General features: G+C 42.3%; 5 protein-coding genes and 1 long non-coding RNA gene across 16 annotated transcripts in view; 4 read left to right on the top strand and 2 right to left on the bottom strand.

The window, feature by feature from the left end:
- LOC311161059 overlaps nucleotides 1–3,421 on the top strand; it is a 4,578-nt gene extending 1,157 nt beyond the window's left edge. The window contains exons 1-3 of the long non-coding RNA XR_014616619.1: nucleotides 1–29; nucleotides 1,894–2,003; nucleotides 2,118–3,421. The exon at nucleotides 1–29 is cut by the window's left edge and continues 1,157 nt beyond it. This is a non-coding gene — a long non-coding RNA (uncharacterized lncRNA). The remainder of the gene's footprint in view (nucleotides 30–1,893; nucleotides 2,004–2,117) is intronic.
- A 39,804-nt stretch (nucleotides 3,422–43,225) lies between these two features.
- Nucleotides 43,226–106,562, bottom strand: SPAG9 (sperm associated antigen 9). 5 transcript variants are annotated; one of them, XM_084218270.1, is made up of 30 exons: nucleotides 106,166–106,562; nucleotides 99,934–100,054; nucleotides 88,459–88,529; nucleotides 79,283–79,377; nucleotides 74,588–74,741; nucleotides 70,304–70,514; nucleotides 69,712–69,811; nucleotides 69,022–69,143; nucleotides 65,887–65,944; nucleotides 65,193–65,345; nucleotides 65,053–65,104; nucleotides 64,508–64,638; nucleotides 63,337–63,393; nucleotides 62,314–62,487; nucleotides 61,519–61,648; nucleotides 61,181–61,273; nucleotides 60,733–60,900; nucleotides 59,874–60,045; nucleotides 58,564–58,791; nucleotides 57,648–57,876; nucleotides 57,131–57,253; nucleotides 56,510–56,590; nucleotides 55,964–56,031; nucleotides 54,613–54,761; nucleotides 53,409–53,580; nucleotides 52,417–52,530; nucleotides 50,694–50,732; nucleotides 49,668–49,844; nucleotides 49,159–49,296; nucleotides 43,226–46,942 (listed from the first exon to the last, which is right to left on the bottom strand). In XM_084218270.1, exons 1-30 carry the CDS (start codon nucleotides 106,469–106,471, stop codon nucleotides 46,827–46,829), a joined length of 4,002 nt encoding a protein of 1,333 aa, XP_084074396.1. In that variant the 5' UTR covers nucleotides 106,472–106,562; the 3' UTR covers nucleotides 43,226–46,826. The 5 variants fall into 5 exon arrangements, with proteins under 5 accessions (XP_084074396.1, XP_084074397.1, XP_084074398.1 ...); XM_084218271.1 differs by having other exon boundaries at nucleotides 53,409–53,577; XM_084218272.1 differs by having other exon boundaries at nucleotides 57,681–57,876.
- Nucleotides 106,563–115,536: 8,974 nt separating this feature from the next.
- Nucleotides 115,537–117,510, top strand: LOC311161097 (nucleoside diphosphate kinase-like; the record flags this gene model as incomplete). Its single annotated transcript, XM_084218387.1, has 4 exons — nucleotides 115,537–115,665; nucleotides 116,190–116,291; nucleotides 116,947–117,059; nucleotides 117,393–117,510. The coding sequence occupies 4 exons, from the start codon at nucleotides 115,537–115,539 to the stop codon at nucleotides 117,508–117,510; spliced, it is 462 nt and encodes a 153-aa protein (XP_084074513.1).
- A 4,290-nt stretch (nucleotides 117,511–121,800) lies between these two features.
- LOC311161096 (nucleoside diphosphate kinase) lies at nucleotides 121,801–124,380 on the top strand. The gene is made up of 5 exons (XM_084218386.1): nucleotides 121,801–121,918; nucleotides 122,122–122,254; nucleotides 122,794–122,895; nucleotides 123,589–123,701; nucleotides 124,144–124,380. The coding sequence occupies exons 2-5, from the start codon at nucleotides 122,126–122,128 to the stop codon at nucleotides 124,259–124,261; spliced, it is 462 nt and encodes a 153-aa protein (XP_084074512.1). The 5' UTR covers nucleotides 121,801–121,918; nucleotides 122,122–122,125; the 3' UTR covers nucleotides 124,262–124,380.
- Nucleotides 124,381–124,839: 459 nt separating this feature from the next.
- On the bottom strand, nucleotides 124,840–160,448 carry MBTD1 (mbt domain containing 1). Of its 7 annotated transcripts, none has more exons than XR_014616617.1 (17): nucleotides 160,227–160,448; nucleotides 152,584–152,785; nucleotides 151,324–151,463; nucleotides 150,636–150,750; nucleotides 150,462–150,547; nucleotides 144,845–144,962; nucleotides 144,054–144,188; nucleotides 143,517–143,605; nucleotides 141,982–142,216; nucleotides 140,716–140,771; nucleotides 140,262–140,366; nucleotides 139,305–139,458; nucleotides 136,786–136,868; nucleotides 136,242–136,476; nucleotides 135,569–135,646; nucleotides 127,671–128,736; nucleotides 124,840–126,221 (listed from the first exon to the last, which is right to left on the bottom strand). XR_014616617.1 is itself a non-coding variant. In XM_084218248.1 (17 exons), the coding sequence occupies exons 3-17, from the start codon at nucleotides 152,735–152,737 to the stop codon at nucleotides 128,618–128,620; spliced, it is 1,902 nt and encodes a 633-aa protein (XP_084074374.1). In that variant the 5' UTR covers nucleotides 152,738–152,785; nucleotides 158,289–158,477; nucleotides 160,227–160,448; the 3' UTR covers nucleotides 124,840–128,617. The 7 variants fall into 7 exon arrangements, 6 of the variants coding, with proteins under 6 accessions (XP_084074374.1, XP_084074369.1, XP_084074371.1 ...); XM_084218248.1 differs by adding an exon at nucleotides 158,289–158,477 and having other exon boundaries at nucleotides 124,840–128,736; XM_084218243.1 differs by having other exon boundaries at nucleotides 124,840–128,736.
- Nucleotides 160,449–160,929: 481 nt separating this feature from the next.
- UTP18 (UTP18 small subunit processome component) lies at nucleotides 160,930–169,643 on the top strand. Its single transcript, XM_084218293.1, has 14 exons — nucleotides 160,930–161,248; nucleotides 161,342–161,469; nucleotides 161,574–161,669; nucleotides 162,406–162,485; nucleotides 162,687–162,772; nucleotides 163,347–163,472; nucleotides 164,307–164,481; nucleotides 164,806–164,906; nucleotides 165,669–165,759; nucleotides 166,059–166,182; nucleotides 167,175–167,349; nucleotides 168,078–168,220; nucleotides 168,816–168,875; nucleotides 169,484–169,643. The coding sequence occupies exons 1-13, from the start codon at nucleotides 160,934–160,936 to the stop codon at nucleotides 168,838–168,840; spliced, it is 1,665 nt and encodes a 554-aa protein (XP_084074419.1). The 5' UTR covers nucleotides 160,930–160,933; the 3' UTR covers nucleotides 168,841–168,875; nucleotides 169,484–169,643.
- The last annotated feature ends 114,416 nt before the right edge of the window (nucleotides 169,644–284,059 follow it).

The raw sequence follows: 284,059 nt of genomic DNA, 5'->3' as shown, positions 1-284,059 counted from the left end.
CCTCACCTCATGCAACTCACCCCAAGAAGGTGTTTGGGTATTTGGTATTTTTAAAGGTGACAGAGAGAGCAGGTTAAATTAGGTACAAAGAAGAAATTCTTCCCAGTGAGGCTTGTGATGTCCTGGCATGGATTGCCCAGAGAAGCTGTGGCTGCCCCATCCCTGGAAGTATCTCAGGCCAGCTTGGATGGGGCTTGGAGCAACCTGGTCTGGTGGAAGGAGTCCGTACCCATGTCAGGGGGTTGGAACTGGATGATTGTTAAGGTCCCTCCCAGCCCTAGCCATTTTATGAGTCGGTTTGGAAGAGTGACACATGTAAGATGCTGAAATACAGTCAGATATCCCAGAGAGTCATCTGAATTGTCCTAGAGATATACAGCTCAGTCAGAGCTAGAGGAAACCACGAAGGCTGAGAGTGACCCTGTTGGGTCAGATGGCTGCTCACTTTCTTAGGCTGAGTTGTGCTCACTCCAGAGCCAGAACTCCCTCGGCCAGGGGGAGGCTCTGAACAACATACCTAGCATCAGGTGAGCCGTGGGGTGGGTCACACTCTTTCCGAGAAGGGACTGTCACCTTCATTTGTCTTGTCTGGAAATTGCTCTGAAAAGAAGCATTTTGTGAGCCTGAACAAAAACACTGGGGAGCGCTCAGCAGTGAATTCTTTCACATGCTGCCTTTTTGTTTTGTATGATTTTCAACGTTTCTGGCAAAAACATTTCCTCTGACTGTTTTCCTTCTAGAAACAGCCTTCTTCCAGACAGAGCTACTCTGACACTATTTAGCTGGGTAGACACAGGGCTATTTAAAACACAGAGCTGGAACGCTTGTCTCATTCCAAGACAAGCAGGGAAGGGGAGGGTGCGCACTGCTGAGTGCAACCTTGTTCGTCCCTGGGAGGTTTGTGCCTGCATCATGCCGATTTGTGTTGAATTTAAGGCTTCTGGGGATGAAGTCTGTGGCAAAATCTGACAAGATTTTTTAGAAGCTACTAGTTCACAGCCTTAAATATTTATGATTTTTGGCTGCCAGGTCTCACATACATTGCGGTCAGCAGTTTAATTATTTACCAGGCTCTGTACAGTACCTTTCAAGCAGCAACCATCAAATCTGACATTTTGATAATGTGAGGGTAATTGGGTATTTTTTTTCCTTCCCCTCCCACCAGCTCCAACCCCCTATTCTGCCAGGAGATGCAGAGTCATAGCTCTGCTGGCTTGGCTTCCCGCCATCTCACTGCTCCTTTAAAACCCCTACCTCCCATTGAAGGAACTCAGTGTCCTGTTCACCAGGAGGACGTCAATGTTTCTATGGAAACTCTTCCCAAAGATTCTTGCTCCGCGCTGCTGCTGCTGCGTATTGTATGACTGGCTTTGTGCACTGCAATTCATTATCCAGGCTGTGACGAAAAGGGAGCAGCTTTCTGCCCAACAGGAAAAAGCATTAAAGGAAAAAAAAAGACCCAAAACACTAAGCCCCCTGCTCCACCACCTTAATATTAATCAAATAAGCCACTAAAACCAAAGGTGCTTAAATCGTTTGGCATTTGAGTTATGAATGGAATCTGCTTGCCTATGCTCCTTGCAGTGAAAAATACCCTTTCCTGAATAATTAACTTAGCTGAAGAAGCTTATAAATTCTTTGTAAGGTCCTTTTTCCTTCCAAGTAGTGAGAAGAAAATTTTCCACCCCTCACAATTGCAATCCCGATGATGGATGAGTGTCACGTAGGTAACAAATGTGCCTGAGCAGGAACCCTCTGCATGAACTGCGCGAGGACAGGGGAGGCTCAAACCCAGGTTCAGATTTTGCATTTGAATTAATATCTGCAAAGGGGATGCAGAACTAATAGGCTGAAGAAAAATTCACATTAATTTCTCATTTGCCTCAATAACAGGAAATATCTGGGACCAGCGGAGAACATGATGACAACGTTTACAGACATGTCCCTTACTAATGATGTCCAAAGGTGGCCTGATTACTCACCCCTTTGCAGATGAGCTCCAGGTATTACACGCTTGACAGGTAAAATGGTCTAGATTTTGTTCCTACCTCTATCACAGATTTGCTGTTGTTTTGTATTCAGACATCACTGTTAACTTTGAAAATCTGAATTTCTAGGTGGTGCTCTGAAGAAGCCTGGAACTTGATTTTCTTGACTTCCCACTGGATCACTGATGGGCTATTGGCACCTCAGGCTATCAGATTTCAGGTGTCCCAAAGCATGTACCTCAAACCCAAGGTACTCAACTTGTGACACTTGCAGAAAGATAGCTCCTTAACTCAGCAGAACTTTGAGATCTGAAGAAAAACATTACACTCATCTACTATGCTGGGAACCAGCGCTGAGTAAAAACCTGAGTAAAGATGAGGATGAGAGGAGACAGGTATTTTATTTTTAAACCTTATGAATTTCTGAGTAGTTCTGCTTTCCTAGAGAGGAAGGCAGGGTTGGGAAGATCAGATTTTCAAACTCTGCTCCCTCCCTGATAACACACTAAAGACTTGTATTACCTTTAATTGATGTTTCTGAGTGCATCCTCATTGATTTACTCCAGCCGTGCTGTTTATGCAGGGAACATTCTATTCTCAGAGCATAATCTAGACCCATATGAACAATATAGATGTTTCCTGATAACATAATTTAGAAAGAGGAGATGTAATTGCTGCCTGTGCTGAATGCACAGCATCTCTCTGCTTGGCAGAGCACTGCAAGCTCATGATCCCTTTGGAATCCATACAGGGAGAAAAGTCCCAAATCCTTCAATGTGGTTCTCATTTTGTCATTTCCATCTTATTAAATATGCTGTTCCTTGTGCCTTTGATTTTAACTTCCTAAGAATAGCTCACGCTGAAATTATTTAGAAGGCTCTCAGAGGCTTTTAGATTAAATTCAGGGATCATGCCTGCAGAAATGTGTCTGTTTGTGGGACACAGGACAGCAGCAACTTGGGCATCGCTGCGGAAAAATGGGGAGGGGACCCAGAAAGTTCTTCCTCGTGCAACTTGTTCTTTTAAAAAGTGCAACAGAGCATGCTCTTGTTAAGGAATTCCTTTAAATACTTGAAGAGGAGGTTGAAAGTCATCTGACCTGCTCCAAAACCAGTTGACTTGGCTGTGCATAGTCCAATTGCTGTGATTTAAAATGAGTGGTTGGAGTGCTTTTGTCTTCTAAATCATCCTACAAGCATTGTGCTTCACTGTCTTCTCTCTGTTGGAAGGATATCCAGGGTGAGACATCGCAATTCAAGTTTTCATCTCTAGGGTCAAATCTGTCTCAAGTTCTATAATGCCTGGAAAGCACTGCCATGCAGTGGGGTTTGATGTGTCCCTCCACAGTGCAGTTAATCGAGATCCACAGCACAGACAAAAATCACCACTGTAATTGCTCTCTGTATCAGCTGCCTCAGGAAAATATAAAATAAAATCACAAATAAATAAAAATAAATGACTGAATTGGCTCTGGAGACTGAGTTACTCTCCTCTGTTATAGAGAGTGGTCCCTCCTGAGCAGTTTTCCACATTGCAAAGCCACCACATAATGGAACAATTCAGTTCCACTGACAGCCCTGGCTAAAATAGCCCTAGAGCAAGATAGGGAAGGTGTAGGTCACTACTAAGATGCTTGGCAGGGCTGGCAGTGAGAACTGTGCCAACACTATGAGTTTTTCAAATTACTTCAGTGAGACCAGGCTTAGCTTGCAAGCCTGGTGCAATTGTTCAGAGAGAAGCCGTTTTATATTTTGGATTCATGCTAATTGGTTATCAGCTTCTCCCTGTGTTCTGCAGCAGCAGCTTTCCTGGTGACCGTCTATTAATGGTCAGGTACAGGTTGGCTCTGGAATCCCTTGTCAGAAGAGAGGGCTCAACTCTCCAGCTTGTTTCTTTCCTGGGATCTGACAGAGCCTGAATTTAATTTGCTCTATGATCCTGGCTAAAGTCCCACTACACATAAAAATCATGCAATGCTTTAAACTCTTTAAGTATGGCCTTCAATAGGCCTTAAGAACAAGAAATACCCTTTATACTTGTTTCTCATTATCTGAATTGGACATGAGGGGAGCAGGAGTTGAGTTCAGCAACCATTGGGATTAAGAACAAGGAGACTACCTTTATAGAAAATAACAGCAACCAAACACATTGTGAGCGAGCGGACAGTCAAACACAGTCAAAGAGGGACCAGTTGACAAAAATGATGCTAAATATCACTGGTATTTAGCATTAACCTTTTTGTCTTTGTCTTGCTGTGCATCCTCCCAAATCTCATGTCTGGTGGGAATGGACAACCCAGAGGGTTTGGCTTATAACCAGTTCAGGTTAATTCTGCAGAATGAACATGGGTGAGACTAAACCATATAGCTCATGACATAACAACATTACTCTATTCATGATAAGAAGCCAAACTGAAGTTCAATTTGTTCTAAAAAGCAGCATTTCTAAGGCAGAAGAGCAGCCAAATCAATGACTGAGAGGAACTAGAGGTGAAAGTTGAGAAAAAGAGATATAAATACACTTACTTTTAAACATTTTAATTTCAAGTGAGAGGAAAACCATTCAATGTGTGTCCTGGGTTTTCTTTAAGCAGGGAAAGAAGATTAAAATACTAATCTCTGCCAATTTCCCTGTGCAGCAGCAAAAATGAGCATGGCTCAAAAGACTGACCTGCGATCAAAGATTAAGAGCAGGAAAATTTGTATCGCTTGGCTAAGCAGCAGCCATGAAGGACACACTGGCAGAGTGCAAAACCAGAGAAAATGGAGTATTATTTGGAAAGACAACAATATCAGGGTATGAAAACTAAAGAAAGATCAGGCAGAATGGTAAAGTCTCTATTATAAGGAGTGAAAGCCAGAACACTCCAAGCATACAAAGACAAGGATGAACTAGATACTGGTGTGAGGATCTTTGGATGTGACCAGTGACTTTAAGCACTTCTATTCCCGAGTTTCCAAAGAAAATCGCGTTTAGAAATGGGACAATTCATACTATAAATCATTTCTTCTTAAGCTCAGCACCAGCAGCCGCCAATCAGTTCCTAAAATCTTGGGTGAAAAATAAACCAGAAGGAACAATCCTGTGCTCTGAGGGAATGGACAAGCTAATCTAATACATCTTTGTCATCTGTGGTTTCCATGACAGTTGCATAATCAGACATTTATGTAAGTAGAGGTTTCCTCCTTAAATAGCAGCCTATGATCTCATCTGCACCTACGGTATAACCCATTTGGATGGAAACGATGTGCCAGTCATGTGTACAACTAATTTTTTAATGCTTCTCTCTTATTTTTGTTTCTTTATTGTGGAACATCAGCCTGCACAGTGCTGCTTACACATGATTAACTCTTCTTGTTGTGGTCTTCTCATGGTCCAGAAATAACCACAGTCCCCAGGTCCAATTAATGGCTAGGCTCCCACTTGCTCAGCAATTCGCTGTGGAAAGTGATGGTGTATCGACAAACCCCAGTGCAGCACCTAAGCCTTGTGATGGTGTATCCACAAACCCCAGTGCAGCCTCCTAGAAACACAGAAGGGTTTGGATTGGAAGGGACCTTGAAAACCATCTAGTTCCAAACCCAGGGGTAGGGACATCTTCCACCAGACCAGGTTCCTCAGAGCCACATCCAACCTGGCTTGGAACATTTCCAGGGATCCAACAGCCACAGCTCCTCTGGGCAGCCTGTGCCAGGGCCCCACCACCCTCACAGGGTAAAATTTCTTTCTGATATCTAAACTTAACCCTCCCTGTGCCAGTTTGAAGTCATTCCCCCTTGTCCTGCCACTCCAGGCCCTTGTCCATAGTCCCTCTCCAGGTCTCTGGCACTGGAAGGGGTTCTAAGGTCTCCCCAGAGCCTTCTCTTTTCCACTCTGAATACCCCCAGCTCTCCCAGCCTGGCTCCAGAGGAGAGGTGCTCCAGCCTGATCATCTCTGTGGCCTCCTCTGGATCTGCTCCAGCAGGTCCACATCCTCTTTATGGTGGGGACCCCAGGGAAAAGTATTTTGGGGGAGTGATTCAATAGTGTCACCTTCCTTGACCTGCTGATGAAGTTTCTTGTGATGCACCCAAGATGTGGTTGGCTTTTGGGGCTGCCAGTGCACATTTAGGGTCATGTCCAGCAGCCCAAGTCCTCCTCACAGCTGCTCTCACAGCAGCTTTCTTCAAGCTGCTCAAACGTAAAGGTTATGGGCTGCCCTCAGACCCTGCTGCAGATTTTCCAGGAAGTCAGGATTTCCAAGCCATACCTTTCCCCAAGGGGCTGGGGTGAGGACCATAGGACAACTCCAGGGATTTGTCTTGGACAATCTAGGATATCTCAGGGTTGGAGGAAAGCTCCCAGGACCACTCTACCCCTGCTGCAGAGACTGTCTGGGGACTCCTCTGAACTCATGCAGAGTATCATAAAGCAATGCCAAAAATACAGATCTCTACCTATACGCCATATCAATTGAAATTAAGAAAAGCAGGCCCAGTCCTTGAAATCTCACTCCTACTCCCATCTAAGTTGATGTAACAAGAGTGAAGGCAAGCAAAAGTAACTGCACTTTAATCTGCATGCAGAAATTCTCAAAAACATCTCAAAAAAAAAAAAAAATCAGCTACCTGGAAGGAGTGACTTTTATCTAAAGGCTGCAGACATCAGCAGACCAGGGAGCTGATTCCAGTAGGCAAATAGTTCTTAAAATGGGTGTCCAAGGGTATCAAAAACTCTTCAAAATCTGTCCAGAAGCTGAGAAGTGAGTTGATCCTGAAATGTAAGTGGTTCTATTTAGACCATCCTCTTAGTGCTTTTTTGCATCACTCTGCATCAGCCACTGTGCACAAGAATATGCCCCAAAGCAGAGGAAAATGGGCAAGAACAGAAACCTAATCCGATCTGCCAGCCTTCACAGCCTCAAATTTGTGGGACTCTTTCCAGCCTTTGGATGTTGTAGCACCTTCTCTCAAAGATATCACTATTAAAACAAGTATATTATGCACTATTGTTTCCAACATCAAATAATCAGCAAAAATATCTCCTCTTGCTCTTCAGCCTGATCTCGCTTCTTCCACTGAAGCTGATTTAGTGACAAAGATAGAGAGAAATAGAGTGGATTGAGGTTTGCGAGTGATTGTCAATTGGATTTTGTGAGCCCAGCAGTATCTCGGAGTAGGTTTCAATTTTCCCTGAACCCCCTGCAGCTCCTATTAGCCTCAATAACTGCTTCTAATTTTGGCCAGGACATTTGCTCAGATTTTTGAAGGAAGGGGGGTGACGGGGGTGCCTTTCCCTGGTGCAGAGAGACTCCTGCTTCTGTGCAGCAAACATGGGCTGGGTAATGGCTTAATTACAGCAAGAATTCCTGCCCTGTCCAGCCAGGCTCTGACACACATTACGTAACTGGATTGTTAATGCTTTTTATATGTTGGTGGAACTGAAATTAAATGAGGAAATTATTCCTCTGATGCTCAACTCTAATCCCCATCTGTCTGTGTTTTTACTTTTCTGCACTTGCAAAGCTCCCTGATCAAAAGGTCTTGAATAGATTCCAGATTTCCAATTTAGTTTGCTTATGTAACCCAAAATATTATGGCAGTCCTTCCTTGGGGGCGATTAAGCATATATTTTCAGATCCTCCAATTCTCTCTGTTCCAAATGTGCTAAAAATGGCATAAAGCTTTAGCTCATTCCATACCATTAACACCACAAACATTTTTTTTTTTAAATACTTTTTTAGGAAGATAGGAATAGCCAAGAGCTTTACAGGGAAGGAATATATTCTGGAAAAAAAAAGGGGGGGGGACTTGTTAAATGTCTCCTATGCCTGAGTGAAAGCAGGCAGAGAGTCTATACTGAGAGAGCTTTGCATGGTATATAGAGGGAGACTAGACAGGTGAGGAGGGAGCTATATCTTCAAACAGAGTAGATTCCTGATTCCAAAAAAACTCCAGAGTTCTCTGGATCCAGACTTTTGCTTTGTCCCATCCAAAGGATAAACTTCAGCTGGACAGCTGAGAATAGATCTGACCCTTCCTCTGGTACTATGATCATTCCCATCTGAAAACTGACACCAGTTTTTTTATCCATTTGCTCTTCTTTCCCAGTCCTTCCCCTGGTGCTGGAACTTCAAGTTCAGCAGCTGGTTTTATTAGTGGGAACGAGGAGGCTCCTTATGTTGGAAAATGAAACTTTTACCGAAGTCACCAGCAAATGAACCAAAATGCTGCTGTAACAGTTGTGTTTTATTGCTTCTTTGGTTTCTGAGTGCAGGATGGGAGGCAGGACCCCCAATGCTCACCTGGATCCTGATCTGTGTGATGCTGTCACACCAAAGAGAGCAGTGGAGAGAGCACTTGCGACCACTGGTGTTGAGTGCACTGTTCTTAAAGAGATTTTTTTGTTTTGAATACAGAAAGTTGAATAAAGAAAAAGTCTTTATTTACCCACAGCTGATGTGTGCCTGCTCACATGGAGCAGTCAGCAAGACACAGGATGGGGCCACCCCTTCTGGCCACTAGTCCTGGGTTTGTGGCAGCTACGGGATGATGGCATCACGGTGCAGCTCTGAGTCTAAAATCTGATTGACACTTTTTCCAAATTTGGATTAGGGAAGCTGTAATTTAATTGGTGAGTCCCAGAAAATACTATGTTCTGGCTCAGCCAAGGCTTTCTGCTTTCCAGGATAATTTGATTTGAGAGTCCAAAGGGTGTCAATCTCCCAGGTTTCAGAGAAACTCAGCACACAAACCAAACAGGTGATCCTGGTGGAAGCCCTGGTGATCTCAACCTGACTGGTTTTGTTAAACTCAGGGGCAGATCATGTCTGCTGAATATTTTGACAAAGTGCCAAACCCTACCCTGAACATCTCCAGGCTGAGCTTTCCCTTCAGTAGGGTCCAGTTTTAAATACACCAACACACTTGAAGCCTAAGAGCAGAGAGGGCATTGGACAACCCCCATCACAGCCAGCACCTTCAGGAAAGGCCTTGGATGTACTCAGCAGAGTACCTTCTGTCAAATCACACAAGCCATTATCTGTATTTCAGCAACACCCACAGGCTTCAGGCAGGGACCTGCACTCTGCCTGTATAGCAACATCCAAATATTGAGCAAGACAACAGCACAGCCACAAAGCTTCACTCATTCCAGAGCATCACCCTCTTCCCTGCCCTGACAAAAGCCCCTCCAGCCCCAAACTGGGGAGGAGCTGCTCTTGCTTTTACCAGAAATAGCATATTATAAGGTGCTTGGTTTTTTTCAATCTTTTTAGCAGTGTGACAGATTCACCAGTTCCAGAAAGCCAGGAGGATAATCATCTGCCAGAGCTGCTCAGGTTCCAGGTTTGAGGAATATTTAAGCATATGCTCAAACTCCCTTGTCTCTGGTTAAAGCAAAGCATGTGTTTAAACACTTTGCTGAGCAGAGGTGGACTTAAGGACATACCTTGCTTTAGGCATGTGCATAACTATTTTGTAAAATTAAACTGAAGATAATCAAGTGCTTTTACTGAATCAGGCCCAAGTGCTCTGCAAACCCCCATCCTCTTAAGCAAGGCTGCTTTCAGCAACATTTAATTTGAGAACACACTCAGAAAATATCATTAAAAACATTAAAGAGCCAAAAGCTTTGGAGAGAGGAAATAAATAACTAAAAAGATATCTGAGGAAATAATTAAACTGCACAAACCAGGACTGGGCTTTAAAAAAAGAAACTTTGCCTTGTGTCAATTCAGCATTTGCACATCGGTGAGAGATGCTTCAGCTGCAGGGACCTGAATTGTGTTGGATTTTCCCCCCAGTTCATGCCACCAACGCTGCTACCAAATCAGGCAGATTCAGTCTCACACATTTGCCCTTCAGCCCAGGCCCAAAGGGGGTTATTTTGGAGAGGGTGGGAGAAAACCTGCTGGCAACAGACACACTCTGGGCCAGTCTGTGTGTATGCGTTCTTGGGTGCTGAGAGTTCCATCCCAGAGAGGTCCCTGATCAAACATTGCTGCTCTCAGACATGAGCACCCTATGTATAAATAACCACACATTCCATTTCTCCCTGACCTTTGTGTCTCAGCCCTTCCAAACCAGTTCTGTGCAAATCCAAACTTAAGACAGTCACACCTCTGTCCCAGACAGGCATCCCTGGGGGTTTTGGGCTTCCATTCCAGCTTGGGGTGATGGTGATGTCCCCTACATAGGGAACCAGCCCCCAACCAATGACAACATGGCACAGTCATTCCCAGATGACCACAGCTCAACTGGATTTGACATCAGTGCCTTTGGGGTGGTTTTCCAGGAGACTTTTCATTGAAAAAGAAGGGGTTTCATAGAAAAGGTTTGATAAAGAGATTTGCACATTCTCAGATGTCTTAATACAAACCAGCAAATTTGGGTAGAAATGGAATGGTACGTAGAAATTTAGATAGAAATTAAATGTAGCTGTGCTTTGCAAACCTTTACCTGTTTTTAAGTGTGCCTTTTGAATGCAAACTCACTGCAAATAGAATTGTTGAAGCTCATATAACACAGAGATCCTCTCCCCCTCCCCAGACTTTCATCAAGAGGAGATTTCCTGGTTAGACTTAGACTTGCAAGTCTTAGGCTGGATTGGCAGTGTTTCAAGTCAATTTGGGCTGATTTGGAGCTTGGGTACATAAACTCAGTGACATGAAACAGGAGGAAACGTGGCTGTTCCTGCCTTTGTCCCAGCCTAAAGTTACTGACCGGGCCATAGAGTTTTGGACCAAACTCACCCTGAATATGCACCCAGGGCATCCCAAATACCAGCCCCACCCCTGCCAAACACCTTCCTGAACACACACAGCCTTCTTGTCATTTATGGTTCATGCAGCTTCCCTCAATGACTCAAAAATAAAATGTCATTTCTTTAGGAGAGTTGCATTTTTAATTAAGTCTAGTGGCCCAAACAAACCTCAGGTGTTTGCCCATCTGATCTGGGCTTTTTTTCTTGCCATAAAGTGTCTATTACCAGGTGTTTTCCTCAAACTTTGATTTTGAAATTTTATCAGCAGTGAAAAAGAATGACAAAGAATTCCTTCCTGAGTGATTTGGTATAAATATTTAAAGGGTTTAAAAAAAAAATAAATCAGAGTCACCACTGATATTGCTGAAGCGCACAGTGCCCTGCTGCCCCACTGCTGGAGTGGCATAATCTGTTTTCTGCAGGGTTTTTAGCACAGGTGCTTGGGGGGATGCAAATTTTTAGTATTTGCTTGATGCCAGCATTCCCAGCATCGGCTGTAAAATTGCCAGCAGCACAAGGCTTTGCAGAAGGCAAGTGAGAGGGAGCCCTGTGCTGTCACTTCCCAATATACTCTGTGGTTGTGATTCCTTCCTGCTGGGACAGGTTGTCTCTATGAGCAGCAGAGCAAATGCTTGAGTGCATTTTGACATTTTCCACTGCAGGAAAACCCTGTTTTGAAGTCCCAGTGGTGTCTCATGGAAAACTTTTTAAGAAATGTGCTGGATGAAGGCAAATCTGCTTATTTTGGGATAATAGACCCGTGGTTCAGTGGCTCTATCTCTACAGGACGTGGGCTTAAACATCAAGTCTCTGGTAAACCCACCAGCCATCAGTCCTTCAGCATCCAAATAAATAACAAATGTGCTGGGTAACAACCTTCTGAGTACATGGAGAAGTGAAATAGCCAAAAAAATGGCCTTAAGAAGTTGATGGAATTATGGGTTTGTACCTCTAGACCAAAACTGTCCGGCACACCAGGAGCAGGTGTGTAACACAGGGCTGATCCAGGAGCAGGGATGAAGCCAGCTGGGCAAGGTATCTACACATCCTTCAGGGGGACTGAAGTTAAACTCTCACACTAAAGACTGGGGAGAGAGCATGTGCCAGTGTTTTCTCCCTGTCAGCAGCTCTTGAAGGCTTAAGAGCTTTGCTTTGGTTTTAAAATGCTTCTTTCAGCATTGACAATGCCCAGGGATGTTTTTTAAATTTAAATAAATAAATAAATAATATATTTTAAAAGTTAGGGCAGAAATTTCTTCATGCAAACTTTTTTTTTTTTTACTTTATGCCAATTTTTACATTCAATTTTTTCTTTTTTAATGAAATGCTCTAAGCACACCAATCTTTTCAGTGTCTGTTTGCTCACAACCAGTTTTAGGGCTGGGCTTGTTTAAGAAACCAGAGCATTTGGATGAAGCCTGGGTTACTCCCTGTTTATTTGGAGAAGTAGGTTTCAAAACCAGGAATTTTGCAATTCTTTGTCACCATCAGTATAGGGCTGAAGCTGTGCTGTGGTTTTGCTGTGCAAGAAGCACCAAATGGATCTGGGTAAACTCCAGAGGGATTTTAAACTCAAAGTCATCTTTGTGGGGCTCTGAACTTCCTTGTAATTGACAAAACCTTTGATCCTGATAGCACTGAACTGCAGCTGGATAGGAAACATCCAGGGGTGTTGAATGGGTTTGTGCTCTACAATGTCAAATTAATTTTACATAGTGACACTGCCTGTGCTATTTGGGATCTCATAGGGAATTGCAGCTCATCCCAAAAATATTTCCATCATTGGCTCTTCCTGACCACCCTGTGAACCCACGAGATCTGGTAGTTCAGAGCGGTTTGTGCTGTGCCAAAGCAGAGCAAGTTCAGCTCAGTGATACCTGTACAGAGATTGGGTATCAAGCAGCAATATTTAGGAAAATATTGTCCCTTTTTTTCCCCCTCCTAAGGTAGATAATGAAAGATCTACTAAATTGGAAGCTGTGACCATGCTTTCTGGCTCAACTATTCTGGTTTTAAAACAGCACCATAATACTAATAATATTACAAAAAACAGACAAACTGGCTCAACTATTCTGGTTTTAAAACAGCCCCATAGTACGAATAATATTACAAAAAACAGACAAACAAAATAATTTAATCCAAACCACTATTCAGTGTAACCCTCACTTTAGGGATTTTGCATCATTATTAAAAAGTGCAAAATAGTGATATACCAGGTCAGACTGTGACTGCTAGAAATAGTGTGCAACTGCATTTCAGGTATTTTAAAAATGCTTCCAAAAGTCAATATATAGGATACTGAAACAAGCTATGAAACTTCAGATCAAAAACTTCCTTTGTTTTCCCTTTTGTCCTTGGTACCAGCACTGTCCCAAAACCTCAGTGAGGAAGAACTCAGCTATCAATGTGTCATGGGCACCTCTGCATTTCATAGGAGGCGTCACCAGGGGACCTGCCTTGGGAATTCTCTGTTTGAAATGGAGCCCTAAAATAGTGCAACCTCTTGGGTAAATACAGTTGTGTAAAGTATTTTATTCCTCTCAAGAGTAAGAGAAGCTGCAGGTTCCTTGGGGACTTTTCATGGATTTCAGCTCTGGATAAGCCCTGTGGATCTGGTTGGATGGGGCAGCACTTCAGTGCCTGAGGAAAATCTGTTATTTCCTGTAGGATCCCTCTAGGAGAAGCTGATCTCCTTTATACACACCTTTACTATCACTAGAAACCATCAGAGCTGGATAAGAGATAATTGTCACTGGTTACAATGCAGATAAAACAAATAAAACAAATAAAATTTCCTCCCATGCAGATAAAACAAATTCCACATTGCCCTTCCCTGCTGCAAAATCAATATGTTGCTAGAAAGCTCTCCACTTTCTCCCCATGCCCACTGCCATTTGCGCACAGGGGTTAGCAAGAATAGCTAATATGGAAGAACAACAAACTTTCCCCTTCCTTTCTTTTGGAATTAATTTCCAATGAACTGGCATTTAAAATTTCTTGATAGCAAAGCCTAAAACAAGTATGTTTTCAGTATGGCCTCAGTGCAATCTCAGGGCATTGTAAATCTATCAAAAACTGTCACTTGTAATTTTCTGTGTTCACAGGGAAAAAATATTGTATAGTAAGATAAACTGAACCATTCTCTTTGAATTTTCCCTTTGTTTGAGTTAAATACTCTGGAAGCCACCAAGTTAACCACACTGCAAAACCCATCAGGTTTGCAAGCTTAGATTTTTTTTTTTTAATGAGCAAGTGTTCCTTGTGATAACTTGAATTATACTTTCTGAATGGTGGGAAAATACACAATTGTGTCACATCCCCCAAACTGAACACACTATTCAGGAAACACAATTAAAATTTAAAAACAAATAATAATTCTTATTCTTCTTCTTTTCTGTACTGGAGATCTTAATTTGGGGATTATAAATCCTCTTGAAATGTTCCTTTTTAATGATGTCATTCCTATTCATGTTCCTTTTATAGCATTTTCTGAATTGTTTTCAGTGTTTGGATCTGATTAGTTGACTTGAAAAATGTATTTTCCCCCTTCTAGAGTAACTTTAGATCTAAAACTCTTTCAGTTCTGATGTTATGAAGTAGGTGCTCTTGAGGCTGCAGTTTGTGGTGCAATTAATCTTGTTTCATTTCCAAGGATAATTGCTATTTCTGCTACAGTAAATCACTTGTTTCCACTGACTGGCAAGTCTTGGGGGAGTTGCTGGTTTCAGCTCTCCAGTCCTGCCTGCACAGTCCAAGGCCCAGCACAAAAAACCTGCCTCACATCCCCTGAGCTGTGCAGAAGGAGACCAGAACAGTGAGTCCAACCTCTTCCAGTGCCTCTGCCTTTAGTTTGTACCCTTCAGGTAATTTCTTATCAACAGAACTTTTTACTCCTTAAAATCTCAGGAACAATGCAAGGTACATATAACTTGATAGTTGACAAGGATTGAGGCTTGAATGGGCCTGTGGGAAACAGCTGAGCATTTTCTGAAGAGCTCCCTGTGCAGCAGCACCTTTGTTCAGCTTTGAAGGTCTTGGATTAAACTTTTCAGCAAAATTTATTTTGATGGGGTTTTTTCCTGTTGCAACAAAAAGCCATGCCAGTTCAGGAGAAGCCAGCCCACTACGACTGGAGGAGGGAAAAAAAAAAGAAAGAAAAAAAAAAAAAAAAGAAAAAAACAAGTGCAAATTGCAAAACATGGCAAGTTTTCCAGGATGGAATGAGCCCAGATGGATTCTCCCATTCCCTGTCAGAAGCAGAAGTGACTCAGAGCTTATATGTTTCATGGTAGAGGCTCAGCACCCTGCAACTGCCCCAGGAAGAAGCCGGGGACAAAAGAGTGAAGGCAGGTTCAAAAATCAGACACTTTTCAGTTACAGGAGATCAAAGAACAGACCCCAAACATCCAAGCTGAAAGACGTGCATCATGCTTGTTGCTTATTAGGATTGTCTGTGTTTTTCCCAGAAATTTGTCTCCTTGTTTCCTTAGTAACCCCTCTTGGTAGAAGTTAAGGAGGAAGTAAATGCACCTGAGCACAGCTTAGCAATCGGAATGTTCTCCATCCATTGCTGCATCCCTTCCCACCCCCACACAGTGTCTCCAGGAGCATCCATGCTGGCCCCACCGCGCTTGGAGTACAGGCGGAACACTGGGGGAGGAGCTGCACTTGGAGAACAAGGAGCCCACTAACCAAAAAGTCTTAGCAAAGAACAAAAATAAACCTCACCAGTCACTTCTTGCAAATGTTGCTCCCAAGGGATGAGGGGAAAAAGATGTGTACTCCAAGATGTACATGAAGGAGCTGCCTACACTGCTGCGTGGGAAGGGGTTTAATAGGGAGCCGAGAAAGAGCCTGAGCGTAGGAGGAGAAAAGAGCAGATGTTAGCAGTGCCTTTTTGTTTTCCTGGATGGCATAGCAGGCAGGGAAGACGGAAAGAAAAGCTCCCCTTCTGCAGAAATAGAAGCTGAAGGTGGGTAAGCCTTTTTCCACTTGTCCAGGCTGAGCTCAGAGGTGGTTGCAACATCCATAAGAAGAGGATCAGGGCTCACTGCCAGCACCACCCACTGACCATCCTGAAGCACCATGAAAAGACAGAACCTTGTTGTGAGACACCAGACTTGGAAATTACTCCACTGTGCTTATGAAGGCTGGAGCAGGTCCCCTTAATCCTCCCCCAGGGACTCTGGAGTTGGAGACAGTCACAGGCTGCCAGGGGCATCTCCCATCAGGAACCTGGTGGCAGGTTTCTGAATACACCAAGGATTCCAGTTCCACTACAAAATTTTTAGTGACTTTCTGAAGAATCATGTCTCTCCCCAAAACAGCCCTATGGCATGCAAGTACATGTAATGTGATGTGTAACACTCCAAGCAAGGGAGGGCTGGGTAATTCACTACATCAGACATCCATGTTCCGTTCCCAGGCCATGTTATTGCATTTAATATCTTGCATTTTTATGCCAGGCTGTTTGATAATCTCCAGTGCAAATTCCAGGTGAGTAACCATGCCTGGTGAGCTACTGGACACACACAAACTCTGCTCCTTGTGTCAACAGAGAGGCTTCTTCTCAGAAGAAAGGACTTGCAAGCAAGATACAAAGTGCAAAATTAAGCCAGAAAATGAGCAAACAGTGTCACAGGTGCACAGGACAGGAGGCTGAGAGGATCAAATGTCTGTACTTACCACAGATACCCTCTGTTACTTGGTTTGCACTGTCATAGGTTTTAAAAGCCCTGAAGTTAACCTGTGGTTAACTGCACTGCACTGCACTGCACTGAAGATGTCTTCTCTTCAAAAATCTTCTTGAAAGATTTTTGACTCAAATATTTCACGGAATTTGTTCTTCTGTAACTCAGAGAAAGGCTGGGACTGCATAGATCCTTCAGAAGTGCCTGGGCTCTGCACACAGAGGCCATTTCAGTGTCCAGTTGACTGCTCTGGGTATGTTCTTATATAGTTTTGTTCACTGGCAGAGAATGCACAGACTGCTCATCCTATCTCCCCACATCTCCCCATCTGAGCAGGGCACAGAGGCAGGGGCCCTTTAAAGCCTGCATGAATGAGGCTCTCATTAATTCCATATTTGGAATTAATGGCTGTATCCTTTGGTCACAAAAAGAAAATAAAGCTTCATGTAACATACTGTATCCTGTAATCCTGCTGCACAAGCCTTGTGCCTGCATAAATCAGCCTCTCATGAATATTGCACTGTACCTGCAACTGCCTGACCTGGGAGTTTAAAAAGGATGAATCAAAGGGAAACAAAGTGACAGTCACAGAAAGGCTTCACAAACAGCGCCTGCTTTCTGGGGGGCTTAAAGGTCACCAAAGCAATCTGAGAAGTGCAGAGTTTTCAGGGACCCAATCAAAGCTGTAAAAGGAGGAGAGAGTGGATATTTTGCCTTCTCTCTTGCCACAGTGAAGCAAGCCTTGGAATACACAGCAGGAGTTTTGTGGTCATGGAGAGGAACAAACTGTGGAACACCCAGAGTGTGGAGAGGAGCAAGGATGAAAAGCTATTTTATAAACCTTGGAGGGGGAGGAGGACTATTATTATTGCTGCATTTAATGAAGGGATGGGACTATCATCGGGTTAAGAACAATTTATGGCTCAAATAAACATCAGTCTCAGAGAGGCCGTGAGATCTATGAGAGCAAGTAGTCGGCCATAGCTCAAAATAGTCACAAATTTTTTGTTAGAAGGTGATATATAACTTTCTAATCCAATAGATAGCTGCCAAAATGTTTATTTTGCTTTTTTAATCTATCACCTTTACTTAATTTTCCTGCACTGTGGAAGCTTTTATCTAATGGGCTGCTGTCACATGTACACCTATATGCTTCTGTTATAACTTCTAAACTCTTAGCTTAATCTATACAATTACATTGCTACATTATAAACCCTTCACCATCTTATCTAATAGTTTCTTACTTAAGGCATATTCTTTCTTACAACCATAGAAACATAAGTTTATGTTTAATGTCTGTGTATTGTATTTTTATATTAATCCAAGCTTCTTCCAAGGCTGTAAATTCAACCCTCCTGTGTCTGTGGAAGTTTCTGTTTTTCCAATTCCCGCAGAGAACCTGAGCTTACACAGAGCTTTTCTATCAGAAAAAACTCACAAAAACTTAGGATTTCAAATTCTGTCTTGGTTAAATATAATGAACTCTCACTCACTCCATTTATTTTTTTAATTCAAAAACTTAAAACAAGAAAAAGTCTATCTTGTCCAGCTCAAAAAACAGACAGCAGCAACAGTTTTTATTAACAACTTCCTCAGAGACCTAAAAAACACATCACAGTGCTCAAGGAGAGCTTTTTGTTCTGAAATCTTCAGTAACAGGAAAGAAAAAAATTCAGCCAAGACATCCCCCTCAGTCCCCTCCACCTTACCCAGTTTATTTGCATCCCAGCAGCTCACACCTCACAGAATTTGTGCACGGGAACAGCACAGTGGCAGGAAAGGGAGTCCATCTTCTCTGAATGGATTCAGAGACCATGGGCTAAGATTGTCGCTCCCTGGCCATTAACTTGCTTTGCAACCTTTGCGAAGTTAAGCACTCTGCCTCAGTTTCCCCACTTGGGAATAGTAAAGTTTTGTATTTCAAACTCCATGGTGTCCACCAAGCACATTATGAGAAGCCATTTGAGCTCTGACCTGTAGAATTTTATGCAGGGGTTTGCACAGATTTGCTGTCTGCCACCTTCCCTCCAAACTGGATTTTTTCTTTCACAGCATCATCTCCCTTTCAGCTCTTCAGTGCTAGTCATGTCAGCCAGAAACACAAAATACCTCATGCTCCCTGTTCCTGTGTTTCAAAATCCTACATCTTAAGACATTCAGGAAAGGTTTGTATTGCAGCCAACAAACACTGTTAAAGGGTATTGAAAGCTTCTTCCATTGCCATTAATTGAGTGAAGAGAAAATTAGTTCAGCTATAAATAGCTCAGCTTACTCACTGTTTTCTGTTCCTCTTTTATAAGGTCAAGGCTGCAGCCAAAAGGAGTAGCAGCACATCCCAGAGGAGCATCCCTCTCTTCTGCTTGGATTCAGGCAAAACAGCGAGACAAGGAGTGCATCTGTAATCAATGATCCCAAGGCTACACAATTACATAATAATTAGAGAAATAATTAGTCCTATTTAGGTAGGAAGAGTATTAACAAGCCCGCATATACGCAAATTTACCTTAGCCTAATTAATGAGTATTTTCAAAACAACTTTAGCTAAACTGCCTTTGTTTTTGTTGGATGATGCTTCTGTATCGACTTGGCTTTATCTTTGGTTATTTCTGCATTAAGTAGAGCTTCTACATGAGAAAAGCCAGTGGAACAAGCTGTGACACCAAGGTATTTTCTTCACCTTAATTAAGGGCTTTCAAACCTCCCTTTGTGCAAGCCCTGCTCTTGCATTTGCTGCAGTTGATTCTGTCCCATCTGACACTTGTTAGAGGTGATAACCTGAATATCCAGGCACTCTGATAGCACTAGATCAAGATACTATAAAGATCTGTAAGAATAAGCAGTTGTAGCAACTTGGATCCCAGTGCAGATCAGATCAGCAGATCTGCTCTGTCCCTAGATGTATATAAGGGACACTGCTTTAGAAAGATGTGCATTGCTTGACACAAACAGCAGCCATTCTGTGTCCCTTCACCTTTCCTGCTGCATTAGCTTTGCCATAATTTCAGAATTGTCACTGTGTTTCAACAAGTAACATCTTCAGTATACAACAAATCAAATCTACACTAGATGAATAGATTTCATAGCTGCATTAATTAGAAGAGATCTCTGAAATTGTATAAGAATGCTCTAACAGAACTGTTTGCATGAGGTTATTGTTATCCCCAGGGAATATTTCCCTGATGCTCAAGGATGCACTTCTGTATTTAGCTACTTTTGGGTGATGTTTATTTTGTGCAAGTCACGGCCTCAATTCCAGACCATGAGCTGCACAATGATGTACTTAGATCTATCTCTAGCCACTGCATGCGACATAAAATATTCCTTTCCTTCCTTCCTTCCTAATTTCCCAACTCTTTGCAACATCATCAATAACAGAACCCTCTTTTCCCATGCTCACTCAGGGCTATGCAAGTGGGGACTGGAGTCTCTCTCCACTGTTCAAAGCAAAAAAAGATTTTCTACAATTGTTGAGTTTTCACAGGAGGCAATGGGAGTTAAACATCCAGCTTGAAAAATGTATTTGCATTCAGACAGGTCTGGCAGGTCATCAAGTGGATCCTGACCTACTCCCAGATATTTTTTTCTGCCTAGTCTCACATGCAACCATATTTTCCAGGTACAATTATCTACCTGTCACACACAGTGATGTATAACCCTGAAGAAAGTAAAGCAGGTGATTACCTTTCCCCAGTCAAGTGTAGCAGAAAGGTCAGATTTAATATGAGGCTGAGGGGCGACAAAATGACACAGAAAATGTACAAAAATAGAGCGTAGCCATGCTGGGAGGGATGCGGGTCTGCTCATCCCCTTGGAGCAACCAGCAGCACAGACACACCATTCATCTCTGCACAGGCTCTTTATTTCTCCCTGGTCTTTGATTTGGAACTTGGCTCCACTATCATGGAAGATACATTTTTGGGAAAATGTAAATTAGGCAGGTAAAAAATTTCATTCTGCATGGCCTTCAGCTTCCTGTGGTGGCTGCCCAGGCTCTGTACAGAGCCTCTGACATTCAGCATCCACCAGCTCCTTGAGCCCTCCCAAAGGAATTGGATTGTTCCAGGCTTTTATGATGGAAATGATATTTTTCCTCAGTCCCACCTTTTCAATGGCTGGGGAGCTGCTTGCTGTTGTATACACAGTCCTGCAGTTACTTATTTTAATCTTGGTGGTGTCTTTGAGCATTGCTGAACTACAAAATCAGCACCTAAATGGAAATAAATGCACAATGCTGCAGCTCCCTGCATTCAGAGGAATTCAGTGTGGCCCCCCATGTCCTAAATGCAATTGAATGTTTCACAACTTCTGCATCTAAATTAGTTTTTCCCATGCAAATCTTTCTCCTCTTAGTCCTGCCTAAATTCAGAGCAAATTCCAAGGAGAAATTCTCCTTGGACCACTCACTAGGGCTTGAGCCCTACATCCAAAGCACTTAGGCTGAAGATCAGCTACAGGAAACAGAAGTTTCATAGTTCCACAGTTGAAAACAAGCTCCTGCTTTTATTCTCCCATGTAATTTTGAGTTCAGGATTCCAAGTGCCTTTCAGCACTCAGGTCTGTGCAGACCCGTTTGGCTAGACGAATGCCTTGAAGGTTATGGGTAAGACCTCAAACCTGAAAGTGGCTATTGTCAAAGCTAAGAACGGAAAATTCCTGAAGGTCTTCATGATAAGTTGATAAGAAACAATGTAGAATTGTTTAATTAAACCCAAAGAACAATTCATAGCATCACTTATTTATCCATAATCCAACAATTCATCCATTATCACAAGAATTCATCCATAGCATCACTTGTGATAGAGACATTGTGAAAGCTATCAGAGGAAAGTCTGCATGCTAAATCTTTTTAATATTGAAGAGAAATGTAACAATTTACTGTCCATTATGAAACCTGGGCTTCCTAGAAGGCTACCTTGCCTTGCTGCTTCTTCATATTCCCCATGTCTGCCTCTGCCTTTCAAATGAGTGCCATGAATCACAGTCTAATAGCAATGTTTTAAAGAACTACTTCTTTCCTAGGAAATCAGATGAATCCCACTTATAAGTGAACTCAGTGAATGTGCCAAGTATTTAGAGAATAAATCTCAAACCCAGAAGTGATCTGCTTCCTTTATCTGCAGACCCTAGGTGTAATGCAGATACCAGCACGCCCAGCATCTCTTGCAGGCCTGTGGTGTGAGTTCATGAGGGGAATTAAGAAAAATTTATATAGAATCAAAAGTAGATTCAGAAAATTCCACCGACAGCTAATTCTGGCCAGCTGAAAAATCAGTATATCATCTAAATTAGTCACCTAGACCTTTGCTATTGGAAGTTAGATTTCCTCACAGGGTGCCTTTGAACCACCCCCTCCATCTGAAATGTAGCACCACCAACTGAAGAGGTGGTTTCAAACCTCTTTAAGACCCATATGAAAAGTCTATGCCCTGCAGCAAATTGGCAGTCAGCACTTACAAAATAAACTCAACTCCAGTATGATTGTTTGCATAGTGCATGGTGACTAAAATTAGCCTGCCTCAACTCCATTGCAGGAGGAAATCTGTGTTGCCATTGCAGTTTCAGGTTTATTGGCTTTCAGATAAATTTGTAGCATCCCAGGAACACAGATGTCTTCTGTGTTTTCTGTGCAGCTTTGCTCATCTTGGCTGCCACTGCTCTCCCAAGCTGCATCACAAAGATGTCCTACAGCACCAGCAAAAGCTTTGTCCTTCCTCACATGGGAAACCAGAATGTGCTGAAACGTTTGAAAGCCTTTTTTTTCAGTATGAAAATGTTTGGGAGATAAATTAGTAAGGAGAGAATGCACTACAGTTCACAAATAGTCTGTCCTGGGTGAAGAAAGGGTAAAACCTCCTTGAGAGTTATTTACCACAGAGGTTTCTCAAGGCAGAGGTGTCCTGGAAGGTGCTCTGCAGGAGACATACACCATGTAAAGTTGGGTTAGGACTGGTAGTTTAACCTTCAATAGCTGCTGGATGAAGGTCAGATCCTCAACCTGATTCTCAGCCATCGCCCCACAATATCATTGTGTATCAGAGCTTGTGTTCCTCTGTCATAATTTAATACTGTGATTTGGCCAGCCAGAGAGCTCACACGCTCCCTTGGTCTCATTTTATTCTGCAGATGAACAGATGTCCATAGGAGGTCGTGCTAGTCTACCATGAATGTCCCTGTTAAACTTGAATTATTCAAAAAGTCAGTCATCAGCTAAGTGATAAGCTATTGTGGCTTCTTGGGGTTAGTTTTTTGTTTATTTTTCAGCTTGAGAGGTGGCTATAGCTTCTCTCCCCAGGATGCATAAATAGTTCCTGCAGTTATGAAGTGGGATCACTCAGGACCTCCGAGAAGAGTGATGCTGGCTGAGATCCCCCTCTCACCTACTGAACAAACCCAGGTCAGCTCCTTTCCTTCATCCACCCTCCACCCGAGGTCAGGCTATGGGTCCTCAGGCCACATTTCACAGAGTTTTGGTTCCTTTATCCCTGCCAAGGTTCCAGATACCTTTGAATCCAAGATCACAGCTACCAGAGACTTGTAACTTAATATTTGCAATAAATTCATACAAAAAAAAACTTGCTGTAGCAACAATCCAGTTAAGTACTTGTTTTTATATTTTATATGAATGCAAGCCAGCAAGTAATTTCATTTGCTGATGTGGCGTAGAATTGAAAGGTAATAATTCATCCTTAAAAAATACATTTAAAATTATTTAGTAAGTACTCTGACTATAGTATATATCTTCTGGAGGGAGCCCAGAGTAAGAGCTCAGTGATGTACAGAGTGCTGCTTGGATGCAATTGGGAAGAGAGCAGCCCCATAATGTGAAATCTGATGATACATTGAACTTCTGACCTATAAGAGAAATCTGATCGTCACCATCCACCTTCTTCATTTCAGCTCTGTTCAGGAAAACAAAAGTCTTCATTCAGCATTCAATTTTCTCTACCCTTCACCAATGGAATTTTTATATGAGCTGAATTAAAGATGCCAGACTTTGAGGTAAATGTCCTGAGTGGCTCAGTGATATCCATGGTGCCTTTCTGTTTCTTTAGCCATTGTCATGAAGCCTCATTCTGTTCTGATGTGGCCCTACAGGAAAGTGAGGTGCTCCTATGTCCCGCTTCACTGTGCTTTAAGCAGAATAAAATACTTGCTATAGCACTACTGGATTACTTTATGTCTGAACTGGAGGCAATCACTGGGTTTTGCCTACTTTAGCCACAATCTCTGCTCTGAAGTTACTAAGTATTAACCCTGAAGTCCTTATTCAGGATTCCCAACATCCAAGGCAAAGTTTGGGGCAGACACAGACTACACAGAGTTTAATGACCATGCAGAGGTGGTGAATTGGGGTGGAAGCACCCAATAACCTGCAGTCTGTCCACCACAGGGCTGACACATCTTCAGTGTGGCGTAGAGATAATTAGGCCTTAAAAGACATGGCACCATGGCTGGATGGAGGCCAGCTCAACAGTCCTTACCTGAGCTCCTGCCCAACTTCAGGCACGTTGCTCTTTGCTCATCCACAGCTTAGCTCCCTGGGACCTGGGCATGTGTAAGAGTTGACAAGGGCTCTACCCACCCCTGCTCTGATAAGCTAAAAACAGAATGAAGGTCTAAGTCAACTACACTTGAGCATGTGATAAAATTATTTGCTAAACTGGGGCGTAAGTCAGTGTGTTCTTAGGGTGGAACTCAAATAGCTGCTCTTGGAGGAGAAAGAACACGCACAAAAATGGAGCCAAAGGTTCTCCTGGGGTGATGGGCTGGGGTGAGCATCAAGAGCGAGAGCAAATGGGGAAACAGCCTGATGCAAGAGGAGGAAGGATTGATGTGACTGGCTGTGTGGCTATGGCTTGGGAGGAGGAATTTCCTCGTGGGAATGTTGCCAGGAGGGTGAGGAAATTTCTTGCTTTTCTAAGCTGAAGCAACTAATGAAGGAGGGGTGAGAACAAAGGTTATGTGCTGTGGGCAGTGTCACTGAGACACAGCAGGAGTGGTGATTTGGGTTGTGGGGTCCAAAATAGCACACTGGCTTCAAACCTTGAAAACTCTGAAAGAGTAAAGTTAAAGAGATCTTCATCCCAGATAAATATCTGTGGTAACCATTCAGGTCTAGGGCAATGGCTTGTGGAGTTGAGGATAAAAATAACCCAGATCTAAGATACCAGCCCCAGATTTCATGCTAAGTTCTGGAGACCAAGTGTTAGCTGAGTCCCTTTCCCTTAGAGCGCCTCAATACGCCAAGCTGCTGCTGCTGGACTGCCTGTTCTCTCTGTGCTTTCTTTGGGGCTTTTGGGCCACCTAACAGTTCCTTGTTGTAAAATATACTGAAACTTCTTCATCGTGTAATAGGGGAGAGCTTCTGTCCTTCTGAAAGAATTTGTGCAAAAGGCATGGAAGGACTAGAAAGAAATGGTTCAGGTTTTTGTCTCTTTTGGAAAAAAAGTAAATTGCAATATGGGTGGAGGGGACCATAACTTCCCTGGAAAACACTTCAATATATCAGGAACTACACTCTGAAATTGTTAGAGATATGTGTGCAAGAACGCAGCTTCTCCACTGACAAAGACACTTCAGCTACAGCCAAAAAATCTGTGAAAGAACCAACCAACCTCCCAAAAATGCATTCCCCCTAAGGGGAGTTTTGGGCACTGTTCTGGCTGACAAGAGGCTTGGAGCTGTGCAGAAAAGCTGTTTCTGGAGATATTCTTACTACACAGAGGGAGAGAAAATTTCATGCCTGCAGGATCTCCTAGATTACATCTCCATTTTGTAAGCACCATCTACAACTGGTTAGAACCTAAAATAAGCAATTTCTTCTGCTCAGAAGAGACATCTACAACTGGTTAGAGCCTAAAAGCAGCAATTTCTTCTGCTCAGAAGAGACAGCAGCCTCTTTTCTCTTCTTATACCAGAAAAAAAATTGTTTTGAACTGACTCTTCTAGACAAATAGCACTTAGGAGTGTAGTGCTCATGATGAATCTCATGTAGGGATTTGCAGTTGCTTTTCATGCCACAGATCACAAATTAATTAGGAAAATCTTGTCTCTTGGAAACTCTTCTATTCACAGTTGCATCAAGTCACTGTAGCAGTAACTTGCATGGAAAAATAACATTAGGGATATTTTTATTTTTAGCTGTCTTAATGAAATATAGCAGATGGAAATGCAGAGGAGAAGCCTATCCTATGTGACTAGCCATCTGTCTGGGGATCAGCAACAAGTGTTTCATGGATCACAGCCAGAAAATTAGTAGGTAATTAACGTCAGTCTTCAAGCTACCCTACAATTCTTCACACTCATTATTGTACTCTATAGAGTGACTTTCAAATGCCACCCAGCGCTTACCCAGCTGTGAGAGATGTGCTCCTATCACCACCCCTGGCTTTAAAATACTAAACCTTGGGCTGAACACCAGCAGTTCCCTCCCATCCCGCCCGCCCTCTCATACAAAGACGACAGTGACCACATAAAATCCACACTCCCAACTCCCAAGATCCCAAGGACTATTCCAGTCATTTACCTTTTCCTAAATTTGCCTTTAAGACATTTCTGTCCCATCCTCAGTTCTCCAGCACATCTAGCACTGCGATTTTGCACTGGGCATGCCATGGAAACCAGGTTACCAACATGAACAAAGGGTAAAGAGCTATTCTACAAAACTAATTTTTTGTCTTGGGTTTATTTCTGGCATGCGGCTTTTCCAAGTCCATTGAGTAGCTGGTCTGGAATCTCACTCTCCAAACCACTCCAATGACTTCCACACACTGCTCTGCTGGAGGAAGCCTGCCTTGTTTAATGACATCCTAAACACACAATCCCGAACACTGCTAAAGGTCAGGCAGCCTGAGCTTTTGGAGATGAGATACTTTCTCAGTGTTGTCATGTTACACCCTCTTGGCACCCACACATGCTGCAGTACATCTCTGGGTTGCTCTCCCCTTCCTTTCTTGGAAAATCAATGCCTTCTCACAAGAAAGGTTTTGTATTTCACCATTAGAGAGTAATGGCTATTCTTTGGTACCAGGATATTGTTATCAGGCTGATCTAACATTGTTTATTACCTCCATTCCTCAACTGCTGCAATTGACTTGATACAGGTTTGGTTATTTTTATGCTTTGATTTAAGAACAGTGTGCTCCAAGGCTGCACTTAAAGAAATGCCCAAGGAGTGGAGTGAAGGGAGTCATCAACTTATTTACTGGGCTGAGCTGAGCCCAACACAATGCCTTAGGAAATAACCTCTCTTCCTGGAAATCCATGGATAACTGTTAAACTCTACTGTATGGCATCAACATAATTGTTTTGTGAAGATTTGTTCAACAAATCTTCACAAAACCCCGGGCATGCAACATCTGAACATGACATAGCAGGTGGAAATTGTGTTATTCTTCATACAGGGAAAGCGGCCCCACTGACAGAGCTTAAATCTAGGGCATCCTCTTTGTAGACCTACTTGAGTTTTGGCTATGTCTATTACTTTTATGGCCCTCCTTCCCCCCCCCCCCACCCCTTCTGAATGAGTAAGCAATCACAGTTTGCTGTCAAATGCCAAATATTTGCAAACGTGTTTCAGTCTGCCCTTTCCAAGCTTGAAGGTAGATTTATAAGTCATGGAAATGTTGTTTCCCTCCACTCTGCATCAATGCCTTCACCATCTCCCCCCCTCTTCTTTCCAGCCCATCTCAGAACAGGTGAAGGAATCAGGGCTGGGATGGGATTGGGATGTCAGTAAAGGGATGCCATCAATCAGCCTGTCCCTTCCCACTTTCCTCTGAAAAAGGAGAAACCTTACCTGTAAGGAAATCATTGATATATATCCCAGCTGATCCCACTTGGGCTCACCTACTGAGGTGTAAATTAGCTGAGCAGATGTGGAGGTTGAGTGTGTGCTTCCTTTCCAGGTGAGCCATCCTCCCACAGCCGTGTCCCTTGTGGGATGGTGGGGTTCACCCTTGTGTGCTCCTGGCTGGTGGGACATGTGAGTTGGGTGGTTTGTCTTGATAGAGTTGATCTGCTTAAAAGTTGGGTACTGTAGAGCTTCCCCTCTCCATAAAGACACCGTGAGGATGATCCAGTTAACACAGAAAGGGTTGCTAGAGAACTGCAAAGGGAGAGCTTATGAGACATAAAATGCCAATTGCTTTTTAATGAAAAAAGGATCAAGAGATTATCTTAAAAACAAACACAGATACAGTGTCACGTGCCTTCTGGGCATCCTTTGCTGTGGCCTAGTTTCTGTTTCAGTTGCCTGTGCACATCTGGGCATGCACATCTGGAAGGGAGATAGTGCTTCTTCTGCTTTTTTACTGCCTGGAAGCTGAACAGACTCAAGAGCAAGTGTGCAGATATACTGCTGCCCAGAGAAAGGTGATCCCCTCTTTCCCTACTTTGCTGCACTCTTAGCTACACGCTAATGTACAGCCAGAAGATTGACTTCCCATGTACTTTATACCCAAATTAAGGTCATAGAGACAGCAGGGGTGTTCCAGATGTCTCCCCCATTTCTTCTTCTAGAGTTTTGAGCAGCCAGAAGGTTGCCCAGAGACCAAGACAAAGGGAATTTCTTCATAAGCTTTACCTAAGCCAAATTCCCCAGCAGTGAACCTGAAAGTTATTTTGGAAAATAACTCTTGGCTCTTTGCTGTGGTTTCTGATTCAACCCCAGGAGCAAGGCTGAGCCTTTTGCAAGGCAGGCAGCTTCCTCTTCCCAAAAGGGCTCCAACAAGGAGGCCAAGTTCAGACCTGGCCACAAATCCTGTCCATGTAGTGGAGTCGCCACACAGGGCAAAAGCCTGAATCCACTGGTTTGAAGCTGTCTGGGGATTTAGGCAGGCACACACTTGGGGCTCTGTGGTGCGCACATCCTCAATTTTCCTCCCAAGGACCATGAGAATCCTGTGCCAGGTCTTACTCTACCTTCCTTTTTCCACCCATTCCAGCCTGTTGTCAGTACCTGTAGCAACAGAGAACACAGAGGTCATTTCAAAACCCTCCTCTGCTCTCATGGCTGAATTAACCTCTGTTACGATCCAGTTTAAACACAGAAGAGCAGAGGGAACAAAGCCTCTGTGAATAAAATGGATCAAACACAGAAAGTTTCAAAATACACCCAAAAAACATGATTAAAACCAAACAGGGTTAGATGTGGGTGCCAAAACTTTGATACATTTCGTTTAACAGTGGAAGGGGCAAAGAGAAAAAAGAGAAAAGAAAGAAATAGAGAAAGAAGTGGGCGTGGTGTGGTGCGGCACAGTGCAGCATGGAGCAGTGTGGCCGTGGTGGCAGCGGGGCACCCTCACCATCCAGAAGACCAGATGGAGGGGAGCAATGAGACATTGCTGGGACCCCCAGAAGGGTGAACATGTTTCTACCTAACCCCTGTCACTCCTTTCCTGTCCTCCCAGCCCCTATGCACACTTCTTGCTTTCTCTTTCTTTCTCTTTGCCTCTTTTAATATTAAACAAAATGTATCAAATTTTGTCACCAACATCTAACCTCGTTTGGTTTTAATATTTTTTCATGGGTATATTTCAAACCTTTCTTGGATTGATTTGCTTTATTTGCAGAGACTTCATTTCCTCTGCTCTTCTGTGTTTAAACCAGATTGTAAGGACCTCCCAGCTATCCAGGAACTGGTAACCAAGCCTGGTGTTTCTGGGGGCTCAATGACACATGACACAACCATCCTCCCTCTCCACACTGCCATCCTATACAGAGAAACCCAAGCCTTTTCAGGATGTATTTAACCTGCAGCTCTATCTCCGGTAGGGATAGGGCCCGGGTTTTGCAAATGACACCACTGGGAATTTCTTGTTCAATCCAATTGTGTTTCCAGGGATTCGGCAAATAATTCACAGCCTTTTTTAAGGCTCTTGCACAAAATGGCAATGAACTTGAATTTGCAGGTTGTCCATGGAGGCAGACTGCTGGTTCATTATAGCACCAGTTAAATGTTATTTATCTCATTCATTGTCTCATTCTAGTTATTCATTTCCCCTGGAAACACAAAGAGTTGGACACATGAGATGGCTGGACAAAGTTCTTCTTTCAACTCTGTCATTCTCTGTTTAGGAATAATATCTAGAAATATCTTTTCCTGCAGAGTCATAAGCCTCCAGCCAGGGCAAACAACTTGCTTAATACAGGAGCTCAGATCCGAAGTTTTCCGTTGTTCGTGGGGCGCCAGATACAATGTTTCAGTCTGGCTGAAGGTAAAGAAAGGCAAGCAAAGCTGAGTAAATCCAGATCTGAACCACTCCCAGTGTCCATTGCCAGGGACTGGGCTGCTTTCATTTCATCTTCAGAGAAGCCCATGGCCTAAGGTGCAAAATCAATTCTGGAGCACCAGAAGGGTTTGAGTAAAAATACATCACTGTTACTGACACTAAATAAATACATTAAGTAAGACCTGCTGTGGTGAAGAAAGCTGCATCTAAGTCGTGACATTTGAATTGCTGAGCTGCACCCTTGGGATTTGTATCCTGGGTTTGCCAGGGGATGGTTCCCCTGGGCAGGCAGCCAGCACCATTCTGGGCTCCTTGGAAAGCTGCGAGTGTTTCCCGGGCTGTAATATAGCCTAAAGGGCTCCGGTCCCTGCTCTAGGTGAGGAATGACACAGCTGCTAGGGGCGCTGAGAGAGACCGGAAGGGTGCAGACAGCTCGTATCTGCCATTTGATCTGAGGAATCCCAGCCTAGGCACTGGCAAGCCCCGGCAGGATCACTCTGTGGGCTGTAATGGACAGGGAAAGGAGCAGGAGTTGACCTTGCGCTTTCGGCAGGATGCCCCCGCAGTGACAACACAGCTGACTCCCCCTTCCCAAACCCAATCCTCCCCCTGATCCCTCATCTCCCTGCTCAACACAAACACAAACTGCCCTTTGCAGCTGAAGAAAAAGGGCAACCAGATTTCTTGCCTCTGTCACTCCTATCTCCCATTACAGTGTTGGCAGTTCAAGATCCCCGTCATTTTTTGAAGCCTGAAGGTTGCTGAAGTGCAAATGCTTCCCTGCCTTTACCTTTTAATGATAGTGTTTGAGAACTGTTTTCATTGCAGTAATGGTAAGAAACTATGAACGAAAAAATAAACCACAAGGTAACCCTCAGATTTTTACTCACAAATGGAAGGAGGCAGATATAGAAAAGTGATTACAAGCCCTTGCCCAATATAAAATTACAGAGCAGAAAACTCCATCCTGCTCTTCATCACCAAAGGTCTCTTCTCCGGTAAAGCGTACCTCCTGAGTTGGGGTATCTCCCAAATGAAAACAAGTTTCAGAGCCACGGTTTTGGATGCCATTTCAGTGGGCACCTGCATGAATGCTCTTCTGAACCTCTGCCTCCCTAATTACCCCTCCGCTGGCAGCAGTGGGGATCCTTATGAACAGATTCTTCATAACCCCCTTGAAAATGAAAATATAAGCAAGCCAGTTCCTGCTGGTGTTGGTTTTACCTGCCCTTGCCCAAACATCACCTTCAGTTCCCAAACTTGCTGCCCTCTTTCTTAGGACCAGGATGATCACTAGGCTTATTGGGCTAGAGGATCAGGAAATCCAGGCTCTTATCCTTCTGCCTCAATATTTGGGAATTTTATTCCATTGTCTATTTTAGCCACACACTAAATAACAGATGTGGTACATAAAAAAGGGAATAAAAGCAATATCCTTATCAAAATACCCTGTGCCTAGTGAGGCACCAGGTGTGCCATGTACTCTGCTGGCTGTTTGAGGTTTGGCTGCTGTTCTTCTGGAGCTGGGGGGTGCAGTGTATGCCCTTGGCCGCCCACCCCATCACGGGTAACAGGCTTGAGCAGCAGTGCCTGCTGCCTGTCAGGACATGCATTTTGATCTTACTCATGGCTCAAAAATAGCCAACCTGCTTTATTGTCACATCCGCTACAGCAGCGTGGAGTAAGCTAGGCTTTGGTTCAGTCTCAAAGGGCTGGAGACCAGCCCAAGTCTGAGATGTTTTAGGGAAAAAAGTGTTAGGGGGTGAGAGAAAATAATTCAGGAGAAACTTGCTGCTACTTCAAGCCACACCTCAGGCATGACCCAACACGAACATAACCCTTTCCTCTTAATTTTTTGTCTGGCCTATGGGCCCAAGTTGAAGGTGTGTTTCCAGCCTAGAGGAGGCAGGTGGAGTCAGTGCTCTCCACAGCAGAGCCCCAGATCATCTCACCCACCTGTTTGAGCCTGGTTTCCTTATAGTGCTCAGGGGCATGGGGACATTGTTATTGGCAATCCTCAGAATGCCTTGCCCAGAGGGCCTGATGAACCTCCTCATACTGACTGAATACACACAGAAAGACCTTGCTACTGCCACCCAAATTAGGGAGGGGGGAAGGCGGTGTGTGTGTTAAATAAGTACAAAGGATTAATTGTCCTGTTCATGTAATGGAAAGAAAAAATAAAAAGTAGAGAAAAAGAAGCTTTCTAAAAGCTTAAATTTGGGGCCCATTACTTTGCTGAGCAGCTGGGCCTCCCATGCTGTCTAGTTTGAAGTGAATCTCTCACACAGAGACTCTGTGTGCTCAGAGCCCCCACTATCCACAGGCAGACACGTGTGCATGTGTGTGTGTGTGTGCGTGTGTGTGTGAGAGAGAGTGCTACACACCACCAGCTCACAGGTTCCAGCTAATTAGCAGAAATACCCTGCTATTACATTTGGTCAGCTGGTCAGTCAAGGAGAATCCCATGGTCCTGCCTGGTGTCCATCCCAGGACTGCAGCCATCCACTATTTGCTACTAAAATCTAAGTCCACAAAGGCCCAGAGAAGCATCCAGCTGGTAACACCTCACACCAAAGCCCTGGACTTGGGCTTAGCCCTGGCTGCAGCAGAAACCAGCAGCAGGGGGGATACAGCAGAAAACCAGCACGAAATAAACCCAATCTTAGCACCAAGCTTGATACAAAAAGTCATAAAAACCTACAACAATAAAAAAGTGCATGGCGAAAACAAAGTTCAGACTCTGACATAAGATGGTTGGTTTGGAACAGGGTGCCTAAAATTCTCTCTCCTGAAGCCTATCACATGTCCTGTCCTAGTAGGATTATGGCTTGCACACAGCAGCACACGTCAGCTTTTATTCATTGCCCTAAAGTTGTACACTCCACAAATGACAGCAAGACTCGAGATGCTGCTTCCCCCTGCCCCTGTCCATCCCTGCTGCTGTTTCAGCTGCCTGTTCCATCCATCATCATCCCATCCCCAGCTCCACCTCAGCATATGTTGTAGAACAAGAAATACAGTTCAGTTCAGAAGATTCACTTTGAGGTAACCAGCTGTCTTGCACCACCTTGGACGTGTTTCCCACGTCTCAATTAGCAGAGGGAAAATGGCAGCAGTGATGGTGGAGGTCTGGAAGCCCCTGCTTCACTGCAAAGCAAACTGTATTCACATTGACGTAGAGAAGCATCCTCTCGAGGAACACACCCTGCAAAGGCTCTTGAAGCGCTGCTATGGACTTGGAGAGGATTCAACTCCTGGTGCTCTTCACCTGCTCACATCCTGATTGCCTGTATGCAGGATAAAGCTGTGACTGTTTTACTTTAGGGCTGCAGGCTTGGTTTATTACGGTCAGATAAACAAATACAGGTTGTGAGTCAGTGCTGTCACTTCTGGATGCTGGCTGGGGGATGTGGTGGTGGCAGTGACACGCATACTGAAGCAATGTGGCACAGGAGCTAAACGCACAAGTCAGGATTAGTTGAATGCCTACAGCACAGACATCCACCAAGACCCTGTGACAATGGCATCTCCAGATTGATGATTTACAAGGAAATGTAAAGCATTTTAACAAAGAAATGCCTTGTTATTCCATAAAATAACAGGACAGAACACCCCACCCTGTCAGTCAGGGCCCAGACTCGCAGCCCAACAGTTCACACAAGTCAGCAGGGCTGGTTTAGTTCTCTCCAAAACCCCTTTACTCCTCTGCTAAAGGCTTAAATCCCTCTGATGACCTTCAGGTGAACTCTTGGCCTGCAGAGAGGGAAGGGATTATACAGAGGGGATGGGTGATGCTGGTAAACCAGCAAGCAGCAGCTGGGAGAAGCGGCACTGATGGGAGGAAGCCAGACACTGTCTGGGTCACTGCTCCAGGGGAGGGTTTCCCTATGGATGTCCATGCTGTGTGTCCGCTCTCCAGGGAACACTTGCTATTGAGGTGTTGGATGCTTCTCTGGGCCTTTGTGGACTTAGATTTTAGTAGCAAATAGTGGATGGCTGCAGTCCTGGGATGGACACCAGGCAGGACCATGGGATTCTCCTTGACTGACCAGCTGACCAAATGTAATAGCAGGGTATTTCTGCTAATTAGCTGGAACCTGTGAGCTGGTGGTGTGTAGCACTCTCTCTCACACACACACGCACACACACACACACATGCACACGTGTCTGCCTGTGGATAGTGGGGGCTCTGAGCACACAGAGTCTCTGTGTGAGAGATTCACTTCAAACTAGACAGCATGGGAGGCCCAGCTGCTCAGCAAAGTAATGGGCCCCAAATTTAAGCTTTTAGAAAGCTTCTTTTTCTCTACTTTTTATTTTTTCTTTCCATTACATGAACAGGACAATTAATCCTTTTTACTGCTAAGTATTATTTAACACACACACACCGCCTTCCCCCCTCCCTAATTTGGGTGGCAGTAGCAAGTGGCTATTTCTGTCCCCCTGTCAGCAGCCGGGAGCCCTGGGGTATTCCTCTTCCAGCCCTGTGTTTCCCCCAGGGCCAGGTTTCCTCCTTCTGTCCCATCCAGCTCGCTGGATTCCTGCCAGAGGCCCTGGTGCCAAGGGAGGGGTGATACAACTCCTGTCTACCTGAATGGAGCTGAGAGGGACAGGGGAGGCACTCGGAGTTATCTGACTCATGTGCCTGTCACCCTGCTGCTCCCTCACCTCTGGATGATCCCACTGTGCTGGGAGGACCACCTTGGTGTGGGATGTGCAGCAGGGATGTGTTTTACCTTGCTGAGACCTCACCAAGCTCACACTTCAGTGCTGCAAACCACAAAACAAAGCCCCCAGTCCAAAACAACACCCCATTTCTATATACTCGGCTGGGTTTGGAAACAGCTGCGACAGACCCACCATGGGCTGGGTTTCCAGCAGGAGTAGCCATGCCTGAAGTGCAGGTCCTGCCCTGGGATGGGGCTTTGATTTGGGGCTCAGCTGCCACACGCTGGCTGCAGACCGGGCTGGGGGTCAGCTGCTGAACAACCAAAACTGTGCCTGTTCCCCCACACCAGCAGGTCCTGTTGCCTCGCAGCATCTCGTGCTGTCTGCAGACAAAAATACTTCCCCAGCTGCTGCCCACCTGGTGCTGGAGACGAGTTTAGGAAACAGCAATAAGAAACTGAAAATAAATGGCTGAAAAGAGGGAGATACAGGGCTCATACCAGCAGTGAGAGCACTAACAATAGTGGTGATACATTCCATTAGAGTTATAAAACATAATTAAGCACTTGAGTGTCTTTGGGCATCAAGCAAGTGCCTCTCCACTGAGGAAACTCACAGAGGTTTAACAGGAGAGACAGTGTGTCCTGGGCTCCCAACACATCCTGGGCTCCCAGCTGGAGACTGCCAAAAATAGAGGATGTATGGACAGTGCTGTCAAGGGCTAATGCCAGGCACTGGTGGGGAATTGCCCCCTTGTTCTGTTTTAGGCTCCACCACACTCCTTTCACCCCCAGCCATGGAAATGTGGGGTTTTCCAGGGGATGAAAAAACCATTCCTGCTGGGAGAGTAAAGGGCAGGGAGGAGCAGGAAGGCATGGCCACCCCTTGGGGCACAAGCCCACTGCTGTATCCCCAGTAGTTCTCAGGAGCTGCTGGGATATGGATACACCAAAAAGATGCAGGAGCAGCTTGTGTAAGGCTCAGGCACATCAGCCAGCATCGCCTTCATGGTGGTTTTGGAAGGAGAAGCCACAGCTCTGAGCCATCTTCCAGTCCAGAGATGATCCCTGCTTGCTGGACTGCCCTAAACCCGGCAGCTGCATCTTCTACGGGGAGTTCCCAGCCCCTGAAAGGCTGGCTTGATTGCAATCCAAGCTTCTATCCAAACCCTAATTGTTGTTCAAGTGACTGAAATGATCAAGGCAAGACACCTGGATGTGCCCTTACCTCATTGATGAAGCCTCAGCTCCACCCCTCCCAACACAGTTGTGCAGAGCATGGCAGAGTACCCCTGGCCAGCAGGGACTACCCATTCTTGGGGTGCCCCATTTCCCCAGGAAAAGGTGGTTTTGTGCCAGTAAACTTCACCAGGGATAGGCAAGAGTGGCCCATCAGGTTTGGTTCCCTGCTGCTGTGCCCATCCCAATGCCTGTGGGTCTAGTGTCTAGCTGAGCGTCCACACCAGTGATATCATGGTCAGCTAAAGATGCCTCTCAAGTCAATTTATGCTGCTCTTTAGATTCTGTATAGAATATCATGCATGAGATTGAGTGGAAAATGTCTTTAACTCCTCCAGTAGCAGGATTATTTAACTGAGCTACTGTTCCCTAGAAACTTTTGACTCAAGCCTCGCAACATTGCAATACAGGAGAAATTAATACCACAACAGCCCTTAGCTAATCTGTTTTCTCTTCTGGGACTTGGAAAGCTCAAACTGGAATAAGGAAATTTAAAACCAGTTCAGCTCTAAGAATAAGTGGTAGTTAAAACCAGCATGAAATAGGCAAGGATTTTGAAAACAAAGGCATGGCTGAATCAAAACATGATCCTAAGTTAAAGCAGCTACAACCCCAGTGCTGCTCCTGCCCAGTGCGTACAGAGTATGTGAACAGGCTGAAGGATACGGCCGCCAGCGGGAGCCGAGACTAAGGTGAACTTCATGGCACAGACTTGACTACCAGGAGCACTGTGACTAAGAAGAGGAGACTGATGTCCACTGTGTGGCCATGGCTAAGGGTGCCACCCCCAAGGGTATCTCATGCACCTGCAGCTGCACAGCTAGACTGCATTTGAGTCAGAAGAGCTTGAAAGTCATAATTTTCTCTCATTCTTTCTATTTTTGGCTTCAGATTCTTGGATGTCTCCTGCCCACTCCCCAAATATGTGACAAGGAGTAGGTTTGAGATAGTAACAATATGAAAATGAGTCAAAGCACAGATAGAGCTGAAAGTTAGCACAAATGCAGGATAAAAACCTCTCAGCAAAAAATAAGAGTCAGGTAGGCAGAAGATCCTCAGGAAAAGACTGGGGAGCAAGGGAGTACTGCAGGCTCAGTGAGGTCCCCAGTGCCACATGGTTTAGGAAATCTCACAGGGACACTCACACTTCAGACACACCCCGCTCAGCACTGCCCAGGCTGAACCAAGGAGGCAAAAATCCAGAGTGAAATGGGAATGATCCCAAAATACAGGCTGTGAGGAGAGAGAGGGAGATAGCCAGCAAATAAACTAATTCCAAGATATTAAAGGCCAATAAGATCTTGCATCCTCCACAGCCATAAAACCTGCAGAAATAATGATGCCAAATACTGACACCATTTAAAGGGAGGGCACAATATTCTGTCACCATATGGTGATGTGGCACTGGCCAAGACCCTCAATTAGAGTACACACACACCTGGCAGTGCCTCATTTTTTGTTTATGCCCATCTTTCCTCTGGGGATATCCCCTGACTTCCTGCAGGGTACATCCTCATGGGATGGGGAGCTTTCCCCAGCAAAGAATTTATGTCAAGAAATTATTAGCTGGCTTATTCCAATCACAAAGTATTTTTATGTTTTTAACCAGAAGCTATAAAAATCCAGGAAATGTGGATTTATGGCCTATAAAAGGTTTAGCTTGAGCTATGACCTACAGTTTTATGTAATTTGCTACTGGCCTCAGAGTGGACTCCAAATCCAGCACCCCTGTGAGCTCTTTTTGGAGCATTTCTTGATTTGGGCTATTTAAAGCACAGCTGGGCCATCAGTCAGATATGGGAGCTTGGAGGACAGCTGGGCACTTGCCCCATGGCACAGGAAAGCCAGGAAGTGCCAACTTTCAGTTTCTCATGAAGACTGTGCCTGTGCCAAGTTGGAAAACGTCACCCCAATCTTGGCCCTTAGTGCTTTCCCTGGAAACAAGGTGTTTGCTGATGGGACTGCTCCTTTCTCACCCCTCTCCATCTCTTTAGGTGCCAGCAAGCCAAAACCTTTGAAGAGATAAATTGAACAGAATGGTTGTATCCATGTCTTGGCTTGTAGAAGGATCTGCCCCAGGGCTTGTGGGGGTGACTCTGGAGCATCTCTTCACCACAACCCACTTTGATGCCATTACTACCTTGGAGGCTTCTCTGAAGATTCAGTCCTGACACAGCCCTATGAAGGAGCAATGTAGCATCATGGAATATGCTGAGTTGGAAGGGACCCACAATGATCATCAAAGACCAACTCCTGGTCCTGCACAGGACACCCCAATAATCCCACTATTGTGCCTGAGAGCATTGCCCAAATGCTGCTGGAGCTCTGGCAGCTTTGGGGCTGTGACCACTGCCTCGGAGTAACTTCGTACCTTGAGAACATGTCTGGGTGATCCATCTCTGGAGGGGAAAGAAGGTTCTGCAGCATTAGTGATTTATTTAGTTTGTGACGAGAAGTGATGAGAGCTGCTCAAGCAGAGCGTGAGATATACCTAAAAAATGGAATCTGTACAAACAAGAAAGGAAATTGCAGCTGTGGAGCAAAGCTCCTGCGTCTCTTGTCCAAACACCAAAGCTTCCCTGGAGGAATGTGTGCTGCACACTGTGCCCTGAGGCCAGTATTTGTGTGTAGAGTAACTGGAGGGCCAAATACCAACAGCCCTGAAGAACCTCCAGACTAGTGCCAGTCTGATCTGCAGCTGGCTTTTTTGCTCTGATTTTTTCTTTTGGGGAGCAGTCTGAGAACAGTCCTACTTTTTATCATGGTTAAACACCAGCCCAAAGCAACACTGAGCAGTAAGAAGCACAGTCTAACTTGGTATCATGCAATCCAGCTGCTCAAGGTACAGAGAGCCCTGCAAAGTCTGCTCGAACCATAAGAAAAACATGGAAACTGCCACTTCATCAGTAGATAAAGACTTGCCAGTGCTGCCTCCGTCTGAAAATTCTCCTTATGACCTATTCACCCTTCCTTCACTTTCTTATTTCTGATTTCAGATCACACCTCATACAGCTTGCAAAGCCCAGCTCACAAAACAAGAACAGTTCAACACCCAAGTGCTGCTGCTGTCAGCCCACAATACTGCTGGTGGCTCAGCAGAGCTTTGTTAAAGTCTCTTCATCCCTCCAAAAATTCTCCTCCATGCTTCCTTTTGAAGGTTTCTGACCCATTTGTGTGATTTCCAGGCTGAGTGAAGGGATGAACCCCCTTTATGCTGCCAGCCAAGAGGGACTCCTGTACCTCTAGCCCTTCTGATGGACCAGGCCATTTTGAGAACAGGACATTTCAGGCCATTTTGCATCAGGCATTTCAAAGAGATTCTGACCAGCAGAGCCCTGAGCATCCTGCCAACCAGGACGGCAGCAGAGCCTGGGCTGTGAAAGGTGTGAAGAGCTGCAACTTCCCAGGATGAGCAGCCCCACAGCGATCATGGTGTAAACTCCACCTCACCATGTGCCCAGCGTGGCACACCCAGCTCTCTGCTCAGTTTGCTGCAGTTCAGCCACAGCTTTAGCCCAGAGGGGACATCTGGGGCTTTATTGCAGATGCAGGTTGCTATGGTGAAATGACTTTCTGAGCACCCTGTAAAGTTCAGAGAAGGATTAAAAAGGCTTGCAAAAGCCAGTCATTGATTTGCTGTGCCCAGCTGATGGCAGGTTGTCACCCAAAAAGCAGCAAAGCATTTTCCTCACCCCCTTTGCATAACACCTTTATTCTGTCCTGGTGTTCTCCAGTGCTGGCACTGCCAGTCAGATGCTGCTGGGATGTTCCTGGTGCCTTCCTTCCCTCTGGAAATGTCCTTCCTCATTTTCTCATCCCACATGTGGAAATCTGCAAAGCCCTGAGCAAGACAAGGATGGGTACCTTGTGTCTGGTGCTGAGTTTGTAATGCTGAGGTGGGGGGGTCCTGCACCCCTCGAACCTCTGAGCTTGGGCCCGTCTGAACTTCCATCCTTCCTCCCTCCTTCCTTCTCAGGAGGAATGAGACACAAGCACATCTGCACAGGGCAGAAGAGCTTTTTTAGCTCCCGAGCACCCACACAGTGTTTATTTGCAAGTGAGTCAACCGGACTCTAATGGGTTTGTGGATGCTGCACAATTCACTCTCTTTTATCTCAGGGATTTTCATTAACTTTTGGGCAATTTTGACAAGGATTGAATTTTCTCCACCCACACGCACATCCTGCTGTTCTCTCATTGAACACATCAATTAGCAGCCGAAAGAGTCCTCAACACCTTTTCTCCTCTGGATTCAGCCTCCCCCATCAGCCTTTAACAACATTTCCTTGTGCAGTTACCCACCCCAAACCAGGTCTGGCCTGAAAAGACTGAAACACTTCACATCTGATCCATGTGCTGCTCATCCCACACATATCTCTGTGCCATTCCAGAAGCAGAAACCAAATGCCCCAAACAAGGACAGAATCATGTACAGCACCTGCAACCCTGCAACAACATCTGCCAGGAGCACCCATGCAGTGGCAGAACAAGTGTAAAATTTTCTATCATTCTCATTCAGAGTATCCAGAGTATTTCAGAGGTATTCCAGCTGCCTTTGCAAACCAGTAAGCTCTCTGATTTCCTGATTTTTAGTCCTGCTGGGATACAGACAGCTGCATCATTTTCCATCAGTCCAGTTGTTTCCACAAGGTAGAAGCTGATTCATCCAGCCTGGAGACACAGGAGGATCCAGGGTGACCTGTGGGACACCTTCCCACACTCCCGCTCCCTCCTCCAGGTGTTACTTTCAGCTGCCATCAGCCAGGACATCAGGATGTGTGTTCTGACCCAGGGCAGCACCATCAGCTCCCCTTTTTCCTTGAACTCAAAGCAAACATCAGCCAAATTTAATTTTAATTTTAAAGGGAGACCCTGAGATCTGTGTCTGCAGACCAGGCTTTGGGAAAGTCTAAGGATCACACTGGGAGGAAGCTGCTATCACTACCACAAAGGGCCTAGCTGGTGGCAGCTCCATCCCTGCCAGCCCTGAGCCAGGGCAGGGCCTCAGGGACACAGGATATTGATCCCATCTCAGCTCCATGTGCCGAAAGGTGCATGTGAAAAGCAGATGTGATGTCTGGGAAAGTTTTCAACATGATTTTTTTTTTTTTTTTTTTTTTTTTCCCCTTTTCCTCTTCATTTAAGCTCCAAATCTGAGACAGCCTAAAAGGTACCTGGACACAGCAACATTCAGGAACAGGAGATGGCAGCACCCCCAAATATGCCCCAAATCCCTGGGCACTGGAAGTAGGCAGGGGAAGGTCTGGGATAGACGTAAGGAGCATCAGCCCTCTCAGCCCTGCAGCCCCAGCTGCTGCTGGCTTATGAGTTTAGAACTGGGGCCTTTAACATCACACCTGCAACTGGAACAGAACTTCCCTGAAGGCTGGAGAAGCAGCAGGAAGGGGAGTGCTGGGGAGCAGCTGCTCAGCCCTTGCAGTGCCAAGAAACCTCATCTCCCCCACCCTGCCTGGCTCTATCCCAGTGCCCAGCAGGACCTTTCTCTAATAAAGGAAAAGCTTTCCCTTTCCCAGATGTTAAGTGAATTGGACTGGAGACCCCAGCTCCAGAGCAGACAGAGGCAAATCCCAACTGGAGCACTTACAGGGGTGAGGGCAGGGGAGCATCTCCTGAATTCTGAGTGGCTTGGATTCTTCTGTCCTTCCTTAGACACAACAGCTTCACCTGGGAGAGCTGTTTTAGGGAACCTGAAGCTTGGCTGCTGTAGGAAGCCTAGGAGAAGGGAATGCTCAAGCAGAATGAGTTTTCTCTCGGGCTCCACATTGTGTTTGAATTGTAAGAGCACCATCTTGTGTCACAACTCAGACTGCTGCTGCACCTGGCCAGAAGCGCAAGCAGAGTGTAATAAACACCAATCCACATCTCTTCCCATCAGCTCCCTTCCTGCCATCATCTTGAAGTGTTTTAAAAAGCAGGAAACTATTTGCACTCAAAATAGGTTTTTTTTTTAAAGATGTGTAACCACACAGATTCACAGCAAGTCCTGCAGGCCACCCCAGGAGTTAGTCCAGGTCCCTGGCCAGAGGCCCCTCACAGCTTGTTCTACAGTAGAATTAAGGAGCACTTGTGAATCAGAGATCACCACAATGATCAGTACAAGCTCCAGACTGTATTGCTCAAGACAGGACACTGAAAATGGGAGGTGAAGGCAAAAAGAATCCCAAATTTTTGGTTTACTATTTATTCCATTGTAGAAAAAGGGAAATAGTCTTCCTCAGTAAGTTTGAGGTTTAATTTCCAAGAAAAAAAAGTGGTTTTCAATAAAAGCATTCCCAGTAAAAATGCTTTCCCAGTAAAAAAATGCATTCCCAGTAAAAAAGTTTAATAGTGTGTGTGTATTCTGCCCTGAACACCTCTTGGTGTAGGAGACTTATACAACTGAGAGAACTATTTAGAAATCTGCCTCAGAAACAGGGAATGCTTTTCCCATGATCCCATGCCCAGTGCAGACAGGTTTGTTATTTCCAACGGCTTCAAACTTCAGCCTCCAAACACCACTTACAACTCCTTAGCTCAGTTCAGAACTCTATCTCTCTCCTCACCAGATCTGAAAAATTAAATTGCTTCTGCACAGACCAGAGGGGGTCCAGGGCTGCTGGAAGAGCTAAAACATTTCCAGAGTGAAGATTTATGATTTTTCTTCCCTTTTAATACAGACACACTCTGCTTTAGCACAGTGCAGTGTGTGACCTGCTTGGGAATGGACATGGCCCCAGAACCATCACTGTAAGGAGAGGGAAATGCATCAGGACATATGTTCTGGAGAGGAAACAAATCTTCCAGGAAAACTCCACTAACTAAGCAAAAATTATGGTGGGTTTGTTAAGCACCAGGTTTATAAAGCTTCAAGGTGATACAACAGTGGTAACAGGACATTTGGTGGTTCTCATCCATTGGATGATTCCAGTGTTTGCACACGCATTTGCACAAACAAATCTGAAGCAATTTTGTTCTGGAAGTTTTAAACAACTTCACATGAGCCCTTCACCAGCCCAATGGCAGCAGTAGCACCTGCAGTGACACTCACAGGGAGGGGAGGGGGGTTTTGTGTCCCCAGCACAGCTTTCCACACCCAGTAGGACTCCCTCAGTCCCGGGAATAGCCAGGGGTTCTTGGGGACACTCCTGACACACTGATCAGGACACACAGCTGGGACATATGTGCTTAGAAAGGGGCAGGTGAGCTGGGAAAACATGAAACCCTGGCTCAGGCCAAGTGGTCTGTTTCTGCAGTCACCATGTCCTCATTCTTCTGCCTTAAAAGCACATCACTTCCTGTACTGAGCATGAAGTAACCAGCAAGGATTTGAGCTCTGATGAATTTCCGCTAAAACAATTCCAAAAATAAATCTCAGTGTCAGCATCTATTTCATCTGATATAATCTATTTCATCTGAGCTGCATTAAGCAGATCTCCTCCAGATCTGTATATTAAGAGAGGCACAGACATCATAGCTTTTCTTCACAGCTTTTGTCTGAGCCCACTACAAGAGAGCAGGATAACACTAGTCCTGGACTGACCCAAACAGATCATTGATAATGACAATATTTGTCATTAGCGTAAAATCCCCAAAATTGTGTCTTCTGATAGCACCGAAACTCGGCAAAATTAACATGAGATTACAAAGAACACACTGACCCAATGCAAGTTTCATATACATATTTATATATATTTCATGTACAAAGTTACATTCTGAACCTCATGGATTCAATAATAGAAATAAATACTGAAATAACTACACTGCTATATGAGCTCTTCTGCTCACGGAAAAGAAGCCTCAAGTTTTAACAGACAGCGAGTTTAATGCTGTAGAATCCATCTCAGATTACAGAGGCAGGTAAAATTCAGCATAAAGTGTCCAACAGACAAAACTTTCAAAAATTACGGACCATAAAATGTTTAAAATATATGTTTAAAAGATTGAGAAATGTGCATCAACAAAATTAATAAAGGAACCTTAATCTTGTTAGAGGGCAGGAGATACATTTATTGTATAGAAAAATGCTTTGAGGTGCAATATAGGTTGTTACAATATGGCATAACCCTGTTAGAAAAGAACATTTAATTTCCCTAAAGAAGAACTGTATTTGAGTTTACCATGTCTTGTTTTACAGAGCAAGGCCTTCACAAGGCCCGCATCAACAGGGCCATTTACAGAGTGCTAAGTCAGGTTTAATCCTTTGGTAACTTTTATAATACTCACATGGAAATAAATATTCAGTTACACAGCATTATTTAAAGACATACGTTCTTTAGAACAGTTAGTATAATAAAACAGATTAAACATTTGTTTATTACTAAGGCAGCCTATGATAAAGTGTCTATGCCCTGTCAGCTCGATCCTATCCGGCACAGGAAGACCTTCCCAAGGAATGGACAGTGCAGCCTCACCCTCACCATGCAAACATCCTTACCCAGACAAGTCATGTGCTGCATATTTTGTGCTCGAAATGTTTCCAAACTATTAACAAGCTGTAGATATCAAGAGATTAGCTCCTATTTATATGATGCTTTAATCATGAGTGTAATGCATAAACACATTCTTGAGACGGAGTTGAGGGTGTATTGTCATCACAGTGCCTGGGATTTGCGTGCTTTATTCACCTTTCAAAGTGACCTTAAGGGGAGTTTATACAGCCCAGCACACTGTGATGGCAACAGGGACCCAGTTAATCTACTGTACCTTAGGACAGGGGATAAAGTTTTTAAACGAGAAATAGAGAGAAGTGCACATGCCTTTATCTACACCCATAGTGCTACATAGTTCAACTACTGTCTGCTTTAAAACCCTTCCACTTTTGAACAGAAGAAATCCATCGCTCTCTGAAATATTCGCAAGGGCTGGCCCACTGAAGCTAAAATGGCACGGGGGGCCAGCACCATTTGGCAAAAGACCAGGTACACACTTGCCAGGTTGCACTGCTCCAGTTGGAGCAGTAATGCCACTCAGAGAAAACAGCTTGTCTTTAACAACAAATTAAATCCTACAAAGAACCAAGGAACAGAATTGTGCGCTTTTCTTCTGAGAACATGAGAACGTGACAATCAACCAGTGACTAAAAACCTTTGGAGATTGTGTTTTCCAAAGAGAAAAATAAAATAAATTCAAGAAAATGGCAGGGAAAACAATGAAACGGCACCACTCACAGCCAAGATTCTACACAACAGTAAAAGTTTAGACAGCATTTTTCTTAAGACATCCCATCAGCTACTTCAGATGTGCTTCATGTTCAGCATACATGCCTATAGGTTTAAAATAGGTTTAAGTGTGTTGACTCAGGTTACTTTTGTATAATTGGTATTTGTATAATTTTTAATAAGCTTCCAGACTTTATATTTAAGCCAAAGTATTTTAAGAGTGACATTCAAGATGAATATGGAAAGCAAAGTATGAACAACATGCTCTCATTGCTTTTGGCATTCTGAAGAGAAAAATACTACCAAGATATTAAACATCTTTAATAAGGATTTTTACTACATAGTTCATGTCCTAAATACATATTTACGAGAGGAACAGCTGTGTACAAAATATGTTGCTTAAAAAGTATTTATAGATATAAATCTAACCAATAGACCTGAATGGAGATTTTCTGGTTTATCAGCTATGATATGCATTTGAAAAAGCTGCCTAAATATATATTTACACAATAGACCTCAGCTAAATGTGTTCATTTTAAAAATTAAGAAAATATATAAACACATGTTTGCCTGATAGACCAGAACTGCTCCTATTGCATAAAAATGTTTAGGCAGTTTTAAAAAAGTGTTACTATATTTACTCCTCTGAAACTGTTCAGTTCTCTCATATAATCAAGTTACTAAATTTCTCTGCTAATCTGAACAGCTCCAGCCTTTTGCGGGTAAATGCTGGATGTTTATTAAAACCCCTCAAAACTTACTTTCCAGAGACTAAATTAAAGAGCAAATCTGGATTTTTAAATCTTCTGAAGTACAGAAATCATGAGTGTTTAACTTAGGTCTGATACTAATGCAGAAATTTCAATGTAAAAGGAAGACAGTTTTAAACTCACATTTAGGGTTAAAAAAAAGATGGTGAGTAGACAGAATGTCAGCCTAAGATTAGTCTCTTGACTTTCCGTAATTTTCTCTGTCATTGTGTTACCGGATAATATTGTTGCTGAATTATTTATTTTTTTTAACTAAACTGGGATATGGAGCTACAAAAAAAATACAATTTGTACCTAATTATCTGGAACTACACTTCCTTTGATGCCTCAGGCATCACCTTTATGATCTCACTTGTGCAGAATCTGGTTTTTTTCCTGTACACTCTCAGTCTTTTCTCATGCTCTAATTGAGGTCTCCAACCTTCACACACATAGTGCCTTATGAGTTTGAACAGTTAGGCAGAGAAGATCATTCTAAGTGCTTAGGACATAAGGGATTAAGAAAAGAACAAAACATATCCCCTGTCTGAGAATTTTACAGTTATTTTCCAATTTATATCAACCTAAGAATACCCTTCAGAAACAGAGTTGTTCCATGTCAGGGAGATGGAACACTATACTCAAAAAACATTATGCTCAAAATTGCTCATTACTGAGGGCAGCAGTTGTCAAACTTTAAGGTTCAATAGTGAAAATATGATTTTATTTAAATATTTTCATTTTAATTCCTATACAGCCTCCTCTTTCCCCCCACAAATTCTAAAGAATGTAACAAATTAAACCGTGTATACCATATGAGCAAGAGTTTCCAGTTTTGAAAACAAAAGATGAAATATACAGTTTGCTTTAGCCCTCACTGAGTATTTGGATGAGTCTTAATAATCCATCTTTTAATTTGCCCATTTTTTTCATACTCTGGGAATAACTTTGCTGTTTTACCCAATGCATTATACAGTGAAATGAAGCTCAGTTGGAACAAAGCTGAACTCAAGTGACACTACCAAAGAAGTGAACACATGAGACTGCTGTGGTACAGTAAAACTGTATCAGCTGCTCACTGTGGTGTGCACACAAGCTGGAGAAACATCTTATTTCCTCTCACACTGTTCCATTTAACACGGGTGCAGTAAAACAGCACAAGCTAATTCCTGTATAGCTAAAGTATGACAGGTTTCAATATAAAGTTAAACAGTAAAGAAATGCTTCAACATCATGTAGTGGAACAGGTTCACAAAATAAAAAAAACATGCAGAAGCTTTTTTTTTTTTTTGTTTTTTTTGCTTCCCCCCTCCCCCCCCACACACCATTTTTAAGGTCTCCAACTGCATCCTACAGGCTCACTCACTGCCACACATGACTTGCCACACTATCAAGTGACTCCTCTCAGCTTTGGCTACAGAAGGTTCTAGTGGTAGAGCTTCTCCCAGGAGTTCAGATTCTCCTCCTTCATCACCTGGAACAAAACAGCTTTGGTTGAGGCAGTCAATAACCAGAATAGCATCAACAACACATGCAGCAAGACAAGAAAAAACGCTAAAAAGACAGTGTCGCCATATGCTGATATAAAAACATATTAAAGTCTGTGAATGTAAACAGAGTGTGTTGCATAATTATCTCAGAGCCCAGCGTTCTGCTGGCGATATTCTTTACTTCTAGCCCAAAAAATAATGGCAGTTTCATAAGTATTGATATTCTACATCTTTCATTACTTATAACTCTTAAATGTAGAGAAACCTAATCTGCAAACTACCAGGCAGACATAGAGATGGTTTTGACACTACAAAGTGTTCTGGGACAAACCCAAACATATAAATGCTCTGGGACAAGAGCTGCAATTGAGCACACGTGAGACAACACAACATTCATGTCTATGGTCAATCTTTCCCGCTCTTTCCTCCTGTGCCAGTTATTCCAGCTTGTCACAACTCTGCCCATAGTGGCAAAGACAGCCTTGAGCATGTTCTCCATTATTGCTCTTCAAAAGGAAGAGCAGTTTTGTAGCTGCACCTGAACTCTGGGTGACAGCAGCTGACTGGGACCAAAGGTGACACTGAACTGCACATGGACAGCCAGGACCATCAATGCAGAAGGTCACTTTAATCACAGGAAACAGGAACTAGCCTACACCTCAGGAAGGTCCCAAATCAAATTTTGGCTGGTGTTCTGGTTAGACTCCTTTGGAGGGCTGAGGGAGCTAAACACAGAGTAACCTCAAACCCCCTAAGTTTGCTAGGCTCATGTGGCACTGGCTGGGCTAAGGCAGCACTGGCACTCAGCTCATGGCTTTGCCAACATGCCACAGGGAGAGGAAAACGAGCATTTGGAATATGGCTGTTCCAGCTGCCCTGAGTGACTGCAGCACTTGAGCCCTCACTGCACTGTGGCACAGAACTGTGTCCAGTCCTGCCTCCCACAGATTTCCAAAACGGTCACCCCAGGAACCTGCTTGTCACTGATTAGTGGGATGACAGGATTTGGAACGGCCTTCCTGGGTTTTCCTTTGTAATGGTGGGTTGTTGTGCTGTTTGGTTGGTTTTGAAAGATTTAGGCAAAAAGTCAAAGGCAGGTCTAAGAGTTCTGACACCTTTTTATCCACTTTTTGTCAAGGTCTCCGGCTGCAGATTTATAGCACAGAATCACAACAGCTCTCACTTTATTTCCCCAAACAGTTCAATTAAAAAGAAGATAACATGTTTACACAATAAATATTTTATGGGCTAGATCATGCCAAACTGCCACCCAAGAAAAGCAGTGATCAAATACGATGGGCATGCAGAGATAAGCGATCTACTTTCCCACTCAAAAATTACTAAATTTTACACTGAGTATTCTTCACTTAACATGACTTGTTTTCAGTCAGTCTGCATATTTAAGTAAGTAAGGACATGTTTTTCAGCAGCTTGAGACAGAAGATTAACCTGCCAAAGCAAGACTGAAAGCATAAACAGGAAGGTGGTACATGACTCCAAAGCAGAGTTTCAAATAAACCTTCTCACACAGTTATTCCTGTTATAGATGAGTAATTAGATGGTTGACTCTCACAATTAAGGGGTAAATGTTACGTGTATGTTAAGAGAAATTTTATAGATGTATAGTTATGTTACTGTAATATGTCCTCTCCCTTGCATGGGGATGGCCTTGGTAGTTGGGGCGTTTGGGGAGGGGCGGCCTGTTACTACGGTAACACCTGATCTCCAATCAAGATGTAAGAAAGTGAACTCCACCATTAGACAGCAAAGAAGGAGATGACTGATGAGACTTTGGGAGGAGCTAGAGGTATAAAAGGCAGAGCATCCATTTTGTAAGCAAGCACATGGTGATTGAGTCCTTTGCTCCCAGTGCTCTATTTTTTCCTTATTTAGTCCTTTTGTTGTATTTTTGTTAAATACAACAAGGTTTATTAAACCTTTGAAATTTTAAAAGTGAGCATCATTTCTCACATCCCAAAGGTCATGGTTTATTAGGAGGAGGAGGAGGAGAAGCTGAAGGTGTGTGTCAGAATAAAAATACTTCTACCCCTGCAGTTTATGATAAAGACTGTATATATACTGACCACACAAATGCACTCACTGCAATTAAATGCACTCACTGCAATTACAGCAGCAGTTATTATGTGGTTAATACCCTTTCAGTATGAAGTACGACTCATTTAAAGCTCAGATTTCTTACCCATTCTGAAGTCAATGTATCCTTCTCCACCGCTTATCACCAACATTGATTTTAAGGGACTCTGGTTCAAGGACTCCTGGGCTTGTTTATCAGCTGTTACATCTGTTCCACCACTACTCTGAGGGCAAACAACCTGACCTGGGTGAAAAACAGAACACTTTTTTACACCTTACCTCAGAGTAAAAACTTCTGAGCTTGGTCATTAGATGACAATGCCTAAAGCAGTTGAATGCCTTCTTAACAGGCAAGTGCTCACTTAGCACAGCACCTTTTCACAGAAGGAAACAAAGTCCTTGCATGTGATCAAGCCCTTTTCTTCCTATTAAACAGGGCTGTACTTAGCAATCAGACAAGGCTTTTAATTAAAATACAATACATTGTTTCTGAGAGTACTCTTGCTATCTTTGACTAAGCACCTTGTTTAACTAAGTGAATGAAGGAAAAAACAACAAACAAAAAATCCTAACAAAAAAACCCCACCTCTTTTGAAGGTGGCAACAGAACCTCACCTGGTACTGCAACAAAGAATTTCACAGCATCCCGGTGGCCATGGAAGCAGAGCTGTGCGTGCGCCATGGAACAGTAGGGGATGAATGTCCCTGGAGTCACTTTGTCACTGTGCTCATCTCCATACACACGGATCACACTCCCCGGACGGTTTCCAGAGCCTGCTGCTGATTTATTGGCTGTAAAAGAAGAGGTTGTTTTCTACCTCAAAACACAAATTGCTGAAGTGGTTATTTGTTAAGAAACCTTATGATACCATCTAAGAGCTAAAGCCAACTTAGATAAAAATGAAACAGGAGGGCAGCAATGCCAATTCAAGACAGAGCTGGAAAGAAAAAGATTGCATGCTTCGTTATTTTAAGTACATCAGAAAATGGAGTAGGATTCTTATTAGTCTAGCATATACACCAGATTTCAATATCCTACTTTTGGGAAAAAATAATTTGTGACAGGACTATCTTTCATAGAAAATAAGTACCTCTAATGTGTTTCAGTATGAGCAAATTCCATGTACTTAAACATGTAATTAAAGACAGTTTCATTCCAACTAATCATAATGTATGCCCTTGCCAGCAAAAATTGTCTAGGAACAGCCACCTGTGGGCATGAAAGAGCTACCCTATAATCATTCTACATCTACATTTTACTGTGAAGTTTTAAACCAGAGAAGTACTCATGCTAGACATACAAGACATCTCCATTCCAAAGACTATCAAAGTAGTGAAAGAAACAGTGATTTGTAACAAGACAGCAAATGATGTGGATTAATGACAAAGTTATAAGATGTGATATCACATTGGCCGGAAGAGAAAGTCTATATGAGAGTTCAGCTGCAACACAGGATGATATGCTAAACTGCTGAGCAGATTGGTGGCCATTTAGCAAACATAAAACTGCTGCAATGCAGTAACTGCAAGTGGAAAAACATTTAGGAACATACAAAGGGTAAATCTATAAGGAGTGGGAAACAGCCTCAAAGTGGCTATTATAAGCCTGAAAGTAGGTTTTGGTTCAGGATCTGCACTTACCCCGCAGCCCCAGTAAACGTCCCTGGTGGAGGATTACAGCTAGTGAGAAAGGAGGAAAGGGGAAATGGATAGGTATGACAGTAGAGGAGAAGGATTAATGAGAACCCACCGCTCATCTTTTGGTTTTTGATAAGGTAGAGCTTAAAATTTTTGCTCCTAAAAAAACCAATAGATATTTAATTACAGAAGATTTGATCAAAAGTCACAAAGAATAGCATCTTACTATAGAAGTTTCAGTACAAAATAGACCACAAAAGCACTGTCACGTATTTTTAAGTTTATTATTGATTAGAAAAGTTTCCCCTTTCTCTCTTTCCTTGGCAGGAGGCTCCAGAATAATACAGAATGACTCATGTTTTCAAGTAGCCTTTTGGAACATCATCTGCTGCCCTGCTACTAGGACCCAGGGGATTGGGAGATGCCACTGCTTATGCAAGGATGTGACTGCTTTATTAATATTTCTCACCAGGGTTCTCAGCCCCACTATCAGGCTACCCCCAAAAGGCTGACCCACAACCAACCAACAGAAATGAAATGCAACTGAACAGCTTTAATAGGGATTTCTTCACATTGACTTGTGGTTTAAAACAAAGTCCACTGGAAACATTAATTTAAGCTTGATGCAAATGAAGAGCTATAATTTTTGAAAGCATGATTTAAAGTGTCTCAAAATCCATGACAGGAAGCCTGTCCTTCCTCAGTACATTCATGCAAAAAAAAAAGACAGTTACTGAATGGATGGACAATGCAATGGAACATGAGAAACAATGCGTATGTTTGCTGTTCAACAAAGCAGATACAACATGAAGAGTTTTCACTATTAAATCACCCTAAAACTCCACCTGTCAGACTGCAGTATGTTCTAAGTAACAACAGTACAGTTAGGACTATCATAGGTCTGCATTTTATTTTCTGAAATTTCTGTCCACCTGTTATAACATTAGTCTCAGGCACAAGTGTTGAGGCTTTTTTTTTGGTTGTTGTTTAAATGCAATCAATTTACACAGAGATCCTTCCCAAGCTTTACCTATTTAAAATTTGGTTTGCCCTTGAGCTGTTATTTTCTCCTGAGATTCAACTGCCCTCAATTAGTTTCAGCCTATGACAAGAGTCTGGGGTCTGTTATGAAGCAAAAACCAAGATTTACATGATTGGAATTTGACCTGGATGTTAGTGCCCTGTTTGAATGTATTTACAGCCCCTATAACTCTGAACGTGTCCTTTAAAGCAGTCTGTGCTATTTCTGTTCCAGTCCTGTATACCCACTTTGAGATGAATTCTCAAAAATTAAAGCAAATCAAATTGTATTAGTAACAACAACATGCTCAAATCAAAGAGAAATGTATTTTGTGATCACATGGCAATCAAAAATAACATTAATAAGAAAACTAATGATGCCCTGTATAAGCAATAAACGTCTATCAATGCTCTTAATGCTCAGAACACCTCTAAGGCTTCAAAGCGTCCCTTTGATTCAAGCCAACTCTGCTCAAATGGCAGTACAGGAGATTCTGGAGATGTATTATTTTCTCAGGGTAATTTTCACCACATGCACAGATACAGGTGCTAAACATCACACAGGCCTCAACTGTTACAAACCTGAAAGAGTCAGAGCTGGCAATGAAGCTTTCTATCCATTAGCAAGCATCTGAATGGTGTTTAATGCTCTTTTTTTTATGCCTACAGCATATTGCACAGTACTATTCATTAATATTTTACTTACTTTCTGTTAATGGAATGGAGATGATGACACCATTTCCTGTTCCTACCCATAAACGATTACAAGACACCATAAGTGCTGTGATTCTCACAAATGAGAATCCCAGTTTACCAGTACCTAAAAACAAAAGACACTTTTCATCAAAAATTATGAGCAAGAATAATTTTAGTTCTACAACAGAGAATCTAAAATCCAACTCCCAAATCACACAGACAAGTAATTCCCTCCCACTTTTGACAGAAACAAAGTAGAGGAGCACTTTTAAGTTGTAAAGATAACCTAGAAGGGTACGACACTGTAATTAAATTGAGAACCTATGTTTCAAGAGTCTAACATTAGCTATGAGAAAGCAAAAAAGGTCCTTAATGCTGCACAGTAAAATCTTTTTGGGGCTTACCAGCTTTTAAAACAAACAAAGTGTGTTTACAGATATAAGACAGTATTTGTAATCCATTAAAATTAATTTCTCATTTGTTAGCAGGATGAGGGGAGCACAAGGCTGACACCAGCCATGTGCAATGCACAGCAGTGACTTGTGAAGGATTTCCCAGAGCTTACTAAGTTCAACAGCAATAAAAATTTCCTATCTTGAAGGTTGGTTTTTTTTTAAAATTAGGCAATTTTTCCAAGCAGGTAATGGATTCTTCTCATTTTTTGCTATGAAAAGTTGTATCAGTATAGAAAAAGAGAAAGATTGTAGTGTCTCTATTGGTGCCTGCCCAACTCAACCACTACTTTCCTCATTAGTTATGAGTTTTCGAGGACACTTTACACACCAGGTAAGGTCAACAGACTGTAACAGATGACCCATCACCCCCATCATGCTTCACAGACTGACTTAGGCTTCTACTTCCAGACTCAAGTTTGCACAAACTGATTTTAACTGGCCTTTCCACCCACCTTTACCACAAATCTGCAGTAAGAACTGCCTGATCTCTAGTAGGAAAAGGAAGCTGCAGACAGCAGGAACACACCAGTTTTTCCTGGGAACTTACCAAGCATTTTGCTTACATAGGGCTCAATGTCCACGTCCTGCAGGTGCTGATAGGTGTGGGCGTGGTAGAGGCGCAGGGTGGAGTCCAGGCGGATGGACACCCATACCCCATCCCCCACCCATGCCAGCTGCCTCACTTGGCTCTCCCTCCTTGGGTGGGCATCAAAGGACTTCTATGAAACATTGGGGTTCAAATCAGAAGGTAAAACAAATGGAAGAGTAAGAAAGGTTTCTCTGTTACTCTCATACAGTCTGAACTGGCAAATTCAATCAAGCACAACCCTCTGATTTGCAAGATCACAGACAGTGTTTAGCTCAGTTACAAATAGCATGTGGTGCTCTAAAATTGCTTCCCTTCCCTGAGTGTGATCTCAAAGCTGTAATTTCCTACTTGGTCTTCATTTACACATCTCATCCCATCCTGCTCAAGCTTCTGTCTCCCTTGAACTTGAAGCCTTTTTGGTCTGAGATCCTGCTGCCATAGCACAAGGTACATGCGCCCAAAAAATGTCTTTCTTCCTTGTTCCATCTTGACTGACTCATAAACAACCCCACCTTGTGCAAAATACACACTTATCCACCAGCAAAACAATCAATTTCACTTTTATATGAACTTCATTTCAGTTTTCCCGTATATATTTATAGTCTTCTTCACAAAAACAGGTTATTGAGTGATTGATATTTTCGGAAGAGCGGAGCAGTCACCTTCAAAGGCCTGGCTCATGTCTCAGGAGCTGAAGCACTTATATTGCTCAAGGCTTGCAGAAACCTCAGCCACTTTCTGCTCCTGAGATGACAGACTAAACACTGCAGACAAAACACCAGCTCACACACCTTGCATAAACTATTCTCTAACTGGAAGAAAAGTACATTCCAAATTAACACTTACAACCTCTGCACATGGGTGAACAAAATGAGGCACACAGAATAAGCTGGAAGCTGGCCTTACAAGCTCTGCACAAGCACAGTTTCCAGTTTCTGGCCAGTCAGAAGTGGAGAACTAAATCTCTCAAAAACTGGTTTCAATAAGTGAGAACTGAATCATCATAGCTTTAAGTCTTCCAAAACTACTATTTAGTAAAACAAATTTGCTAGGTAGCCTGTTTCCATACTGATGAAAACAGATGTTTCTGGAGTTACTTTGGAGTCTGAGCTGCAGCAATAAAACACAACATTTAACTATTTTAATCACCATTGGAACTTACCTCTATTTTCATGGCCTTTGGCTGAACAACATAGATTTTGTTCCTGTAGCCACACCAGACCTTGTCATGTACCACGGTCATGCACCGGATGGAGTGGTGCGGCCGGCCCAGGTCCAAAAGGTGATAGTTTGACAAATCCCACTGACCATCTGCAAAAACAGGAAGAAAAAAAGTAAAATGCACAGGAACCTGAGGTTTAGTTTAAGGAAAATTTAGAAGTACAAGCAACTATCTTAAAAGTCTAATTTTTTAAAAGATTGTAATAATCTGGGTAAATCTGTACAAGTTTATGGCTAGGCTCCTCATTAAAAAAACAGCAACTAACATCCCAAATGTTACCTTTTCTAAAAAATAAAGTTGGACAATGATTCAGGTTAAAAATCCATCAAAACATTTTTAAATCAGCAGGTTACCCTGTGCTACAGGCTCTGCTTGACTAGGACCAGTACCTCTGAAAACAAACAGCTTCCCACACAGCACCAGGCACCTGCTGCTTGGCTGAACATAGAAGTGCTGGCCAGTGCAGATTTTTTTAAAATATGCAGCAAGATCTTAAAAAAGGCACCTGAAATCTACTAAAAACATACTAAATTTCATCATTCAACACCAATTAAAAATCTTCTGTAGACTGAACTAAGGCCACAGATCATCAATGATATTCACTAGAGAGGCTTAGGTATTGTAAACTACTGCAGTGAGTTTTAAAAAAATAAACAAAACAAAAACCACTTAAAACAACTTAATCCCAGCTGCATCTTTTCCAGTATTTGCATTAGTGTTGTGAAACCTTTTAAAATCTTTTAAATGCTGAGCACAAGGATTTAAGCATCACAAGGGAAAGATGAAATGAATAGGGTGGAAAAAACAAGCTAATAGACAAGTTTCAGTTACTCATAATAAGACCTTCCCCTCCAGGTCCTATTTCTAGAGGGTGAAGAAGGAAGCTGGTTCAGGAGCAGTTTGGGCAGAAATTCTGAAGGCATGCTTACAAAATTCTCATTGGAGGACTTGCCCAGACACAATTTTTATCATTAATAAAACAGAAGACATGACTATTGAGCATAATGAAAATGCAAGAGAGATGGTAAAGCAGACTTTCAGATGGCTTTTCCCTATTTAGCAGATCTATCCCATTCTCCATTTCAGAGTAAGAAAATACTCCATGAATGCACCACAACAGTGCAAAAACAGAACTTGAATCTGCAACTGAAATAACAAGAAATATTTCTCATGACAACTCAGAAAAAGGTCAATGGGGAATACATTATCAAACATTACTTATAAATGGCACATTTATTTCTTTCCTAACAACTGTTGAAAATTCCCCTTTCCAGATGCAACAGAACCTTACCAACTCCCCGGTGAAAGATCGCAAGCGTCCCATCTGCCAGTGCAACCAAGACTATTCCTTTGACATGTCTGAGGAAAAAGGAGGCACAACAACACACTCTGTTAGACTGCTCTGCTCAGAAAGCAAGTTTAAACTAGGTATAAATATTTCATTTTTCAGCATATTTTTTACAGTCATTTTTTTATTAGCCCCAGTGTTTTGATTTCTACAATATAGCTCAAGAGAAGGGATGTAACAAGGGATCAAAATCCAGTTCAGAGAGATTGAAATATATCTGGTTACAATGCCTGAAGAAAATAGCAAAAGTAGCAACCCATAACTGTTTTGCATAGCTACAGCTCATCCTTTGGGCTATGTATTTCCAACAGGTCCAAGATTCCTTTTATTTTCCTTACTCCCTAGAAGTTTTCCACTGTCCCTCAAAGAGCATGCAGGCAGTTATGGCAATTGACATTCCCAATATCTGAGGAGGAAATATAAAACTACTTTGGAAAGTATTTTAACAGAAATTCATTATGATTTACATGACATTCTTTCAGGACTTACACAATACTGAGAATAGAATCTTTAAGTTTAATGGCATGAACACATTTCCTCCACTGGGCCACTGATGAATGAACATACAGGCTGCAAAGACAAATCAGGAGGGATTAAAAGCACTACCAGACAAAAACAACCACAAGCAAAACCCTTATAAACTGAAATCCACAATCAAAGGGAAAACAAATTTTAATCTTCCACTGGAAATTATGTGTACACTGAAAGGAAGAACTACATGAGCAGCAGAATGGCTTTTTCAGAGACCTAAAGCATTACAAACTCCCTTGCAGATCCATCTGCAGTAAAAATTACAATACATTTTTATAGCATACTAAAATATTGAAAGGTATGTAATTAACAGACCATAATTTCTTTGAATACAAAAAAACCCCAGAACCTCTCTGCAGATGAAGCGTTATCTAACAAAACAGGACTTGCTAATCACCTACAATACTTCCTTTGAATTCTGAAATGCCTAAAAACTACAGCAAAGCATTCAAGGTTTTGGCTCTCTTGAGATCATCCTGTGCTTAATCTTGACTTGAGACGGTTTCAGGCCTGTAGGCACAAGAAGCAAGTTTAAAGTAATGATTATAAATAAATATAACAAGATTAGCACTTCCTTACCATCCATTCTGTGCTCCAAGCCACATGGTTGGTAAAAGGCTACTCATTTTCTGTGCTTCTTCTCTCACTAGATCTTGCTCGCTTGGCAGAACTGCAACATCCTTATATAACTCTGACTCAGTACTAGAAAAAACACCAGTTAAAATACATTTAATGAAGTGCACAGATTACTCAGGCTACAAGCCAGGTGTTTTACTTCACAATTGAGAGTTCCTACACTGGCTTTTTAAGTACATGAGATGTTTAAAAACACAGTAACCACACATGAAAGTACAATACAGATGAAAACCTCAATAACCATTAATTTCTTCAAGTGTACATTTACTTTTACAGGGAAAACTAGGTTCCATTCAAACCTGTCAGTATTATTACCTCTGGGGAATGGCAGAAGAGAGTCACAAAGCACAGTCTTATACCAAGACTACTTATATGAACTTCAACACACTTAAAAAGGTAAAAAAGTAATCATTTTGTCTCCATGCTATGTGCCTACAAATGTTATACTTTTTAAAAATACATTTTAAGAGGTACGAGGCCTGAGACTAGGTACTTAGGCTGATACACCGGAGATGCCCCTGTTGTATGCTGTACTCCCAAGGGATCTGTAAAGACATGCTCTGTGTAGATGCCAGTTTGTGCAATATCAGCTGTGTCTTCTCCTGTCCCTGCATTGACTTCTGTTGCTTCTGTTGCCTCCTCTGCCGTTGGAATGTTCTCATCTACTGAATTATTTTCAGCTGCAATATCTATGAAACAAACAAATTTGAAAAACTTTTTAACAACTGCGATAGAATTTGCTATTGTTTAAAACAGCCAGAACTTGATACTTAAAACTGAAGTGAATAGCTGTTATAGCCAGACAGCTACAATTTCCACATCAGAAACAAAAAACATCACATCAGAAATGCCCAAATTTTATCAGGTGGCACTGTATAAACAAACGTCAAATGCACTTTTAAGAATCGGCCAGATGGCTCAGACTGGCCATTAAATTATTAACTAGGACAGCAGTAAACAAGGCCAACCACCACATATCCATTGACAATCATATCACCATATAGGCTCTGCAGGCCATATGACAAAAAAAAGTATGAATGTCTACAAAATAATCAGTTTCATTTAAATCTCTATTAAGACTTGACAAAATCCAAGGCATTTATTTTAGTCACACTCTGGCAAGATCTGCATTTCAAATACTACATAAAAGTCTCTCTCTAGAACACAAGAATTCTATCAAAAGTACATACAAGAAGCAGCTTCCAATTCCCATTTCATGTCACTTCCACCACTTTTTCAGCTACAATTTACAGATTTACAGAGAGTTTGTTATCACAGCTTACATGCTGTTAACCTCAGTAATTGCACCACTTATTTCCAGCTGCATCTCGAGGTGTTTGGCCAGCCCTGACACACCTATAGTGTTTATCACATACCTGACTGTTTCTCTGCCACAGGTGAGGCCCCATTGGTGTCATGGGCACCAGGAGCCCCCGTAAGACCCTCAGCAGTGCAGCCCACCACAGTGATTCCCCCCAGCAGGCTGTCAGTCTCAGCAGAGCTGTTGCTGGTCATACTGCCACACAGGGAGGATTTGTCCACTTGGCTGGAATCTGCTTCCTGGGACCCTTCTTCTCCTGCAGGGTAGTCTGTTTCTCTTGCCCCTGAAAGAGATTAAACTCAGAATAACATAATATCCTGAGCTGGAAGGGACTCACAAATATCCAGTCCAACTCCTGGCCCTGCACAGACACCCAGCAATCCCACCCTTTGTCTCAGAGCATTATCCAAATGCTCCTGGAGCTCTGGCAGCCTTGGTGTCATGACCACTGCCCTGGGGAGCCCTTTCAGTGCCCTATCATCCCCTGGGGAAGAATCTTTTCCTGATATCAAGACTAAACCTCCCCTGACACAACTTCAGGCCATTCCCTTGGAACCTGTCACTGAGTGTTTTTCATAGGGATAAAGCCGAATCACTTCTCTATCTAATAACTAAGCTTCAAACTCAATGAGATCTCCAGAGATTAAGCATGCAGACAGATCCTATCTACAAGGTTAGTTTCACACAATCAGCAAATGTGGAAGATGCTGTCACAAAGCTCACAAAACAAAAGCAAGATTGACATATGCTGCACTACAATGTCATTCACTCTATTTCAATCTGCAGCTTTCCAAATAGTTTATTTCAATTTTAATTATATCTTCTTCTAAAATCAGATTTCATAACAGTGCAGGTACACAAGGGCACCTAACTATATCTTTATGAAGAATTTAGGTACAATAGAGCCCTGGTTCTGGAAGAAAAACTTTTTCTCATGTCCCATCCTCTTACACTTTCAAGACTTAAAATACACTCAAATGCAGAAAAGATTCCCTCTGCAGGGAGCTTGCTTATCTTCAAGAGGCTGAAGAAGTCAAAAAAGCAACAAACATATTATTCTTTTTGTGATGTTCACAATTCCATGAAATATCGACACTGTCGCAGAGTTTATAGTACATCAAACAAAAGAGTCCCCCTTGGCTGCTGACATCTGATTTTCCGTTCATGTAAGTCAACAGCCAACTAAAGAGTGAAACCATAGGTAAAAATGCTGTAGTTTAATGTACAACTAACCACTTTCTTATTGCTCTGTTACAGTAACTTTTCACCATACTAAGTAACAAACCTGTGAGTTTTCACTGCCTATGAAAAATTGAATAAGAATCAGTTAAAAAAAGCAGGAGCTGAACCAGCCCAAGTGTTTACCTGGCACACTGGCAATACAAAGCACGTGAGAATTGCAAACTATGAAACTGTCCAGAATATTCCCTGGTTGGTTTGCATCAATAATGATAACTTTTGTAGCAGAATGTGTGCTAGTACAGATCCAAACTAGACTGGATAATTCTTCCTGGTGTTTCAGTTCCTTCTGCTGATCCTGAAGGAGAACAAAGGCAGAAATGAACAATAAAAAGGGGGACAAGAATAGAATTACTACATTTGATCTTTTATGGTCTTACATTTACACCTACAGAAATATACTTAACTTCCCACATGTTTGTGTATCTTCAATGCCATTGTAAAACTACATGTAGTTACTTGTTCTTTATGTATCTGAAGTATAAAGCTCCCTCATATTTCATACTTCTATTAAAAATACATAAAATAGTATAATTACACTGCATAATTATACAGTTAGACCAGTATAAAATAAAAATATTATTGACATGCCAACTGCCATACTCAGTATCACCACAGGTTAATGTGATATCCCAAAGCACTTGAAAATTTAGACTGTTTTTATAACCTTAATATGAATTCCATTCATGGCAGTTAGAACATAAGCAGGTCTGTCACAAATGGTTTTTAAAGGAGGTAGCACTGGTATAAGCAGTACATCATTTTGATGTAAAATTTATTTGCTCCTGAGATTTGCCAGCAAGGGAAGATTCAAAAGTATTTAATAGTTGGATTCAATAACCCAAACATCCTGGGCTAATCACTAACCAAGAAAACTCTATTTGTTACCAATGAACCTGATCAGAAAATACTTTAGTACTCTATTGTTACACAGTAAAGGTGTATAACTATATAATTTATTAAATGTGCCTTGCAGCGACCTTACCTTGAGCTCTTGATCTAGTTTATCTAAACTACTCTGGGATCCTGTTTGCGGCTTGTTGCCATCTGCATCCACACCAGTCACATCACTGTAGAACACGCTGGCACCAACCACAGATCCTCCATCTCGTGTCTTCCCTCCTGACAGGTTCACCCCTACAGCACACCACAGCTTGGGAGAAAAAGAAATGTATTACTTGAATCTCAAACAAAAAAGGAGAGAGAGAGACAAGCATTGTTAAATATGCTAAGGGATATCAATATTATTATATATCCAGAGTCCATTTTAAGTTATTAATTACAATTAAAGTCATATACATTTTACTGAGACAAATTCTTCACTATGTTTTAAAAAAACCCAACTTATTGAAAAAGAATGTAATTGAGTCCAAAACAAAAATATTCAAGCTATAGTTTGCCCAAGTCTCTTATCATCACTGGAAACATCCTACCTTCATAGAGGTATCCTTCTCATCCAAAGGTCTCAGGTAAACAGGTACAGGCAAGTTCTTCATCTTATTTTCACCCTGTCCACCATTTGCCACCTAGGTAAAAAAACAAACAAACGGAAAAAATTTTACCTTTAAATGATGTTTACAATCTTTGGAATCAGTTGCTCAGAATTTATTAAACAAAATTAGGAGTTTTGCATTGTTGTCTCCTTTAGAAAGATTCTTTACTGCTAAGTTCAACAAAAAAAAGTTGGAATCAAACACAAGCTGTGAAATCACACCCTCTTCAAGTGCGACAAAACATGAAGCTGTTACCATTACACTTGAAAACATCATACCTGTTTGTACTTCTGAGGTAGACTCCAGCCAAAAGCCTGCACTCTGCCATCCTCCTTCTGGACATGAGCTTTCACCTGGCGGTACTGCTCCCTCTTCTGCTCCCGGCGTGAGGCTAAACTGGCTTCAGTTCTGGGCAAGGATCAGGATTGAGGAACTTCTTACTTATGCTCTTTAGAAACTCTTGTGCAATAGGAATTGCTGTTAAACTCAATAACCAAGATCACTGTGGAAGCACTGGGTTACCAAGGATATCCCTAGGTTTTTTTCACCTATCAAGACACCAGGTTTCCTGTGGGCTATTTTTAAGGGACTGGGGAAAAACAGGCAAAATCAGAAAGTGTATTGCCAGCATCCTTAAAAGAAGTTAACTTGGGTTGTGTAGCTCTACTAGGAGCTTTAAAAGTTGTAACTCACAAGGACGTATTGCCAAAACAAAGCACAGAAGAAAAAATAATTACAGATTCCTGTTAGCCTGACTCTTAAGTGAACCTTAAGTACCTGAACAGTTATTGCCCAGCTACAACATTTTCATATAAAAGTGTACCAAGTGTTGCCTCCTGTGCCTAAATGCACTTTCTTGAAAGACAGTAGTATTTACCAAGTAGATTATTTCAGCCAGGTACTCAAAGTATTCACCCACTGCTGCACATTTTACTCTGCACTATCTCGATGCCTTATGAATCAACACTCACTTCAGGAGATTATACTTCACTTAGCAGCAAGCTAATAATCTCAGAGGACTAAAAGAGTAAACATTTGATAGAGCATATCTACTATAAAAACAAAATACTTACTCTTCACTTAGGAATTCAAAGGCTTTAGATTTGTCACTGGGTAATTGAGATAAAGTGCTGCTTCTTTTCTTGACTGATGGAGTAATGTGTGAAGTTGGAGCATTATATTTAACATTGACAGGAGGTTCTGGTTTCTTTGCTGTATTGCTGGATGAACTGAAGAGCCTGCTAAAACTAGAAGAAGAGAAAAAGACAAGAGTCAAGACTTGTCAGATACATCCAAATTTGACTATGCAGGCAAAACACAGCATATGCCAGCCTGTTCAAGACAGTTAAAGTAAGAAACTGGAGCCCAACACGCTCAGCAACACTCTAAAAGCACAAAACTCATGTCCATAAGAAAAATTCTTAAAGGATTATTATCCCATTTATCAAATTCAATGGGAACTTCATCTTGAATTAACATCTACAGGGAACCAACAAAATCAGGATGTGAACATCACACCTGGAAGACAGTTCTATGAAGGACATTAGTTCATGCAGAGAGCATTTTAAAAACCCCACTATTTTCTATGCAACAAGATAAAACAGTTATCAGCAAATCACAACATCAAAAGGATTATGTGACAAACATCTTGTTGAGAAAAATACTGGTTTAGATTTAAAGAGCTTGAAGTCAGAAAGGAGAATGTAACAATTGGTAAGCTGTACTTCACAGAGGGAAAAGAAGCTGAAATAAATTCAACCCACACACGCTATACAGGTTTCTACTTTTCATCATAAAAATGAATCTGGAAAAAATGTTCAGAACAGGAATCTTGGTGCATATTCAGCTAGGAAAAAAAATTCAGCACTTTGGCATTTAACTTCATTAAGTGCACAGCCACTCACTACATGCTGCAGCTTACAATACATTTTGTCTTCCAGAACAGTCTTACCGAGTTGGCATGCTGGGCAACAAGAGGAGAAGTGTTAAGATATCTTCATCTGCCAAAAAATAATTAGCTAACATACACAAATGTGCCAGCTAATTGGTTAGGGTCTTTATTTATTTCTGCCAGTAAGTTGTGTTTCTACACTTACAATTGCCAAATGCTTGATCTTTTCTTCTCTTGCATGGCTGGATTTTCTCTGGATGCTCTACAAGAAATTAATTCCAAGTTTACTAAGTAAGCAACAACTAAAACAGGAAAAGGAACGGAACAGTGTGTAACTCTTATTTTTTAAAAAAGGATAATATCTTGAAAATAATAAAGCCTGTTTTTTCACAATACTACTTCTTTACTGATAAGAGCATAATACTGAAATTCCCACTACAGGAAATAAAGTTACATAATAAACTTCATCCACATTTCTTTGGATTCCAAACAAACTGGCAACTTTTCAAACAGAAGAGACAAGTCTGCATAACACTTTGTAATGAAAAAAGCTTGAGGAAAGCAGCAAACCATTTAAAATTATTCTACCCCCTATTTAATATTTTAACCATTGTTTTTTGTTTTAAAGTCTATTAATCTTCAATACATCAGGAAATAATTGAAAAAATGTTCCTGTAGCCATAGATTAGAGATAGAAGAGGATTTCTTCAGCAGATAATAGCTACAGAAGAACAAGCCATGGCATGATGGGAACACCATCAACCCATGAGCACAATGGGAACAACTACATGTCACTGCTGTCCATGGCCTGCAGGCAGCACCACAGCCTCTGGTACCTGTGGTTAGGGCAAGGATGAGTTGGTCTGAGGCAGAAAACTTAATGTTTTTCAAACCATACCTTCCAAACAATGGACTATTCAGGATGCAAATGAGACCAAATCACCACCTTTATTGCTTATATTTAACATACCTTGCACAACTTTAAACTGCTTTATCCTGAACAACTCAAGTCTTTCCAAAGGAATTATGCTCAGTCTGAAGACAACATTATTCCTATTTTGGCAGCACAAGGCACGTGTACGCACAGAGTAATTTTTAATGCCCACCAGATTAATGTTATTTACAATTACCAACTTTTGCAATTGTTCCAGAATAAGCATCCCTAAAAAATGTGCGTATTTCACATCATATGAAGTAACACATCTTTACTGAGGTCTCACCAAGAACCATTCTGACAAATTATATACCCTTAACTTAAAAACAATGATCCTCGTGGGCACGAGGAAAACAAGCAGAAGGCAGTGAACCTGCTGACCAGATCACCCATCTAAAAATCACAAGGAGCTCTGTCAAAAATTCTATAAGAGCCTTTTCACCTTATCATCTCAGTCCATCGCACAGCCTCCTGCAGCTCCATCAGCCTCTCCTTGTACTGGTTCCTCTCCATCAGCACTCGGGCCATTTCCACACGTGTGAAGCGTTTCCGCTGGGCCGTGGGGACATCGCTCTGGGCACACAAGTTAACAAACATGGCAGGGACAAAGGTGCACCACAGGACCCTGCAGAGCCACCCTCTGCCTCCTGATTAACAGCCAGGCTAGGGCACAATTACAGATTTCAAATAGTTTGGGGCTTTAAAAATCTGGGTTTCACCTTCCTCTCCTCCCATCCTTAGTACGCAATATAATGTGAATGAAAACAGCTCTTCAAAAAAAGAGTGTGAAAACAGCAGAAAGAGAGCAAGCAAACTAATCACTGTCAATTTAAGTTTACTTGTGCTCTTTAGATCTTCTGTCATTTCTATACAGGGAGGAACTTTACCACTACTTACTAAGCAGTAAGTTTTAGTAGCACTCACTAAACAGACAGACCTCTAACGTCCCACTGAATTACGCACACAAAACCAGACATACACACATACATCATCATCCTCTTTAGCCTTCTGTCTTGCTTCTTCTGCTTCTGCACGAGCTCTAAATAGAAAAGAAAAAACAGCTGCAATAAATACCACAGTAGGGTTTTTCTTCTTTTCCTTTTTCACAACCATGGAATTACACTTACTTTCTCAGCTCTTCTTCCAGTTCTTTATTCTTCTCTTCAAGCTTTTGCTTTGCTTGTTTTATAGCTTCTAATTCACCTTGTAGTACATCCTTCTCACAGGTCAACTCATCCACCTTTGCTATTAAATCATTCTTCACCACATTCAGTGCATTTCTACACAAACATTGAAAACATATGGTTATAAGGATGGCCATGGTCTCACAGTTCAGCTTCAGCCTGCTTTTATTTTTTAAGACCTACACATTTCTTACACAGAGCTGTTGTAAAAAGATACAGCTTTCTTAGAAGTCAAATCATCTCCTCCCAAATCTCCAACATTCAGACACATTCACATTCTCTCTATTAGAAAAAAGTACTAATAAGTAGTTTGCTGATTTTCCCTCAACAGTGCTCCAGTGGATTTGCCTCTGCACTTAAAGCTGTGTTTCTGACAGGGAGTTAATCTCATCAAGACACAGCGCTGCATTTCTTGGAGACTTACAAGGACAAAAGCAGATTTTTCTTATTAGGTCCTTAATTTCTAGAAGAAGATCAACTCAGACAAATACACCTACAAATTCAAAATACTCACACCCCCATTATTCTGAGAACTGAGAGCACATTTGTATAGTTTCAATTCTGTATCAGGATATTGAAGATATAATGAAATAACAGAAATAAAGTCAGTATTTTTTACATAAACATTCTCCCTTACTTTGTCTCCAGCAGCTGAGTGTTTTCCAAAATAAGGTTTTCGACCTCACGCCCCATTCCTTTTCAAAGGAAACAAACACATTAAATTAGCAAATAAAATGGATGTTTTTACAAAATTTATGTTTTGCTATTGACTAAAGTAAAATGAATTTTACGTATGACAAAGTTGTCAGAAGAACTGTGAGCTATCTGAAGTTTCAGGTCCAACCTACCTTCTACAATTAGCCTTCCCTCCCACTTTCTCCCAGCCTGACTTCAATTAAAAAAGCCCTAAGACATCCCTTCCTAAGCATAGGCCAGTGCTGCTACTCTGTATATTTAGAAGATGTTACTGTACTAAGTCAAAAAGCAAACACAGCATATGTTGCAGAAGTATTAGACCACAAAATGTTCAGTTTAAAATGTTTAACTGCCTTTTACACCATTATCCTTATCGCTTTTAGATCTTGTATAAATAGATTGTTATATACCAAAGTGTATCAGTTATAGACACAAGACATACTGAATAAAGTTTAGATTGTGAAAGCCCTGCAGATTTCCCCAAAGCAAATGATACCTTACCAAAGTAATTATGGTCTTTAAAGCCCATGCATTCCATGTAGAGCAAAAACAAGAACAAGAAACATTTCATGTGAGGTGTAGTATGATCGAAGCGAAATAAAAGATTAAGACTTAGGAAGAAAGAGCGAATTAAAACAAAGCCACCACCAAAAATCTGAAGTGGGATGTGATGTGATTAGAAGCAGGATTTATACAGAAGACTGATGTGGAAGAATTTAAGTTTGTCACAACCATTTCCATTGGTTAAACCTCTTATAAGAATCAGTAACTTAATAAAAGTCTCTCCTTGTCTGTGAAGTAATTTAGAAGCACAGTCCTTGGAAGAAATTGTAAGCCATTCAGAAGTTTCCAATTAATATGCTTTTATGGAGAAAAGTGAATATAACTTTTCAAGTAACTACTTCAGTGTTACTTAAATTTCTGAAAATTAATTTCTTACCCTATTTTTTGCATACCTAATATAATTTTCAGAATTTTAAAAAAGGTAATTTCAGGAGAGAATAATTATTTTGCATCTTGCACAGCAAAATAATCATACACAGATAATAGCAGAAGTTATGTTAATTCAAGATTAACATAATGAATGAAAAAGGTATATTAATGGTGGAGGCTTTTTAAAATACTTTAGGAACACAATCTTCTAAGCAACTTTGGTGGGAGAAGACTTTAAAGATATTTGAATAAAGAAGAAAAGGTATCTATAAATAGACATGCAAGTCAAAGTTCCCTCTTTTGACATTTCCCTTTCTGGGTTTTGGATTAAAAGTAAATGATATTTACTGAAGTAACTTAGATCAAACATGGTTAATTTATCAATATCTGGAGAAATTCCCTATACTACAGCCATCAAGAGATTTTATTCAAGTTGCTATTGCTTTTTAAACACTTTCAATATTCACAGATAAAAGTATGTAGGATCATGTCCAACAGATTTCAGGATCTTTTATAATGCAAGAACAAAAACTAGAAAGCCAGAGTGCAATGGCAAAAAAAAGTTACCAAGCAGGGAAAAAATGCAGAGTACATATTGTATGAGAGCAGCAGCCAAGAATGCCTAACTGGAGAAGCAACAGATTTCAAAGATTTTTTTAAAAAAGAAGCATACACACCAGAATATTCCCCTGGGTATGCAGCCCAAGAGAAAACAGATTAGAGAATCCCAATTAACTATTTTTAACAACTCTATACTGAAGTTTAATGCTCACTTAGAACAGGTCGAAGTGCTTCAAACACACAGACTATCCTGGATGCAGGTGTGGCTTTTCAGATTTTTGACTATGGTTGTTCTCAAAGCGAAATTATGGTTCTAAAATAAAATTTTCAGACCAACACATTCTGCGTAACAAATGTAAGTATAATCCTAGGCTTAGTGTGCACACACTGGTGTTTCCAGCAATAGATTTACAGAAAATGGTAATAAACTCACTGACAAACCTTAAATAAGTTATACTAAAAAGTATACTATTTTTCGCCCATGGAAAACAAAGCATTATGATCAGGATATCTTGACAATAGTTTCATTTCCTTAATCAATTTACCACAGCTAAGGGATGGATGTTGCTCCATGTTAATACTTCTCCAGTATCTGTATTTTTGCATGCAGAATGTGTGATTAGTTGTCCCTGTGAGAATGGAATGACATCCAAGAGTTTTAGATGGAGTATGTTGCAGTAAGGATGTGGAGAGCCTCACTGCTAAGAGTGACAACAAAGAAAAACCATCTCAGACTGGAGATAGGCTCATTACTCCTAGTGAGTAATACCTGCAGAAATGTCACCTGTTTGACATAAAATAAGTTTCTGGAGGAACACTGAACAACCAGAAATACAGATTGCACACAGGAGTTTTAACAGTCCTAATAATCTGTATTTTTGCAGGGTCAGAGGACAGAAGTAAACAAGCTGCTGATTTTCTGCAAACAACTCATTCCAAAAGCACCTGAGAGTAGCATCTGCATTTTGTACATTCCATAGTACCAGCTTTCATTATTTCAAAATGAGGCCTGAACAATTACAGAGTAAAAATATCTTGCTATATTGTTTATAGAAAGATTATTCTTCTGATGACCTTTTTGATCTTGATCAACTCAAAACTCAAATTTATTTCAGTCAGCATAGAAGTAACAGCAAGCTCTTAGGGAAAGGAGAAATGTGGGTTCTCTCTCCCCTATCAATTAATAGTTTGATTCTCAAATTACCACCATTTCATTTGCTGCAATTCTCTTCCAAGTTAAAATCTCTAAGGAGGTGATAAAGCCAGGCCACTACAGATCAGGCACAACCTGAATAAAACTACCTAAAACTAGTTCAAGACAAAAATTCTTCCTTGAGAAAAAAATCCTTATGTAAGAGAACACACAGGGAGAAATGGAGGATAGTGTAGGAAGTGCTCCAAAAGATTAGGATTGTTATACAGAAAGAAACAAGAAACATTTGCTTCTGGTTTTGCATTCTAATGATTACCTTAGAATGCTACTCAAACAATTTTAATGCAAATGAAGCATAACAATAAATCCAGCAAGGCTAATTAAGCACTTCCTAAAAAGGAAAATTACTATGTACACCATCTTTCTTACCCAGTAAATCTGCACCTTCATCCACATCTCCAATTAGGCCAGAACCAGCAGATGACAGCTCTTCAAAGAGTGACTCTGTGTTACGGTCAAATGCTTTGTTCTTGATGCCTTTGGTGGGAGTGCTGGGCAGAGAATTAAACAAGACATGAAAAAGCAGGGAGATAACACTCCTACAGTGAAGAAAAGCTTTCTCTGTATTTTTCACCAGTAGTTCATTTGTTCCCTCAAACAAACCCCACAAGCTTTCAGTTGGCTTACAAGTTCTAGATTCTATTTTCAAATACTGCTTTGCCATCAAGATCCCAAACTTAAAGCAGTTGCTGATACTGAGCTGGAGAGGATTGTAATAAATTTAAGCATATCAGGTTTTGGCCTATAGAAATTCAGCTGTGTTTGGACTTAGCCCAAATGCCTGCAGAACAGACAGCTCAGCTAAACTGGAAGACATTTAATATAACAAGAATGCAAGAGAACTGAATAGTAGGAGGTTAAAATATTCCTCTGGTCAGAGAGGGGGCACTTTTCACACAAAGCTCTTCTTACATCCTTAAGATTCACCATACAGGATAATTTTATCCTTCTCATCACAAAAATTAAACAAAGACAAGAAATGGAAAATTCCTATACACAGCATCTTTAAATAACTTTCTAAAATTTGTCTTCTTCCTCAAATCACAACACACAACTTACCTGGAACCCTTATATCCACTGAGATCTTTATCCATATCCAACTCTGGAGTTGACTCAATAATTGCCTGAACTTCAGATTTTTCTTCATTTTCATTTCCCCCTGAGGCAAAGCAAGTGGTACATGCCCATAAACAAAATCATCATGACATATTAACTTCATGTAGTAGTTCTTAATCAATCACTAACTTTGGATACTTCTGTACAGACTTATCAAAATAATTATATTAAATTAAAAGACCCACAGATTTTCATAATCTAGCGCCGACACTGAAATTTCTAGGTCTCTCCCAAATTTAACACAAGTCATCCAACAGCACTTATTTCCTACTACTTCTGTAATTGAAACCAAGATGTCCAACACTTCACAACTCTTTGTGCCTTTTCTACTGCCAAAGAAATGTCTTAAATAATTCTGATTCTGAAGCAAAAAGGACTAAAGTCACCAATAAACAACAGACTTCTCTCTGACCAATATTCTGTACTCCTTAAAATATTGAGTAAAAACCCCGTTCTCATTTGTGGCACAACAAAAGATAAGTGATCAAATATGAGGTCCATAATAACCCTACATTAAGAAGTTAAAGAAGCTCACCAGTGCACACATTTCTTGTCTCTTGAGCTACCTGTACTTCAATATTCTTGCTTACATCCAGCTTCTCATTTGACATCTCTGTGTCCTTTGCAAGCCCTTCAACATTTTCCTTTTGAGGGGTTTCAGCAGGCAGCACAGGAACATCTGAAGCAGCTGTGGATGCTGGCGTAGTACATTTGGAGCCTGCTTGGCTAACATCAGAGAGCTCATCCTAGAATTTCACCATTACAAGTTAAAAATGAACATAAAGTGTTATTAGAAGAGTTGGGCATATAAACTAAGGTACGGACAACAAAATCACTGTATTTTACTGCAAATTATCAAATGCAAAGACAAATGAATAAAAATAATATTTTAAGCCAGTGCAGTCACCTTTAGCCTATGACTGTTGCACTCTTGTTAAGGCAATTATAGCTACATAAAAATGCCTTTATTTTTAATAGCAATGTTTGATCTCAGCAGATAATTTTAGTCACTACTTTTCTATGAAGGCTTCCAGAAAACAATCAGTATTCTCATTCTAAGAGTCCTTCAGCTGCACAATGAACTGCCTAATCTTCCCAAAGCTGTTATAAAATTAATGGTTCTGAATACACATGGTACCTTAAAAAGCAGTCACTGAAGAACTGATGCAAATATGGATTTACTAATATAAAACTGTAGTAATTCATAGAATCATAATCACAAAATGGTTTGGGTTGGGAGGGACCTTAAAGATAATTTTGTTCCAACACCCTGCTGTGGACAAGGACACTTTCTACTAGACCAGGCTGCTCCCAGCCCTGTCCAACCTGGCCTTGAACATTTCCATATTTGCAAGCACTTCACTCAAGTTTTATGCGTTTTCCAGTCTGAACTGCGAGCGCTGACTGAGACTGGGAATGGAACATGGAATTGTGATAACTACTTGTCCAGTTAGATTTCAGATCAACCAAGGAACATCAGTAAACAGTTCCTCCTCAGAAAATGATTCCTGGCAACAATTCACAGTGACACAGTATCAAGACCCATAAGTATTAATTACAGACTTAATCCAGCTGCTGGACTCCAGATTGGGACCATCACTCAGAGCTGCATCAAGCACTGTGGGAAGGCAGAGTGGATTGTGTGTGACACAACCAGAGGCCACTACCTGAATATACCAACAGCCCTTTTTCAGCTCTTCTCTCATCTCTTTCATTCACATTTTACTGCTCATTCATGCCCAGACCCACATCAGATGTCTGATCTATGACTTAAGCAGCACATGACAGTGAACAACAGCCCACTGCAGAGAGAGGAAAACAAGTTTGCCTGTTTAGGCCATTAGTTTCTAGTGCACACGATTAGAGGAATCTAGTTGGGGAAAATAAAGATGAAACTTGAGGCTGCTGTGTGCAAAATGGAGGCAGGATGGTAACATTTTATCAAAAGTTCTTGTAAAGTTTGTTTGGAAATCACAGGTGAAAACAAGGCTCCTGGACAAGTCTGTGACATTTTTTAAAGAGAATGTGACTCAACTTGTCAAGAACAAAACAGGTTTAGATTCTGCAAAGCACAAATCACTGCATGCCTTTTTGAGGAAGAAATGAAACTGAATTTTAAGGTTATTAAAAAAAAAAAAAAAACGCAGAAGAGACCTGCATGTAGATGTACACTGTCTCACTTGTACTTAGCATAAGATTACTATGAATTGTAACCTACAGATTTCTCCTTTTGGAACTAAGGCAAAATTTTTATTTGTTTGGGACAGGGAGGAAAGCATACATTTATGTATATCAGTATAAATAAATAAACCTTGCATCCTATAGAAACATCTCCACATTGAATTTGCAAGCCCTAGAAACAAAAATACAGCACTCGTTGCCTATCAATTACTGACAGTTCTCATTGCTTTATAGTAAATTGCAGAATAATCAATTATTAATATTTGGTTTTCTGTCAAAAGTATTCAGAAATACAGGCACCTCTAAAGGAATGAAAGAAAATAAAATAAAAGAAAAAAACACTCTGCAATTTACCCAATTGCCTTCTGAATGGGTGAAGTTGAGGCCTTGGCTAATGGTTCATACTCGAGTGAGCAGATACAGAAGGGAGGAAGTGGTGCCCCTTACCAAGGGCAACCAGAGCTCACACAAACGAGAAATAAAACCTCAGCAGAGTTGCTGGCTGTGTTTAAATATTTCCACATCTTTGTATTCCAAGAGCATCCACTAACTGATGCAGCACAAACCAATCACTGACTTTCACACACAAAGCTCAAGGAAAATAGCTTGATAGCACAAGAAAAAACAAGGAAAAGAATGGTCCTGTCCCTAAGGGAATTTCAAATCACCCCATATATTTTATATTTCTGACTTTATTACCTATGGTATTTTTTTAGCTTACTCTTGGAAACCACACAGATTAAACTATTAAAAATGTTTGTTCTAGAACTAGAGAAAAGCAAAGGTAATTTAATTAAATGACACTGAATTAATTGGAATATCTCAAAGACTAAACATTTGAAATTCAGTGCTGTGCTGACAGCAAAATTGACTTTTTTCATCATGTTGCCAAAAGACACCTCCAAGAAAAAAAATTAAGTTTAAAAATTCAATAATTAAATCTGAAGTGCTCATCTGCAGTGCTGTGCAGGAATGAGTAAAAAAGAATGACTGGTACATAACTGCATGTCATCTTACAATGATGTCCAGTGATCTCACTATTGCACAAGCTAGAGAATAGCAGATCTTTTTGTCTCTGCCTATCTGCTCCCTATTTATGATAGTTTTGGAAGAAACACTGGCCATTAAGGAAAGGTTCAGGCATGAATGGAAAAGAGATGCTAGAAAGCAGCAGAATCTTGTTTGTGCCTTGTACTGGATGTTAAAAACATTCAGAAGAAAAATATTAGAGAAAAAAATTTCAAATGCTGGTTTTGACTTCAATATATCAGGTTATTCAACAGGTTCAATTCAGAAGTACTTTACATTCATAGCTACAAAGTAAAGATGTTGCTTTGGACTCAAGGTACTTATTCTGAATAAATATATTTGAACAACTACAGTTTGTGCTATTTTGTGAATTCTCATTTTAGTGGTGCATTATTTTTAGAAGAATTATACCAAGAAGCCTGTTTTGACAATATGGATTAGCCAATTTTCTGAGGGAAAAGATGGAATCAGAAGCTTCCCTTTCTACCTCATCTCCATCTACTCTTAGTCATAACTTGTCTTTATTGTACATAAGTTATATTTCAGTCAGCTTTCCTAAAATCTGCCAATTCACTAGTGTTAACAGCATTAAGACAAAGGGAATTGGACATATTCAAGATCCAACTTCCTGACTAGCACTCTTTTTAAGTGAAAAATTTCTGGAAGCAAACTCACACTGTCACTTTGATATCCCTATAATTAACCACTACTTACTTTTCCCATTATCTCCTTATGCCCTCCATGATAACTAAATGGGTTCCTACTACCTCCAAATTGTTTTTGTAGTTCTCATCAGTTAATATTCCTGTGCTAGGCAAGTATTAAGTTCATTTAAGAGGAAACTCCTCTCAGCTATATGCCTTTCCAAAAATAACAGTGCATTTCAAAAAACTTCATGAAGAAATATATATTGGGAGGATTTACACATTCTGGAGTTCTTCACCCTGCACATCTTCCTCCCGCTGTGCTGTGAGTGCACCCTAGACTGCCAGACTCATCACACTCCATCACCACTCCCCAGTTCCTCCACTCCTGCAGATTGTTTTATTCCACCCTCTCACCCTTGGAACATAGAACAATTGAAGGAATTATAGCCAGGCTACAAGTAAGGGAAATCATGCTCACAGACTGATTTAGGTCATTCGCAGCTCTGTGGCCTCCCTGCACCATAGAGCTGGTAGTAGGCTGAGGCGGCATGAAGAGCACTGCCCAGGTAGTAACCAAAGCTTTCCTCCTAAAGCAGCATTAATAAAGCTAATCAGACTGTTCCTACTACCTAGTAACATATATAGTGTGGAAAAACAAGTTGGAACCTTTGGAAAGGGTTCCTAAGTCAGAAAGAATAGATCCACTACTGAGAATAAGAGGAGAACTAACCTATATTATCACTCATTTGGAAAATGCCCCCAACACTTTGTTTCTTGTACTAAGAAAAGTTCCCTCAAAGTTCCCTGGAGTAAGCAACACATTTGGCTTACACAGAAATGTTTTAGGGGTCTACCTCACCTCTTTCAATTTGGTAGGTTTTTGGATTTTTCCATCCTCCCAAAGATCTATCATCTGTTAGGGGAGTTTTTCCTGCCACACAAGGCAGGCAGGCTGCACTCACCTTGAGGCTGGTGTGGGACCGTGGTTGGCTCAGCTCATGGAATTTCCAGTGCTCTGCTGCAGGTGTTTCTGCCACCTCCCTCTGAGCCTCGGGCGTGAGGAGAGCATCTCCTGCAGGTAACGGGAAGATGCCCAGGGATATTGGACGCTCCTTCCTGTTGGAAAGACATGCAGGGTTCATCAGCCATCTCAGTTTATTTTCCTGCGGCCTCTGAAATCAGCAGGGAAGTGGTGACATTCCAGGTTCAAACATCCAGACACTCTTCCATTGAATGCGCAGTGCAGCACACCCAGACTATGTCACAGTACCCAATAATTCCTCATTTCACAACTGCCAAGTCAATTCCATGGCTTTAAATAGCAGTTATTGATTTAGACTACAGCTAAAGTTTTATGGAAATGAAACACCTATTCAATGGAAGTATAATTCAAAAGTGTTTCCTTACTTCAGATTGAAAATAGTTTTCAGTGGCCACTATTAAAAATACCATTTTGCACCTTTTTCTCCAAGATAGAACCACATAATTTCTACAACAGCAAACAGCTAAATCATCAACTGAAACATTTGCAAAATTGTAAACAGTAAGCCTCAAGCAACTCTTCTCAAATCATGGCGTATTTTATTCCTGAAGATCACAGAAATGGATTTGTGTAAGAGAAAAGAACTGGGTCAGGGAATTACCAATGTTACAACTGGCTCAGCTAAAAATTGTGTAGTTTTACCCAAGATCCGTTCCAACACTCTACTTCACCCTAAAGCTGCACAAAAGCTTGTGCCAGCAAAGCAAATTATTTCATTCCAAATTTTCACTTCTTCACTCTTTCTACTTCCCTATGGCAAATACCATTTGGAAATTCCAAAGGTTTACATAGAAACCCTCAAAAGAAACAAAAAAATCCCCAGTCAGTAGTGTACTCAGTAAACAAAAGGATTCATTCTTCCTGCTAACAAGAGACAAAACCATTGTGTGCAATGCCATTCATAGGCTACTGTGGCCAGCCCTGAAAAGGAAAAATATCAGCCAGGCCTACAACTGAGATAAGCAAAGTGTTTGTTCAGGCAGAACAATGTAATGCAGAAAAAAAATGACTATAATCAACTAGCACAGCTTTAAGTATAGTAGGCTGAGAAAATAAAAGTGTGCACACGTGATGGCATAGTTTTCACATTTTAGCATTATAAAAAGCCAAGACACAACCACATGTGCTTTCTTTCACAAGGCCCTTCACAGATTAAGCATAACCTAGGCAGAATTAGTATCTGCATACAAAATACATGTAAATATATAGCAAGGTGTGCTGAAAAGCAAAAGCTAAGCATTTTTGGACATATTTTTGATTTTGTTTACTTACTTTGAAGAAAAGTTAGTGAAGAAGGGATTTTATTTACCAATTATCAGTAAACTCCCTTTGGTAAATTTTACATTGTCAAAATCACAATGATAAAACAGCAAACAATTTGAATTGGCATGAACCTTTCCAGTCCAGGTGTACAAAGATGCTCCTTGTCACAAAAACCTTTGCACCTAATTCTCACATTGGAGCTAGCTTGGTCTTTCAGAAATATTAGTCCAAATTAAGTCATTAATTGTGAAGTAGTTTAGCACAACAAAGCAGGCAACAAGGTAAGTAAAGCAAAATCAGTCTGGGTTACAAAATTCAAAACATCAGATAATGTTCCAGCATCTGCAACTGCTGGAATGAGAAACCCCACAGTGGATTCCAAGATTTCCCACTATTGTAACTAACAGGCCCTGCTTTGCTTTCGATTTCCCACAAGTCTCGGGCATGTGAGGAACAAAAGGCAGGCCACAGAAGCTGAGACTATGTCAAAAGAGGGGCTGAGAACATTTCAGTGGATAAGTAGTGCAGGAACAAAAAGGAGGAAGAAAAGCTGCCCTTCAGTAGTTGATAGAGCTGCATTGTGAGAGGCCCAGCCTAATGCAGAGGGTCCAGCACATTTCCATATTGCAGGACATGTCACAAAGCTGATCTGCTTTGCAATCCTCAAAAGAAAGAATATTAAATGGATACTGTTTAAACAGTTCACACCTGGCATCATTTTTTTTTTTCAGATTAGTTTGAAAAAACTTTATTATAAACATATTTTGATGTGTTAGAACAGAGGTCAAGTGCATTGCAAAGCTGTACAGTAAATGAAGTTTGCAAAAGAGGCTATTTTGGAAATGAAGCTGCTTATGTGTCTGCGTTAAAAAAAATTATCCAATTAGACTGAAGCAATTTCAATTTATTTCACTGCTTGTTAAGCAGAAAGCAAAGAACCTCTTCTGCCTCCCCAGTGCACCAAAAAAAAAAATCTGAAAATGCCACAGTGAGCAGAATGAAAACGCATATTTTAAAAGCCTAAACTACTAAGAGATGCACTGAAGCATTTGCAGGAGCCTTTAGGAACTTTTAGATGCTCAGTTCCAAAATCTGACTAGTGTTTAAAAGTAGAAAAAATTCTTCTACAATTACATTCCTTCATCCTGTATTTTTATCTCCTTTTTAAAATTAATAAAGACTAAGAAAGTGAATTTTAATTCATGCAATTCCTAAAGCAAATTAGAAGGGCAGGAAAAACCATAGCTTCCCCAAACCCCTCAAATCCATTAAATACTCCAGGGGAACAAAAGCACATTTGAAAAAAAAAATCTATTTCTCAAATCCTCTGACTTATTTAAAACTTAAAAGTAATTTGTAAGTTACTGAATATGAAGTTCTGGTTTTGTTTTGTTTAGTTTTAGAGTGGGGAAATATTTATTCTGTATTTGGGTTTCTCCCCCTTTTAAACAAACACAGCCTTACTAACTAGGTCAATCTATAGAGTTTCACTTGAAATTTCTTTTATTTCTTCATATTTAAATACTCATTCAAGTTTTTTATTGGCTACTGGTATAAACTGGTATTTTTTTTCAATCTATTGATTGCTTTTAATCTTTGGAACAACACTCCTGCGCTCACAGACCCAAGTTAAAAGCATACTACCATACGAAATCTGTGTGCACCAAGTATTAAGGAGGAAAAAGTCACATTAGTGACTTCACAACATTAGTGTTCAGAGAACACTAATTTCCAGCATTTTTCCCATTTAAAATAAAATTTACCATTAAATTTATAACCGCAGGTAAAATATGTCAAGTTTTCAGGCCAGAAAGCTGCATTTTAAAACCTTGCCATCTGTGATTATAGTATTAAAAGATGCCAAGACTACTTTTGGTCACAATATTCTAAAGCATTTCTGTCTGCTACTACTCCAGGCACATAGGACAAACAGAACATAACCTGAGCAGGGTGACAGACCGCGGGCAACTTGCCATACAAGTACTGAAACAGAGGAGAGGGCAACATTTGGCTGAACAATAGTGAATACACTTAAAGAGCTCTAACGCTTAAATAATGAAAGATTTTTTTCCCCCACCAACCAATAATCAGATTTCTTGAAAATAACATGATCAATTAATTACTGTGGTTTTAACATCAATTAACTGATCTTACATAAGCCTTTTTATTAAAACAGGTGCAGTTTAATAGTAGAAAGCTTTGGACTGCATACATTTATGCTATACAAGGTCAGCCAAGTAGCTGACAATACACTGAACGTGAGCTTTATCCCTGACATTAGCACTGCAGCTTTTGCAGCAGGTTATAATAAACTGATGCTAAAGCTTTGCACAGAAAAGAGACACATAAACTGACATTAAATAAAAGGCAATGATAAAAAATAGACTATATCTCCATACATAGACACATTTACAACAAAACCTGACATTTACACATGATTTACTTCCCTAATTTGTCCCTGTTTGAAAAAGCAGGAGAACAGAAAGCAGGGGAGCAGCGAGAGCACACAAAGACGGGGTTCAGTGGGTTGGAGTACCTGAGGATCCTCGGGAGGTTCTGCGTCAGAGCTGGCACCCCAGTGGAAATGGAAAAGTGCACAAGCAGCAGAACAGAGAGCGACACCAGGATGGCTGAGTTAATGACCACCGCCCCGCCAACGAAGCCAAACACAAACAGCAGCATGCAGCCCGGATTCATGGCGCTGCGCTGGCATGGTGGAATGCAGGCTCCAAGACGGCTATGCAGGGGCCAAGGGGGGATCTTTGTAGCCAAAGTCTGTCATTCGGCCGCCACCACAAAAACAATGCCATCAGCAGCAGCAGCATTCCACTCTTCTGCAGCAGCTCCAAAGCAATGACATCACCACCCTCCTCCCCCTTGCCGCTCCTCACAGCATCAATGCAGTAGCGCAGAGGCACAGCCAGCCCGGGAGTGCTTCTCCCTCCTTCCACGAAGGATTCATAGATTCCAAAGCTCCCAAATCTGCATAATCTATTCCCAGCAAGCCCTGAGGACAAGCAGGTACCATGCATGCACACAAAGACGCAGCTAGACCGCAGCCATGCTGTGACAGTCACTGACATTTTCCCTGCCTGCCTCAACACAAACACTCCAAAAAGCTCAAATTGTTTAAGGCTAATTAATCTACGAAGTATATCTCAACGCTTAGCTGCACAACAGCAAAAGCCGCTTTCTACGGATTTCTACGCTGTTCTCTTACCACATTCCAATCGTACAACAAATCTTTCTGATTCAGCCGAACTGTTATTGTAGGATTAAAGAACAAAGTCTTGCAAACACAAATGAATTGAATTTTTTTCTCATTTCAGGTTGAGAGCAATAAATAGCTTACCTAATTCTACTGTGTGTTGTGGATTCTAGCTGATCGCCCCCTGTTAGTTGATGAAGTTTGGTTCTTTCCAAGTGCTCCATATAATTGTGTATCATCTGTTTAAAAGGACAGAAACAGTAAGAAATATTTAGTAACATTTACTTGTACTACAACTGCATAGTTCTTGACGAATATATTCTCCCCCTGTAATGCTAAATAGTAAAAGCATTTAGAGATATTAAAGAAATAAAGAAAGAAGAAAAATTATACAATGTAAAACCAGAAGAGAAGTCCATAATAAATTAAAAATATTGGAGAACTTCCTTGTACATTCATGCACAGGAAACATCCTAAGGGTAAAGAAAGTGCATGCAATATTACAAACATGAGTTTGGAAAAGAATTCCCATGTTCAAATGCATTTTGGAGTCTGAGACCTCTATGTCCAGCAGATATTAGCATTTTTTACATTATACATAATAGGCACTATAGGCCTGATTGCAAAGTACTGTGAAGGTCGGACAATATGCTCCTCAAATATTAAAGACTCTGAATCCACAGGCTAATAATAAAATAATTTCTGTAGGCAGAAATATGAAGTCCCCACTTCTTTTTTCTTCTAAAACACAAACTTAAGCTTTCTGTATCTTCTACAAGGGAAGTTTGGTTTTAAATTATCTAGGCTGACATCTCATCAAAAGGACAGAGTGGCTGTGGATTTTCAGCACTTAAGACAAGTTCTGCTTGCTCTTTCTTTCTCACAAGTGATAAGCACAGGCCAACATGGTATTCCTACAGTCATGACTTGTTAATGAGCCCCAACTCCCATGGCCAAAGGATGCTGCTCTCAGCATGTAACTGATCCAGGACATGCATGGAGAGAAGGACGAGGTATCACTGCATCATTCCAAGGGCTTCATTTGGACACACATCTCTGAACTTTAAACTGGTAAAGCCTGAGAAGCCCATGTACAATTTGGTATTTTTAGCACTTCCAATGTTCACGTTCACAGATGAATAGGGGTCTAAGAACAATAAAGGAAGAAAAATCACAGGTGTACTGCAGAGGAATTTAATGTACTTTTTTTTCCTGAGACAAATTCAGGTCACAACAACTTCCTCTAGGAAAACAAATAAGCAAACATACAACCTATTCTTTAAAACTGTCATCTGCTATTCTACAAAGGGTACACAAATGTTATGAACAAGAAATAGGTTATCCATTTTCTTAGGCTGCTAAGCTTACAATTAGAACCCAGAATTGCCAAGTGGGAGTCCGATTGAAAGTTTGTAATTACAAGTTGGTGGAATGTTCTGTAACAATGTACTTTTTGCTGCCTGTTCTCAGTGACTGCGGGGCTGGTGGGAGCCGACCCCCCCCACCTTCGGCGCGGTCCCGCCGGGGCTGAAGACGATGTAGGAGCAGCTCCTCCCCAGCGCGGGTCCCAGGCGGGCCGGGGAGGTCCCCGCGGGTGGTGTCAGCGGGGGCCGGCCCGTCCCGGGAGCGGCGGGCTGCCCTCCCCCATGGGGCACGGGTACCAACGGGGAGGGGGCACTCCGGGGGTGACAGAGGTGGGGGAAGAGACTGACCCCAGTCCCTTCCCAGCAGAGACAGCTGCAGGGCGTAGCCCACTGTCTCCCGAGTACTGGTAGATTGAGATGCTAATGTAGTAGTTAACGCTGTATTGTATCAGTATTACCTTGCCTGAGACTGTTTCTCGAGGGGATGGGAGGGAGATATCCAGAGACATGTAAATGAATCCTGGACCCAAAGTGCAACGGGGGTGAAAACCCCCAAACTCGTTTAATAAACCCCCAAAAACAACGAGCCAACTCAATTAAGAATAGAGCGGGGTCGAGATATCAGAGTTCCAAGCCTGCAGGAATGCTGGAAGCCTCGGTCGCCCCTCACCCTAGCTGGAGAAGACCACAGCTCGAGTGAGGACCCCGGGACTGGCCGGCAAGAAACACGGCTAATACCTTAGCACCCTTGTGAGGACGGGACCCCCAGCTCTGCCTCTCAGGGCACAAAGCTGCTGCACGATTCCTACTCCTCTGAGTCACCCGGGAAACAGCGACAGGAGCCGCGCACCTGCCGAATGCCCCTAACCTGAGCTGATCACTTTTAATAAAGGCATCAAAAGGAGAATTGTCTCCTGCCCATTTATTACAACAAACACTTCAGAACAGTGATATTCCAGGCATTTGTACACCCAGTTTATATAATCTTTTCTTTTGGGGGCAGCTGCACACATGAGCTGCACACATGAGTACGGAACTCAGCAGGACCTGGAAACCTACATTTATGAGTTACTCTCAAGACAGGTTTGATGTGTCAAAGTTTCACCTTCAGATGCCACCAACCTCTGCTACTTTCAGCTTCTCCTCAAATGCCATTTGCCAGCATTAGCTACATAGGAATAAATATTCTTAGTTTCAGATTTTTCTGATCAAACAAACTGGCTTAAGACATCCTGACTGATGAATATTCTACAAATCAGTAACTTATGTTAGGTGCTGGTTACATACAGATGTTCGTTTTCCCAGCATTCACCTGAACTAATAAATATAATTCAGACCAGAACAAAATAGCATGCTATTTTCAGAGAAACATTATATAATATACTTGGACTGCTGTCAAATGCTTAACATTTATCCTCCAACAAAAAGCAGTGTTTCACCAGACCATCCTATTTGTTTTCTGGTTTTTAATGCTTGCTCACACACAGTGACAAACAAAAGGCACAAAAGGACTGAAAGCTCCACCTTCAACCATCCACATTTGTTTTTTTCCATTTTAACCACGCAGCCAGAAGTAGGTGTTCTGCTTGTTCCTTTGCATAGTTTAACACAAATTTATTATAATGCAGATAGTTTAGGACTTGGGGGGGGGGGGGGGGGAATGACCCGCAAGAGTGTATAACTTTGAAATGCACATTAGACTATTCCATATTCTGTTCATGTATTCCCTCATGACAGGAGGAAGATGTTACTGACCTGCCTACAAAAACTCCTATTTTCAGCACACCAATTGGTTTCTCAAAGTTAAATTTTAAATAGAACAACTGTTGTGTTTTCAGCCAGTGAACAGAAGATGAGTATCTAGTACCTCTCCAGGGAACTGTTAACCCATAGGAAAAAATAATAGGGTCAGTAACACCCACACAACTTTCCTGTTTTGCAAAGGACATGGTTTTAACCTACTCTCTCCTCTCAGTCCGTTCCTTTGTTTACCAAAACGTCTCATCACATTTATTATCCACAGAGGCTGGAGGGCAAGTCAATTTAAAGGACTGTTCAGTTTCTATTGTTCTGCAGCTGAAAATGAAGCTGGTAACAAAATATGCAAATCAGTAGATCACATACTTGAGTACAATGCATATAAGCTACAGAAACAAAAAAATAAAATTAAAACCAGAATGTGCAGTGATGCATGGCAACTGAAGATTCAAAGAATCATAAGGTTCCATGTGCATGTGCTACACAGCAATTTCTCCACAGATCCAGGCTATATGTGCCTGTGGTGTCCAAAAAATCAGAACAGTGGTACCACCATGTAAAGCCCACTCTCTGCATCAACTCAGGGTCCCAAGGATAAAAGTTCACAATACTGGAATAGTGTCCACAAGGAAAAGAGTTCCTTACCCTCCCTTCCCATGGGATGGAGAGCTCCACAGCTGGCACTGTAGAGTGATAAGAAATGGTGTGTGAATTCCCAATCCCAACTTAATTCGAAGGTTAAAGTAATAAATACTGCAGCTTCTTTGCAGCTTCTTGAGAAGTAAGCCCACTCTAACTGCTCATCTGCAATAAAACTTTGAAGACTCACTCCAAAACCACTGGGATTTGAACCAGATGACATTCAAAAATCTTTTCAATCTAAATGACCCTCAAGCCTTGGCATATCCATGAAGTGCCATTCTGATCCAAAAACCTGTAATGAATTAATGCACTAGAATTCTGAGGGTTCAAAATATGATTAGAAGTTCTACTGTTTTGAGATTATTCCACTGTTGAAATAAAAAGGTTGTAATATTACTGACAATTTTGAAATAGAGTTAAATGGATTGAATTGCTCTCCACTCAGCACAATTTTTACTGAAGTTATGCTGGATGACTGATGAAAAATAATTGACTGTATCTACCCATCTTCAACACAAGCTGCAGTAAATATTTAGTCATATATAACCTTCCACTACGGACAATTTGCTCTGCTGCCCATGAAGTTCACAAGTATTTTCAATACAACCAATTGCTCCTAGGAACACACATCACAAACACAGAGCACTTCAGCATTGTTGTAATTGAACACCTTGCTCAATTATGATTAGCTTAGGGGATTAAAGATAAACTCAGAACTTGGAAGAATTACCTTAGTTAACAGCAATTCACAGTTCAGGTGTTAATGACTTTAAGGCACATATACAAACAAACTACAGCATGCCTTTGAACAAATTACAGAGTGAACATGAAATCAATTCCCTTTGAATGCAATGTCTTTCCACCTCATAAAAGTACTCAGATTGGTTTCCTTACAGGGCACATGACAAGTCTTACAACTGCAGAAGTGTTACAAGGTTTTTCTACATCTTAAACTTCAGCACTCAGTAAAAGACAATGAACATCCCGGCACTCATTTCAATTTCCACCCTTACAAACACAACCACTCCCAGTGTACACAAGCCTGGCACTTGTCACAAACAAATGTGGATATGCCATGTTGGGGATGTTGTTTACCTGCACATTTGCCTTAATCAGGCTGAGAGCATCTCCTTTATACCTTCCTTGCTCTTTCGCTCCTCCTTCCTTTGTGTGTCACTGCTTTAGCTCCCCCAGACAGGTTTTAGTAATTCTTTGGCTGTCAGTCTCAGTACTACAGACCCCACTGCTTATCCCGCAGATCCAATCAGACTGGGCACAAGCAGCTCCTCCCTTTGGGAATGTGCACCCAACTGTGTGCATATAGATCTTTCTCTGTACCAAATAATCTAGATTTATTGAGGTAACAGATATTTATAGAATCTCCTTGATTCGGTATCAAAGTCCTAAACATACTTCCATGTAAGTACCTTTTTTCCTTTCAGTGTTTGTGGTGAGTTTCTCACCTAAGTAAAAGCACCATTCCCACTAGAGAGCTTGATGCATCTTTATCCACACACAGGATGATGTCGCTGGCAGATACCTTAGTATGTAAAGACGTTGCATCCAGGTTTTATAGATCAAGCTATTAATGCTCAGCATATGGCTTTAGAAAAACTATTTGCTTAAATTGATATCCAAAGTCTAATCTCACAGACAGTGTGACAGCTGCTCATGCTTAGCTATAATTGTAAACAGACAACTCCACTAGCCTTCTCTTCCTGTCCCCTGCCCAGGGACTTGCTGGGGATATGTTTATCCTAATGAACCTGGCAAAGTCCATTCCCAATGCCAGAGCTAGGCTCACTGTTCTGTCACATTGTATCAGTGCAGAACACTGAGAAACTTCCAACGGCCCAATTATGCTTCATTAAACTAAGCCCATATTCTATGTGTCAGGGAAACATATTGAACCACCTCAGCCTAGTATTTCCCAATGGAGAAAAAGAATAACTTCCTTAAATAGAGAAAAAAAGAGGTCTATTTTGGAAACCTGTGTAGAGAGAGGCCACAGGTATTAGTCAATTCTCCGGGAGATCTCAAGTATTGCTTTGCCTCAGTTTCCCAAATGAGTAATAAAATAAAAGCCTTAGCCAAGTCTTTAAAAAGCCAGTGTCATAGTTATAAAGTTAACGTCCTTTAGCTCTGCAGAAAAAAGTAAGATCCTTTACCTCCTACTCACCAGGCAAAACCATCCTGAATGGTTTGCTCTGAAAGAGGCAGCAGCAGCAGTGCATCATCTCAGCAGCAAAGGCAAAAAAGCCCTCACAGCTACAAAGAGCAGACAGGCCGGCTTTTATCCAGGAATGAAAACAAGCCAGATTCTATTAAACAGAACACATATAAGAGGTAACTGACAGAATTCCTTTCTAATTCAAAGAGCAAAGTCTTGAAGACTTTAATGTTAGACCACCATAAACCATTCTGCTTTCCAGCACACTGCCCTTGGCTGTATAATTGCTTCCTTCATGTAGTCCTTTACAGTCAGAGAAAGATGGAAACAAGATTTTGCATAGTTAGCTTCCAGAAGTTCCACCTCAGGAACTCCAGCACACTTTTGTCAGTCATCTCATCTGAGTGTTAGAGCAGAGTATGATCAGCACAAGATCAAAACCCACTGCAAGCACAGGAAAGACAAGGAACCAGAGCACAGAAGTCAGAACATGTTCAGGCTGTTCCAGCCATTCTGTTCTGACCAAACATTTTATCCTCTTCACTACCCACTACACCCCACCTTCCAATCTGACTTCTCAACTGCTCAGGTTCTTATACCCTAATCCATTTAAATTCAAGCCAGTTAGCCCAAGTACAGTCTTATGCGGAAGGAGGCTTATAATGGGATATCCTTGCACTCACACCAGCCAGCCCACTCACATTGTACGGAGGTAGGGTTGGTGGCGTTGGGTGTGAGGTTAAACAAGGGTGATGGAGGGTAAAGCCTGTCCCCAGAGCTCTCCCCATCCAGGGCAAGGGGTGGTGCTGGATGCAGCTGCAGACACTTCATTGCTGGGCAGGCTGGTGCTGGAACTGCAATGCAGACCCTGTCTCTGGCAGGTTGAGCTCCAAGGGGAACTCCCAGCTCTCACCACAACACACACACTGTGGAAAGGAATTGATTCGGCTCTCTGCTTCACATCTCTGGTAGAACTCACCAAGGTGACTAGCTTCAGTAGGTCTTGGTCCATTAGGATTGAAAATGGGTGACATTCCCTGGTGTGCTGAGCCAACACCTTTGCTAGGCAGTGAACTCCAGCAAAGGCAGCCACAGACAGGGAGGGCTGAAAGATGGGTATTGTGAAGGACATGGATACAGAGCCTCAGGTCAGTAGTTGGAAGAGAAAGACATCCAACTTTGAAATAATCATCACTGAAGTAAAGAATAAGGTGGGGGTGGGAGGTAGAAGGAAACAAATAATGAAGACAGAAGAGAGAAAAATTGGTAGAAATTAAGCTTGTACAAAATGTAGTTACGTTGCATCTTTAACATGACATCTGTCAAAAAAGCATCTTAGAGTTAAATTTAAAAAAAAAATATTTCTAAATGCCCTGTCCATTATTTAGTCAACTGAAAGAAAAACAATTGCCAACAATTACTAAAGATGGATCACTTGTAAAGAAAACAGTGAAGTGGACTCAGAAGGAAAGAAGTATCCCTTCCTAGTAAAACATGGAAGAATAAAGTTTAAGAACCAAGTATTTGATAAAAATATTTGATCCAATAAAACTGATAAACCTAAATGCTGAAAGGAGGTTTGCATTAAAAGAAGAAAGTTACTACACAGATATAAAGTTTTAGAATTTGTTGGGAGAAAGCAAAGCAGGAAATCACAAAGGGAATAGAGAGTTAGGCATTATCAGCCAGTCCTTTCCAGTTCCCAGGGATTTCTGTCCCTAAGTCTCAGACATGCAGCAGGATACAACATTAAAATATTGACAGGCTCCATCCTTTAAAATCTTTGCAAGATTCACTCTGGTCTGGAAAACAAAGAATCAAGGAAGCAAACATATTGAAAGTGAGGAGCACAGAAAACAGGAGACCTGATTTTAGAACAGAGGTATTGATATACCATGGTACACTACAAATTATTTCTTTATGAAGAAAGGATAGCTACTTCAGTAATAGTAAAGCCCAAGGAAACATCTTTCCCTACACCAAAGAAAGCGAATTTAAGATGTAAATGCATTTAATAAATTGGAATCAAACCAGCAGAGGCTGTTGTCCATTTTGGAGCAAAACTAACACAGAACATGACATCCAGACACATCGTGACATGATATTCAGAACATGACATTAGCGTTTCATTGAATTAACGGTGCCCAATACATTTAATATTGAATTCTGTGAAACAGGATTCAATAAAAACCTGCCAGTTCTATTGTGACAGAACCCACAGGTTCAAATTACAATAACCAGAACTCTGCAAGCACCCAATACTCTGAAGTACTTCCAGATCAAAAGGAGGCCAAACCTCAGGGGTAGCATTAGGATTTGTTACTTCTCATTTTATTTAGATTTCCAGTTTTCAACAGATGTGCCATTCTAAAGCAGTTACCTAGTAACAAATGTGATTTTTAAAATGATATCATTTCAGTAAGCGTATTATTTTTAAGAGCTTCAGAAGTTTTGTCACACAAGCACTACAGAGCAGTCATGGTTCCAAGTCACTTTTCAGCTGCTGCCAGTATAAAACGCTTAAGGTTGCTGAAAGCATTCAAGATAACCAAATCTAACATCAGTATCTGCTTCCCCTTTCCCCACATGGGTCTTTTGGACTGGGAGCAGTAAGTATGGCATTGATCTCTTTGACAGCAATGATCTAAAACCAGCTCTCTGACCTTCCAAAGGCAAAGCAAGGAAAGAAAGGAGAACTGTGCTCAAGTGGGACTCTAGATTAATCAGAATAATTCAAAGGACCTAGTGACTTCCTCACTAAAATATCTATATGACTTAGGCAGTAAAACATCCCTGCATGGGAAAGAAAACCTGCTAATGAAAACAGAAGCACTGCAAGTCCTGATTTTGTGCTTTGCACCCAACTTAAACCGTGTGACTCTTATTTATTTAAATTAACAAATTCAAACTTTTTCAATCCTCATCAGCAAATCCCATTTTCAATAGCTATCAATAAAGTATGGCAGGGAATTTTTTAAATCACAAATGCCAGCAGGCCGGGTTTTGAAAGGATTTTTTCCTTCAATGGTACAAATAAAGCCAACACAGAAAACTGACAAAGAGTACAAAAATGCAATTTCATTTCTATTTCTTTGAAGCCTATTAGTGTGTTTTGAAAAAATGCCTCTGAAATATGGAAGAACAAATTCCTTTTTAAAACTTCTCCATATCTGACAAAGCTATAAAAATGACAGATGTGTAATCAAACATTGAGAAATAGTCACTCAGATGTGAATGAGAAAAACTACATACCAAATGAAGGCTGGTTACAACTCAGTGTACAAACCAAAATATTCAATAATTTTCCCAATTGCTCACAACACAAGGTTTTCCACAAATATACATTTTTACAGATACCCCAAAATCATCTTGATGTAACAACCTACCTCGGTATGTCTTGAATGAAGTGCATTGTATTCCTTCTTGAGTTCTGCCTCCCGCTCCTCAAGTCTGCTAACTGGAAGAAAAAATAAAATAATTAAAATTAAATTCAAAGTTCTAGTAAGTGAGACTGACGTGCCTGGGACTAAGCAAACAGAATCAGAGTATTCCTAGAAGTGAATAGCACAAAGCAGGATAAAAAGTATGTCAGTGTTTATGTTTTTAAGCTCTTATCACTGAGCTTTCTAAGAACATCAACAGCACCACAATATTGCAATTTGCATTCCTCTAAAGAGCCCCAGTCCTATTTTCCCCTGCTGATTGCTAGGCCAGTGAGAGGGGATTTTTCTGTTCAAGGCCAGCTTACTGCTCACCGCAATCCAGATTGTTTCACATAGAAACTGCGGAAGAGGCAGAAGCCATGTCACTCAATCCCAGATGAAGCCATGTGCTAAGGTCCTACATCAGTTCCCTAAAACACATCCACACAATTTCCAGAGGTGATTAACCAGGACAAACATAGGCAAGGTTTCTGTTAAAGACAGGTTCAAGCCCTGTGTGGTACAGAAATTAAGGTTTCTGCTGGTATTCACTCACACTTCACTGAGCATTATGGCAATAGATTTAAAGAGAGAAAACATTTGAATACTTCTGTAGGTATTCCAAGAAATGAAAAATACATCTAGCAGATTTAGGAGAACTTTAAACAGTAAGTTCTTATTAGAGGGAAATAAAACCAACTGAGCAGCTCAGTTCATCTGTGCTGTGCTTCAGCTCAGATGAAACTGAGCAGAAACAAACTGTTATATCCCAATGCAATTAATTTGCAGAAAAAGTAACAGAATTCACAACCTTCTACACATAACTTATTGTGTCATTCAAACACAAAACATTTTTGCTGCTTAGATGTGAATTCTATTTTTTATTCGGGTATTTTTGAACACAATATTCGTGTGACATAAGCACATGTATCAAATTGTGTAACTGAGCTTATTCTACTTGCTATGTTTAAATATCCCTGGGAAAGTTCAAATTTATAGTTCCATGTTTCCAGAGAATCACTGCCAGACACACGTTATCTGAAGACAAATGCCAAGACCTTCTCTGCTCTTTGCATACTTTCGTGTTGCCAGCTGGGTATCCTGAAAATTAATTCTCCATATATCATTTCTTTTTGATCTGTAATCTGTATTTTGGCACAGTATTTTTTCATAAGTATATTTCAATGAAAAAAACCCTTTGCCCAAGTCAAATGCTGGAACCAAAATATGTAACTGTCTACTCACTCAAATCTGTATAAATATATTCTGCACTACTGATCTAATCTTGCTCTTATGAGAACATTACGCTCCTTGATACAACCTTTTGCAGTCCACCTAAAAATATCTGGCCAAAATATTACATCAAATATTATTTATACCATTGCCAGATCTAATGCTTCCATTTCTGCCCAGTTATTGAACGGAACAAAAGCTCTTTGGATCAAATAGCAGCAGGAGAGGCACAAGTATCTGTAACACAACATAGAGAAAAATGCATTTTGCAGCACAATGCATGCATCAAAAAAATACATATTTATGTAATGCAGAACACCACTAAATAGAAGCGTTCCATTTATTGTTTTGAGGCACAAGGTGTTTTAAGACTCCTTGAACATTTGAAGTACAGTTTTATGGAAGCCTTTGGTATGACATTACAGAAGTAAGGGTCAGAACTTATAATTAACAAAGCTATGATGTGACAGACCATATTTTAGGCACTATCTTTGCCTGATTATCATCCCAGTCATGAGTTATGAGATGTTAAACAGCTGCCCATCAGAAATACTCAGCAGCTCTCATGTGAGCACACTGTGCCCAGGCTGTGTACCACAGATCCCAGAGGATCTCCCTTGTACTGTGCTAAACCTTCTTTGGGAAAACAGGAGATCAGAAAGTGCAAACTATATGACTGATGGACCTTGTATTTGCTGAAACCAGCTCCCTCTCCAACAAAGTGTCCAAGGAGCCTCCCCTGCTGCTGGGTGGTGAAGTCATGATTCAATTCAGCCTCGCCCGGAACTCCCACACAAACCAGGGTGATGCACCCAACCTTGTTCAGTGAGGTCCTGTCTAGACAGTGTAGCCAGCTCCAGGGATGAACTCTGTAAGTGGATTCTGGGAAAGTATTCAAGCATACATTTAATGAAGACTAGCACTACATCAGGTGTTACCAACACCATTCTTTGCAGCTGCCTAAAACCAGCCTTCAGGAAAGCATTTCCCACTGTTACAGATACAACACACACTTGTACAGAGGTTGAAGTTCCATAAAGAAGCACACCACTTTTTCCATCTGTGAAGAAAGAAAAGCTTTAAAACATTTTTAAACTTTAATGGCCCAATTATAATAAATAGTTCCTTGAATCAAGTCATTGAAGACAAATGTACATGGCTAGTGATGCTGCACAGTCAAGGGGGATATCTCCATGAGATCTGACCACCGTTTTCATTAAGAACAAAGGTTAGAACTATTAAGGGCCCAGAAGATGATATAACTGATATTAAGCACTTTCTTCTGGAAGGCGTTTCCAGCTGTGCAATATATTACACTGCTAGAGGTAGAAGTTTCAGCCAGAAGAGGATGTACACCAAGTTACAGAACCTCAACAGACACCACATCAACAGTCTTCAGAACTGGTTTTTCTAATACCAGCAGGATGAGATCTAGCACCAGAAATCTATTCTACCCAAAAGATGCCTCCCATCAAGATAAGACCTTGCCAAAAAAACCAACGGAATACACTTTATTTTTCCAATTAAACATTGTGCAAGAGATCAGATATTCCCCAAGGATCAGAAATCACCACCAACTTGATCAAAGAGTCAGAAGAATTTTGAGGAAGACCACCAGATTCTCACCCCAAAAACTCTGAGAAACTTAAGTCACTATTAAAGGAACATTGCCATTCAGCAGTAACAGGAAACTAAATAGGAGGGCAAAATGCCTTTCACTGGCATCCAGAAACACATTTTAAACTGAATTGTTGCCAGTTCCATTTTAATACACAAACATACAAAGGAGTAGAAGTCTGGCCCTGATAACATCCCAAGAGGAATGGAGTTGTGTGCTGGCACTGCCTGCCACATTCTGAGCCTGCCAAGTGCCAACCAGACATAGTTCCTATCAGACTTAAGTAACAATACAAAAAAGTTCCTCTGATACTTCAGTCTCAGACTTTTTTCCACTAAGATGTAAAATTCTTATGGGTGGATGATAAAATTAGTTTGATTATATATATCCTAAAAGCAAAAGTATCCATTGTCTCAGTTGCAATGTGTCTTTATAAAGCCTTGTCACATCAAGGAAGATCTCACATTGCAAAATTACATTGTTTAAGATAATACATGTGCAAAATATAACATGCAACAAAAAAGTTGCACTACTCACTCTCAGAAGCTTATGTGGAAAAAATACAAAGGTCTTCAAGCATCATAAGTATGAGCATAAAATGCAAATATTCTAGTGCTTTTAGGCTGATGAGAAAGCATGCCCCTGGAACATCTCCACAAACTCCATCTCCAAGGCCTAGTGCAAACTTCTCCAGCACTGCCAATGTTCTAACACCTTTAATGACCTGAGATACCAATCTTGATCAAAGTTCTCTCAGCAGAAAACCATTTAAGTCTTAAAATGGGATATTAAATGTAATAGTAAACTAGAGAAACTGGAGTTTCTGTCTCCTGACAGCATTATGAGGAACTAGGCAGCCAAGCTGCTCACCCTGCCTGTTCAAAAGTCAGAGCTTACCTCCCAAGTCTGATGGCTTTTACCAAGTTTGGAACACCCTTCATCTGTATGTTGTCCTCTGCCTCAAACTCCTGATAAGCCTGAGGGGGAGAAAGAGAAACAGACCTGCTAGAATGGCAAATCCAACCAGTGTGATGCCTTCAAGAGGAATTACAAGTTCTTCCTACACAAGCCAGGACAGAGATCCAGCTCATTAACAAGCCCCTCCTGGCACCAGGATTGTCTGAAGACTCTCCTTGGACAGCTTTCATCTGGCTCTATTGTTTAATGCAGGCCCCACACCAAAGTTAACATACAGATCCAGAAGGACCTTGTGACCTCCTAAGCAGTTGCCAAAGAGCACACATATCACTCATGGACTGCAAAGGGGACAATCAAGCTCTCAAACAAGTGTTCAACCTGGAAGTGGTAAGGCCTGCAAATCAAACTAGCACAGAAAACTAATTGTAAAACAAGTGAAAAATTCAACCACTTGACAAGACCAACATGTTCAAGTAGCTCTTACACTGTGAACTACAGTTCTAGATCTCAGTTTAATAAGTAGGGCACTTGAAATTATGAAGATAATTTAGCTGTCAAGAATGCTCTGTTGACAGCAAGTATCAACACATGCAGCAGCAATGGTCTCATCCCTGACACTTCTGGACTGTTCAAGTTTGCACTATGTCTCAGGCACACAAAATCCCTGCAATTTGTTACCAAAAACTCAAAACAAAACTTCAAAAATACAAAACACTTTAAACATTCTGCTACAACATTTAATATAAAGACAACCACATGCCAGGACATTCCTCACACAGGCTGAAACTCAAACAATCAAGTATACCAGAAACTTCTACACAAAATCAAGCCCAAAATCCAACTTCTTAAAAAAAGTGTTTTACTGAGAAAACTTTTGATTGACTGCTTTGCAAACAGTGGGATGCTCCATTTATACACTTTGCTATTGAAGCAACTCCCTGTCTGATAAAATCCACATCAAGTCAGTATGGACACAGAAGCTTTAGCAGACTGGATTTGTTTTAAAAGCCAGTGAAAATTCAGGAATGTAAGATTCTAAGACATTTAAAGTAATTTTCTTAAGTTACTGCCGTATTTTGAGCAACAGAATCACTATAACAACCCAACTCTAGCATATAAACTACAATACTCCCTCAACTTAAAAACACACATGAGCAGTTAATTATACACCAGTGAATTTTAAGCTCTTCTCACCACTTTTGCTCAGGTATATTAACAGCTAAGCCTAAAGCAGGCCAATCACTGTTCTAATTTCCTACTCCTTTTTATTTTAGCCTTGAGTCCTGTAGCTTGGTACTACAGGAGCAGTCGATGCCTGCTCTGAAGACAGCTGTACCCCCTGCTCCATCTAGTGGGCTGCTGGCTCCCAAAATCACACAGACAGCAGGTCTTTGGGAACAGAATCAGGAAGCCAGGGAAGGCACCATGAAATGCACAGTCAGGAGGACAGCCTCCCTTTCCAGTGCACCCTGGTACTCACACTTCTTAGAGAGGATTTTTCAGGTGTAGTGACTGATACCTGAGGCACAGTGTAGCAAAAGACAGCGGGAATCTGCCTGGTAAACAAACCTGAGATAATGACTGATATCAACAGAGATGAGGAACATCCACACTGAGAATACACTAGCAAAGAGTTCTGTTCCACACCTGCTAATCAAGAAATACAGAAACCCAAGCCATTCTGTTCCTTCTTTGCGGGAAATCAGATTAGTTCTACTGCTGTCAGCCTGTGAAAATGAAGCAGGAACCATCCAGACCCCCACTGAACAAACCTGAACTTTTCAAATCTTTCCAAGACCTATAAAAAAGCTTTCTGGTATTCCTTGAGATAAACACCAGTTGAGCCATCCCTAGAAGCAGCATTTACTGACAGAGCTGTTTCACACCAGTTTAGTTATCCACATCATCTTCTGTGCAGATACGCAAATCAAATCTGAATACAACTTTCTGGGAAGTTTCTGTTTCTATTAAACTTCACAGCTGAAAGTTCACATCAGAGTCTCCCTGTTAATTACAGAGCCACATGAGCTGCATGATATCCCATGTGCAGAGATATCCCAGATATTGGATGCCTTCAGATTATCTAAGAGTCACTGTCTGCCTGGGTGTACATTACAGCAATGCTGGTGTCCTGAGAGCTCAGAGGAAAATCAGATATCAAACACCATCTGCAGAACATTCACAAAACCTGGTCCTGCATCTTCACTTGAAGCCGATGAAAGCAATAGTTCTGTTTAGTTCTGAGAAAAACAAATGTTTTTAGGTCAGCTTCCACAGCATTTGTCTCATATACCAAATAAAACCTTCAGCAAGCAATATCTGCACAGTATCACCTGACATGGAAAATACCATCATGGCAAGAGTTGTGTCACAACATTTACAGCTCCAAAACCCAAGAGCTGTTTCTTGGGGTTATACCTATTTGGGTTTGCTTGTTTGTTTCATTAGGTTTCTTTCACAAATGCAGTTTTCTCCAAATGTAATCTATCTTGCACACAAAGCTCAGGTTTGATAAAGTCAGGTATGTAGATATATCTGTTTTCTTGTCAAATTCAGTTTGTTATCTTGGTTGCACTTTAGCACTAGGCAGAGCCAGAAAAGGAGCCAAATCTTTCAAGTCCCACAGCCTACCACCTCCATTAGAAAGCACTTCAGTCATGCAGACATTGTGTTTTTCAGATTCTCTAATAAATAAGTTACTCCAAGAATGATTCCTCCAGAAAACTTATGCCAAAACTGTTCCATTCCTGTAGTAACTCAAAATACACTAGTCATTTTTCACTCCCAAAAATTTAATTAACTTATAGCCTGTAATACATAAAGAAAGCTGATATTCCCAGAAAGAGGCAAGGAAGGAAACTAAAATAAACCTCTGTAGCCTGCCACCCCTCCCCCCCCCCACCCCAGAACTCAGCGGAACATCCCATGAGCTCTGAGAAGACCTTATCCCTTCCTGTAACTGGAGACTGAGCACTATCCCAGCAGTATCATGTGCCTTCAAAGAGCACTGCTGGACAAATGAGCTGTGTATTGCTATTACAAGATTTTAACAGCCCTCTGTTTTCCAGGTCCAGGGTTGACATTTCAAATATTTTAATGCTGCAAACAAATTACAAGTAGAACAAGAGGGTCTCACAACAGCAAAGATTTGAGTAATGTGGAAGTCAGGTATTTTCAAATTCTTGTAAGAAATACTTAAAATTATATCAAAGACTGGCATTGGCCTCAGATACACCATTGCAAAACAGAAGAATGTTATTTACTAAACATGTGGCATTATCATGTTCACAGGTGCCCTCTGCTGCTGAGAAAGAAAAAATTACATGAATTCTAGGTAAGTCATAAACCCAAAAATAGACATTTGCCAATACTCAGTAAAAGTTTACTATAGACCCACAGCAAGAACTTCTAAAATCTTTGCCTGTACCAACATCATTCCTAAACAAATCCCCAGGAACTCTGTGCTTTTTAACTTGCTTGACCTCTTCCCCATGGCACAGACTCTGAGAGCACAGGCTTTGCCTTTCCCCCCTCTCTGTCCAGGTACTGCTGAGAGCCAGGCCACACAAGGGACGGGAGCAACTGAGGGAAAGTTAGAGCCAAGAGCAGCAATGCAAAACGAGATGAAAAGCTGGATCACAAGCCAAGGAGCTTCATCAGTGCTCTTGATATGAGCCCATTCCTGCGCTCAAATAGAAGCTGCAAATTCTTATACCCCTCCTCTCCTTTAAGCAGTTCTAAAGTTTAATGAATTTATCCCAGAGTGCCACATATTGCACCATTTTTTTGCAGTGAACTTGACTTAGGCAACCACCACAGCCCATCAAGTATCAGGACTGAGTGTTACCCGTCATGCAGCAGATCCAGTGCATCTGCTCCCACCGTTTGGGATTTCATCGTCTGCTAGGCTAACAGTCCTTCCAGCAGTGTTTTGCTGTCATCTTCCCCTCTTTCCACCTCCTCCTAAAAAAGAACAAGGTAGTTCACTTGTGTGGCAGCAACTGTTTCAATTTCTGATGAGGGGAAAAGAAGTCAGTGAACCACAGGAAAGGAGCAATTGGTTGACACAAAATAACCTCCTGATTTCACTTCATGAATTTCAAACAGCAGCCTTATTCCAACCACACGGCTAAGGATGCAATCCCACAGGGTAAATTTAAGCGCAAAGAAATACTTCTTTTTTTTCTTTTCGTTTAGTATGACAACCACTTAGACTGCACAAACAAGTACTTAAAATTCAAGACATAACAACCATAGCTTCTTGACTGGCACACAGATTTAAGCACATACAATCAAGCAGAACTCAACCATGTAATTTAAGAGCTGCCCCGGCTGACAAGTCTTCACTAAATGCTCAGCACTGCCAGTGTTAAAAGAGAATGAGTCAAAACTTTTTAATGGACAATGTAGCAGTGTGATGTCATAGTTTGTCTCAGGTATCTCTATCCTTTCCCAGGTGTCAATCACTTTCCTTCTCCCCACCCCTGACTCCTGCTGGTGCTGTTGGTCAACTCTGGCATTCCAGAGGGGCATCAAGTGATTGGCAGAGTTCAAAAGATGCCCTGCATCCCTGGGGGCCAATGGCACGTCCAGTTGTCCCTTGCACCTGAGACCTGCCCACCCTGCACCTGGTTGGTGGGATCCCTACTCCTTCCCTCCTCCTCTGCTTAGGCTTAAAAGGGCTAGCAGCCATGCGGTCAGTTTTCTGTTGGTAGCTGTTACCAGATTCAGAAGCCTGCCATCAGAATAAACTCTGGATCGAACTCTCTAGCAGAATCCACTTCTTTCCTTCACCATTTGCCTTAAAGCATCTGCACAGAGGCAAACCAGAGCTTTGCCTGTCTGGGCATGTCCATAGGGCCAGCTGCAGCTTCCAACAGCCAGAGGCATCTCTGAGGTGAACACTGCAGCTGCCGCCTTTCGGCCAAGCAGCAAAGGCCAGACAAGCCTGGGAAGCCACATCCGGACATATATTGGAAATAATTTCCATATGACAAAACTTGTTCTCATAGGCTTTGCTTATTTGAGGAAAAACACACAGAGCACAGGCAGCCTACATGAAGCAAAAAGTCTTGTAGGTAAAGTATGACATAGAACCATGTCATAGAACCTGTTTTCCATTCTAATCTATTACTTATATCACCAACTGATGTTGTGATCTCACTCTGCACTCCAGACCCAGGTTTTATTTGGTTACTTGCTCTGTGCCAGACATTTGCAACTCCCATTACCAGTGATAACACTGCCACCATTTTGAATGTCGACATGATAGCACAATTAGCAATACCAGAGCCTAACTTAGATGCACAGGCAGTACTATAGGAAGAAGAGAAAAAGAAATATAGCTAAAAGAATTGGAGCTGAATTAAAGTGACACATCAGTGATTGGGACTGTACAACATGCCAGTTGCTGGTCTATAAAACAAAACAAGGTAAAGCAGTAAGGTTAAGCTGCTTCACAAATATGTACTTGTATGGTTTTCATACCTTAGAAATTTAGATCACTAAAAAAACCAGTTAACTTGCGTAATATTCATTAGGTGTTCAACAAATGTGCTTATGTCCCCTTTGATCTTGCTCTGCATCAGCAGCATGCCAAATCTTCCCAGCAGGCTTTCATGCTGTCCCAGACAGCTTATCAAGGCCAAGCATAAGCAAACTCAGTGTTTAACTCAGTCCTATTGTTTCTCCAAATATACAGTTTTGCCATGACAAAGTTTTTCTCCAATACAAAGATTTTTTTTTCTCCAATAAATAGATTTTGGAACTGTCTAAAATCATTATTTTATGACTAGAGCTTTATATAGTTATGGTAACTGTTTTTAGCAACATTACTTCTTACAAAAAAAATAGTTCTAGCAACCCTCAGTCCTTCTACTGGAACAACTGAGTTTCTTGGGCAAATACTTTCATTATTATTATAAATATACACACACTATATAAATAAAACTTTAAAATCATACATATACTTGAAGGCTTCAAAGCAAAAAGAGAATTTACACCAACAGACACACAGAGCAACATAAAATGTTGTTATCAATATATGGTAAATGTAATTTCTATTAGAGAAACTCCAGGTATGCTGCCACATACATTGCCAAAAGTCCAACTGATTTTTCGTTTTCGTGCAACCACTCTGTCCTTTGGATTGTATTAACAGAATAAAGCCCCGGCCTACAGGACAGGATGCAATCTTGATCCACAATCTTGTTGTCAGAGAGTGGGGTCTCCCATGAACAAGCTGTTTGGGCTGTGTGTTTAGAGGACAGGCCTTCTAGAAACAGTGTCTTTGTCATCAAAACAGACCACTTAACTCCTGCTACAATGTTTTCTTTTCCCCTCCTGTGAGGCTCTTAAATACACACACACCACTGTTCCACAAGAATTGCACGCTTTCTGGTACAAGTCTCTAAAATTATCCATTTTAGCCTGACTTCATCTACAAAGAGACAATCCTAGGAAATAATCACCCTGGTCTCTGCTAGGAAAGATTGCTTGACGTGCTCCTTCATCCCTGCCTGTACAGAATCTGGGAATATTTGAACAGTGGATAATGAAGCAGGTGATACCTCTAAGATTTGCCAACAATATTCTGAACTGTCCAAATTTCAGTAAAGTTCTGCCCTAAGTGCCACCTACATTCATCTTAACACTCTCAGACTAATACTCCTGCCCTGCTATAGACTCAATCATGCCACTGAAAATTAAACTTTACAGGAAAAGTTTTAGAGCTTCAGCTGGAGAAGAGGCTATAACTTACTGTGTTAGGGGCAGGAAATGCAGCTGAGCAGAAATAAAGGAAGAAAGAGTAGTGAAAAGGGGCTACTTTGATGACTGACACTGCTTTTAGAAACTGGTCATCTCTCAGCCTCATCATAGTCTCACTTTACATTCCTGCAGGGTCCAGCAATAAAAGCTAGATATTAACTGATGAACACACCAGTCTCATATCAAAAGAAGATGGCTTAGAAGCTTGAAGTATAAAAGCAGAAAAACTCATTATGAAGTTTCATTCAGTGACTGTGTAACTGAATAAGAAGCAGCCCAGCAGAATGCCTAAATGACAATATATGTAACTTCAAGCATTTCAAGACAACTGATCACTATTATCTTTTTCCAAAGTTTCCAGAAGTTTTTTTTTCAATTACACAGAAGATCTCTAAAAAGGGAAGTGCTCTCCCTAAACTTTTTTCTATAAAAACTAAATGTCTCCTAGAAATAAATAATTTAGCAAAAATTATATAAAAGTTAATGAGAATCACCATCAATGCTCTTCTCCTCCCAGCTGTGTTTCTAAACCTGAAGATTACCTTTATTTTAACACAGACAACTGTTTAATAGGAAGAAAATATATCTTATTTTTTTATCACTAACAAGGAAGTAATCAAAGCATCTCCTGAAAAAGTTGATAAATGTGAAGAAAGCACTGTCTAAAAGGTAAACAATGCAAGCACGATACCAAAAAAATCCATTACAAGTCACAAGCTCATATCTGACCTGTTTGCCTTAATTTTAAAGAAAACAGACTTGCACAAGAGTTAAACCCAATTACCTGTCTAAGTACAGAAATCAGAGGGCACAGCTACTTAGCCATATGTATTATCACTTTACAGAACAAAAATTAAAATGCACTAATACCACTTAAAAGGAGAGCACCATGTTTTACTTACTTTGATCAGCATAGTTTTTTGCTTTTAGTTCAAGTTGTCGAGTTTGTGACTCTAATGCTTCCACTCTGGTCTGTAAGTCCTTTTTCTCTTGTTCTTGAGAATCTTCAAACTCAATGAATTTCTAAACAACAACAAAATAGTTAAGTTAGACCAAACAACTAATTACAGGTTTTGCAGCAGGCAGAAAGAAACACAGCAGCCCTTCACAGCCAGGAAGGTGCAAGGTGGTTTCCAAAATAATTTAATAGATCCACAGGCCACATTTTAACACAAAGAACTATTTCAGTCCAGGTCTATCAGTCAAGCACCCAGTCTAGGTTATATATACTCTGTAATAACTTGCAACTAGATGCCAGCTAGCCAGAGAACCTGCTTGGGATTAACATAAATATGAATTATTTCATCATTGTCAAACTTAATGTACAACAACTGCCAACAGTGCATGTGAACACAGGGAGTCTTGGTATCCTTAGTCTGACTAATCATCAGTGAAGTTATTTTCACCCATAAGCCACAAAGGTACAGACACTGCAACAGGGACACACTAGCAGGACTGCCAACCAAAACGATTTTATATCTTTTCCATTCCCACCCAATTCTGCTATAAATTCTAATAGTCTTCATCAAATCCTTAATAACTATCTACAGTCTGTCAACTGCACAGAAAACTCTGTGCTGATCGCCATCACCTTCTGTTTCCTTGGTTCACCACACTTGTGACTTCCCATATTCTTGGATGAATGCAACAGTGTTTACATTCCCTAGCATAAAAATTGCCAACACACCATTCTAACAGCTTTGAAAGCACTTTTTTTGCTATTTATCTTGCCCAAAAGTCAAGAAATTCAGCGTGTATGGCTGGCACAAAGAATACTTCTAAAAGCCAAGGATGCTTTAGGTCATGCAGTACTCTGTGCTCTGCATTGCAAGGAGAAGACAAGGCCACCAACACAAGTTATGCAGAAGGCTCATAGAACAGGGAGGAGAAGCAGACTAGAAACCTCTGCAGGAAAAAATCCTAAACATCCATGACACTTAAAGGGGCAAAGGCAGCTGATGACCACATGGAAGAAAAGGGACAGTGAAGGCAGCAACTTTAAAACACTAACCTGATTTGACTATTTTTTCCTATGTATTGTTTGGAAAATTTAGTGGGGAAAATATTTCTAATGGTCATACATCAACTGTTAATGAACTATTACTACACTGTAGCCATTGTACACACATTTTTTTTACAAAAGCAAAAATTCATAACCTTATGAAAAGGGCCTCAGTTGAACAGCATCATCAGAAGTTCTGACTAAAAAGTACTTCAGATGTAGAAATGCATCAAAACCTATGAAGTAAAACAAGAGTTCCTTTCAGACAAGTGCTGCACAGCTATCACAGGACTGGGCATGGTGTTCATATGACTGTGCTTGAAACTAAACCACAACAATTGAGGAACAGTTGCTATAGCCCAGGTAGCTCCGCTTTGGGTATTGCCATCGAAAAATCCCTCTTCAAACACAGATGTGCAGGAATCCTTCTACCCCCTCCACACAAAGTTAGGGACTATTAATCAGGTAATTTGAAAATCTTGATGTTTAAGTTTGTTTCATTTCTTCTTTGTAGTAACTGATTCAAGACTTTTGCCCCTTCAATATTCAAGTCATGTCTGGCCTATTCTTGGCAGACTCCCTTTTCAAAAAGGGCTTCAAAGTTTGACACAAATTTGGCACAGGGGCTGAAGTTACACTAAATAAGGGAAGTTTGTTACACTAAACATGAGAAAACATGAAATAAGAATTATAAAACTGTAACATCTTTGTTTAGTTGTTTCTCTGATTATTTCCCAAAAATATGCCATAGCTTGCTAAAGGCCAGGGACAATTTATACTCATGAATAACAGCCATTCAGAGCCATTAATGTCATTGCTACTCATGAAACTACAGATAGATATAATTTTGTATTTTCCTCTCAAGTTCTTCAACTGCAAGTGGTAAAACTGGTTTTTCCTAGAACGGTTTTGTTAACCTTCCACTAGTTTACCTTCATTTTGTTTAAGTTCAAATTTGCATTACTATACTCTAAAGCATTTCTGTAATTACTGAGCTGAGCATTTTTCCTTCCCCTGCTGTAAACTATACCTGATCAGATCTCAGGATTGAGAACTTTGGACTTTGAATACTTTTATTTAATTTCATTTCTCCTTCTGGTGATAGTATAATCACAGTCACAGCCCCTGCAGATTGATCATCACACCCTGACTAAGCCTGCACAAGTATGACAGAAGAACTAGCAGGATAAACCAACACAGCAGCCGAGAACAGGCTGAGCACCCATATTAAAATACTTTTTTTTTATTAATTTACATTGACAATACACTCAAATACTACTTATCTCCTGCACTGTTTAATGTAAATCCAGCAGCATATGTAGGAACACATTAGGCACCCAACAGTCATCCTCTCATTTCAAGCCCAGTTACTGGTTATTCAAAACACTGAGGCAGACAAAAATCTAGTTTTCCCCATTTTAAGTGACATCCTGTTTGGGCCACAAAGATGTATCTCTGTGGCCCAGACTCTAACTAGAAATGTGAGAAGTGATATTTTTGATACTTTTTTTTTTTAAGAGCAGGCTGAAGGACACCAACCTGTCTTTAAAAAAATTATATAAGACTACAAAAAATACAGCTGGAATGATCCTTAAAAGGTCATGTTGTTTCCAGGTTCTGATGCTCAGCATTGGATGTCTGGATCCTAATTTTGATTAGGCTATGATGAGGTGTAACACAGGATGCGATGCAGAGCTCCTCCTGCATGTGCCTGCTACTGAAACCCAACCTGTGATGCCTTCATTAGCCATGTTTGGCAACTCCCATTTAATCCCATCCCATTTTCTCCAGGCATGATCACATGCATCATTTCACACCTTTGTCCAACTATGTTCTTACAGACCTCATATAAAAATTGTAGAAAGTCCCACACAACTAAACTCATGTAATCAATGTAATCAATTTTAAACCTACTTGAAAGCTTGCAGAGGTCTTTGGAATAAATAAGAACTCAAGGCTGCACAAGAGCCCAGCACATTTGGAACCCCCTATACTACAAACAACTGAAGCACTCAGTAACACATTATTAGCCAAATGAAATATCTCTTCCTAAATTTCTGTCATCTTCTGTCTCTTCACATCTTGACTGGTTTTCCTGTCACAGGACCCAGGTACAATGCTGAGCATATCTGAGTTCAGGGTCCCACCCACTTGGCAATCTTTATTACTCTATGACTTGTCCTTCAGCAATGTGTATTGCAACAATGACAGATTCTCAGCCAATGGCAAGTTCTTGGAGAAGGAAGAAAAACACCACCTAAAAAGCCAGTTCAGATGGACTTGGGGGACAGAAAAACATGCGAAAATGAAAACAACCTGATAGCCGTAGAGTGAAAGTTTTCTGTAAAATGCATCTCGGTTTTGTTCCCTCAAATTAAAAATACTCAAACTCTTACTGCACAGTGTTTACTCAACATACAATCCTAAGGAAGAAAGTTACCTCTGGGAACAGTAAGAAAAAACAGACATTAAGTTAATGCTATGACTTAAACCAATTTTAGTAGGGGTAAATCCTTTCTCACATTTGCCAAAGATTTCAAAAACAGCTTAATCCCACCAACAGCAGAAAAGCCAAAAGATATCCTAATTTGGCATAGCTAGTGGAGTAGATTTTATCCTCTTTCCAAATGCACACAAAAGACATGCCAGCTACAAGTGCAGGTCTGAAACAGCACATTGCTGCAGAAGTAACTCTTATCAGGGTATAAAGTAGCAGAAGCGCAAATGTTGGTTCCTCTCCCACTTCTTTGGGGCAGAAATTGCTACCTCACAGTCACCAAGTGGAAAGGTAAGAACTGGAAGTAGAACAGCAGAGCACCTGATTCCTCCATTCCTTCAGCAATATCAAAAAACCTACCATGTTACAAGTCAGACAAGTGATTTCACAGCAACTACAAAGATCAAAACTGTACCCAGAGGGTTAAGAAGTAGGCCCAGAACTTCTGTCAGGGTGACTTTAAAAAAAATTATTCCAGAAATCCACAGGCAACAACTTTTAAGATATTTCTTTAGTAACACTTTCTAAGCACAGGAAATAAAGAAGGGAAATTACAAAAATGGGGTAAGGAGACCCCTACCCAAATAGTAAACTATATAATGTTCATAAAGATACTGCTGCAAATAAATTTCCTACAACAACAAGCAGAAAGTAAAAGAAAGTGTGTTAACTGCCCAGAGAAGCTGTGGCTGTCTCATCCCTGGATGTGCTCAAGGGTGGGCTGGACAGTGCTTGGAGCAACCCGGTGTTGCAACAATGTCCCTGCCCGTGGCAAAGGTTGGAGTAACATGAAGGTCCCTTCCAACCCAAACCATTATGTGAATCTATGAACAGATGACAATAAACATGGAACTCAGCAGCTCAAAATTCTCCATTTTGACACCACATGACACAGGCAAACTCCAAACAAAAGAAATGTGCTAAGCCAGCAACTTTTTGTCCAAGGAAAATAGTGCTAAATTTCTGTCCCCTCCTTTTATTTCAACCATACTGCACCCATCAGGTTATCTCAGCATTGAAAAAATAATTCAACAACCATGCCTGACTAGCACATGTGCCTCTCCTGAATACACCAGGCTGTACCTAACACTTTCACACCTGTACAGTGCAATTACCTCAGCACATGACAAAAATGACCTTTGTGCTTACCATGAAAACACGGTCTTTGGTCTAACTGCCCTTTGGAAAGCATCAGCCAGGTGTCTTGCAGCATGAGCATTGGTTCTTCAACTGCATAAAGCCTGTCCTCTCAAGTTAATTTATCATGACACAGAGAAATGGAGATGGCAGTGAAGCACACTACCAATACAGGCACATACAGTTCCTGAAAAGCTACAACAACAACAAAATTCTGTTTCATCACATTGGAACGGTTTCTGTCCTGCTGCCCAAGGTCTGTTCTCTGATCCAGCAAATGCTGCCTGTGTTTTAGGCCTGATGGATTTTCTTATGAATTAGTTGAGAAAGTATTTATCAATCCCTTCCTATTACTCTCAATATAAACATATTTTCTAAAAGACCCTTTTACATCAGTTTGTGTCAGAAATAGTGTGGCAACTCCAGTCCCCTATGGGGATGCCATAAGGCATCATAAAACCACTATGTTTGACAAGGAGGATGAATGATCTATCAGTCCAAGAGCTGGGGGGACACCGTTCATACCACAGTTCTTCCAAAAAAAACTGAGTCCTGGAATAATCTACAGACAACATTTTGCACTCACTTATAACAGAAACAAACAAGTATTTGTACAGGACTAATGCTTTTTAAATTAAGGTTTTACTGTTAATACTGTGTTCACCCTCACTGCAGTTGTTCTTCTGATGTTTGGAAAATTTAGAAGGCAAGCAGAGCCAGAGAGATTAGCACAGGACAAGGGGTCTGGAAATACACTTGTAAGATGGCTTGTTCCATTACAGATAATGCTGCAAATCCAATTTCCTTCAGGAGTTTGGCAAGACAATGAGCTGGAGGAAGTTATCCTGCACAGCTGCTTCCCATTGTATTGCTTTATAATATCACATTAAATAATGCCTCGCACGCTTGTTTATGCTGAAGTGATTCTTGGTACAAACACTACAATAAAAACATTTAACATCCCAAATCAGAGTTGACGTCACTGGAGAGTCCACACCACCTGTTGCTGCCTGTAGCTTTATGTACCAACTCTGAAGGGCTTCAGCCTACACACTGTGTATTTCCATGATTTTTGGAAAGCGTTGTCACTATTTTTGCAAAAATGAACAACCCGTCTCCCTCCGCGGGGAGCATCCCGCGTGGCCGTGACAGCACAACCAGCGCACGGTTCCATGTTTGCGCCGCTGCCCTCCCGCGGCCCCACCGGCAGCTCCGCAGGGGTTACCGGGGATCCCTCCGGGACGAGCGGCGCAGGGGACCGCAGGCACACGGACCCGCACGGACGAGTCCCGCTGTTGCTTAGCTGCACGGACCGGGAGGTACTCCGTGCCCTCCTCATCCTTCTGCCAAGCTGCGTGTTGACCCCAACTCCGGCCCCGCGCCCGGACAGGGCAGCCTCGGTACTCGCTCCCGGCGCCGCCCGCTCTGCCCCGGGCAGTCCCAGCGCGGGAGATGCGGCCGCCCCCACGGAGCCGCCCCGGCCCAGCGCCGCGCTCACCTCCTCGGCCTGTTTGCGCAGCGCCTTCTCCCGCTCGTACTGCGTGAGCAGCTGCTCGTTATCGTCCCGCAGCAGCTCCAGCTCCACGCTGGTCTCCTGGCTGTGAGCGCACACCGAGTCCAGGTTCTCCAATACGGCCACCACCAGCGGCATCAGCTCGGCCACCACCTCCTCGTCGTAGCGCCCGATGAGCCGCTCGAACTCGCGGTAAATGGAGCCCGCCAGCCCCGAAACCCGCTCCGACATCATGGCGGGGCCGGGCCCGCCGGGATCCTCCTGGTACACCACGCCGTCCGCCAGCTCCATGGCGGCGGGGGGTTGTGCGGGGCCTGGCGGGGCCCGGTAGGTCTTGCTCGGAGCGGCTCCCTGCAGCGGCGGCAAAGCCTCGGCAGGGCCGGGCGGGGAGCGGCGCGCGTCTATGACCTCACGCGCCGCGCCGGGCGGGGTCTGCCAGGACGGCAGTGTGGGGCGGAACTACGGACTAGAAGTCAGTGCGGGGGGGTGTGGTCTGCCGGTGATGTCATCGAGAGGCAGGGCCTGTGTGAGGTTATGGCGGTGGCTGCTCGCGCGGCTGGTGTTGTGTTTCGGGAAAATGCATTTGGTGGGAGCAGGGTGGCAGCGGGACGGTCTGGGCTGTCGGAGACGCGTCAGGGATCACCGAACCTTGACAAATCACCGAATCGTCAAGATTGGAAGTGACCTTTAAAAGGGCAATAAGGCTGGGGAAGGGTCTGGAGCACACTTCCTGTGAGGAGCGGCTGAGGGAGCTGTGGGCAGCTCAGCCTGGAGAAGAGGAGACTCAGGGGACATCTTAGCCCTCTCTACAACTCCTCTTGTCAGGAGGGTGTAGCCAGGTGAGGGTAGGGCTCTGCTCTGCTGTGTCCCAGGGAACAAGGAACAGGACAGGAGGACACAACCCTGAGCTGTGCCAGGGGAGGTTCAGGTTGGATATTAGGAAGAAATTCTTCACAACATGAGTGATTGGTCATTGGAATGGGCTACCCGGGGAGGTGTCACCATCCCCGGAGGTGTTGAAGAAAAGACTGGATGTGGTATGCAGTGTCACAGTCTGGTTGACAAGGTGATGTTGGGTCAGGTTGGACTGGATGATCTCAAAGGTCTTCTCCAGCTTAGTTGATTCTGTGGTTCTGTCACCCAGTCTGACCATGTACCTGGCACTGCCACTGTAACTTCTAAACTAGTAAATCACATTATGTGGTGCTCTGAGTACGGATGCCTCTTAAACAGCTCTAGTGTGGTCATTCCACCACCCACTGAGCGACCCCTTTTAACCCCTGACCACACAAACAGTAAAACAAAAAAAAAATTTCAAATATTTAATCTGGATCTCCCCTATCTCAGCTTAAGGCCATTTTCTTTGGTCTTGTCTCTGCAGACACAGCAGAAGAGCCCCATCCCCACCTCACTACATGTTCCTGTCAGTAGTTCTAGAGAGCTGTGAGGTCACCCCTGAGCCTCCTCTTCTTGAGACTAAACAAACCCAGCCTCATAAGACATGCTTTCTAGCCCCTTTACAAGCCTTGTTCCTCTTCTCTGGACACACTCCAGCCCCTCAATATCCTTTTTAAAGTGAGCGGCCCAAAACTGAACACAGCAGTGCTAAGAACAGTGGGACAATAATTTCTCTGGTGCTGCTGGCCACGCTATTCCTTATACAGGCCAAGATTCCCCAGGTCACCAGAGTGAATATCAAAGCCCTGGTGCCATTGGTGGGGCTCTGAGGGCCCCTGACAGCAAGAGGGTTTGGTTCCTTTAGTCCCTTACTGTCGGACCAGGGTGTGGAACTCCAGTTGGATTGTGGGGTTGGGGTGTCACATAGGCAGCTCCCTCTGTGAATGGCAGATGTGAGGCAATGCAGTCTGACAGCTCCCAGGGTATTTGTTTACCACACCCATGGAGGCATAAATAAACCCAGTGATTCACTGAGGAGTGACTGAAGGAGTTGGAATCTTAGCTCCTGGATTTTGGGACTCCACAGCTCTATGTTTGCTGGTGTCTGGCACCAAAAAGGCCTTTCTTTTCTAATAAGGTCTCCAGATAATATCAGAAATCCTGTTTTCTTAACAATAATACAGCTTAAAAGGCATCTTGCACTTGCTGAGAGAGATTGATTTTCCTAGGATTTGGAACAGGGAGTTCCCTTCTGGATCATGTATTCTGTCATGGGAACAATGGGAGCTCTTACAGACATTTACAGTAAACTTGAAAATACCTATTGAGGATGAAAATTTTCCAAGTTGTTTCACATCCTTCATTTTATCGTGGGGTTATTTAAGCTGGGAAAACCCTTTAAGACCATCAAGTCCATCCATTAACCCAGCACTGCCAAAGACACCACTAAACCATGTTCCCAAGTGCCACATCTGCAGTTTTTTCAGATGCCTCGAGAGATGGTAAGTCCATCATTGTCCTGGGCAGCCTCTACCAGGGCTTGACAGTGCTTTCAGTGAAGAAATGTTTCCCAGTATCCACTCTAAACCTCCTCTGGTGCAACTTCTATCATACAACTTGAACTTGGGGAAATCAGTATTCTTCATTAGGTAGTATCATGTGTACAGCTGAGGAACCCAGTGGCCCAGCAGCAGTCCAGGAGCAAAGAAATGAAAATGTGCTTTAAAAAAGGCAGAAAGCTTGAGAAGGGATGGAATTTTAACTGTGGTGATTGCATTCAGCTCCACTGGAGTGCAGCAGAGCCTTGCACTTAATTTTTCCTCACTTGGACTGGTTCTAAGGCAGGAACTGTGCTTTAAATGCATGTGCTTTCTTGTCTCTTCATTTATCGAGCCAGTGAGTCTGCGCAGGAATGACAAAGAAGAAAAGACTCCAGCCCTGTATATCAGATTTATTGTGAGTCCTGTTTAGACATCATCATCCTCCCAAGCTAATTTTTAAAGTAGTACAGCCAGGGCACAGGCAGTTGAAATACAATTTATAAACATGGCAAAAGAAAAAAAAAGCTGTTTGACTTTTAATTATTACCAAAAAATTACATCATTCCAGCTAAAAAATATTTTTAAAATACATGATGTGTACTCTCATACATATTCTCAAGTGAAATTTTCATTTGAATTATTGGAAATTATCTCTATGAAGGATTTTTTTTCCTGTTTCTCTTTAGCAGTTATACACTGCCCTAGTTTGAAAGACAGGTGTCCACAAAGGAAAGCAGGAACCTCCCTTGGAATGGAAAATGTTATCCCCTTCCCTCTGAATTATTATAACTTTGAAATTAAGGGGTTTTCAGGCAAAGATATGGGAAAAGGAATAACAGTTCTTTACTAATGTATACGTATATGTATGTGTATGTATGACAAGGCAAACTGACAGCAGCAGCAGCAGCAGCAGCACCGAGCAGAGCCCCGCACGCAGTGACAGCCGCCTCTCGGCCGCAGGGACCTTCCCCTTCGGTGCAGTTCTGGTCACAGCCGGCAGGGGCGCTGGTGGCCCCCGTCCGGGCAGCGCAGGGGCGCTGACTCCCCCGCGGCTGCGCGTGGTAATGGTGGGCGGGCTGGCGGGAGGGATAGAAAAGAGGCTTCCTTTACAAACCCACAGGTGTAGCCAGTCCCGGTGCCCCTCCAGATGGTGAAATGGCTGTAGAAGGAACCTCAGAAGCAGCCAACTGGAACAGTTGAGGTGAGCAGACCTGAGGTGACAAAGTATAGCAGAGACTCTGGGACCGACATGCTCCTGGTCCCAGCGTGGCATACAGTGGCTCTGGGCTCTCAAGCAGCAGAGAAGCAAGCTCCAGTCACAGTGCCAAAGGGAAAGAAAAAAATGGGCAAAAGCCACATGGCAACAGTATCTCTCGTCAGAGAGATCGCACTGCAGGCCACTGAGATGAAATCACCCCACCAGGAGGATGCAACCGTCCCTCACCCTCAACTCTTGCAGGAAATCCTGGGCTGGCTGGCTCTCACCCATCATGATACACTTAGAGCCAGGGAAGGAGGAGGGGAGCGGCAGTGACCACCCCAGACATAAAACAAAAACAAAAATGGGTATGGGATAAAAAGCCAATCCCCAAGACATTTCACCCCTTATCCCATACCATATGATCAATACCTAAATTAATACATTTCAACTGCAAAGACATGTATCTATCTATAACTCTATTCATCTGTGCATTACCCTAATTATATAAATACATACATCTAGATCTAGATACAGGCACAGTGTAATGGACGATTTACCCCAAACATTGACCCATTGAGGTATGCATCATGTCACTCCACCCTTCTGTATCACCCACTAGGTACAACCTGGCCCTTGAGCAAAGACAACCCCATGGACTGGTTTGTCTTTGCTCAAGGCAGAATTAATCCAAACAGTTTTTCCCAGCATACCTCTCATGTGTACATGAGGTACATATACACATGAGAGGTACATCATGCTGGGAAATAGGTAGGGAAAAGATATCCGCTGGAACCTTATGTCCATCTGTTGTACCCAAGGATTCAGATTGGGCAGGGTCCCACCTGGTTAGGGGAGCCTCTGGTATTAACTAACCATGTGGCCTCTGCTAAATGCAGCTCCCAATTTTTGAAAGTCCCCCTGCCCAGTGCCCGCAAGGTGGTTTTAAACAGTCTGTTGCACTGATCAACTTTCCCAGCAGCTGGTGCATGATAAGAAATATGGTACCCCCATTCAATGCCATGTTCCCTAGCCCTGGTGTTGATAAGGCCATTCTTGAAATTAGTACCGTTGTCAGACTCAATCCTCTCAGGGATACCATGCCTCCAAAAGACTTGCTTTTAGGTCCAGGATACCATTCTGAGCAGTAGCATGAGGCACAGGGTAGGTTTCCAACCATCCATTGGTGGCCTCTACCATTGTGAGCACATAGTGCTTGCCTTGGCAGGTTTGAGGCAGTGCGATGTAATTGATCTGCCAGGCCTCCCCATACTTATATTTGACCACCGCCCACCATACGAACAGGGGCTTCACTCACTTGGCCTGTTTTATCACAGAGCACATCTCACAATCACTGATAACCTGGGAGATGCTGTCCATGGTTCGATCCACCCCTTGGTTTCGTGCCCACTTGTAAGTGGCATCTCTGCTCTGATGGCCTGAGGCGTCATGGGCTTATCAAGCTAGGAAAAGCTCTCCCTTATGTTGCCAGTCCAAGTCTATCTACAACACCTCTAGTTTTGCAGCGTGATCTACCTGTTTGTTGTTTTACTTCTCCTTGTTAGCCCAACTCTTGGTGACATGGGCATCCACATAGCACTTTCCCAGGTAGCTTCTCTACCAGAGTGGCAATGTCTTGCCATTCATCAGCAGCCCAGATATGTAGGTCTTCCTCTACGCTGCCAGTTGGCCTTTTTCCACCTTTCCAGCCAACCCCACAGAGCATTGGCTACCATCCACAAATCCATGAAAAAGTATAGCTTTGTCCACTTCTCTCTTTCAATAACGTCCAGGGCCAGCTGGACAGCTTTGAATTCAGCAAGTATTGAGTTCACATTTCCCCTTCAGTAGTTTCTGCAACCTGTCGTGTGGGGCTCTATACAGCTGCTCTCCATTTTTGATTTGTCCCTATGACAAGGGAACCGACATGAAAAGAGCGTAGTGTGTTTCTTCTTGTGGCAGTTGGTTGTACGGTGGAGTTTCCTCAGCATGGGTCACCTGTTCCTGCTCCTCTTCATCAGTCAGACCAAAGTTTTCCTCTTTGGGCCAATTTGTAATTATTTCCAAGATCCCAGGGTGTGGGAGCTCAACACATCAGTCCGCATGTCCAGAGCTACCGAGAGAACCCTTTGGGGGCTCGGAGGTCCTGGAATGTTGCCAAAAGCACCTGGTGGCTTGACTTGGACCCTTCTAGGGATGTGCCACCTGTGTATTAGGACATGGGAGTCACTTGGGTTTGAATGGTGCAGGAATGATATATTTACAGGGTAAAATATAGATTTTAGGGCTTTGGTACAAGGGGGTTGTGGAGACAAGATGGAGGAATCAGGGCCTGTCTTGTGGTTCTTCTTTCTTCTTCTTGTCATCCATCTTCCGTGTGATGTTGGCACTTGTGGATTGGTTCATGGTGAAGGTGCACTTGTTAATAAGGGTGAAAGGTATTGGGAATAAAAGGTAAATATGTTATAGGTAGTTTTTACTATAAAAAGACACTGCCACCCCGTGGGCGGTCAGAGTGCCTTTGGCTGCCTTGCTGGTCAGATCCCAGCTGGGCAGAGATAAAATTCTGTAGAGAAGAAATAATAAACAAATCCGAAGACTAAAAACCAAAGAGTCCAGACTCGTCAGGTCCAAGTGCAGAAGGACTCTCTCACAGTCCAGGCAAGGTGTTCAATTGCTTAATGTCCTCTGCCTCCACAGCAGCTATTCCAATAACCCACCTGAATCCTTTGGGTCTTTGTAATAGCCACTCCAGAGGAAATCTATGTCCAGAATACAAGCGACCTCTGGACCAGTCACAATAGGATGTTTCTGCCACTACTTCCCAGTCAAGCTCACTTCAACTTCCAACAGGGACAACTGCTGCAATCCCTCTGTCACCCCAGCACTAGAAACAGCTTCTGCCCCCACATGTCCCAATGGGATTAATGTGCACTGTGCACCAGTATCAACCAAAGCTTCATATTTCTGCGGTTCTGATGTGCCAGGCCATTGGATCCACACAGTCCAAAAGACACAATTCTCCCATGTTTCTACCTCTGGCTAAAGGCAGGACCCCCCCCCCCCACCAAGTAAATTGATTTGCAATTTACCAGGGAAGAAAATCAGCCCTCGGATCACTCTGGGTTTAGAAAAGTTTAACTGGCACTTTACCTAGAGGAAGGATTTTTATGTAAAAGTTTAATTCAATTGTGATTTATACCTTAAAGCACCACAGAAATCATGATAAAGACCCATGAATGATAGCAGCACTCAGAAAATGAAGAGTAGGATATCCTGGAGCAACCAAGCATGTCAGAGTGAGGACTCTGGTTACAAGGAGCAAGAGACACACAGCACAAATTATGAGTTTTGATGAGAACCCCAAATATTCCTGGTGGTACAGACAGAGGCTGTGAGCTGAGACCAGTGTAAAACTGGGGCCAAACCAGCAAAGCTGGAGCTGTGTTAAATTCTTCTGAAGTCTGACACATTCACAGCCAGTCGTTTGTCTTGGGCCTGTTTTAAAAATCTCTATGGTTTTAAGTAATGTGGAAATGGTTTGAGCTCAACAGTTACACTTACTTCACTCACTGAGAACTTTGAAGGTGTTTACTTCTCTCCCATGATCAGTCCATTTTCTGGAAATTGTCTTGATTCTCTACTTCTTCACATTTTAGACAAACATGTAATTTCCAATGTAGTTAAGTGATCTTGGTAAAATTTGCAACCAGCAAAAGCTCATTTATACAGTAACAACTTGCTCTGCTAATCATGGATTAATCTCAAAAGTGGCAGAGTTGACCCTTATTTAATGAGGTTAAAAGACTTGGCACAGATCACAGAACAGACCTATGGTAAAGCTGGAAGTCGTGCTTGCCCACCTTAGGGCAAGTATACTAATCTTTAACCATTAAATGACGTAGATTTAACAAGACTGTAAATAGATGCCCTTTTGCTGCTTTAAACTTGATATTTTTATAAACATCCTGTTTCTAGAGACCTTTCTTCTATTTTTATGTATTATTATGCCATAGTGAGGATTACAGCACTAAAGTTTGTTTAAATAGTATGAAACATCTTAAATAAATGTGTATCAAAGCAGGAGAATAAATTGGATTGGCATTGTCAGGAGACTACTCAGAAACTCTAATTTCAAAATAGCCTCAAGGAGGACTTGCTAGAATATATGACACTGATTTTTTAAATATCATCTGTTAAATCATAGCTCTTGGAAAGTGTGATGGAAAACAACCCTGAATAGAAGAGAGCAGGTTGGTTGAATAGATGCTCAGATCTGGAGTCTCCCACCAGAACTAAAAGTACCTCATGATGTGTGATGGACTGTAGTGAAGAGAAGGGATCCCAAGTAAGGAAATCCATGTTATCAATAAGCTGAACTTTTCCCTGTCAAGCAGTGAAGTCCTGCCCAGAGAGAAGCAAAATCTTCATTGTTTTGCTTTCAAGAACAGCCAAGAAGTGGAGCCCAGGAAGTTCATCTCGGTTTGGAAGCAAAAACAGGACAAGCATGGATTTCCATCCAGATGCTTTATCCTCAGTTCTCTTAAAGGCAATAAAATGGTCAAGGCAAAGCAGCTCAGTGGTAAATGGTTGTAGGGTCTTTTGACTCAAAGAGCTAATATAGTATAACCAGAAAAAAACCAACCAAACAAAGTTAATTGCCCTCTTTAAAGAGGAAATACAAGCAGAACTGTACGATAACGAGATTTTTATTAAAGTAACATTATGGGCCTTTTCTTAAATTAAAACCAGGATCCAGCAGGCAAGACAAATACTGGAAGGGCTGAGCCCGGCACCCTCGCTCTAAGGGAAGAGGCATTGGGTGGGTGCAGGTGGTACCCGGGCGGGGGATCGGGGACAGGGATGGATCCCGAATCCCCGCCTCAGGAACGGGGCTGGGGGCGGTAACGGCGCTCTGTACGAGCGGGAGGCCGCGCGGTCGCCGCGGCAGCCGGTGTGCGGGGGCGGGGGGGTGGGGCACGGCTAAACCGGGTGGGAACCCGCGGTGACACGTCTTAACAGAGCCACCGGGACACGGGCTGCCAGAGCCACCGGGGAAACAGCGGGGGACACGGGCTGTGAGAGACACCCAGGGAACAGCCGAGTATTCGGGCTCCGACCCTCACCGAGGCCACCAGCGGGGGATACCGTTTGCCTCAGCCACCGGGCCACCAGCGGGGGACAAGGCTTCAAGGTTTGCCAGAGCCACTGGGCCACCAGCGGGTAAGGGGGGTTGCGGGTCAGCGGGAAGGGCCCCCCTGCCCCCGAGCAGTGTCACCGCACCCTCCCGCGGAGCCTCCCCGCAGCCCCTGCATCCCTCACCTGCCCACTCAGGTGTGCTCAGCGTAGGGCTCAGAGTCCCTCTGGTCCTGCTGGTTTCCAGGTGAAAACTCTGTGTGTGTACTAATTAATTAATTTATTGCATGGCACTGGAAGATGGATCTGTGGAGATCATTACCTTCCTTTCCGTTCAGAGTTTTTCTGATTTCAGCATTCGCTGACTGTTCCTACACTTGGCACCCTTCCACCGCTTCAAACTCACTCCTGCAGCACTTGGGTAAACCTGTGTGCTGCCACTGGTTTGTCCAAACGTTGGAGACCATGGACTACTGACATTCAGATGCAGCAAATCTAATTACACTTACAGCAGACAGGGCTGGGATGGGCTGGGATCACACAGTCCTGGAATAACAAATTTTATTGCTTCCCTCCTCAGAATCATGGCTGCCATTGAGGAGCGCACCTTCATTGCCATCAAGCCTGACGGTGTCCAGAGGGGGCTGGTGGGGGAGATCATCAAACGCTTTGAGAAGAAAGGATTCAAACTGGTAGCGATGAAATTAATACATGTAAGCTCTCCTCAATTGCTGTGTCTACTTTTTTATATCAGTTGTAGCCTTCAAGTACGGCAGCATGCTATAACAAATGTGGCCTCTGTAACATTTAAAAATGAAATTTTGAGAAGTTGTACTTAGGATGTTTTTGGAAAAGTTCCAATTCCCAGCTCTGGCTAAATGCTTTAGACGTGCTAAGCACACTAATTTTAGTAACCTGATGCCCTTAGTCTGAAGAGACTATTCTTTCAGGTGCCTCCTATGCCAAATAAATATCTTTGAGTATCTTTTACAAATCCCAGGTCACATAAACTGCCTGTATGGGCAACAAAAACTTTTCTAAGTTTAGCTGGAGTTAAAATAAACAGTTCAAATTCATATTGACCAAAAGTACTCCTAAGAAGGTGCTAGAAAAACTGAATTTTAAAGTGCGTGCAAGTTCAGGATTACCAATGCTCCATGGTTTATCTCTTTGGTTTCACTATGCTTTAAGCTCTTACTGTAAGCTTTTTTCTCTGTCTGTCTGGTTTTCAACCCAGGCGTCTGAGGACCTTCTGAGGGAACACTACATTGACCTCAAGGACCGGCCATTCTATGATGGCCTAGTGCAGTACATGCACTCGGGACCTGTTGTAGCCATGGTGAGTTCCTGGCAAGGAAAACCACATTGCTTGATTGTCTTCCCTGCAATGAGATTGTGTCACGTGTTGAATTCCAGTTTATTTTTAAAAGGATTTTAAAATCTGGATTAAAATACTGAGTAGGAAGATGTGCTGTTAACTATTTTTCTTTAATCTTTTCTCATAATCTTTCTCTCCTTTGAGTCAGTTTTTTGAGGAAGAGGGGAGGGCCAAGAAAGGAATTACAACCAGGACCTTGAGAAACAGTAAACCTGCACAAAAGCTCCACTCTGAAATGCCATGTAGTAAGCAAGCTGAAAAAGGATCGGGGAACATTTTAACTTTAGTTCTCTTTTTCTCCTTGATAATGTATTTGTTAAATAGTTGAGGCCTAGCTCACCCATGAGCAAACAGATCTGTGAGACTGTTTGACATACTGAGATGGAAAATTGTTCTCTCCCCACCCTGGGTGAGGAGAGGGATTGTACAGAAGGGGACCATCTGAGCAGATGCTTCAAGAATCTGACAGAAGAATTGGAGATAAATTTGTCTCACTGTGGCAAATATTCAGATGGTGATTTGTGCCATGATGGACAGCCCTGTGTTCTTGTGGATGGTATAATTTGTCTGCTGCTAAAAATTTAATAATCTGAATGGAATATTTTTTTTCTTTAAGGTGTGGGAAGGTCTTAATGTGATTAAGACTGGAAGAATGATGTTGGGGGAAACCAACCCGTTCGATTCCAAGCCTGGCACTATTCGTGGGGACTTCTGTATCCAAGTTGGAAAGTAAATTTTAAAACATTTGGTATCATCCAAAAGCACTAAATGCCAAGTGTTATGTCATGATATCTGCAGGAACTGTGCTCCATCCTTCTCTGTTTTACACATGGAGCTGCCATTCCCTGTGCCCATGACATATTAGTATCTAAGGACAGGGATCAAATCATGGTTGTTGCCATTGACAAAAATGAGGAGCAAAGCTGGCACTGCCTATGCTGTGTCTTTTCCTACTTTACTGCTACTTAAAGCTTCTGTCCATAGTGGGAATCACTTCAAAACAAGAAGCTTACTTTACTTTAAGAATTCCTTTTCTCTTTTATTCACCTTTTCTTTTCCTAGGAACATCATTCATGGCAGTGATTCTGTGGAAAGTGCTGAGACAGAGATCAATTTATGGTTCACTCCTGAAGAACTGGTTGATTACAGAAGCTGTGCTCATGAGTGGATCTATGATTAACATCCAGCCTGGATCTTCTGTTACTCCCATGTCCATGAGCAGCTGCCAGCCTCTAGCTATTCCAAAGAGTTCCCTGGTAGAAACCTCAGAAAACAGTGAAATTGCTCTGTTGTGGATGTTAGAGTCAGTGCTTGCTGCTCCTTTGATTTAAAAGTTGTCAAGTTATAAATGGAATTGCACATTTTAAAAGCTGCTTCTAGGACTGAGAGATATGAGAGGAAAACACAGAATAGATAACATATATATTTTCTGAAGCATTTAATAGTCATAGAGGGTATTTTGGTAAACATTAAAAAATGGTTAAAAATTTATTTGGTAAATAAATATGCAAATGGCTCAGAGTCAGAGCTAAAACTTTGCTAAAACATTAGAGGACAACTGATGGTGTGTAAAGGCATTGATAATATGCCCAAATGTTGAGGATTTACTTAATATTAAGTCAAGTGTGTCCCCATTCCTAAAATGGCTGCAGAAAAAAAGGCCATTTTTCTCCCCAGAACATGCTGTGCCCATAAAGAGCTCAACTCAGGCTAAAATGACAACTGGCCTCCACATTGACACTGTTTCAACTTGCTCTTTTTTCTTTCCACATGGGATTTATGTAGTATTTTAAGGACCGATTAACCAGCCAGGCTTGATGAAATGTCCTTTTATGTGAAAAGAAGATTAATGTGAGGATAGATGAGGGAGATTCTACCTTTAGCCACTTCAGTGCAGCAGCTCTCTGACATTGCACAGAGCAATAAGTGGTGTTTGCTTTGCCAGCTGCTAATTTAGCTGTGTTCCCATTAGTGTAGTTTCCTCAGTAGCTGGAACTACAAAGCAAATGGTCCTTGGATAAGTTGTTTTAATGGTCCTTGGATAAGTTGTTTTAGAAATTACTTTATCACCATTGTTTTGTATTTATTTAATGATGTAAAGAAGTAGAGTCATAATAACGCAGAAGGTATATATGAGGATGTTGGGACTGATATTATGTATTTATTTCCCGAGCAAGAGTTTCATGGAATTAGTTGCTCAAGCTCCATGAATTTTTTTTCCCCCACAGTGAGTTCTTGTATCTGAATACTGAACTATGCAGTGAATGTTGAATTGAAGGCTTATGATACCTTATGGTGATATTGAGCTCCTAAAAAGAGATGGCACAAAATAAAACAATATTTGCTGTTTCTTAAGTGAAATAAAATGAAATTTTAAATATTTTGTCTTATATTTAATTAATGAGTAAAAGGAGGTGGAACAAATGCTCTAACTATGAAGCTGTAGGTGAGGCTGTTATAAATAAGAAGCTTGACTAGGCCAATATTCAAGCAGCAATCAATTTATTAATTAATATGGTTAAGTATGATCAACACAGCACTGGGTACAGTGGGGGAAGTTTTCCCTCCAACTGCACACCAATAGTTGAGGCCTACAGGTATTTATAGGGGAACTCATAAGCTTTCTCAGCAGTTTCTATTCCCAATTTTTACTCATCAGCAGTTTCTATTCCCAATTTTTACGGCACAATTCTATACACTATGGTGATATAATTTTTCTCAGGAGGTATCAGAAAAAGGAGTATCCCCCAGATGTTGGTGGTTCAGTTTCCAAGAGAAGAAAGACGAATGCCATCTGGTGAGGTCCCGCCCCCCAGACGTAGGTCCACCTGTTTTGTAGAAAAGATCAAAAACTCTACAACTCCTGAAAGTTGTAAAGTAGGTATGTTTATTGCAGCGCTGGATGCATGCAGGGATTACTCCTCTCAAAAGGCATGCGTGTCTCTGGGGGGTCTAAGTCTTGTTTTTATCTTTGTCTACAAATGCATATGCATACAATTTCATAATAGGTTTATACATATTCATTCTACTGATTTCATGTGACACTTGCTACTAATTCTTCAGAAGGAACTCTGAAGAATTGCCTTGCTTTGCTTTCTTCTTCTCTTATCTCTTGTCTTTTGGCTGAAGCAGTCTCTCTTAAGCACAGGCTTTTCAAGAGGGCAGTGAGACTAAACAGCAAGCTAAAGACTTAATTCAAAGATGTACATTTCACCTAAATCAAAATGGATTTCTACTCTGGAAAATTTCTACTCTGTCTCACACCTTTTAATTACAATGACTATAAATCTCATAACAGTGATGTCCAGCTTCCCTTGGTCAAAACTATAAATCCTTGAGATGATGTTCATCTTCCTTTCTCAAGCTGCTTTTCTCTGTTTTGTTTCTCTGCTGTGAGATAAGAATATTTCCTTTATATATATTCCAAAGCTATAGTTTCAAGGATACAAGCAATATTCTAAAATTATACTTCAAAAGGTTATTATTGCAGAACTCTTTAAGGCCTAACTGCAAGCAAAAAACAACATACTTAACGCTTTAATTCAAATGATCCTACATCAACCAAGGTTAATTGCAAACAAAAGATAGGTTCAAAAGCCTTCTTCCATACTTTAGTTTCCTCAGTTATTATTAGAATTTGTAACTATCCCATTGTCAGTCTCCACACATATCACAATCACAAGTACACATGAAATAAATGGGCAGGAGATCTTTCTCCTTTTTGTTATATATGAGTGATTAATTCATGCTGTTAGTAAATATATGTATGTATAAAATATTACATTGATCCACCACATGTCCTTGACCACTCTTGCCGGGAGCAGAATCTCATTTCTATTCAAACAGTTCCCGGAACATGCTAAAGATAACATCAAGTCTAGCTTATGAAAGGAGCCTCCTCGGCCATGAACGTCAACTCTCTCGACTATTCACGAAGGCAACACCAGGAGCTGATTACATTGGGCTTCCCAAAACACCGGCACCACCCGAATACATGTGAAAGACAGCTATACAGACATCGAGGCATGCCTTTTGGGCCATCCACGTGAAAAGAACATCCAGGAAGGACTGAGAGGACTGTAGAAGCACCAGGACTGACTTTTGCATCCCTATGTTCTAACTCTACGTATGAACAAACACAAGGGACATCCTGTGTTATTCAGGCCTCGGGAAGAATATAGGGTATATAAGCAGGCGGTACGAGGAGACGATCGGGGGTGAACCTCCAGGGAAACGCTGGCACTCTGTCAGTTGGATCCAGGTTCACCCAGCGCCAATTTCCAGAGTTGACGCTGTCTTGGCTGTGGCGGATTTTTTTTTCAATTTGTAATTAATAAATCTTTGTCAAATTTTTTATTTAATTTGGCTGTGGAGTCAATAATTTATAACATTAGGACTCCCATTTGGCAGTTATTGGTTTCAGTTGTGAGCTTTGCAATCTAAAAAAATGGATAACCCTTTTTTTGTTCATAACACACACATTGCCCGTATGTGCCTGACACAAAACACAGCTGTGTATTTCACAAGGCTGTGAGCCTCTCTTCTGAATATATTCAGTGTTATAGAAGATAAATCATTAGGTTAAAAGAAGATGGAGGAAAGGGAATATGTGACAAACCTGAGCATGAGATGAGTGGTCTCCAGTTTAAACTTTGCTTGAAAGGTTACTTGAGATGTCTCAAGTCTACAAAATAGAGAATTGTGGTTATCTGGAGGTGTTTGGGTTGTCAGGAAGCTGCTGATTAGTGTTTCTAATGTGATGTGACTGGGAGGAGGTGGAGGCCAGCAATCCCGCATGAGTGAGGTGTCTGGGCAGGTCCAGTGTGAAACCACGAGTTGACCCCTCAGTAAGAGACAGTGCAAGGACTGCAGAGGTTATTTCATTGACATCCCAGCTGCAGTGATGGTGCGCAATTATAACTTGCTCAGGCAAAGGGGCTTATCAACTAGGAAAGAGCCCAGTAGTAAACATCATAAAAAGTAACAACACACTCCATGCTTCATGTTTGACATGGGTTCAGGGACTGTGAGGCTTTGACACTTGGCAGCTTCATCTTCCCAATAAAATTATCAATAATGTTCCTGTGTTATGAGTTCCACATCACTTTTCTGTGATAAATATGCCTTCGAAGAGCTGTAGCCATGCTGTGCAGTGCAGCCTGGTTGGCAGGACCAATCCTCAGGCCGCGGGGATACCTGAAAGTATCCAACCCAGCAAAAAATTAGTAAAAAATTATCTAGTTGTGTTAAACATCCGCCGTCATTTCAGTGCCTTAAAGGCTTATGCCACAGTTGTTGCGTCTGTAAATAACCCTCGAGGCGGCGGAGGCGACAGCTGCGGCCAGGCCTGGCCAAGAGCCACCCCTCGGCCCCTGGGCCTGGAAGCGACCGCTCTCCCGTCTAGTCCCACCTCATCCCGGCCCGGCCCGGTTCCGCTTGGCGCTGGCGATCCCGCCCCCGAAACGCCGCCGGCCCGGCGGCTCCTCCTCTGCGCGGGGCGGGGGATCCGTGGCGTGCACGCCTCCTCCTGTGCCTCTTCCTCCGGCGGCAGCGGTGCGGAGGGTAGCGGCGGCGGCAGCTCCTGACAGGTGAGGCCGGGCCGGGTCGGGCCCCGCGCTCCAGGGGCATGGGGGATGCAGGCGGAGGGGCTGGGCAGTGTTCGGCGGGGCCGGGCGGGCTCGGTGAGGCCGAGGGGACATTCCGTGGCGGTGCCGCGTGGCAGGGCGGTACCGCCATGGCCGTCGCCGACCTTGAGGCCGCGCGTCCCCTCACGCCACGCTCCCGCCCGCAGCGCTATGGCGGGGAACGGCGAGCGTACCTTCATCGCCATCAAGCCCGACGGCGTCCAGCGCGGGCTGGTCGGGGAGATCATCAAGCGGTTCGAGCAGAAAGGGTTCCGGCTCGTGGCCATGAAGTTCGTACACGTGAGTGCCCGCGCCTTGCCCCCCAACCACGTCCCTGCCCTGCCCGAGAAGGGCTCACCACACCCACACCGAGAATCTCCCCTTGCGGGGACTCCTGCGGCAGAACTGGGGCTAGATGGCGGATGTGCTGGAGCGCGCGTCAGGCCCTTCTTCCTGCCCGGCACACGGCTTCTGCCCTTTCCAAAACCAGCGAATTTTGCTTCAGAGGTTTAATGCAGCCCGATTGAGAGCTGGAATGGCCTAGGCTGGAAAGTTGTGTTGGGTAACATCACCCCGGGATCCTGTACTCCCCGTACTCTGCTTATCGCAGATGCTCACTGCCGTGCAAAGAAATCATATTGACAATTCCCAGCAAAACCACAAAGAACTCCTTTAATATTACAGCAGGAGCTCCCACTGATACACACAATAGCATTGCAGCATTGTTGGTACCATTAATTGTGAATCTAGTCACTAACGCCATAGTCTTACATCTGTAACACCTTTTGTTCAATGACATTCAGAAAATGATATTTAAAGTTACATCTGTCCTTTTAAAGGCCTCTGAAGACCTTCTCAAACAACATTACATTGACCTGAAAGACCGCCCCTTCTTCCCTGGTTTGGTTAAATACATGAACTCTGGACCTGTTGTGGCCATGGTAAGTGACTTCATTTCAGTTTAAGAGTATTTTCTTGAATATATTTTTCTTGCTCTATGAATTATTAAGAATATTCAGAGATAGCACTGCAGAAACATTTTTTCAAACTACCTTGTTCTGATAGTGGTAGAAGAAAAAATTAGGACCGTGAAATTACTCTATAATAAGAAAAGTGCGCATATAAAATGGGTACTAAAACACCTAATATATAAATGTATAAAGCAGAATTCCTGAAAGCAAATCTTCTGCAAAAAGAATCTGTTTTGGGCAGAAAAAGGTCAGGCTCTCTGACACAAAACCCCAACTTCTGTGTCATTCATTTTTACATTACCCCAAAACAAGGTACTTGCTCTAGTAGCATCTCCTGGTGTGAACTAGGAGAGAACACTCAGTAGGGTGTCCCTGTTCCACCACAACACAAAGGGTTGGGAGTTGGCTTTGTACATTAACTATGAGGCTTGGTAAAGTATCTCCTTCACTGCAGTAACAATGTTGATAGTCCTTTTTACAATTACTTCCAGTTCATATGTTTTTTCCTCTTGTCACCTTTACAAGCCCAAGATAATCCAGGCAAGGTCAATATCTTTAATGGTAGAACCTTTGTTTCTTTGCAAAGTATGGTAGAGCAAAGCTGAATTGTCAGTATTTTGCATAAGCATGGCTTAACAGAATTTTTGTGTTTTTTATCTTAAGGTATGGGAAGGACTCAATGTGGTTAAAACTGGGAGAGTAATGCTGGGGGAAACCAACCCTGCAGACTCCAAGCCTGGCACCATCCGTGGTGATTTTTGCATTCAAGTGGGAAGGTTTGTACTCAGTTTATTAATTGATAATAACAACTCAACAACTCCTACTTCGCTGTTTACCTGCCAACACAAAAACTGTTGGCAGTCTATTCTAGAAAGCCAAAATTGGTGGTAGAGACCTTAGTGTGATTGTATTTCATTTGCAGGTCACAGTGCATACCTGCTACTTAGGAAAGTGGTACAAAGCTGACTTTGTTTGCAGTCCAGCTCCTCCCCAAAGCAGCATGTAAGCTCAGGCAGGGGCTGTTGCAGAACAGTAGCTCTAGAGTGACCCTGGTAGGCATAATTAGCTCCTGGAGGCGGGGGATGGGTGTTTGAACACCCTACCTGAAATAACAGCAATAGTCTCCCCACTCTAGATGCTTCATCCACGTTTTTGCAAACTGAGAACAAGGCTGCTGGAGGTATTTTTATAGGGATCGATGTTTGTCTTCTTCCACAGGAACATCATCCATGGCAGCGACTCTGTGGAGAGTGCACAGAAGGAGATCAACCTGTGGTTCAAACCTGCAGAGCTCATCGACTTCAAGCCCTGTGCACATGACTGGATCTATGAGTGATGGGTTCCCCCAGTGATATGTGCCTTCCAACACCTCATCTCATTCCAGCTGCTGCTCTGGGAGCAACCACAGTTATCTTAGTACTGAAAGTGACTGTCAAATAAATGGGTGTGAACTAATTCCTTGTGGTGCATTCACTTACAACAGAGCCCCTGTTCAAATACTCACAAAGGACATTTTAATAATTCAGGAGCCACTGACATGTGACCCTGGCACAGCTGTTGGACTCAAGCAGCAGCAAATTTGCACCAGGAGAGCTGGAGGGAGGCTGGATCTACTTCCAACACAGCTAGAGGACAAAAGGGGGGTGGGCATTGGATTGGATCTATAAAGCTCTCCAAAATTTTCCTCCTTACACAAATATTAATACTAAATTAAATGAGATGAGTGCAAAGCTTGCTCTCCGAAATGCTTATTGAATTCACCTCTTATCAAACCCCTTACCTTGTGCTCAGGGCCCCAATACGCTTTGTCGTCACACCAATATACTTAAAATAATAATGTTATTACAGACTGTGTATTTTTAATAAGGTTAAGAGTGTTTTAAGCAAAACAATCACTATTCAGAAAAAGACTTTTAATCATTTTTATTTTGTGTAAAAAAGGCAAATTTAGTGAATTATTTTCATCTTGTACACAAAGTTATGATTTTAATGCTTTTCACATCCATGCTGAAAATCTGCAGTCTTGTAAAAATGAAAGTAACATTAATTTTTCCAAAAGCATTTTTCCACTGTTATGTACATTGCATGAGAAAGCTTTAAATACTCCCTCACTGACCACACAAATTACCAAGAAAATAAAAGATTAAATTTGTACAGATATTGATCTATATATCAAATACATACAGAAATTACGTAAAAACCCATTTGTTTATTCTTGATTCCTGCCCCAACAATTTCCCAGGGGCCAAAGCTGATGCCTTTTTTGTATAAATGGCTGTGGCTTTTCATTTTAAATATGAAAAAAAATCAAAAGGAATAAAAATTCAGCTGAAATCACAGTTTTTAAAAATCCCTTCCCAATAAAGGATTGTTACCAAATGTATTAGCACCATCGTACAAAGATCAAGGGAGGGTATTCACATCACAGAAAACAACAATAAAAAACCCAAAACAAACACTGAAACCCGTGTTAGTATCTGTAGAACAAGGAATCAGTAACTGCTGTAGCCTTCCTCAGATGCAGAAAGGAACAGGTTAGAGAGTTCTACTGAAAATAGTGTAATAATCAAAGATCATCAGAGAGATCTGGAACAAGAAGGACAGCAGCCAAGTCAGGGACAGGGCTTGGGCTGCCTCATGGTCAGAAAAACCTGCTGTGCCAAATGCCAGAATTAGTCCGACCCCATTGAAGGTTTTAGGCGTCCAACATTTGCTGCTCCCTCAGGCAGGTACCACAGCTTGAAAGCCATGAGAAACATCCCAGAGCCACAGGAATGCTTTGCAAAGCCAGGGAGCTGCCACCGACACCCCTCAGGTTCTCTGGGGATCACATCCCTAGTAGCACCTTGCTCAGGTTTTCCCTGAGCTGCTCCTCAGCAAGTGACTTCCAGCAGCTCCTTCCGTGGTTTGCTTAGCACACAGACGTCACTGTACTTGACAATTACACAACTGAGGCATATTGTGAACCCAGAGACACAAAAGGCATTTCACCAACTGCTGAAGTCACACAGGTACCTGAGAACATACATCACCTCACAAACTTTAGTGTTTGATGAATAACAATATTATAAAGACTGACAGATTTTAGAACAGATTCTTATATTTCTCCCAACACAGGAAGTGTGTTAAGGACTAATTTTACCTCTTGACATTTGAAGACTGACTCAGAAATCAGGGATGAGCTGGGGCAATACTCAGTTTAGTGACCAGGCAATGCACCTCAATCATTAACTAGCCCAATCCTCTACATTATGACACACTTATTACTGCAACAGTTTTTCTACTGAAGTCAGAAGCTGTTGATGAGAGAAGAAAGCAAGACTGTGAGAATCTTGTTGCAGCTGATGGGACAACCTGCAAGTTGTTGCATTAAAAAAAAAATGAAAAAAAAAATCAATAGTGCTATACTTACCAAATGAAATCAATGCTTCCAGAGCTGGATTTTACAGCAGATTAAATTGAGAACACAGGAAAACAAGCAAGGCTCAAACTGTCACTAGAATGGTCTCTAATCCTAGTTCTCCAATCTAGGCTGTTGTTTATTTTGATGTCCAAAATAAACCTCATGGGTGTGTGAGATAAGCTGTTTGAAGACTACCAGGTCCAACAAAGTCCTTTTTATGGCCATTTTAGGGAGCTAAAATGTCTTTACCACCTGAAGTTATAGATTCTTGTAATCAGATTAACAGATTCCATCAACAGAAGAAGCTGTTGCTAAAAACAGGTTGTAATTTAAGAAATTTTACCAGTAAGGGAGGAAAGAATTCCAGACATTCCTACACTATACATACAGCACATTTTACTTCCTGTAGTAAATACAAAACTTTACATCATTAACCCCTCTTGCATAGAATGAGGTAAACCTGTGTACATCACTAATACTATGTACCCAAAGTTGGAGCAATACGTTAGAAAATAATAAAATTGCTGGTTTTTAACTTTCTATGCAACTTTTTTTTTTTTAAGCTCAAACAACAATATACAAAAAAATGGTCTCCCGGGGCTCTATGGGGTTGATATCCTTAAAACACTTCTTAGGCTGTAGGATACAGATGTCTTAAAAAAAAAATTGATCAAAAATTATAAAGTCTTAATTTCTGGTCAAGAGTCAGATGATCATTGTACTACTCTAAAAGGGACCTGTGAAGACCCAGAAGCGCTTACAGAACTTATAATTCCTGAGAGTTTAATAAATGAACCTTACTGGTAAAAGCTAAAGCTCTTGATGCACATTCTTTCAGTCACAGCTCTGCAGGGCTGATCAACCACCTCACTCATCAACTCCATTTACAAAAATGTACAAAAGTTAAAAATGGGAAATATAAAATCCAAATTATTAAGAGCTTCTGCAAAAATACTTTGTGTTTAAATGGTCATAATTTTCACCCTTTTATGTGACTTTTGCCTTGTAAAAATTTGGAAGTTGACCAGTTGGGACCAATGGGATGCTTGACATGAGACAAGAATTCCAGGCAATAGGCAAATCCAGTTTATGAATTATAGACTAAAACCATGTGATTTTGATACTGTTCTCAACTCCTGTGTTACACTATTGCAGCAAGACATAAATATTGCAGGCTATGCAGGACTGAACTAATTTTTAATCCACAATGCAGGGCTCCTTTCAGGTCACCTGAAACGATGTGGCACATCATCTGAATGATCACAGATAAATATTTAAGATGGTAAAGAAACATTTAGGGTTTTCTGAATGGGAAAAAAAAAAAAATCACAAGAATACTCACAAGTTCCTTCCCACTACCAAGGGAATCCTTAGCGACTGTCCATCTAAGCTGCTTCTTCAGTCAAAATTCAGAGCTACAACTAATCTTCCAATGACAGAATTTTCTGAAGTTCCAGTTTGGTATTGGAGTCTGTAAACATTTGCTGAAGCATTCCAAGACTACAGACATTCATATGCAGACAAGAGCTTTATAGATCCAATCCAATGCCCACTATGGTCGGCAGAGACAAGGCTACTGATATTAATGGGCACTGAATCAGACCCTAAAGAATGTTAAAAAAACAAAAACCTTATATAAAAAAGGGTATTTTAAACTAAATAAAAACAACTTGAAAAGGTAAAATCTTCCTCAGGCGATGGCTCCGTTGCACTTGGGGCTACTCACTGAGTAGAGCTTTACAGGACTGTCTTCCGTATATAATTTATGCCTTTAAATCAGGGCTTTAAAGCCTTATTTTCACAATTAAAAAAACAGAGGCGTGACCAGTGCAGTTCACAAGAGTCTAACAGTCTCCCAACTTGTACCAAAAAGGTTCATTTGTTATGACAGTTCATTTGTATTTGCAACTATATCTTCCTCCAACTGCTTCCCACAATCATGCTAAATAAACTTTAATCTTACAAAAAAATTAGAATTTCAGTTCTTGTTAACAATGCACAATAAATCTGAACTTGAAAATATTACAAAATTCTTTCAAAAGCTTCAAATACAACACAAAAGTGTCCTTTGTTTTTGTTTTTAATAAATTGAAAAAATCTTTTTCACTAAAATAGTTTCCGCGCCCTTCCAAAAAATTCTGAACGGAGTCTAATTCATCTATGTTTAGCAAAGCACCCCAGGCACAGTCACCTGAACTGCACCATCCAAGTGGGAACAGAATCAGTCAGTCTTGGTGAAAGGTTCTTTTCTTATCACCGATGCTGTGCCCCTCACTCCTGGGAGCTGCCTCAGGGTTCCTGTTTGATGTAGTAGCTGGCGGAGCCATTGCTTTCCTGGTCAGACGTTCCCTGCAGGAAGCTGTACTCCTCTCCATCCAGCAACTCCTCCTTCAGCTGTAACGAAGTCACTACAAATCAAAAATTCACATTAAACATCTATATAACTTAAATTTGCTTAATATTATTGATATTGGGAGCATCCCAGATTCCCCATTTTCTTATATGCCACATTTCAGTGATGCTTTAATGCTCAGGATCCCACAGATAACCGACACTTTGACTGCAGATGGAACTGTAAGTTATGCTCTAATATTAACAGATTTCAAACTACTTACAATAATATATTCTCCACCAGATTTTCTCAAGAACTGAGTATTTTAGCATTTTAAACCACTTAAACTTTTAAACCACTTTGCTTCCTATTTAATTGTTATGCAAGTGAAAATTGGAAAAGGCCAACATTAACCTACAATTCAAATTACTTAGCAAACAGTTATTGCAAACAGTCTATGTGAGATGACAAAACACATTAATAAAGATTTCTCAATCCATCAATAAAATTTTAAGATCCCAGAAGGTAAGTTTCATTAAAGCAAAACAATTTTTGTACTTTTAATCTTCTCTTCTTTTGTCAAAATTAAATAGAAATGAGATTAAGAGAAAGATATTATGGATAGCAATGTCACAATTACTTCCCTGGTTTCACTAACAAATAGAGATGATTATCAAAATATGAGCACAATGAAAAGAACACTGAAAACAAAACATGCAAACATTCATTAAAGGTGCAGTAGCCACATTAAAGGGTTGCTTACACAAAAATAAATTATTCTCTATGACTAAATCAATAAGAAAAGTACCAAAGTTCATAATTATTCAATATATAGTTTACATACCTTGTCAACGTGTCTTGAAATGCAGAAATATGCAGTGAAAGGAAAACACCCCAACCCAGAACCTGCTGCTACTGATAGCCCTGCAGTAAATTACAAGCTGTTTGATTATTCTTTTGTAAATATTCTATGTTGAAACAAGATCTTGAGTTAAATAAAAATAAAATCTGAAAATTATGATAGTAGAAGATGTCAAAAGCTGCTGCAGCATAATGCAAGCTCTCCTCATCATTCTTTAATAGATTCCTCCTCCCACCTACAGAGCCCACAATTCCTTCCTTATTTTTTTCTCCCAAATACTTTTCCCTGCACCATGCCCAACTCTGACCAAGATTCCTGATCTCTGAGGGGCACCAAAGTGCTGTCTAAATGATAAGACACACAACTGGCTACTTGGCTATGCTGCAATGCCTTAAGCAAAGGCTATACAGAGGTCAGAGATACAAACCAACCCACCATGCATGTTGTTTCCCTTCTCTCCCCTGAGCAGGAAGCTCCTGCAGGTACAGGAGTAACAGCGGTTGCCATGATATGTATTACCTCTGGCTCATTTGAACCAAAGTTGTAACATTTAGATATTTAATGATTTCTTACTTTATTTGTTCATATTACACAGCTTTTAACTACAATCCTCCATTAGAAAAGCTTAGTTACAGCTACACACCAAATTGCTTGAAAAAAGAAAAAGGAAAACTAACTGAAGTCATCCAACTGAAGGAAAAAGGAATGCAGATTGGGCAAGGTACTTCCTTTTTACATTGTCTCAGTGATTTGCCAGGACACAGAGACACACTGTCAGATGTCATGACATTCAAACCTCCCAAAACCAATATAAATAGAGCAATATGCTCCACAGTCATGTGAATCTCTGGGAACAGTCTCTTCTTCTGCAAGACTGGCTGTACGTTCTTTTTAAAAATGAAGCAGTCGAACAGGTGAATTTCAGTGCTCAAGAGATCATTTCAGATGACTGAAAGATGCAAAGTACTCATGCACCCTAAAGCAGCACCAGTAATTGCCTAGAGAGCAAAACCACTTCATACAAACCAAGGTGAAAAGCTGAACTTTTCTCCTGTGCTCATGATGATACAAAAGGGGAAAGAACTGGGTTTGAACCCTTACTGAGATCTCCCATGGACAAAAAGTTTCAGAACAGATGCTGTTTTGTTACTAATCTTCCACTGATTCCATTCAAAGCCATGAAAACATCCCCTGCACTGTGTCTGCATATGACCTACAGCTACTGCAGTATCAGGCAATGAATGATGCTGAGGAATATGCACATAACTAATGAGTTCTGGCCAATCTCAAACATGCTTTATATTGATTAGATGGTATCAAGGTGATGCCTCCTTCCCAGAGACTGAAAAGGTATGGTCTTGCTGGTTTCAATATATATCTATCTATCTTTGGACAATGACAAGGCTAACCATACCACAAACAAAATTAACTTTGTCCAGCCTTCCCAAAACTCAGTGTTGAAAAGTTCCCCTCAATTCATCATAATCATCCCCTCAACTGATCACAGAGTATCAGAAACCAAGGAATACAGGTGTTTCATAGGAACTGCAAGATCTAATGATACAGAAATTCAGACTGTGTATGTCTTTGCACTATAGAAATGCAATACAGGTGTAGATTTAGCACAAAAGAACATTTGGGCAGAAATAGATGCTCCAGAACACTCTCCCATAAGCAAGGCTTCTCTTTGGCATCAAGGACTTGTTAAACATGGCACGTACAGACCAGCAGGAACATGAAGTGAAACTAAAGCGTTCCTTCAGAAGTGTTGAGAGGTGTGCAGAAGAGAGTGAAGGTTTTCCTCAGGGTCCAAAGGTGGCATTTGGGTCCCTTTTTTCCCAATCTGTTAATGGATAACACATGGACAAGAGAAACTGTTCTGGATGTATTCCAGAGTCAGTACAGAGTGCTGACAGGGCAGCCTGTGCAGACTAAGGCAAGCTTAAGGGAGTAATCAAGCAAATCTGAAGCTAAATCTATCAACCTGGCAACTGTACTGCAGGGAGAACGTCATCCAGTCTGTATGACAGCTCCTATTGCTACAATATATTTGTTAGCAATAATTTGCTGCATTATGTTGTTAGAGATATCAGGAAAAGGGAAGAGAAAAACTACCAGATCCTTGAAGTGAATTTGTATAATTGAAGATTGATTACGTAATATAATTATAATTGAAATATAATTATAATTGAAGATTGATTATGTAAACTATACTTAAAGAAGTTCAACATTTTAATCGATTTCAATATTACCAATTAATTTTAAAGAGTTTTTCTCTGCTCACTCATACAGATGCACCATTACACTGCTTCAAATATATTTTCTTAGTAATCCACAAAAATTCAAATAACATATTCTGAAGCTATTTTCCCAGATAACTGCCTTTTTCTGATACAGTCACAAAGATCTATTTACAGCATACGGTTATTTTCTCTGCAAAGGATAAGACACAATAATGACCTACTTACATCCAAAACTCCCAGATCCACATTACCATTCAGTTTTACAGGGTGCGTTTTTTGTATCTTAACAATCTGCAGAGCCCCTCTGGGATTCTCAGTAAGTCACACCTCAACCTTCTTCCTCTGAAATTCTAAGCCAGCTGCAACCCTCAGCTATGATTAATTCAGTGACATGGTACATCAGCAAGAATAAAAAGCTCTCTAGCAGAAAAAATTAAACCAACTAAAATTTAAAGGAAAAAAAAGGGAAAAAAAGAAAGATTAGACGAGTCAGCACATGACACCCTGGACCATAGCTTCCCACTCTGCAGTGAAACACTGCCGTGACCAGTTACCTGTTTGGAGGCTGGGATTACACTCCTGGCTATTCCTGGGAGGCTGGAAGGCCTCAGGGGCTGTCTGTGCTGGATGGGCTCAGTATGGAGGAGGAATCATCCCCGGAGAAGCTCCTCCACACCTCACCTGCCACGGGTGGCCTAGACAAACTGACAGGTTTCTTTTCAACAGGTATCTTCCTCTCTAAACATCAAGTCAAACTAAAATAAATGCTCAAGTTAAACTGCATCAGGCAACTCTGACTGTTCACTGAGAAATGGCTCTGATTGATAGTCACCCACTCTCAAAAACCAGGACCTGTACAATGGCACCTTTTAATTATTGCTCTCAACAGCCACATTTTAGTCCCTGAATTCTACAGGCAACGGGTATGACTTCAAGGGCATTGCTTAATACAATGACCCACTTATTGCATGCTCTATCAATGAAATACAAATGCTGTGAATTACTTCAGCTGCAGCTACACTGCACAGTCACACACATTCCTCTGCCTGGACACCCAAGATATCTGGCTCAGTTTCAGGCTGCAATTGTTCAGTGTTTCAGCCTAAGAGACAGAAGGATGCTTCTGGGGAAATAATTCTCTCCAAAGTTTATCACCTCTAAAAATACATGCTCTTATTTCCCTTATAATGGTATTTCCCCTTGTACCTATAAACACAAATAACTAATTTACTGTGTAGCAAAAAAACTTCTAAATGACCTCGAATTATTAAACACTGCATTAATGAAAAAGTGTTATTAAAACACTTCCCACACAAATTACCATGTTTTTCCTTTATCACTAAGATGCTCCTATTCTGTGTTCAAGGCATGTTCTCTGAAGTACAAGATCTGTATTGAGGGTACAAGATCTGTAACACAAATCAATGCTTTCAGCTACATCAAAACTGGCTGCTCAGTCCTATCAGCACTATCCTGTCAGACAGACAAATAAAAGCCCAGCCCTGAAAAGGTAACTGATTATGCATATTCTAAAGATACCACCCTGCTTAAATATTCTTGTAAGACAATTTCAGGATAGCCTTATAGAGAGATTAATGAGGCAGAATGGTGTCTAAAGAATTCCAACCTTGAAAATATTGGTCAGATTATCATTTCAGTAACCTTATTCTGATATACACACCCAAGAGGAAGCAGACAATACCAGCAAATAGCACACTCGTCATTATTAATTAATTGTCCCGGCATGCTAGCACGTTACCTTTCAAGAAGTCACCTGCACAGTCTTTGGAGCACCAGGAACCCAGCACAAAACCATACTCACTGAAACAAACACTATCAGAAAGGGAACTGGGGGAGGTACTCAAGTATCCCCAAAAGCATTGCCCAAGTGTTTATGATGCAATCAGTTCTGCTTCTCAGTGAACATGTGCACTCCCAGTGTCCCCAGGAAGGAGGGGACACTGCAGCAGAAATCTGCATCGTTACACACAGCAAAATGGCTCAATGACATCCATGACATCCTGGGCTGTGTTGTGAGCACATGAGAAAAATGTGTGGAAATAACCCTGCCCTGCTAAAACTAACCTAATTTAAGACACAGTTTTTTGTTAATCATCTGTGGTGACTTTAAATGGTACCATAAAAACATCATGGCTACATTATATGGTTTGGTGACTGAAATCCTTTACAAAATAACTTTCTATTTTATTTACAAGTCCTGAACAAGAAAAAGCTTCAGAAGACATTTTTAGTGTTATTTCCCATGACTCAGCACTTCCGTTACCATAACCCATTTCGAAATAAACCCATATAGGAGGTAGCTGGCTCTAACTGTTCATGACATTGGTCTCTCATCTTCTGGTGATTAAGAGGATTTCTTAGTATTGACCCAACAGTCCTGAGCACAATCAGAAATTTTCTTTGCTTCCACAGGCAACATTTACCTTAGGTTAGGGAGAAGTGAAGAACAAACTTCCCTAGACTAAATTTTCTAAAGCTAGACTAAAGCTTCCTATGGCACTAAGTAAGATTAATTTTCCAGGTTTGGGTCACACTTACTTTAAGACAGGTAGCAGAGGTAGTAGGAAAGGGATAAGGTAAGAAGTATGATGGTCTAGAACAGCTTGCTAAACAAAATCTGCTCAGACAGTGCAGAATTAGCCAAAACCAGGTGTTACACAAAGGTAATTAACCATAAAGCCATATTTCCTTAGCTTAAAGCAACAGCACTCACAGCTTTCCCTGGATATTCTCAAATTGGGAGTTTTCCAGTACCTGAATTTTATTTTAAAAATACTGCCGCAAAATTCTGAAAAGGATCTCGATTTTACTGTTTATTTCCTCCAACATCAAAAAGGAAATCCAGTGCATTGTTTGAGGCACTTAACATGAAGTTCTAAGAACTTCTGAGACACCTGTTCTATCTGTGGCACTCATCAGCCAACTTCTTTTCCTCCCCAAAGATCAACACAGCATAGGTTCTATACTCAATGACTGGGGAAGAAGGTTCCAATTTGCCTTAATAGATCCATTCACAAACTCACCAGGAAGACAAGGTTTTAATTCTTCACATTAGTTTGATACAACAACAATATACTCTGGAAACAAGATTAAATTAAGAAAGCTAATTTTATATTTTGACAACATGATTCCAAGGGAACCAATTACTGTGGAAAGTACCTGAACACTGCAGATTTTTAAAAATGTCATTACTGTGTTTTGCTGTGACAAGAACAGCCACATACAGCAATGCTGTTTGTTTCTCAAAGTAATAATACAAAAGCTTAATTTACATAGATGCCTAAACCAAAAAAAATCTGGCAAATAAGTAGGCTTTTTTGTTTCAAAGTGAAGCCAGTTGGATGATAATTTAAATTTTCTACACCTCATTCTTTCTGATCCCAGTGACTTGACTCTTATTCCTTCACCTGTGTTACAGAGAGCAGAGGGAAAAGTGTGTTGATATCTGAGTATTTTGCACAAGGCAGCACAACTACCAATACAGTACACAGCCAATATATTATTTAACTGAAATTACGTCAGAACACAAAAATATTTTAACCATTGTCCATCTACAATTAATAGATTATTATTATTACTATTATTATTATTATTAGCAACATCTACCCTATCACGAGTTATAAAAAATGGTTATTCTCAATGAAAAAGTTCTTTTTGTGGCATACTGCACCTTTAAGCATAACACCTGTTTAGACACAAACATTTCCAAATAGAACAGACTTAGGTAGAGACCACAAACTTTAACACATCAGGTAAAGCGCAAACACTATTTTGTCACCCACTTTTCTTATGTCCTTTGTACTGTTGTGATTTAGCTTTTTTCTTCTGTTTGGACGAACTTGACTGGCTATCTCTTGATGCTGCAGAAATGAAGAATTCAAAATTTATGTTTATTAAAAAAAGAAAAACAACTTTAAAATGTGTCAAAGGTGCTACACAGTTAAAGAATTTTTCTTAGTGACTGAACAAAGAAATTTAATGTGGAAAATCAATTTGCATTAAACTACTTAACAAGAACTCGCTCATTACCCCCTTATTAAAAAACAGTTTTTGAAATGCATTTCATCAGTTACTATCACTTGATCTGACAGGACAAGTTGTGATGTAATAAATTACAAGCAGCTTCTGCACAGGCAGAGTTCCACCAAATTCAGGAGGTGGAACAGATACACTGGCAGTCTTAAAGCAATATAAATTCTCAGCGAGCTCCTCCAGAACTGACTAGAGGCTTTCTCCTGGCATCAAATCAGCATCTTCTGGCATTGAAAAATAGTAAAAGACACTCCAAAGTACTTTAGAAATCAAAGTGGGAAAGATTAGAACTGTTAATTAGAACTTCCAGGCATTAGCAAGAGTTTTTTTCTATTTTTGTTATGCCTGGGGACCTAACTGGAAAAGGTTAGTAAAATGAGCCCCCATTAAATTAATTTTCATTACTGACAAAGCAGGACTCACACTGCGGTGCTGGAGGCTGGAGCTGGTATCCAGTGAGCTGACACCAACCCACAGGATACAGATCTGGGGACTCACAATCCACCCACTGATCATATTCATCTTCCCATCCATCGAAGTGTATCCTCAGAAGCCTGTGAATAATGCGCGTCACTGTGGCCACACACACCAGGCGAGGCTCCATCAGATCTACTGCCTCCAGTTTCATGCCAACATGAAACCCATGATTTGGAACTTCCTGGGGAAGCAAAGAAAGCAAATATCAGTAAACAGACATGTTCATCAAGACAGTTTAAGCGCAATGCTGAAACAGGGATTTCAATCCACTTAATAGAGAAAAAAAACCCAAGTATCATTGATGAAGTTTCCTGTACCTCTGCATCTGTTTAACATTTCAGAGATACCAAACTTTGTTTACTCAAATGGTTCTTATCTCTAAAAGTTTTAGCTTTTCAAAACTGTATTTAACAAATGGGTCCATCCCATGCACTATGCAATAACGTAAAGAAAATGCTAATTCCAGTACAAACACGTATAATTTCATTACCTTATTGAAGAGCTTTACTGGTGCAGCTATTGAGTCAGTTTCCCTGAGGTAGTCAAACCATTTAAAAGGGAGTTTTGCATAACCTGTGAATTTTAAACAACATTTTCATACATCAACTGCAAACTTCAAGTGTAAGAACAACAGCAAAAATAGCACATTGGGAGTGTGTTACAACTAAAAAAAACCAACAAAAGTCAAACATCAGTAGCAGAAACTTCCACTCTCTGAGCTTTGATCTAAGGGACAAAAAGACACCTAGAACATTGCCCATTTGCAACTAACAAGAAGAATGAAGCACTGGGTAATGTAAAAGATATCATTCCAGTTAAGATTAATCACTTAAACGGAAAGTTTTTTGTCCGTGCAGATTCTTATCTCAACAAATGCCCTACACAAATGACCCAGAACAGATACGGAATTGAGACCATCCAGTTTCTTTCCTGTGGGGAAATAGCTCCACTACTGAAACACTTAAATTGTCAGGAACAGAATAGCAAGAACAAACATGGATATTTTAAACATTTAATAAGGGTAAAAATAGCAGTAATATGTAATATGGAAAATTAGAGGATTTTTTAAAAGCTATTATAAAGGGAAGAAAATAATCTCTAAAAAAGATATGTAGCTGCTACTGAATATGCATAAAACACAGGAATATCTTTTCCTTTGAGGAATTTTAACAACTGCTTAAACTAATAATTCTCTAATTCTAGCTGAAGGAACAATACCCTGGAGGATTTCTCTACATCAGTCTGCAGTGAGAGACATCCTGAAAATCTGCAGTGCAGTGGGCATAGCGTGGGAGCTACAGAGAGGTCTGCATCTCACCTCTGGGGGGGTAGAGGGCTGCCACTCTCAGTATCCACAGTCAAAAATTCAATCCCATCTCTCAAAATGCCTAAGCATCTTCATCCTTTACTGATTTCAGCATGGGATGAAGAAGTTTGGGAGGAATAAGCTTTGCAAAGTCCAATGATTTCACAGCAACTGAAGTTATCCACAACACTAAATGAAACTCTTGTATAAGAGTGCTCACAGTGGCAACAAAATCTATCCATGACTAGAGGCAGCTGGAGAGTTAATTAATAATGGCAATACTCTATCAGTTCTGCATATTAATGTTTTTCTTCTCAATGTAACATTCCTCTGCTACACCAATATATTTGTACTCAAGTTCATCACACAAAGGAAATGTGCACATGGGCCTTGTCAGACCAAGCAGAATTAAGAAGCTGTCCATTTTCCAACCCATAATTTGGAAAGCAAAGTGCCCTCCTCACTGGAGCTAAGGAGCTTTGATCACTTTGGACCTATTAACTGCTAATGCTCATTATGCTCTGTATTTTACTGCTAGTAATTCCTCTTCCAAATAACTTTTAGATTATTGAACATGTGATTTATAAATCACCTCTCACTGATGATACAGGACTTAGGAAAAACTGCAATAAAAGGGAAAATGTAGATGGAGGTAAAGAATTAGGTTGCCATGATACAAGAAGTATCAAAAATGTGCTAACAACAAAATCCACATTTTGAAAGTGCTGTTTCAAGAGTGAAACCTAAAGGCAAGTTTTTCTCCTATTCTGTCTTATCAGTTTCATATATGCATTTCTAAACTGATTGATATGTATTGATATACAAGCATTTTCTCCCATAAAAACTTCTATTGCAAGAGTCTCTGCACCTCAGATTTTTGAGCAACGCTGGTGCCCATGAATTTCTAGGTAATAAACTCACTAAATGAGCTGACTGAAAAAAAAAAAGAAATCTGTATAACTGCACTTTCCACACACTCTAGTGTGACAGAGCTGTCACTGTACCACAACAAAAACGGTATGAAATTACTTTCTTCATGTTGCATTAAACTGTAGTTATTACCTAGAAAAATAATTCATTAAATACAAGTAGAAGTCTGCAAGAATGAGAATGGAAGGAAAAAGCCATAGAAAATCATTGTCATCTGTCAGCTGTTACACAGCTATAATCGTTTTAAAATGTACCAGACCAAGGCAAAAAATGGGAAAAGGGAGGCAAAGTCTTCTGTAGGCACATGTGCTTGTGAACAGACAGCTTTTCCTCACAGAGGGGCTTATTTACTGTACAGTCCTACAGCTCAAGTTTGTGCATAGCCTTCCAAAATTTGACTGGTGTAGTTGTGAATTAGCCTGAGATTCTTTACAGTGTTCATTAATTGTTTTGGTGGGCAGGGCATACCAACCAGTGACACTTTCTGAAGAGCCATTTTAGTGGCTCCCCCACTTTCCACTGACTTAGTGGAATCCTCAATTTCTGACAGCAAATCCAAATTATTTCAGCCAATAATCAATCTAACTTTTTCTAAATGAAAAACTGGTGACCTCTGGTTTAGATTACTTAAAAGTAAAGTTGTTGTATTTGTTTCAGACTTGAGAAAGTCCTAAGAAGTGACCTGAACTTTGTAGACTGAGATAAGAAACAAAGTATATGGCACATACAGTATCACTGAGCAGTATTAACAATAAAAGGTGTCAGAATGCTACCTGTACCTCTGGGTGGAGTTAGTTCAATCATGTTAATTTCACAGAAACCAACAGGGAAAATAGAAGGGGAAGTAGCATGGTAACAAAACCAATCAGACCCATCTGCTGCTTCTGAGCCATCAATCCCAATCATAAGATATCCATCTGCTAACACCTTGGTAAAGAGAAACAAAATTTCACATTAAACACCTTCAGCTGGATGAGAAAGCTAGAAATAAAGCATGCCATGTTTCAAGAGTGAAAGCAATTCAATAATAATGGAAGCACACTTAAAAGGACATTCAATTAACAAAAACCCTCCAAATCATATCTGTCTCTAGGACTGTGAATACAGCTGTTACATGTACTTTTGATAACTGCAAAGTTATGAGATGAACATTTATTTTTCTGATCTCTAGTTTATTTTTCTTCTGAACAACAGCTCTATTTCTAAATCTTTATAACTCAGTCTATTCTTCAACTTGCAAGGATATTCAGTACACCATTACTCAAAATCATAACAATTCTCCTCACTGGAAAAGTTAAACAATTCAGCTAAGCTGCTTTTTACATTTTCTCTTTTAAAACAGATTTCACATGGATTGGCTCCCTTTCAATCAAACTAAGAAAGGAGGACAGCCTTAAAACATCTTCATAGATTTCTGCAAGTCAGCAAGACGAGGTCTGGTTTTGAACAGTTGCAAAACACTTGGTATAATTAGCAGAATATTTTCCTGAAAATTCCTCTCACAAATACACTCTAATTAAAGGTAAGGCTGAATTTCCAGAGCTTAAAGTCAAATTTACATGAGCACATTTTCGTAGTGGTTGTATATAAACAACTGACAGACATACCCCATTCACTGTGCCAATGAACTCTCCTAATTTTGGATTTGAGCTTCTTGTTTCAAGCCTAAATAAAGATTAGGGGAAAAGGATTCCTCTTTGGCTCCTCAAAATGCACATTTGCTTTCTTACCTTTCTGATAGTTGCCACACATATTGCTGAAAGGTTTAGGGGGTCTATAGCTTCCAATTTCATTCCTTCTTTAAACCACTCTCCAGCTGCATCAACCTCTTTTACCTAAGGAATCACAGAACAGCAGCAGAAACAAAGAATTTAATGAGCCTGGAACAAAACATACCACCACACTGCCAAAGCAACAGACTGATATATCTGTTTTACCACCTCTGCTTATCAAGGAGGTCAGATTGGATAAAACAAGCAGAAACACTTGTGCTGGGCCAGGATGTAAACAGAGTTTCAGGTCTGGTTTACACACAACAGGAACAGAAGATCAGACTGGATAACACAAGCAGAAGCACTTGTGCTGGGCCAGGATGTAAATAGAGTTTCAGGTCTGGTTTACACACAACAGGAACTGAAGGTCCTCAATCAGATCTGCAAAGAGTGTTCTAGCTACTCAACTCACCTTCATAAATAAGTGTGGGGGTGCATCAAAATGTCCATCCTGTTTCTTTGTAATATCTACAAGGAATAATAATACTACTATAATATTGTTCAGAAGTTTTGTTCACAGAGCACACAATATGTTTTTCTGAATATATTAACCAATACCACACAGTCACTGGTGTTGGGAGGCCCATAGTTTATTAGTAACACTACCACAAAAATCAGGAGGACATAATCCATCCATTTTCCTTGCTGACTTCAATCTGAGCTGCCTCTATAAAACAAACATAATTTATAGAAAAAACCCAATATCTAGTATTTACAAGACCATTTGATTATGTCACAAAATTGATGAAAGTATTACATTGAAGCTTTTGCAAAAAATGGGCATGTTTAAACTACTTTGCACTATACTATGACAGAAAATTACATTTATATATATTTTTATATAATTACATATAATCCCTTTAAATACATACATATATGTGTGTGTGTCTCTATCTGTTTATAAATGGTTTCAGAGAAAGTTGAAGCATTAGGAAAACTGAAGGCCTTTCCCTGAAGGGAAGCCTTGTGGAATGCTTTACAGAAATTCTGTCTCTGACAAGTGATACCAGCTCAAACAAACAGAGAAATAATAAAAATTCCAGACTTTTTGTTTGTTTAGAAGCCTTAACTATTTCAAATTACAATTGCTTTTCTATTTTAGGTAGCAAAGGCTGTGTCCCTTCTACCACACTGTCACTTCACCTTCCCAGCCCATTCCATAATGCCCTCTAAAGAATGTAAATACTGCAATATAAAATATTAGATGGTCCTTAAACTTGCCAGTAAATAGAAATTCTGTTTCTACTAGGATATGTGTCCACGTTACATTGTGGAAAGAAGGAGTTAGATGTGAAGAAACTAGGAGTTTGCGGAGTAGGGCTGTAATTCCAGGTATCAGCATGAAAAGTGAAGTTTATCATGCTTGAATTGTGCAGTTTAAAGGTTTTTCTACCTACAGTTTGCTGGCCTCTGTTTATCATTGAATCTTCTAAACATTACAAATCAACCTAAAGGTTATTCTGGCTTTTCCACTGATGTATAATATGTTAATTGTAATTTTAACTGAAATTCCTGAGTGTTGTAAAATTGGTAAAACCCCAGGCCACGTTACATAACATTCTCAAGTACCATTATTCAAGGTAGTTTGATTAATTGTATAATGCAACAGAACTGCTAAAGCCAGACAGCTCCCAGCCAACACTGCCTACAAAACACCTCTAACCCAAACCAAACTTACCAGATCTTTTGAACCTGTGTCCTATACTTCGAGACCAGCCAATATGATGAATGAGTGGGCTGTACATATGGCACCAGAAGTCATCAGTTTTGTCCTCACTCTCTTCATACACCAACCTCAGACGGCCCCCAACAACACTATCCACCACGGCCACCCTTGTTCGGCAGAGGTGCGTCTTGTCCACTACTTCTACCCTCATGGAAGTTTTGAACGGGTACTGCATACTCTCAGACACCTTGAAACAACATAAAACATACATTCTGTAAGAATATGCTCTGGTTTTCCATTTCCTGTCTTTTAAAGCACAGTATTGACACGCTTGTAATTTAATTGAAGTACGTGTTAATCAAACAGGAGAAATGACACAAATTATTTGTCTTCGATTTCATTGTAACAAAATATTTCAAAAAACTAAGAACAGATGTTACAATGCCTTAATTGTTGCAAGGTCATCCCCTAAGATGAGATACAATTCTTGCCTAAATTAAAGGAATTTTCCATTGACATAATGAAAGTTTGTTCAGTTGTTAACAATGGGTGAAGTTACCTTGAGAAACAACTTAACCAAGAAAAAGTTCAAGATTTTTTGTTCTTGCTTTGTCATCCACTCAAATACAGCATTTTAAAAACAGGATTAAAATGCTTCGTTTTAAGGCATGGAAAACAATCCTTCAACATAATTAAAGCTGGCCATTTACAAAAGTACTTCTTCAAAATACACAAAAGAAAGGAAACAGATGTTAATCTGCCCTGTGAAAACAGACTGTATTTAAAAATCAGCATCTGTCACTTGCCATTTTCATTACCACCTCTCCAAAGGACTGAGATCTTGCCAATTTAATTTGGCTTCCAACTGAGCCAATTTTAAAATAAAAATTAACAACAGCAGAAAGGCATTTTGGTTGGTTTTAAAACATTACATGCAGTGTAAAACAATGACTTGTTGTGGTTATTTCTACTAAGAACTATATACACCATCATCGCACAATATTGGCAAGTAAACTTCCCGCACACTATACAGCAGCTGCCACGCCTGAAGACATGACTAAGACAGAAAGAAACCTAGTCCAGAGCAGGAAAAAAAATCTTTAAATAAGATTTAAAAAGTATGATCTTCATTCCATCTACATTCATGCTATATTAACATATTCTGTTCAGATTCTTGAAATAGTGCATGAAACAAATAATTCCTGAATAAGAAAAATCAGTTTTCATTTTTCTTAAATATCACATGGTAACTCATGAGCACTTCTGGGTTTTCTATGGATTTTTTAAATGGGGTATTTTAAAATTAAAATAGATCAACTAGTTTTTACAGACAGCTATTCTTTCTAGAGCAAAGGTTACCAAATACATACTGACAAGTATGGACATAACAGGAGAAGGAACTCCAAGGAAAACCGTATCTAAGGGAAGAAACTACTGTACCTCCTTCACTGCAAGAGGAGCTAATGTGCCACTGTAAAATATTTCAGTTCTTCACACTGTGCTGCAGTTTTCTTTACAGAACATCACTGATACTGGATCAGCCTTACCTTCTGAGAAAAGTCAGGAGGAAGTGTTTTGGCACCAGTAAGTCGTTTCACTAGAAAAGCTTTCCAGTTTGTGTATTTGTGTTGGATGGCTGTTGCAAATGAAGGGGAAGAAATAAGCCACTGATTTTTAATTGTGCCCATTAGAGACAATATTAGAGTCTGGAATATGTAAAGAAGAAATCTCAGATGACTATTAAAAGGCCTAGATGACAATAATGACAAAAATCCTCTTTAGAGAATGAGTGCTACCCAGGATTAAGTTTATAGGCCAGGATAATCAACTTAATAACAAAATATAAATAAAATCATATTCCCATAACTGATTAGCAAACTGCTGCCACCCCAATCTTAAAAGCTTTGAGTCACATCAGATGGGCTACTCCAAGAAACATAGCATCAGTCAAAAGTTAAAATTATTAATTCATAACTGTTGAAAAAGTTATTATGGTAAAAGAATATTTTGCTATCCGGATCATGAGCAAATTTAGTTTAATAAATAGACTTTGAATTCAGTCAGTAAGACTACTATTTACATACTGCGAGGAGGAACTAAGGGCTTCCCACTGGTTGCACACCAACCAACTGGGTGGATGTCAGACCCACAAATGTTGCACCAGAAGTCAAGACTTGAATCATTTTCAAATCCTTCATATCTCAGCAGAGCATTGTAGCCTGAAAGAAAGCATTTAAAAAAAATACAAGAATGAAACAAGATTATAAAATATGTATGAATATTTCTTGACCAATCATAATGTACATTATTTTGGTTTTCTAAATGTAATTTTTAATAGCAAGTTGGTTTTTGTTGACACATTTCCAAATGCTATTAATGCACAGAATCAATTACTTTGATAAATGTGCATGTATTATCATGTAAGTCAATTTAAATAAGATTAAAATTCTTGAACTATAAACCTTTAGAAGTTGCACAAAAGAGGACAAAATTAATTACGCACAGTATCTGCTTTTTCATATCTTAGATCTGCAATCTTGAATTTCTAACTTTTTACCAGTGATTCATATAATGAGGCTTCTTGACAGCTCTTATACCATGTCTCCTTTCAGCTCCGCATTACTCTTATCACACTGTAAGGCAATATTACAAAAAAAAAAAAAAACAAAAAAAAACCAAACCAAGGATAGACATTCTCAAGCACCACAGCAGCCAGTGTAGAACAGTGACAGCACTACAAAGTATAACCTACAGACACAGCTCTGCCAGCCTGACCAGTGTCAGCATTACTCTCACCAGATGATCAGTGACTAAAGTACTTGATCTCTTCACATAGTTCTTTAGATTATTTTAATTTCAACTAAAACACATTTACCTGCTAATTTTATAATTCCAGCTATCCAGAAGACTTTGGTAGGTAGGCTGCAGTCAGTGTTTGGAACCTCCACTCGCACTCCTTCTGCAATATCACCCCAGCAAGTCCCCATTGGTGCCTGTCAGGGTTGGGGTTAAAATGTCATCAGCTTACCATGTGAAAATATTAACTTTTTGTTATCTCAGTGCTCTACAAGCAACTTAAAAAGACAAAACATTGAATATACATATAACAAACTTATGGTTAGAAACCACTGTCTCTATGAGAACCTACTTTTGTTTTGACAACTATGTGCAATACCATATGTGTATCCAATTATTCCTGTGTATTTACTGAAAAAAACCTATAGCACTCTAAGTTTAAACAGCAGTTAAGCACAAATTGTATATTCCTAAAGGTCAGTTTTATTTTATGATGTTTCTGTTAGGAAGAAACTACTGATATTAGTAAGAATGATGGAAATCACTATGCAATTCTACTTGCAAGAAAATCATGGTACCTGTAGCACAGACATCAAAACCCTTAAATTCTGCAAGTCAGGCATGCTGCTGGAAGAATGCCTAAAATTTATTTCTTTATTCTATTCTGATGATTTATTATGGTAGGGTTTATCATCCACTGGCTCACATCCTCTCAGAGGAACAGGCTTTCACATCACCTGCAAGCGATCACTCCATGGAGCAGACAAAAAGAACAGAAGGCTCTGAGTGGCAACTTTTTAATGAACATCAGAAGGAAAGGCACAGCAAGATCCCTCACACTGTCCCATGTGAGGAATATGTTAGGAACAAGAAGGAATATCTGCCTGATGAACTCATAAGGGTTTGCAGAAGCTGGTGATAGAAATCACATTTAGTTTGCTACCTCCAGAAGAAAATTTTGTTGAACAGAGCATAATGAAATATCAGTCAAAGATGGAATTGTAGATACCAGAAATGCACAGTGCTGAAGAACCTAAATTCTTAACAGTAACTCAACCGAAGTTATATTGGTAACAGGCTAGAAAATTTCTCAGTCTGCAATAAACTTGAGACTACCCAGGAGAGAGATATTAATATTTTGGGTGTTTTATAACATCCGTCATATCAATTCTGAGAAAGATAAATTCTTATCAGTTTAGAAATTACCCAGCTATCACTGGGACAACTGAAGGAGGGATCCTGTGGCTCTGCACTGTGTCTCATTCACAAAGCTCTTTGCGAACCCAGAGAACTGAACCACTCAGTGGGAATAGCCTCCAACTGCACAGAAGCTACAAGTGAAGAAATCTGGATTAATCCCGAATAACTGAGAACTGCAATATTGGCATTTTGCTGGCAATCAGCAATTGTCATTAGAAGCACTAGAAACTGAATTTATCTTAAAAAAAGGAAACTAGTTTATTCACTAGTTGACTTGAGGTTATACAAAAGTTAAAACTAGTTTCAACTCTTAAAGGAAATGTAAGTATGCCAGTTTCTATTCTTGAAGCCTGGTCTCTTCGTGTTCTGCTATATCCCATCTACAGCAGTCTAGACCACAGAGCTCTCTTCTGCCAACTGGCAGCCAGAGAAAAATCCAACTGAAAAGACGATGGCTTATTTTCACACACAAAATACGCAGATACAACTTAAGTCCCATCCTGTGATCACTGCCCTCTCTAAATTGACATGTGTAGGTTTTTGAATTGAATTGGGGAAATAAACTTTTCAAATTGCATATTTTAGCAAATCTTGTTGGTCATATAGAGATACAGATGAGGCCAAACAATCCAAAATAACAGTGCTGACTAATTTCATAATCCAGTTGCACTGAACTGAAGTACATTTTATTGCCTGCTCATCTATTCAGTTGATTCAGAGAGAACAGTATATCAAAACACTTCTCCTGACATCAACTTAAAATGGAAATTTCAATTCCAGAGCGTGGATTGGTATAGACGGAAATAGCAGAAAGTTAAATTTGTCCTTGTCTGTGAAAACATTGGTTCTGCTAGTTCTCCTACACCAATCCATATGGCTCACCCTTTCAAGAAGGAAGCCATCCTGTACAGCATCATTGCTGAAATGTCAGGGATGGTTTACAGCACACCTGCTACACTGCACTATCTTAGTCTCCTTCACTTATTAGGGATATTCTTGAAGCAGGAAGACCTGGATAAACCAGGGCTGTGACAGCCATCTTACTTCATCTCTCGTCTGTCTCATCTCAATCAATCAATGTTTGAAGAGTGCTTTTAAAAACTCAAAATGCACTAGGGAAGTGTTAAGTCTTACTTATATGCTGACTGAAAAGTGACTGCAGTCTGGATTGGCATAGTGTGAACTAGCAGAACCATCATTTACAGGTAAGAACAAATTTACCTTTCAGACTCCTGATGAAGAGATCCACGTCACATCACTCTCAAACAAGGAAGAGCTGGTTCCTGGCTTCCTGCTCCGGGACATGACCTGGGAGGGGTCTATCTGTGAGCACCAAGGGCCTTCTCTGCAAGGTAAGGTGCAGTCAGGAAGGGCCTGTTTGACAGGAGCACCTAAAGGCCAAGTTTTCCACATACGCACCTGAATAAAGAGCTCACATGGCTTAAATAAGTGGCTTCTAGAGGTTTTGGATGGCATCAACACTGCCATGACTCCGGACTTTAAATTAAATCAGGATTTTAATGGCAAATCCTGATGGCGATGCTACCAATTCCATCAGTACCATGGTGACGTTACTAACTCCTGAATAGTATGGAATGCTGAAACTTCGTGTGTGAGCAGTGCCCCAACAACAGGTAATGCCAGAGTAGAAAACATGCGAAAGGGTTTAAACAAAAACCTTCAAAGCAGAACACTGCCACCCAGTGTAGCATCCTGGAAATGCTCCCTTAAATGACTGGATATAGTTTAAAAACAGATGAAATCAAGAGAATGAAAATATTTCAGTTCAGAATAAAATTCAGGTGGAAGAAAGAACTTCAGGAAACGTGCCTCTCATTAGCAACAGAGTGAAAAGAAACAACTGCTCTTAATTGTGCATAAAATTGTCCAGTAAGTAGTACTGAGAAATAACTCAAACCACTGTAATTTGCTTTCACTGGTAGGAATGGTTTGAACTAATAAAAGCAACTATAGAAAAGAGTAAAAAGTGTTTAGAGGATAAAAAGGGGAATGCAGGTCAGCAATGAGCTCACTGTATGTGACTAAACTATAACTCAATACTGAAAACATCAAATTGAGTTTTTTCTCCTTGCAGCAGCTATTGCTGTGTGCCTGATTAATGCAATTTGCCAGAATTCCCATTTGTGCACCGTGCAGCCTCTTTTTTTTTTTTTATTTTGTCATTGTCATGGGCTTCCTGTAGGACATAAACCAAAGCAGTTCCCTACTTCAGTTTACTGAATGCTGAAATCAAGGGCATAGCCACTCTATTGCTACTGAATTTCACTAGTGTTACTCAACACTCAAGTCTGGAATAAACGTAACATGGAAGCACAAAAAGCACATCAAAATACTTTGAAATTAATTCTTATCATAAAGAGAAAGAACTTACCAAGATTTAGATACTTCAATTCTAAAATGTTGTTGTTTTAAATTGAAGAAGAAATAACTTCCCAGGAAAAAAACAAAACCAGAAAAACTGATGTGTGAAATCTACATCAGACTGAAGTATGCCAGGTTATTAAAAAAAAGCCAAATCTTACAAATCATAATTCCTCTAAATTTTCTTTAATATTGATCTTAATGTTCCTATCAAATATCCATACAGATATACCCAGTATAACCAGTAAATTCAATATATTTTACTGAATAACAAATTTAAGGGTAGATATGTCATGATTTTACTGTCAGCTCAAAACTTTGATCTTGAACAGAATAAGCTTTATATATTCGATCACACACATACAGGTGTATGAAATCCATAATATGGATGGTAAACAAACAGCAACTAATACAAACAAACATTTACAAATCAAAGCAATACAGCATACAGAAAATAGCAATAATCTTTCCAGAAAGTCAAAAAGAATACTGTTTAATTACCAATGGAGAGCAGGACAAAGAGAAGAACCTAACAAAAGAGTACTGATGTGTTTTTCAGATTCTGACTGGTTTAAATAATGTACTTTTCAAAGAAATAATTACAGTAAAGTTAAATGCAAATCATACCCTTATAACACTAACTCATATCCACCAAAGAAGTAGAAATCTCCAAAGAAAACAGCAGGATTTGCATTTTACTTGTATGAAAAAGGAAAATGAGGACAGAAAAGAAACAACTTTCAGGCTACTCGGCAGCACTGTTGCCATTATCTTGTGAAAATTTTTGAGGCACAGTGTGACCATGAGTGTCATCTTGGTTCACATTACTGGGGCACTGTGCAGTTAAATGAATGAAGCAGTGAGAAAGGGAGATACAACTGCTTTTAATAAAATGTAATGTTAGAGCATAATTTACAAGTGATCTGATGACTGTAGCTGTCTCTAATACAGGATGCCACACACCCTGAGACATTCGTAGATCCAATAGCACAGTCCATGTTATCAAACGATACTTTTTGATCTCGACTATGAAATCACTTATTACATGTACATAGCTGTGAAAGCAAAGTGCAAACATGCTGACTCAAGCATGCAGAATTTGATACAAATTCCCAAAGTTCTCCTAGCACAAGGCTCTGTTCTGGGCAGTAGCTGAGGCCTCTGAGCATAAAGGGTACTATTCACAGACTGCCAACTGCCAGGAGCCCTCAACTCCCACTGGTTTATGACCTGAGAGGGCTCAGCAGGAATTCTTGTGCTGAAGAGAAAATATTTCTCTTCTCTCTCATGGACAACTTCCATGAAGAAAAATGTTTGTTTTGATTACAACTTTCAGCACATAATTTAGAGCAAGACAAAAATTATGTAATACAGTCCACTTCAACATCTCAAATTAAAAAATATGCTGAGAAAACACTTTTTTGTCAAAGGTTTTACTTTAGAGACAGAAAATACTGACAATATTTAATTGTCAGTCTAATGTCTCATGTCTAGAATTTTACAAACTCATTAAAGACAGATGGCCCTAAATATTTTCCCCAACCCCCAATTTCCTCAGTCATTAAAGAATGTCTTTTTGTCTGAAACTTGAAACTATAAAACAAAGAAAACCAACTATTTAAATTTCAGATTTCTAAACAGCCTTAATTTTCCCCCATACTACACTACCTGGCAGCATGATTGACAGGGAGAATCTGACTAAAAATAAAGAAAGAAAACCCCAAATCTAAATAGGTAACAAAAAGATCAGTCCAACACAATGGAACAAGCCTGACTTAATCTAAAAGGCCTTTGGTACCTGTTTTCAGTACAGCTTGACTTGGCTGGTTTGTTACTCTGCAGTTCATGGGATGATTTTGTGACTTAAACATAAGAAAACAAATTCCCAAGTATCTAAGAGCCTTACTTTTTGTTTATGAGAGTGTATCTATGATGAAAGTAATTGATGGTGTTCAGAATGATTTTAAAGGACAGATAAATGATCTAAAAAGTAGACATACTCACATCATGAAAAATATTTGGATATTAACGTTTTGAAAAAATGTATTCAAGAACTTCCACGGACTCACTTATACACACACAGAGAAGGAAAGCACAAACTGAGAAATACTCACATGTTTAAAGCAGGTAACAGGAGCTGCTGTAAAGCTATTACTATTGATGTAGTTACCCCAGCTGAAACCTTCCACAGGGACAGCTGCTAAGGGAAAGTTATTTCAGTTAGGAAGCTGCTCATGAGGCACAAATCTTTCAGTGTTCTTGTTTCTGCTCTGTTTATATGCTGTTACCTGCTTTTGTCTTTGCCTGGTTTTGTAAAGTTGCTTGGTACTGGGCATATGCTGCTAATTTAGCCACTAAGGGCTGTTTTTGTAGAACTTTAGCCTTCTTTGTTGGAGGTTTACCCTAAAAAAAACCAAAACACAACCCAAGTAAATAACATCTTTCCAAATTCCTGTCAGGAAGTTTCCACAGGTGTGCAGCTATTTTTAACAGATTTAAACTAAAATCAGAAGTACACAGAGACTAAGTATCACACATGTATTATAAAATAAATTTAAAAACCAGTAGTAAGGAGTGTCCAAAAGATGACTTTTGTACTACTATCCCAACTTGAACAGCACTATAGATTCACTGTTGTTTACCTGAAAAAAAGATATCTCTTAAAAGCAGGTCAAAAGGAAGAACTTTTAATCTAACTTATAGCAATGCAATTTCTTGGCATTTGTTGCAATGAATTTGAGACAGGGTAAAATGGTATTCCTTGACATTTTCCTATCTTTTCTTGAATACTACAAACATGCCTCGATGATTACTTCATTAATATTTTAAGTCAATGGACATATACCTATTTTGCAACTCTATAAAGAAAACCCTCAAACCCAAGAAAGTGATCTCAAAACATGCAGCCATCTGTACAAACCCCCAATTTCACCACCACAGACGACAGAAACGATGTAAAGAAAACGGTGTCTGTACCGCTACCTGAAGCCTGGCCAGAATGCTGGCCTTCTTGGAGTTGGAGGAATAGCTTCTGGAGCACGACACACTGCAGAAGCGCTTGGTTTTAGAGTAAAAAGCATCCCGGACACCAACCATCCCACACATCTCACACGTAGCTAATCAGAAGAAAGAAAAAAAACCTCAAAATATTAAGAGTGTAGTTAAAATTGCAAAAAAAATTCAGCATGTAGAGGACAGAATGAAGGTCCTGGAGGTGGTACCATCAAACAGTTTCTGAGGGCTTTGCCCCAAAGAAAATTGCACAGGAAAAAAAATTTAAAACACCACTACTGATATCAGTGAAACAGCAAGAACCTCAAGTTCACTGGTGAAACAGTGCCTCTTTCTGCTCCCTATTAATTTCATCTCCGGTGCAAGTGAATGACCCAGCTAAATCAGCTCAAGCTGATTTTTTTCACTGTTCTCAAGGAAGCATCTGCTTTGAATCTGGGCTTGCCAATCTTGGTTTCCTCTAAACATAGAATACTTCCAACCTGAAATAAAATCAGATTTAGTGTTTGATTCATAAATTAGCGTATCCCAATTACCCCAGCCCACCAGTTTTCTTCTGGCTAGAATCATGTTTCAGAGATGGACAGCATCACCCACAGTGTATTTCATGATGAGTAAGACTCCAAGACCAACTAATACAAGTGAGACAACACCCAAATTCTGCCCAGAGAGAGCTCTACACTAATCAACAGGATTTTTCCCTGATAACAAAAGAAATCTTCCCTTTCAATTTATTTTCCTAGTATCCTCCAGCTCACAGCTAGTGAGGAGTGAACAGGTATACACTAACAGGTTTTATACAGTAGCAGTAATGAAATTTTCCTAATATAGGAAGAAATATTTAAATGTATTGTATGTGTAACAAAGGGCAGAGAAAAGGTATGCCCTGGCATAGGCAGAACACACTGACATGGCACTCAAAGCTCCAAGAATAAAACCAATGCACGTGCGAACACACAGACACATGTGCAAACACAACACATTTGTCAGGAGGGCAGATGTTCCCGTATTATTTCTTCCCTGTCAGCAGGATTCAAACCCTCCCTTATTTCAGTTTAGCACAACACAAACAATTCCCCTTCTCAAAACCAACCCACCCCAACCCTTTAGCTGCTTTGGTCCCTTTTCAGTTGGGACCAATATTTGGGATGGGACCGTCACAACCCAGCACATGCTAAAATCCATCAATATCCAACTCCTTGCACTCACACAGCACATACTTACCCATGCCAGATTTGCCATCTGGATAAGTATAAACTTGCCCATTGTTCTTGATAATTGGGAGACTGGATGGCAAAGGAGCAACCTCCTCCTCACTTTCATCTGAACTGGAGCTGCTGCTGGTGTCCTCACTACAACTATCATAACCGTCAAACATCCCGAACGAGTCTCGGTGCTTCCTTTCCACTCGCGAACTATGTTCTGTCTAAAAATTAAAAATAACCAAACAACAAAAAAACCAAAGAATAGCAGAATGTTCTGAATGAAAAGATTTCAAAGTCAAGCTTAAAAAGTTGCACTGCTCAGTCTTCAAATGTAGATATTCTAAGGCCCTGCTGTATCAGCACAGACATGAGCCATGTATTGCCAATTGCGTGAGCATTGGTATAATCAAAACTGGCCAATTTTTGGTGTTGTGATATACAGAAAGAAAAAAATCTATCTCATGGTCCACTGAAAATACACAGGAGGCATCCATACATTTAATTTCCTTGGTATCTTTAGAGTTCATTAAGTCTGATGAGCTGAACATGACAGCCACACTGATTCTTATATGCAGATGAGCACATTCCAGATGGCTGCAGCCAATTCCACTAAAATTCATTCATTTGAGAAAGCTGGGCAGAGAAATGACAGTTCAATCAAGAGGGCACTTATACCACAGCAAAAGGCATGAGAGGCTCTCTGCTCTTATTGGCTTGTGAGGTTATCCATAAATCACTCAGCTCCCCTATGACTCCCATGCAAAGCAGGAACACCTCTCCAGCTCACAGGGCTGTTCAGAGGATTAATACATTAACAATTATGAAGAGCTCAGTTACTATGGCAATAGGGCCTGTACAAATGCTGAAAGAGAGAAAGGTGACTAATTTGCCACTGTCATATACAAAAAACTTGTTACATAATAGTTTTTCTATAATAAAAAAATCTGAAGTAGGATAAAACCACACAATTTTGTGGAAGGCATGACAGTTAAGCAATTTCCAGCAAAGACAGTAAGGAAGCAAGAGATTAACTGATGTACTTTTTCTGAGGCACATCCACCACATGCATTTTGATACAGTGACAATTTTCACTTATTAATATCTTACACAGCTCCATTGAAACAAGGCTATTCCTGTGTGAGCTGCCCTCATTAGGCTAAAAAAAAATTTATGGTTTCATATTATTTCCATAATCTTAGTATCTACTAAGTTTAAGAGGAAATAAAGAAAAAAAAAAAAAGAAGAAATTCTACAATAAAAGCACAAATTAGGGGAGTAAAGCACAGACAAGAAAATAAGAAAAATTTAAAAAGCCTTTGGCTCAACTTCCTTTTCCAAGAGCGAATTTTATTTAAAAGTAGACAGAAAAGTAATGTGATCAGGCTTTTCCTTCTTAAATTACATTTGGATTCATAGCTTCAAGATTTTGCCACAATTCCCCAAATCCCTTTCCTAGAGCATATGTCTGAACATCTTTATTGTGAGATCTCATTCAAGCCTTTTTCTGCCATGCTATGCCTTTATTATAATATAGTCTACTTTGCAATCTAATTAAATCCTATTATGTAAGAATTTCCTAATCAGCACAAGGGAAAACTGATTTTCACACTGACCCAATCCTAGAATGCAATTAATAAAAAAAAATATTCTCCAAAAACTCAGTAAGCACAAAAGGTTATGCAATAAGGCAAACACTTTAAACCCACTCACAGTAGTTCTGAAACAAAACAACCAAGTCAGTGTAATGTTAATTATGAATATACACCCCAGCCAAAAAAAAAAAAAATTAAAGATTGTATTAAACCAAATCAAATTTAGGATAGGGCATAAACCGACAACTTTCTCAAGGCACTGAAACCAGCCCATGAGATTGTTAGAGGAAACAGTGAGCCACGGCAGACAAAGCCTGGCCCTGACCGGTACTGGCAGCAGTGTCACCTGTCCCATCTGCCACCAACATGCATGCAGTGACTTGTTTGTGTGTGGACATGTGTGCAGCTTAAGGCAGAAAATGAGCACAATGTTGCCATGGATACAGTGTCCTGCCAACATTGCCAGGAATTTTCAGAGCAGATGATGAAAACTAGTCATCTTCCTCAAGACTTCAGGAACTCCTTAACATCTCACACTATTTATGTTCTCTTTACCACCATCTCTGCTAAGATATAAATTGTGATTCTATATGAACCATTCCCAGCAGGATTACCAGAGCACTATGATGCTTAGAAGGTTTTATGAACAGATACTTGTGGTGTTTCAAAGCCCAGGGAAGGATCTCCCTCTTCGTTCCCTTATCTTTAAGACAGCTGGTCTGATTTCACTAAGAGATTAGGGCCTCATCCCATACCAAGGTGTGATTCTATGGCTTCAGCCCTCTTATGGAGGCTGCAGTACAAGCCTGTCTTAAAATATCCCCTTCCCACTCCAGAATGGAGAGCCCTGGACCTATAGGGTGGTAACTTTGCTCAGTGGTCTGAAATGCTGATGCTGCTCAGAAGGAATTGAAGTGCAGCCCATTCCCAGTCCCACCAATTCCCCATGCCAGCTCTGCTCCCACTGCCAAGGGAGGTGGAAGAAGAATTGGGAAGCTGGGGGCAAGGTGAAAGACCAGAAGCTGAAGCACAGGGCAAGGTGATTACCGCAACAGTGCACCTGGCTCTTTTTGTTGTTCTTTTGCATCACTTCCATTTAGAACCTCAATATTACTGCTAAGCTCTCTGCCAAAATATCCACAGATGGGAAGGAAAACAGCTTCTCTTTGTAAATGGAAAGTCGTTCGCTCAATAAGGAGAAAATCATTCTTCAATTTTATATAACTTCAAAAGTAGCAATCATCAAGTTTTTGAGTATAACTACACTATCAAAACAAACCTCATGTATCATCTTTCCATTTACTTAATATTCAGCCAAACTGTTCCAATTCAAAATTATTGAATATCAAATCTACAATTCAAATCAGTAGTTTTGCTTATTACTTTAAAATAATACTGTAGTTTTTATAAAACATTTGTATCCCAGCTTTTGCCAGATAATTTATGCAGGGCATTCTTAATGTTAATTTGTAGTTATTACCTGGATTGCAATTGGGGAAACTACTCAAAATGGTTTTTGAGATTTCAAAAAGGCAGAGTTTGCAGGAAAAAAACCCAACAAAATACTTTGTACACAAAAGTAAGTGAAAATTAGGGAAGATGATATACAAATACCTATGCTGGAATTTTTTGATAATAAACACCACAGAGGTTCTTTTTAACCCATGTTGAAACAAAGCCATGTAGGAACAAAGTGAACAAACCCATGTAGGAACAAAGTGAACATGAGGAAGCTTTGATAATCCTTCCTGGAGAATTCAGATGAAGAAAAAGAGCTCTAATATCTGGAAGTGAAAAAAGTAGGAGCACTGCTTGAATTCAAAGGTGAAAGACACATCCTTACAAAAAGGACAATGTATACCTCACACAGAATTATAACCAAGATAAAGCAGTGGCTTTGGTACAGCAGCAGTTTGCAATTTCTGCTGAGTCCTTGCTAATTGGTTCCACCTTTTTCTTTTGAAAATTAAGTACAAAATTTCCCCCTTTCTGATTTTCTAGGGCCTCAGTCTTTTTCCAGAAGCTCTCAACCATCTCATCAATAGTTCCTGAAGTGCTGGTGGTCTCTAATACACTATGGTGAGCTTCATCAGAGATACCAGGAAATTGGAATCATCTACCTTATGCACACATTCTTTCTCCCTCTGTTGTTATCTCTCCTATTTTCAGAAAAGGCAAAAGGAGAGCACAGGAAATGACAGATCAAAGAGCCTCATCTCATCCCTGATGAGGTAAGAGAACAAGCAATGTTGGAAGTCATTTCTAGGCATGTGAAGGACAAGCAATTCTTGACGAGTCCTTTTAGGCTTCACAGCCTTGCAACACCTTGTCTGTATGAAGCTGCATCTCCCCACAGCAGCTGCAGGTCCTTGAATTCAAACAGAGGTGTGCAAAAAAAAACCAACAAACCAAAAACCCCTTAAATTAACATAAAACCAGCTTCCTACTCTTCAAAGCTGGACTTAGCAGTAAAAATCATGCTGAGGAGATTGTATTTTCCTCAAAACACAACCTAAACAGTATTCAGCTTCTAACAAAATAGGGACCAGCCTCCTGTCTATCCACAGAAACTGCTTGGAGCAGGAGCCTGGCTTGCTATTAAACAGAACCTTGCAGCTGGTTAATGCCAAAAGAGCAGCAGCTTGAGTAACTACTCTGCTAATAGAGTCTATCTGTACACTAAGCAGAAGCAATGCACAAACTAAAGAACAAGACAAACTTTCAGGCATTCTGGCTAAGGTTTATTTTCCCAATAAGATTATTGGTTCCCCAACAGAGGTTTTTAGTCAGAGCACTATGAAATGTATCATGAGCAGTACTAGCAAATTACCCTGTACTATTTGCTCAGGGGGTTTCTTGCATACTTTTCGTTATTGAAGGGATGGGTGGAGAAAGGAACTCTTAAGAACTGCTTTCTTTTTCTGCCCAACTTCCCATTTTCCTGCTCTTCCCCTCCTCCCTATGAATACTTGACAGAGCATTTTTAAGAAATACTCTTAAATAGGCATTACATAGGGTAAATAATATGAAAAAGAACACAGGGAAACTGGTTTCCCTGAGAGCAGGAAGGCAACTCTAAACAAATAAGAAAATAAGCAGTTTCTCACTCTAAGCATACATTTTTATATACATATATATATATATACACACACACATTGAATTTTATCAACACAGTATAGCATACATTCTTTGAGTTTAGTAACTAACCTTACAACACAAAAAAGTGGGCACAAAGGGTGAGAAATCCATGGCAAAACCAGAAACCATTTCATGTTATTTAGACATCAAACACTTAGGAAATGGCTTTTAGCGTCTTGATGAAGACTATGCTCAAGCACTGGCAAAATTTATGCAAAAGAGTTTTGAAGTTAAGAACTTGCAAGAAAAACACCCCATTGTTATGTAACCAAAACTACTAGGAAAGTGCAGCTGGCCACAGGAGGAAGATCCAAAGCAGCCACAGAAAGGTTTCAAACCACTCAAATGGTTGTTGTTACTTTTGAATTCAATCTGGGACTTGAACTCAGAACGGAAGCAATTTGGAGCTTGGAGTACAAGAGCTGTAGCTCATCAAAGGTACACCAGCACTTGAACAGAGGCATCACTTCCTATATTCAGCTCAAACCCTCCCAAAGAGGACAGAACTATGGACAGATGGGATCTGAGGCCATGGTCAACAATGAGGTCACCACAACCTTCAAGCCAAGGGTCGTTCATAAGACAGATTTACTTTAATCACATATCCTGGATGGATCCAAGGGTATTTCCAAGTTAAAATTAAACTTGATGCACAGGTTTTGTTTTCAACAGTTCATTGATGCTTTATGCTACAAACTTAGTTTCAGCTCTGGATGTTAAGGAAACATGACAATAGAACTAATTTATTACAACTCTTCTGATTGCAAGTTAGCCAAAATAATTTACAGTAGAATAGTAGCTTGTCCCTGTGGAACTGAAGCCTAATTGTGCCTCAGAACATGACCAAAAAAGAAAATTCAAACATGACACCAATTTAAAGAAAACACACTTTCAGCTTTCATTAAAAACAAACAAAAACCCCCAAAACTAAACATCTTGGGATTCTTGGAAATCAGAACCAACCAAACTTACTTTTTTTATATAAGCAACTCACCTCTATCTGGAAATGTGCCTTCCACTCTTATTATAAGTAAAATCTCTGCTGGAAAATTACAGAAATGTTTTTTCCTGTCTCTTCATTTGCTATGTATGACAGCATTTTGTCTGAAGCCAGTTTCTGCTGTTTGCCAATGGTTTTGTCCATAGCCTCTTCCCCAGGGGGTTTCACACAAGAGGGGAGACTCTTTCATAAAAAAATATATCACATTAGCAGGAAATTTTGGAGGGGGGGGGGGGTGTGATGATTAATCTGTGAAATATCTGAGTTTTGATAAAACTAAAAATCTACTACAAACTATCACATTTCTATAAGGCTCCTAGAGAAGTAAGGCAAAGGAAGAGGCAAATATTTCACTTTAAACACTGCGTTACCATTAAAATTAACAAACAAACAAACCCCCAAGTGAAATAACAAATTAAATTTTAAGAACCCCAAAACCACCACCAACCCAAAACCAAAGTCTTCAACACCTAAATTCATTCCATGCGCTCAGAGCCAGGTTCAGCAAAGGATCCCAAGTCCCCAGAGTGCACCAACTTACCTGAGAAATGAAGGAATGCAGTAGTGGTTTGTAGAAGACATGAAAATCCTTGCAAAGTTAAATCAAATTTTAGAAGGTAAGAGAAATGCAAGCCAATGAGAGAGAACATCTCTGAATGTTACCACTGTTGCCAGGGGCACCTTGCTCTTTAAGGAACAATGAAGAGAATTCTTAACTTTCAGTCTGCAATCTTTCTGTATGTGCACAAGCCCACATATTCTCAAGAACAACACTTAAACTGCTCCTGGGAAACAAGATCCCTCTGCATAGTTTCCTACAGCCTACATTACCCCTTCCTCAAAACTATGCCTAGGCCAAAGAAATGAGTAAAGACAATTAACCTGCCAAGTTTTATTGCCTTCTTAAGGGAATATACTATTTTAGTTCTCCTTGAAGGCTCCTGATGAGACTCTCATAGCCTTAGTCTGTTCCTTTTAGTCAAAATCAAACTGTTGAATACAATAAATAGGTAAATGCAGGTCCTCAAACCTGCAAAATAATTTAAATTTAAAATACAAGAGATTGCCCTGCAGCTTTCAGTTTTGACTAGGTTTAGATTTGAAAAATTCCAACAGTTGCCAGCCATATTTTAAAATAAATTGCTGTTTCACACACAGAATATTTTACTCTAATCAGCACATGCTTTGTAGTAGGACTTCTAATTTTCAAAGCCACACCGGGCAGAAATTGCTACACTTTCAAACATTTCCAGCAACAACCTGAAAGTGAAACTGGTTTCACGAGTTTACTACTTCTCACAAAAAGAACAAAGTCACAACATCAGAAGTCATAAAAATTGCACGGGGCGGGGAGAGGAGGGGGGAGGGCGGGGGGGTGGCCGCAAAATATCCAAAACTTTTGAAGCGCTGATAATAAAGAAAACTCTCCAACACTTAACATGACAACGCTAGAAAACTGAACTTTAAAGGCTGGAACTACAGGAGGAAGTTGCTGAAAGCCGGTACTGCAGCGGAGCAGGGGGAGAAGCGGATCCGAGAGCGCCCGCGAGAAGCTGAAACTTTTTTCCGACACAAGAGGAAAGAGGGGCGAAGGACAAAACTCGACCCCCCAGAGCCGAGCTGCAACAAAGGGGTACAGCCGTGCCGCCCCCACGTGCCCCGGCCAGACCCCCCCGCGAACAGCAGCGCCAGCCCGGTCCCTGGAGCCCCCGTCCTGGGCGGGCACAACCCCCCGCACCCCGCGGGGCCGCCCCCACAACAGCCGGGGGTGTCCCCGACTTTCTCCCCCACACCGCGAGGCCACGGCCCCCCGCACGGGCACCGGGGATCGCTCACTCCCGCCCCCGGCTCAGCCCGCACCTCTCCCCCACCAGGGGCTGGGGATTCCAGGGCACTGAGGCGGCCGCACCACCCGCGGGCTCCGATCCTTACCAGCTCCTTTGTGTTTTCCATCAGGCCCTCATGGGCAGGAGCTGCCTGCTGCCTCTGCGCGCTCGCTCCAGGGACTCCGGCGCTGCAGGTGCCCGCGGTCGGGGCCGGGGCCGGCGGAGCGGGGATGGGCCGGGCAGTTCAGCGGCTCCGAGCACCGGGAACCGACCAGGACCGACTGCGGCCGCCGGAACATCAACAACACGAGCGCACGGCTGCGCAGGCGCGAACACGCCCCCACCGGGATCGGGCTGCGCGGAGCGGCCCCGCTGCCATATGCCCCCCCCACCCAGGAGAAATCATTTATTACCGGGGGTGAGCACTCCGCGCCAAGGCAGGGACCGCGGGGTGTAAAAGCAGCCGTGTCCACCAGGGAGTGGTGGTGCGCATGGGATGTCCCGGGGAAGGGCCGATGAGAAGCCGGCGAGGGACGAGTGTTACTTTCCGGGTCGGGGATCCCCCCCTGCGCGCTCGCAATGGAGCGGCCCAGCTGGGCCACGTCACGTGGCATTCGGGATGGGCGGGGAGCTGGGAGCAAAGGGAGGTGAAGAGAGGAGTCACGTGATCCAAAGGATCGCCGCCGGGGGCGGGAGTTTGATCACATGGGGCGGGGACGGGGCGGTGTCATGAGCCTATCGCAGGCGGGAGCGGGTCCAGGCGGGGGTCACGTGACCGCGGTACTTGCGTTCCGGTTCCGGGTCTGGTGCGCGATGCATGGTCGGGTGGCGGTTGTGGGGCGGGCGCGGGCAGCGGCAAAAGCGGGGGAAGCACCCAGAATGAAGGCGGCGAAGAAAGTGTCTAAAGTGACCAAAACGGGTAAAATTACGAAACCCAAGCAGACGGCGAAGCGGCTCCTGGCTGTGGCGAATCAGGCGGCGGCCGCCGAGGCAGCACTTCGCGCCCGCCACCTGAAGGCGCTGAGCTGCGTCTCGGGCGCCGAGCGGGAGCTGGAGGAGCTGGTATTCGGCGACAGCCTCAATGGGGAGGAGGATGAACTACTTCGGCGCCTGGCTGGGCCTCGACGGGTACGGCACATCCAGGCCCGACCCGACAGCGGCAGCCCCGCCCGCTCGCTCCCCGGGATCCCCCGGTCACACGGGCCGTTTGGTTGTTTTCAGGTTACTGCTGCAGAGGGGCAGGGCCTCCAGGAAGAGTCCAGTGGTTCGCGCACGGAAAATGAAGTGAAACGTGACTTACTGCTCAAAAATCCGGCCTGGGTAGATGAGGATGATGAAGCTGAGGAAAAGTAAGTTCAGGTTAGGTGATGGGAATTATGTATTATACTTGGGAGTGCTTGTAAGTGGCCTTGGTTTGAACGATGTTTGTGTACTGTTTGTTTTTACCCTCTAGTGTTGATATGACCCATAAGTACAGGAAAGATTTCATGAAAAGTGATGCCGAGACAACGCTTACTAAGAAAAAACTGAAGAAAAGACTTGAGGAACAGTGAGTTTCACTAATGTTTTTGTGGCTGACTATATTGACTATATTGATCTCATCATTGCTCTCCACGGTGGGTTCCAGAAGGTTGTTGCCAGACTCTTTTCAGTGGCACTTAGAACAGGATAAGGGACAGTGACCATAAACTAAAAGTTCCATCTCAACATGAAGAAGAATTTCTTTCTGGAAGTTAACAGAGCACTGGAATAGCTGCCCAGAGAGACTGTGGGGTCTCTCTCTGGAGGCATTCCAAACACACTTGGACATGTTCGCATGTCACCTGCTCCAGGTGAACCTGCTGTAGTGGGGAGTTGGGACTGGATGATCTCCCTTCCAAGCCAACAATTTTGTAAGCTAAAATATATTTATGTGACATTTTCTCTTTATCCACTGTTCTCATGTGGTCTCTTTAAAGTCAGGGCTTCCTGCAGTATTTGCAGGGTTTTAAAATAACAAATTATACTAAGAATAGTAAATAAAATGTGCCTTAGCATTGTCTGAACTACCTTGTTTAATACTTGTATCAAAGTGCCTAAACTAATTTGTCTTCTAGGGAATTATACAAGAAACAGTGAAATCTTAAATTTAAAAACAAAAAAACTTAAAAAACTTGCATTGTGTTCTAAGTACGAGTAATCCTGCAAAATTCTGACTGTGCTTTTTCTAAGTACTTAACTCATTGAAGGAAATTACTGTCTCACAAAAGTTATGGTTTTTTTCTCTTTCCTCTTCTTCTCATAAGGTTTCAGCAAGCCATGGGAGGAGTTCCGTCCTGGGCTGATCTAAAAAACAGGAAGAAATCCAAAAGGACTTTGAGTGACAGTAAATATGCCCAGTGCTATTCTGATAAGTGTTTCTGTGATTTCCTATTCAGCTTGCTAGAAGATAATTACTTTTGATGTCTTCTCAGTTTGCTTTGTTCCTTCAGTGTGCTTTAATTTAATTCATTTCAGTGAGGAATGTGTTAATTTTGCTGTGGGTACTTGTGCAATTAGCTGATTCCACATGCTTTGGTTTAATGAGGTGACAGTGATGAAGATGATGATCTGCTACGCAGGACTGGCAATTTCATAACAAGCTCAGAGTCTCTGCCAAGAGGGATTTTGAAGGTAAAGACAAACCATATATTTCCACTTCAGCTGGACTTAAGTGCACGCTTTGACTCTTGTTGTGTAAATTTAGTGATTCTGTGAATTTGTTTCTGCAACTAGAAGCTTTAGAGGATAAGCAAATTGAACAATTCATGTGAAAGCATGAAACAATAAACTGAGGTGTATTGTTTGACATAAGAATTTTCTGCACTCTAAATAGCATCTTGTAGTAGGATTTTAATTTCTGCAGAGGGAGAATGGAATTCTCCCACAACTTTGAAGTGACTGAAATGATCTTTAAGAAGACAGCCTTAAATGAGTATTTCTCACACTGTCTCCTACAGCTATCTCAAATGAGTTAGAATGCAGCTGGTTTTGCACTCAGTTTTAATGCAGATAAAAAGGCTGCTGAGTTTAGCCTGTGTTTGTACTGAAGCAGTTTCTTGAACAGGCTGTGTGTGCTCTGCTTATGTCACGCTGCCCAGAACTTCAGCACAGAGCTTGAGGTCTTGTAGCATAAAGAGTAAATGGCTTTTTATTCAGCATAAGTGATTGTTGGCTTTTTTTTTTAACTGTCTGATCTGTGTTGTAGATGAGCACCTGCCTTCCTGCAAACCAGGAACGTTTTGCCAATGGAAAACTGGTGACAGTGCAGTTTCATCCCTCAGCTCAAGTGGTGATGACAGCTGGGCATGATCGCTCCGTGTCCCTCTTCCAGGTGAAGAAGTTAATTTTGCACTCTGCTGATGGTCACTAACATAGAATCTTTTTTTTTCTCTGCACACTGTCAGTGATTACACAATATCTGTGGTTACAATGGAAATTCCTTGGTTAAAGGCATCTTGAAAGGAATTTCTACCTGTGACTTCATACCAAGCACATGCAGAGTACTGGCAAACTCTTTGTCTCAAGAGTTTTTAGCTGAAGATTTGTGTTTTAAAACGTTTGGTTTGAAGGTTTGCAAGTGACAAGTACTAAGGAGATTTTTTGTTCCTAAGTTGTTTAGAGTGCCTGTAGCGGGAGGAGCAGTGCACTTTGCTTTGAGATTGTAAAAAAAAATTGCTGTGAAGCCATGTTGGGGATGGAGAGGCTATGCTGAAGGAAGAAGGTGTTTACCCTGAGGCACTGCCAGGCCCCTCTGAAAACTAAAGATCCTAATTTTATTTAGGAATTCTTAGCATGGCGTAGTGTCACTGAAATGGTCAGACAAATGGAATGTGATACTCTCACAGAGCTGCAAGAAAACCCAAATCAAAGCAGATGTTTCCATTTAGAAAAAACGCCGTAGAAGTTATTATTTGAACAAAGCATGGGCAAGATGACGAACGGCAAGAGGTGTGAGGTCTATCAGAAAAGCAGGGAGTGCCTGCTACATGAGGTGAGGAACTAAGAACCAGATCATTTGTAGGAGAGAGGAAGAATTTAAGGCTTCCCACTGGTGTACCTCTTACTGCTTAAGTCTCAGCTGAGAAGTTGGTATGATTTTTCTTTGTAAAAGTATTCGATATATTCCTCAATATGGCAACCTGGTTTGTTGCTTTCTCTTTTGAAGGTGGACGGTATAAGGAACCCAAAAATACAGAGCATCTATTTAGAGAGTTTTCCAATTTATAAGGCTCGTTTCAGCGTGGATGGGGAACAAGTTATAGCCACTGGTACTCACCACAGCATGTTCTTTGTGTATGACATGATGGCTGGGAGTATCATCGCTATCCCAAAAATAAGAGGTATGTTTTGCAGCTCTGAGTGTCTGGGCACAGTCAAAGCTGTCCCAAGTAGAGATGGCAGATGAATTGCCTTTAAAATGAAGTGTGGTGGGTTGTTGGAGGTTGTGTTTTTAACATGTCTTCAAGGAAATAAACTACCTTTACTGTTAATTGTCTGGGATATTAATTATCACACATGAGCAAGGTTGAGTTTAGCTTCTCTGTGACAGCATATTGCAGCAGTGAAGAGCTGGAGTCAGGTTTTAGTCATACTCATCCTACCTCTAAATATTGAGGCCAAAGAATAAATTGCACCAATTTCAAGTTTCAAATCTCTTTTTAAAGGTGTGGAGGAAAAGTTCCTTAGAAACTTCGAACTCTCTCCAGATGGATCATTTATGCTGCTGATTGGAACTTCAGGTTACCTTCACTTGCTGTCCATGAAGGTATTTTCTCTGCATGGTGTAGCTTTGCTTCCTTGGTGCCTTTTCCCTTTTGAATCTGCTTTTATGTCATCTGCAAGGCAATCTCACTTTCAGCTGAAGCCAAGGTATGACACATACATACTGTGACCGCCCTCAAAAATGTGCTGCAGAATCAACCCACTGCACCTTTAGGGAATTATTTTGGACACTGAGACTTTGTTCCCCAGCTCCATGGGACTGGTGGAGCTCAGGGCAGTTCCGTGGGGTTTTCAGCTTGAAGACGTCATGTGTCAGTGCTGTATTTCAGCTGCTTGCACAAGCACTGTGCAAGCAAGAGGAATGGAAACAACATGGGAACAGGTACCTGGGGGTGGAAGAAATATAGGACTGCTTTTTTGGGAGTCAAGCTAGTGCCTGCTGCTGTACTCTGTTCATGAATCATGCCAAACACTGATTCATAATGCGTAGAGCAATCTTTCAGCTGAATTTTAAAATGCCTTATGATGGCAGCTGGATTTGTTTTCAACTTTCAGAGGGAAAAATACTTTAAAAGAAGAAAGTTCAGTTTTGTATAATTCAGGCCCTTCAGTGAGGGAGGAAACAAGTGTTGATCCAGCTGCAGTTAGACTCAGGAGCTTGTGTGCTCTGCTCTGCAGGCACTGGCAATGTTGGTACTGTTCTCGGAATGTTGGGGTAGATAACTTAAGATTTCTGTGGGACAGGAAACAACTTTTCTGTAGATTTTTGGTAGAATCTCTGTCAGCATTGTTGTTCATACTGCAGACAAAAGAACTGATCAGCACTATGAAGGTGAATGGAAGGTGCACTGCCTCTGCTTTCACCCCAGACAGCAATAAAATATACAGCTATTCAAGTGAGTATTGCAGCAGTTCTAGTAATAATTCCATTTAAATTGCGTGAGTTCTTAGAAGTCACTTATAGTTTTAGAAAAATAATTTTCAAAATTTATACTGGTATCTCTCCTAAAAATACAACCAAGTGATCAGTCATTAAAGAAGGGAATTAACTATTTTAGTATGCCTTTAATTGTTTTAAAATACCCTAAATTTGATGGTTGTAAATTAGCTTCTAGTTGTCATGTAATTAATTTTTTTTTTAAACAAAGTGATGTGTATGTGCATTTTCTCTAATTATCTTTCATTCTGCAACCAGAGGAAGGCGAAGTTTTCATTTGGGATGTGAGAAGCAGAAAGAGTCTACATAAATTTGAAGATGAAGGATCTTTGGAAGGAAAATGTATTGCTGTTTCAAAAAATAACCAGTATGTGGCATGTGGGTAAGTGACTGAACTTTGACAGCTTCTTCTGCTATCATTTTGTAGCTTTTCAGTGGACCTATGGCTGGCTGGTGAGAGTGTAGGAACATGGTTTGGTTCTAATAAGCAAAGAGTAGGCATGAATAGATTAATATTTCCTATTTTATGGTAATAATTACTTTTCTCTTTGTAAATATAAAATACTATAGTACACCTAAAACAATAGGAGCGATACTGGTATTACTCCTGCCGTGTTTGGGTTCAGCAGTTAATTTTGAAATCACACTGACTAAAATCACCAATTCTGTAACAGCAATGCTGATTCAGGGTCTTCTCCCTTTTCCAGTTCTGTTCCTTGTACTCTAAATTTGGCTTCTGCAAGGCAGCACGTTAGCCTTTCAAAAGGGGCCTCCACTCAAAGCCACAAGCTGAAACTGTTTCTCCAAATTTACTGAGATGCAGTTTCAGTTAGTGTGTGGATTCTTTTAAATGAGAATAGCAAATGAATAGAAGAGTACAATATATATTTTCCTAGCTTACTGTACAAGAGGATTTTAAAGTGAGCTTATGCTATGGTTACAAAAAAACCAACCAAACAAAAAAAAGCGGAAAAAAAAACCCAAAAGCCAAAACCAACCAAGCAAAAAAAATACCCAACAAACAAACAAAACCAAAAAAACTTGAAGTTACTAAGTTACTTCAGAATTTTTTGATACCAAGATCTCCTTGCTTTGAATTCATCCTGGTAAGAGATGGGCTCGTCAAGGCTCTCCACAGTTGAATCTCTTTATTATATAAAAAAAAGAAAATGCACTCCAGCAGAAAACCTGAACTCCTCCACTAGATACTGTTATAAACTCCAAAGCAAAATCAAGCTCCAAACAAAATATTATTGCAGACTCCAGTAAATAATTGGAAATTACATTTTCAGGTGAGTAGTGATTATAGATAACAAGACAGTATGTACTGGAATGTTACTTTTCAGTATAATCTTTGTTCATTTTGTTCTTTAGTTCATCTTCTGGAGTTGTAAATTTATACACTACTGATGCCTGCCTCAAAGAAAACCACCCTAAACCAATTAAGTCCATAATGAACCTTGTTACTTCTGCCACCTGTGTGACCTTTAATCCCACCACAGAGATTTTGGCAGTGGCTTCCCGTGACACTGATGAGGCGGTCAAATTGGTATGTTCAGCTTCTTTTTACAATATTTCTTTTAAATCTTGCTCAAAACACTGCTGGTGACAGAATAAAACTGATATGAAGCAGATAAGATACTGCAAAAGGTGCTGGACCAACCAGATCAGGACATGGCCAAGACACTCTGCATTTACAAGAGTATACTTTCATTTTCTTTAGTAAAGTTGCTTTGAAAGTAACATATTGTTGTTTTGTTTACCTTTTTTGCCTTTTTAAAATGCTCTCTAAAATGTTTGGAAGTGTTTGAGGCCCGGTTGGACAAGGCTTGGAGCAACCTGATCTAGAGGAATGTGTCCTAGCCTATGGCAGTGGGTTGGAACTGGATGAAAACTCTTAAGGTCCCTTCTAATCTAACCAGTCTGTCATTCAATTTCAGTGCTGTAAATATATCTCAGCAACAAATGTGAGTTTTCAGCAGTTGGTAACTGTAACCATCTTACTATGGGTTTTTTTTGCCAACCTTATCAGAATTCTGGCCAACAGAGGAACTGTTGGATTAATCTGAAGATTTGTAGGCCTGAGAATTGCAGTAATTGGTTCCATGATGTGTTCCCTGCTCATTTTCTCCAATTGACTTCTATATGTAGAGTCATGTAGGGTAGGAATATAACTGAACATTTGAACTTAACATTGAGCTTCAGTTACAGATTTGTAGTTTAATTTTATTTTTAGTGTTTTTTCCCAACTTTAAATTCTGACCTGTTTCTCAATAGGTGCACCTTCCTTCATATACTGTATTCTCAAACTTCCCAGTCTTCAGAAAAAAACAGATATATCTTACTCAATCTATGGACTTCTCTCCCAGAAGTGGATATTTCTCTGTAGCAAATAACAAAGGCAAAGCTTTGTTATTTAGGTAGGTACTAAATTAGGTTCATTAATCCCAGATAACATGTTTATGTTCTGTAAGATGGGGCAGATGACTGTAAGTGATGAAGTGATTCCTGATCTGAATTACACCTGATGAATTGCTGGAGTCTGGAGTTGGCTTTCCCTGCTGGAGAAAAACCCTTGTTCTTTATCTGATTATGCAATACACACTGATTCCATACTTTTTGATTTTGCTCCCCTGCTGGTGTGGTCAAGGGTGAGGAACAGGGCTAACTTTAAGCAGGAATATATTTTTTTTTTCAACTCACAACTTCATGGTGCTTGAAAAACTGCTTAATTTTAAGATGAGATTTTAATGATTTATCAAGACAGGGAAAATTTATAAAAATATTCCTAAATGTGAATAAATCTTGTGATTTGTCCTTTATTTGAAATTAAACTGCATATTATAATGGCACTTAAGTTATTCTGGCAGGTGGATGTTTGCTATCATTTACTACATCTATGTTTCAGATTAGCTGAGGATACTCAGTGACACTGCTGAAGAGCTATTGTTTCTTTGTGTGGTCCCCTCAACAGATTACTGAGAAGTTTTAAATCTCTCAATTTTTTTTCTTTAGGCTGAAGCATTATTCATTCTTCTGAAAGAAGATGCAGGAGAAGATGAACCAGTAACTGAGGTGAAAACAGCACTAGAAATGTTTACGATGATGGCTTGAGGAGCCTCAAAATTTTCGTTTTGCTGCCTCCGCTTCTTTATAGATGGCAGGAAGATTTTCTTAGCCCTGTGTTATCTGTCCTGCCTGGGTCACTCATGGTCTGGAGTAGTACTGGCCTTGTTACTCTCAGCTTTTCTGATAATGCAGCAAGTTGATAGTTCAACTAAAAACCACTGTCAGCTGGACTGAGTTGATTATATTTAAGTCAATATCAGCAATGTTGATAAACAGCTGCAGGCTGGCAGGAACTTGGCTTGATCCTGTTCTGAAGTATTGGGCAGAAGCCTGCATCATTTCATATTCCTGTTACAGTAATTACTGAAGTTTGAAGCATAGTTTGTGTGCAGATATGATTTTATTGTGCACTTAAATGTCTTCTTGGGAAACTAGGAAATCTTGTAGCCTTGACAATAATACACTAGATTGACAAAACTTGTTAATGAGGGGAGGCTGAACTTGTTTAGACTGGAAGCAGCTCTGACTGCTGCATGTTAAGCTTGCTTAGAATTTTGTGATAGCTCAGTGTTTGGAAAATGCTAACAAAATTATTTCTACTCGTCTTTCCCCAGGTTTTGTAACCTGCAGATAAAACGATGTGGACAAAATCAAAGCTTTTTTTTTTTATTTTATATGGAAGTTACAAAATACTAATAGAATATATGTATTTTTAAATTTGTTTGTTTTAAATAAAGGTACCTGGTAAGTTTCCAGGCAACTTGTTTCAACTTATTCTAATGCTTCCTGTAAGTTTACCAGTAAGATTTTATTGCTTGGCACTCAAGCTTCTGTCTTCCAGAAGTGCTTGAATGTCTTACTTATTATAATTATGTGAAATATTCCAGTGCTGAAACAGAAATTTTGTGCAAACTGACCTCTGCTCCATGCATTTAGCAGGAGCTTTTCCATCAGCCTGGTTCACTTGAGGGTGGGCTGGAAACAGCATTTTGCAGCCTGGAGGAGCCCAGTCCCCTGAGACCCTGTTGGTGTTGCTGTTGCAGCTTAGCCCAACTTCCCAGCTGCAGCTTCAAGGTGCCCTAAACCAAGAAGTGAAAAAAACCCCACCCTGTTTATGCTTTCCTGCCTCCTGTGTCACAGAAACAACTGCATCTAAGATAGGTTAAATTCTTAAGGAAAATCCCAGTCTTTTTGTGGAAGCAAGGAATCCTGAGTATCACATGATTTTTAAATCAGTGGTGAAATTTAAATCACTGGTGAAAATACATGAGGATCCCCATGTGACAGTGATCACAAGGTTCCCAGGATGAGGGAAGAGACAAGAATGTTGACTCCATGTTTTAGAAGGCTTGATTTATTTTATGATATATATTAAAAACCATACTAAAAGAATAGAAGAAAGGATTTCATCAGAAGGCTTGCTAAGAATAGAAAAAGGAATGGATAACAAAGGTTTGTCTCTGACCGAGACAGTCTGGACAGCTGTGATTGGCCATTAATTAGAAACAACCACATGAGACCAATCACAGATCCACTGTTGCATTCCACAGCAGCAGAAAATCATTGTTTACATTTTGTTCCTGAGGCCTCTTGGCTTCTCAGGAGGAAAAATCCTAAGGAAAGGATTTTGCATAAAATATCCTGGCTACATTTCACCCTTTTTATTTTAATAAATTAAAAAGAAAAGTGTTTGTAATTTCATCTGCTGGGTCCATGCAGAGGAAAGAGCAAAAACATAAGAGGTTTATTTTTTGCCCATCAAAAATCCCAATCAAGTGCTGATGTGGAATCATCAAGAAAATTCTTCACTTGCAAAACACCAAATTCCATCACATCATCAAAACAATCTTATAATATAAGAAAATGCAAAAACAATGCAAAGAAAAGTCACTGCTTCAAGTCCAAACAGCTGAGTTTGAGGAGAAAGTCTGTGGACTGAAGATGTTCCTCTTTGACATCTCTGAAAGTTCCTTTTGCTCCTGAAACAGGCTTGCAGAATCCTGAAACAAACAATTGCTGAAGAAAATCCATCAATAGTTATCAAAAATCCATTGACAGTTATCAATTTTGAGAAAACTTCTGAAATTTCTCAGCCACAGCCCTTAATTGAACTACTTGGGCTTAGGCTAATTTTTGGCTTTTCAATACCTTTGAGCTGCAGCTCTTTCAAATATTTTTAATTTGATGTTTTTTGGTTTTGTTTGGTTTGGTTTTTTTGGTTTTTTTTTCCCTGAAAGAGCAGCAGCAGAGAGGAGCCTCTGAGGCCCTGCGGGGGCCCTGGCCCTCGTGGAAAGATCAGGGATCCCAGACCTGGCCCACAGAACAGTGACACAGGTCCTGACGGGGGAAGCAAAGCACCCAAACCCAACAGCCAGCCGGGCGGAGGCCCTTGCCCAGGGAACTGAGCCAAATGGCCCGGACCCGGCCCGCAAGGCGGGCTCTGTGTTCTCACAACCCGGCACCCTGCTGCCAATGCCTGTGCAGCACGAGTGACCAAACGCTTCGTTCCCCCTAAACCACCGGTGCAGACCAGCAGCTGGGGAAAAGAAGCTTTCCCAAGTATCTTCATCTCGGGACCGGGGATGTCTTTTCCCCACAGCAAGCAAGCGACGCTTGCTTTCCACTGTTTCTCTTGCCTCTGCAATGCAAATGCAAAAAGTGTTCCTCCTTTCAGCCCCTCTAGAGGCAGAACTTTCAGGAGCCACCTCCCCCACGCTGCTGGAGCGCGTGGGGAGAGTCAGGCATCCCAAACCCCAACGGCAACCTCCCAACCAGAGGTGAATCGGCCCGCGAAAAACGCTGAGCTTGAACACAGGCAGGTGGGCTGCGCCCGCAACCAGCTGTCGAGCCACGCCTGCCCCTCGGAGGGGCAGGCTGGTGTCCCCTTCCCCTGTCCCAGCACCCCCAGCAGAGGCAGCCTTGGGACAGCCCGAAAAACTCAGAAGGAAAGCCAGGCTGATGGCAGGGGAGCCGCAGGCGGCTCCGATGATGGCTCCGAGGGGGAGGCGCTGCCGCCAGCATCATCTTGGACTGGTGCCGGTTCGGTGGAAGGCAGCGAGGCCGAAGGGAGTGCATTTCCCGCCGGGCTGGAGGCAGCAGCCGCGTCTTCTCCAGGTTCCGGAAGCTGCAGTGCAGGCGCAGACAGCAAAGTCTCTTCATCATAGGAACTTTGTCTTCATGACCCCATTTTTGCCAGAGGGCAATAATTTTCTCCTCTGAGGGAGAGAATGGAAACTCTGCCTCTGCAGGCACCCTCTCCCACATCCAAATCTGCCTTGCACGAAGGGAAGCATTTTCAGGAAGGGAAGAGTTAACAGTACCTTGCGACAGTATGCTCTTGGCCTCAGCAGGCTGCTCTGTGCTGCAAAGACTTCTGGACATCTTGTCTGGGAGACTTTTCAAAAGGTTCTCTCTGTGGTCAGCCTTGGCTGTTGTTATATATGCGTGATTAATTAATGCTGTAAGTAAATATGTGTATGTATAAAATATTACATTAATCCACCACATGCCCTTGACCACTCCGTCCGGGAACATAGTTCCATTTCTATTCAATCAGTTCCCGGAGCACACTAAAGATAATATCAAGTCTTTAGCCTAAGAATGAAGCCTTCCCGGGCCATGAACGTCGTCTCCTTCGTCTATTCACGAAAGCGATGCCAGGAGTTGATTACATCAGCTGTCCCGAAACACTGGCACCACCCGAGTACATGTGAAAGAAAGCTATACAGACATCGAGGCACGCCTTTTGCATCTGTATGCATTCGGTCATCCATGTGAAAAGAACACCCAGGAAGGACTGAGAGGACTGTAGAAGTACCAGGACTGACTTTTTGATCCCTATGTTCTAACTCTACGTATGAACAAACACAAGGGACATCCTGTGTTATTCAGGCCTAGGGAAGAATATAGGGTATATAAGCGGGCGGTACGAGACGATCGGGGTGAACCTCCGGCGAAACGCAAGCACTGTGTCAGTCGGATCCAGGTTCACTCAGCGCCAAATTCTGGACTTGCCGCTGTCTTGGCTGTGGTGGATTTTTTTCAATTTGTAATTAATAAATCTTTGTCAATTTTTTTTTTTTTTAATTTGGCTGCAGAGTCAATCATTTATAACAAATTGGTGACCCCGACATGATCTGATATTGGGGTTCGGGAAACCCTTTTCCCGCTCGGGGGGCGTCCCACTGAATTCAGTGGCCCGAGCGGAAATCGGAGTCTGAAACCAATCAGATCCACAAAAGAGATGCAAAAAGCCGCGGATTGTAACTGGAGCCACGTGCTGCAAAAGAGCCACAGCCAAGGGAGATAAAAGAGCCCGATTCTCGGCTCGGAAGGATCTAGAGAGATTTCCGAGACTCATGGTTTTTCATCCATAAAACTCGACATGCATGAAGAGATCCACACAAGAAAAAGAACCGTAAGTACTGCGTGGTTGGGTGGAGCGTGATTGGAAGCGTGTGTGAGACGTGACATTGTCATGAGGCGAGTGTGGGCCCCGAGGCTGCATTTCCACCATTCCACGAGGCACGTGGTCAGGCGAGAGGGAAGCAGAAGGCTCGGTTTGAAACACACAAGACCCGGGGCTCGGAGAAGAGTCTAGGGGAAAAGCTGGTCACGCTTAGGATCAGGAGGGGAGTGACAGACCTGGGGGAGTTCCAGGAACCTGTCCACCTTCTGAAACCAGGACAGAACAGGTAAAGGACGATAGGAGAACAGCCTACAGTTCAGCACGGCGGTTCGCTGCTCGATCCATTCAGGCTGGCAGCTGTTCACAAGCTGGAGAATCTGACATCTGAGGGAAAAACGGGACTTGAAACAACCATCCCAGCCAAGCGAAAAAAGGTAAGAAAGGTCACCACTTTCTTTGAGAAAATGGGGTTGGGGAAGAGCAGACAGCAGAAGAAAGTTCAGGAAAAACCCTCCCAGGTCCCCGAGAAGATCTTACCAGAAATCCCGGGAGATAGTCCTTTGGGATGGATGCTGAGGCACTGGGACAAAAATCCACAAAGGGTGGGAAAATCCAAGGAGAAAATGATCCATTTTTGCATGGAAAAATGGGGAGGGAAGGAGATTGGAAGGTATGGGGTCTGGCCGATTTTCGGCACGTTTGAGAACTGGACATGTGAGTCTTAGTTTGACCATGTGACCGGCAGTAGCCCGATGGATCCAGAGGAACTTGAATACGTAGATATGTGGAGGCATGTTTACACTGGTCTATATCCAGTGGGAGCTCGCCGGCGTGCAGCGAAAGTGGGGAACGAGTGAGAACCGCTGTAAAATCTTCCACCCCCTTACCTCATGGCCCCGCAACAACCTGATCAAGGGCAGGCACAAGCGGCAGGGGGAGTGCAACCCAGGGCAGGGGCTTCACAAGCCCAAGCAAGTGCCCTGCCACCAACACTGGGTCACGCGGTGACATCTGCTCCTCCACCAAGCCAAGGGGTAGGGGGTCAGGTGTTGCCGCAAGAATTACCAAAAAGTGAGGAGGAAAAAGTAGACATAGATGCCCTCAGAGATGCGTCTCCCCCGGCACATCGCACTAGGCGATGAACTAGGAGATCAACCGGGGGGGGAGAGCGGAGACGAAGGGGGAAAACCCGGAATCTACCCTTTATGGGAAGTTCTGACCGCCATGGGGGTGATTGGGTACGTACACACCCCAATTGATACCAGCGATGTGAGGGCATTCAAGAAAGAAATGGGGAAACTAATGGATGATCCTCTGGGAGTGCCAGAGAGATTGGATGAATTTTTGGGAACCAGCATTTATACATTTGAGGATCTTCATGCGATTTTAAGGTCGCTGTTTAACAAGGAAAGGGATATGATCCGGACCGCCGTGACCAAGGACTGGGAAAGGCAGAACCCAAATGCTGGGGCCGGAGAGGAGCGATGGCAAAACCAGAAGCCATCCTGGGAAACCCAGATGGAGGAAGGGAGACAAAGGATGATAAATCTGAGAAACATGATTATCCAAGGTATCAGAGAAGCAGATAGGGCAGAACCTGAGCAAGGTGCTCAGGGAGTGTCAGGGGAAAGATGAAACCCCCACAGAGTGGCTAGAAAGACTCCGGAAAGGGTTGAGAATGTGCTCTGGCACAGACCCGGATTCTCGGGTGGGAATGGTGTTGTTAAAGACACAATTCGTTGCAAAGTCGTGGGAGGACATTTGGAAAAAGCTTGAAAAGATAGATGGGTGGCAAGAGCAGGGATTGCAGGAACTGTTACGAGAAAGTTTATATGCGCCAAGATGAAGAGAAACAGAAAATCCAAGCCAAGGTTCTGGTGGCGGCAGTGAGAGAGGCTCAGAAGCAAGAACGAGGGAAGGACACGGAAAAGAAGACGCTGGCAAAGAAGCCGGGTCCATTGGAGGAAAAGGGCCCGAGCGAACAAAGGCGGGATTTTGAATGTTATTACTGCAAGCAGAAGGGGCGCATTAAACGAAACTGCCCCAACAAAACCAAAGACCAGGAGATGTTTCAAGAAGATTAGAGGTGGCAGGGGCTTTTCAGTCTGGGGTCCGGAACATCTAGAGAGCCCTCGATAAAACTGAAGGTGGGACCCTACAAAGAGGAATTGTGGTTTATGGTAGATTCAGGAGCGGAATGGACAACAGTGTTACGGTTACCAAAGGGGTGTTCTCTGAGTGATGACACCATGGTGGTGTCTGGGGCAAAGGGAGATCCTTTCGAGGTTCCAATCATAAAAAACGCAGAGATAAATACAGGAAGTAGAAAACATACAGGCAACATCCTATTGGCTAAGAGCGCTGACTTCAATTTATTAGGGTGAGATATGATGGTTGCTCTGGGGGTGGGATTGGCAATTGATAAATCACAAATCAAAGTCAGGCTCACGGGGCTGGAGGAGGAAAAGATAGACCCAAAGGTGTGGTATGTCCCTGGGGAAGCGGGGAGGTTGGAAATAGAACCTATTCGAGTGGAAATTGAAAGACCAGAAGACCCCATAAGGGTCAAGCAATATACCCTCTCCATGGAAGGGAGAAGGGGTTTGAAATGAGTGATTGATGAATTATTGAAAAAGGGCACATTGAAACCGTGCATGTCAAGACATAACACCCTGATTTTGGCAGTCAGAAAGCATGATGGCAGTTTCAGGCTCGTGCAGGATTTAAGGGCCGTGAACCAGAGAACTAAGGCTCTGTTCCCGACAGTTTCTAACCCTTACACGTTGTTGAACAACCTCTCCCCGGACGACACTTGGTACAGTGTAATTGACTTAAAAGATGCTTTCTGGACTTGTCCTCTGGCGGAGGACAGCTGCGATTATTTCGCGTTTCAGTGGGAAGATCCAGAGACAAACAGAAAGCAGCAGCTTAGATGGACGTCTCTGCCGCAGGGCTTTGTCAACTCTCCAAATTTATTCGGACAAGACCTGGAACAGGTTTTAAGTCACTTTACACCAGCCAAAGGAACAAAGCTTCTACAATACGTGGACGACCTTTTGGTTGCCAGACACAGGGAGGAGGAAGTAAGGGAGAGCACAATCAAACTTCTAAATTTTCTGGGGAAAAAGGGATTGAAAGTTTCCAAGTCAAAATTACAGTTCATGGAACCAGAGGTCAGGTATCTGGGGCATTGGCTTACAAAGGGCAAGAAAAAGTTGGACCCAGAAAGGGTGGCAGGAATTATTGCCCTGCCACCTCCACAGATGAAAAAAGAAGTCCAGCAAATTCTAGGGTTGCTAGGAAACTGGCGGCAGTGGATCGAAAGCTACAGCGAGAAGGTGAAGTTTCTCTATGAGAAACTCACCTCCGATCGGATCAACTGGACACAAAAAGATGACGAGGAAGAATTCAGGAGAGTCAAGGAAGCGCTGACAACTGCTCCAGTTGAGTCTCCCGGACGTGAGAAAACCCTTTCAATTTTTTGTGGACACTAGCAATCACACCGCGCACAGAGTCTTAACACAGGATTGGGTGGGGGTCAGAAAACCAGTGGGATACTTATCCTGGCTTTTAGACCCGGTCAGCAGAGGCTGGCCCACGTGTTTCCAGGCGATTGTGGCTGTGGCTTTGTTAGTGGAGGAAACGAAGAAGGTGACCTTTGGGGGACCTCTGGTAGTATTTGCACCTCACAATGTGAGGGGAATACTACCAACAAAAAGCAGACAAATAGCTCACAGATGCAAGGTTGTTAAAATATGAGGCCATTTTGATTCATTCAAAAGACTTAGAATTGAGAACCATGACTGCGCAAAATCCGGTGCAGTTTCTGTTTGGAGAAGCCGCGGAGAATTTAGTACATGACTGCATGGAAATTGTTGAATTGCAGACCAAAATTAGGGAAGACCTGGGGGAAGATGAATTGGAAGATGGGGAGAAATGGTTTGTTGATGGGTCAAGCAGAGTTGTGGAAGGAAAAAGAAAATCTGGATATGCAGTTGTGGACGGGAAAACGGGGAAGGTAATTGAAGCAGGCCCTCTGAATGCAAGCTGGTCAGCACAGGCATGCGAATTGTATGCAGTTTTAAGGGCACTGAAAAGACTGAAAGGGAAAAAGGGAACAGTTTTTACCAACTAGAGGTATGCCTTTGGGGTAGTTCACACGTTTGGGAAAATCTGGGAAGAAAGGGGGTTGATCAACATGAGGGTAAAAGAACTGCTGCTGCGCGGGGAATTAATTAGGCAGATCTTAGAAGCCTTGAGAGGACCAGATGAGATTGCAGTGGTCCATGTGAAGGGGCGTCAGACAGGGACTCAATTCCGAACCAGGGGGAACAATCTAGCTCATCAGGAGGCCAAAACTGCGGTGTTGATGGTGGTAAGTACCCCTGAGGCTGGGAGGGAGGAGACCCCTGAGGACATTCCCCAACTTTACCAGAACGAGATTGAATGTTTCAAACAGATCGGGGGTGAACTGAAAGATGGTAGGTGGAGGCTACCTGACAGGAGGGAATTGGTGTCCAGGGGTTTCACCAGGAGGATTTTACAAAGATTGCACCAGAGGACTCACTGGGGGGAACAAGCGTTGGTAGAACAATTTTTAAAACTTCATGGGTGCAAAGGAATCTATGAATTGGCAAGACAGGAGGTACAGGGATGCCTGATTTGTCAAAAGGGTAATAAATCAGGGGCCAAAAAGGTTGCTGTGGGGAGTCGTCCCCTTGCATACCGACCATTTGAGAGAATTCAAGTGGATTTTACAGAACTGCCAAAGGTGGGGAGGTTCAAATTCGTACTGGTAATTGGACTCATTGGGTGGAAGCCTTCCCCACCTCACGAGCCACTGCTCAGACGGTGGCCAGGAAATTACTGGAGGAAATTGTACCCTGATATGGGGTAGTGAACTATGTCGATTCGGATCAGGGAACACATTTTACATCAGAGGGTATTAAACAAATGGCTGATGCACTGGGCATCCGATGGGAATACCACACCCCGTGGCACCCCCAGAGTTCAGGACAGGTGGAAAGGATGAATCAGACTTTGAAAACACAGTTATCGAAATTAATCCTGGAAACAAAGATGTCCTGGCTGAAGTGTTTGCCCCTAGCCTTGCTTAATATCTGAACCATGCCTCATTCGGACACGGGGCTCTCACCATTTGAAACGCTGTATGGGATGCCATATAAGCATGGAATGCCAGTGGGACACCCCAGGTTTGAGGATGGACAGATTCAACCGTATCTGGTTGCAATCAACCAAAATTTACAGGAACTTCGAAAGCAGGGAATAGTAGCCCAGGGTGCCCCTCTGGGTTTTGCTATTCACAAAATCCAACGAGGAGACAAGGTGTTTGTAAAAGTGTGGAAAGAAGACCCACTCTCTCCTCACTGGGAAGGTCCTTTTCTTGTGCTCCTGACAACAGACACTGCCATTCGGATGGCGGAAAGAGGCTGGACTCACACGTCTAGAGTGAAGAAAGCCGAACTGCAGGAAGAAGCACCCAAGTGGAGAGTCACTTCTTCCCCTGGCGACTTGAAAGTCAAGCTTCAACGTCCTCGTCAATGACAAACAACAAGTGGATAAGTTGTATACTGTCAGATTGTGTATGCTATCCATTTGTACACTTCAAGTGTGAATATTGTCAGTGGGTTCATTTGTGGTTCATTGCAGGAGGGGACAAAGACTGAAGGAGTTGTGTACCCAGTGCTTGGAGCAGGAGCTTGAATTAACTGACCGCATCCTAAAACCTAGCCACAAATTTAGGTATCATTGTACTTGATTCACAAGAATGGTTTTGGATTTTCCAGAATGGGGTGTGTGGAAAGCTCAGGGCGCAAGCCGAGATTCTGGATGTGAAGTGCCGAAAAACCATCAGGGTACTGTGCAGTTCCAATGCCATTTGGATATCCAGGTGGGGCACCTTCAAAAGGAGATATGCATCTAGGTTCGAAGGCGTCTTCCCTGAAGAGTAGTCCTGCTGCTGCGAAGATGGTCTTCCTCGCCGCTGGTGGCACCCCAGGGGGCGGAGGCAAAGGCAACGGAGTACGCCTGGTGGGAATCCTGATTGGCCTGAGCCTAGTCATGTGCCGGACGCAGAGTCTGGGCACTGAGATTCAAAGAGGAGGCAGAGGCGAAGGCTCCTCAGAATCATGCAGAAAATGCACCCAGGTGGTCCTTGTAACAAGGGACAAGAAACACTCCGCATACCAAGCCCCCAGAAAATGTCTCAAAGGAACTAGCAGGTACTATTGGGTGAACGGCACATGGGCAAAATTGTGTGAATTGGAAATCAGGACTTGGTGCATAGATCCCGGGGCGGGGCAAGAGAATGGACAGTCAATTGCTCCTAGGAATCCAAGGCAGAAACGGGAGAACAAACAGGAACTGAGTCCCGTTTGTACCTGGTGCAATAGAACCATGTGGGTTGGAGGTAAGGCTGAATCAATGTTCATAGCCTACCACCAGGTGAACCCCTTGTGTAGTGATAACACAAGGGTGGGAATGTGTGTTATAAATGGGAAAATGTAATGGGAAGCTGAAAATACAAAATTTAATATCAAAACTTCTTGGGGAAAAGACCCGCTCATACTGGATCTGTCCTCAGTAAATGAGGAAAGGGTATACCCGCAGTACGACAAGGTGGTCTGTTTTCTGAGGAACAAAAACAATGAAAATCCAGAGAGAAAAATGAAAGATTTAACACTAGAAATGAAGCGAAAGGAGTCAGAATTGATGAAATAGAAATTTGAAGAGGAAAGGTTAAAAACCCTAAGCGAACAATATGAGGCATTGGAAAGACAGTATGCTGACGGGGAATTGCCCTCCCCCGACAGAAATTTGTTCATTGATTTGCTTCAAGAGATAGCAACAGAATTAGGGCTGTCTAACTGCTGGATTTGCGGGGGGTTGAAGTCTGCAGAAAAGTGGCCTTGGAAAGGGGAAGGGTTGGCTCTGGAGCAGCTCCTGAAGTGGGATAACCCAAGGGTCTCAAGATTGGCACAGAGACCTGAGGGATGGATTCTAGAAAAAAGGGTGATCAGCACAATTTGTGTCAGTCGGGAAGGGAAGGAATACACTGAGATGGTGGGATATACCCTGTCTATATCTATCCTGATGGTAAATTCAGACTCAAAAAGAAAGGCATAGTATCCAGCCTCTCCCTTGGGGTACTGGAGCCTCAAAAACAACAACTGCGAATGGGATGAGAAAATGAAATTCTGTTGGGTCAAAAGTCCAGGAGCCAACCCCTTCCAATCCTTGGAAAATGTGAAAAGGTACTGGGAGGATCCAGGGAGAATAAGTGAGAAATGGAAGGCCCCCGATGGAATTTATTGGATATGCGGGAAGAAAGCCTACAGTGAATTACCTTCAAGGTGGAAAGGATCATGCACTCTGGGCATGATCCAACCAGTTTTCTTTACTCTTCCCAGAGTCAAAAGTAACTTGTTAGGGGCTCCATTATACGAGACCCTGAGAAGGGAGAGGAGATGTCTGAAGAAAATAATACCTGTGATAAGTGGGAAACAAACCTGGGGGGAGGAGGAGTGGCCAGCGGCAAGAATAATTGATTATTATGGACCAGCCACGTGGGCCCAGGATGGAAGCTATGGGTGTAGGACTCCAATTTACTTACTGAACAGATTTATCAGATTGCAAGCAGTGATGGAGATTGTCTCGAACCACACCTCAGAAGCCCTGGATTTATTAAGTCGACCGCACACCCAGGTACGGGCTTTTGTGTACCAAAACCGAATCGTGCTAGATTACTTACTGGCCGAAGAAGGGGGGGTCTGTGGGAAATTTAATGAATCAGAATGTTGCATTGAAATTGATGATTATGGGGAAACCATAAGAGGTTTGGTGGCCGAAATCAAGAAGGTGGCCCATGTCCCTGTCCAGAAGTGGAATTCGATTTTACAATCTTCATGGTGAGACAAATTATTTGATGGAGCATGGTGGAACAAAGTGATTTTTCTTGTGCTCTGTTCAGTGGCTGGAATCCTATTCCTCCCATGCCTGATACCCTGTTTTATCAGGCTGATACACTCCGTGGTGAGGGGGATGCAAATTGCAATAGTCCCCATCAACACAGAGGGGGCTTCCGGAGGCAACACTTCCAAAATTATGTGACTAGGAGGGAAACCATATGCCAGCAAGGCAGCTGAGCCGCTGGCAAAGTTTGAAGAATGAACAGAAAAGGGGTGAAATTATGTAAAATATCCCACAAGGGGAATACTGAATAGTGTAAGGGGTGCTCCGTTTGTGGGAAACCCTTCTTGGTGGTGGGTAGATGTAGGAATTAAAAAAATTGACAAAGAAGCAGCATGAATTAAATGGGTGAAATAAAAGGGGAGGGGTTGTTTTATATGTGTGATTAATTCATGCTGTAAGTAAATATGTGTATGTATAAAATATTACATTAATCCACCACATGCCCTTGACCACTCCGGCCGGGAGCATAGTCCCATTCCTATACACACTAAAGATAATATCAAGTCTTTAGTCTAAGAATGAAGCCTTCCCGGGCCATGAACGTCGACTCCTTCATCTATTCACGAAAGCGATGCCAGGAGTTGATTACATCAGCTGTCCCGAAACACTGGCACCACCCGAGTACATGTGAAAGGAAGCTATACAGACATCGAGGCACGCCTTTTGCATCCATATGCACTCAGTCATCCATGTGAAAAGAACATCCAGGAAGGACCGAGAGGACTGTAGAAGTACCAGGACTGACTTTTTGAATCCCTATGTTCTAACTCTACATATGAACAAACACAAGGGACATCCTGTGTTATTCAGGCCTCGGGGAGAATATAGGGTATATAAGCGGGCGGTACGAGACCTCCAGGGAAACGCTGGCACTCTGTCAGTTGGATCCAGGTTCACCCAGCACCAAATTCCGGAGTTGACACTGTCTTGGCTGTGGCGGATTTTTTTCGATTTGTAATTAATAAATCTTTGTCAAATTTTTTATTTAATTTGGCTGTGGAGTCAATCATTTATAACACTGTGAACTCTGTCCAAATTCAGGGTCTTTAGTTCTTCAGCTCCAGGATAGAAGCCACTTCTGTGGTCACTTGTGTGGTGACCATCAATGCCACACACTTGGGGTTTACCCAAATGTAGTAATGCTCCTCTGGGCTCTCACCAAATGAAGAATTTTTCTTCACTCAGGGTCAGCAAATTTTGCGAATTCGTCACTCATGGTCCTATTCTGGTGGTTTCTTCATTTGGGTCACCCTTTGTGACAGTGATCACAAGGGTCCGAGGATGAGGGAGGAGATGAGAATGCTGACTCCATGTTTCAGAAGGCTTGATTTATTATTTTATGATATATATTATATTAAAAACTATTCTAAAAGAATAGAGGAAAGGATTTCATCAGAAGGCTTGCTAAGAATAGAAAAGGAATGAATAACAAAGGTTTGTCTCTGACCGAGACAGTCTGGACAGCTGGACTGTGACTGGCCATTAATTAGAAACAACCACATGAGACCAATCACAGATCCACTGTTGCATTCCACAGCAGCAGATAATCATTGTCTACATTTTGTTCCTGAGGTGTCTCAGCTTCTCGGGAGGAAAAATCCTAAGGAAAGGATTTTTCATAAAATATCATGGCTACATCCCCAAGCTGGGACTGGGGGAGAGGGTCTGCCGCTGCTTCTTCAACTGCTGCTAAATCCTGCTCCTCTCCTCTCTTCCTGAAGTGGCTACCTTGTTCTGCTTAAATTCATGAAATAAAGGTTGATTAGGGACCTGCTACAGTAAAACCCTGACTTGAGAATAAATTATGACTCATGTCTGACCTCTTCCCACAATGGAATTTTTTGGGAGGTAACAGTACCAGTCAAGGTGAAGCACCAGCATTGAAGTCATTAAGACTTCAGTGAAAGTGGCATCCCAGAAGATGTACTCTGAGCATGAGAACAATTAATTGTATAACCACATCAAAGATTTTGACTACAGGAGCCTATTGGTGAATTCTTGTCATGCTATTTTAAAAAATAAAATGCCCTATGTTCAGATATATTATGTTTTTTAAGTGTTTTTGCCAGTGATTCATTGTAAGATGAGTACTTGAATTCACAAGTCTTGGAAAAAGCAAAATATGCTCTGGAGGTGTTAAATTGAGTACAGTGTTTAATCTTAACCTAAACTGAAGACCCTAGGATGGAAGAGTAAAATTAAAACATAAGCATGCTGTTAATATGCACTGATTAAGATGCTTGCTGTAGGATTCTTCTGTTACAAACAAATCTGGCTGAAGTCTGTAGGATGGGGATTATGTCTCTTATTTACTTCTAGCTTTTGAAAAAATGTTGCAGCTTCATGTGGGAATCCATAAAATCAGAGAGTTTTACGAAGGTGGTAAAAAGACAGACCTCAGATACAGCAGAATTGTGAAGTGCTAAAACAGCAGAAAAAATATCTAAGTGGTAGCGAAGACATGGGAGTTAGAACAATAGAGCTGTGTAGTTTGGCTTTCTAAGTTGCAAAAAGTTTATTTTAAGTAAATATTTAGAAGGTTAAGTATGAATAGTGCTCTGTGCTTTGTCTCTTATAAATGGGCCGTTGTCTTCAAGAATAGGCCACCATTGTTTTAACCAAAGCTACATGTGCTTAAGGTGATTAGATAGAATTACTGTCAGTATGCTTTTGCTCTATGTAATTGGCTAAGATGGCTTTATGGTATGCTGTAACATTAAGTTTCTTTGGCCTGCTGCCTGAACAGCGAGCTGTTAGCATCTCTCTATTGTCATATTCATGTAATGAGACTGATGCTGAAAAATAAATAGCTCAAGACACTTTTCACAGTGGCCCCATCCTGTTTGTGTCTGTGTATAAACTGCTGGTGATAAATGGTGCCCCGTATGAGGACCTTAGTTAGACTAGAGGATTAAAAAAGACAACCCACTTGCCGGAGGCCCAGGTTGTTAACAAGAGGAATAGATCATCCCCTTCTTCGTCATCTACATCTGATGTCCTTGTAAGTAATAAGTAGCTATTTTAGGGGCTCCTGGGCAACGAAATGGGTAATAATTTATCTAAAACAGAATGGGACGTTTTTTACAGGCTTGAGGAAATTTTACAGGATAAAGGACGTTCAGATATCTCAAAAACTGAACTGAAAGACTTATTAGTCTGGGTAAAAGCGAATACTCAAAATACTTGCAGTCTGCTTTTACCTTTGATTTTTGGGATCAAATAAACTGGAAAATTTATAATCTGTTCACTCTCAAAAAGGAAGAGACTGTGGGCAAACTAATGCCTGTCTCTAGAGTTTTAATGGAGAGTTTTAAGCAGAATGACTGTAACAGAGACATTTTTGAGCAACAGAACAAAACATCTTGCTCAGACCCTTTAAATCCAAGTAATGCTGAGCTATTGTCCTCTTCTGGAGGGATCTCAGGTTGTGTTCAGAGTTCCTTCCCTTCTGGCACGTCCAATGTTTCTCCTGGCAATGTTGATAGCGTCGCGTCCCCCAGAAGCTTGGAACGAGAACAGCTTTCAGCTCAGGTCGCGTCCCCTGTTTCTTCTGGGTCTCCCCATGTCCCTGCAGCTGAGAACAACCTTCCGTCCCCCCCCGAGAAAAAATGAACTCCTGCAATGTGGGGAAAAGTGTTCGAAATTTTCATTGCATTCCGGGAATGTGGGAGTTTCTGAATTGTGTTCAGAGGAGGGTGGAATTGGTGTGGACATGAGAGATGAGAGTTTAAAGAGGTTTTGTGATACAGTAGCTACTGTCTCTGGAATTGTGCAGGCAGGAATGACAGAGAGGAGCTTTGAGTCAGCTCTGCCTGGTCGGGGAGCTGTGGGGCTCACTCCTGCCAGTGCTTCCCCTTCTCAGGAAGACACCCCCTTGGAGTTGGTTCAGGCAGACAGATTGCTTTGCAATTCGAAGAATCCCTTTATTATAAATTGTTCTCCCAAGTCTCTCCCAGGTTTTTCTGTGGTGTGTCAGCCCTCTGATATAGAGGACAGTGTAACTGTGAATCGGGCTCTGCCTGCAGGAGGCAGAGCAGGGGGGAGGAAAGAAGCAACAGGTGGCGGCCATGAGCCAGGTGAGATCGGAATGACTCTGCCCAGGCAGAGGCTTGTGGGGGAAGCAGTCGATTCGAGAAAACTTTCAATAGAAACACGAACTGATAATATGGGAGTCTTAAAGTCTGTTTCATTTGCTGCTGGAGGGAAAAATAGCATTTTTAACTGGCAGCTTGATGTTGGCATCTCTCCAGTTATTTCCCTGACACCATTGAGATGCAGAGCATGTAACAGTGAATTAGAAAGTGAAGCAAATACAAACTTAAGATTTCAAACTCAAAAACAGTTCAATTTGTCTGATTCTAGCAAAACCCAATTCAGTGATTGGGAACGGGAGTCTAATTCTGGTTCCCTTCCAGATGTCAGCACACCACATTCTTTGGCTGAGTCCTCCTCTGTCCCTCTGGGCAGGGCTCCAGGGAGGGCGTGTCGTTCAGGGTTGCTGCTCCCAAGAATTCCAAGTCCTTTTCTCCTGCCCATACTGGCAGAGCTCCTGAGAAAGTTGGTTGCTACAGCAACATCCCTGCCAAAAACTTGCAGCTTGGCAGAACTCCCGAAACAGCTGTGGTCAGTGAGAATTTTACCCCTTCCATGCCAAAGACAGCAATTATGAGAGAAGAAATTAAGATGCAATCTAGATTAGATATAGAGCCTCCATTAGTGTTACCTAATTGGTCTGATATTAATCAAAATTTAGAAAAAGATTTGGATTCAAAGAAACAACTCCTTGCGTTACCTGTAAGATACGGTCGTAATGATGTAAATCCAAGATTTGAGAGTGTCTCTCACCATGATATAAAAGAATTGCCTCAAGCTTTGAAAGAAAGTGGGTTCTCTTCTCCTTATTTTAATAATGTGCTGAAAAGTGTTTTTAATTCTTATGATTTAGTCCCTGCTGATTGTCGAAATGTGGCTTCCCTGATTTTAACCAATTCACAATATCTTTTATAGCAATTACAATGGAAAAAACTCCTTAATAAATTGGTTGAAAGATATGCAAACACTGCTCATGAGGATTTAGATGTTACTCAATTAGCAGGTGATCCACCTTACCATAGACCAGAAAATCAAGCTGTAGAATTTCCTCTGCCTGTATTAACAGACATTAAAAGACGCTTCTAGAAAAGCTTTGTTTTCAGTTGAGCCAGCTGGCACACATGTGAATGCCTATGCAACCATTAAGCAAAATGAAACAGAATCCTTTAGTTCTTTTTTAAATAGATTAACCCAAGCAGTTGAAAAGCAATGTCCAGATGAACAAGCTCATTCTTATATTGTTCAAAATCTCGCTTTTGTGAACGCCAATGAATAACGTAGAAAAATTATTTTAATTTTGACTGATCAGCCTCCAACAGTTACACATGTGCTAACAGCCTGCAGTAGGCTCACTGGTCCACAACACCTTGCTAATTTACAGGTCAATGCTTTATGAAAAACATTGGAAGATAATCTGACACAGCGAATGAATAAATTTGAAAAGCTCCTAGAAAAACAAGAAAAAAATTGAGAAAATTCTGTTAGCGCTGTGCAGTTAGACTGATACAAAGCCTTGTTGCTTTGCTTGTAGTAAACCAGTGTCAACAACCTGCAAGACTTACAACAACTTTTGGGAGAAATCAATTAGGTGAGCCCTGTTTTGGGAATCACCAACGATGAACTGAGTCCACTTTTTGATTTACTGAGAGGAAGCTGCAACACCACCTCTCCAAGAACCTTAACACCTGAAGCACGTACAGCCCTCGACAAGGTCATAGAAGCTCTTCAAAAAAGACAAGCTCATCGCTGCGTTCCAGAAAAGCCTTTCTTTTTTTCAATTTTAAGAGAAAAAATGCGACTTTGTGGTCTCATTTTTCAGTGGGACCCTTCTGAGATAGATCTTTTGTTGATAATAGAATGGATTTTTCTTCCCTACAGGTTTCCAAAGACTATTTTCACAATTTTAGGAATGATAGCACAAATTGTAATTAAGGCCAGAACCAGATTGCTAACTTTAGCAGGTCAAGAATTTGCAGTTATCTATTTGCCATTGAAAAAAGATTATATTAATTGGGCAATGCAAAGTTCTGATGATTTACAGTATGCATTGTAAGACTCCCCAGGTGTTTGTTCTGTTCAACTACCCTGCTCACAAATTATTGCAAGTAAAACTGAGTTTTAGAGAGAAACCTAAATTAAGTGAAGTTCCTTTAAATGCAATCATTCTCTTCACTGAAGGCTCTAGCAAAAGTTACAAATCAGTCGTAACTTGGTTGAACCAAAAAACTAATGCTTGGGAATCTGACATTCAAATAGTAGAAAGGTCTCAGATTGTTGAGCTTGCTGCTGTGGTTTGAGCTTTCCAGCTCTTTCCACAACCTCTTAATCACAGATTCTGCTTACGTTGCTAATGTAGTTAAGAGATTAGAAGAGTCAACTTTGAAAGATGTTAGTAATAATACTTTATATCATTGGCTTTCATGACTTTATACAACTTTGCAATATAGAACTAATCCATATTTTGTTTCTCACATCAGGGCTCATTCTTTGCTTCCTGGATTTTTAGTGGAAGGAAATGCGAGAGCAGACAAACTGACAATGGTTATTTCAAACACTTTGCCAAACATTTTTGAACAAGCAAAACTGAGCCATGCCTTTTTTCATCAGAACGCGCAAGCACTTGTGCGAATTTTTCAAATTTCCAAGAATCAAGCTAAGGCTATCATCAGTACTTGCCCTGACTGTCAGCTTGTGCAGCCTCCTGTTTCCACAGGAGCGGTCAACCCACGAGGTTTGCAAAGCCTGCAGTTATAGCAAGCAGATGTCACCTTCCTTTGGTAAATTTAAAAATATTAATGTTTCAGTAGACACGTTCTCTGGTGCAATTTTTGCTTCTCTTCACACAGGTGAAACAGGCAATCATGCCTGTCACCATTTTCTGCAAGCTTTTCCTTCATTGGGTGTGCCCCAAGAAGTAAAAACTGATAATGGTCCTGCATATATATCTCAAAAATTGGCCACATTTTTAAAAGAATGGTGTGTTTGTCATATCTTTAGTATTCCTCACTCTCCCACAAGTCAGGCAATTATTGAGAGGACCCATCAAACATTAAAATGCATTTTAGATCAACGGAGAGGGGAAGTAGAGGTCACACCACAGATGAGGCTGAACAAAGCTTTGAATGTTTTTAATTTTTTAAACAGCTTGGTTGCAGAATCTGATCCACCAATTTGTAGGCATCTTTCAAATAACACACAGGCGAAGCTGAAAGAAAATCTTCCTGTTTTAATTAGAAACCCTGAGTCTGGGCAAATTGAAGGTCCTTTCTGATTAATAACCTGGGGCAAAGGGTATGCTTCTGTCTCTACAGGTGCAGGAATTAAGTGGGTCCCAGCCAAAAACGTCAAACCATATCTCACCCCAGAGTGTGCTGACGGGTCCAGAACTGAGGAAGCAAGTACGCAGACGTGAGCTGAGCACAAGGATCGCGGGTCACGCCTTATGTTCCTGGTGCATCGGTGGAACCTGCAAACTCTGATTTTGTATTAATGTTATTTATAAGTGTGTCAATTGTACATCAAAAGTTTGTTTCATAGAGCTGATTTTTGGCAAAAGTTTAGGTTTTTGTTTTTGTTAGGTGATAGATCCCCTCTATTGGATTTTCAAAATCAAATTTTATCTTGCAGCTAAAAGCAAAGTTTTAACATTGATATATATGTGAGGATTTTGCCAAAACTTTGCTCATGAAAAAGATGGAGCAAAGGCAAGTTGTATGTTGGTATTGGTGGGTTTTAATTGTTTTTTGTCATGCAGACTTGCCTGTGGAACAACCCAAAACAAATGTTTGGATGACCTTAGCCAAGGCAGCCAGCTTGGATACTATATGTTTGTCTAATTCAGAACCAGAATTGCCTGGTTAGTGTGCCAGTAAAAGAGTTGCCTTTAGTCAAAAAACAATCCAATGGTAAGCCAGGTGAAATTGGCAATGGAAATAATCCCGCATTAAATTGGAATGTTTGGCCCAAAAAACTTCCCAGAGTGGCATCTGAACCCCAAGAACTGGAAATCCTTGGTTCTTTAACAATAGATTTTTGCTTTACCTTCACAGCTAGTGTTTGGCGAAAAGTTGATCCTCCAAAGTACAGTGTTACTCCCCATTATTTTGCATACAGAAATTTAAGTTTTTGGTGTAATTTTTCAAACAGTTGGGATGTGCTTTCTGAAGCTGACCATATCCACGACAATTGCCCAAGAGATATTGGTTCATTTGTGGAGATAGGGCTTGGCAAGGCATTCCATCACACCTTGAAGGTAGCCCTTGTAGTATTGGAATGCTCACTGTAATTGTGCCCACAGCTAAAGCGGTCATGAAAAAGAAACAAAGGAGAACAAGATCTGCTCATCATTATGATGAGAACTGTGAAAGTGATTTCATGCCTTGGAAAGCTGCAAGAAGAGTTTCCGCAGGTATATTTTTACCCCAATTGGCTTCAGCAATGGCATTGAAACAATTAGATTGGGTTGGATGTTGGCTGAGTAAACAAACTAATGCCACATCCTCTGCAGTTAGTGATATGCTAACCGATGTTGATAGTGTTAGACATGCTACCCTTCAAAATAGAGCAGCAATTGATTTTCTTTTACTGGCACAAGGGCATGTTTGTGAGGAATTTGAAGGATTGTGTTGTATGAACCTGTCCGATCATTCTGAATCCATCCACAAAAGTATACAAAAACTGAAAGATTTGACAGCCCAAATTAAAGAAGATGGTAGATCCTGGTTGGATGATCTGTTCAAAGAATGGAGCTTTGCACCTTGGCTAAGAGAACTTTGCAACATTGGTCTCTATGTATTGGGTGTTTTGGTAGTGATACTGATAGTAATCCCCTGCATACTTCAGTGGGTGCGACAAATGATGAACAAAACTGTCAGAGAAGTTTTTGTCATACAAGAGAGAGAAGTAGGAAGTGGAATCACAGAGTGTGTTCAAAATCTCATGGAGATGATGGATGAAGGTATAGAAATGGAGGCAGGATTTGAGTTAAGACCCTGGAATCAACAAGAGTTTTTTGAACAATGACTTGTAATTATTGTCAGATGTGATTTATGTGTTTTTCACTGACTGGGCCTTCACAGCATTAAGTTGCTGTGCTGTGATATAGTAATGCTTAGTGCCAGCAAGGACAAGCTTTAAGCAGATTTGCTTATTATAAGCAAAACTATTATAGTAGAGCTATGAAACGCAGGTAGTAAACGACGCCGTTGTGAAGGTTTCTTTTTGTGTGAACAGAGAGGGAGAATTGTGGGAATCCATAAAATCAGAGAGTTTTACGAAGGTGGTAAAAAGACAGACCTCAGATACAGCAGAATTGTGAAGTGCTAAAACAGCAGAAAAAATATCTAAGCGGTAGCGAAGACATGGGAGATAGAACAGTAGAGCTGTGTAGTTTGGCTTTCTAAGTTGCAAAAAGTTTATTTTAAGTAAATATTTAGAAGGTTAAGTATGAATAGTGCTCTGTGCTTTGTCTCTTGTAAATGGGCCATTGTCTTCAAGAATAGGCCACCATTGTTTTAACCAAAGCTACATGTGCTTAAGGTGATTAGATAGAATTACTGTCAGTATGCTTTTGCTCTATGTAATTGGCTAAGATGGCTTTATGGTATGTTGTAACATTAAGTTTCTTTGGCTTGCTGCCTGAACAGTGAGCTGTTAGCATCGCTCCATTGTCATATTCATGTAATGAGACTGATGCTGAAAAATAAATAGCTCAAGACACTTTTCACAGTGGCCCTGTCCCGTTCGTGTCTGTATATAAAATGCTGGCGATACTTCACACTTCTTACCTTGGAGTTGTGAAGCTGAATCTCTGCTGCTCACGTTCCTCACGGTGTTTGCATTAAAGTCAGGATAGGCACAGACAAAAAAAGGTGCAGGTGGCTGTGATCTGAAAAGAAAAAAGTGTTTTGTTTAAAACTCATCCTTTTGAAATGTCCATTAATGCAATGGCCATTAGTATTTACTGCAGGTGCAATGTCCGCTTGATAGTTTAGGCAAAGACTGTATCTAACTTCTGTCAGTGTCCTGGAGCCCAGCTGGACAAAGTTAAAATGTTCCTGTGTTGCTAGATTGCTATCTTCTGTACCTGCAGCCCCTTCAGTGTGAGGCTCCAGAAGGGCTTAGTTAAGCCAAGGATGTAATTTAATTACATTATGTAGTAAGTAATACTAAGCTTATCTCGGGGGTGAAATAAATTACCCAAAATGAGTCAGAAATGGGAATTTCAGTGTATTTTCTTGGCTTCTTGTTACCTTTTTAAAAAACCTACTAGATTAGCTTGTCTCTCTGAAAGCTGTGCCTTGTTCTGCTCTTCATGCACTCCTGCTATTTTCTTCTCTACTGATTTGCAGTTCTTGGATGATACTGAAGTTATTCCATTGCTTCTCCAATCTGTTGTTCTTCTCCAGATACTTAAAAGTGACTTTGATGATGAGATTTTTGTGAAGAATACTGGTTCTGTAGGAACTGACACCTCTATCAGTATTTTGTACTAATCTGTTAGCTCTGGTAAAGATGCTCATCTTACAGGTGTTCAGTTTGTAGCAGAAAATTCAGTCTTGAACAGTTCATAAGTTCTTTGTAAATGAAAGATGAAATTGCAATCCATGAACAGGGAGGAGAGTCCTGTGGGAAAAATAAATGCAATAAAATAGTCTAAAATTTTACCAGGGCCACGTAGAAAAAATTTACTAAGTGCCCTATAGAAATAACTACCTTTGTTTTAAACTAAATAAATATCCTGCTGTCTGCCTGTCTAATAATACTAGACCGGCTTTTAGCTAAGTTTTTTCTAAGGTCCTAAACACTTGGTAAGCACCTGTCTTCACTCTGTATGAGATACATTAAATAAAGCCTTTAAGAGATGGAAGAAACTTCTCCCCAAATCACTGAGTGGCAAATATATAAAAAAACTTGAAGGAATGGTCTCTTGGATTCCATGAGGCCCTACTGTGTCACTAGGGAGCCTTTGTTCCATATTTTTCCATTGTGTCACATTGGTTTTCAGTGCTCTATGAGGCTACATGAAACAGTGGACATTTGCTTCCGTGAGATTCCGCAGTATTACAATGGTCTCTGGGTTCCATGAGGCCCCTCTTTGTAACAATGGAGACTTGGTCCCATGTCAATGTTATAAATGAGAAGCTTGACTAGGCCAATATTCAAGCAGCAATCAATTTATTCATTAATATGGTAAAGTATGAGCAATTCAGTGCTGGGTACAGTGGGGGAAGTCTTCCCTCCAACTGCACATCAATAGTTGAGGCCTACAGGTATTTATAGGGGTACTCATCAGCTTTCTCAGCAGTTTCTATTCCCAATTTTTATTCATCAGCAGTTTCTATTTCCAATTTTTGTGTCACAATTCTATACACTATTGTGATTTAGTTTTTCTCAGGATATGCACCCCAAAAGGAGTATCCCAGGCGGTGGTGGTCCAGTTTCCGAAAGAAGGAAGGAGGATCCCATCTGGTGAGGTCCTGCTCTCCAGATGTGTGTCCACCTTTTAATTGCAAGGACTATAAATCTCATAACAGTTCAGCTGATGTCCAGCTTCCCTTGGTCAAAACTATTAATCCTTTCTCAAGCTGCTTTTCACTGTTTTGTTAAGGCATGAGATAAGCACATTTCCGTTTTATATATTCTAAAGCTATAGTTTCAAAGATCCTTACTACAAGCAATATTCTAAAATTATACTTCAAAAGGTTATTATTGCAAAGCTCTTTAAGACTTAGCTGTAAGCAGAAAGTCCCTGTCAAAAAGCAACATCCTTAAAGCTTTAATTCAAATGCTCCTAAATCAACTCAAGACTTATAAAGATTATTTGTAAACAAAGGATAGGTTCAAAGGCCTTCTTCCATGTTTTACTTCCTCAGTGATTTATTAGAATTTATCTTTATAACTCTCCCATGGTCTCTTTCCACACATATCACAATCACAAATACACATATTGCCTGTATGTACCTGACACGAAACCCAGCTTTGTATTTCACATCACTGAAGGGGTCACCAATTATTACTGAAGGGGTATCGGGGACAGACAAAGGTGATACAGAGACTCCATCATCAGAAGGCATGAAAAGGTTCTTTATTATTAGAAACCCACAGTTCTTATAGAACACTATAGAAACAATGGTGGATCTAGGACCTGATTGACCTTTAGGAATCTTCTCTCACCTATTGGTCAAGAAGGGACAACTCCTTCTTGTAAACATCTTTGACAAACAGGGATTGCCTGCCAGGTGTAGAGATTGAGATAATAATTGCTTTAATTCTTTGTCTGAGCTTTCTCATAGCTTCTCATATCTTCCCAGGAAAATCCTGGGAGAACTATGTGTCTCTCTGTTCACAGGATATGTGATTACCACAGTCCCATGATATTCTATTGCGTCACAATGGTCTCCTGGCTTGCATGAAGCCCCACTGTGTGTGCAATTGACACTTGGTTCCCCAAGATTCCATGAAGTCACTGTGCTCTTGTGTGCTTCTTGAGGCTGTGCAGTGTCACCATGGACACTTGCTACCTTGAAGGCTGGATACGTCCCAGTGACACCAGGTTTCCATGAGACCGCACTTTGTCACAATGGGGCCTTGGTTCCATGAGAATCCATTACCCACAGTGATCTCCTGAGTGCCATGAGGCCTTTCTTTCTCACACTAGAACCTTGCTTGAAGAAGCCTTGGCAATGTCCCAATGGCATATGGTTTCCATGAGACCCTGCTGTGTCACAATTGACCCTTGGTTCCATGAGATTCCATTGTGACACAGTGCTCTCCTAGGTCCAATGAGGCCTTGCTCTGCCACAATGGCAGCTTGTTTCTACTAGGCCTGGCAATGTTTCTGTGGTCCTTGTCTTCCCTGTGGACCTTCTCTGTCAAAATTGACTCTTGGTTTCATGAGATTCCATTGCATCACAATGGTCCCCATGTTTCCACGAGGCTGCGCTGTGTCACAATGGACACGGGATTGCACAAGAGCTGGCAATGTCCCAGTGGCATTTGTGTCCCATGAGGCCCCACTTGGTCAAAGTAGAGCCTTGGTTCCATGAGATTTCATGTTGTCACAATGGTCTATTGAGTTCCACAAGGCTGCGATGTGTCGCAACAGACACTGAGTTCCCCCTGCTGATGCCTAGGCAACCAGATAATTCTTGAGCTATTCAAAAATGTGTAGCTATGCAGAAAGAAGTAGCTACTTTGTAACAGTATGTGAATGAAGCACTTTTTAAAATCAGCAAATTTAGCAGAACAAGCTAACTCCAGAAAGCTAACCACTGGCTATTTCATCAATCTTATAGAGCATGCACAGGAAACAGGGGTGAAAAGTTCAAGCCCAAGGAAGACTTTTGAGCCTTCCTCCAAAATGACCAGCAGGAGGCTGATGACCATGTTATATATATAGAGTTAATTCATGCTATTTGTATATATATGTGTGTATAAAATATTGTAAAAATCCAACTCATGTCCTTGACCACCCTGGCTGGGAGCAGAGTCCTATTTCTATTCAATTAGTTCCCAGAACAAGCTAAAGATAATATCAAGTCCGTTAGCTTAAGAATGAAGTCTTCCCGGACTATGAAGGTCAACTTCTCAGAAATGCTTAAGCCTCTCATGAGGACCTGTACCTGGAGCAGATTGTATCTCTCATCTTGAATACTGGCACCACTCGATTACATGTGAAAGAAGGAAACTCAGACAGCCATGCAGACACTGGGACTGGCTTCTGCATGTATGGACCCAGAGATACATGTGAAATAAGGCTATTCTGGAGGAGCTCAGACAGTCATTGGGACACCTGGACTTGCTTTGTATTTATATGATCCAGCTCTACGTGTGAAGGGACACAAAGGACATTCTGTCATTCTGGCCCCAGGCGGAATATACGGGATATAAGCTGGCTGTATGAGACAGTCGGGCTGAACCACCAGGGAGATGCTGACACTCTGTCAGTCAGATCCAGGTTCACTCAGCGCCAAATTCCAGAATTGACATGGTCTTGGCTGTGGTGGGTTTAACAAAATTATATTTTGTTACTGATCTAATAAATCTTTGTTAATTTTTTTTTATAATTTGGCTGCAGATTTGATCATTTATAACAACAACCTCCTGCAGAAACCACACTTGTGCTACAAGGGCACATGTGATCAGAAAATATGTTACAATAGGAAGGTTAGAAGCATATAATGTGCACATTAAGTTTAAAAAGTATAAAAGCTAGTACTGGTTGAAGAATGGATGAGTGAGTTCATGGTGGACCTATCCCCTCACTCCCAGTATCAAATAAACAAATACCTGCTCTACAGGCCCTATGGAGTACTCCATAGGCCCTATGGAGTATTCTTGCCTAGTTTTTGGGCATCCATCTGGGAGGGGGAAATTTGAGGGCACCCCTCCATAGCCCCAGCCCTGCTTCTCGTTCTGGCTGGGCATGCAGTTGCTGGGACACAGGCGTGTCCTGATGCCTCCTCCCTGCCCCACCCCTCCCCCCTCTGGACAAGATTTGGGGCACTTTGAAGCCATTTTGCAGGTGATGTTAGGCTGGTTCAGAGAGGGCAAAGGGACCATTTGTGGGGGCTTTTTAGGGTGTCCCTATGTTCACCCCTGCCCCAAATCTCCCCTCTCCTCTGACTCTTCCCACCCCTCCCATGCTGGTCCCTTCTGTGCCCCCACCAAACCCCCTGTGGAGGATGAGAGTTTCCTGCGGAGGAGGTTTTACAGCAACTTCTCTGAACTAGAGAGAATTTTGATAAGATGATCCATGTTTACCCCTGAAAGAATTTCCTACCGAGGTAGTTGACATAGAAACCAAGAAAGAGAGAAGGATAAATCTGCAACTCTCTATTCCAATAAGCACTTTCTTTGTCTCTTCTGACCAATGAGTAAAGTGTAAACTTATGAGCTGTGTAAGAATGTATAAAAAACATGCATGCATGCTAAAATAAAAACAGGATTGAAGCCTTCTGAAAATGGAGTGTTGCTTTGTATTGTGACCATCTCAACTACAACAATTGGTGACTGTCAAGGTGATGGGAGGGCAGCCAAGAAGAGCTGCTGGCAGTGGGGAGAGCTGTGGCAGTTGAGCTGTGGGGCTGTGGGGTGAGGCACAGCTGAAGACGGGCCCCCAGTGTAGCTTTTGAGAGCAGCAGGGAGATGCTACCAGTCCAGATGAGATTGATTTTGACACCTGGAATTCAGGTGAGCCACTGGGGACAGCGGGGAGCTCCAGTGAAACGTAAAGCAGCATGGGGAGCTGCTGTAGGTCTGGACCAAACTTTGACACCTGTAATAAAGCTGAGCCACTGGAGCCAATGGAGAATCGGTCAACAAGGGAAGAGAAACTACTTTAGAGTTTTGTTGAAGAAGAAGGATTTCAGGCTTTTAATTATGCCCTTTGTGTTGTGTTTTTGTGGAAAAATCATAGGACTTTGATGCCAGTACTGCCCTTAACTGTCAGAGTATGGAAGACAGAACAAGAAATGGGAGTTGATGGGGAACAGCAGAAAGATGAGATTCAGCTTGAGAATGAGTTTATCCCTGAGGAGTCTGCTGGAGTTGCTTTTGCGGGGATTTCTCCAGGGTCTGTTATCATGGGAGACTGGCTGGTTGTGCACCTCCGTGTGTCTCTGAAAGACTGTCCTAAGCCTGTATGCCTTTCTTTGTCACAGCAATTAATCAAACTGAATGCTAAGGTAAAATATGTTACTTCTGCTGAAATGCACAGAAGAGACAAATTGAAGAACAAGCCAAGCTGTTTGTCCCAAGACACCCCCACCAGGAGTCGTCTGTCTCCCCACTCCCTCCCGAACTGAACAGAGGAATGGATTAACTAACTCTATTTTTTGTTGCCTGAAAGGCCGGTAATAGGATCTCCTAGAGGAGCCTCTGCCTTTCCCTCTCCCCACCCTGCTCCGAGCGGCTGCTGGCACCCAGGATGGGGTGCTGTGGGTGTGGGGGAGGGATGCGACTGTTTGGGATCCCCCCTTGAACCCCCTGGGACCCCCCTCACCCTTGCTGCCATTTCGGAGGCTGTTCAAGGGAGGGGTAGGAGCTGCACCCAGATGCTGCATCTTCTCCAGTTGGAACTCCATGAGGGCAGGGCTGGAGCTGTCCTGTGCCGTTTCCCTATCCCCTTTGGCTGATGGCTGTCTTAGGCTCCTTTCAGGACTTAGGAAACTCTTGGGAGCTGCTCAGAGCTCCGTGTTGCCACTCCACCTAGAGGAACCTGGACCCTTCCCTCACCGGGGCCCTGATGTGGCCCTATGGCACCCTGGGGCCACTGATTTGAGGGGACATAAATATTTAACAATGAAATGCTTCGTTTAAAAACCTGTATCATCAGTGTGTGTGCTGTATTGTATTTGATATTTGTATATTATTTAAGGTATTAATGTACATTTAGGCATTATTGATTCTGATTGTGTGGGACAAATTTATGCTATGGTATCTGTTAGTGAATCCCCTGTTACCATGTAAAAGGCAATCTGTATTGTTCAGCTTGTTCTTTTTGTAAGTTATGTTCCAATTGCAGTGAATTGGAGTTGTGGTACAGGAGGTCTTGGATCTACAGGACCACCTCATGTATTTTGGACTCAAAAAGTGACAGATCAATGCCCAGAAAATGAATGTATCATTACAGCCAAGGGACATCATGCAGAGACCATAATAATAACATGTTTGATTAACATGTTTGATTAACAGCTCTTTTTGGCCTCAATTATGGCCCCTCACTCAAGCAACTTTTGGAGTTGTTGGTGTGAAAAACACATTCAGTCTCCTGTGAAAATTTAAACAGTTTAATAAAGGACAACAGGAAACAGACAGTAAAGCAAAGATTATGCCTGGGTGCATCTTGGCACTCAGCGAAGAGCACATCTTCACCTTTGGGGATACCTCTTAAATACCTTTCCCATTGCGTCTGCCTGTTGCATATTCACAGACCCTTATGCATATCCATAAACTAGTTTACATTTTCCAGGAACTATTTTACATGGCACCTCCTTGGGTCTTCGTTTTTAGAGCATGCCTGTTTCCTGGCTGTGGTTTTGGCCCCTTCTCCTTATCACTTCCCATTTGGGCCTTGGTCCAAACTTTCTTCAGACAGCAGATGCTGATAGATGACGTATCAATAGCACATTACACATTCACTGGATGTTATCCCGAACACAGAGACCATTCACTCATAACTATCAGCTACCACTACATCTATGTCTAAGTTTTTATTAATAGCAGAAATAAAAGCAAAGGTATTGTAACATCATAAATATAACACAAACATAAATATAACATCGTATAACATCATTGTTGGGAGAAGACCCAACAACAAAATATGTATTTATAACAGTATGGGGAGTGGGTGAACAGGGCAGCTGCGCCCTACACCCCCGCCTGTGGAGTGGCCACGGTGAGGCAGCTCCAGGTTTTTTGGGTTCGCCCCGAAAACAGCTGCCATGGGTGTCCCAAACAGAGAAGTCCAGTTAAGGACAACCTGTCTGGGCCCCTCAGGCAGGCTCCAGGGCCACAGGCAATATTAGCAAGCTCAGCTCTTAAGTGAGATCAGCTCTTTAGTGATTATCAGCTCATTAGTGATTTCAGCTCTTGGCTTGCTAACTGCCTTTGGCAGACACAAGCAAAGAGAGAAGAAGCTCTGTATGAGGTTCCACAGAGATGTCTTTATTGGTGTCTTCTGCAAAGGGTCTCAGTGACAGCTCTTCTGCCGAGCTGGGCAGAGGAGGGTGTTTATATAAGGTTTAGTAGTTTTGGAAATTGTCCAATAGTAAGGGGTCAAGGCAAACATGACCTATCTTCTTACAGAGAGATAAAAAGAGTCTGAAGGTGGAAGAGGGGCTTCTTAGGTCCAGTAATCATGACTAGGCATTTCCTATCTTGGGCTGCTGACTGCCAGCAAGGCCTTGCAGGCCCTGTGCCTGCTACAACTCCACTTTCTGCATTTAAAAAAAAGGCATTCCCTGTAGTTCTTCTAAAGCAATGAAAAAAGCATGAGAACATAGCTAATACAATGACAATTACAATGAAAATCCACAGCATTCCCTTAACCAAAGATGCAACCCATCCTGTTAGTCCCCATTGACCAAAAAGGTCATTGACCCAGTCTGTATTGTTTTCTACTTTTAAGTCCTTCACAAGTTCCTTCAGTTTCTGGATGTTTGTGTGGATGGATTCTGAGTGTGAAGAGAGATTGAAGCAGCACACCCCTTCAAAGTCTTGGCAGCCATGTCCCTGGGCAAGCAGCAGGAAGTCAATTGCTGCTTGATTTTGAAGTGACATGTCTTGTGGCTTCTTCTTCCTTTAAAAGATTGCTCCGGACAGCAGATGTAGCATTGGCTTGCTTACTGAGCCAGCACCTGAGGTGATTTATTTCACAAAGGACTTTACCTGCAGCTACCCATGGTAAGAATAGGGAGACAGCATTTTTTTTTTTTGTTTGTTCCAATCATATAATTTGGGATTGCAATTTTCATCAAATTCCCTGTGGGATCTTTTGTGGCATTTTAAGTCACTTTCTTTTTTCCAATTATGTAACAAGGTGATATTTGGCATGAGGGTAGAAAGTTTTCCAAGGCTACTGAGACCTTCCTGGAGCCATGAGGGGATCCCAGCCCATACTCAGTCAGCACAGAGGAGAAATGTTCCCTTGGGTAATACTTTGGGGTGGAGAGAGGATACAGAGATCACACAAGCGCTGTAATTACACCAATTGGGATAGTTATAGGCTTTGTTAATGGGTGATATGTCTTCAGTATGTGGTTTTTGTCTGGTCAATTTCTGGCCAATTCTTCTTTGGCTGTCTAAAGTAAAATTTGACACAGTATGTGGCCTTGGAGGACCCCAACAGGTCCAATTCTTGGGGTTCCTCTAGAGCATTGGGCAGCATTTTGGTCCACTTGTCCCAAGCGTCTACCTGGTTGGGTCTCTTACCTGTGGTGCAGAGGAGCTCTGAGTTATAGATGGGCCAGTCATCTGCTACAAAGGGAATTCCTACTAGGCATGTGGAAAGTGGGTTATCAATGCTACACATGGATAAGCACATGTTAACCTGTTTTAATGTCTTTACTAAGGTTACCGAAACATGATGGCTAGGCTGTGGGCTAATCCAGCTGATGGCATATGGTACGGTGGCATATCCAGGCAGCAGTGAGGACAGCACCAACAGAGATATTTTTCATCTTTGGACAGCAATAGGGCTTGTGATAGGGAATATAAAAAAAATTTGTTATCTTTATGGTGGAGGAGAGGGTTACTGTTTTCTCCCTTGTTCCTTTCCTCCGTTCCTTCCCCCCCCCCCCCCCCCCCCTTTTTTTTTTCCTTCTAAGCTAAGGGAGGGGGAGTGGCTATAAGGTTAGGGGTTTTTGGTAAGAGTTGAGAAAGAGGAATAATATGGTTTTTAGGGCAAAAAGGGGTAATAACATATAGTTCAGAGAACAATTTTGTGTTCAGACTGTGTCTGATGTATGGCTTGATGCAGCAGAATGTTGTTCAGCTTTCTGTTTTGTCTGCTGTCACATGATAGGACAGTCTTTTCTTCTGTATGTGGATGTTCAGCAATGTCTTTGTCTCCAGGCAGAACTGGTCTGGTTTTGAGGAGGTCTTGCGTTTGACTTAGGGGAATTCTTGTCTCTCTTTGTGGGAGTAGTATTTGCATTGCCTAGGTATGTTTTTATGTTTTTTCCTGGGTACCATCATGGACCAGATGGTAATAGAACACACACATACCCTCTTCCCCAAGTAATCAGCTGGAAAGACCCAGAAATTTGATGTGTTTCTGGGTCCTTCACTAGCACAGGTGATTTCTCAGTGAGCTTTGCTTGGATGATTTTGCAAAGTGGGGAAGTATTGGGGTGTCAGGCTCTGATGTTGTACAGTTTAGGAAGTTGATGATGTAGAGAGCCTCTCAAAGTCTTTCAACTGAAGATATGATTTTTGTTTCTCTGCGCTGCTGATTGAGGACTCTTTTGAGGGTTTGATGTGTCCTTTCTACGATGGGTTGTCCTGTGGGATTTGCAGGTATGCCTTTCTTGTTCTATTCCCCACTCACTGAAGAACTCTTTTAACTTATGATAGGTATAGGCAGGTCCATTATCTGTTTTGATCTCCTTTGGTACTCCCAGGATAGTGAAGGCAAGGAGGAAGAGTTTAAACTACACAAGAAGTGCTGTGTAGTTTCTCCTGGATGAGCTGATGCAAATACTGCTCCAGAAAATGTATCGACTGATACATGCACATATTTTGACCTCCCAAAAGGTGTGAAGTGAATCACATCTGTCTGCCACAGCTGGCAGCTGTTCAAGCCTCGGAGATTGACTTCCGTCCCCATAGACAGAATCTGGTAGTTTTGGCAGTTCGGACATGTGGCGAAAATAGCTTTTGCTTGATCTTTTGCAAGCTTGAACATTCTGATAAGGGCAAGCATATTTTGATGAAAAAATACGTGTGACAACTTTGCCTGGGCAAAGATGCTAGGAACATTAACAGTTTGTACTGCCATGGCTAATGCGTCCGCTTTCCTGTTCCCTTCTGTGACGATACCTGGGAGATCAGTGTGTGACCTCACATGCATGATATGGTAAGGTTGCTTTCTGTGGGAGATGTGGGAGATTAAGTGTGTTAATGCAGAAATCAATTGGTGTAAGTTTGGATTGGAAACCTCTTTGAGAAGAGCATGTTGTGCTCTCATAGCTATACCGGCAACATAAGCTGAATCTGTGACCAGATTAAAAGGTTCATCTTTGAATTTCTCAAAGGCTCTGACTACAGCTGCTAATTCTGTGATTTGTGGAGGTCCCCTCACTATTTTGATGTCAGATTCCCATTTTTGGGTCTTAGGGTCTTTCCACATCATTACAGACTTGTGGGATGACCCTGAGCCATCTGTAAAAATGGTTAGAGCATTGAAAGGTGTTCTACTTTGGACTAATTTTGGGGTCAGATGAAAGGTTACTTCAGGATTAAAAAGTTTGTGTTTTGGGATATGAACTGAAATTTGGCCTGTATAGCTATCTAGGGCAAACTGGAGATTTTCATTGGTCTGAAGCAAATGCTCCAGGTCCCTGGTGGTCAGTGGCAAGTATATGCATGTGAACTCACACCCTGCAAGAGAGTAGAGGCGAGTTCTGGCCTTTTTTATTAGATGTGCTATGATTTCTTGGAAAGTGATAATTGTCTTTGAAGGTTGGTTGTTTGTAAAGATCCATTCCAGTATCAATAAAGGGTCTCAAATTTGAGTATCCCATTGGAAAATCAGTCCATAGAATTGAGGTGCTTTTCCCAAAAGGACAAACTGGAAAGGCAGGCTGGACATTTGCTCTATGGTGGGTTCTATATCTAAGGGTAGGGCCCTCAGAATTGTTTTACACCGTTCGTTAGCATTACTCATGGCAAGCTTGCACAACAGTTCTTTTCTTGCGTCTGTGCTCTCTATCTGTTTTTCCAGAGCACCCTTAATTCTGTCCACAAATTTGATAAAACTTTCATCTACTCCTTGTTTAATATTAGAAAATTGTTGGGTAGGAATAGAGTCATCTAGGGTAAGAAGTAAGGAGGTTTTTGCTGCAAATAGCCAAGTCTCATAGTGCTGCCTTAGGTAAGGTGTTAGCTTGGTCAGAGGGTTTCTGTAAATCCCCTTCTGCAGCCAGCTGTTCAACTGTAAAATCTGGCCTATCAGCATCTTTTGCATAGGTGTCTGATAACATTTTTAACTGTCTTTTCCAATGCCTATCCCATAACATGTATTCTGCCAGGGAAAGAAGGCAGTGGGCAATATTTTTAACATTGTGGGGTACTAAAACATGTGCTGAGAAGATAGCTTCCAGGAAATTTCTAAAAATATGTGAACTTCTGCCATGTTCTTTGTCTATATTTCATAGTTCTATAAGTTCTTTATTTGTGTTGGGTTCCCACGTTGTTCTAGTAGTGGCCCCACCTCTTTTTCCCTTTATATAAGTTACTGGGAAGGCAGAGATCCTCTGAGCCAGTTCCCAATCCCCTGCCTGAGTTGTTTCCATTTTTATTAGAGTCCATGGATCAATGTACACTGTATCAGAATCGGACTCACTGTCACTGTTGTTCTCAGAGGAGGACCGAGAGTGAGCAGGCAGTGCCCTATGCTTTTTAGGGCATATTGGAGCAAGATTTTTCAGGGGTGTATGGGACTGGAGAGAATGTGAGGAGGGACATGGCAGAGGTCGGCTAGAGAGAAGTGGCAGGGGAGCTGGAATGGCAGAGCCACAAGTGGCACAGCCTGCGCAGGACCGAGGTGCGTGGGGAAGTGGGATGTGGCCGTGGGGCGTCTCAGAGGTTCTGTTCGGAGGACCCTGAGGGTGGGCGGGTGGCTGCAAAGCCTGGGGATGGAGGCAAGGGAGAAGCGGGGGAGAGGAGGCAGTGGGATTGACAGGGGCTTCCGCGGGTACGTACAGCGTGGTTTGCTGGAGCTGTGGCGGGCAGACAGGCAGGGAGAAGACCTCCTGCTGTGGCAGGAATGGCAGCGGTGGTAGGTAGACACACGAGGGTCGGGGAGGTGGCAGCAAGGGTCGGGGGGCCGACGTAATAGAAACCGGCACAGTTGCACTTGGAGCTAACGCGGCAGGAGGGTGCATGCAGCAGGCTGTGGGTTGCAGAACTGGTGGAGCAGAATGTGCACTGGCCACGTCCGTGGCGGGGGTGGGGGGGGCGAGGGATAGGCGGGCGTGGAGGGGGTGGGTGGGAGTGGCGTGAATTCCGTGCTACCCATCCCAGGAAGGGGAGTCGAGGGTGAAACAGCCCCAGAGGAGGCATTAAGACCCAGAGAAAGCGGAGGACTGGATTCAAGGGCTGAGAGGGTTATCAGCGTGATTAGCATTTGAAGGGAGAGCCTCTGGTGAGAGAGATGAGCTTTGGGTGCCTTCTCCAGGGGAAGGTTGCACAAAAATTGAGCTTTTTTTATTCGTTTTTTCTACTGCTTTGGTTATAGAATGAAAGAAAGGTAGAAACTGAGTTACAGAAAAATCTTCACTAGTTTGGAGAGAAAATATTATTGTTCCTACTGTGCCCAAGAAGAATCTAGTGATAGTGTGTGTGTTAGTATCTGGAAACTGGGAAAGAATCCATTTTATAAATTTTTTCAAGTTAGTTTTTGAGATATTGCTTTTAGACAAAGTAAAACTGTTAGCAGATAGGAGTTCTAGGACTTGTAAATTTAAGTCTCTCTCAGTCTGATATTGTTTTAATTTACCAAGTTTTGATCCCATACTTCCCGCTTCCTCGCCAACAGAAAAAAAGAGAAAAAGAAGAAGAAAAACTCAGAAAGGACCCAAGGTAAATGCACGCAATAAAGGCTGTTTTAAAACTCACACTTCTTCATACAAATGTGGGTCAAAATTTTTCTGGTGGGTGGTCTGTTTTATGAACAAAAAAAGGGTTATCCATTTTTTTTTAAAATTGCAAAGCTCACAACTTCTCGGATGTCGCTGAGCCTTGCGACCCCGAGATGTGCTAAAAGTCTCTGTTTCAGCCCGCACGTTCAAAGGATAAATTGAAGCTCTTCAGTTTTCGGTCTTGGAGTTGTTTATTAAATCTATAAAATTGTTTCTCCTGTCCTGCTGAGGTCCGCTCAGCAAGATGGTCCCAGGCACTCTGCCTGCCCCTGGGGCAGTCTTATCTTCATATACTAAAAACTATGTAAAACATGTTTACAATTATTTTCCAGTACCTGTCACCTATGTTAGACAGTGAGCTTCTACTCTAAACCAATCTAAAAGTGCCAACATCACCACTGAAGATGGAGGTAGAGAAGAAGAAGAAAGGCTAGACAGGCCCAAAGCCCTCCATCTTGTCCCCATAACCCTTATACTAAAAATCATGAAACATACATTTACACCCTGTGATAAATTTATTATTACACTATTGAGGTTGCTGTGGCTTTTAGATCTTCATGCAAAGCTGGTAACTTGTTCCAAGGTTCATAATCGAACCCACTGGTGTTCTGGGCTGTGTGCCAGGGTCTCTGAGCCCCCTGGCAGGGGTCCCGGCAACTCTGGACTCCCAAAGGGATGGCCTGACTTCCAACAACAACTGAAACCAATAACTGCCAAGTGGGAGTTCTAACCATTTCTGGTTTATAGTTTCATATTGTAATGTTCTGTTAACAGTATACTTTTAACTACCTGTTCTCAGTAGCTGCTGGGCTGCCCGAGAGCGGTGGAGCACCCCTCCCCAGCGCGGGTCCCGGCGGGGCCGGGGGAGCCCCCACGGGTGGTGTCAGCGGGGACCAGCCCGCCCCAGGAACAGCAGGCCGACCCCCCCACTCGAGCACGGGTCCCAGCTGAGCCGGGGAGGGGGCACCCCGGGGGTAGCACAGGGGGCAGGGACCAGCCCGAGCCCCTTTCCCGCAGGGGCAGCTGCTGGGTGTTTGTTGCCCGCTGTTTCCCTGGGGATGGCACCCCGACAGATTGATACGCAAATGTGGTCGGTAACACTGTATTGTATCAGTATCACCTTGCCTGGGACAGGTAAATGACTTTTTCTCGTCGGTGGAGGGGAGGGGATCAGGAGTTGATATGCAGATTAAGTAGAACCAAGATGCACCAGGAGCAAAAGGCACCAAACGCAAGCTAATAAACCCCTAAAACCAGCGAGCCAAGATGGAATTTAGAAGTCAAAGTAGGGTCTGGACATCGGGGCAAAGTCTGGAGCAGGCAGAGACTCTGAAAACCTTAATGGCCCCTTGCCACAACCTAATACAATGTTAGTAGGAGCCAGGACTCAGGATTTCAACTCTGAGTAGTGGGATCTAGGGGTGTATAGCCCGGTTTATTCTCGTGAGGGGAGGATGCCTAGCTCTGCCTCCCGGCGGACAAAGCTGCATTTATCTCCTTCTTCTCTGAGTCTCTCTTGGGAATGACAACTGTGGGGTGAAACTGTGGGCCATCCCACAAGATGGGCGTCCCATCCTGAGCTAATCACATTTAATAAAGGCATTAAAAGGAGAAAGATCTTGAGTGGCTTCTTAGGTCCAGTCATCAGGACTAGGCATTTCCTGTCTTAGGCTGCTGACCTCCAGGGAGGCCTTGCAGGCCCTGTGCCTGCTATACTGTGGAAGCCTGAGGAGTAGAAAGGGAGGTGCTGTGGGTATTAAACTAAGGTGCTGGAATTAGGCAAAGTGAGGGGACACTGTGCTGGGAATGGAAAGAATTCCAGACTGTGGGCAGCAGTGCCTGGGAGGTGCTTCTGGCTCTGGCAGGCGCCTGGTAAAGTGTGAACCATGTAGTCCCTGACCTGAATGGTTTGGCTTGGAAGGAACCTTAAAAGCACATCTCATTTCACCCCCTTGCCCTTACCATGGGCAAGGACATCTTTCACTATACAGTCAGCTCTAAGCTCCATCCAACCTGGCCTTGGACGCTGCCAGGGATGGATCAGCCACAGCTTCTCTTGGTAACCTGTGCCAGCGCCTCTCCATTCTCGCAGGAAAGCAATCCCGCTTACTATCCCACCTAAATTTTTTCCTTTCAGACAAGGTGTATTTGAAACACCTTGCTGCCTTGTTACTTGTTACTGTTGTTACATTCTTACTTGTGTTCTGTCAAAAAAAACCCCACCAAACCTAGAAACAATCAAAAAATCGCCACTACATGTCCTTTTTTCCCCATCCCTCCCAGTGATGTGGTATAAATTACTATGATGTGAAGATGCTGTGAAAAGTTGGATTTCACATTGTGGAGACATCTAACTTATGCACCAGAAAAAGAGCTGCTTGTGTGATGTCATAGTTTGTCTCAGGTATCCCTGTCCTTTCCCAGGTGCCAATCACCTTTCATCTCCCCACCCCTGACCCCTGCTGGGTGCTGTCTATCAACCTCGGCATTCCAGAGAGGCATCGAGTGATTGGCAGAGTTCAAAAGATGCCCTGCATCTCTGGGGGGTCATTTGCCCACCCAGGTGTCCCTTGCACCTAAGACCTGCCCACCCTGCACCTGGTTGGTGGGATCCCTGCCCCTCCCCTCCCCCTCTCCCCGGGCTTAAAAGAGCCAGCAACCACGTGGTTCGGTATTCTGTTAGGTAGCTCTTCCAAGATTCAGGAGCCTGCCATCGGAATAAACTCTGGATCAAACTCTCTGGAAAAATCCACTCCTTTCCTTCACCTTGCCTTAAAGCATCTGCAACAGAGGTAAACCGGAGCTTTGCCTGTCTGGGCATGTCCCTAGGACAAGCTGCAGCATCCACCAGTGAAAGATGTCTCTGAGGTGAATACAGTTGCCTCCTTTCAGTCAAGCAGCAGAGGCTAGGCAAGCCCGGACAAGTCCCATCTGGACATATACTGGTAATTATTTCTGTAGCTGCTGTCGATTTTACATGGTGGAGATTGCATCTTATGCACCAGAAAAGCAGTTGCTGAACATTAATGGCATCAGCGAAGCCAAAGCTGAAAAAATCCTGATAAGGATGTTCCGAAACTAACCCAAGATATTCCACAAGTTTATTTCCATCAAGTTAAAGAGTGCTGGTGAATTTGGAAGCTCTCCAAAGGGCACTAAAGATCATTAAAGGTGTGACATGTCTTCTGATGGGAAGGGGCAAAATGCACCAGGACAGGACTGAACTAAAAAGGTGGGGAACAAGGGGGCAGTATTTTCATAAAACACACAAAAGAGATATTTGAGCTTTTTCTTGGAGCAGAATTCCAGTTCTTGTCAGAGGTACCAACTAGTACAAGGCTATAACTTGAAATGGGCATAGAATGATACAGGTTCTTCTCTGCAAGGTAGGAAATACTAATTACTGGGGAGTTAACAAATAGCATGAACTCTTCTGGCACTACTCAGTTGGGTTTTCCCTTAGGCTAAGGCAGCCATACTGGTTCCTGTGGGTTTTACCACAGACACAGATTTGCAGCAGAGAAGGTCAGAGATCATCCAGACTACCGCTGGCTCCAAAGAATTGGATAAACTGCTCCAGGGTCATAAGTTTATTATTTCTCTTTCCTGCTTAACCTCAGTTATTGGGGTGGGTTTTGCCCATGAATGTGATCCTTGCACAAAACCACATAAGACCAGTTCTGCTTGAATAAAAGACCTCTGAGGCTGCTTTTACATAAGTGCTTTTATTTTAAAAAGTGCATGAATAGTCTTTAACCCTTTCGGTTATGATGCAAGACCCAGAGCTGTCGATTCATGAATGTTTCTGGTTTATTGAAGTCTGTGATATGTTCAGGGAAAAAATCCAAAAAACAGGTATTATGAGTTCTCGATCCTCTGGTAATTCCAATATGAAAACTAATATCAGCTCCTCAGAATCTTCCAAAACACACCTGAACTTCTTATCCACAGCATGAACAAACCTCAGGATGACAACCAGTTTTCCTAATTAGTTTCTAATCTTTAACTCAAATTAGGTATTTAATGGAGCCTCTATAAAAGTAATGCTTTATCTGGGATCTGTTTGTAATATGTGACCTCTTAATTTTTATTATTCACCATTATTGTAATTTTCCTTTCAGGAGGAATAGAAATGCGATCTATAACAAAGTGATTTGGCAAATTCTATCCAGGGAAGATGCAGCTGTGTCAGTCTGGCAGCCACCTGTCAGGTAAGTGATTCATCTCACTGAAATCCAATATTCAGACACCATGGCCTTGGGATATTTGCTAATTTTGGCACTTTCCTTGACTTTCTAAGTGTTTATTACTTTCTAGAAGTTGCTATGCCATAAAATACTAGACGTCTGGACTTGATTTGATCATTTAGTTGACTACCTAAACTTACCAGCTCAAAGTTGAGCACCTGCCCTCTTGTGTAGAGTCATGGAATCCTGGAGTGGTTTGGGTGGGAAGGTGCGCAAAGCAAAGCGATGCAGAGTCCCTAGGCAGGTGCAAAGGAGAGACACTTTATTGCAAAAACCAGGCCTTTTAAAGCAGTTAGGCCTTTACCAGTTACATAGTTTTAAATAATAACAAAGATAGACCAATCAACCACCATACACCACAATGCGAACATGCAATGGTTATACAACTTGTTTTTCTACCTCTAATTCAGCTGAGTCACTTTCCCATAGTTCTCTTCTACTTAGCTGTAGTAGCAGGCCTAAGCCATTATTTTACAAAGGTAACAAGGCCCTTATTTTATAAGGCTTTACCTATATGCAACGGGAAGGGACCTTAAAGCCCATCCAGTTACAGAGGCAGACACGCCTTCCACTACCCCAGGTTTTTCCAAGCGCCATCTAACCTGGCCTTGAACACTTCCAGGGAGGGGGCAGCCACAGCTTGTCTGAGCTGCCTGTGCCAGGGCCTCAGCACCCTCACAGGGAAGAATTTCTTCCCAATATCCCATCTATCCCTGCCCTCTGTCAGTGAGAAGCCATTTCCCCTTGTTCTAACACACCAGGATGATAGGTACTACAAAAGGAAGGTGACAGAGATTGGGACCAGGAGTCTTTCCTCTTGCTTTGCCCAGCTAAATGGGATTTCAGTCTCAATAATCTGAGATGTAATTTACTGTATGAACTCAGTGAGGGCATGTGGCAATTGCTGCTGTATTATGGATGCTGTATTCTGCGGAGGAACAGTAACGGGACATCACGCCATGATCAATATGATCAAGTGAAGCAAATTTATTACAAAAAGCAAGCCATTTTTATACTGTTCTCTATTGTTTACCCCTTCAGCTAATACATGATTGGTTAAATCCTTTTTACGCACGCATTTTAATATTTTAGTTAATTTTAGTTAGTCTTCCTTCTTCATATGTCTCGCTGCAGTTTTCTTGTCTGCCTTTGCATCCTGAACTGTCTGCTTTTGAGTGTGTTCTGCTCCTTTTGTGTCCTTCAAGGGCATGGTGACCTTATTCAGTTTCTACGAAGGCTGGATTGTGCATATGCTGTATATGTCCATTGTCCTGCAAAAAACTCTCAACAGTATTCCATGTTTACTCCTTTCCTTCTTCTGCTCCCCATTGACTGCGATGGCAGTGAGGGGGAAACCACGTACATCAACACAGAGGGGATATTCCTTCTGGAGCAGCTTCTGGCTGTGGCTGAAATGTCTGTGAGTGGAAGAAAGGAATATATTGACTCACAACTCACTTGGAAGATGTTTTCCAGAGGTCCTGGAGGTTGATTTGGCACATGCTCCCTTTGGAAACCTCTGATGTTGCTGTTTCTCTCCCATCTCTGCAACTGTCTCCCCACAGCTGTTGTGTCATTGTCTCTCGGTATAAGATGATCTCCCTCTCTTTTTGCTACTGGGAGGTAATTGAATCTTCCCAGGCAGCTAGGGACAGTACTAGCTGGATCCTGGGTTCTACCAATTGACAGAAGTGACTTAAAGGACACAGACATCAATAGAAAGAATGGTCTTATTTTCCTAGGAATTGCAAGGCAACACAATGGCAAAATGATATATTTCATAAAACAATCAGCTTACTATGCACTCAGGTTTAGTGACAAACAAAAATTAGCAAGGTAATGTGTAGCAGGCCCTGAGCCTGCAAGGGCTCCCTGGGGGTCAGAAGCCTAAGATAGGAAATGCCAAGTCATGGTGACTGGGCTGGAAGCCCCTCTTCTGCCTTTGGACCCCTGCTTATCTCTCTGTAAGACTATAGGTCACTTTCCTTTAACCCTCGCTATTGGACAATTTCCAAAACCCCTGAATCCTATATAAAGAGCTGCTTTTGCCCAGCTCGGGCAGAAGAGCTGTCACTGGGAAACTTTGCAGAAGAATCAATAAAGATGCTCCTGTGGAACCCCACACAGACTTCACCTCTCTCTCCCTGGGTCTGCCTGCCTAGGCACCTAGCAGGCTGAAGAGCTGAAATCACAATGAGCTAATAATCACTAAAGAGCTGATATCACTTAAGTTGCTATAGTTGCCTGTGGCTAAGAACTGCTTGGGAGTTTGGGCAGTCTGTTCCGAACAGGACTGCGCTATCTGGGACCCATGCAGCCTGCTGGGGACAGCCTGAACTCCAGCAAAAGGCTGCAATAGTAATGCACCTAATCATTACTATACAAGAAGGAGAAAGAGAATAGTGATTTAGGAAAATATACCACCAATTGCTGAAATACCTAACTATCATCCAGAATCTGCAATCACCGGGGAGCCCCATTTGGCAGAGAGGACCTGGAGAATTCTTCCTGGCAATTGGGAAAATCCTATGCGGCTTGTTCACCCACAGGTGAGGTCTCCAAATTTGCCCTGAAAGGGAGTCCAGTTTTTATAGGCCCAGATCAGCAAGTCCAAGTGACTTGTTGATATTTTTAGCACAAAAGCGCCTGGGTCGGATGAGCCTACTTCCTGACCACCTGGGGCCAGGGCTTGGCCACAGCTCAGGCATTGGCTGGGAGGGTTTTCTCTAAAATATACGAACAAGCCTCTATTACTGTCAATTGGGAAAGTTTCTTAAAATGATACATTTCTTGCAGATAACTACATAAGGTGTAGTGAAAGTTTCTAAAGCAGCTGGTTTGGTTTTAAACAACTAGCATAAGTGTCTCAGTCATCTATTCTTAGCTAAATAATACTGCTGGTGTTAGTCACATAGTGCACAGGATTCATCTTGTAAGTCAACTCTGTCTTAGGCCTGCTGCTCAGGCCTTAGCAGGGCAATCCTGTTAGCCCATTCGAAAGGGAATTTGATCTAATCCTGCTGGCCTTTCCTGCAGCAGAGTGCTCCCTGTTGCCAGGGGATATTTGGCAAGCAACCAAAAGAGAGGAAGTCAGATGATGTTCGCAGCAGGCACAGGTGTGTCTGCGCTGGCCACATCCAGAGTATTCTTGGTATCATGGAATCATTCTGGTTGGCAATGCCCTCTGAGATCACGGTGCCCAACCAGTGCTGCTGAGGCCACTACTGTTGTAGGCCCCCCAAGTACCACATCCACACAGCTTTAAATCCTTCAGAGGGATGGAGACTCCAACACTACCCCTGGGCAGCGTGTGCCAGGGATGGACAGCCTTGTTGTATTGCACTAAATAGTTATTTGGCTATTTGCACTGGGTGTTTGGTAATTTGCACTGTTCACATGATTTGTATCCTATCACCACGTGGTCTTCCTCCCCCTCCCCCTCCCTCCCCTCACCCCTCCTCACTTGTATCCCATTGGCTGTTGCCCCCTTCCTCTGCTCCCCTTCCCCTTAGCTCAAAATCCCCCCTGGGAGAAGGCCATTCTCTCTCTTCCACCTGGGAAGTCAACTGGGCAACTTGGTGTCTTCTATTAATAAAATAGGACCTGGTCCCTACATGGAGAAGAGCACGCTTCTTATCTTTTGCCTTTTGTCCTATACAAGATCATGCGGGCTTGGGGGTCCATAGCTGCCCGGATTGGACTCGAACAGCCTGTCAGGCATGGATTCTTACACAGCCTTTCCACTAAGAGATTTCCCAGTATCCAGCCGAATCCTCCCCTGGTATTACATTAAGCCATTTCCTCTTACCCATTTAAAATGGTTCCAATCATTCTGTTCTCTTTTCATCACCACGTGTTGCATTTTTTCCATCTGCTTTTATGTCCCCTAGGGATGTGAGGATTTTTGTTTCTTTGGTTGGTTGGTTGGTTGGTTTTTTTGGTGTTTTTTTTTTTAATTTTATTTTTATTCCAGTCTTTTGGCAAAGCTCCTGGCTAACTTGTGTGGATGAAGTGGTCACTGCAAGGTTCATCCCTTTATTTTCTCTGATTTTGCAGGTATGGTCTGTCTGGCAGTGAAGTCCTGGACAACAAGGCCTACGTGGGACTTTAACACTGACCATCAGACCCATCTACTGCATTAGGCCTCAGCCATGATGGCTGAGTCATGGTAATAACACTGATTTAATGGATTTCATTCCTAAATGGGATTTGCCTTTGGCTTCTCCAGGGAACCAGGTTGCTCCATGGGCAATCATTTTTCAGCAACATTTGTGAGCTGCTGGAATTCTGGGTAACAGCCACTGGCTCCAACTGATGTGGGCGTACAAACACAGGGAGTTAATTGTTTCTCAGTTGCTCCTGATCAGCAACTTTGAAGCTTAGTTTAGAATTTTAGAAATAGTGCTGATGATTTTCAAACTTCCAAGAGACCTATCCAGGCAGTTTGGGATTGAAAATAAGACTTAGACCCTATTAGAGGAAGAACGTGGTGGTGGCAGCACAAGGTATGTAGGAACCTGTGCACAGGTACCTGTGTCCAAGATGAAGTTTATAATGACATGTTAAATCTGATCTTTTAATCATGCAGGAATTTCTTGGGGTTTGCTATGTTTTCTTGTGTGGGAAGTAATGGGAACAGGTTGAGGCAGGGGCATTAAAAACCCTGGTGATGCTGACTGACATGTGGGGCTCTAGAGGCATTAGCCAAGCCTGGGAACAGTGCTGAGCCCCTGCCTGCCCTTTCCCAGGTACATGCTGCTGATCGTGGCCAGTGCCATGGTTGTGTACCTCACAGATTACTCTGGAAGGGGGGAGTTCTCCACCAGGCAGAAGCACAGATGGCCAGGTTCCTGCAGATGCTGCTGTGCCTGGCTGATGAGATGAACATCAACTGTTTGTCTTTATTGCCAAAATAAAACTCAGCAGTTTTCTTATAAACCCCAGCAATGCAGTCTCAAGGGCTTTGTTGCTCAGTCTCTGCCTACATTGGTTTGGAGGACCCGCAGTAGTGGGTGGGTGGCAGGAGTGCATCTGTGTCCTTTTTCCCCTCTTTTCTGTTATGATTGTGGGAAATAACTGGATTTTGGTTGTCTTCCAATGCAGTTTGCTGCAGATCCCAAAAACCCTTTGGAGGGGAGATCATTGCTCGTCCTTCTACTACCAAATGAGAGAAGAGGTGGTCATATTCCAGGACCCTCACTTTGGAATGTTTTATGGAATTGGCTGAGTAGCTTTTACTTCAGGGGTTTCCACAGTCTGTGTCTGGCAGGTCACAGAATCACAGAATCACTAGGTTGGAAGAGACCTTCAAGATCATCGAGTCCAACACATGCCCTAACACCCCAACTAAACCATGGCACCAAGTGCCACATCTAGCCAGGCTTTTTTCAAACACATCCCGGAATGGTGACTCCACCACCTCTGTAGGCAGACCATTCCAGTACTTCATCACCCTTTCCATAAAAAACGTTTTCCTAATGTCCAACCTATATTTCCCTTGGCTTAAGACTGTGTCCTCTCATTCTCTCAGTTGCTGCCTACTAAAAGAGACCAACCCCCACCTGACTACAACCACATTTCAGGAAGCTTTAGAGAGTGATAAGGTCACTTCTGAGTCTCCTTTTCTCCAGGCTAAACAACCCCAAATCCCTCAGATGTTCCTCACAGGGCTGTTGTTCCAAACCCCTCACAAGCTGGTTGCCTCCCTCTGGATGCGCTCAAGTGTCTCAATGTCCTTCCTAAACCGAGGGGCCCAGAACCAGACACAGTACTCAAGTACAGTCCAGCCTGTGCTTCAACTTAGTGCTACTCTGAGCCCTCAGTCTGCAAGGAAATTAACATTTTGGGAAGTTCTTACAGCTCTATATAATGGTTTGTGGATTATCATGATTTTCTGGAAGTGGGCTGTCCATCCTGACCTGTTTTCTTCCCTGTCAGACTGTACCTGCAGGAAGGCTGAAGCGAGACCAGGATCTTTAAAATCTATGACTCTCTGTGTCTTCCTGAGGCTGAAGCCACGTTTGCTATCAAGGCTGACAGAGCAGGAAATGCTAAAGAGTGAAAACTCCTTTTTAATCCCTGGAATCCCAAGACTCTGTATCTATAAGACACTCCTTTCTATGTGGTGCTTTGGGGACACTTCCCAACACAATGGGCAGAAGAACCTGTTGTATGTCACCATGGGAACTGCCAAGATATACTGAGCACAGGCAGAGATGTTGGGAAGAGATCTGTCTTTGGGTAGTAGTCACATATTAGGTCAGTGGAACATTCCCAGAGGTCCATACCCTTCATGTTTTTCTGGATCCCACCATGGACAGAGGGCAAGTCTTGGTGGCCACAGTTTGGAACTTGGTGAAATGTAAGTTAAGTTGAAGGGTTTGTCCACTAAGATAGGTGGTGTTTTATAAAAGAAAGCAGAGTGGTATTCCACACAAAGGATTCAGGATTGATGATGATCCCAATCCATTATCTTTCTGTTCATTTTCTTTTGGATGCTGCAACCTCTTGGATTGAAGCAACTGTTCCTTTACATTTCACTTAAATTTTCTGTATTTCATTAAGTCTCCATGGAAATCTGCTTTAATGAAAAGGACTGTGAGGATATTGATGATGGCATATATTCCTGGGATTCACAGGTTCATATTCAGACCAAGGATTGTTTTGGATGGAAGAAGCGGCAACAATCTCCCAAGAATGTCAGTCTGGGTTTTCCTTTTCTCCTAATTCTCCTTGGTTTGGGGGTACAGGGCAGCCCTACATTGTATGTCCCTTAAAAGACTTCTTAGGATGTAAAAGTTTCTTTCATATTCTGCAATATTTATTGATAGCTTGATTAAAGAGAATAATACCATATCACTGTGGTTTTAATTAGTTTGGATGCCTTAAGGAACAGCTTAGCTGGAACAGAGGCTAGACAGACCTGAAAGGAATAAGGTGGAAATTTATTGAAGTGCTTCAAAGGCCACACCCTGGCAGTACTGGAGCCACAGGTGTGGCTCTGGCTAAATGGCTTCAAGATAGAAGCAAAAGAGGGCTTGGTCATGAGATCTCACCTTTTTATAAGTTTTAGTTCATTTGCTTATAGGAGTTAACTGTTCAATAAGTAGCTTCAAATTATGAACTTTCACCCTCCTTCCTTGCTTGCTCCCCCACCTCTTTTCCCATTGTTTATGCTTTGGGCCTGAAGAGATTTGAAGAGATTGTCCTTGAGTCTCCAGCAAGAATAAGATTGCTTTGTCTTCACAACCCTGAGAAAAGATCCTAGATCCCACTTAATATAAAGCTAAAAGCTGCACACCAAAACAGAACAGAAAAACTTAAAACCTAAGGTATCATTTCATTTGAATTGGTTAATTAAATCAAATCACTGATAAGGGGTTTGAGCATCCCTTGGTTGGAGCTGTCAGCTCTTTTTTATTGTCTCTTCATTCTTTAAATTCCTTTTCAATATTTCTTCAGTGATTACTGAAGAAATGAGGATATACAAGGAGGAGAACGGCATTTTTGCCCTGCTGGATTGGAAAGTCCAAGTCTGATTCCATGGAGAGATTGAGACAGGGAAGGGGAGCCGAGCCTCAAGCTGGGTTTTGGTAGCAGAAATTCAGTGAGGAAGGGGGTGGTTAAAGGCAATGCTGCTGGGTTTGGGTTCTCCCACCCAAAAAAATGATCCTGGTTAAAGGGTACTTTAGGAAGCAGCAGAATGTGCTGGGGGGCCAAGACATAAACTTTAAGGAATTTAGAGATTTTAGAGGAGCTAAGATTTTAGTTGGAGTTAATTAAAATAAATGGGTAGACTTTGATGAAGTTAAGAGTTAGTAGTTAACTAATAATTGATTGCTTGTCAACACCATGTTTGGTTAGCTGGGTTTATCATGAAGAATATAGAAATTGATGAATAGTTTTCAGGCACAGAAGACAATTGTAGGCCTCCTCTGTTCTGAAACCAATTGAAGCCAGGGAATGGATGTTCTACCAAGGGTTCATTTGTCATATTTGCATTGAAAAGGTAGAAAGGTCAGAATGAGGAAGACTTCATTTACTTCCTCATTTTGGGACCCCTCCCCATGAAAGGGACCACCGGGCTTTTTCAAGGAACAAACTACGCATGCTTAATGGCTTTTGAACTAATTACCGTATGAAAAAGCGGGGAATGGGAATGTAGCAAAGCTATGAATATGTACTTGTATTCTGGGTATTCAATACTTGCATAGATAAAAGGACTCTGTAATCACCTGTAAATTGCGGTGTGTATTTGGGAGCTATCCTGCACGCTGCTTGTCGTGGCAATAAACATACACTTTCTAACTTTAAACTGTTAGAGAGGTTTTGTCCATCACAGTTGGATATCGGTACTAGATCAATATCCATATTTTTAAAATAAATCATTGTGTTGCCTTGCAAAGCCACCACTTCTCTAGCCTTGCCCTTGAACCCCTTCCTTGCCTTGCATTACCTTGCTCACCTGTCCTCCATCTGGAATTTAACACATCTCTTTTTCTTTTGGAATTTCTTCAACTTGCTTTGCCCTGCCTTCTTCTCCTAGGACTCTCCAGGTTTTCACTAGCTTTTTTTTTTCAAGGCCCCAGTGTTTCAGGAGCATGTGAGAGGAAGCCTACAATTGCCTGTGCTTACTTTGCATTGCCTTGCCTTCATGGAAGGCAAGGCAAAGAGCGGTAGGCAAAGCAAAGCTAGGAAGTCTGGAAGGATAGAATGTAAGAAAATAAAGATAGTACAGAAGGTAGTCTCACACCTGAGGAGTTGCAGCTGTACTAATCACCAAAGATTAGGAACAGGCCTGCCCTTAATAGGCCACAGTGGTGTCCAATAAGAAGAGCGCTACAAAAGAGTGGGGAGAGATGGTGTTTGTTGGCTGTGCTGTGAAGAGAGTTGGAGTCCTTGGCTGTGAAGAAGGAGTCACTGCTGTGAGGAGCTGTCCATGAGAAATCACTGAGAAGGTATGGGAGCTTTGCAATAAGATGACAAAAAGGAAGATGTTTGTAGGGCCAGGAACGGCAGACACAGGCAAGCAAGCAAAGCAAAGGTAGGCTAGGAAAACTAGTCAAGGTACTGAACGCATGGCAAGGCTGAGTGACTTGGAGTGCTTTTTATTGAGAACTAAAAGATACGGTGGCAATGTTGGCAGACCTGCTAAGAAGGTACCATAGGGAAGTATAGTCCAACAAGACATTTCTGTCCTGGCCCCTTCTGTGTAGGAGCCATTGTTGGACAGAGTCAGTACTGGCCATGGTATTCAAATTTGCTTGGTAAGTTCCTGAAGGAGAGCAGCAATGCTTTCTCATGGGAAGGAAAGAACTTAGCCCCAGTGTTGGAGGTGCAAATAAAAAGCTGTGTCGTGCAGCTCAAGGGCGGCAACAACTTTCTATCCTGGCATATTTGGTTTGGAAGCACTGACTCAATTCCTACAAGCATGGAGTTGGTATCCATCTTTGGAAGATGATCTCCCTCCTGAAAAAATCAATTTGATGTGAGTTTTCCACTTCCTAGAGGTAGCCTTCTTGAAATTCTGCCAACACTTTTTTTGGACAAAGTAAGCAGCTATGCTGAGTCTTGGTGTGCAGCTGATCAAGTGCCCCTGGCCGGGAATGCCCAGTACAGTGTTCTGATACCTTTGTATAGGGTCATCCTTGGATGTTTTGGATTTTGGAGGAGGGGATGCCATTTCTTTTGAGATGGGCTTCCAGTTCCTCTCTTTGGCAAAGAAAGCACGTTTGGATGGGAACTTTGGGTGGTCTTGGTGAATGTAAAGGCTTTTCCAAATAGGTAGTTTTCTGGGTTAGGGCTGTTGAACTGTCAGTGGGAATGCAGACACTAAAGCAGTGGAGTTTTTACCCTTGTAGCTTTAGTTTGTGAGCAGTCCCTGGTGCCATTCCATTTGGATCCTGACTCTGTGAGACTGAAGGCTTAGGATGGTACCTAGAGCTGAGAAGCAGAAGTGTCAATAGCAGGGTGTGTGTTTGTAGTTTGATGGGTGCAGTTGAAATTGTAGGCAGCAAAGAGCTTGTTCCACTGACACTTTCGTAAGCTCTCTTTTGGCAGATGTTTTCAAGTTTGTTACCGGACTCTAAGAGAGTGAAAAGTTTGTTAGGGCAGAGGAGTTGATGTTGCTCTTTGAGTGTGATGCAGAGAAAAGTACACACTTGGAAGGGGAAGGTCAGCAAAGTCCTGTTGCCCTGACACAGTTGATTTGAGAGCAGGGATGTTTCTGACTTGGCTGTGTCCTGGGGGTGGTTTCGAGCTGGGCTCAGTGCGTGTCCTTGTTTTGTGAGTCGACAATTGCCATGGTGTGGTTATTTTGATGAGGGCTGACAGTGCCCAGGAAAAAGACAAGCGCTTTTCTAGCCCAGCCCTGTTCATGTGGGAGCAGTGTGGGGGCAAGAGCTCTGCTGTGGATCCTGGCTCTTGGGCACTGACAGAATGTGATCCTGCATGTAGCAGAGAAGGAAGAGGAATCATTTCGTTGTTGGCTGTGCAGCTTATAGGTTCCAGAAGTAAAGGCAATTGCAGCACAGCCTCCTCTTTTGAGAACCTTTTCTGTGCAATCAGCTGCTCACCATCTAACCCACACCCACTGAACTGCATCCAGCTCCCTCCAGAGATACACTTTCCCTCAAGGTCTATGTACCATCTTGTACTCTGGCAGATCCCCAACCCCTTCAAAATATTCAGCACCTGCTCTCAAAATGGAAAGCCAGTTTTGGCCATAATAGTCCCTTTGAAATCTGTAAACTAAATGAAAGACACTATTGATCTGCATGTTCCTCCTAAACTATGTATCATCAGCAGCACATTCTCTCAAAGTGGTAGAGTCCATCATTACAGCCAAACATTTCCAGTTGCACTTCTGACTGACAGATGTGCCTAGACAGAGGCACAAACACATTTGCTGACCTGCCTTCTTCCCTGTGCAGCCTGATATTCACAGCACAATCACTTTCACACACTTTCATTGTCGCCGTGTCTAGGCAGCTAGAGATCGCACAGATGAAAGTGTTGAGACAGAAGGCATTCTTGAAACACTCTCTTCTCTTAACTGCACTTAAATTGCACACAACGCCCTGATGCTCTGTATCTTCCTTCCCAGACAGACCAATCATCACTTTATTCACTCTTACCTCTTCATTGCAAACACCCAGCAGTTGCTTTCACAAAAGCAAGGCGCTAGAAGAAAAAGCTAGTACAGGACTGCCCCTTCCACATGCCCAACATAAGCCTCATCAAACCCCCAGTGGACCCTGTCCATGCCCTCTCAACTGCCTCAACCTGCAAAATTCGTGTCTCTCGGGCTGTTGCTTGAGTCCACTCCGGCTAGGTGTAGACCCTGGCCCACATGGTCTTACATGGACAAAAGCAAAGGACGAGAAACACTCTTCTCCACGTGGGCACAAGTATCCTGTTTATTGGCTTAGGAAGGGACACCTCAGACTCTGGTGACCCCCCCGAGTAGAAAAAACGCTGTCCCCTTATTGCAGTGGACTTTTATACCCGAGGCAATGGGGGTGGGGGAAGAGGACCGTAGCCAATGGGATACCATTGAGGAGGGGTGACGGGAGGGGTAACCAGAGAACAGACCACCGGGGAAAAAGGGCAGAGGGAGAGACCGTGTAATGGGAGAAGTGAATAACAATTCGTGCAATATAATGACTACTCAGTGTAAATTTCAAATCACCTAGTGCAAAACCACAGTTAAAGAAACTACTTAGTGCAATACAACACCTCCCCCTTTTCTGTTAAAAAAAAAAGAAAATAAAAGGAAATGCATTTGACTATTTCTGCTGCAGATTATGAATTTGTCCACCACTCATGATTTGCGGGCCTGTCAATTTGCTTTAGGTCCATAAACTCTGTGCGGTTGACTTCTGAGGTAGTGGAGACTAAACCATTGATAGCCTTTAAAAGTATGCGACGTAGAATCCTGAATGCTAACACGACTAGAAAAAGAACAACAAAAAACAACAGAATTGTCCTAATTATAGAAGTCCACCACCCTGAGAGTCCCCAGTCCTTGAACAGTCTGCTGAACCAGTCCTCTGATTCCTGCTTGTCTTGTCAGATCAGGCTTTTCACTTCTCGGAGAGCTGCGTGGACGTTGGGTGCTTTTGATGCTAGGTTCAAGCAGCACAGTCCTTCAAATTCCTGGCACTTGTGTCCGTGCAGCAGCAGGAGGAAATCTATGGCTGCACGATTTTGGAGGCCTACCTGGTAACCTCCGCATCCTCTAGGAGGGAGCTGATGGCCGTGGATGTCAAGTTTGCCTGATTGACTACCAAGCACTCTAGGTAGCCCAATTCACCTAGAGCTTTGGCTGCTGCAACCCATGGAAGGAACAGGGATACAGCAACTCTTTTTCACTTGGCCCAATGGAAAATTTCTGCATCACAATTTGGGTCCAAATTGTCCATGCTTCTCTTTTGAATTTTGCCGACTGAATTGGTCTTTCGAGTACATTTGCCAATCATGGTTTGGTTGGGTGTCAACAGGGACAACTGCCCGATGATACATGGCCCTCCTAAAAGCCAAGAAAGCATTCCTGCCCATGCCCGATCCCCACAAATTAAAAACAAACCTTCAGGGAGGCTTTTGGGATGTGAATGGTATGGATTATTGGCTGCAACATGGCTGAAAACCTTACACCACCTTTTGGCAGGGAATTCCTCTCAATCCTGTAATATGTTGTTAAAAGGTTTGGCGTTGGAAAGTGGGTAAAGGTGAAGAGTAGCACTATGTTGCAGGGGAGGAGCCCAACAGCTCTAACTCTTGGGGCTCCTGAGCAGCTCTGGGTATCTTTGGTAGCCGCTCTTCTATGGGGTTCCTAATCATTACAGCTCACCAGGGATGGATATTGTGTGGTTGTGTGTGATGTGATTTGGGACTTGGGTGAAGTATAGGTGTAATCTAACTCATCTGTAAACTCTCCAGCTTGCAATGGAATCCCTACCAGGCAGGTAGACATAGGGTCTTTTGCTGCTGCTGTGGACAGGCATATATTTTCCTGTTGGAGCGTCTGTGCAAGGGTCACCCAGATGTTTTGGAGTGGCTGAGGGACTATCCATGCAGCTGTGAGACTGCTCAACGCAAACAGGATGACAACTCAGATAGGGCTCATCGTGAGGTTAGGTGGGAGGTAGATTTTCTTTTCTACAAGGGAAAACAAGCATTTTTAAAAAAAAAAAAAAATGTATTCAAGTTCATGGGTCTGACAGAATGCAGCTAACTCCTTTAGGAAGATTCTTCCTTGTCTTTCCGGCGGTGTCTTCTCTTTGAGGTGACAGTTACTTGCTTCTCATCCCCATCTGCTGGAGCTGGATTTTTGGGGACGAAAGGTTTTACCCACTTTTGTGGTGTCCATCGAGGTCCTGAAGGGGTGGATACACAGGCATAACCATGACCCCAGATGACGAGCTCATAAGGACCCTTGGTTTCCCAAGTTTCTTGGTCCTTAATGAGAACTGGTGGACCCTGTGACAATTTAAACCAATTGTTATTATGGAAATGCCATATTACTGGAGGATTCATGTTTTCAAATGACCAATTCAAAAAATTGATGGTAAAAAGGGCTTTGCAGAGTTTTTGTTGTGGTGTCATCCACGCTGCAGAACTCCCCTGCCTAGCCAGGACTTATTTGAGTGTATGGTTGGCACGCTCAATCACAGCTTGACCTGTGGGGGAGTGAGGAATGCCTGTCTTATGCTCAACTCCCCACTGCTGGACAAACTCTAGGAACTCTTTGGAGGCATACGCTGGGCCATTGTCAGTCTTAATCTCCCTAGGGATCCCCAATACTGAAAAGGCTTGCACCAAGTGTTGTTTGGCATGCACAGCCCTTCCCCCTGTGTGGGCAGAGGCATAAACTGCACCTGAGTATGTACCTATGCTGACATGCATATATTTCATGCGACCAAAACTGGGAATGTGTGTGATGTCCGTCTGCCACACTTCACAGCTCCCAAGGCCTCAGGGGTTAACCCCAACACCCAGCGATGGCGCTGCCTGAAGCTGGCAATTGGGACAGGTGGCCACAATGGCTCGAGCCTGACTTAGTTTTAGCTGGAACTGACCGATTAGACCTGAAATATTTTGATGGTATTTCTGGTGACTTAGCTTTGCCTGTTAAAAGATGTCTGGAAGGTGTGCCATTTCTGCTAGGGTGGCAATGGAATCTGCTTTGCTATTACCTTCTGCGACCTCACCTGGCAAATCGGTGTGTGACCTCACATGCATCGATGCTCCCGCTGCAAAACTAAATAAATTAGTTTTGAGAGCAACCTGAAGAGATGCTCGTTCTTGATGTCTTTGAGAACTGCCTGCTCTGCCCTGGACACTACTCCTGCCACTCAGGCTGAATCAGTAACCAAATTAATTGGCTCCAAGAACTTCTCAAAGCCTCTCATGACTGTGGCCAGTTCAGTGACTTGGGGCGACCCCTCCACAAACTCAACATCAGCTTCCCAATGCTGAGTCTGGGGATTTCTCCAAGTCATCACCGACTTGTGGGATGCCCTGGATGCATCAGTGAACACTGTAGGTGCCTTGAGTGACCTACGACTCCTTTTCTCAGGAACAATGAGGTGAAATTCCTTGTTGAACAGCTTGTGAGGTGGGGCATGGACTGATACCTGTCCTGTAGCTGTCCAGATATAGCTGGAGACTGGCATTGTTCTGGAGCAGGTCCTCAAGCATCTTCTTGGTCAGCCTCTTGGGAGAGTTCCTTCCCTCCTTAGAAAGTTTGACTGCAAGGTAAATACACTGAAAGTCACAACCCGCTAGCTCATGCAATCTTACCCTGGCCTTCCAGATCAGCTGAGCTATCAGCTCCTGTGGCTGTGTGATGGTTTTGGATTGCTGATGGGAGAGGAAAACCCACTCTATGATTCAAAGTGAATACTTCTGCCCTTTAAACCATTGGAATATCAACCCATGTATGTGTGGTAACTTCCCCAAAACAATGAATTTGAAAGGCAGCTTGGGCTGATAACAATGAGCCTGCCTGTCAGCCAAAGCCTTCTGCACTTTTTGGAGAGCAGTTTTTTCCTCTGGGGTCAGTTCTCTGGGAGAAGCTAGCTCTCTCTCTCCTTTCAGTAAATTAAGAAGGGGAGCTAGGTCCTCTTTGGTGAGGCCTAGCCAAAGCCTGACCCAGTTCAAAGACCCACAAAAGGAATGGAGATCTGCTAGGGTTTTGGGATCACTCCTAATTTCCAATTTCTGCAGAACAATGGTCCACACAGCAATTTCCAAGCCCAGGTACCTCTAAGGTGGCATCCTCTGAACCTTGTTTTCCTGCAGTTGGAATCCAGCAGAGGTTAAAACTTTAACCACTAGGTCAAGTGTGTCTTGGAGTATTATGTCATCAGGGGCACACACAAGCACATCATCCATTTAGTGTAGGATGATTGCCTCTTTTTTCTGGGCATGCACTGGGGACAGCAATGAAGCCATGTACCACTGGCAGATGGATGGACTGCATTTCATCCCTTGAGGCAATACTTTCCAGGGGTAGTGCTTCATTGGGCTTTTTGATTGATGGTAGGAACCGAGAAGGCAAACTGTCTTCCGGGTGTAGGGGAAGATGGAAGAAACAGTCCTTGATGTCTAGGACAGCCAATTTCCAATTTTGGGGGAGCATCGTTGGGGAGGGCATCCCTGGTTGGAGAGACCCCAAGTCCTCAATTACCTTGTTTATTTCTCTTAAATCATGGAGGAGCTGCCACTTAACCTTCCCTGGCTTTTTTATTATGAAGACGGGGGAATTCCAGGGGCTAGTTGTCTCTTCAATGTGTCCTTTAGCCTATTGTTCTTCCACAAGCTCCTCCAGTGCCTCCAACTTTTCCTTACTGAATGGCCACTGACGTACCCAGACTGGCTTATTATCCAGCCATGTTAAATTGTGAGCAGGGTGCTCCACAGTGGCCACTTCTAAAAATCCTGGGGTGTCTTAGGGATGACCAATTTGACCCCCCACTGCGACATGGTGTCTCTACCCCACGAGGGAGCTTTGTAATCAGTGTCAAATGGGTGGACACCGGCCAATTTTCCATCTGGTCCCTCAATTTGCACAATACTTTTTGATATCTTTGCCAATGTGACTCCTCCTACACCTTGGATTTTACCAGCCACGGGCTGCAAATCCCATTGTGATGGCCACAACCTTTCAGGTATGATTGTCACATCTGCCCCTGTGTCAAGCAACCCTCCCATGTGGAGACGTTCTGCTCCACGCATTAGGTTGCATCCCATAATGGGTTTGTCCTTGCCAACCACTTCTGCCAAGTATGCACCTGGTGCCTTGTCATCTACTGAAATTTCTGAAGGAACGGGAATGGCCTGGGTGATGATTTGCCCCTTGGCCAAATAGAAGGGTGGCTGTGGACAGCGCACCAGGAGAATGAGGTTAGGTATGTCCACTTTGATGGTCATGGGAACCACCTCAATCTCCATGGGTGTGTGTGCAGTGTCCCCAATAACAAAAGACTCGCTGTCCAATCTTGTGTGATCTTTTGTCAAGTTCTGCGAGTGCTCTGGTAGGTCCACTCCAATGACCATCCAGTGGGTAGACCTGAAAACAAAAGCTTTCGTGGTAACAAACTTGAAATGCTTCTGTGGCTGTCAGATTTTATCCTGTATACAATTTTTTTGCTTTTCCGCACTCCGCTTCCCTTCCTCACCCTTTTCTGTTTTGAGGGAGCTTTTCTCCTTAGGGAAGCCGCTGCACTGATGTCGTGGCATGGGGCGGTCATGCGCTCGTGTTCTCATTTTTTGGTGTGAAGGGTATCTTTTGTTGCTGGCTTTGGGGGCAGTATCTGGCAAAGTGTCCTTGTTTTTTGCATATGAAGCAAATGACATGTTGAAGTTGCTCCAGTGACATCTGTTGCTTCCTCGCTTCCTCGCAGAGATACAGCTGCCACAGTCTCTGGGTTTGTCAGCCTTGACCACGCCTCCTGTGCAGCAAACAGTTCTGCCTTCTTAGCACAGGCCTCGATCATCTCTGCCAGTGTAGGTGGGGGGTTGAGAGGTAGTCCCAGGAGCATCCTGCTGCAGACTTCATTGGCATTCGTCTGTGCCATCTCTTTCACTAGCTCCACTTGTGTCTTGGGGTCCCGTAATTGTCTCTCAACCTGTGCATGGAGCCGGTTGACAAACTGCAAGAAACTTTCTGAAGGAGACTGTTTAATGTCGAGGAAACTACCATTAGCTTCAACAGCTGGTTAAAAGCCTTATCCACATCCTTTGAAATCTAATCTGGAATGAGTTTTGGTAACACCTGAGCTTGGTCCTCAGGCTTAGCCCACTCCCCCTTGCCGCATAGATGTTCATAAGTGATGTTATTATTTTCTAAACCCTTGGCACCCTGAGGGGTTTGCTTAAGTTCCTCCAAGAGATCTCTTCCAGGAGCTTCCCCATAGATCAAACTCTGACTGGGTAAGCAGGTACCGGAAAAGATCTAGGAGGTCAGTAGGAACAAATTCAAAGGATGTTAACGTAGCTCTCATCATGCTTCTAAAAATTTCACTATTTCTCCCAAATTCTAACTGACTTTTACATGACTCGCACTTTGTCTGATAGGAGAAGGGCTGGTAGGTTCTAGGGTCAGCTCTACCATTGGTGTATTGAACAAGGGCTACCAAGGGAATTGCTTCTTCCTCCCGGTTTTGAACCCCAGGGTTTTCCCTTTCAGCCCTACACCCATGGGACCTGGCAGGGGGACCACCCCCTCCTCCAGTCCCACCCTCATGGGAACCGGGCAAGGGAATAACCCCCACCCCAGCCCCACCGCCTTGGGAAGCAGGCAGGGATTCACTCCCCACCCCCTTGGGGACTGGGAGGGGGTACACCCCCTGCCTCTTCCCCCCCATGCCTGCGCCACAGTAACTGTGAGGGGGGGCATCCCCGCCCACTGCCCCACCCCCGTGGGAACGAGGAAGGGGCCCACCCTCCCCAGCCCTCGGCCCCACCCCTCGGGCAAGGGGGCATGGGAAAGAGGACCTTAGTCAATGGGACACCATTGAGGAGGGGCGAGGGGAGGGGTAACCAGGGAATAGACCATCAGGGGATAAAGGGCAGAGACCATGTGATCGGAGAAGGGAATAATAATTCATGCAATATGATGACTACTCAGTGCAAATTTCAAATCATCCAGTGCAAAACCACAACTAAAGAAACTACTTAGTGCAATACAACATGTACCATTCTGTTCTCTGGATCTCGGAGCCTAAAGAGAAGCACAAGTGTTTCTGCAGAGGGCTGGACAGCAAAGAGGCAGCAGCACAAGGAAGGTGTTGGCGAATCTCTTCTGTGCGACAGCTAACATGAATGAGGCAGGCAGGCCAGTGGCAGCCACCTTCCTCCTGAGGTCTGAATGCCCCGCACGCAAGCCTGCTGCACAGCAACTTTGTTCTTCACCTCTTCTAACCAGCAGGTGCTTTCACACTCCTGGAGGCCAGCTGGCATCTGCTTCTCACGCAGATCATTGTGCCCGGCAGAGAAACCTTCTGGCGCTCTGCTTCTGCCAAAAGATGCTTGGGCCATGCACCTATCTCCTCAGTTCCACATAGCCCCATACTCTGCCTCTCTTGCCGTCTGAATCTAAACAGAAAGCTCTTTGACTTTGTCTTCCAAGGAGAAACCGGGCCAGGACAAGAGGCTTGCCTGGAGTTTGCCTCCGCAAGCTGTGGAAACATGTACTCGAAGAGCATTCAAGAGGCAGACCTCTTTGCTAGAAAACCTGCAAACTGCTGCCTGATTGCCAAGCTCCCTGCACAGTCCTTTGTCAGCTTGAAGGACCACTGCATACATTACTGCCTTGCAAGGACTGAAGATCCACATGGCTGTGTGGCGCAGAAAAGTATGCCAAGAAGCAGCACATTCTTCACGGCCCTTTCTTGTCCCCCAGATTGTGGGTGCCGTGTTGAAAATCTTGGCTGCAGAGTGACTAAGCCAGGAAAAGTACTCCTCTCCTGGTGGCTTTTGCTGTGTGATGGCTATATGGACAGTTTGGACTCCATGAAACAGCGCATGTCATTGTGCCTCGAGCTGAGGAAAAAAGCCCTGCAGAACACACCAGGGTTATGCAATGGTACACAAGAAATGGCAAAGCTGAACACCACCACTGGGCTTCACTTCTGCCTGTGTGACCTAAGGCGAAGAATGAAGTGGCAAGGGCACTGGGCATGTGCAAGCAGTGGACTGAATTGCAAAAGTCCAGCAACAGCTCATTCACAACCAGACACACCTGGGGATGCTCTTGCTGCTTGAAAATGGGATGTGCAGCCATGGGGACTTCACAAAATCACGGAGATGAGCACCTTCTTGCTCATTCAGTCTGGCAGGGTTCTGCAGAACACAGAGGGCATTCTTAGAGCTGACCTTCTCTAAGTGGCATTGAAACAGCGCACAACACGCTGTAACTCTGCGCTCTCCTCAGATGGAGGTGCCGTCCCCTTTTTCACTCTCACAGCTGTCTTGCCAGCTTTCAGCAGCTGCTGCCATAGCAAAGTAAAAGTAGAAGTAAAAGTAGAAGTTCCTGTAGAAGTAAAAGCCAGCCATGGACTGCACCTTTTTTTCCCCTTACCACACGCAAACTGCATCCTGCTCACTGGTGCGCTCTCTACTACCCTTCTCTGCTGCTGTTCCCATAGTATTCTCTGGATCTCGGAGCCCAAAGGCAATTTTCTAGGTAATCATTGTCCCTAGACACTGCTGACAAAAGCCTTCTGCTATGCAGCTTCATTCTTCGCTTTCTGTGACATGCACTGAACCGAACCTCAGTAAAGGCATTAAGCTTCACTGCTTTTCACCGTCTGTGCTGCCTGCCTGCACTATTCTATCTTTTGGGGTTTTTTTTGTCCTTGAGAGTCTGTAATGTGCACAATGGTATTGCAAACTGAGAAGGACCGGGCAGAGACCACCATGATTTGATGACATTTGGCAGGTTTTATGGGGAAAACAAAGGGCTTTCTGGAAGTTCCCCTTGCCCAAGCAGCTCTGAAACCAGGCATAACACACTGTGCTCTCCTTCCCAAATAGATGTGCCATCCCATTTTTCACCCTCACAACTCCCTTGCTGACTTTCAGCACCTGCTCCTACAGAAAATGGCTGTAGAAATAAAAGTTAGTGCTGGGCTGCACCTTCCCTCTTCTGCAAGTAATCCATATCAAATGTCCCAGTGCACTTTGTCCTATGCTTCTCTGCTGCATCTATCATTAGGTTCTCTGCATCTCGGAGCCTAAAGGAAGCACAAGAGTTTCCAGTGAGGGCTGGAAAAGGAATAGGTAGCAGCAAAAGAAAGTTGTAGATGAACTTCTTCCATATGACTCCTAATGTGAATTCGATAAGCAGGTGACTGGTAGCCACACTCCTCGAGCAGTCTGAATGCACACAAGCCCAGTGCTCTACAGCTTTGTTCTTCCCCTCTTGGAAGCTGTCATGCTTTTACTCTTCTAGAGGCAAATAGGCATCTGCTTCTCGCTATGAAAACTGTGTCAGCTGCAAAGGGCTATGGCTCACTGCTTCTGCCAAAAGATGCTTGGGCCAAGCACTTACCTTCTCAGCACTATGAAGCCCAATATTTTGCTTCTCTTGTCTTCTGAATCTTAGCAAAAAGCTTTTTGACTGTCTCGCAAGGAAAAACTGTTCCACGACAACAGTCTTGCCCAGAGCTTGCCTCTGAAACTGGTATTTACTCTACATTCAAGGGACAGTCCTCTTTCCTATGCAACCAGCAAACTGTTGTCAGATCACTGTGCTCTCTGCCCGCTCCTTCTCAGCTTGAAGTACCAGTGTGCACATTACAGCCTTGCAAGGAGAAGAGATCCTGAGAGATACCACAGTGCATGCGTGCAGCACAGACGCTGAAAAGTGGCAAAGCTGAACGCCTTAGCTGAACATCAATTTTGTGAAGATCACATAGCCAGTGTGTGTTGTATGCCGCTTCTTTGGAGAAGCACGACTTCAAGAACACCTTGTGTTCTGCAGAAGTCCTGCAGCAGTGACCATGTAAGAAAGTGCTTATCTCCACATTTTGTGATGACATCCCATGGCTACAAGCATATTCCCACTGACTCTGTGAATGAGCTGTTGCTGAACTTCTGCAATTTGGTACACTGCTTACACAAGCCCTCTGCTCTGCCTCTTCATTCTTCGCCTTCTGTGATCTGCACAGAACTGAAGCTCTGTGAAGGTATTCAGCTTTGCTGCTCTTCACTGTATGTATTGCACACGTGCACTGTGAAATCAAGGATTTTTAGTCCTTGTGAGGCTATAATGTGCAGGTTGGTATTTCAAACCAGTGGTGCTGCATCTAATTCTTGGATAGAGAATGACTAATCCAGGAAAAGTTCTTCTCTTTGGTCTTCTTGTGCTATGCAAGAATAACACAGACAATTTGGAATCTGGAAAATGAAAAAACGTCCACTGTACTTCAAGCTGAGGAAAAACCTTGAACAGCATGCAGTGGTTGTGTGCAGTATACATGCTGAAAAGTGGCAAAGCTGAATACCAGCCGATCACATAGGGTGAAGAATGAAGCAGCAGTTCAGAAGGCTTGTGTGAGCAGTGTATTGAATTGCAGAAATCCAGCAACAGCTCGTTCAAAAGCAGAATCAGCTGAGAATACGCTTGCACCTCTGAGACGTCATCACCAAATGTAGAAAAGCACTTTCTTACATTTTCAGAGCTGCAAACTTCTGTAGAACACAAGGTGTCCTTAAAGTCGTCCCTCTCCACGGAACTTTGAAACAGAGCAAAACACACGGTGGCTCTGTAATCTTCACAAAATTGACACTGAGTGAAGGCATTCAGCTTTGCCACTTTCCAGTGTCTGTGCTACATGCATGCACTGTGACATCTCTCGAGACCTTTTGTCCTTATGAGGCTGTAATGTGCATGCTGGTACTTCAAGCTGGGAAGGAGCATACAGAGAGCATGGTGATCTGACAGCAGTATGCAGGTTGTATAGGATAGAGGGCTGCTGTTTGAATGTGGTGCAAATACAAGTTTCTGGTCTACACTCTGGTCAAGTTCCTTGTGTTGGCACACTTTCTCTATGCGAGACATAGCCGAAAAGCTTTCCATTTAGATTCAGATGATAAGAAACGCAGAATACAGGACTGTGTAGCACTGAGAAGGTAGGTACCTGGCCTAAGTGTCTTCTGGCAGAAGCAGCGAGCTGGAGCCCTTTGGTGCCAGCACAGTATTCATAGCAAGAAGAAGATGCCTATTCGCCTCTGGGAGAGTAAAAGGACAGCTGGTTACAAGAGATGAAGAAGGAAGCTGCAGAGCACTGGGCTGGTGGCTGCAGTGCACTGGCTGTAAAAGAGCATGGCTGTCACTGGTCTGCCAAACCAAATTCACTATGGGAGTCATAAGAATTAAAGTTCAGCGAGAGCTACTTGTGCTGCTACTTACGCCTTTTCCAACCCCTCCATGGAAACAACTGTGCCTACCTTTAGGTTCCGAGATCCAGAGAACACGATGGTACATGCAGCAGAGAAGGGAAGGACAGAGTACACTGGTGAGTTTGATGTGACTTGCATGGGGCACACAGAAGGTGCAGCCTTGCACTGGCTTTTACTTCTAGAACCTTTTTCTATAAGAGTAGTTGTAGGATGTTTGCAGCAAAGACATGAGAATGAAAAAACGTGATGGCAGGTCTATCAGGGAAAGAAGATAAAGGCCATTGTGCACAACTTAAAACTGTTAAGAAAAGGAGGTACTTTGAGAACATCTGTCTTGACATTTCCATCTGAGTGGTCTCCTAGCTGCTTGGACATGGCGACAATGAAAGTGTGTGAAAGTGATTGTGCTGTGAATATCAGATTGCACAGGTTGGCAAATGCCTTCTGTCCTGGCCCATCTGTCAATCAGAAGTGCAAGCGGAAATGCTTCACTGTAACAATAGACTGCCACTTTGAGAAAATGTGCTAATGCTATATACATATAGTTGAGAAGGAACCTGCGAATCACTAGTGTGTTTCATTTAGTTTACAGATTTCAAAGGGACTATTATGGCCAGCAGAGCCTTTTTGTTGTAGGACTTTTTCTTTGAGACCAACTGCTGGATGTTTTGAAGGGGTTGGGAACCTGCAACAGCTAGAGTGCAAGATGGAACTATATAGACCTTGAGGGAAAGTGTATCTCTGGAGGGAGCTGGATGCAGTTCAGTGGGTGTGGGTTAGATGGTGAGCAGCTGATTGCACAGAAAAGGTTCTCAAAAGAGGAGGCTGTGCTGCAATTGCCTTTACTTCTGGAACCTATAAGCTGCACAGCCAACAATGAAATGATTCCTCTTCCTTCTCTGCTACATGCAGGATCACATTCTGTCAGTGCCCAAGAGCCAGGATCCACAGCAGAGCTCTTGCCCCCACACTGCTCCCACATGAACAGGGCTGGGCTAGAAAAGCGCTTGTCTTTTTCCTGGGCACTGTCAGCCCTCATCAAAATAACCACACCATGGCAATTGTCGACTCACAAAACAAGGACACGCATTGAGCCCAGCTCGAAACCACCCCCAGGACACAGCCAAGTCAGAAACATCCCTGCTCTCAAATCAACTGTGTCAGGGCAACAGGCCTTTGCTGACCTTCCCCTTCCAAGTGTGTACTTTTCTCTGCATCACACTCAAAGAGCAACATCAACTCCTCTGCCCTAACAAACTTTTCACTCTCTTAGAGTCCGGTAACAAACTTGAAAACATCTGCCAAAAGAGAGCTTACGAAAGTGTCAGTGGAACAAGCTCTTTGCTGCCTACAATTTCAACTGCACCCATCAAACTACAAACACACACCCTGCTATTGACACTTCTGCTTCTCAGCTCTAGGTACCATCCTAAGCCTTCAGTCTCACAGAGTCAGGATCCAAATGGAATGGCACCAGGGACTGCTCACAAACTAAAGCTACAAGGGTAAAAACTCCACTGCTTTAGTGTCTGCATTCTCACTGATAGTTCAACAGCTCTAACCCAGAAAACTGCTGTCTTGGTTTGAAAAGACAGGTGTCTGCTGAGGAAGGCAGGAGGTTCTCTTGAAATAGAAAATGTAACCCCCTCCCTCCGAATTATTATAGTTTTGAAATTAAGAGGCTCTCAGGCAAAGATATGGGAGCAGGAATAACATTTCTTTAATAGGAAAAAATAGAAATAGAAATAGAAATAGAAATAGAAATAGAAATAGAAATAGAAATAGAAATAGAAATAGAAATAGAAATAGAAATAGAAATGCAGTAATGCAGAACAACATTGACAGAGTCAGAATATGACCTGCACCCTTTTGGTTAGGGTGTTGGTAGCAGTCTGATTAAATGGTGGCTGCAGTCCCCCTGGAGTGACAGATGTAGTTCTGTTGAAACAATGAGCCTGTAGAAGGGATATAGTTTTCTTCTGAAGGTCCAGTGATAATGTAGATGGGCCTGGTCTTCCTCTGGGAATCCTGTGGGATAAAAGCTGATCCTCTGGGAATCCAGAGGGAAAAGGCTGACTGTGGTGTTCCAAATACCAGATCATATACAGGAGGAATGCTTGGCTTGGTTCCCTGGGCAGAGCACCTCACAACAGGATGATGTATTTTTTTAAGTCATGCAGTGAGGCTCAATGGCCCATTAACAGAAGATATCTCCCCACAGGGAAATATGGGGTTGTAGAAGTGGTAAAGAAAACTGCCCCACCTGGTTTTAACAGGTAGCCCAATTAACAGAAGATAGCTGTCCCAGCTCTAACAGATGGCAATAGAACAAACACCCCCAGCCACATCTGGCATTTGCCACCTAAGACAACTGATTCGAAGAAAAACTGCACAACTTGTTAAAGTTGTAAAGTAGGTAGGTATTTATTCAGCACTAAGATGCATGTGGGATGTCTCCTCAAAGACATGCTCATCAGCAGCAGTCTATTTGTTCTCTAAAGTCTTATGTATGCATGAATTGCGCAATACGCCTAATACATATTCATTTCCTAACCCTGCCTATCCTCACTTAGTATTATAATTAGTTCCATGTCCTTCTGTGCTTGTGCATAGCTCTCTGGTGGTTGTCTGGTGTTTGTAGGGAGGAAGGAAGAAATGACATCTTCCTTGGGGGTGATCTTTTTGCCTCATCTCCTTGCGCATGCTTCTTGGTCTCTTGGTGGCAGTTCAAACCTTAAGGCTTGTTTTGGCTGGTTCAGGGGTCTGAACACTTCTTCTTATCACAATAGTCTTGTATTCCTTCCATCCTGCTTTTGCAAGCAGTCTCCCTTATCACAAATAGCATTAGCCTTGTATTCTCTCATCCTGTTTTGCAAGCACAGTAAAAGTTAAGCAATATACATTGTCTGGTCAGCTATCCCTAATCAATCTCTCCTTAACCCCTAACTCTCTTGCCTCACCACTTCCTATTGGAAAAAACCTTACATTCACTGTGACCACCCGAAGTGCCCATCCAAACTTGCTTTCTTAACCAAAGAGAAGAACTAGAAGTCCATCTCAAAAGAAATGGCATCCCCTCCTCCAAAATCCAAAATATCCAGGGACTGATCCCATAAAAAGGTGTCATTACCTGCCCAGGGCACTCAATCAGCTGCACACTAAGACTCAGTGTAGATGCTTACTTTATCCAAAAGACATGTGTTGTTAGAATTTCAAGAAGGCTGCCTCTGAGATGTGGAAAACACCTGCCAAATTGAATCTTACAGGAGGAAGGTCACATTCCATAGATGGATACCAACTCCATGGTTGTACAAATAGAGGCAGTGCTTCCTAACCAAATATGCCAGGATAGAAAGTTGATGTCACCCTTGAGCTGCACAATGCTGCTTCTTCTCTGCACCTCCAACACTGGGACTATGTGCTTTCCTTCCCATGAGAAAGTATTGCCATTCTTGTCTAGGAACTTACCAACTGAAAGCTGCATACCACGTCTAGTGCTATGTCCAACAATGGCTCCTACACAGAAGGAGACAGGACAGAAATGTCTTGCTGGACTATACCTCTGCACGGTACTGTTGCAGTGAGTGTTTTTGATTGTAATTCAGTCCTAATAGTCAGTTTTATACCTCCCCCTCCACCTTTTGTATTGTTATGGCATATTTTATTCTCAGTGGATTGTTCCTTTCCACCTGTATTGTTAGTTTTGCCCTAGTTGTCCATCTCCCCAAAGACCTGCCCTTTTGTTCCCTGTTCCTCCTTCCATTGAATGTCAATCCCTTCCCATGCCTGCCCCTTTCTCTAGAAACTTCACAATCAATTTTGTATCCTTTGAGGCCCCATTGTTATAAATGACTTAGTTTTGTAGGTGGGCTTATAAATTGTTAATTAATATAATGAGTTGTTATGCATTGTTAATTAATATAATGAGTTGTTATACGTAATTAATGTAATAAGTTGTAGAGCAATAAGTTATGAAGTTAAATGTACTGTATTATGAGTGTGTTCCTACTAGAGGGGGGTAGTAAGAACTGGGTGAGAGAATTTTCTAGAAAGTTACCTCATGAAATGATGACATCAATATGGACTATGATTGGAAGACTAGCCAGCCAATGAGATCCCAGTGTTCCAAAATGATTGGTCAATAACGCACCATCTTATGGACCAACCAGCAACCAGAAAATGAATCAATCAATGAGTGGATTGGCAGCGCACCAATCCTGCAGCTTTAAGACACTATAAAGCTCCCAGGTGCGCAGCACTTGGTTCTTTCTGCGGAACCTGTGTCCAAGGAAATGCTCTGTGCACTACACAGTTTGTTACTTGCATCTCTGACTTGCTGGTAGGCCCCAGGCTTTTCCTGGATTCTCATCCTCAGTTGTTTTAACTTCTAATAATCAGGCTTGTGCTTTTGAAAAAAATCCTAGCCTCATTTTGCCTGTTCATAACACCATTGGTTTGTTTAAGTAGTTCTCCCCTGTAGTCCCCCATTGGTTTGAACATTGTATCCCCTGCCTTGTGTTCCACCCCCAGTTCCTCCCAATTGGTTAAAGATTATACCCACCCCTAAGACCTCCCCTGTATATAAGTTAATGTATGCCTTTGTTCAGTGTCTTTCTGTCCCTGACTCTCCTGGGGATGAACACCTTTGGAAAACATACAGAAGATGTCTCCCTGTTCCTTGTCCCCGCCCTTGGCAGCCTACCTGGGCTATAGAGCAACTGTGCCCTTCAGCCCTACCCTGGATTCAATGGCTTTCTGAGTGTGGCACGCTCTTGCCGATGGTGTCAGGAGCTAGTCGGGCCAAAGAAATCTTGTACTGCAGCATGGTACCTTAAAATCTGCCCTACCAACATTGCCACTAGATCTTTTACTTCCCAAGGAAAGACACTCAAAGTCACTTGGCAAGGCCTTGCCTGGCCTTCCAGTACCGTGCCTACCCTTGCTTTGCTTGCTTACTTATGTCTGCCTTGCCTGGCTGTACCAAGAGCTTTCTTGCTTTGCTTTGCCTTGCCACCAGTCAGTCACTAACTGAATCTCTGAAAAACAGGAATTGAAGCTTTCTGAAATGGCTCAAACCTGCCTGCATCCAGATTCAACCTCAAATCCATGTTTTTGTGTACAGTTAGGATGAGACCACAGCTGATGTTACTTTCCAGCTCAGAAACTGTGTATTTGAGAGTCTGTAGCCATGAAGGGCTAGCCTGTGTTTAAAACACACTGAGGTACAAGAGAACTGGAGTAATTTCCTTGACTTGGAAGCAGCATTCCAAACATCTTTCCACATATATTTTATGTCCTAGATGGAGATGGCTAAGGAAGCAGGGAGTGGAGTGTTCTTTAAAAAAGAACAGAAAAATTCATCAGTGGCAGCATGCTTAAAATTAAAGTTTGAATAAAGGTGCCTTTAGGACGCTTCCAATTCCTTAGTATGTATGGAAGTTAAATTAAGGCCTGAGTATCCAAATCCTCATGAGTTTGTATGAACTCCAAAGCCTCTGCAAGTGTGTAAAACCCTCCCTGGGTTTTACAGCCAGGTAGGCATTCAAGAGTCTGGAATCTCTCCCTGAAAACTGGCTGCTGGTTTGTTTGACCAGGCACAGAAATAATTGTGTGTTCATAATACTGTTATAAATGAATTGACTCCGCAGCCAAATTAAAAAAAAATTGATAAAGATTTATTAATTACAAATTGAAAAAAAAATCCGCCACAGCCAAGACAGCGTCAACTCTGGAAATTGGCGCTGGGTGAACCTGGATCCAACTGACAGAGTGCCAGTGTTTCCCCGGAGGTTCACCCCAATTGCTTTGCACTGCCTGCTTATATACTCTATATTCTCCCCAAGGCCTGCATAACACAGGATGTCTCTTGTGTTTGTTAATATGTAGAGTTTGCACATAGGGATGCAAAGATTCACTCCCGGTGCTTCTACAGTCCTCTCGGTCCTTCCTGGATGTTCTTTTTACATGGATGGCCGAGTCCATACAAATGTAAAAGGCATGCCTCGATGTCTGTATAGCTGTCTTTCACATGTACTCGGGTATTACCGGTGTTTTGGGAAGCCCAATGTAATCAGCTCCTGGCGTTGCCTTCGTGAATGGTCGAGAGAATCGAGGTGTTTTGGGAAGCCCAATGTAATCAGCTCCTGGCGTTGCCTTAGTGAATTGTCGAGAGAATCGACGTTCATGGCCGGGGAGGTTCCTTTTATAAGCTAAAGATTTGATGTTATCTTTAGCATGTTCCGGGAACTGTTTGAATAGAAATGAGACTCTGCTCCCGGCCAGAGTGGTCAAGGACATGTGATGGATCAATGTAATATTTTATACATACATATATTGCTAACAGCATGAATTAATCACTCATATATAACAATACTTTTGAAGACTTATTTGTCTACCATGGCTTTGTTCAACATATTTTCAAAATTATGGAAACGGTTTTTATTGAAATGCCAGAGGTGCCAAATGCTTTCCCTAGCAAGAGCTCAGAGTCAGCCCTGTGGGAAGTGGTTAATGCCCATTTTCTTGGTATCTCCAGGTAGCAGTGCTGGAGCACTTGCACCCAAACATGCCTAAGGTGCCAAGTGCTGGCAGAAGGCAAATGCAGGGATTGGACAGTAGGAGTTTGCACTGCTCCTGTAATCTCATACCTGGAGTTGTGCTTTATAAATTCCAGGAGATGCTGCTGCACTCAAACACTGTTTAAAGCTGACCATCCCTCCTGTGCCCTCAGAAGTATTCTGAAGTATTATTCCTCCCTTCATTGCGATTTTCTAATAAAGTTGTTGTGATGTTGTAATTATTATTATTATTATTACTACCATTGATTCCCACTTCATTTCTTCATAACCCTTTGCATTTCAGAAGTGGTGCTTTAGGCAAGACCCTCTGGCCTGCGGAAGGTGCTTACGGCTCCTGACACATTCCCAGTCCCCAGGAGCAGCAGGATGTGTGCTGTCCCTAGCAGGTCAGGCAGAGGTGCTTTTCCTCCCTTACCTGCTGCAGCTAGGCTTTTTGAGGCATCTCTAGGGGTCTGAGGAACATGCCCTTTTTCATTCCAGGGCAGAATTAGCCCTGGTTCCACTAAAAGCAGGAGGAATTGTTTTATCATTATTTTCTCTCTTTTGTCGACACTGTGTGGTGAAGCAGCAGCTCCCAGCCTTTTCAGTGCTGATCCTTAGAATGGTTTTCTTCATAAATGACATACAGGAAACAGCAATTTGCTTCCCCGTGGCAATTGCAAACCCTCTCCATTTATGTCCTGGTTTGAGAGGAAGTGAGTTTTTTGAGATGCTGTTGTCAAACCAATATGTGCTCAGATTTAAATATTGGCAGCTGGTGTGGCCACTGAAGACATAGATACGCCTCTGAGAACACAGAGGGGTTAAAAGCTGAGAACTCCCGGGGGAAGCTCTCTTGTCCGTGAAAGAGGTCAGACCTCCCCTGCCCGGCTGCGGGCTGGGTGGGGGAGGGGAAGCTATTCGGGGGGCTGAGGTAGGCCGGGCCTTAGACAGAGGAGACAGAGGAGGTAAAGGCCCCTGCAGGCTAGAAGAATAAAAGAACCCTGAGAGACATCGGGCATCCACCACCCTCCCCCTCCTCCCCAGGAGAGAGAGAGGAGTGGTGTCTGTGCTGGTGCCACCTTGAAATTTGATAGCACAGCCAGCCGAGAAAGAGGAAGGGGGGGTACAATGAAAAGGTGCCAGCAGGGCAGCATGGGAGTTCACATCGTAGGAGTTCTGGACAGGCAGAGCCTGAGATTTTTAACGCTTTTCTCAGATGATAGAAACTTTACAAATGCTGATTCTCCTGGAGTTGAATGAGAAGAGAGATAGAGATGAGATAAGAAGAAATGAGCCATGAGAAAAGTTGAAAAGAATCTTAAGTAAGAAGAGGTGATAAAATAGCCTTTAGCTAGACTTTTCTTCTATAGTCATAGACAGAACCATTTTTCCTGCAACACAGAGACTGCATTTAGGGGGGAAGCGATGGCTTAGAGCCAAGAGAGTGCAGTGATGTTATGTGAAGGAGTGCATGAGCAGAGACGAGTAAAGAGGGTAGTGGTGGTGCCCTCCGTCTTCAAAGAAGATCTCTGTTCTTGAGACCCCTTGGCCCCAGGGGGTGAATTTAGAAGAGACAAGTGTCCTGAAAGTGAAAGACTGTGCTTGTTTTAGAACTAAGCAAAGCATCCATAAAAAGAGAACCCTAGAAGCAGCTCTGGTCCATGTGCAGTGGTGAGAGCACTGGGCATGGAAGGAAGATGTCACAATAGCAAAATGGTCTCCGGGCGGTGCCATGTGTGACATGAGAACACAAGAAGTTTCAACTGTGTTTCCTGGGGAAGCCTATTGTACAAGAAGGACTCCTCTCTCCTTGATGAACTGAGAATTGATTATCTAGAAAATAGTGATAGAGTGAGAGTTGATGATCTGAAGGTAGATGTATTAGAAATTTAGTAAAGAGAGGAGGAATGTTTTTAGAAAGTTTTCATTTGGAGTTCTGTGTGTTTCTCTTCATATATAGTTGTAAGTTAATAAAGTTTTTTTCCCTTTTATTCCTAACCTGGAGCCTGTTTTGCTCTGTTTCTGATCACATCTCACAGCAGACACCAGGGAGAAAGTATTTTCATAATTGGCATTGTGCTGTGGAATACAAAGCTGTGTTTCATGTCAGGTACAGACAGGCAATGTGTGTGTTTGTGATTGCGATATGTGTGGACACCGACCATGGGACAGCTGCGAATTCTAATAATAACTGAGGAAAGTAAAGCATGGAAGAAGGCCTTTGAACCTATCTTTTGTTTGCAATTAACCTTGGTTGATTTAGGAGCATTTGAATTAAATCGTTAAGGATGTTGTTTTTTGCTTGTAGTTAGGCCTTAAAGAGTTCTGCAATAATAACCTTTTGAAGTATAATTTTAGAATATTGCTTGTATCCTTGAAACTATAACTTTGGTATATATATATATAAAGGAAATATACTTATCTCACGCCTTAACAAAACTGAGAAAAACAGCTTGAGAAAGGAAGATTAAAATCATCTGAAGGATTTACAATTTCGACCAAGGGAAGCTGGAATCACTGTTATGAGATTTATAGTCAGTGTAATAAAAAGGGGGACCCACATCTGGAGAGCTGGACTTCACCAGATGGGATTCGTCTTTATTCTTGTGGAAACAAGAGCAACATCTCGGAAACTACCACCACCATCTGGGGATCCTCCTTTTTGGGGCGCATCCTGAGAAAAACTAAATCTCAATAGTGTATAGAATTGTGATGTAAAAATTAGAAATAGAAACTGCTGATGAGTAAAAAAATTGGAATAGAAACTGCTAAGAAAGCTTATGAGTATCCCTATAAATACCTGTAAACCCCCAATATCGGCGTGCAGTTGGAGGGAAAACTGCCTCCACTATACCCAGCGCTTATTTTGCTCATACTTTACCATATTAATTAATAAATTGATTGTTGCTTGAATATTGGCCTAGTCAAGCTTCTCATTTATAACAGCACCAGGGTCAAACCATGACAATTTAATATTCCAGAGAAAAACTGCCAAGGAATAAAGTAAATGTCTTCCCAAATGAAGACCTGCCCATTCCCATGCTGCGTTTGCACACACATGCACACACACAAGGTTCATTCTCCTGCTGGAATCCCACCTCACTGTCCCCCAGACAAATGTGCAATTTAAGATCTTACAGCCTGACCAGGACAATGTCTCTCAAGAGATAGAAAATTAGTTTTCCATTTTTACAGTACCTGTTCAAGGTGATTATGAAGTGATACAAGTATTTTATGTTGGGCACATTGAGAAAATCTACTGAAGAAGCCAACACCACCTCATCTCCATGGAAAATCCTCTGGGTTTGGTGTCACTGTAGAGATGGACACACGACACACATATACTTGTGTAGTGATAACAATGGCTTCTTCTTCTTTTTCCTTACAAGTTGTTCTTAAGTTTTATATCCCTAACAAAGTGTGATCTTAAGTCATTAGTTATGTCAAAAAAGCTCATTATATTAATTGGACAAAGCAATAACTTATTGTATTTTATTGGTACAAATCAATTAACGTCAATAATTAATTGGCAAGAGTTGACAGCAAATTATTAAGGCACGTATGCTGTTCACTAAGACACGTATCCTCTAACTTCATGTATCTCTTATGTGCCTATTTTATCAGTTTCCATGCCAACGGTCTTGCTTTCTTCCTTGCTATGGACACACTCGTATTTTGTCAATTTCTTCTGTTAGGTCAGTTGTTTGGCCTGCAGACCAGCTGTTAAGCCTACCCATAGTTTGGGATCTCGATTTGTGGATGTCCTCACAGAATCCTCTGGAGCTCATTCCACTCTCTGCCATGGGCAGTAACACCTTCCACTAGTCCAGGTTGCTCCAAGCCATGTCCAACCTGGCCTTGAACACTTCCAGGGATGGGCTAACCACAGCTTCTCTGCAAAACCTGTTCCAGGGCCTCATCACCCTCACAGGGAAGAATGCCCTACAAATTTCCAATCTTTTCAGTTTTTCTTTATGAAGTGGGGTGTGACAAGGGAATTGGCTTCTGCAATGACAAAAAGCTGTGTAGGATCTGGGGCCAGGAGGACTTCCTGTGCTGGCTCAGTGAGAGGACTTGTAGGGAGAGAGGCATCCATGGGGACAGGAGAGTTCCCACTGCAGTTCCTATCTCCCTGCAGGCATGTACACATAACAACAAACCAGACTAAATCTTGGTGTCCCCTGTGCTCCAAAGGCAGTGGGTGAAAATATTGGAAATGTTGTTGCATTGCTCAGCCAGCACCATGATTTCCCCTATTCCCAGCTCTTCTGCTCTTTCAGTTGGGTTTTCCCAGGAGCTTTGGGAAAACCCAACTGCCAGGGGCAGGACAGACTGCCAGTGCATCCATTAGTCCTAGAATCCAGTGATTTTGCATAATTAATATATGCAGTTGTTAAAGTGATAATAACTGAAAATAATCCCCCACACTCAGGGAACTTATATGCTGTTGATTGAATCTTTGGTCTAGAAGTACCTGTGACAGATCCCTAGGGGGAATTCCAGTCTTCCCAATGGCAATGCTTCCTGAAAATCCCACTAATTACCTGTAGTTTGGAACACCTTTGGTGGTCTTTGATGTCTCAGGTACAAGCAGACATACTTCCAACATGACCATCAGACAGGGCAGTCAGTGATCTCCGACTAACTGAGGTTCAGGAATGATTTGGGAAAAATACCAAGGAATCTTTATATTGTATTTTTGGTTATTTGTTATTTAATTGTATCTTTATATTGTGTATTTAATTTTTCTGATGATGCATTAGAAAAAGTTGCACAGAAGAATAAATGAGAGTCCATCTTTAAATGGCTGTTTAAGGGTGATGCCTTCCAACCCAAATCATTCTATGATTCAGATTTCTAATGAATTGGCTTCTAATTGGAGCATCTGCTGCAGGAATTCCAACTCAAGACACTTTTCTCACTGTTTTTTAGCATCTGGGATCCAATCTCTGTTTTGGCAGAGGAAACTAAAATGTGATAAAAATCTGTTATTTTCATAATCTGATGGAAATCCCACTCCCTGTGGTCCCAACTTGCTGTCACTAAGGGAGGCACAACCAGCTCTGCTCTCACTCCTCCCAGTGGTCAAGAGCCAGGCTACACGCCACTATATCTATCCTGCCTGAGAAATAGCAGGAGGCCAGATCCTGACCATGCATCACCCTGAGCATGCAGTGGGAGTACAGCATTAAGGATGACATTGAAATGCTGGACATGGATGGTTCCCTGCATGATGCCATGGTGTTCCTGGGGGTTGATGGGCTGAGCCCTGAAAACACAGGGTTGTGCCTTAGAATGGGTCCTAAGGATCATACGGCCCCAGAGCCAGACCGTGGTGTCTGTACTTCGCAGAGGAATCAATAACAGCTCTGGGTTTATGTTTGCTTATTTCATAGCTCATTCTCTGGGAGAATGATATCAGATCAAGCCTGATGCAGAAATACATCCCCCATAAGCATTTTGTGTCAACCATCCCCAGCAAAATGTGCTGTGTGAGGACACAGACCTCTTCAAGAGGGCCTTAAAGAGCTGGTCCCAGTACTCCAAACCACACGGTGGAGGTGAGCAGGGGATGAGGCACCTATAACAAGGTACAAATTACAAAAACAACAGGGAAACAATAATTTTGAATTCTTGGCCTCCCTTTTTTTGACAGCAGTGTGCTATTTTTGGGCCCAAGCTTTAAAAAGCAGAAGTTCATGATTGTTTCCAAGTGTCACACGTCCAGTGTAGGAAGACAAAAGACCTTTTTAGGTGTTTAAATTCAGCCTCCAACGCCACTTTGGAAGTCCAGACTAAGGCACTGATGCTCCTGAGTGTTTCCTGTACTCGTGGTGTATCCATGGCTCTTAGGCAAGGAATGGGGATTGCAAATCCCAAAATATCTGTCCTGTAAACCCATTTAATAGGCCAGAAAACTCCTATTTAAAGCAGATGTTCTTACAAGGACTTGTTTTTCTTGATTCTTGTGACACATTTTGCAGGGTTCCAGCACACCAAGTCTGGGTGCTACAGGAAGAGCAACAACAAGATGGATTATCGCAGCTTCTATCGAGGCAGAAAAAAGCCAAAGCTCATTTGTAGGATGTGCATCCTGGAGTGCATGGAAACCCTGAGAGGGGTTCTCCCTGCTGGGGGAATTACTACTAGCAGGGATTACTACTCCAGGCAGGGAAGCCCCAGCCACACTGGGTGCAATGAATTTACTGAGATGCTGTTGGCTTTCCAACCTGGAGTTCCTGAATATTAAGGGGAGTTTCTACCTCTGTAAGAATGGGTACTGATCTGAGGGGGTGGTTGTAGGATATTTTTCGTATGTATATAAAAATATACGCATATATCATAAAGCCGTGTAATGTGTTGTGTTGGGAGGGACCTTAAAGTTCATCTCATTCCTAAGCCCTGCAACTAGGCCAGGCTGCTCCAAGCACCCTCCATGAATGTTTCCAACCATGAGACAGCCACAGCTAGATAACAGGTAGGAGTTCATGGTGTCTGATTCCATTTCCCATCCTAGCTGTGTACATCCAACCTGGCTAATCAACATGGCTAAGGCCCTGTGGAGGATGTAAGCCTAGAGATACGGAAATGCTGAGTCAGAATAGCTAAGCCTGGAGTCTTCACTTAGGTCCTCTGGCCTAGTTTATCTCTCTGTGACCCTATAGGCTAGTTTCCCTAACCCTTACAATTGGTCAGTTTTCAATCCCCCCTAACCCTATATAAGTAGCGACCGTGGCGAATTCTGGGTAGAAGAGCTGCCGTCGGAACCCTTTGCGAACCCCCTGCAAATAAACCATCGTGGAATCTCTGAGGCTGCCTTCTCCTCTCTCTCTGTCTGCTTTGTGGAAGCCACTGCGACCAGCACCTTAGCAAGCAAAGAGCTGAAATTATAAAAGAGCTGAAAATCACTAAGAGCTGATAATCACTAAGCTTGCTAAAGGTGCCAGGCTAAGACAGCTCTTAGGATTCGGACACTCGGCCTGTGGAAGACTGAGCTGCCCGGCCCAAGACTGCTTGCCTGAGGAACCCTGGTCCTCATAGATCTCTCTATCCGGCTAGAAACGGCCAGTGACGTTACACATAGCTAGTCAGCAGACAAGTGGGAATAATTCAGCAAAACTTGTGGGAACTCTGTCTATTAGGCTCTTCAGAGAGTGCGCCAATCCAGCCCCATCCCAACAGCATCAACTGCTCTGTCTAAGCCAAGTTCCGGAACAGGGTGAGACCCAATGGTTCCACGACAGAGTGCCATGGAAAGCTTGACTCCAGTCCCAGATGAGCACCAGCCTGTCCTAAAAGCCAGCTGGTGGAGCTGGCTGGGACACAGGATCTGCGCCCATTGCTGTGACACAGGATGTCCTGTGCTGACCCCTCTATCTGTCAGTGCTCGGTGACCTGCAGGAGGGGGACTAAGAGCCTGCAGATCTGTGCCACACTGGGGGCAGGTGTTATGGGGAATGACTGGAACCTGTGAGGGTTTGTAAACTTGCTCCCTGTGATGGTAAGAGAATGGCTGGAATGGGAGAAAAATTCCTGCCTGGAGAGCAGAATGTTGGCAGAGGGGTCACACACAGAATCCAGCTTTTCCCTGTGGTCAGCTCAGCCCATTCTGGATGGCACAGCTGTGAGCATCAGTGCTTCTTGATGCCAGGATCTTTCCCATACACGTGCACAAACAGAATTTAACTGCATTGGCCCAAGTTTGTTTGCACAAAGTGGAGAAAGAGGTGAAGGTCAATCCAAAACCAACCCTTGTTGACCTCTAAATCCCAGCAGAAGTTCTACAAGCTGCCAGCTGAGGGACTAAAACCACATAAAAATGGAACCAAGAGCAATAATAAGATCCCTGGGAATCCCATTACATTGCTGTAATAGAATTTTTACAGATTTTTAAGCTTTTTATGACAACAATGCATGTCTTTTTTTGGATTACTCACTTTGTAGGATTTGGGATTTATTTGCATTTTAACTCCCTCACGGTAGCTCTGACACTGCTCAGGAGCTAACAGGAAAAGCAGAGCCAGAGCTCCGTGGCAGGCACAGGGTGTTTTTCCCCAAAATGGATCCAGATGATGCCCAACAGCCTGGCGAGGAGGGATCTGCTTTAACTCCTGTCTTCTGCCCAAGAAATAATTTTTTCAATTGATTTAAATTAGATTCCAGTAGCCTCATCTCCCAGTGACTCTGTGGGGAACCAATCTATTCTCTCACCCTCCTTTTAGTTTATGCCCAATCAGTGCCAGCTGTGAGGAGAATTTGTACCACAAGCAGCACTGTAAGGACATGAGCACTTACACCCTTGGACTTGGGAGTATCCCTTTGGGTGATGCTGGTTGCTGTGATTATAATTCCATACATTTGGCTGCTGAAATTTCCCAGCCATGGGGCTTTGGCTAGCATAGTAGCACAAAGATTGTTCTCTGTGTGGTGCCTAAATATGGGTTTCAGCTTTGCTAGTTTAGATGAATTATAATTCTGAAGTTCGTGCTGAATTCCTGCTGGAATATCCTCATGAAGCATAGATACTCCCATGCAGAACTGCCTATTTAACACCAGGTTTGTCAGGAACAGCAAAGATTCAAAGAAAGCTCAGTAGGATCATGAAAAGGACAGGTTTATATTCCATAGAATTTTCTATTTCTAATCCCTGTCACCCAGTCCCCCTGATGTGTCTTATGGGGCACTTGACCGAGTTCCCTGCAATGCAGCTGATGTCAGCCACCTTGAGGTCAATCTTCAGTTGATATTTTAAAGCAAGAAACTGATCAGATGTTCTCCTGGCCCATGGTGAGGCAGCACCTGTGGCCAGGTGAGGATTGCTTTCCCTGCAGAAAGCTGATTTCATTTCAGAGTCTAAGGAATGGCCTCTGGAAGTTCTTTTCCCTGAAGAAAGGGATGCACATACCTGCCTTTGGGTTACCTCAGGTCTGACCCACCTGTTAAAACTTTCCATCAGTTGTAGCTGGGTCCCTGAACAACTTCAAAATTCATCCAAACAAAACTTTATTCAACTGTAAGCTTTTATTTTAATGCACCTCTGATGGCTATTGTTTGGGATTAAATTTCTGTGAGGGAAAATTCCCTTGACTTTAATTCTCTTGGGATTTGGGGTTGGTCGGACATACCTAATGGGTACCTGATGGGTGTGTGGGAGCCCTGGCAGGTTGGCATAGGGAATGACTGTCTGAGCTCCTCCAAAAAAAACATTGTGCCAGCATTTCCAGGTGCCGGTTGGTTTCTTGGGGTATTTTTGTATTACGTTATAAGCCAACATCTTCCTTGAGGTCAGTAGTCGGACACAGGGACCACACACACACACACATACACACATATACACACACGCCCCCCAAAGCTCCGTGTGACAAATGTCATTGTCAGGAAAATTAAACCACAAACACCAGAGGTTTATGTCCAAAAAAGAGACAGAGGAATCCTTTGACTTCATTTGAATAAAGGGAGAGGCCATGGGGCATTCCCCTGGGATTTCTCATATTTTTGGAGGACATAGCCTCCTTTTTATCCTAATTTCCTGACCACATTTCCCTTCTCTCTTTCCCGTTGGCTGAGGTACTTGAGAGGTAGAGACTTCCCAATATGCCTGATACCGAAGATTTCCCTCAAATGTATAACCCTCCTTTTTAATTTTTAATTCTTATGGAATTTAGGGGTTTTTCTTCCCCATTTTTTCTTTCATCTTTCAATGTCTAATTTCATTTATCAGCAAACCTAAAGTTTATTTGTAAAAGCAAATATCTTTTTCCATTCATTAATCAGTGGCATCCTTCCCATTGTTTCTTTTATCTCCCAGTGCTAGTTTTATCTACCAGCAGACCCATAGCATGTTTGTAAAGACAAATATGCTGTTTCTCTCATCATGTTTTATTGTTGAGAGCCTTCTTATATAGGGAGTTCAGAACTCCTGGGTCTTGACAGCTCATTGTTCTGATCCTCACACAGCCTAGCTCCTGGCCAGTGAGATGCCTGCAGCCCAGGATGGAACATAATTGGTGAAGGTCCCTGTCTATCTACCCAGGGATACCAATGCCGCAGTTTTGGGGTGCCAGTGGGGTCTGTTTGAGTTGAAGCATCTCCAGATGCCTGTTAATAGCAGTCCATCATTAAAGAACTACAGGCAGATCTTTATCCATGCCCAAGCTCTGACCAGGCATCCCAGTGCCCATCACTGGGTTCCCATCCATGGGATGTGTGTTTTGCATCCTGTATGCCATGAGCAGGACATTGCAGGGCACAGTTCATCTCCTGGAAGTAAGAAGGACAAGAGGTCCTGGTTTGTTTTCTGTGGCTCCTTGCCTCCTACTGCTTCACACTCCCTGGCCAGCTGGGACATATGGAGAAAACACCAAAGGAACATTCCTGGCAGTGAGTGGGAGTTGCTGAGGGCTCTGCTCAGCTCTGTGCTCAAAAAAGCAGCCCCAGCCTCAGCATCTCCCATGACTGTGGGCTGTAAACACTCAAGTGTAGGAAATGCCCCACTGCAGGCAGGACCAGCCATTGACCCCCTCCAAAACACTTTTGCCATGGACTAAGTGAACTCTCAGGAATTGTTTTGCTCATTTCTCCCTGGAAAGGGATGTTGCGCAAGCACCTTCACAGTCATTGGGTATTTGAGAGATAAAATAATGTTTTGCTTCAGCCATTGTTTCAGCTGTAAGAATGTGTGCTTATGCCACACAGGCAAAGATGTAGCTTGCACCAGGATAGGCCTCTTGAGCATGAGGGAGGAGGAAAAAGGGAGTTCACAGATGCTTGTTACTTAGAGGGATAGAAAGGGGAGGGGAAATGAGGTGTCAGTTTGAGCCTGGTAGGAGGTCAGAAAGAATATGAGTTCCTAAACACCCAGCCAATGGGCAAAAGCGCAGGTACCCCACTGGTTGAGGAAGGGTGTAAAAGTTCATGCACTTTAGAGGGAGGCATGCCTCCTCAGTGAGATGCACCTGACTCAGCAGACTTATTTATATGAATATATAGTTTTGCTTTGATGACTTTGTCCTCTTTCAGCTTTACCAGCAAGTGAGTATTTCTCACAGGTAAATGCTGGAGAGGGGAGGAAATCAGCATTATTGAAAGAGTTCTGTGCTGTCATCATCAGGTGCCAGCCAGTTATATCCTAGAGAATTTCCAGGGTCTGGTGTTTAAAGGAGTATTAACACAAAAGAAGGAGCTGTATCTGCATAGGAATTACTTTGCTGGTGCTAGCCATTCCCATCCCAGATAGGACCTTTTCCATGATCCTGAGACTGGCTCAGTTGGTTTGAGGCAGGGTGCCAAGATTGTGGGTTCAATCCCCAGGTAGACAAATTATTTGAGAGTCAGACTTGATGATCCCTACAGGTCCCTTTCATCTTGGAATATCCTGTGATCTGGAAATAAAGAGCAAGTACTCCAGCTGGGAAAATCTCTACCCCACCCCCATTTCCCTCCTGCAGAGGAGGTCGACCCTAACCTGCTCCCAGAACCCTTCCTCCTGAGGGGGGCATCCCCTTAAATGAGCCCCCCAGAACCCTCTCGCAGGAGACCACCTACCCTGACCCACCACCCACCCCACCCGCCCCAACTCCACCCACCACCCACACCCACCAAACCCCATCCTGAGGAGAGGGTCCACCCTGACCACACAACCATGACCCCCTGCAGAGCTGCCAGGGTGATGTCAGGAAAGCCTCCTCCACCCTTCCCCCTATCCTTTGCCACTGGGCAAGGCCAGCACTGCAGCCCCCAGTGTGCCTTCCTGTCCCAGGGGCCTGCCCATGTACCATCCACACTCCCCACAGGGGTTTGGGTTGGCTTGGTCTTTATTTCTTCACTTATGTTCAAGTCGAGCTTGTCAATGCACACAAGAGATGATGAATTCCTTTCCAAGCATTCCAAGTGACTGTACTAGTTTGAAAGCAAGTCAGCGGGAGATTCCAAGTCAGATCTACAATTTAAGAGGAAAATTAAAATAAAGGCAATAGTACAGAAACACTGGCTTAAACAGACAGAATCAGAACACAACCCTGTTGGTCAGGGTGGTGGTAGCAGTCTGATTAAATGGTGGTTACAGTTCTGTTGGGTGATGAATATAGTTTTGTCAAAGTGGTGATCCTGTAGAAAGATCTAGTCTTTCTCTGGTGGTCCAGTGGTCTTCATCGAGCTCTTGTCCTCTGGGAATCCAGTGGATAAGGCTGCTTGTGGTGCTCCAAACCTCAGACTACATCCAGACAGGAATGCTCAGATCCTCCCCCTGGGTGGAACATCTCACAGCGGCATGATGTAATTCTATAAGTCATGGGGTGAGAGTTGATGACCCATTAGCAGAAGATAGACCCTGGAGGGAGTTATCAGGGATGACTCATGGAGAAGATAAAGAACATTGCCCCTCTATCTTAACAGCATACATAGATGGTAATAGAATACATAGTTTTGGGTTACATCTTACATTGTAACCCAAGACAGTGGCCAACTGAGCCCCGGTCAGAGAGCCCCAGAGTATTGTAAATAATTTGGAATATTTTTTTCTGGTGTAGGCAGAGAACTTTTTTTGAGAAAACTGAAAGCTAAAGGATATGGGATCTGAGGGAAGGAGAGGGGTTCTGCATAAAATTAAAAGCACAATGGGAAAAATAAGTCTGTGGAACAGCTCATTTCCTCTCCTGGTCTGTCTTTTCTGCAATCTGCTGTGATTCCAACTACTCCAATAAGACCTTCAACTTGTGGAGCTATAATGAGCTGCCAGGTACCGAGCATGGCAGAAAATAATGGGAAAACTCTCTAGGTCAGCAGTGGAGCCTCTCCATAGTGTGCCAAAGGTCTGCACTGCCCAGAATTCCTGGCTGGAATTTCGGGGGGTCCCAGCAGCATCCCTCCATAGTGATCCTGTGGATATGACACTGCCCAGCATGCCTGACCAGGGTTTGGGGGTCTCAGGACAAGCCCTGATTTATTAAAAAATATGAATATTGATCTAGAATCGATATCCAACTGTGATGGACAAAAACTCTCTAACAGTTTAAAGTTAGAAAGTGTATGTTTATTGCCACGTCCAAGCAGCGTGCAGGATAGCTCCCAAATACACACCGCAATTTACAGGTGATTACAGAGTCCTTTTATCTATACAAGTATTGAATACCCAAAATACAAATACATATTCATAGCTTTGGTACATCCCATTCCCTGCTTCACATGCTAATTAGTTCAAAAGCCATTAAGCATGCGTAGTTGGTTCCTTGAAATGGGCCCGTTGGTCCCTTTCATGGGGAGGGGTCCCAAAATGAGGAAGTAAATGAAGTCTTCCTCGTTCTGACCTTTCTACCTTTTCAGTGCAAATATGATGAACCCTTGGTAGAACTCCCATTCTCTGGCTTCAATTGGTTTCAGAACAGAAGAGGCCTACAATTGTCTTATGTTCCTAACAGCTATTCATCAATTTCTATATTCTTCATGATAAACCCAGCTAACCAAACACGGTGTTGACAAGCAATCAATTATTAGTTAACTACTAACTCTTAACTTCATCAAGGCCTACCCATTTATTTTAATTAATTTCAATAAAGCTTATCTCTAACTAAAATCTTAGCTCCCCTAAAATCTCTAAATTCCTTTAAGTTTATGTCTTACAAAGGAGAGGGGAGGTAAGACAGTGAGAGTCCTAGAATGAGAAGGAAATGACAGATTGGAGCTGGACAAACAAAAAAGGGAAAGAAGGACAGGTGAGCAAATCAATGCAAGACACTGGATTGATACAAAAAACATGGCAAGGACATGGATGGGTCAGGAAGGCAAAGGGAAGGAATGGTCAGGAATTTCAGTGAGGAAATTCAAGGTTGGGTAGGAAAGGCAAGGCAATTGTAGGGGAGGTGTAGGCAACAAAATGGGTATCTTAACAGGAAATGTCCATGCATGGCAAGGACAAGAGAAAAATAGTAGAGAGGTCAAGGTGGGAAATAGGTGAGTGCAGCTAAGAAAGAAAGAAAGTGCATAGTTCTCGTGTGTGTGTGTGTGTGTGTGTGTGCAAAGTTTGCAGGATGTAATGCAAAGAAAGCCGTCTCTTGATTATGGAGTAAATGGATGTTTTTGAATTTAAGTGGCAAGGTCCATGCAACCTTTTCATCCTGGAACATCTGTGTGTGTGAGACATAGCCAGAAAATTCTCCATTTAGATTTAGACTGCAAGCAGGACACTGAATGTGATGATGTGAATAGCTGAGCAGGAAAGCACATCACAATCAGCATGTTTCAACAGAAGCAGTTTGTGCAAGTAGGAGATGAATGCATGGGACTCCAGCAATATGACAATGCACTCAGCTGAGAAGCAAAGTGCAATGCCTCAGTGCATGCTCTGAAAACAAAAGGCTGCAAGGAAAAGGCAAGGGAACAGGACAGTGAAAGCTTTCTGTCCTGGCCCACTGAGCTCTTTGAAGGTGAACTGCTGTTTGGTTTCACTAAGGACTTGGCAACACAGAGAGGATGTGCTTGTCCATGTAGCTGAGAAGGAAAGTGAGAATCACTGGTACATTTGGCAGAGTATGTAGGCTGCAAGGGTTAGGTGAAGGCCAAGCCTGGCTTTCAGCTGTAGCACTTCTTGTAAGGAAGAAGCTGCTGGATGTTTTAAGCTTTTTGGGATCTGCGAGAGTGAAAGACTATGCTGCTACCTCATTAAACTAGTGACTGTTGATCATCTGGCTGAATCTATGACATAAACCAGGACTGAGATTTTTTGCCCCCATTCATGCCAATTTTTTCACCTTTACATTGAGTGGCCTTTTTTGAGGACACTGTCAAATGCCTTGCCTTGAAAACTAGAGGTGTTCTCAGTTCACCTGCTAAGAAACATGGAAAACAGCTAAAGTCAATTTCAGAATTTCCCTGAGCAGAGCTCAGGTGTTTCAGTACCTGAAATTACCATTGTGAATATTTGCAAGAATCACCATTTTATTACGCAAACATTTGAAATACAGTAGCAGCATCATCTTCTTGTCATTGCAGTCCTTGGAAGTTTTGCTATTTACTGAAAGAGGAAACAAGATCAAACACGGTAAGCTTAAGAATCCACGCTCACTGGCCATTGTGCAAATAGCACTAGACTAATTCAAGGTACCATTGTAACTTACAGAATGGCCCTGTGCAGGAAAACAGAAATCTCCTTCTTCATGGAGGCAGAAAACCTTTCCTTCACATGAACTCCGGGAGTAATCCATCATGCCTCAGAGTGCTGCGGCTGGTCAGAGAGCTACACCATGCATCTCTGTGCCCATGGCACTCTCAGGGCTCAAGGCCCCACATAAAGTCTCTACCTTACAGACATGCAGGTAACGCCCACCGAAAATGCAGTTCTCCAGACTGCATTTTCTCCAGCTTACTGAAACCAGCTAGGAGTTCCCAGCATCATGCAGGGCTCTTCTGTCCACAGATGGCTTTGGATTTAATGAATCCAGAACAAAGTTGCATTTTTTTAGTCTTTAGCTCTACTAGGGTATTTTATGTAACATGGAGAGAACAAATTTGTTTCGACAATGATAAATAACGGAGGGGATAACGTACATTTTGCTGCTGTCTTCTGTCAAATAAATTCTAGCGAAATACCTCATCAAGTCTTGTTGTGATGACAGTCTGCCAGTTTGATTAAATTGCATGCATCCGGTCTTGGGGGACTGGACAGAATATTCTTAAGCCAATTGCATGTAGGCTTTTATCAAACTGAAATTGACTTAATGGACCAGACACTTAAAATACAGTAATTCCTGCTAGTTCCAGTTCCATCTTTAGGCTCAACAAACCAAATGTTATACCTCTACCAGTAGGGAGGGAAATTTACTTGGGCTTCCTCCTTCATAGAGAGGAACTAATAAAAAAATTTCATCAGAATCAGAGCAGGCTGTAAAACAAGAAGAGCTCCATGAAAAGAGGCCAACCCTAGTAATCCTCTTAGTATTGTTATTTGAATTTGGACTTGAATGAAATGTGTCAAATCTGTGTTCCTGGGTATCACATCAGTAATAGGTACTCCAGCTGCTGTACTTCTCTCCTAAAGCTAAGAACAGAATCCAAAGAATCCTGATTCCATGGTCACAATTCACCCTGTGGTGCTGACAGGTGAAAAAGGAGTGGAAGGCGCACCTGTAAATTAACTTTGATTGCTTATTTAAATCAGCGGTCACTGATTTCCTGAAGGTTTAAACAGGTCAGTTGCCCATATCTTTCAGAATTTTTAGTCATGTTTTTCTTGGGATTCTTTTAATCTTTCCCCATTGGTTCAGCCTCGCTCTCAATCCTTTGCTGACATTTCAAGTATCTCGATAGCCTGGAAATCTCTTGTCTTTATTTATCACATCATTATTCCCTTCAAAGGGGTGTTTGCTCAAGTCTCATTTTTGCTGATTTTCTGCTAGTTTATTGTCAGATGGCAGCAGGTGTTTTGTAAGAGCAAGTACACAATCTTATAGCTTGCTTTTCTTTTTATTTGGCCTGTCTAGAAAATGGAATAACTAAACATCTCCGACAGAATTTTCTCTCCATAATATGTTTCACTTGAAGGTCGTAGTTTTGTATCTGTAAGATCATCTACCTAAACTCTTGGCACTGAAGAAACTCGTGGTTTGCTGTTGCCTATAGGTAGAACCTTACAAAAGGAAGGCCTTGTAAAACCATGGCTGAGGCCTGTTACTTTGACTAAGTAGAAAAGGACTATGGGAAGATGAGGCAGCTGAATTAGAGGTAGATAAACAAGTTCTAGAACCATCGCGTGTTCACAGCGTGGTGTATGGTGGTTGGTCAAATTACGTTTGTCATGGCTTAAAGCTATGTAACTGATAAAGGCCTGACTGCTTCAAAAGCCTGGCTTTTGCAATAAAGTGGCTCTCCTTTGCACCTGCCTGGGGACTCTGCATCACTACAGACCCTCACTCCCAGTTTGCCAAGGAGATGAACAGTAGGAATGTTGCAGAGCTGCTATGTGCATATTAACAGAATGGCAGAGAGTGAAGCGTTGAATATTTCTGGGGTTTTGTTGTACAATGCTGCTGTATTGGTGGCAGTTTAGTCGGTTTTCCATCAGTGGCATTTCTGTCTAGAAGTACACTGCCCAGAGTCTTTCTAGCATTTGATGCCATTTCCTTACTGTCCTTTTAATACCTTCCTTCTGTTGAAAGGATGATACAATCTTTACATTTTGAAGATCCCTGTTAGGAAACACTATGCCAGAGTAGTCATCGCTCCCTTTTCTTTTACCTCCTTTGTAATTTTCATAGACTCATTTCAAATTATTGCTAATGTCAATAAGACATTACCCTACTTAGCAGGGTCAATAACCGTACTTAGCAGTCTTGACGGTCTCAGCTGCTTTCCTCTTTCATACTGCTTCATACTGTATGTGACCTAATGGCCTCATTTTGTCATCTGCATTTTGCTGTGGTTTGGTAAAAACTGGCTGTCCTGGTTTAAGACAATTTTGGGAGAAAAACCTCTAAACGGGTTTCCTCAAGAAAAACAAATTCAAGTGGCCTCTACCCCAACTGCTTTGGAAATAATATTTCTTTGGAGAAAAGTGGTAAAAAATGTTTCTTTGACAGGCAAAGCATTCATCAGCACAAAAAATGAACAATAATAAACAATAAAACCTCTTGCCACTCCAAAGGAGATAAAAAACTCAGAAAAGTCCTTTTAGTGGGCTGAAGCTTGGCTCATTCAGTCTTATCAGTTCCTCTGTTGCTGGAAATGCCACAGCCCAGGCCCGGCCCAGTGGGCCACAGGTGTGAGCTGCCATTGCTCTTCTGGTGTTCAGTTCAGAGCAGGTTTAAACAGGTCCAAAAAAAAAGAGAAAAACTGCAGTCCAGGAAACTTCTTTGCCTCAGCTAACTAAAAAGTAACTAAAAGCAAAGGAGAGCTCTGTCCAGCTGTCTGTCTGTCTGCAGACAACACAGTCCAGGAACAGCATGCAGAGGAGCAAGTGCAGTTTCTGATAACAAACTCCACACTTCTTTTCTCACCCCTTCACTCACAAAACAAGTCTTAAAGGTGCAAAACTTATTATCCAGCATAAACAGAACAGATGATTGGGGATACAAGCATCATATAGCCAACCCAGAACACTGGCTTACACTGCCAAGTCACAACTTGTGTGTTGGAATTTCAAGGGCTTTAATGGGTTCCTTTCTGAGACTGCCATGCACCGGACTTTCACATTCACAAAGACTTCATCTTCCATAGGTCATTTCAGTATTTAACACTCATTCTTGGAATGTAGGGAATATACCAGCAAGTCCTAAATTCCCTGCAAGCCCTGTCTTCCCAAAGGACCATTTAAAGAGATTGTTTTTCTCCTCTGACTAATCTGCCAGTATTTGCATGGAGAATTTGGTACCTTAAATGAACCTCTTATCTCAGGCTTTCTTGAAATACTCACTCCTTTGGATCCTAATTCCATTCAGAGTGGCCACTCTTCAGATCCTTCTGGCCCTCCATAGATCCAACAATAGCTAAGGTTATAAACTTTGGCTACTTCTTCTCCTAAGGCTGCAAATGGATTCTTCCATTCCTGGCCTAAACTTAGCTGACAGTAAAAAAGTAGAATTAGTAAGGAAAATATTCTAATAGTGTATTCGAATTACCTAGTCTAATTTTCACATTGTCTTCCTCACCACCTGTGTCGAGTGAAGACACAGAAACCACAACACAAAGAAAGCAATGACAGCAAGTAGTGAGTGGAGATTCTAAAGGAAGGATGCTCATACAGACTACTTCAGCAGACAGTCTGTGGGTTGGTACATGTGGCTTGCTCCCATGTCAACGCACTGGCTGCTGCTCCAGACCACTCCTGCAGAATGTCAGTCAGAGCCTGCTGTCCTTTTCTAGCTGAGATGTCCAAATCTCTGGGGCCTTAGAGACCTTGACCAGAGTGTGGTTTGTCTACCTGCGTTCAACTGTCTTGATGTCTGTTTCTGTGGTCAGTAACACCTGGAAAGTTCCACACCACTTTGCTACCCATGGTGCATCTTTCCACTCCTTAAGCAGAACTAAATCCCCTGCTGGGATGTTATGAACAGCCAAAGTCCAAAGGCAGGGGCTGTGCTAGCTGAACCTCCTGTTGAAATGATTTCACAAGAAACAGTATACTGGCCACATATTCTTTTACATATACATCACTTACCTCTACACCCCACTAGGTTGAGAATTACTTGGATGAGGAATTCCATAATTCAAGGGAAGAGAATTGATTTTTTCTTCTGGGTCTGGCCTTCATTTTTGCCAAAGCCAATGGCAAAAGCCCTACCCATGGCATCTTGGTGGCTATTACCGGATTCAAAAGGTGTTTTTTTATTTCTCTCTTCGATTTTTTTCTACCTGACACAAGTTCTGGTGGTGCCACAGGGTATGGAGGATCCATTGTTTTCCTAAAGTAGCCATAACCCCTTGAAGGATCTTTCCTGTAAAATGAGGTCCCTTGAGTCTGTTGCTTCTACAATCCTGTATCTTGGAATAATTTGTTCCAAAAAATACTTTAATAGGTGATGCTGTGTAGCAGATGCTGAGATGGCTAGAGCCCCATGGCATGTGGAGGCTTAGAGAGAAGGGAATGCTAAGTCATAGTAGCTATGCCTGAAGTCTTCATCTCGGTCGTCCTGGCCTAGCTTATCTCTCTGTGACCCCATAGGCTATTCTCCCTAACCCTTACAATTGGTCAGTTCCTGAGCCCCCCTAACCCTGTATAAGAGGCCACCTTAGCCCATTCTGGTAGAAGAGCTGCTGTCAGAACCCTTCTCAAACCCTCCAAATAAACCATCGTGGAACCATCGGGGCTGCCTTCTCTCTCTCTCCATCTGCTTCTGTGGAAGCCACTGCCGGCCGAGCACCTCAGCAAGCTAAGAGCTGAAACTATAAAAGAGCTGAAAATCACTAAGAGCTGATGATCACTGAGCTTGCTAAGATAGCCAAGGCTGCAGGGCACTTAGGGCTCAGACACTCAGCCTGTGGAAGGCTGAGCTGCCTGGCCCAAGACTGCTCGCCCGAGGCGCCTGGATCCTGCACCGATCTCGCTATCCAGCTAGAAGCAGCCCAGTGGCATTTCACAATGCCATAGTTGCTGAAGGAATTGGGAATGCTTCTGGCCACCTTGTTAGCTAACATACTATTACCAGAAGATATTTAAGCCTTCCCACTTGGGGCATCTCACTTGGCATTTTTGGAAGGGACATACAGCCTAAGGCCTCCCTCCCCTGGCAGCTTTCTTTATAACCCTGTTATTGGCTTCAGCAATCAAGCAAACTTAACAGCTGCTTTTGCCAGACTAAAAAGACCCACAGCAAAGTACATATTGAGGAAGGCTTCTGCCAATCCTCCAGAATTCCAATGACTCCCTTCATGGAGCTTCTGGTCTCCATTGTTTGCCATCCCATGTAAAACAATTATTTCATTTTTTTTCCTCCCCCCCACTCTTTTTAATTATCTCCAGCTTTTCTGGTGGAAAAGACAGTTTCTCTGGCAGTAATTGAGTCACTGGGAGCAAAGGGAGGGTCTTGGAGAGTTCTGGCAAAAGTATTGCTTTCTGAGTTTCTTCATCCACCAGTCAATTGCCTGTTGCCTCCTCTGAGTACCTTGCCTGATGACCCCTAATGTACATCATTGCCCCGCTTTTTGGTAAATTCACTATGTGCAAGAGAGGAGTAATTCAGCTCTCATGCGCTAATGTTTTTTCCCCTGCTAGTTAATAAACCTCTTTCCTCCCACAGATTTATAAACGTGTGTACCACTCCATATGCATGCTTAGAATCAGTACAAATATTAATTCACAGGCTCTTACAAGCACATACAGCTCCGCAGTCTGACCTGACCATGGGAGCAACATTCTCCCATCTTCTAATTCCCATCCCTTAATAATAGGGTCTCCTTGCTTCACTTCTACTACTGGTGAAGACTCATTTATGAACACATTTTCTCCCTTAGGCCAGGGAGTGTCTCCTAAATTTTCCCTAGCCCAGGTCTGGAGATCTATTACTTCAATGCAGTCATGGGTTTCTTCCCGGCGCCCCTCTCTAGGACTCTTCAAAGTCCTTGTTTAACAGGAGGCTGGGTTAAAGCCTTCCCCGCTTCTCAATCCTACATCTTTCTGTTCCATTCAATAAGTTTTAGACTGTATTGACCAAGCCCTGCAGATCTACTCAGAGGCTTTTTTGCTTCACAAAACTTAAATTTTATGTGAGACATTTGTAAGTCTCACAAAACATTGTCCTGTCGTCAGTTTTCAGGGTTCAGTTACTACTAAAGCCATAGCTGCACAATTCTGCAGACAATGAGGCCAGCCTCCTGGCCTCTAGGTTTAACATCTTAGAAAAGTAGCCAACAGGCTGCCGTGTAATCCAGTGTTCCCATGGAAAAATTATTTTTAGTATGCTTCTGTTTAACATCCACATAGAATTCAAATTCTTTTTCCCTGTCCAGAAGGGCTAGGGCATGAGCTTCAGTTAATAGGCTCTCACAGACATTTGACACAAACTTACAATAGGGTTAGTTTCTGTATCACTTTTTACAATGTTATTTTGTATTCCCCATGTAACCAGCAAATCCCTCTCCAGTAATTTATAATTACAAGTAGGGACAAACAGAAATTCATGCATTTCATACCTAACCCCCACATGTGCTAATCGTGGTTGAAAGAAACACATCCCCACCTCTTTTCCACTTACCCCCTGAAGAATTAAAGAGCTTCTTAACAATTTTTCCCTTGAAGGCATAAAAATGAAAGTGGATTGAAAGGCCAGGAAAATACCTTCTCCCAGTCCAGACCCACCCTAAATGCTATCAAGGTCTCCAGTGGGGGGGGGGGGGGGGGGGGGGGGGGTTCCTGGTATAACGAGAACCCGAGAACCCGTGACACCCCTAATAATCCATCTCCATTCATCACTCGACTTGATCCTCCTGAGGATCTAGTTGTTTCTGCAGGCAAGCTTGCTTTCAGTGTCCTTGCAGATAGTACATTTATTCCTTCCAAAACGCTCTTTGGGTGGACTCTCCCCTGTTGAGGAAGGAATGCCTCTGCTCCAATCCTTGTGGCCAAACTCATCCTTTCTGTCCCGGGGGCCCCCTTTGGCCCTTGCGGTGAATCCCTCTGCAGCAGGATGAACACTGACATCACCTTTGCCTTCACCTTTTCCTCACCCCTTCTTACACACGCTTGCTGTATCTTCCTAACCAGTTCATCCAGGAGCTTTATTCTGCCCTTTCTTTAGTCCCCAGCCCCACTACTGCCTGTGGGTGCTCAGTCTTGCACAGGTGAAAATAATTTGTTTCTCCAGTGACCCAAATCAAATCCTTAAAAGAAAATCCTAATCCTACCATGTACGATTTGAATTTCCCAGATATTCTTTGCTTCTCCTCTTTGTGCTCACCCTCTTTGCCATACACCATATACGAGAGCCAGTCTCCATCCTGCCACAGTGTCCAAACGTGGCCCCTGCCAGCACACCCAGCAGGCACAGCTGGCAGCACCACAGGCAGCTGGGGTGTCTGGCAGCTTCATGGGGGCTTGGACATCTAGCAACCTCATGGGGTTGGGGGCCAATGCCATCCCTGCCTGGGGGGGAGTTGGTGGGTTCAGGTACCACCTGGAGCTGAGCCCTGGCCACCCCACAGCCCCAGCCCAGGCCCACACCTCTGCACAAGCCCCAAGCCCATGCTCGCAGTCCCGCACCTCCGTGCCTGTCCTGCTGTCTTGGTTCGGAAAGACAGGTGCCTGCTAAAGGAGACAGGAGCCTCCCCTGAAATGAAGAATGCAAACCCTCCCCACCCCTCCGAATTGCTATGAATTTTAAATTAAGGGGCTCTCAGGCAAAAAATATGGGACCAGGAAATAACAGTTCTTTAATAGGGAAGAAAAAAAAAGATAAAATAAAAACAATGCAATACACTAGAACAACACTGACAGAGTCAGAACACAACCTGACACCCTGTGGATCAGGGTGTTGGTAGCAGTCCAGTTGGAAAAGGGGCTGCAGTCCTCCTGGAGTGTCAGGCGTAGTTCTGTTGGAGCAGGGCAGTCCTCTAGGAAAGGGGTGTATTCTTCCTCCACAGATCCGTGGAAGCAGAAGCAGCTGCTGTTCCTCTGGGGAGTCCAGTGGAGAAGAGCTGTGTGGTGTGTCAGAAACTTCCAGGTTATATCTGTGTAGGAGTGCTTGGCTCCTCCCTCTGGGCGGAGCATCTCACAATGGGTTGTTATAGTTCTTATCAGTCATGTGGTGACTTCAATAGCCTCTTATCAGCAGATGTTCCCTGCTGAGGGACCTTGATTATGATCACTCCGGAAGAGAGATAAGGAGAATTGCCCACTTGACACCAGACAACTGCCAAACAGATGGCAATAGAATACATCTTGTCTTGCAATCTGGAACACCTGCCACTTCCCACTATAAAGAAGCACCTCTTCACCCTGACTTCCATATTTTCCCTGTCCTGGAATCTGGGCATACAAAGAACCTTCAGCTGAATCAGCTGACAAATTTTGATGATAAATGCCTTCTGCTACTACTTGCCTTAACCATATTCTTCCACATTCCACTTCAACCAATCCTTTCCCCACATACCAACACCACCTGTCCCCTGTTGCCGAGACCCCTTCTCAACTCCCCTTATCACTCCCTGAGCTTGGATTGTCTTTATTTACCTCTGGGAGAATGTACAAACTACCTCAACATTCTCCCAAGGGATTCTTCTGAGATCTTTCTGGATCGTCATCCCTTTTGCCAGGACCCATTGCTGGCTTTACCTATGACACCCTCTATGGGTGCTCTCTCAGGTTTACTCCCCAAAATTCCCATTGATTGGTGACATTATCAGTGGTCCTTCTCTGTGAACTCTTCACCGAGCCTCTGGTCCACTACTCATCTGTCTAAAGAGGACACTATTGGGTACTCAACCAATTACCCAGTGTCAGCTGTCACCAAAGGGAACTGATCACCAAAACTGGGTGAGGGGTGCCTTCAGCTCTGCTCACTACTATGGGATGGTGGAAGGACCCCAGATGAGTGCTCATTTTCTTAGGAAAATTATTCCCTGATGACAGAGGGCTTTGTCCCAAAAAGAGAAGGGGAGTCCCATAACTTTATTGGAATAAATGGAGACGCCATGGGGCATTTCCCATGGAGACTTTCAAGTGGTTGGGGGATGCAGCCCCCCTTTTTATCCTAAGTTTCCCCCTGTATCACCCTCTTCTTTGCCCCATTGGATGAGGTAATCAGATAGTACAGACTTCCTGAATCGCCTACTCTATGCCCCACTCTAATATGCACTTTCCCTTTTGCTATATAAAAGAAAGAAAAAGAAACTCTTCCTTATTCCATCAAGTCACTGTTCTCCTGCTTTGGCTTCAGGAATTTAACACAGCTTTGGCTGAGCAACAGTCTGTGTTGATTAGTAACAGTTTCTAGAACTAAGAATCTCTTCTATTACTTTACTAGCCATAAGTGGAAAAAAACCTGACATAATGAATCCTCATCAAAACGAACTTTGGAGCTCAAGAAAAAGGAGAGAGAGAATAAGATCAAGGCAGTGAATGCAGAAAAAGAGTATTTATTCCTGGGCCATGGGGAGTTAGACCTGAGCAGTGGGAACAAACAAAGTGAAGGTGGGAGGAGAAGAATCAAAGGAGATGGAATAGGAGAAGAGCACAAAGAGCAAGAGGCACAGTCAGTTTGGATTTTTTCTCTAATTTCTAATTTTGTAGGGGAAGGGTTCTTCGCCAATGTTAAGGATGAAGAATAGTCTTAAATTAGTTATGCAGGTTTTTGGAGGTTTCTATTCCTTGTGATATGTGGCAACATCTGTAGTGGATGTGGATGGCATTTACAGAATATGTGGCTTACTTGGGCCAATGCTACTGGGGTGCATTTCTTTTGTTTATCCTTAACCATGCCAGGAGATCCTTTCCACACATGTTTAATTGGTATCCCAACTTGTAGGTTTTGCAAAATGGGTAGGAGTTGGAGGAAAACCATAGGTGGAAGCAAATAAACCAAGTGTGAAGGATCGTTAGTGTAACATAGACAGCAGTGGTACAACATTGGACATATGCTTAAGGTTTGGGATTAAGGTAAACAGCAAGGGCTTCCAAGCAGATATAATAACACAATCACAGAATGAAAGCGGACTAGAGCCACAAGAATTAGATTTGTTAGGATCAGTACCTGGAAATTATTGCCTGGTTTTAACCACTTTTTAAAACCACAATCAGATTCTATAAGCAATGTCCTAGTCCCATGACCCAAAAATAATCGTGTCATCCTTAATCCCAATTCTACATGGTATCAGAAAGTGACCAAATATTGCCACAATTGGACTTATCCGGGAAGTGCAAATGCAACTGTAAGAAAGCTTACACCAGGTGTCTTTTTAATCTGTGGGGATAGGGCATGGTCCGCAATTCCAAGTAATTAATTTGGTGGTCCTTGTTACCCAGAAAAATTAACCATGTTTGCTGCTAGCATGCACAAAATGCTGAATCAGACTGTTTGGAGGCTGGGACATAGCAAGGGAACTGAAAGAACAATCACAAGCTTAAGACCTGATTGTGACAATTGTGTAGAGTTTTGGGGTGCTGCAGCACGAATAATAGCATCATTCCTCCCTCCAGGTGTTGCTGCTCAAGCATTGGCTATGCTTATTAAGCTGGGATGCTGGAGAGTCAATAACTAAACGTAACTTCAGCTATTTTAAATCAGATGCTCACTGACGTAGATACTATTAGACATGGCACACTGCAAAATAGAGCTGCTATAGATTTGTTGTTGTTAGCACATGGGCACAGTGTGAGGAGTTTGAAGGAATGTGTTGTATGAACCTGTCTGACCATTCTGCATCCATTCACAGGAAACTCAAACAACTACAAAATAACATGAAGAAATTGACTGCAAACAAAAAACCTGGCAGCTTCAAGGGGTAGTGGGAGAAGAAATTAGCATAGGAATAGGATGCCAAATGATTAATGGAACTACCTGTAGTAAAGCAATCCCAATCAGTGTTTTGACAGATCAGACAAATAAGCATGAACAGGTTTGTATGCACCCAAGCATACAAGACTGTTGGCATAATTTTACATTAACACCAACCACAGAAGTAGTTTGTCTTTGGTCCAAAATACTGAAGGCCTTTCTTTTAAGTTTATAATAAATGCTACTACCCAACCTTCTACTACCACCACTCCAGCCCAACCACCAGTTATGCTTAGCCCAAGAATTTTTGAAATTGGACCATATATAATCAGGAAAACTGGTCAACAACAAGTATTGTTCAATTCAGCATGGTCTCTTAAAAAAGTCAAATTGCTGATGATGCAAAACAATGTCTCAGAAATTCAGCCAGCCTGTTTGCCTTTTTTGCAGACTTCCTTTGAGGGTTGGACAACCTGGCTGTGAAAGCAGAGGTCTTTTAAAAAATGGATGCTAAGAGACATAACTGGTGTTGTGTGAACAGGTTTGGGAATTCTAAATAGTATTGATTCAGAAGTACAAACTAATAAATTGGCTGCCACAAATAGAGATTTGACTGAATTCCAACAACCACTGCAGTCATCCTTATTGGCTTTGGGAACACATCGGTGGTTGTTATCAAACAAATTACCAGACTGGGAAAAGGTAAATGTAAATGATCACAAACTGGTAATTGATGCACTTGGTGCTACGCAAAACAACGTTTCTTTGGCTCTTAGCTCTATCCAGGCACAATTGTGGATGCAGTCAGTTGCTGCCTCAATTATAAGAGAAAGGTGAAGAAGGCACTTTTCCTTCTGAAATCTGGAAAATAATTTGGGACAGTGCCACTAATTTTGAATTTTACTTATGGCCCCATTACAAACACAGCCACAGCTCTCGTGTTAACCATATGCAATGCCTTAGTGCATTTGATAGATCCTATTGTTGCATTAGGGCTAAATCATGATGGAGCTGTTCTCTAGCCTCCTGAACATGGAGAATGGGCCTGTCAAATTGGTGAAAAATAAAAAAATGTCAATTTGGAATCTCGTATTGTCTGAGAACAACAAGGCTTCCTCTGTGAAAGTAATGCAATTACAGCTCAAGACATTTGTTTGGATACAGGGCGAAATATCTGTCATTTTGAAATTCATCCTAACGAGACTTCTGAAACAGTCCTTACATATATAGGCAATGGGTGTGCATGCTTTAGTACTGCTTTTGATATGGTATTCGTAGAAAATGTAGTAAAAATCATTCAAATTTTTGTGCTTGTAACTTGACCAAAATTGCAGGATGTGATTTTTCTTGTGAAGCTCCAGTTACCTCCCATTACCTTTTACAATCCAATTGCACACTGATTCACAAACTGTTACCTACCTGATGGGATGATTTACCTTTGGTAAAGCAATTGTTGCTTCATCAGGACTTAATCGAAATATTGGAGAAGATCAAGAAGAATGGACAGAAAACCCTGGTAACTGTTCATCACAATGTGAAAGAAATACACTGTGTCATAGAGAGAGTAAGAAAAGATACTGAACACAGGTGGTGGGAAACTCTTTTTGGGTGGTCACCTACTGCCACAAGTGTCCTGAACAGTATGTGTCATCCCATCATTGTCCTTTTGAACTTAGCTTTGATTGCTTTTTTTTTTTTTCAGCAATCTTACCCATTATGACTTGAAGAATGATGAAACGGTTAACAAAACTGAGGTCTGTAATTAATGCACACAACTTGGCTGATGTCCATTTCACTGTGGACATCTCCAAGACAATTGACACAAGGCAATTATAAATGAGAGTATGTGTTTTGCAATAATCTTCTATTTTCTTTTGTGATTATATGAAAATTACTTTTGATTTTTGGTGAATTGTGTTGAAGAAAAATTATTTTAAATTAACATTTGTTGATTTGTTTATTGCTTTATTACCTATGATAATTTGTGATTAGTTTTGATAATTTGAAAAAATTGTTTTAAAATAATATTGTTTAAATTAATATTTATTATATTTGTTTCTTGTTTCCTTTTTATCCCCTTTTCCTATCTTTTCTTTTCCTTCCCTTCTCTCTCTCTCTGACATACTGTCTCTGCTTTCTGGGATATGCTACCAACGTACGATGAGTCCTGAAGGCTTTGCAACGATACTATGGAACCCTGCCAATGAAGACCCTTGGAAGACTGTCGTGAGTCACAGGGTGATGGGAAAGACGGTCTGAAGTTCCCCTCATTTGCCTCATGACCGTCCCCAGGACCAACATTGGGACCCTGAGGTCCTCAATCGGAATTCTGGCCTGCTGCTGGTGGATGAACGCCAAAATCCTGAGGCCTCTGAGCAGAATTCTGGCCTGCCAAGTGATTTTTCACAGCTGCGTCTACAGTGGCTGCTTCTAGCAAGGTCTGCCAAGGGGCGACACGCCCCATATGCTTGCAGCTGCTTCGCGACCATAGCCCAGGAATTTTCCCGCCTCTTGGCCAGATGAATTTGCCGGGCAACTTTGGGAGCCCCCCCATGGAAAATCCTTCATCTGCTCCACTACCACCATGAGGGACGGAGATTGAAGGCCCCCTCCCAAGGACTGAGACCCCCATAATTCTGATCCAGGGGTGCTGGCCTGACTGAAGCAGGATGCCTGCTAAGTGTTGCCTGCAGATGTGTTCACTGGACCTAGACTGGTTTCCCATAGAAACCAGTCCTGAAACAATGGGTCCCACTCACTGCTGATATTGACTTATCCTGCTGAGAACACAGACTGTCTGTACCTGTCTTCAATACCTTTTTCCCCCTCAGCAATTTTAATGGATTTATTCTTTATTGTATCAGCTCCCCCTCAGCCATTTCAACATCTGTTTCCCGCCTCATCAATGGACTATAATAGAACCTTGAGTTAACCAGAACTTTGCGATCTTCCCAATGTGACTAGGCAAACTCCATCGGCTGGACTACAAGGACTTCATCTGTCTACGTTTGGTAGCTATACTCCCTCTCTCTTTCTCCCTCTCTTTTCTATTCTTTTCCTCTCCCTAATTCCTTTAAGGCATTTGCTGTGGTCATTCTAGAAAGGTGTATTTGTTTTGATTGATACTGCAATCCCCTTTGAGTGTTGTGTTTTGCACTCCAAGATCAGTTAAGGAACCATCAGCAGCCCCGTTCATATGAGCGCATCATGACAATACGTTCTTTCAAGCTGAAATTGGTTCTAGTAGATATAAGCACACTGGTAGGTGAAAGTAGACTATAAAAGATAACATTCAGAATGTATTTCCCTTGTCTTCCCATTAAAGCAAGTGAAGAAAGCAGACAGGAGGTCTTCAGACAACATGCTATGCGAACTGAAAAGAATCTCATTTGAAGCAACTGAGAAACTCACACAATGAAATAGACAGATGAAAGCGTCACATATGATGTCAAATCTATACTTTTAATATTTGAATGAAACAAGATTTCTTTAAGTACAAACCTAGAAAATGAAGGTGAATTTGCAGAAGCAATTGAACTAGGTTTGTTTTATAAACACAAGGTTTTCTAATTAAGATGAGGATTCAGGAAGGCAACCTTGGAATTAAAAGGATTTTGAAACATACAAATACCAAGACTGGCAGTTCATTAGCTTTAACAGCCTCTTTAAAATAAGATTTATTTTTAACTTCTTCTTGTAGTAGGTCTGCAGACATTAGGAATGATGTAATAAAAAAACAAAAACCAAAAAACAAAACAAGACAAAGCCAAAAAAACATTCTCAAAAAGCTTTGAGAAACCAGAGAAATTATGATTTTTAGGGGTTAACTAGTCCTTTAAAAGTTGTCTCTGGGAAAAGAGATAAAAAACTGCTAATGACTGTGGAGTATATTCCAAAACTGTAATGAAGCATGTAAGGGGCAAGAGCCTGTAATAAAAGTACTATGCTGGGTTCATCTGTTGAAAGCATTCCAGAATGGTTGAAGTTTGATTCACATATTGTGGGATTAAAAAAAAAAAAAGAAGAAGAAAACATAAGGAAAATAATTTTTTGACCATATTTCCCCATTCCAAGATGGTATAACGGCTTTATTTCATTTTGTTACTAAGACTGGTTTGTTGATTCTGACATGCTTTACAATAGTGAGTGAGAGGGTTCATGCTAAGCATACAATTTGGATGGATCTCTTTTACTTTATAAGGCAGCAGATATGGTTTAGCACTCCCCAATTCCGTCCCTGATAGTGTATGAGTGTGGCAGATTTAACCTAACTGCCCAGTCCACCAGAATGCTTAATTATCTTGAAAAATGCTGTGCTATATCTCATTATCTGGATGTGTCTCTCTAGCTCCACTTTGAGCTCCTTGATCTTTCACCTAGAGGATGAGATCCAATTTAGCTTAGCAAGGATATAGCCTTTCAAAACCACATCTTTTATCTTCTGTATTCTTACAAGTACATTTTGTCTGCAGGGAACAGTTTGGAAGATCCTAGATTTTTTGTTTCTCAGATATGTTGCGGCATAAACCAGCTCTTAATTTTTCCCTGCTAAAGTATAGGGTCTGTATGATTGTGAAATGATTGTGATGCTAACTCATTATCAAATATTCTGCAGGCTTACAGAGTATGCAGCAAAGTTTTCTTCTGAGGACATTCTACTCTTTTTATGAGAAATGCTGAAGGTCTCAATTTAGTTGCAAAGATCACTGATTGACAGATTGCAAAATTGTTAAGTCTAGTAACAGCAGGAAAAGTGTGCTGTTGCTGTGTGTGTAAATGTCATGTCAGTTGCTGTTGGGATAAAAAGCATGAGCATAAAAAAAGAGATCTGCATGGATAGAAAAGAAACAAAGAAGACATTTGTTGTAATTTCTGCATTAAGGAAGAAGTATGAAGCGCTAATTTCAGTGGCTAAGACAGTGTCATGCTTGGGCCAGTTCTCTTCAACATCTTTTGAACAACTTGGACTCGGCACTTGGACGAATATTAAGCAAGTTTGCCAAAGACACTAAATTGGGAGGAGCTGTGAACTAACTCCCTTAAGGGCAGAGAGACCCTGCAGAGAGATCTTGACAAATAAGAGAGATGGGCAATTATCACCGGCGGGGAGTCTATACACAAAACACGAAAGGGGTGGGACTGCTGGGGAAGGTGTCTCAAGCTGTTGTATTTTCCAGCATCAGTCTCATTCCATGGTTATGACAATGGGAAGATGCCAGCAGCTCACATCCCCAGCAGCAGACAAAGAACTTCATGTTACAACTTACTTTAAAACTTTCTTGACCAATCACACAAAGCAAAAGCATATTGACAGTAGTTCTAGTCAATCACTATAAGCACACGTACCTTGGTTAAAACAATGCTTGCTTATTTCAACAAAAATACCTGCTTGTGAGCCTTAAGATGCAATGCACAGAGCTCCATTATTAAGTTTAGAACTTCCTAACACCTAGCTAGATATACTTTGCTGTAGCTTAGGCACTTATTCTAGAGAAGCGTTAATACACAAACCATTGTTCTAGTTGTCCTTACTTTTCTACTTCTTCTATAATTTTTCTGCTGACAAACCTTATGACTACGGCTTAGCTCCAATCACAGTTCTGCTGTCTCTGAGGCCTGCCTTTTGCAGCTTTCCCAAAATCCTCTGTTTTGAAGGATTCCCAGAGGCAATCCCCAACCACATGGAGTTGAACAAGGGCAAGTGCTGGATTCAGCACCTGGGACAGGGCAATCCTGCTATGTGTCTATAGACTAGGGAGCAAGAGGCTGGTGAGAAGCACTGCAGAAAGGGACCCAGGCTTCAGGCCAATGGCAAGTTGAATGTGCATCAGCAGTGCCCTGGCAGCCAGGAGGGCCAAATCTGTCCTGGGCTGCATCAGGCACAGCATCACCAGCTGGGCAAGGGAGGTGATTGTCCTGCTCTGCTCTGCTCTGCTCTGCTCTGCTCTGCGGTGGCCTCACCTTGAGTGCCTGGGGGCAGTTTTGGGTGCCACAATGAAAAAAGACATGAAGGTATTAGTAAGTTCTCAAATGAGGCCTACAAGGACAGGACTCGAGGAAATGGCATGCAGCTGACTCAGGGGTATCGCCGCCAGTTTATATATAGACACGAACGGGATGGGGCTACTGTGACAAGCGTCTTGAGCTATTTATTTTTCAGCATCAGCCTCATTACATGATTATGACAATAGAGAGATGCTAACAGCTCACTGTTCAGGCAGTAGGCCAAAGAAACTTAATGTTACAACATATCATAAAGCTGTCTTAGCCAATTACATAGAGCAAAAGTATACTGACAGTAGTTCTATTCAATCACTTTAAGCACATGGTGGCCTATTCTTGAAGACAATGGCTTGTTTATAAGAGAAAAAGCACAAAGCACTATTCATATTTAACCTTCTAAATATTTACTTAAAATAAACTTTTTGCAACTTAGAAAGCCAAACTACACAGCTCTATTGTTCTATCTCCCATGTCTTCGCCACTGCTTAGATATTTTTTCTGCTGTTTTAGCATTTCACAATTCTGCTGTATCTGAGGCCTGTCTTTTTACCACCTTCCTAAAACTCTCTGATTTTATGGATTCCCACAATTCCCCCTCTCTGTTCACACAAAAAGAAACCTTCATAACGGTGTTGTTAACTACTTGCATTTCATAGCTTTACTATAATAGTTTTGATTATAATCTGCTGTTCTTGCTGGCACTAAGCATTACTATATTACAGCACAGCAACTTAATGCTGTGAAGGCCCAGTCAGTGAAAAACGCATAAATCACATCTGACAATAATTAAAAGTCACTGTTCAAAAAACTCCTGTCAATTCCAGGGTCTTAACTCAAATCCTTCCTCCATTTCTATACCTTCATCTATCATCTCCGTGAGATTTTGAACACTCTCTGTGATTCCACTTCCTACTTCTTTCTCTTGTATGACAAAAACTTCTCTGACAGTTTTGTTCATCATTCGTCGCACACACCTAAGTATGCAAGGGATTACCATCAGTATCACTACCAAAACACCCAACACCAGCATACAACTTGCCTTTGCTCCATCTTTTTCATGAGCTAATTTTTGGCAAAATCCTCACATATATATCAATGTTAAAACTTTGCTTTTAGCTGCAAGATAAAATTTGATTTTGAAAATCTAATAGAGGGGATTTATAGCCCAACAAAAACCTAAACTTTTGCCAAAAATCAGCTCTACGAAACAAACCTTTGGCATACAATTGACACACTTATAAATAGCATTAATACAAAATCAGTGTTTGCAAGTTCCACCGATGCACCAGGAACGTGAGGCGTGACCCAGGATCTCTCAGTTCAGCTCACGTCTGCATACTTGCTTCGTCAGTTCTGGACCCGTCAACACGTTCTGGGGTGCGATATAGTTTGATGTTTTTGACTGGGACCCACTTAATTCCTGCACCTGTAGAGACAGAAGCATACCCTTTGCCCCAGGTTATTAATCAGAAAGGACCATCAATTTGTCCAGACTCAGGGTTTCTAATTAAAACAGGAAGATTTTCTTTCAGCTTCGCCTGTGTGTTATTTGAAAGATGCCTAAAAATTGGTGGATCAGATTCTGCAACCAAGCTGTTTAAAAAATTAAAAACATACAAAGCTTTGTTCAGCCTCATCTGTGGTGTGACTTCTACTCCCCCTCTCTGTTGATTTAAAATGCATTTTAATGTTTGATGGGTCCTCTCAATAATTGCCTGACTTGTGGGAGAGGGAGGAATACCAAAGATATGACAAACACACCATTCTTTTAAAAATGTGGCCAATTTTTGAGATATATATGCAGGACCATTGCCTGTTTTTACTTCTTGGGGCACACCCAATGAAGGAAAAGCTTGCAGAAAATGGTGACAGGCATGATTGCCTGTTTCACCTGTGTGAAGAGAAGCAAAAATTGCACCAGAGAACGTGTCTACTGAAACATTAATATTTTTAAATTTACCAAAGGAAGGATATTTAGTGACATCTGTTTGCCATAACTGCAGGCTTTGCAAACCTTGTGGGTTGACCGCTCCTGTGGAAACAGGAGGCTGCACAAGCTGACAGTCAGGGCAAGTACTGATGATAGCCTTAGCTTGATTCTTGGAAATTTGAAAAATTCGCACAAGTGCTTGCGCGTTCTGATGAAAAAAGGCATGGCTCAGTTTTGCTTGTTCAAAAATGTTTGGCAAAGTGTTTGAAATAACCATTGTCAGTTTGTCTGCTCTCACATTTCCTTCCACTAAAAATTCAGGAAGCAAAGAATGAGCCCTGATGTGAGAAACAAAATATGGATTAGTTCTATATTGCAAAGTTGTATAAAGACATGAAAGCCAACGATATAAAGTATCATTACTAACATCTTTCAAAGTTGACTCTTCTAATCTCTTAACTACATTAGCAACATAAGCATATCTGTGATTAAATTAAGAGGCTGTGGAAAGAGCTGGAAAGCTCAAACCACAGCAGCAAGCTCAACAATCTGAGGAGACCCTTCTACTATTTGAATGTCAGATTCCCAAGCATTAGTTTTTTGGTTCAACCAAGTTACGACTGATTTGTGACTTTTGCTAGAGCCTTCAGTGAAGAGAGTGATTGCATTTAAAGGAACTTCACCTAATTTAGGTTTCTCTCTAAAACTCAATTTTGCCTGCAATAATTTGTGAGCAGGGTAGTTGAACAGAACAAACACCTGGGGAGTCTTACAATGCATACTGTAAATCATCAGAATTTTGCATTGCCCAATTAAGTTAATCTTTTTTCAATGGCAAATAGATAACTGCAAATTCTTGACCTGCTAAAGTCAGCAATCTGGTTCTGGCCTTAATTACAATTTGTGTTATCATTTCTAAAACTTTGTAAATAGTATTTGGAAACCTGTAGGGAAGAAAAATCCATTCTATTATCTGTCCGGGCGGGCTGTTGTTTGTCTCCGCCCAGACAAGGGTGAGATGGGTTCGCTCCTATTGGGCTTCAAAGGACAAGGCTGGACTCTCAGGCTCGGTCTTCAAGGTTGTTTATTATTTGTTATCTACAAAGTTTTTCTTTTGCCCAGCCGGAGTCTGACCAGCAAGGCAGCCAAAGGCACTCTGACTGCCCACAGGGCGGTTGCATCCTTTTATAACAAAGACTACGTAAACTATATTTATCTTTTGTCCCCAATACTTATCATTTTTATTACCAAGTGTACCTTCACTAAGAACCTATCAAAAATATCTGCGTCACACAGAAAATGGAAGACATAAAGAAGGAAGAAGAACCATGAGGCAGGCCCCAACTCCCTCCATCTTGTCTTTACAACCCCCCTGTACCAAAATCTTAAAATCTGTGTTTTGCCCAGTAATTATACTATTTCTATACCCTTTAAACCCCAGTGATTCTCATATCCCCATATACAGGTGGTACATCTCTCGAAGGGTCAAAATCAAGCCACCAGGTACTTTTGGCAACATTCCAAGGCTCCCGAGCCCCCCAAGGGTTCTCTCAGAAGCTCTGGACATCAGGAGTGATGTGCTGAGTTCCCACAATTATCAACAAAGAATCTATCTCAGAAGGGTCCCACTGAAAAATGAGACCACAAAGTTGCATTTTTTTCTCCTAAAATTGCAAAAAAGAAAGGTTTTTCTGGAACGCAACAATGAGCTTGTCTTTTTTGAAGAGCTTCCATGACCTTGTTGAGGGCTGTACGAGCTTCAGGTGTTAAGGTTCTTGGAGAGGTGATGCCGTAGCTTCCTCTCAGTAAATTAAAAAGTGGACCCAGTTCATCATTGGTGATTCCCAAAACAGGTCTGACCTAATTGATTTCTCCTAAAAGTTGTTGTAAGTCTTGCAGGTTGTTGACACTGGTCTGGATCTTTATCTTCTGCGGTGTTATTATCTTCTCAATCATCTTCCATCCCACATATTTCCAGGGTGGAACCTCTTGGATTTTTGTTGCAGAAATTTCAAGCCCAGCATTTTGGATTTCAGCAACAACACTATCACGGGTTTTCTCCATCTCTGCTTACGTTGGAGCTGTGATGAGCAAATCATCCATGTAGTGCAGAATCATGGATCTTGGAAACTTCTGTCGAACAGGAGACAAAGCTTGAGCAATTGACAAATTATAGGAGAATTCTTCATTCCTTGTGGCAATGATTTCCAGTGATATTTCTGCACGGGTTCTCTTCGATTGATGACGGGAACTGAAAAAGCAAATCTTGGAGCGTCATCAGGATGAAGTGAAATGTGGAAAAAACAGTCCTTTAAATCAATGATGACAAGAGGCCAGTGTTTTGGGATGATCGATAAAGAAGGGAGTCCAGGTTGAAGAGGTCCCATGTCTTCAATCACTTCATTGATCCTCCTCAGGTTATGAAGCAACCTCCAGGAGTCCAATGCCTTCTTGTGGATGATGAACGCTGGTGAATTCCAGGGACTATTTGTGGGAATGATGTGACCTTGCTGTAATTGTTCCTTTACCAATTTATTAAGGATATTTAATTTTTTCTCTGTTAAAGGCCATTGATCAATCCATATAGGATGATCAGTTTTTCAGGTCAGTTTTAAAGTGGCAGGTTTTGGTGTGGGTTCCATCACAGGCCCACCTCCAGTTTTGCTCCCCACTGTGACAGGACGTCTCTCCCCCAGACAGTGAGAGGCTTCTGAACAACAAAAGGACGCACCGTTGCTGTCTTTCCTTCAGGACCTGTAATGTTAATCATGGATGCACTTTGCAAACACACAGTAGCACCTCCAATTCCAGTGAGGGAACCTGAAGGAGATACCAAATCCCAAACATCAGTCCAGTACATGTGAGAAATTACAGTGACATCTGGACCAGTATCCAGCATGCCTGTAACATAAATTGTTTTACCACAGTGAGTCAGGCTACAAGTCAGTTGCGGTCGGTCAGGGTCTAAACGTTGCACCCAAAAGACCTCTGGACCTGAGGTACTATGAGGCACAGACACAACTGAATTTTTTGGAAAGTTGTTTTGCTTGTGCGTATTCATAGGTGACAAAAATGCAACAGCAATAGGTGTTTTTGGTGGAATTACCATAGGGACATCGAGTGCAAAATTAAAATCATTAGCTCTTCATGTGAATTTACTGAAACAACAGTAGGAAGGATTGAGAGTCCAAGAAATTTGTTGTTGGCTTTGCCTAGAATTAAAAAGTCTTGTCTTTGTTGAAAAGGATTGAGAATTCCAGTAGGAATGTTCACCCAACACAATTTTTTTAATAGATGAATTAGTTTTGAGGAGGCCAATTCAAACCTTGTACTTGAGGGTACTGGGCTGGAGCCATTTGAGGATTGGTAGACTGAGGCACTGTCATCGCTTGGCTGGGTAACTGGTTGCCAGGGGGTACCACAACTTGTGTCTGAGCGCGGTGGTAATTTGCACTGTTTTTGAAGTTTAACGACAGAGGCCTGCCATCGATGTCAAACAGAGAATGACAATGCTTAGCAAGATGCCTCCTTTTTCGACATCGAGGGCAGACAGAAAGCTGTTTTGGTTGGGATGTTTTCACACAACAATCCTTTTTAATGTGACCTGGTTTGCCACAAGCAAAGCAACAAGGCTTTTTATCAGTCTAACTGCACAGTGCTAACAGAATTTTCCCATTTTTTTCCTTGTTTTTCTAGGAGCTTTTCAAATTTATCCAATCGTTGTATCAAATTATCTTCCAATGTTTTTCCTAAAGCATTGACCTGTAAATTAGCAAGGTGTTGTGGACCAGTGAGCCTACTGCAGGCTATTAGCATCTATGTAACAGTTGGAGGCTGATCAGGCAAAGTTAAAATAATTTTTCTACATTCTTCATTGGCGTTCACAAAAGCGAGATTTTGAACAATATAAGAATGAGCTTGTTCATCTGGACATTGCTTTTCAACTGCTTGGGTTAATCTATCTAAAAAAGAACCATAGGATTCTGTTTCACCTTGTCTAATGGTTGTATAAGCATTTATATGGGTACCAGCTGGCTCAACTGAAAACAAAGCTTTTCTAGAAGCGTCTTTTAATGTCTGTTAATACAGGCGGAGGAAATTCTACAGCTTGATTTTCTGGTCTATGGTAAGGTGGATCACCTGTTACTTGGGTAGCATCTAAATCCTCATTAGCAGTGTTTACATATTTTACAACCAATTTACTAAGGAGTTTTTTCCATTGTAAGTCCCATAAAAGATATTGTGAATTGGTTAAAATCAGGGAAGCCACATTTCGACAATCAGCAGGGACTAAATCATAAGAATTAAAAATACTTTTCAGCACATTATTAAAATAAGGAGAAGAGAACTTACTTTCTTTCAAAGCCTGACACAATTCTTTTATATCATGGTGAGAGACACTCTCAAATCTTGGATTTACATCATTACGACCGTATCTTACAGGTAACGCAAGGAGTTGTTTCTTTGAATCCAAATCTTTTTCTAAATTTTGATTAATACCAGACCAATTAGGTAACACCAATGGAGGCTCCATATTTAATCTAGGTTGCATCCTAATTTCTTCTCTCATAATTGCTGTCTTTGGTGTGGAAGGGGTAAAATTCTCACTGATCACAGCTGTTTCGGGAGTTCTGCCAAGCTGCAAGTTTTTGGCAGGGATGTTGCTGTAGCAACCAACTTTCCCGGGAGCTCTGCCAGTATGGGCGGGAGAAAAGGACTTGGAATTCTTGGGAGCAGTGCTACCTGAACGACACGCCCTCCCTGGAGCCCTGCCCAGAGGGACAGAGGAGGACTCAGCCAAAGAATGTGGTGTGCTGACATCTGGAAGGGAGCCAGAACTAGACTCCTGTTCCCAATCACTGAATTGGGTTTTGTTAGAATCAGACAAATTGAACTGATTTTGAGTTTCAAATCTCAAATTTGCAGTTGCTTCACTTTCTAATTCACTGTTACATTCTCTGCATCTCAATGGTGTCAGGGAAATAACTGGAGAGATGCCAACATCAAGCTGCCAGTTAAAAATGCTATTTTTCCCTCCAGCAGCAAATGAAACAGACTTTAAGACTCCCATATTATCAGTTCGTGTTTCTATTGAAAGTTTTCCTGAATCGCCTGCTTCCCCCACAAGCCTCTGCCTGGGCAGAGTCATTCCAGACTCGTGACTGCCACCCGTTGCTTTTGTCCTCCCCCCTGCTCTGCCTCCTGCAGGCAGAGCCCTATTCACAGTTACACTATCCTCTATATCAGAGAGCTGACACACCACAGAAAAACCTGGGAGAGACTTGGGAGAACAATTTATAATAAAGGGATTCTTCAAATTGCAAAGCAATCTGTCTGCCTGAACCAACTCCAAGGGGGTGTCTTCCTGAGAAGGGGAAGCACTGGCAGGAGTGAGCCCCACAGCTCCCCGACCAGGCAGAGCTGACTCAAAGCTCCTCTCTGTCATTCCTGCCTGCACAATTCCAGAGACAGTAGCTACTGTATCACTGTATTAACAGTATTAACTGTTATAACTACTGTATTAACCTCTTTAAACTCTCATCTCTCATGTCCACACCAATTCCACCCTCCCCTGAACACAATTCAGAAACTCCCACATTCCCGGAATGCAATGAAAATTTCGAACACTTTTCCCCACATTGCAGGAGTTCATTTTTTCTCGGGGGGGGGTACGGAAGGTTGTTCTCAGCTGCAGGGACATGGGGAGACCCAGAAGAAACAGGGGACGCGACCTGAGCTGAAAGCTGTTCTCGCTCCAAGCTTCTGGGGGACGCGACGCTATCAACATTGCCAGGAGAAACATTGGACGTGCCAGAAGGGAAGGAACTCTGAACACAACCTGAGATCCCTCCAGAAGAGGACGATAGCTCAGCATTACTTGGATTTAAAGGGTCTGAGCAAGATGTTTTGTTCTGTTGCTCAAAAATGTCTCTGTTACAGTCATTCTGCTTAAAACTCTCCATTAAAGCTCTAGAGACAGGCATTAGTTTGCCCACAGTCTCTTCCTTTTTGAGAGTGAACAGATTATAAATTTTCCAGTTTATTTGATCCCAAAAATCAAAGGTAAAAGCAGACTGCAAGTCTATATTTTGAGTATTCGCTTTTACCCAGACTAATAAGTCTTTCAGTTCAATTTTTGAGATATCTGAACGTCCTTTATCCTGTAAAATTTCCTCAAGCCTGTAAAAAACGTCCCATTCTGTTTTAGATAAATTATTACCCATTTCGTTGCCCAGGAGCCCCTAAAATAACCACTTATTACTTACAAGGACATCAGATGCAGACGACAACGAAGGGGATGATCTATTCCTCTTGTTAACAACCTGGGCCTCTGGCAACCGAGTTGTCTACTATCTTCTTTTTTAATCCTCTAGTCTAACCAAGCTCCTCACAGAGGGGCACCATTTATCACCGGCAGTTTATATACTGACACAAACGCGATGGGGCTACTGTGACAAGCGTCTTGAGCTATTTATTTTTCAGCATCAGCCTCATTACATGATTATGACAATAGAGAGATGCTAACAGCTCACTGTTCAGGCAGTAGGCCAAAGAAACTTAATGTTACAACATATCATAAAGCTGTCTTAGCCAATTACATAGAGCAAAAGTATACTGACAGTAGTTCTATTCAATCACCTTAAGCACATGTAGCTTTGGTTAAAACAATGGTGGCCTATTCTTGAAGACAATGGCTTGTTTATAAGAGAAAAAGCACAAAGCACTATTCATATTTAACCTTCTAAATATTTACTTAAAATAAACTTTTTGCAACTTAGAAAGCCTAACTACACAGCTCTATTGTTCTATCTCCCATGTCTTCACTACTGCTTAGATATTTTTTCTGCTGTTTTAGCATTTCACAATTCTGCTGTATCTGAGGCCTGTCTTTTTACCACCTTCCTAAAACTCTCTGATTTTATGGATTCCCACAAGGGGAGGTTTAGGTCGCACATCAGGAAAAAGTTTTTTAACCAGAGAATGGCTGGGCACTGGAAGAGTCTCTCCAGGGAGTGATCACAGCATCACACCTGTCTGAGTTCAAGAAGGTTTTGGACATTGTTCTCAGGCATATGGTGTGATTCTTGAAGATGGTCCCATGCAGGTCCAGGAGTTGGACTTGATGATCCTGATGGGCCCCTTCCAATTCTACTGATTCTATGACTCTATGGTTCTCTCCCGGCTACTCAAGGTATATTGCTTGTTCTCACCAGATTTCTACTTGCTCTTGTTGGTCAGAGTTTGTCACTACTGGCTGATTATATCTATCACAAAAGACAAAGTGCCTTTTCTCAATTTTCTTAAGAAATTTGATCATGCACCCTATCATCCTAAAAAAGTCATTTCCTTGAAACAACACTGTCTTATGCCCAGTGTTCTTTCCAGATCTTAAGGAGAAAAAAGGCAAAATGAAGGGACATGTTACAGTGAAGCATTGTCAATTTTCCGCTTCTTTAGCGGTATATTTTTACTTTCACTGTTCTTTTCTATAAAATCATGGTTTTGTATAGCACACAATTTTCTAGCAAGACACATTTTTGCAACTGAGCCCATCAGTCTCTGTGAAAACATATTGTAAAAAGCACAAAACATATGAATAGGCAGTGACAAATGAGGGGAAAAAGAGTATGAGAAGCAGCTCCATGATATTAAAGTGAGACAAGAAGGAGGAGGAGGTGCTCCAGTTGACAGAGCAGAGAATCCCCCGCAGCCCCTGGAGGACATCACAGTGAAGCAGCTTGTCTTCCAGCAGACCCTGGAGAACCATGGAGAAACACATACCTACACTTCAGCTCGTGGAGGGCTCCGTGCCACAGCAGGTGAATGTGCCTTGAAGGAAGCTGCCGCTTGAGGCGTAAGGGCCAGAAAACCATCCTTGACCTGTTTTTTAGTGGAAGAGTATGTGCAAATGTCAAACAGCTGCTAAGTCTAATCTATTCTCTTTCCAGTTCTTGTCAAATATGCGTAAGAAGACAATACAAGAATTAGAAGCCTAAATTCTTTTGCTTGAGGCTCCCATTCTCTCTGCCACTCCTTTAAAATTTAGTTTGATATGAAATAAAATTCAAGATAAAGTTCTTAAGGCTTGATGTTCAGGCTTTTCAGAAAATAGGGAGTGCAAATAACTCTTGTCACTGTCAATTTTTATAATTGAACTAAAAAAGTTAAATTACTGTTTTTTAAGGACTTACAAAAATCAATTGGTAGAAACAGTCAGGCTGAAGAGTATAATTAATCTGAAAAGGGAATATAATGTAGCTACCTCAGCTGTGTACAAATTTTTTACCAGGAACTCTAGATTTTAAATGGACTTAGGACACAATAGTTATCTCTAGGAATATTTTAGTATTTATAGTACACTCATCTTTAAATAGCTCTATCTGTTTTACAGTTACGACTTACATTTCAAATTTTATTTGAAAATAAATATTTGTGATTCAGATAATTTACAATTCTGAAGCATTTCAGTTGTTGACAGTTGTTGCTGTCTCCTGAGGGCAGGAAAATAGTCTGTGTACCAATATTGAAACAAACTAGATGGAAAAATTTGTTTTCCTCATTCTTTTCTGTCTAATCTAACAGGCACAACAGCAAAAACACTGCTATGAGTCTGAGTTGCCCTACCATTCATGGATGGTAAACTTGTAGTGGCTAGGATTTTATTTGCACACATTTCTGATGCTGGTTGTTAACTGTTGTGCAGAAAGATATGTAAACTATTTTAACGGAAGGACACTCCTGAATTGCTTCACTTATCTCTGAACCAGAGAACTAAGCTGGCACTCCATTTCTGAGATCTTGCTGTACTAGCCCCCAAACCCATTTCCTTCAAATGCATTTTACTTTCAACCAAAGCACTTCATTATTTCATTATGTAATTACTTCATGATCTGTTGTTCTTAATGTTCAAAGGATTGTTTTAGAACAATAAGAACATATTCCAGTAACCAGGTCTAATATCTTTCTTAAGTAGTATACATCATTGGCTTTGATACATGGATCATAACATCTGCAAGGAATGTCATTTGCAATCAATATATGGGCTGGGGTAATGGGCCACAGGTTTAGGAATCTTTCTCCAATTAATTTTGCTTTAAAATTTAGGTCTTATTGTTTCAAGTGTGTCTTTATTAAAACAATCCACTATTTATTGTCTGTACCACAATGAAGAACAATAAACAGTGGCTGAGCATCCCACACAATTCCAAGAAGAAGAATGGTCTGAGCCCCCAGTGTAGCACAGGGAGTCTTTCATCAAGCCAGAGTCCTCCAGGCATCTTCTCAGCCTTGAGAAGAGCAGACTGGGCAAATTGTTAGAGCAGCCCTCCAGTATCTGAAGGCAGCCTACCAGAAGGAGGCAGATGAGCTATGCAAGGTCATGGAGTGATAGGAAAAGTGTTGATGGCTTTTAAACCTGAAGAGTATATGTTTCCTTTGGATATTGGGAAGAAATTCCTTGCCAGGAGGGTTGTGAGACACAGGAACGTGTTATGGGTGCCCCATTCCTGGAAGTGTTCATAGCCAGCTTGAATGGGTCTTTGAGGTTAAGACGGTCTAGTGGAAAGTGTCCCTGCCAATGACATGGGGAGTGAATTAAGGTGAACTTTAAGGTTCCTTCAAACCCAAGCGATTCCAATATTCTATGGTAATATTCATTATGTGCAGTAAGCAGTTGAAGACAGAAATCATAGATTCCTAGATCTATGATCATAGATCATCATTGATTCCGAGAAACGGCGATCCAATGAGTTTAACTGTTCTGATCTCACAAATACGTCCCATTTAGTATTACTATATGTAGGAACAGTCCACATCCACACAAATATTTTAGAATTTTTAAGATTTCCAGCATTTGGGAGATTTGTTTTCCTTCCTTCCTTCCTTCCTTCCTTCCTTCCTTCCTTCCTTCCTTCCTTCCGTCCTTCCGTCCTTCCGTCCGTCCTTCCGTCCGTCCTTCCGTCCGTCCGTCCTTCCGTCCGTCCTTCCGTCCTTCCGTCCTTCCGCCACTTCCGTCCTTCCTTCCGCCACTTCCTTCCGTCCTTCCTTCCGTCCTTCCTTCCGCCACTTCCTTCCGTCCTTCCTTCCGCCACTTCCTTCCGCCACTTCCTTCTGCCACTTCCTTCCTTCCGCCACTTCCTTCCTTCTGCCACTTCCTTCCTTCCTCCACTTCATTCCCCCACTTCCTTCTGCCACTTCCTTCCAATAACCTTATGCATGAATGACTTGCAAGTGAATTGAAGAAACGTGGTAACGATAAGTAGTGTTCAACTACAAAGAATTATTTAGGGGCACCCCACCCTAATATTTTAAATCAGGAAGCATGGATGGACTGGTTTTTTATCTTTAGTTGACTACAGAACCAGCGGACCTTTGCAGGAGGGACTTTGGATTCGGGATGACATTGGCAACTAAGAGCATGGCTACATAGAAGGTGCTACTTTTAGACCAGAACATTCAACTACTAAAAGGCAGATCTTTCCCTTAAGATGCCATATTTTAAAAGGGCATCTAAAATACCATTTCATTTAACAGGGTATTCCAAACATAATTTACAAATTTAGACTAAAAGCAACACTTCCTAGCAATCTTTCTTTTTTTGCAGCTCAGTTCAGTGGCAGCAAACATAGGCAGCAAAGAAGAGAACAGAGCGTAGCTCTTTCTGAGCATCTTGAACAAATGACCTTGCTTATGTTCTAATCATTCACTTCACCAAAATACCTTACGATGAAGAAAAGGTTGTGAAGGCGTTACTAGTAGTGTTATATGGCAATATACGGGTATGATTTATTAAGTAGATATTGTATCACATAGATGATATTTGGCAAACAGCAAATGTAGAGGATTTTTTCAGCTCTCAGACTGATGTTATGTGTCAGTAATTTAACAAAAAGATAACAATAAGAATATTTTTTAACAGTGAACATGAAACTTAATTACAACCCTACCATGGACATCTGAATCTTATGAATAGACAGTGTCTGATTTAGAAAAAAATAAAGAATATCACAGTTTACAGAAACATCTGATCATAAGCACTTTGCTTATGGAACGTAGCCTATTCATGGGTTGAAATGAAGCAGGTAGACAGGACATATGAAAGAGTTTTTTGTGGATCAAACATTTATTTTCTAAAGTGATGCTGACAGATGGTGAACTAACCAACTTAGATATTGCACAGTCCATAAGGGTACATAACTTGCTCCATCAAGTTATCCCTTGGAATCATCATCCAAGGGGATTTTCCCCTGCATCTGTGAAAATGTGCCACCTTTTTCACAATTCTTTTGCAGCAGCATTGTTAGGCCTGATCAGCTGGTATGGAGGGTGAATTATCAGCAGCAAGGTGACTGGAGAGGGTAATTTGCTTCAATGGATTTTCATCTACTGGATATTTTGAAGACCTGCTTCAGCCCTGTTTGTCAAAAACAGCCTTTAAATGGTGCTAGACAATTGTTCAGGCTGTGGATCACATGAAAAAATACTTTCTGGTGTCTGCACTGGGCCAAATGCTCTTTATTCTCTCCCTCAACTTCTTCATCACCTCTCATCTGTTTTACATGACATGTGTTCAAGGTCCACAGGATGCTTTTCACAGAATCTTAAAGCCTGATGCAGTAAGAATGATGAATAGAACACAGCTGGGATGAATTTTTCAGTTTGGATAAAATGAGAAGGTGTTCTCCCTATGCCTGGAAAAACCTTCACTAGTATTAGTGTTCTACGTAAACTGCAATTTAGTCTGAAATACAAGCTTTTTTCTGAGAGTGTCTGAGAGATTTGTATGAAGCACAGATATTTGACATATGCAATTTTGAATGTCAGAGGAAAAAGAAAATGGCAAGAAGTTTTTAATTTTACAGGTTTTAATTTTAAATTCCATGCACTTTTTCAAAAAGTGTCAAGCTTGAATGCCCATCAACATATTTTAGTCATCTGTAAGTTAGTATTCATATAAAATGTGCTTCAAATCAAAAGAATTTCAAACCTTCCCTCAAAGTTTATATAGCTAGATTTATTATTTCTGACATACACACACACTTTCCATGCACTGAAAAATTACTGTTTGCAATGAATAAGCAATGAGGATCAAAATGGATTGAAAGCATCTTAAAAATGTCAAGTATTTCACTGTAAATGATCTATGATCAAAATACTTATTCCACCTTAGTGAGGGAAAAATAAATTCTTCCATATCATCATGGTTTAAAATTGTATCAACCAATGTTTTCTTCTGAAAAGATATCATCAAATTTTTTCTAGTTTTAGAAGA

This window comes from Fringilla coelebs (genome assembly GCF_963513975.1).
Source record: "Fringilla coelebs genome assembly, chromosome: 19".
Taxonomy (NCBI): Eukaryota; Metazoa; Chordata; class Aves; order Passeriformes; family Fringillidae; genus Fringilla; species Fringilla coelebs.
Note: the sequence above shows the minus strand (reverse complement) of the source record. Positions and strands in the feature narration are given on the sequence as shown.

Bases quoted from the DNA above. Each gene is read 5' to 3' on its own strand.
- UTP18 (XM_084218293.1), top strand. From the start codon at position 160,934: ATGCATGGTCGGGTGGCGGTTGTGGGGCGGGCGCGGGCAGCGGCAAAA. The intron at 161,249-161,341 runs GTACGGCACATC...GGTTGTTTTCAG, and splicing joins GCCTGGCTGGGCCTCGACGG to GTTACTGCTGCAGAGGGGCA. The intron at 161,470-161,573 runs GTAAGTTCAGGT...TTTACCCTCTAG, and splicing joins GATGATGAAGCTGAGGAAAA to TGTTGATATGACCCATAAGT.
- LOC311161096 (XM_084218386.1), top strand. From the start codon at position 122,126: ATGGCGGGGAACGGCGAGCGTACCTTCATCGCCATCAAGCCCGACGGC. The intron at 122,255-122,793 runs GTGAGTGCCCGC...GTCCTTTTAAAG, and splicing joins TGGCCATGAAGTTCGTACAC to GCCTCTGAAGACCTTCTCAA. The intron at 123,702-124,143 runs GTTTGTACTCAG...CTTCTTCCACAG, and splicing joins TTTTGCATTCAAGTGGGAAG to GAACATCATCCATGGCAGCG.
- MBTD1 (XM_084218243.1), bottom strand. From the start codon at position 160,247: ATGGAAAACACAAAGGAGCTG. The intron at 139,459-140,261 runs GTAAGAAAGCAA...CTCTTTACCAAG, and splicing joins GTGTGGCAACTATCAGAAAG to GTGTTAGCAGATGGATATCT. The intron at 136,869-139,304 runs GTAGCATTCTGA...TAAAATTCACAG, and splicing joins AACTCCACCCAGAGGTACAG to GTTATGCAAAACTCCCTTTT.
- SPAG9 (XM_084218270.1), bottom strand. From the start codon at position 106,471: ATGGAGCTGGCGGACGGCGTGGTGTACCAGGAGGATCCCGGCGGGCCC. The intron at 62,488-63,336 runs GTAAGTGTAGAA...CTCTTCTTCTAG, and splicing joins AGATCAAGCATTTGGCAATT to TTTTAGCAGGCTCTTCAGTT. The intron at 56,032-56,509 runs GTAAGTCCTGAA...CTTTTTCCTCAG, and splicing joins GATTCTATTCTCAGTATTGT to ACATGTCAAAGGAATAGTCT.